The 257605-nt window shown below is 39.5% G+C and overlaps 13 protein-coding genes and 3 long non-coding RNA genes across 23 annotated transcripts; 5 read left to right on the forward strand and 11 right to left on the reverse strand.

Annotated features, from left to right (window-relative positions):
• Positions 1 to 3609: 3609 nt before the first annotated feature.
• On the reverse strand, positions 3610 to 11526 carry LOC119495391. 3 transcript variants are annotated; one of them, XM_037781790.1, is made up of 2 exons: positions 10361 to 11526; positions 3610 to 3666 (listed from the first exon to the last, which is right to left on the reverse strand). In XM_037781790.1, the coding sequence occupies exons 1-2, from the start codon at positions 11017 to 11019 to the stop codon at positions 3654 to 3656; spliced, it is 672 nt and encodes a 223-aa protein (XP_037637718.1). In that variant the 5' UTR covers positions 11020 to 11526; the 3' UTR covers positions 3610 to 3653. The 3 variants fall into 3 exon arrangements, with proteins under 3 accessions (XP_037637718.1, XP_037637717.1, XP_037637716.1); XM_037781789.1 differs by lacking the exon at positions 3610 to 3666 and adding an exon at positions 9447 to 10196 and having other exon boundaries at positions 10311 to 11526; XM_037781788.1 differs by lacking the exon at positions 3610 to 3666 and having other exon boundaries at positions 9447 to 11524.
• A 12801-nt stretch (positions 11527 to 24327) lies between these two features.
• On the reverse strand, positions 24328 to 36875 carry LOC119495393 (SLAM family member 9-like). 4 transcript variants are annotated; one of them, XM_037781793.1, is made up of 2 exons: positions 36126 to 36875; positions 24328 to 25052 (listed from the first exon to the last, which is right to left on the reverse strand). In XM_037781793.1, the coding sequence occupies exons 1-2, from the start codon at positions 36477 to 36479 to the stop codon at positions 24591 to 24593; spliced, it is 816 nt and encodes a 271-aa protein (XP_037637721.1). In that variant the 5' UTR covers positions 36480 to 36875; the 3' UTR covers positions 24328 to 24590. The 4 variants fall into 4 exon arrangements, with proteins under 4 accessions (XP_037637721.1, XP_037637720.1, XP_037637722.1 ...); XM_037781792.1 differs by having other exon boundaries at positions 24328 to 25299; positions 36361 to 36873; XM_037781794.1 differs by lacking the exon at positions 36126 to 36875 and adding an exon at positions 27169 to 27725.
• Positions 35216 to 42251, reverse strand: LOC119495396. Its single transcript, XM_037781797.1, has 2 exons — positions 41454 to 42251; positions 35216 to 36125 (listed from the first exon to the last, which is right to left on the reverse strand). The coding sequence occupies exons 1-2, from the start codon at positions 41808 to 41810 to the stop codon at positions 35736 to 35738; spliced, it is 747 nt and encodes a 248-aa protein (XP_037637725.1). The 5' UTR covers positions 41811 to 42251; the 3' UTR covers positions 35216 to 35735.
• LOC119495397 (SLAM family member 9-like) lies at positions 35216 to 56745 on the reverse strand. Its single transcript, XM_037781798.1, has 3 exons — positions 55477 to 56745; positions 49254 to 49748; positions 35216 to 35752 (listed from the first exon to the last, which is right to left on the reverse strand). The coding sequence occupies exons 1-3, from the start codon at positions 55703 to 55705 to the stop codon at positions 35736 to 35738; spliced, it is 741 nt and encodes a 246-aa protein (XP_037637726.1). The 5' UTR covers positions 55706 to 56745; the 3' UTR covers positions 35216 to 35735.
• Positions 56746 to 60249: 3504 nt separating this feature from the next.
• LOC119495389 (SLAM family member 9-like) lies at positions 60250 to 61965 on the reverse strand. The gene has a single exon (XM_037781785.1). It carries the CDS (start codon positions 61832 to 61834, stop codon positions 60962 to 60964), a length of 873 nt encoding a protein of 290 aa, XP_037637713.1. The 5' UTR covers positions 61835 to 61965; the 3' UTR covers positions 60250 to 60961.
• Positions 61966 to 70714: 8749 nt separating this feature from the next.
• LOC119495387 (SLAM family member 9-like) lies at positions 70715 to 72040 on the reverse strand. Its single transcript, XM_037781783.1, has one exon. It carries the CDS (start codon positions 71898 to 71900, stop codon positions 71022 to 71024), a length of 879 nt encoding a protein of 292 aa, XP_037637711.1. The 5' UTR covers positions 71901 to 72040; the 3' UTR covers positions 70715 to 71021.
• Positions 72041 to 83796: 11756 nt separating this feature from the next.
• LOC119495731 (SLAM family member 9-like) lies at positions 83797 to 85106 on the reverse strand. The gene has a single exon (XM_037782489.1). The coding sequence runs from the start codon at positions 84691 to 84693 to the stop codon at positions 83797 to 83799; it is 897 nt and encodes a 298-aa protein (XP_037638417.1). The 5' UTR covers positions 84694 to 85106.
• Positions 85107 to 89478: 4372 nt separating this feature from the next.
• LOC119495392 (carcinoembryonic antigen-related cell adhesion molecule 21-like) lies at positions 89479 to 91206 on the reverse strand. The gene has a single exon (XM_037781791.1). The coding sequence runs from the start codon at positions 91070 to 91072 to the stop codon at positions 90227 to 90229; it is 846 nt and encodes a 281-aa protein (XP_037637719.1). The 5' UTR covers positions 91073 to 91206; the 3' UTR covers positions 89479 to 90226.
• A 1389-nt stretch (positions 91207 to 92595) lies between these two features.
• Positions 92596 to 109371, forward strand: desi2 (desumoylating isopeptidase 2). Its single transcript, XM_037781799.1, has 5 exons — positions 92596 to 93659; positions 104500 to 104572; positions 104762 to 104855; positions 106299 to 106440; positions 108512 to 109371. Exons 1-5 carry the CDS (start codon positions 93621 to 93623, stop codon positions 108785 to 108787), a joined length of 624 nt encoding a protein of 207 aa, XP_037637727.1. The 5' UTR covers positions 92596 to 93620; the 3' UTR covers positions 108788 to 109371.
• Positions 109372 to 115675: 6304 nt separating this feature from the next.
• On the forward strand, positions 115676 to 130460 carry kif11 (kinesin family member 11). The gene is made up of 27 exons (XM_037781774.1): positions 115676 to 115862; positions 117781 to 117868; positions 118433 to 118562; positions 118778 to 118875; positions 119514 to 119592; positions 119713 to 119898; positions 120273 to 120397; positions 120519 to 120609; positions 121212 to 121357; positions 121866 to 121962; positions 122093 to 122188; positions 122321 to 122409; positions 123152 to 123239; positions 123529 to 123602; positions 123711 to 123825; positions 124242 to 124313; positions 125366 to 125501; positions 125939 to 126111; positions 126253 to 126378; positions 126614 to 126769; positions 127575 to 127714; positions 127832 to 127992; positions 128081 to 128199; positions 128978 to 129200; positions 129308 to 129468; positions 129636 to 129746; positions 130178 to 130460. The coding sequence occupies exons 2-27, from the start codon at positions 117792 to 117794 to the stop codon at positions 130286 to 130288; spliced, it is 3180 nt and encodes a 1059-aa protein (XP_037637702.1). The 5' UTR covers positions 115676 to 115862; positions 117781 to 117791; the 3' UTR covers positions 130289 to 130460.
• A 4110-nt stretch (positions 130461 to 134570) lies between these two features.
• Positions 134571 to 138010, forward strand: LOC119495732 (SLAM family member 9-like). The gene is made up of 2 exons (XM_037782490.1): positions 134571 to 135359; positions 137903 to 138010. Exons 1-2 carry the CDS (start codon positions 134712 to 134714, stop codon positions 138008 to 138010), a joined length of 756 nt encoding a protein of 251 aa, XP_037638418.1. The 5' UTR covers positions 134571 to 134711.
• A 1347-nt stretch (positions 138011 to 139357) lies between these two features.
• On the forward strand, positions 139358 to 149685 carry slc22a15 (solute carrier family 22 member 15). Of its 2 annotated transcripts, XR_005208472.1 has the most exons (14): positions 139358 to 139514; positions 141025 to 141177; positions 141304 to 141436; positions 141549 to 141713; positions 142004 to 142133; positions 142429 to 142489; positions 142736 to 142893; positions 143532 to 143672; positions 144729 to 144814; positions 145413 to 145521; positions 145629 to 145701; positions 147433 to 147591; positions 148920 to 149059; positions 149625 to 149685. XR_005208472.1 is itself a non-coding variant. In XM_037781778.1 (13 exons), the coding sequence occupies exons 1-13, from the start codon at positions 139431 to 139433 to the stop codon at positions 148962 to 148964; spliced, it is 1497 nt and encodes a 498-aa protein (XP_037637706.1). In that variant the 5' UTR covers positions 139358 to 139430; the 3' UTR covers positions 148965 to 149679. The 2 variants fall into 2 exon arrangements, 1 of the variants encoding a protein (XP_037637706.1); XM_037781778.1 differs by having other exon boundaries at positions 148920 to 149679.
• A 2981-nt stretch (positions 149686 to 152666) lies between these two features.
• Positions 152667 to 191109, forward strand: LOC119495414 (TBC1 domain family member 12-like). Of its 2 annotated transcripts, XM_037781835.1 has the most exons (15): positions 152667 to 154085; positions 154463 to 154662; positions 173074 to 173209; positions 175113 to 175118; positions 178153 to 178289; positions 178991 to 179073; positions 179839 to 179956; positions 180052 to 180158; positions 181269 to 181352; positions 182113 to 182207; positions 182920 to 182991; positions 183828 to 183956; positions 184057 to 184166; positions 184766 to 185024; positions 185148 to 191109. In XM_037781835.1, the coding sequence occupies exons 1-15, from the start codon at positions 153000 to 153002 to the stop codon at positions 185217 to 185219; spliced, it is 2694 nt and encodes an 897-aa protein (XP_037637763.1). In that variant the 5' UTR covers positions 152667 to 152999; the 3' UTR covers positions 185220 to 191109. The 2 variants fall into 2 exon arrangements, with proteins under 2 accessions (XP_037637763.1, XP_037637764.1); XM_037781836.1 differs by lacking the exon at positions 175113 to 175118.
• On the reverse strand, positions 179206 to 183916 carry LOC119495417. The gene is made up of 2 exons (XR_005208481.1): positions 183779 to 183916; positions 179206 to 179407 (listed from the first exon to the last, which is right to left on the reverse strand). It is a non-coding gene; the product is annotated as an uncharacterized LOC119495417 (long non-coding RNA).
• On the reverse strand, positions 184913 to 195390 carry LOC119495415. The gene is made up of 4 exons (XR_005208479.1): positions 195111 to 195390; positions 190749 to 190824; positions 188380 to 188509; positions 184913 to 185050 (listed from the first exon to the last, which is right to left on the reverse strand). It is a non-coding gene; the product is annotated as an uncharacterized LOC119495415 (long non-coding RNA).
• A 1222-nt stretch (positions 195391 to 196612) lies between these two features.
• LOC119495416 lies at positions 196613 to 213595 on the reverse strand. The gene is made up of 4 exons (XR_005208480.1): positions 213427 to 213595; positions 212455 to 212495; positions 197767 to 198008; positions 196613 to 197261 (listed from the first exon to the last, which is right to left on the reverse strand). It is a non-coding gene; the product is annotated as an uncharacterized LOC119495416 (long non-coding RNA).
• Positions 213596 to 257605: the final 44010 nt, after the last annotated feature.

Genomic DNA, 257605 nt, shown 5'->3' on the forward strand with positions numbered 1-257605 from the left:
GACCTGGTGCATTAAAGCACAATTAGGACCAAGAGAGTAAAAAGCATCCTGTGCTCCTCTCACATCTTACTTTTTCTACCTGTTTGGATTATTCTGTTCAGTATTGTGGAATAAAACAATGGACTAATGTTACACTACAGCAGGCTGAGCCGGGACAACAACTGGTGAGTGAAACATCCACATTTAGTCTTTATTAACTTAAATTATAGTTATGAAGAAATCAGTCAGACTGTTAGATTAATGTGTTGTTGAACTCCCTGTTAGCTGTATCTCGGCACCTAGTGTGTGCACATTTTGACCCTGGCACTAGCAAGACGCAGGGCGTGCCTGAGGAGTTATCTGTAGCCTCCAGTACCTCCTCATTTCAAAACAGAAACCATAATAAGGTGGCAGCTGGCTGGAGAAGATCACTAGATAACAACCTACTTGCTCTTGGCTATATCGTATGTTATTTCCAGTAAATACTACACTGTATAATACTGAAGTTATTGAATATTTTTCTCTTCTCGGCGTTGCACTTTGTAGACGGTCCCTGACGGTCTCTCAGCCGGCTGCACATAGAGACCAATATTATGTGTTATGTGTTGATTAAAATGAGGTTGTAGCTCGTTGTCTACCTCACTACGGTTAGAAAGAGACGTTGTTTGTGTTTTAACAACGTTTTGGTTATGAGTTATTGATCCAGGAAGTTTGAATAACTTTGACTTTGAATAACAATATACTAACTCGAGGGAACGAGATACCTAACGGAACGAGGTACTAACTCGAGGGAACGAGATACTAACTCGAGGGAACGAGGTACTAACTCGAGGGAACGAGGTACTAACTCGAGTCAACGAGATACTAACTCTAGGGAACGAGATAGTAACTCGAGTCAACGAGATACTAACTCGAGGGAACGAGGTACTAACTCGAGGGAACGAGGTACTAACTCGAGGGAACGAGGTACTAACTCGAGGGAACGAGATACTAACTCGAGTCAACGAGATACTAACTCGAGGGAACGAGATAGTAACTCGAGGGAACGAGATACTAACTCGAGGGAACGAGGTACTAACTCGAGGGAACGAGATAGTAACTCGAGGGAACGAGATACCTAACTCGAGGGAATGAGATAGTAACTCGAGGGAACGAGATAGTAACTCGAGGGAACGAGATACTAACTCGAGTCAACGAGATACTAACTCGAGGGAACGAGATACCTAACTCGAGGGAACGAGATAGTAACTCGAGGGAACGAGATACTAACTCGAGGGAACGAGGTACTAACTCGAGGGAACGAGATAGTAACTCGAGGGAACGAGATACTAACTTGAGTCAACGAGATACTAACTCGAGGGAACGAGATACCTAACTCGAGGGAACGAGATAGTAACTCGAGGGAACGAGATACTAACTCGAGGGAACGAGATACCTAACTCGAGGGAACGAGATAGTAACTCGAGGGAACGAGGTACTAACTCGAGGGAACGAGGTACTAACTCGAGGGAATGAGATAGTAACTCGAGGGAACGAGATACTAACTCGAGAGAACGAAATACTAACTCGAGGGAACGAGATACTAACTCGAGGGAACGAGATACTAACTCGAGAGAACGAGATAGTAACTCGAGGGAACGAGATACTAACTCGAGGGAACGAGATACTAACTCGAGAGAACGAGATAGTAACTCGAGGGAACGAGGTACTAACTCGAGGGAACGAGATACTAACTCGAGGGAACGAGGTACTAACTCGAGGGAACGAGATACTAACTCGAGGGAACGAGGTACTAACTCGAGGGAACGAGGTACTAACTCGAGGGAACGAGGTACTAACTCGAGGGAACGAGATACTAACTCGAGGGAACGAAATACTAACTCGAGGGAACGAGTTACTCACTCGAGGGAACGAGTTACTAACTCGAGGGAACGAGGTACTAACTCGAGGGAACGAGGTACTAACTCGAGGGAACGAAATACTAACTCGAGAGAACGAAATACTAACTCGAGGGAACGAGTTACTCACTCGAGGGAACGAGTTACTCACTCGAGGGAACGAGATACTAACTCGAGAGATAATAAACATTTTCTCCTAGGGGTCTAGGGCGGCTCCGTACGTCAGCAATCAGAGGCAGAAAAATTAAATATGGAGGGATATCGTTTGTCTATGATCAAAGATGGCGTGTTGTCAGGTGCCCAGGTCTTTTGTGAATCGTTCTGATGTGAATAACTTGCACTTGTTACCAAGGTTTGCACATGTTATTAAAAGTACTGTTAAAGACAAAAAAGACAAACTCCAATTCTATTATGGCACTGACAGAAAAACAAATGTATAGAAATTAACAGCCAACTAACTGACAGTGTTTATTATAAGAATAAAAAACTAAATATAAAAACAGATCCAATATGATATCCTGATGTCTTCTCTACAAAAGAACTTTAAGAGCTTTTTTTTTGGACTGCATTATCATTTATGGAGAGTTTAATAACCCTTTTAATAATAACGTCAATTTTGATAATTGATTGATTGTCAAAAGTAATTTATCAAGCAAAATTACAAAATGATCTGGCTGCCACTTCACAAATGTGGAGATTTTACTACTTTTCTATCACTGTAAATTGAATATGTTTTACTTTTTGACTGCTGGTTGTATAAAACAAGAGACAGTTGAAGGCGTCACCTTCGACTTTGACTCTTGGAAGTATGAAGATTGACATCTATGGTTACTGTCTAAATTGTTCAGGTTGTTATTTTTAGAAAATATTTTATATCAATATTTACAATAATGCACAAAGCTTGATGAAAATTAATTTAAAAATATTTATTTATTTATATATACGAATGTTATTGAAATGTTGCGGTAAGGACATTTAGTATAAGAACAAAGTGATACAAAACATAAAAAATAAACATGTTACAGATTAAAATCTTAACGACTAAATGCAATTGTGTGTACGTCTTTACATGTAGACCTTTTGGAAACTGGTCAGAAGATGCTGAAATGTTGGTAATTTAATTACATTCACTTCTGGTGATTAAATCAGCCTTTTCTTTGGTATGGTTTCTTATCAGATATATTCAAAGCTGCTTCACTCACATTATCAATATGTCTGATTGACTTATTTACATCCTCAGGCACACTGCAAAGACTCACTGAGAATATCATATATCTGTTAATATAAGTTTAGTTTTCTCTGATGGTTAAAATTCATAGATTGTTTTTTCTTTAATTTAGGAGAGTCAAAAGTGATTTTAGTTGCAGAAACACCCACATAAATACATATATAAACACACAGGTGGCTGTTTAAAAAAACAATAAAATGCAATCATTTTTTCATGCTGTTCTAAAAAACAACTTTGTTGTTATGAAAATCCCTCTGCTGCAGGTAACAGTTGATGATGCACACAGCTGACTGCTAAAAAATACACCGAAAATGTACATGTTTGTACATGTCATGTATGCATAAATAGTAGTCTGAGGACTATTTGAGCTCCTCAACTTCATGCAGTTTCTTTGGCGTCTGACTTTGTGTCTTGTGGGTTATCCTGAAGTGGTAGGGTCTCAGCTGGATTAGTTGCACTGTCACTAGGATGAGCAGTAGGCTGTACATTTCCAATTACATGTGCAGGATCAGTGATGTTGCTGCCTCGGTTCTTCAATTAGCCTTTCATCATTTTAAATGCCTCACACAAAAACAAAAACAAAGCCATAAAACATACAACTAACAATGCACTAATAAATGTAACAAAAATGATGCTGGAAATGTAGACTGGGTTGGGTTTTGGGTCACTTTCTTCCTGGCTGACTGGGTTCTCTATCCGGCAGGTGAAGGTGCTCCAAACTTTGAACTCCTTTCTGGTGATGGTGATGTCCTTCCCAGACACCTTCCACTCTCCATCTCCCTTCTTCCAGCTGTAGGTGATGGTTTCAGCCTCGGTGGTGTTTGAGTCACAGGAGAACCTACAACTATCAGATAGAGCATCACAAGACAATGTCCTCAGCAGTACTTTGGGCTTCTGGACCTTCTTGATCAATTTAGCTTGATATCTCTCACTCTGGACTCTGTCGTTGATCTCCACTGAATACACGCCCTCGTCCTCTTTGCTCATGTTGTTGATGATCAGCTGTCCAGTCTCTGTGGTGAGGTTTGCTCGTCCTTTAATTCTGAGGTAATAACCCACATCTTCCACCCACTCAGCCAGCAGATTACCGTTGAATAACCACACGATGATGTTGATGTGATCCGGAAGAGGAGGCCTCACTTTTAACGTTAGATCTCCATCATCCGCGAAGTAGACCATAGTTACAGTATCCTCGGTTACAGCGACGTTCAGCACAAACAACAGCACACACAACCCGGTCAGTTTCCCCATCATGTCCACGGATCAATACACCACGTGGAGGATATCAATCTTAATAGTCAGCAAAAACGACTCGTTTTTAGCTCGCTGCCCTTCCTTACTTCTTATCTGGCTGTTGAGGAAACGGTAACAAAGTCCAAGGTCCATAGAAAGGAGGCTGGGTCACGCGTCATATCTCCGGGGGGGTGGTATAGTGTGACAGCCTCACTACTGAGATGCCAGTGTGGATTTGCCATGTATTCTTCCCTGTGTCCTTGAAGGTATCAAGGGAGAAGATGCCTGATGCAGAGCACCTGATGCTGGTGCGCCCTGAGCATAAAAGCCCCAATCAAGCGTTGCTCTGGTCTCTCTCTCTCCTTCACCTGGACTCATCCCTGCCAGAACCTGCCGGGCTGACTTTGTTTGTCTTTTCTTTAGTTTTCACTCACAACACATCACACTCAGATACCTGCACAAAAGAGCAGTTGCTCTTGATTGCTGAGCATTATTCAGTGGTTGTTGAAGGAGACAAACGCATTAAAGAAAATATTAAAGAGTCTATCAAATCTAAATTAATCAAAATAGGAATTATGCCCAGAGATGAAGAGAAGTCTCCTCCAAGTCCTACTGCTGTGTCCTTTCAGACTCAGGGACTAACTTTTGAGCAACAGAAGGAGATTCTGATGTTGCAGCTTGAACATGACAAAATGAAACATGAATTGGAAGTTAAAAAGCAAATCGAAGTAGAGCGAATCCGTCAGTACGGAGACCCCCTATATCCCCTATACCCTTAGACCCCCTAGACCCCTAGATCCCCAATACCCCTAGACCCCCTACCCCCTAGACCCGTAGACCCTAGACCTCCCTAGACCCCCCTAGACCCCTAGACCCCCTAGATTCCCTAGACCCCTAGACCCCCTAGACCCCTAGCACCCTTAGACCCCCTACACCCCTAGCACCCTTAGACCCCTAAGACCCCCTAGACCCCATATACCCCTAGACCCCCTACTCCCTAGACCCCTATATCCCCTAGACCAGGGGTTCTCAACCTTTTGCAACTGAAGGCCCACTTGTGATTGTCAAAACATTTCCGAGGACCACCTTCCCAAATAAATGAGTAAAAAACCTAACATGTTTATAGAACAGATAATAAACTGGGCTGTAGAGATGAGTTATGCCACTGTCAGCTGTAATGACCAAAATACATATTCTGCTTCCCCTCAGTGAGACACTTGACCTTGCCTTTATTCCTTCCAGAAGTTGGCATTCGATGTCATCACTCATGTCAGTAGTTCTTCTGCTCACGGTGTCACTGGAGAGGGGTATTGACTGCATTTTGGTTGCAGCGGCTTCCCCCAGTAACTCTCGGCACATATCCACAGCGCTTGGCAAAATAAGCTCCTCTGCAATCGTAAAGGGTTTCTTGCTACGAGCTACACGAGCAGCAACCATGTAGCCAGCTTTCAAAGTGGCTTTTGACTGAGTTGTTAATGTTGTGATGACTTTCTGTTGTGCCTGAAGCCCGTCCCTTTTCCTTAGGAAATATTCGTTTGGCTTCTCGACGCATCCTGGGTGCTTTGTGTTTAAGTGTCTCTGGAGCTTCGATGGTTTTAGCGCCTCATTTGACAACATTTCACCACATTCAACACATGGTGCCTTGGGCTCAGCATCACTGCCTGCCATTACCAATCCAAATGTAATGTATTCAGGGTCATATTTATTCACCACACGCTTTGGAGCTTTTACTGGCGCAGGGTTGTCTCCCACATCACTTTTTCGCTTTAAAAAGCGATTCATTTTGTCTCACTGCATCCGAGAACGTTAGCTAACTAACAGTGGCAAACACGTTTGTCTCTACCTGATGATGTCTGGTGTTTTTACACAAGGCCTATTGAAGGAGTTTGGGTCACACTTAATCATCGCGTCTTCGGGGTACCGCACATGCGCAGTAATATCTGCTCTGCACTCGCCGAAATTGAGCCGATCGCTACGCACGACCGCAGCTCCAGTTACACTGCGCATGTGTTATACCCAATACAAGACCCGTGTCCGCCCGTGTCTCAGCCTCCTTCAATAGGCTTTGGTTTTACGGCAGCTGGCATCTTACCTCCTTTAGGTTTTACCTGTTCACTTTGCTAAATAATAATAAAAAAATAATCTAGTACCACTGCCTCCGCGGCCCACTAGATGGCGCTCTGAGGCCCACCGGTGGGCCGTGGCCCACTGGTTGAGAATGGCTGTCCTAGACCCCTAGACCTCTCTTGACCCCTAGACCCCCTAGACCCCTAGACCCCCTAGACCCCCTAGACCCCTAGACCCCCTAGACAAGGAAATGGGACCGGAGTCACACATCAGTGGTGTGCTCAATAAAGGATGGTAGTTTTCTTACCAAAGGTTTAATAAAGGAATCAATATATTTAGAAGTGGGTTCTGTGAGAGTACCATTACCTGATATAACAGAACGGCCAGGAGGGTTATCTTTAGGCCCCTTGTGCACTTTGGGGAGTAGGTAAAAAGCAGCAATAACAGGGTGTTCAACTGTCAGAAAAACAAATCCATCATCATTTCAATAGAACATCATGTGTTCTTTCACAGTTTTTCTCATTCGCTTTGGCTCAATTCTCAAATGAGAATTATTTTTTTCAAAACAATGAGCTCAAATCTCTAAACAATTAGTTTGTCGTTCACAACAGATTCAAATTTTTCATTCATTCAAGCAAATTGCACGTAAAGTACAAAAGAGTCAGTACAATAACCACTTGCACATGGATCAAAACTGATGAGTTGTTTCTCAGTGAAATTGTCGTCTTCTTCACAACATCTAAACAATCTTTCATCGTTTGAGCCGTCACATGCAAAACGATCAATTCAATTATCAAAATCTGTCAGACATGCATGTATACTCCATAAATATCTATGACGAGGAGGTACAGTTTGTTGTTTTTGAACTGAACTACTGCAGTTTTTTTTCATTGTTGCAGGGTTGTTGTTGTTGTTGTTGTTGTTGTTGTTGTTGTTGTTGTTGTTGTTGTTTTTGTTGTTGTTGTTGTTGTTGTTGTTGTTGTTGTTGTTTTTTGGCATGGATGTCAATTTGTGGCAAAATTTCTGTTCAACACATTGCTGCACAAATAAATTGACTGTATACATACAAATGTGCATATCCTTTTCTGTGTAACTCTTACATTTATATACATTTATATTATTTGTATTTGACCTACTGTTGAAATGGGAATCTGAAAAGCTCAGTGAGATACACATTCAGCTAGACAAAAAACTGACATTCTTGTATCGTACAGTATAAGCAGTCAGTGTCAATAAAAAGTAGAACAAAACAGAGATTTGTATATAAAAATCATTTCCAGGGTTGACTGTCATGGGAAAAATCATCTACACATTTTGACCAGGACGGCTCACACGATGACAAAATGACTTTTCATTTTGGTGGCTAATTTGCTGAAACAATAACAAGGTTTAGGAGCATGAATGAAGTGTTTTGGGTGAGTTACTACCTTTTGCAAACATGCAATAGAGTTGTAATGTCCCATGAAGCAGTTGTGAAGGCTGCACTTTCAGTTTAGAGAAAGTTAAGACTGTTTCGAGAGATGAGCCAAAGCTGAGCAGCTTACTGTAAGTCCAACACAGGTTTTGCTGTTCAATGTATTTTTCTTTGGATAATACAACTACAGCGCCACCCTTATCCGCTGGACGAATACTGATGTCTTTATTATTAGAAAGTTCATTCAAGGCTAAGTGCTCTTTGTTAGATAAATACTGTAGGATTTGGAAGTGAAAGGGTTAGCAAGGGCCTATTTTTATTATTTTTAGTTAGCCTGTAACACGGTCACACATCAGAACATTTACCAGTATGGCATATTATTATTCACCATAAATGCTTTGAATGAGTGAACGGTTATATGGATGCCGTTCTACCGGGGGTATTTTATCACTATGATCTATCTTCAGATACAGAGAAATGACGACCGGTGGTAGAAAATACACTTACTCTAGTGTACTTAAGTACAATTTTAACATTCTTGTACTTAGTACTTAGTACTTCTATTCCACTTGTTACATCTTAGAGGGAATTGTTTTACTGCACTACATTTTGATACCTTTGGTTTATACAACATATAAACCAAACTAATAAAGATCTGAGTGCCTGTTGATTACACCACCTGATACAGGCTACTTCTACTGTAAAGTTGGGCTCAGTCTGCAGTGGCAGGTTCCTATAAGTGCCAGTAGGGGGCACTATAAGACTATTGGTAACTTGTAAACAGACATTCAAGTATGATGTAAAATACAGGTGGGACACAGTGAGATGTTTACAGTATAATGTAACGCTGTAGATTTCTCCTAATTTACCAAAAGTCAGCATTATATAATGCCTCATTTGCATATTTAAAGATAACATTTCAGAAAACTTGCAATACAAAAAAAATCTCTTAATGTAAGAAATCAACTGGGGAAGTTTCATGGCGATATGTGATGTGGTGATTTGTGATCACTTAATGTAATTACATGTGCAAGTTGCCAAATCTTCCATGTGTACCATATTATCCAAAGGTCTAGGACAGGGGTCAGCAACCTTTACTATCAAAAGAGCCATTTTAGGCAAAAAAACAACAACAAAAATCTGTCTGGAGCCGCAAAACATTTGATCATTGTGATGAAGGTAACACAGTTTATAGTCTAAGTTTATAGTATACAAGTCTAATGCAGTGAGGGCCAAAGGGACAATGTACTACGGAGTATTAGGGACTTTTTTTTGGACTGCATTATCATTTATGGAGAGTTTAATAACCCTTTTAATAATAACGTCAATTTTGATAATTGATTGATTGTCAAAAGTAATTTATCAAGCAAAAATTAAAAAATGATCTGGCTGCCACTTCACAAATGTGGAGATTTCACTACTTTTCTATCACTGTAAATTGAATATGCTTTAGTTTTTGACTGCTGGTTGTATAAAACAAGAGGCAGTTGAAGACGTCACCTTCGACTTTGACTCTTGGAAGTATGAAGATTGACATCTATGGTTACTGTCTAAATTGTTCAGGTTGTTATTTTTAGAAAATATCTTTATATCAATATTTACAATAATGCACAAAGCTTGATGAAAATGAATTTAAAAATATTTATTTATTTATATATACGAATGTTATTGAAATGTTGCGGTAAGGACATTTAGTATAAGAACAAAGTGATACAAAACATAAAAAATAAACATGTTACAGATTAAAATCTTAACGACTAAATGCAATTGTGTGTACGTCTTTATATGTAGACCTTTTGGAAACTGGTCAGAAAATGCTTAAATATTGGTAATTTAATTACATTCACTTCTGGTGATTAAATCAGCCTTTTCTTTGGTATGGTTTCTTATCAGATATAATCAAAGCTACTTCACTCACATTATCAATATGTCTGATTGACTTATTTACATCCTCAGGCACACTGCAAAGACTCACTGAGAATATCATATATCTGTTACTATAAGTTTAGTTTTCTCTGATGGTTAAAATTCATAGAGATTGTTTTTTTTTTTTAATTTAGGAGAGTCAAAAGGGATTTTAGTTGCAGAAACACCCACATACATACATACATATATAAACACACAGGTGGCTGTTTAAAAAATAAATAAATAAATAAATAACAAAATACAATCATGTTTTCATGCTGTTCTAAAAAACAACTTTGTTGTTATGAAAATCCCTCTGCTGCAAGTAACAGTCAATGAAGCACACAGCTGACTGCTAAAAAATACACAAAAAATGAACATGTTTGTACATGTCATGTATGCAGAAATAGAAGTCTGAGGACTATTTGAGCTCCTCAACTTCATGCAGTTTCTTTGGCGTCTGACTTTAGGTCTTCTGGGTTAGCCTGAAGTGGTATGTTCTCAGCTGGATTAGTTGCACTGTCACTAGGATGAGCAGTAGGCTGTACATCTCCATTTACATGTGCAGGATCAGTGATGTTGCTGCCTCGATTCTTCAAGTAGCCTTTCATCATTTTAAATGCCACGAACAAACACCCACACAAAAGAAAAACTAACAATGCACCAATCACTATAGCCCCAATGATGCTGGAAATGTAGGCTGGGTTGGGTTCTGGGTCACTTTCTTCCTGGCTGACTGCGTTCTCTATCCGGCAGGTGAAGGTGCTCGAAAATGTGAACTCGTTGGTGATGGTGATGTACTTCCCAGTCACCTTCCACTCTCCAGCTCCCTTCTTCCAGCTGTAGCTGACTGGTTCAGCCTCGGTGGTGTTTGAGTCACAGGAGAACTTATAACTCGAATCTATACGAGTATATGATCTCTCCACTACTTTGGGTTTCTGGACCTTCTTGATCAATTTAGCTTGATATCTCTCACTCTGGACTCTGTCGTTGATCTCCACTGAATACACACCCTCGTCCTCTTTGCTCATCTTGTTGATGATCAGCTGTCCAGTCTCTGTGGTGAGGTTTGCTCGTCCTTTAAGTCTGAGGTAATAACTCTTATCTTCCTCCCACTCAGCCAGCAGATTATCGTTGAATAACCACACGATGTAGTTGATGTGATCCGGAAGAGGAGGCCGCACTTTTAACGTTAGATCTCCACCATCCGTGAAGTACACCGTAGTTACAGTATCCTCGGTTACAGCGACGTTCAGCACCAACAACACACACAACCCGGTCAGTTTCCCCATCATGTCCACGGATCAATACACCACGGGGAGGATATCGATCTTAATAGTCAGTAAGAAACGACGGTTCTTTTTTAGCTCGCCACCCTTCAGCAGTGCGTTCACACCCTTCCTTCCTGCCTTCTGCTGGCTTTTGAGAAAACGAAAGCAGAAGTCACCATGAAGTTCTGTTAAAAGGAGGCTGGGTCACGCGCCATCAACGCGTCATATCTCCGGGGGGGTGGTATAGTGTGACAGCCTCACTACTGAGATGTCAGTGTGGATTTGCCATTTATTCCTTCACTGTGTCCTTGAAGGTATCAAGGGAGAAGATGCGTGATGCAGAGCACCTGATGCTGGTGCGCCCTGAGCATAAAAGCCCCAATCAAGCGTTGCTCTGGTCTCTCTCTCTCCTTCACCTGGACTCATCCCTGCCAGAACCTGCCGGGCTGACTTTGTTTGGCTTTTCTTTAGTTTTCACTCACAACACATCACACTCAGATACCTGCACAAAAGAGCAGTTGCTCTTGATTGCTGAGCATTATTCAGTGGTTGTTGAAGGAGACAAGCGCAATAAAGAAAATATTAAAGAGTCTATAAAATCTAAATTAATCAAAATAGGAATTATGCCCGGAGATGAAGAGAAGTCTCCTCCAAGTCCTACTGCTGTGTCCTTTCAGACTCAGGGACTAACTTTTGAGCAACAGAAGGAGATTCTGATGCTGCAGCTTGAACATGACAAAATGAAACATGAATTGGAAGTTAAAAAGCAAATCGAAGTAGAGCGAATCCGTCAGTAAGGAGACCCCCTAGACCTCTCTAGACCCCTAGACCCCCTATACCCCCAGACCCCTAGACCCCTAGACAAGGAAATGGGACCGGAGTCACACATCAGTGGTGTCTTCAATAAAGGATGGTAGTTTTCTTACCAAAGGTTTAATAAAGGAATCAATATATTTAGAAGTGGGTTCTGTGAGAGTACCATTACCTGATATAATAGAACGGCCAGGAGGGTTATCTTTAGGCCCCTTGTGCACTTTGGGGAGTAGGTAAAAAGCAGCAATAACAGGGTGTTCAACTGTTAGAAAACCAAATTCATTATCATTGAAACAACCCTCATCAAGTGTCTCTTTCAATAGAACATCAAACTTTGTCTCAAATCTCAAATGAGAATTATTTTTTTCAAAACAATGAGCTCAAATCTCTAAACAATTAGTTTGTCGTTGACAACAGATTCAAATTTTGTATTCATTCAAGCACGTGTTTTGGCACATGTGTACAAAAGAGTCAGTAATAACCACTTGCACATCTTGCTGATCAAAACTGATGAGTTGTTTCTCAGTGAAATTGTCGTCTTCTTCACAACTTCTAAACAATCTTTCATCGTTTGAGCCGTCACATGCAAAATGATCCATTCAATTATCAAAATCTGTCAGACATGCATGTATACTCCATAAATATCTATGACGAGGAGGTACAGTTTGTTGTTTTTGAACTGAACTACTGCAGGTTTTTTTCATTGTTGCAGGGTTGTTGTTGTTGTTGTTGTTGTTGTTGTTGTTGTTGTTTTTTGTCATTAATGTCATTTTGTGGCAAAATTTTTGTTCAACAGATTGCTACACAAATAAATTAACTGTATACATACAAATGTGCATATCCTTTTTCTGCATAACTCTTACATTTATATACATTTATATTATTTGTATTTGACCTACTGACTACACATTCAGCTAGACAAAACTGACATTCTTGTATCGTACAGTATAAGCAGTGTCAATAAAAAGTAGAACAAAACAGAGATTTGTATATAAAAATCATTTCCAGGGTTGACTGTCATGGGGAAAAATCATCTACACATTTTGACCAGGACGGCTCACACGATGACAAAATGACTTTTCATTTTGGTTTCCAATTTACTGGAACAATAACAAGGTTAAGGAGCATCAATGAAGTGTTTTGGGCGAGTTACTACCTTTTGCAAACATGCAATAGAGTTGTAATGTCCCATGAAGCAGTTGTGAAGGCTGCACTTTCAGTTTAGAGAAAGTTAAGACTGTTTTGAGAAATGAGCCAAAGCTGAGCAGCTTACTGTAAGTCCAACACAGGTTTTGCTGTTCAATGTATTTTTCTTTGGATAATACAACTACACTATTTTTTATTATTTTTAGTTATCCTGTAACACGGTCACACATCAGAACATTTACCAGTATGGCATATTATTATTCACCATAAATGCTTTGAATGAGTGAACGGTTATATGGATGCCGTTCTACCGGGGGGTATTTTATCACTATGATACATCTTCAGATACAGAGAAATGACGACCGGTGGTAGAAAATACACTTACTCTAGTGTACTTAAGTAAAGTTTTAACGTTCTTGTACTTAGTACTTAGTACTTCTATTCCACTTGTTACATCTTAGAGGGAATTTTTTACTTTTTTTACCTTTTGTTACTTTGCAGATTAATAATACTTAATATAAACCAAACTAATAAAGATCTGAGTGCCTGTTGATTACACCACCTGATACAGGCTACTTCTACTGTAAAGTTGGGCTCAGTCTGCAGTGGCAGGTTCCTATAAGTGCCAGTAGGGGGCACTATAAGACTATTGGTAACTTGTAAACAGACATTCAAGTATGATATAAAATACAGGTGGGACACAGTGAGATGTTTACAGTATAATTTAACGCTGTAGATTTCTCCTAAATTCACCAAAAGTCAGCATTATATAATGCCTCATTTGCATATGTAAAGATAACATTTCAGAAAACTTGCAATACAAAAACAATCTCTTAATGTAAGTAATCAACTGGGGAAGTTTCATGGTGATATGTTAGTTTAAAAAAACCTATTCACCTGTAGTGTATTGCAAAATGTATAGACCTTTACAATACATATCTTTGAAGGCCAAAATGAGCAACAACCCTTTATGTTTTTATTTATTTATTTAATTTTTGCATGTTTCGGTGTATGTATTATGGTTATATTATTATTTTAATTGTATGTGTGTGCTTGTATGTACATACATATATATATATATATATATATATATGTATATGAATATGCATATGTGGGTGTATGTATATATGTATATATACATATATATATTTATTTTTTACGATTTATTTATTATTACTATTATTATTGTTATTTCTTTTATCTATTCATTTATTTATTTTTCCTTCTTTGTGATCACTTAATGTAATTCCATGTGCAAGTTGCCAAATATTCCAAGTGTACCACATTATCCAAAGGTCTAGGACAGGAGTCAACAACCTTTACTATCAAAAGAGCCATTTTAGGCAAAAAAAAAAAATTTAAAAAAATCTGTCTGGAGCCACAAAACATTTGATCATTGTGATGAAGGTAACACAGTTAATAGTCTAAGTATATAGTATATAAGTCTAATGCAGTGAGGGCCAAAGAGACAATGTACTACGGAGTATTAAGGGTCACATTGAGGGAAAAAACATCTGAGATTTACAGAATGAAGTCATAATATTACAAGAAAAAAATTAAATAACACGTAAAAATACTACTTTATAATATTATGACTTTATTCTCATAATATCACAACTTTATTCTTGAAATCTTTTTTTTTCCTCAATGTGGCCCTAATACTGCGTCGTACCATAGACCTTCAACAATGATAAATAATAATGAAACTATAAACAAAAAACAGTTATTCATTTCCATGTTTATAAATCCACAGGGAGCCACTGGAGAGGAGCTGAAGAGCCTCATGTGGCTCCAGAGCTGCAGGTTGCTGACCCCTGGTCTACGATAATATAGTTCCAAATACGTAAATTAGTTCCTTTATAGTTTTGCCGTTGTGCTATACCTTTTGTAAATAATAAAACAACAAATTGAAATGTTTAACATAAAAACAGTCCCAGATCAAATGTACACTAAAGTGTGTCCACATACCTTTGGCTACATAGTGTAGTTTCTCCTTTTTTGGTTTAGTTCCTACGGAGCCTCCCTAGACCCCTAGAAGAAAGTTTTTAGTATCTCCAATCTTCCAATAATTCCTGACCGTCCACACATTGCTGATGTACAGAGACCCCTAGATGATGTACTTCGGTAAAGTTGGAAAGATATTGACAGATTCAAACTTCCTGGATCAATAACTCATAACCAAAACGTTGTTAAAACACAAACAACGGCTCTTTCTAACCGTAGTGAGCTAGATAACGAGCTAAAACCTCATTTTAATCAACACATAACACATAATATTGGTCTCTATGTGCAGCCGGCTGAGAGACCAGAGGTCAGGGACCGTTTACAAAGTGCAACGCCGAAAAGAGAACAATATTCATTAGCTTCAGTATTATACAGTGTAGTACCACCAACATCACTTCACACATCTTTTTGTTGGACTGCATTTTCATTTCTGGAGAGTTTAATAACCCTTTTAATAATAACATCAATTTTGATAGTTGATTGATTGTCAAAAGTAATTTATCAAGCAAAAATTAAAAATGATCTGGCTGCCACTTCACAAATGTGGAGATTTTACTACTTTTCTATCACTGTAAATTGAATATGTTTTAGTTTTTGACAGCTGGTTGTATAAAACAAGAGACAGTTGAAGGCGTCACCTTCGACTTTGACTCATGGAAGTATGAAGATTGACATCTATGGTTACCGTCTAAATTGTTCAGGTTGTTATTTTTAGAAAATATTTTTATATCAATATTTACAATAATGCACAAAGCTTGATGAAAATGAATTTAAAAATATGTATTTATTTATATATATGAATGTTATTGAAATGTTGCGGTAAAGACATTTAGTATAAGAACAAAGTGATACAAAACATAAAAAATAAACATGTTACAGATTAAAATCTTAACGACTAAATGCAATTGTGTGTACGTCTTTATGTGTAGACTTTTTGGAAACTGGTCAGAAAATGCTGAAATGTTGGTAATTTAATTACATTCACTTCTGGTGATTAAATCAGCCTTTTCTTTGGTATGGTTTCTTATCAGATATATTCAAAGCTGCTTCACTCACATTATCAATATGTCTGATTGACTTATTTACATCCTCAGGCACACTGCAAAGACTCACTGAGAATATCATATATCTGTTAATATAAGTTTAGTTTTCTCTGATGGTTAAAATTCATAGAGATTGTTTTTTTTTTTTTAATTTAGGAGAGTCAAAAGTGATTTTAGTTGCAGAAACCCCCACATACATACATACATACATACATACATATATAAACACACAGGTGGCTGTTTAAAAAAAAATAAAAAATAAAAAATACAATTAATTTGTTCTAAAAAACAACTTTGTTGTTATGAAAATCCCTCTGCTGCAGGTAACAGTCAATGATGCACACAGCTGACTGCTAAAAAATACACAAAACATTAACATGTTTGTACATGTCATGTATGCAGAAATAGAAGTCTGAGGACTATTTGAGCTCCTCAACTTCATGCAGTTTCTTTGGCGTCTGACTTTGTGTCTTGTGGGTTATCCTGAAGTGGTATGGTCTCAGCTGTCTTAGGTGAACTGTCACTAGGAGGAGAAGTTGGCTGTCCATTTCCATGTTCAGGATCAGTGATGTTGGTTCCTCGATTCTTGAAGAGGAATATCTTCTTTTCACATGCCTCAATCAAACCAACCACAGGCACAACCACAACCATAGGCAGAGCCACAACCACAACCAGAGCCACAGCCACAACCAGAGCCACAGCCATAACCACAGGCAGAGCCACAACCACAACCAAACCAACCACAACCCCAGGCAGAGCCACAACCACAACCACAGCGCCAGCCGCAATCAGAACATAGATGGCAACAACAGTGTGGTATGTAAAAAGCTTTTTGTAGAGCGGGTCACTTTCTTCCCGGCTGACTGGGTTCTCCATCCTGCAGGTGAAGGTCTTCCCACCTGAGTCATGCTCTCTGGTGATGGTGATGTCCTTCCCAGACACCTTCCACTCTCCATCTCCCTTCTTCCAGCTGTAGGTGATGGGTTCAGACTCGGTGGTGTCTGAGTCACAGGAGAACCTACAACTATCAGATAGAGCATCACAAGACAATGTCCTATCCACTACTTTGGGCTTCTGGACCTTCTTGATCAATTTAGCTCGATATCTCTCACTCTGGACTCTGTCGTTGATCTCCACTGAATACACACCCTCGTCCTCTTTGCTCATCTTGTTGATGATCAGCTGTCCAGTCTCTGTGGTGAGGTTTGCTCGTCCTTTAAGTCTGAGGTTATAACTCTTATCTTCCACCCACTCAGCCAGCAGTTTATCGTTGAATAACCACACGATGATGTTGATGTGATCCGGAAGAGGAGGCCTCACTTTTAACGTTAGATCTCCACCATCCGTGAAGTAGACCGTAGTTACGGTATCCTCGGTTACAGCGACGTTCAGCACCAACAACAACAACAACCCGGTCAGTTTCCCCATCATGTCCACGGATCAATACACCACGGGGAGGATATCAATCTTAATAGTCAGTAAGAAACGACGGTTCTTGTTTAACTCGCCGCCCTTCAGCAGTGTGTTCACATCCTTCCTTCCTGCCTTCTGCTGGCTGTTGAGAAAACGAAAGCAGAAGTCACCATGAAGTTCTGTTAAAATGAACGCGTCATATCTCCGGGGGGGTGGTATAGTGTGACAGCCTCACTACTGAGATGCCAGTGTGGATTTGCCATTTATTCCTTCACTGTGTCCTTGAAGGTATCAAGGGAGAAGATGCGTGATGCAGAGCACCTGATGCTGGTGCGCCCTGAGCATAAAAGCCCCAATCAAGCGTTGCTCTGGTCTCTCTCTCTCCTTCACCTGGACTCATCCCTGCCAGAACCTGCCGGGCTGACTTTGTTTGTCTTTTCTTTAGTTTTCATTCACAACACATCACACTCAGATACCTGCACAAAAGAGCAGTTGCTCTTGATTGCTGAGCATTATTCAGTGGTTGTTGGAGGAGACAAGCGCATTAAAGAAAATATTAAAGAGTCTATCAAATCTAAATTAATCAAAATAGGAATTATGCCCAGAGATGAAGAGAAGTCTCCTCCAAGGCCTACTGCTGTGTCCTTTCAGACTCAGGGACTAACTTTTGAGCAACAGAAGGAGATTCTGATGCTGCAGCTTGAACATGACAAAATGAAACATGAATTGGAAGTTAAAAAGCAAATCGAAGTAGAGCGAATCCGTCAGTACGGAGACCCCCTATATCCCCTATACCCTTAGACCCCCTAGACCCCTAGATCCCCAATACCCCTAGACCCCCTACCCCCTAGACCCGTAGACCCTAGACCTCCCTAGACCCCCCTAGACCCCTAGACCCCCTAGATTCCCTAGACCCCTAGACCCCCTAGACCCCTAGCACCCTTAGACCCCCTACACCCCTAGCACCCTTAGACCCCTAAGACCCCCTAGACCCCCTATACCCCTAGACCCCCTACTCCCTAGACCCCTATATCCCCTAGACCAGGGGTTCTCAACCTTTTGCAACTGAAGGCCCACTTGTGATTGTCAAAACATTTCCGAGGACCACCTTCCCAAATAAATGAGTAAAAAACCTAACATGTTTATAGAACAGATAATAAACTGGGCTGTAGAGATGAGTTATGCCACTGTCAGCTGTAATGACCAAAATACATATTCTGCTTCCCCTCAGTGAGACACTTGGGCTTGCCTTTATTCCTTCCAGAAGTTGGCATTCGATGTCATCACTCATGTCAGTAGTTCTTCTGCTCACGGTGTCACTGGAGAGGGGTATTGACTGCATTTTGGTTGCAGCGGCTTCCCCCAGTAACTCTCGGCACATATCCACAGCGCTTGGCAAAATAAGCTCCTCTGCAATCGTAAAGGGTTTCTTGCTACGAGCTACACGAGCAGCAACCATGTAGATCGCTTTCAAAGTGGCTTTTGACTGAGTTGTTAATGTTGTGATGACTTTCTGTTGTGCCTGAAGCCCGTCCCTTTTCCTTAGGAAATATTCGTTTGGCTTCTCGACGCATCCTGGGTGCTTTGTGTTTAAGTGTCTCTGGAGCTTCGATGGTTTTAGCGCCTCATTTGACAACATTTCACCACATTCAACACATGGTGCCTTGGGCTCAGCATCACTGCCTGCCATTACCAATCCAAATGTAATGTATTCAGGGTCATATTTATTCACCACACGCTTTGGAGCTTTTACTGGCGCAGGGTTGTCTCCCACATCACTTTTTCGCTTTAAAAAGCGATTCATTTTGTCTCACTGCATCCGAGAACGTTAGCTAACTAACAGTGGCAAACACGTTTGTCTCTACCTGATGATGTTTGGTGTTTTACACAAGGCCTATTGAAGGAATTTGGGTCACACTTAATCATCGCGTCTTCGGGGTACCGCACATGCGCAGTAATATCTGCTCTGCACTCGCCGAAATTGAGCCGATCGCTACGCACGACCGCAGCTCCAGTTACACTGCGCATGTGTTATACCCAATACAAGACCCGTGTCCGCCCGTGTCTCAGCCTCCTTCAATAGGCTTTGGTTTTACGGCAGCTGGCATCTTACCTCCTTTAGGTTTTACCTGTTCACTTTGCTAAATAATAATAAAAAATAATCTAGTACCACTGCCTCTGCGGCCCACTAGATGGCGCTCTGAGGCCCACCGGTGGGCCGCGGCCCACTGGTTGAGAATGGCTGTCCTAGACCCCTAGACCTCTCTAGACCCCTAGACCCCCTAGACCCCTAGACCCCCTAGACCCCTAGACCCCTAGACCCCCTAGACAAGGAAATGGGACCGGAGTCACACATCAGTGGTGTGCTCAATAAAGGATGGTAGTCTTCTTACCAAAGGTTTAATAAAGGAATCAATATATTTAGAAGTGGGTTCTGTGAGAGTACCATTACCTGATATAATAGAACGGCCAGGAGGGTTATCTTTAGGCCCCTTGTGCACTTTGGGGAGTAGGTAAAAAGCAGCAATAACAGGGTGTTCAACCGTTAGAAAACAAATTCATCATCATTTCAATAGAACATCATGTGTTCTTATACAGTTTTTCTCATTCGCTTTGGCTCAATTCTCAAATGAGAATTATTTTTTTCAAAACAATGAGCTCAAATCTCTAAACAATTAGTTTGTCGTTGACAACAGATTCAAATTTTTCATTCATTCAAGCAAACTGCACATAAAGTACAAAAGAGTCAGTACAATAACCACTTGCACATGGATCAAAACTGATGAGTTGTTTCTCAGTGAAATTGTCGTCTTCTTCACAACTTCTAAACAATCTTTCATCGTTTGAGCCGTCACATGCAAAACGATCCATTCAATTATCAAAATCTGTCAGACATGCATGTATACTCCATAAATATCTATGACGAGGAGGTACAGTTTGTTGTTTTTGAACTGAACTACTGCAGTTTTTGTTCATTGTTGCAGGATTGTTGTTGTTGTTTTTGTTGTTGTTGTTGTTGTTGTTGTTGTTGTTGTTGTTGTTTTTTGGCATGAATGTCAATTTGTGGCAAAATTTCTGTTCAACACATTGCTGCATGAATAAATTGACTGTATACATAGAAATGTGCATATCCTTTTTCTGAGTAACTCTTACATTTATATACATTTATATTATTTGTATTTGACCTACTGTTGAAATGGGAATCTGAAAAGCTCAGTGCGATACACATTCAACTAGACCAAAAACTGACTTTCTTGTATCGTACAGTATAAGCAGTCAGTGTCAATAAAAAGTAGAACAAAACAGAGATTTGTATATAAAAATCATTTCCAGGGTTGACTGTCATGGGAAAAATCATCTCCACATTCTGACCAGGACGGCTCACACGATGACAAAATGACTTTTCATTTTGGTTTCCAATTTACTGAAACAATAACAAGGTTTAGGAGCATCAATGAAGTGTTTTGGGTGAGTTACTACCTTTTGCAGACATGCAATAGAGTTGTAATGTCCCATGAAGCAGTTGTGAAGGCTGCACTTTCAGTTTAGAGAAAGTTAAGACTGTTTTGAGAGATGAGCCAAAGCTGAGCAGCTTACTGTAAGTCCAACACAGGTTTTGCTGTTCAATGTATTTTTCTTTGGATAATACAACTACAGCGCCACCCTTATCCGCTGGACGAATACTGATGTCTTTATTATTAGAAAGTTCATTCAAGGCTAAGTGCTCTTTGTTAGATAAATACTGTAGGATTTGGAAGTGAAAGGGTTAGCAAGGGCCTATTTTTATTATTTTTAGTTAGCCTGTAACACGGTCACACATCAGAACATTTACCAGTATGGCCTGTTATTATTCACCATAAATGCTTTGAATGAGTGAACGGTTATATGGATGCCGTTCTACCGGGGGGTATTTTATCACTATGATCTATCTTCAGATACAGAGAAATGACGACCGGTGGTAGAAAATACACTTACTCTAGTGTACTTAAGTAGAATTTGAACGTGCTTGTACTTAGTACTTAGTACTTCTATTCCACTTGTTACATCTTAGAGGGAATTGTTTTACTGCACTACATTTTGATACCTTTGGCTACTTTGCAGATTAATAATACAAAATATAAACCAAACTAATAAAGATCTGAGTGCCTGTTGATTACACCACCTGATACAGGCTACTTCTACTGTAAAGTTGGGCTCAGTCTGCAGTAGCAGGTTCCTATAAGTGCCAGTAGGGGGCACTATAAGACTATTGGTAACTTGTAAACAGACATTCAAGTATAATATAAAATACAGGTGGGACACAGTGAGATGTTTACAGTATAATGTAAGGCTGTAGATTTCTCCTAAATTCACCAAAAGTCAGCATTATATAATGCCTCATTTGCATATTTAAAGATAACATTTCAGAAAACTTGCAATACAAAAAAAATCTCTTAATGTAAGAAATCAACTGGGGAAGTTTCATGGTGATATATGTTAGTTAAAGAAAACCTATTCACCTGTAGTGTATTGCAAAATGTATGGACTTTTACAATACATATCTTTGAAGGCCAAAATGAACAACAACCCTTTATGTTTTTATTTATTTATTTTATTTTTGCATGTTTCGGTGTATGTATAATGGTTTTATTATTATTTTAAATGTATGTGTGTGCATGCATGTATATATATATCTATATAGATATATCTACATAGATATATCTATATAGATATATATATATGCATATGCATATGTGGATGTATGTATATATACATATATAGATTTATTTTTTACGATTTATTTATTATTACTATTATTATTGTTATTTCTTTTATCTATTTATTTATTTATTTATCCTTCTTTGTGATTACTTAATGTAATTCCATGTGCAAGTTGCCAAATCTTCCATGTATACCACATTATCCAAAGGTCAAGGGCAGGGGTCAGCAACCTTTAATATCAAAAGAGCCATTTTAGGCAAAACGAACAACAACAAAAAATCTGTCTGGAGCCGCAAAACATTTGATCATTGTGATGAAGGTAACACAGTCTATAATATAAGTTTATAGTATATAAGTCTAATGCAGTGAGGGCCAAAGAGACAATGTACTACGGAGTATTAGGGCCACATTGAGGGAAAAACATCTGAGATTTACAGAATAAAGTCATAATATTACAAGAATAAAGTCATAACTTTACGAGAAAAAAATTAAATAACACGTAAAATTACTACTTTATAATATTATGACTTTATTCTTGTAATATTATGACTTTATTCTTGAAATCTCAGATTTTTGTTTTTCCTCAATGTGGCCCTAATACTCCGTCGTACCGTAGACCTTCAACAATGATAAATAAAAATGAAAATATAAACAAAAAACAGTTATTATTATTTATAAATCCACAGGGAGCCACTGGAGAGGAGCTGAAGAGCCTCATGTGGCTCCAGAGCTGCAGGTTGCTGACCCCTGGTCTAGGATAATATAGTTCCAAATATGTAAATTAGTTCCTTTATAGTTTTGCCGTTGTGCTATACCTTTTGTAAATAATAAAACAACAAATAGAAATGTTTAACATAAAAACAGTCCCAGATCAAATGTACACTAAAGTGTGTCCACATACCTTTGGCTACATAGTGTAGGTTCTCCTTTTTTGGTTTAGTTCCTACGGAGCCCCCCTAGACCCCTAGAAGAAAGTTTTTAGTATCTCGTTCCCTCGAGTTACTTCCTAGAGCACTTCATCCAATCATTCCTGACCGTCCACACATTGCTGATGTACAGAGACCCCTAGATGATGTACTTCGGTAAAGTTGGAAAGATATTGACAGATTCAAACTTCCTGGATCAATAACTCATAACCAAAACGTTGATAAAACACAAACAACGGCTCTTTCTAACCGTAGTGAGGTAGACAACGAGCTACAACCTCATTTTAATCAACACATAACACATAATATTGGTCTCTATGTGCAGCCGGCTGAGAGACAGAGGTCAGGGACCGTCTACAAAGTGCAACGCCGAAAAGAGAAAAATATTCATTAACTTCAGTATTATACAGTGTAGTACCACCAACATCACTTCACACATCTTTTTTTGGACTGCATAATCATTTCTGGAGAGTTTAATAACCCTTTTAATAATAACATCAATTTTGATAATTGATTGATTGTCAAAAGTAATTTATCAAGCAAAAATTAAAAAATGATCTGGCTGCCACTTCACAAATGTGGAGATTTTACTACTTTTCTATCACTGTAAATTGAATATGTTTTAGTTTTTGACTGCTGGTTGTATAAAACAAGAGACAGTTGAAGGCGTCACCTTCGACTTCGACTCTTGGAAGTATGAAGATTGACATTTATGGTTACTGTCTAAATTGTTCAGGTTGTTATTTTTAGAAAATATTTTTACATCAATATTTACAATAATGCACAAAGCTTGATGAAAATGAATATAAAAATATTTATTTATTTATATATACAAATGTTATTGAAATGTTGCGGTAAGGACATTTAGTATAAGAACAAAGTGATACAAAACATAAAAAATAAACATGTCACAGATTAAAATCTTAACGACTAAATGCAATTGTGTGTACGTCTTTATGTGTAGACTTTTTGGAAACTGGTCAGAAGATGCTGAAATGTTGGTAATTTAATTACATTCACTTCTGGTGATTAAATCAGCCTTTTCTTTGGTATGGTTTCTTATCAGATATATTCAAAGCTGCTTCACTCACATTATCAATATGTCTGATTGACTTATTTACATCCTCAGGCACACTGCAAAGACTCACTGAGAATATCATATATCTGTTAATATAAGTTTAGTTTTCTCTGATGGTTAAAATTCATAGAGATTGTTTTTTTTTTTAATTTAGGAGAGTCAAAAGTGATTCTAGTTGCAGAAACACCCACATACATACATACATACATACATACATATATAAACACACAGGTGGCTATTTAAAAAAAAACAATAAAATACAATCATGTTTTCATGCTGTTCTAAAAAACAACTTTGTTGTCAAGAAAATCCCTCTGCTGCAAGTAACCGTCGATGATGCACACAGCTGACTGCTAAAAAATACAAAAAAAATGAACATGTTTGTACATGTCATGTATGCAGAAATAGAAGTCTGAGGACCTTTTGAGCTCCTCAACTTCATGCAGTTTCTTTGGCGTCTGACTTTGTGTCTTAGGGGTTATCCTGAAGTGGTATGGTCTCATATATAGGAGAAGTAGGCTGTTCATTTCCATGTGCAGGATCAGTGATGTTGTTGCCTCGATTCTTCAAGGAGCCCTTCATATTTTCCCATGCCACAATCACACCAGCCCCGACCCCAGATAAGACGAGCAAACCAGCAAAAAAAATTCCACAATTTGCACTGTAAGGCTCCTTGTAGAGCGGGTTGTGTTCTGGGTCACTTTCTTCCCGGCTGACTGGGTTCTCCATCCTGCAGGTGAAGGTCTTCATACCTGAGTCATCCGTGCTGGTGATGGTGATGTCCTTCCCAGACACCTCCCACTCTCCATCACCCTTCTTCCAGCTGTAGGTGATGGGTTCAGCCTCGGTGGTGTCTGAATCACAGGAGAACCCACAACTCTCAAAATCAGCTCCACAAATCAATGGTCTCAACCATACTTTGGGCTTCTGGACCTTCTCGATCAGTGTTGCATTATATCTCTCACTCTGGACTCTGTCGTTGATCAGCACTGAATACACACCCTCGTCGTCTTTCCTCATGTTGTTGATGATCAGCTGTCCAGTCTCTATGGTGAGGGCTGTTCGTCTTTTAATTCTGGGTTCATAACGAAGAACCAGAACCAGATACTCCACCCACTCGGCCAGCAGATTACCGTTGAACTTCCACAAGATGTTGTTGATGTGTCCCGGAAAAGCAGGCCTCACTTTTAATGTAAGTTCTCCGCCATACGTGAAGTACACCGTAGTTACGGTATCCTCGGTTACAGCGACATTCAGCACCGCCAACAAAAACAACACACACAACCCAGTCAATTTACCCATCATGTCCACGGATCAATACACCACGAGAACAGGGAGGATATCGATCTTCATAGTCAGTAAGACACGACGGTTCTTGTTTAACTCGTCACCCTTCAGCAGTGCGTCCACACCCTTCCTTCCTGCCTTCTGCTGGCTGTTGAAGCAACGGAAACAGATGTCACCATGAAAGACGAGGACCAAGTTCTATTAAAATGAGGCTGGGTCACGCATCATCAACGCGTAAGGACATTTAGTATAAGAACAAAGTGATACAAAACATAAAAAATAAACATGTTACAGATTAAAATCTTAACGACTAAATGCAATTGTGTGTACGTCTTTATGTGTAGACTTTTTGGAAACTGGTCAGAAAATGCTGAAATGTTGGTAATTTAATTACATTCACTTCTGGTGATTAAATCAGCCTTTTCTTTGGTATGGTTTCTTATCAGATATATTCAAAGCTGCTTCACTCACATTATCAATATGTCTGATTGACTTATTTACATCCTCAGGCACACTGCAAAGACTCACTGAGAATATCATATATCTGTTAATATAAGTTTAGTTTTCTCTGATGGTTAACATTCATAGAGATTGTTTTTTTTTTTTTAATTTAGGAGAGTCAAAAGGGATTTTAGTTGCAGAAACACCCACATACATACATACATACATACATACACACAGGTGGCTGTTTAAAAAATAAATAAATAAATAAATAACAAAATACAATAATGTTTTCATGCTGTTCTAAAAAACAACTTTGTTGTCATGAAAATCCCTCTGCTGCAAGTAACCGTCGATGATGCACACAGCTGACTGCTAAAAAATACACAAAACATTAACATGTTTGTACATGTTATGTATGCAGAAATAGAAGTCTGAGGACCTTTTGAGCTACTAAACTTCATGCAGTTTCTTTGGCGTCTGACTTTGTGTCTTAGGGGTTATCTTGAAGTGGTACGTGTAACGTTCTCATATATTGCACTGTCACTAGGATGAGCAGAAAGCTGTACATCTCCATTTTCATGTGCAGGATCAGTGATGTTGGTGTCTCGATTCTTGAAGGGGCATATCTTCTTTTTACATGCCACAACCAAACCAACCACAACCAAAATTCCCAAAGCACCAAAACCGTCGATGATGCACACAGCTGACTGCTAAAAAATACACAAAACATTAACATGTTTGTACATGTTATGTATGCAGAAATAGTAGTCTGAGGACCTTTTGAGCTACTAAACTTCATGCAGTTTCTTTGGCGTCTGACTTTGTGTCTTAGGGGTTATCTTGAAGTGGTATGTGTAACGTTCTCATATATTGCACTGTCACTAGGATGAGCAGAAAGCTGTACATCTCCATTTTCATGTGCAGGATCAGTGATGTTGGTGTCTCGATTCTTGAAGGGGCATATCTTCTTTTTACATGCCACAACCAAACCAACCACAACCAAAATTCCCAAAGCACCAAAAAGTCCCCCAACTGCACGACCAACGACGCTGGGCTCCTTGTAGAGCGGGTTGGGTTCTGGGTCACTTTCTTCCCGGCTGACTGGGTTCTCCATCCTGCAGGTGAAGGTCTTCCCACCTGAGTCATACCTTCTGGTGATGACGATGTCCTTCCTAGACACCTCCCACTCTCCATCTCCCTTCTTCCAGCTGTAGGTGATGGGTTCAGCCTCAGTGGTGTCTGAGTCACAGAAGAACCTACAACTATCAAAATCAGGTTCACAAGTCAATGTCCCTAGAGCTACTTTGGGCTTCTGGACCTTCTTGATCAATTTAGCTCGATATCTCTCACTCTGGACTCCGTCGTTGATCTCCACTGAATACACACCCTCGTCCTCTTTGCTCATCTTGTTGATGATCAGCTGTCCAGTCTCTGTGGTGAGGTTTGCTCGTCCTTTAAGTCTGAGGTAATAACCCTCATCTTCCTCCCACTCAGCCAGCAGATTATCGTTGAATAACCACAAGATGATGTTGATGTGATCCGGAAGAGGAGGCTTCACTTTTAACGTTAGATCTCCGCCATCCGTGAAGTAGACCATAGTTACGGTATCCTCGGTTACAGCGACGTTCAGCACCAACAACAGCACACACAACCCGGTCAGTTTCCCCATCATGTCCACGGATCAATACACCACTGGAAAGATATCGAGCTTCATAGTCAGTAAGAAACAGACGGTTCTATTTTCGCCCCACATCCTTAAGCAGTGCGTTCACACCCTTCCTTCTGCTGGCTGTTGAGGAAACAAAAGCAGAAGTCACTTTGACAGACTGTAGGACCAAAGTTCATGGGAAGGAGGCTGGGTCACGCGCCATCAACGCGTCATATCTCCGGGGGGGTGGTATAGTGTGACAGCCTCACTACTGAGATGCCAGTGTGGATCTGCCATTTATTCCTTCACTGTGTCCTTGAAGGTATCAAGGGAGAAGATGCGTGATGCAGAGCACCTGATGCTGGTGCGCCCTGAGCATAAAAGCCCCAATCAAGCGTTGCTCTGGTCTCTCTCTCTCCTTCACCTGGACTCATCCCTGCCAGAACCTGCCGGGCTGACTTTGTTTGTCTTTTCTTTAGTTTTCACTCACAACACATCACACTCAGATACCTGCACAAAAGAGTTGCTCTTGATTGCTCAAAGGTGGCTGCTGAGCTGTAGCTGTGTCCAGATCTCCCCTTACCCCCCTGACTCCTTCCAATGCAATCGGAGTAATTGTTGGTGATTCTCAAAACCGGATCAGTGGTTTAAAGTTGCAACAGCTCTACAAAACCTTTCTGAAGTGAAACTTTGTTAGCTCATGCCGCAGGGAAGCAAAACAAACACGCAGCAACCTGATAGAAGCTGCACTGGAGAAACCTTTTTCCAAGGCTGAGTTCATCTCCAAGGAGAGATTTACTTGCCTTGAGCAACGTGTTGATGCCCTACAGTCAGACATGTTGTCACTCAGGGAAGAAACCAGTGTACTACAGGCAGACCATGCAACCATGCACAGAAAAGGTACAGCGCACATCGAAATGACTGTCAAAATCACTAACGGCAGTAGAAGTAAAGTTAGCGGACCTTGAAGATCGCAGCAGGAGAAACAACATCTGCGTTCATGAGCTTTCTGAGGGAAAAGAGGGCTTTAATGCCAAACAATACCTCACCACTCAGTTAGTCACATTGTTTTGATTTTCAGTTTCTGGTCAGGTGACCAAGACTATCGCTTGCTGATTGGATGATCTGTGTGACGTCACTACATGACGGTGGCCGCTAAGTGCCAGAAGAGATACACCAAGTTATTTGCGTTTTGAATTACAAGGATATTTTTAGGTTGAAGGGGATTCTCAGTTTGCATGTTTTATTATTCTATGTTCATATTGGGACTACGGGGAGGACGGGACTCTGTGACTGTTCTTTCACAATAATTCACAGACAATTGGGATGCAAATTAATCACACATTTTTTGATCTGTTCAAAATGTACCTTAAAGGCAGATTTGTCAAGTATTTAACATCAACATGGGAGAGGGCATGCCAGCTTTTCCTCGCCAAAATTTAGTATGGAGCTTTATTTAGCGTCCTTCCCGACAAGCTAGTGTGACATGGCATGTTTTCTCGTTTCATATGATGCCAGTATCTTAATAATATCTTAATAACAGTAAAAAGCCTTTATTGTTGTGGCTAATTTATTAAAAAAGCCAAAACCAATTTTCATTCACATATCTTGAGGTCAAAGGTCAAGGGACCCCTTTGAAAATGGCCATGCCATTTTTCCTCACCAAAATTCAGCGTAAGTTTGAAGCGTTATTTATCCTCCTTCGCAACATAGTATGACATGGTTGGCACCAATAGATTGTAGGTTTTCTAGTTTCATATGATACTAGTATCTTCACTCTAGCTTTAAAATTGAGCCCGCTACAACCTAAAAATCACAAGTTGCGTTAACATGAGGTTCAAGGTTCAATCTTGAAACTTGAAAACAACTGCCTGGAAAATAATCTGACCACAAGGTCCAAATTTCCATTGATTCAAAACATATTCCTTTTTCCCACAAACCCCCCCAAAAAAGACAAACATAATTTGGACAAAAACAGGAGCCCATAGTGTACCACCATCTTTTAAATATATATTTCATTCATGAACAAAAAAACATTATTGTGAATGACCCAGTTTGTCAATTTCAGTAGGAAATCAGAGGAGTGTGTGGAGTTCCCTCTGTCTGAAAGGTTAAAGCAAGTAGCCCCTCCTGGTGGTCAATATTTGTATATAAACTTTCTAAATCCTTGGTGACAAGGAAATGGGACCGGATATCAGTCAAAGTGGCAATCCTATTCAACACATCAGTGGTGTCCTCAATAAAGGATAGTAGTTTTCTTACCAAAGGTTTAATAAAGGAATCAATATATTTAGAAGTGGGTTCTGTGACAGTACCATTACCTGATATGATAGAACGGCCAGGAGGGTTATCTTTAGGCCCCTTGTGCACTTTGGGGAGTAGGTAAAAAGCAGCAATAACAGGGTGTTCAACTGTTAGAAAACAAATTCATCATCATTTCAATAGAACATCATGTGTTCTTTCACAGTTTTTCTCATTCGCTTTGGCTCAATTCTCAAATGAGAATTATTTTTTTCAAAACAATGAGCTCAAATCTCTAAACAATTAGTTTGTCGTTCACAACAGATTCAAATTGTTCATTCATTCAAGCAAACTGCACATAAAGTACAAAAGAGTCAGTACAATAACCACTTGCACATGGATCAAAACTGATGAGTTGTTTCTCAGTGAAATTGTCGTCTTCTTCACAACTTCTAAACAATCTTTCATCGTTTGAGCCGTCACATGCAAAATGATCCATTCAATTATCAAAATCTGTCAGACATGCATGTATACTCCATAAATATCTATGACGAGGAGGTACAGTTTGTTGTTTTTGAACTGAACTACTTCAGAGGCCTGTACTACGAAGCAGGATTTGCGGTTATCGAGGTAACTTCAGGGTTAACTCTGGGTTTTCTGTACTACGAAGCTGGGTCACTTCTTATCGAGGTAGATCTCCATGGTAACTGATGCTGAACAGCTAACCTGCTCAGGAGCAGGTTATGTTCCAGATAAGAGATCAACTCGTATGAAATCACCTCCTACTGACCAATCAGAGCTCAGTGCGGTGATTGTATGATAATATCACACACATATGAAGAAGTTTAAGTCATAATCCAGACTAAAAAAACACAGTTTAAACTGACAAATACAGGAATGACAGCTGACTTTATGCTGTGGGTGTTTACAGCTTTGAATTATATTTTTATATTTATCTTTTTTTACTTCCTCTTGAGTCCTTTTCACACCGTCAAAGAGGGAGGAAGCAGGTGACAGGATGTTTAAATACTCATAGATGCCTGCTGAACCATGAAGGTTAAAAATAAGTGTATCCCATTTATCTATTATTCTCGTAAACGCTATTTATATTTAGACAAGTTTACTTTACTTTTCAGTTTTCCGTTAAATTAATAAATCTGTTAATTTACGCATTCACACATCGGGAGTATTTTCTTTCACCAGCTATTCCTGCATTTAGCAGCTTCAACTGTGTTACTTTTAGTCTGATTAAGTGTTTAACTTCGTATTTGTCTAATATAGTTTGCTCTTTGTTAAATGTGTCTGCGCGTCAGTAGACTAGTCCGTGTCTGTGATTGGTCAGATGCTGCAAACACCGCCTCGTTCATGTGAACGCGCTCACAGCCAGATTGGAAAACCCTGGGTTGAGTTACTGAGTTGATAACCAGCTTCGTAGTACAGTTCAGCGAGATCTCGTTTGTTAGGTTAAGTGAAGCCAGATAACGAGAAGATACCCTGGGTATGTTGAACTCGCTTCGTAGTGCAGGCCTCAGGTTTTTTTCATTGTTGCAGGGTTGTTGTTGTTGTTGTTGTTGTTGTTGTTGTTGTTGTTGTTGTTTTTGTTGTTGTTGTTGTTGTTGTTGTTTTTTGGCATGGATGTAATTTTGTGGCAAAATTTCTGTTCAATACATTGCTGCACGGATAAATTGACTGTATACATACAAATGTGCATATCCATTTTCTGAGTAAATCTTACATTTATATACATTTATATTATTTGTATTTGACCTACTGACTACACATTCAGCTAGACAAAACTGACTTTCTTGTATCGTACAGTATAAGCAGTCAGTGTCAATAAAAAGTAGAACAAAACAGAGATTTGTATATAAAAATCATTTCCAGGGTTGACTGTCATGGGGGAAATCATCTCCACATTTTGACCAGGACGGCTCACACGATGACAAAATTACTTTTCATTTTGGTGGCCAATTTGCTGAAACAATAACAAGGTTTAGGAGCATGAATGAAGTGTTTTGGGTGAGTTACTACCTTTTGCAAACATGCAATAGAGTTGTAATGTCCCATGAAGCAGTTGTGAAGGCTGCACTTTCAGTTTAGAGAAAGTTAAGACTGTTTTGAGAAATGAGCCAAAGCTGAGCAGCTTACTGTAAGTCCAACACAGGTTTTGCTGTTCAATGTATTTTTCTTTGGATAATACAACTACAGCGCCACCCTTATCCGCTGGACGAATACTGATGTCTTTATTATTAGAAAGTTCATTCAAGGCTAAGTGCTCTTTGTTAGATAAATACTGTAGGATTTGGAAGTGAAAGGGTTAGCAAGGGCCTATTTTTATTATTTTTAGTTAGCCTGTAACACGGTCACACATCAGAACATTTACCAGTATGGCATATTATTATTCACCATAAATGCTTTGAATGAGTGAACGGTTATATGGATGCTGTTCTACCGGGGGTATTTTATCACTATGATCTATCTTCAGATACAGAGAAATGACGACCGGTGGTAGAAAATACACTTACTCTAGTGTACTTAAGTAAAATTTTAACATTCTTGTACTTAGTACTTAGTACTTCTATTCCACTTGTTACATCTTAGAGGGATTTTTTTTACTGCACTACATTTGATACCTTTGGTTACTTTGCAGATTAATAATACAACATATAAACCAAACTAATAAAGATCTGAGTGCCTGTTGATTACACCACCTGATACAGGCTACTTCTACTGTAAAGTTGGGCTCAGTCTGCAGTGGCAGGTTCCTATAAGTGCCAGTAGGGGGCACTATAAGACTATTGGTAACTTGTAAACAGACATTCGAGAATGATATAAAATACAGGTGGGACACAGTGAGATGTATACAGTATAATGTAACGCTGTAGATTTCTCCTAATTTACCAAAAGTCAGCATTATATAATGCATCATTTGCATATTTAAAGATAACATTTCAGAAAACTTGTAATACAAAAAAAATCTCTTAATGTAAGTAATCAACTGGGGAAGTTTCATGGTGATATGTTAGTTAAAGAAAACCTATTCACCTGTAGTGTATTGCAAAATGTATGGACTTTAACAATACATATCTTTGAAGGCCAAAATGAACAACAACCCTTTATGTTTTTATTTATTTATTTTATTTTTCCATGTTTCGGTGTATGTATTATGGTTTTATTATTATTTTAAATGTATGTGTGTGCATGTATGTACATATATATATATATATATATATATATATATGCATATGTGGGTGTATGTATGTATGTATATATATATATATATATATATTTCTTTTTTACGAATTATTTATTATTACTATTATTATTGTTATTTCTTTTATCTATTTATTTATTTATTTTTCTCTCTTTGTGATTACTTAATGTAATTCCATGTGCAAGTTGCCAAATCTTCCATGTGTACCACATTATCCAAAGGTCAAGGGCAGGGGTCAGCAACCTTTACTATCAAAAGAGCCATTTTAGGCAAAACGAACAAAAAAAAAATCTGTCTGGAGCCGCAAAACATTTGATCATTGTGATGAAGGTAACACAGTTTATAGTCTAAGTATATAGTATATAAGTCTAATGCCGTGAGGGCCAAAGAGACAATGTCTGACAGAGTATTAGGGGTCACAGTGAGGGAAAAACATCTGAGATATCCAGAATAAAGTCATAATATTACAAGAATAAAGTCATAACTTTACGAGAAAAAAATTAAATAACACGTAAAAATACTACTTTATAATATTATGACTTTATTCTCATAATGTTATGACTTTATTCTTGAAATCTTAGATTTTTTTTCCTCAATGTGGCCCTAATACTCTGTCGTACCGTCGTACCATAGACCTTCAACAATGATAAATAATAATGAAAATATAAACAAAAAACAGTTATTCATTTCCATGTTTATAAATCCACAGGGAGCCACTGGAGAGGAGCTGAAGAGCCTCATGTGGCTCCAGAGCTGCAGGTTGCTGACCCCTGGTCTAGGATAATATAGTTCCAAATATGTAAATTAGTTACTTTATAGTTTTGCCGTTGTGCTATACCTTTTGTAAATAATAAAACAACAAATAGAAATGTTTAACATAAAAACAGTCCCAGATCAAATGTACACTAAAGTGTGTCCACATACCTTTGGCTACATAGTGTAGGTTCTCCCTTTTTGGTTTAGTTCCTACGGAGCCTCCCTAGACCCCTAGAAGAAAGTTTTTATTATCTCGTTCCCTCGAGTTACTTCCTAGAGCACTTCATCCAATCATTCCTGACTGTCTACACGTTGCTGATGTACAGAGCCCCCCTAGATGATGTACTTCGGTAAAGTTGGAAAGATATTGACAGATTCAAACTTCCTGGATCAATAACTCATAACCAAAACGTTGTTAAAACACAAACAACGGCTCTTTCTAACCGTAGTGAGGTAGATAACGAGCTATAACCTCATTCTAATCAACACATAACACATAATATTGGTCTCTATGTGCAGCCGGCTGAGAGACGAGAGGTCAGGGACCGTCTACAAAGTGCAACGCCGAAAAGAGAAAAATATTCATTAACTTCAGTATTATACAGTGTAGTACCACCAACATCACTTCACACATCTTTTTTTGGACTGCATTATCATTTATGGATTTAAGTTCAAGACAAAAAAGACAAACTCCAATTATATTATGGCACTGACAGAAAAACAAATGTATAGAAATTAACAACCAACTAACTGACAGTGTTTATTATAAGAATAAAAAGCTAAATATAAAAACAGATCCAATATGATATCCTGATGTCTTCTCTACGAAAGAACTTTAAGAGCTTTTTTTTGGACTGCATTATCATTTCTGGAGAGTTTAATAACCCTTTAAATAATAACGTCAATTTTGATGATTGTTTACTGTCAAAAGTAATTTATCAAGTAAAAACTACAAAATGATCTGGCTGCCACTTCACAAATGTGGAGATTTTACTACTTTTCTATCACTGTAAATTGAATATATTTTAGTTTTTGACTGCTGGTTGTATAAAACAAGAGACAGTTGGAAGTATGAAGATTGACATCTATGGTTACCGTCTAAATTGTTCAGGTTGTTATTTTTAGAAAATATTTTTATATCAATATTTACAATAATGCACAAAGTTTGATGAAAATGAATTTAAAAATATGTATTTATTTATATATATGAATGTTACTGAAATGTTGCGGTAAGGACATTTAGTATAAGAACAAAGTGATACAAAACATAAAAAATAAACATGTTACAGATTAAAATCTTAACGACTAAATGCAATAGCGTGTACGTCTTTATGTGTAGACCTTTTGGAAACTGGTCAGAAAATGCTGAAATGTTGGTAATTTAATTACATTCACTTCTGGTGATTAAATCAGCCTTTTCTTTGGTATGGTTTCTTATCAGATATATTCAAAGCTGCTTCACTCACATTATCAATATGTCTGATTGACTTATTTACATCCTCAGGCACACTGCAAAGACTCACTGAGAATATCATATATCTGTTAATATAAGTTTAGTTTTCTCTGATGGTTAAAATTCATAGAGATTGTTTTTTTTTTTAATTTAGGAGAGTCAAAAGTGATTTTAGTTGCAGAAACACCCACATACATACATACATACATACATATATAAACACACAGGTGGCTGTTTAAAAAAAAATAAAAAATAAAAAATACAATTAATTTGTTCTAAAAAACAACTTTGTTCTTTTGAAAATCCCTCTGCTGCAGGTAACAGTCAATGAAGCACACAGCTGACTGCTAAAAAATACACAAAAAAATTACATGTTTGTACATGTCATGTATGCAGAAATAGAAGTCTGAGGACTATTTGAGCTACTCAACTTCATGCAGTTTCTTTGGCGTCTGACTTTGTGTCTTGTGGGTTAGCCTAAAGTGGTATGGTCTCAGCTGTCTTAGGTGAACTGTCACTAGGAGGAGAAGTTGGCTGTACATTTCCATTTGTAGAATCAGGGATGTTGAGGCTTCATTTATTGAAGGGGCCTAACTTCTTTATCCATGCCACACCAACACCCCCAGCCGCAACCACAGCTAAGAGCACACCAAAAAAAATACCCACCCCCTTTGCAGCATTGTTGTCTGGCTCAGTAGGCTCCTTGTAGAGCAGGATGGGTTCGGGGTCACTTTCTTCCTGGCTGACTGGGTTCTTCATCCTGCAGGTGAAGTTCTTCCCACCTGAGTCATACCTTCTGGTGATGACGATGTCCTTCCCAGACACCTCCCACTCGCCATCTCCCTTCTTCCAGCTGTAGGTGATGGGTTCAGCCTCAGTGGTGTCTGAGTCACAGAAGAACCTACAACTATCAAAATCAGGTTCACAAGTCAATGTCCCTAGAGCTACTTTGGGCTTCTGGACCTTCTTGATCAATTTAGCTTGATATCTCTCACTCTGGACTCTGTTGTTGATCTCCACTGAATACACACCCTCGTCCTCTTTGCTCATCTTGTTGATGATCAGCTGTCCAGTCTCTGTGGTGAGGTTTGCTCGTCCTTTAAGTCTGAGGTTATAACTCTTATCTTCCACCCACTCAGCCAGCAGATTATCGTTGAATAACCACACGATGATGTTGATGTGATCCGGAAGAGGAGGCCTCACTTTTAACGTTAGATCTCCACCATCCGTGAAGTACACCGGTGTTACAGTATCCTCGGTTACAGCGACGTTCAGCACCAACAACAGCACACACAACCCGGTCAGTTTCCCCATCATGTCCACGGATCAATACACCACGGGGAGGATATCAATCTTAATAGTCAGTAAGAAACGACGGTTCTTGTTTAGCTCGCCACCCTTCAGCAGTGCGTTCACACCCTTCCTTCCTGCCTTCTGCTGGCTTTTGAGAAAACGAAAGCAGAAGTCACCATGAAGTTCTGTTAAAAGGAGGCTGGGTCACGCGCCATCAACGCGTCATATCTCCGGGGGGGTGGTATAGTGTGACAGCCTCACTACTGAGATGCCAGTGTGGATTTGCCATGTATTCCTTCCCTGTGTCCTTGAAGGTATCAAGGGAGAAGATGCGTGATGCAGAGCACCTGATGCTGGTGCGCCCTGAGCATAAAAGCCCCAATCAAGCGTTGCTCTGGTCTCTCTCTCTCCTTCACCTGGACTCATCCCTGCCAGAACCTGCCGGGCTGACTTTGTTTGTCTTTTCTTTAGTTTTCACTCACAACACATCACACTCAGATACCTGCACAAAAGAGCAGTTGCTCTTGATTGCTGAGCATTATTCAGTGGTTGTTGGAGGAGACAAGCGCAATAAAGAAAATATTAAAGAGTCTATCAAATCTAAATTAATCAAAATAGGAATTATGCCCGGAGATGAAGAGAAGTCTCCTCCAAGTCCTACTGCTGTGTCCTTTCAGACTCAGGGACTAACTTTTGAGCAACAGAAGGAGATTCTGATGTTGCAGCTTGAACATGACAAAATGAAACATGAACTGGAAGTTAAAAAGCAAATTGAAGTAGAGAGAATCCGTCAGTAAGGAGACCCCCTAGACCCTAGACCTCCCTAGACCCCTAGACCTCCCTAGACCCCAAGACCCCCTAGGCCCCTAGACCCCCTAGACCCCTAGACCCCCTATACCCCTAGACACCCTAGACCCCCTAGACCCCTAGACCCCCTAGACAAGGAAATGGGACCGGAGTCACACATCAGTGGTGTCCTCAATAAAGGATGGTAGTTTTCTTACCAAAGGTTTAATAAAGGAATCAATATATTTAGAAGTGGGTTCTGTGAGAGTACCATTACCTGATATAATAGAACGGCCAGGAGGGTTATCTTTAGGCCCCTTGTGCACTTTGGGGAGTAGGTAAAAAGCAGCAATAACAGGGTGTTCAACCGTTAGAAAACCAAATCCATCATCATTTCAATAGAACATCATGTGTTCTTTTACAGTTTTTCTCATTCGCTTTGGCTCAATTCTCAAATGAGAATTATTTTTTTCTAAACAATGAGCTCAAATCTCTAAACAATTAGTTTGTCGTTCACAACAGATTAAAATGTTGTATTCATTCAAGCAGATGTCTTTGCACGTGTGTATAGAAGAGTCAGTACAATAACCACTTGCACGTCTTGCTGATCAAAACTGATGAGTTGTTTCTCAGTGATGAGAAACAACAAGTTGTTGTTTTTTGGCATGGATGTCATTTGTGGCAAAATTTCTGTTCAACACATTGCTGCACAAAAAAATTAACTGTACACATACATACAAATGTGCATATCCTTTTTCTGTGTAACTCTTACATTTATATACATTTATATTATTTGTATTTGACCTACTGTTGAAATGGGAATCTGAAAAGCTCAGTGCGATACACATTCAACTAGACCAAAAACTGACTTTCTTGTATCGTACAGTATAAGCAGTCAGTGTCAATAAAAAGTAGAACAAAACAGAGATTTGTATATAAAAAAACATTTCCAGGGTTGACTGTCATGGGGAAAAATCATCTACACATTTTGACTCACACGATGACAAAATTACTTTTCATTTTGGTGGCCAATTTACTGAAACAATAACAAGGTTTAGGAGCATGAATGAAGTGTTTTGGGTGAGTTACTACCTTTTGCAAACATGCAATAGAGTTGTAATGTCCCATGAAGCAGTTGTGAAGGCTGCACTTTCAGTTTAGAGAAAGTTAAGACTGTTTTGAGAAATGAGCCAAAGCTGAGCAGCTTACTGTAAGTCCAACACAGGTTTTGTTGGTCAATGTATTTTTCTTTGGATAATACAACTACAGCGCCACCCTTATCCACTGGACGAATACTGATGTCTTTATTATTAGAAAGTTCATTCAAGGCTAAGTGCTCTTTGTTAGATAAATACTGTAGGATTTGGAAGTGAAAGGGTTAGCAAGGGCCTATTTTTATTATTTTTAGTTATCCTGTAACACGGTCACACATCAGAACATTTACCAGTATGGCATATTATTATTCACCATAAATGCTTTGAATGAGTGAACGGTTATATGGATGCCGTTCTACCGGGGGGTATTTTATCACTATGATACATCTTCAGATACAGAGAAATGACGACTGGTGGTAGAAAATACACTTACTCTAGTGTACTTCTATTCCACTTGTTACATATTAGAAGGAAATACTGTTTACTGCACTACATTTGATACCTTTGGTTACTTTGCAGATTAATAATACAACTAATAAACCAAACTAATAAAGATCTGAGTGCCTGTTGATTACACCACCTGATACAGGCTACTTCTACTGTAAAGTTGGGCTCAGTCTGCAGTGGCAGGTTCCTATAAGTGCCAGTAGGGGGCACTATAAGACTATTGGTAACTGGTAAACAGACATTCAAGTATGATGTAAAATACAGGTGGGACACAGTGAGATATATACAGTATAATGTAAGGCTGTAGATTTCTCCTAATTTACCAAAAGTCAGCATTATATAATGCCTCATTTGCATATTTAAAGATAACATTTCAGAAAACTTGCAATACAAAAACAATCTCTTAATGTAAGAAATCAACTGGGGAAGTTTCATGGTGATATGTGATGTGGTGATTTGTGATTAATTAATGTAATTCCATGTGCAAGTTGCCAAATCTTCCATTTGTACCACATTATCCAAAGGTCTAGGACAGGGGTCAGCAACCTTTACTATCAAAAGAACCATTTTAGGCAAAAAAAACAAAAAACAAAATCTGTCTGGAGCCGCAAAACATTTGATCATTGTGATGAAGGTAACACAGTTTATAGTCTAAGTTTATAGTGTATAAGTCTAATGCAGTGAGGGCAAAAGAGACAATGTACTACGGAGTATTAGGGACTTTTTTTGGACTGCATTTTCATTTATGGAGAGTTTAATAACCCTTTTAATAATAACGTCAATTTTGATGATTGATTGATTGTCAAAAGTAATTTATCAAGCAAAATTACAAAATGATCTGGCTGCCACTTCACAAATGTGGAGATTTTACTACTTTTCTATCACTGTAAATTGAATATGTTTTAGTTTTTGACTGCTGGTTGTATAAAACAAGAGACAGTTGAAGGCGTCACCTTCGACTTCGACTCTTGGAAGTATGAAGATTGACATCTATGGTTACTGTCTAAATTGTTCAGGTTTTAAAGAAAATCATGAAATCCCCTAATTTTAGAAAATATTTTTATATCAATATTTACAATAATGCACAAAGCTTGATGAAAATGAATTTAAAAATATGTATTTATTTATATATACGAATGTAATTAAAATGTTGCGGTAAGGACATTTAGTATAAGAACAAAGTGATACAAAACATAAAAAATAAACATGTTACAGATTAAAATCTTAACGACTAAATGCAATTGTGTGTACGTCTTTACATGTAGACCTTTTGGAAACTGGTCAGAAAATGTTGAAATATTGGTAATTTAATTACATTCACTTCTGGTGATTAAATCAGCCTTTTCTTTGGTATGGTTTCTTATCAGATATAATCAAAGCTGCTTCACTTGCATCATCAATCTGAGAATCATATTGACTTATTTATACTGCAAAAGACTCACTGAGAATATCATATAACTGTTAATATAAGTTTAGTTTTCTCTGATGGTTAAAATTCATAGATATTGTTATACGGATCGTATAGCGACATACATCACAGAACGGAAAAGCACTGCTGCGGCTGAGGCTGCTGTGTCTGCTGATGAGTATGTGTTGCTTCATAAGAGAAGTTTCAAAGAACGCTCTGTGGCAAATTCAAGATTCAAGATTCAAGATGGTTATTGTCACGCCGGTTATACAAGTACAATCGTGTGAAATGCTTTTTGCTGGGAAGCTCCATTAAAAATAATGTTATATTACAATTATAAAAGGAAATACTTTGTACAAGGCTTATTAAGAACATACAGTAGATACATATGTGTAGACTTTTTGGAAACTGGTCAGAAGATGCTGAAATGTTGGTAGTTTGATTACATTCACTTCTGGTGATTAAATCAGCCTTTTCTTTGGTATGGTTTCTTATCAGATATATTCAAAGCTGATTCACTCGCATCATCAATCTAAGAATCATATTGACTTATTTACACTGCAAAAGACTAGTTAACCATCGATGAAGCACACAGCTGACTGCTAAAAAATACACAACAAATGTACATGTTTGTACATGTCATGTATGCAGAAATAGAAGTCTGAGGACTATTTGAGCTCCTCAACTTCATGCAGTTTCTTTGGCGTCTAACTTTGGGTCTTCTGGGTTAGCCTGAAGTGGTTCGTTCTCAGATGGATTAGTTGCACTGTCACTAGGAGGAGAAGTTGGCTGTCCATTTCCATGTACAGGATCAGTGTTGCTGATTCCTTACTTCTTGAAGGGGCCTATCTTCTTTATCCATGCCACAACCAAACCCCCAAAAAAAACCACAATTACGAATGCACCAACTCCCCCAACTACAGCAGCACTGTTGTCTGACTTAACTTCCTTGTAGAGCGGGTTGGGTTCTGGGTCACTTTCTTCCCGGCTGACTGGGTTCTCCGTCCTGCAGGTGAAGGTTTTCACTCCTGAGTCATCAATGCTGGTGATGTTGATGTCCTTCCCAGACACCTCCCACTCTCCAGCTCCCTTCTTCCAGCTGTAGCTGACTGGTTCAGCCCCAGTGGTGTCTGAGTCACAGGAGAACTTACAACTCTTAGACTCAAAAGTAAATATTCTCAGCACTACTTTGGGCTTCTGGACCTTCTTGATCAATTTAGCTTGATATCTCTCACTCTGGACTCTGTCGTTGATCTCCACTGAATACACACCCTCGTCCTCTTTGCTCATGTTGTTGATGATCAGCTGTCCAGTCTCTTTGGTGAGGTTTGCTCGTCCTTCAATTCTGAGGTTATAACTCTTATCTTCCACCCACTCGGCCAGCAGATTATCGTTGAATATCCACACGATGATGTTGATGTGATCCGGAAGAGGAGGCCTCACTTTTAATGTTAGATCTCCGCCATCCGTGAAATACACCGTAGTTACGGTATCCTCGGTTACAGCGACGTTCAGCACCGCCAACAACAGCACACAAAACCCAGTCTGTTTACCCATCATGTCCACGGTTCAATACACGACAGGGAGAATATCAATCTTAATAGTCAGTAAGAAACGACGGGTCTTTTTTAGCTCGCCACCCTTCAGCAGTGCGTTCACACCCTTACTTCCTGCCTTCTGCTCTGGCTGTTGAAGCAAGAAACAGATGTCACCATGAAAGACGAGGACCAAAGTCCATGGAAATGAGGCTGGGTCTCAAGGGAGAAGATGCGTGATGCAGAGCACCTGATGCTGGTGCGCCCTGAGCATAAAAGCCCCAATCAAGCGTTGCTCTGGTCTCTCTCTCTCCTTCACCTGGACTCATCCCTGCCAGAACCTGCCGGGCTGACTTTGTTTGGCTTTTCTTTAGTTTTCACTCACAACACATCACACTCAGATACCTGCACAAAAGAGCAGTTGCTCTTGATTGCTGAGCATTATTCAGTGGTTGTTGGAGGAGACAAGCGCATTAAAGAAAATATTAAAGAGTCTATCAAATCTAAATTAATCGAAATAGGAATTATGCCCGGAGATGAAGAGAAGTCTCCTCCAAGTCCTACTGCTGTGTCCTTTCAGACTCAGGGACTAACTTTTGAGCAACAGAAGGAGATTCTGATGCTGCAGCTTGAACATGACAGAATGAAACATGAATTGGAAGTTAAAAAGCAAATCGAAGTAGAGCGAATCCGTCAGTACGGAGACCCCCTAGACCATAGACCTCCCTAGACCCCCTATATCCCCTATACCCCTAGACCCCCTAGACCCCTAGATCCCCAATACCCCTAGACCCCCTACCCCCTAGACCCGTAGACCCTAGACCTCCCTAGACCCCCCTAGACCCCTAGACCCCCTAGATCCCCTAGACCCCTAGACCCCCTAGACCCCTAGCACCCTTAGACCTCCCTAGACCCCTAGACCCCCTATACCCCTAGACCCCCTAGCACCCTTAGACCCCTAGACCCCTAGCACCCTTAGACCCCTAGACCCCTAAGACCCCCTATATCCCCTATACCCCTAGATCCCCAATACCCCTAGACCCCCTACCCCCTAGATCCCCTAGACCCCTAGACCCTAGACCTCCCTAGACCCCCTAGACTCCTAGACCCCCCTAGACCCCTAGACCCCCTAGATCCCCTAGACCCCTAGACCCCCTAGACCCCTAGCACCCTTAGACCCCCTAGACCCCCTATACCCTTAGACCCCTTACCCCCTAGACCCCCTAGATCCCCTAGACCCCCAATACCCCTAGACCCCCTACTCCCTAGACCCCTATATCCCCTAGACCAGGGGTTCTCAACCTTTTGCAACTGAAGGCCCACTTGTGATTGTCAAAACATTTCCGAGGACCACCTTCCCAAATAAATGAGTAAAAAACCTAACATGTTTATAGAACAGATAATAAACTGGGCTGTAGAGATGAGTTATGCCACTGTCAGCTGTAATGACCAAAATACATATTCTGCTTCCCCTCAGTGAGACACTTGGGCTTGCCTTTATTCCTTCCAGAAGTTGGCATTCGATGTCATCACTCATGTCAGTAGTTCTTCTGCTCACGGTGTCACTGGAGAGGGGTATTGACTGCATTTTGGTTGCAGCGGCTTCCCCCAGTAACTCTCGGCACATATCCACAGTGTGGCAAAATAAGCTCCTCTGCAATCGTAAAGGGTTTCTTGCTACGAGCTATACGAGCAGCAACCATATAGCCAGCTTTCAAAGTGGCTTTTGACTGAGTTGTTAATGTTGTGATGACTTTCTGTTGTGCCTGAAGCCCGTCCCTTTTCCTTAGGAAATATTCGTTTGGCTTCTCGACGCATCCTGGGTGCTTTGTGTTTAAGTGTCTCTGGAGCTTCGATGGTTTTAGCGCCTCATTTGACAACATTTCACCACATTCAACACATGGTGCCTTGGGCTCAGCATCACTGCCTGCCATTACCAATCCAAATGTAATGTATTCAGGGTCATATTTATTCACCACACGCTTTGGAGCTTTTACTGGCGCAGGGTTGTCTCCCACATCACTTTTTCGCTTTAAAAAGCGATTCATTTTGTCTCACTGCATCCGAGAACGTTAGCTAACTAACAGTGGCAAACACGTTTGTCTCTACCTGATGATGTCTGGTGTTTTTACACAAGGCCTATTGAAGGAGTTTGGGTCACACTTAATCATCGCGTCTTCGGGGTACCGCACATGCGCAGTAATATCTGCTCTGCACTCGCCGAAATTGAGCCGATCGCAACGCACGACCGCAGCTCCAGTTACACTGCGCATGTGTTATACCCAATACAAGACCCGTGTCCGCCCGTGTCTCAGCCTCCTTCAATAGGCTTTGGTTTTACGGCAGCTGGCATCTTACCTCCTTTAGGTTTTACCTGTTCACTTTGCTAAATAATAATAAAAAATAATCTAGTACCACTGCCTCCGCGGCCCACTAGATGGCGCTCTGAGGCCCACCGGTGGGCCGCGGCCCACTGGTTGAGAATGGCTGTCCTAGACCCCTAGACCTCTCTAGACCCCTAGACCCCCTAGACCCCTAGACCTCTCTAGACCCCTAGACCCCCTAGACCCCTAGACCCCCTAGATCCCTAGACCCCTATACCCCCTAGACAAGGAAATGGGACCGGAGTCACACATCAGTGGTGTCCTCAATAAAGGATGGTAGTCTTCTTACCAAAGGTTTAATAAAGGAATCAATATATTTAGAAGTCGGTTCTGTGAGAGTACCATTACCTGATATAACAGAACGGCCAGGAGGGTTATCTTTAGGCCCCTTGTGCACTTTGGGGAGTAGGTAAAAAGCAGCAATAACAGGGTGTTCAACCGTTAGAAAACCAAATCCATCATCATTTCAATAGAACATCATGTGTTCTTTTACAGTTTTTCTCATTCGCTTTGGCTCAATTCTCAAATGAGAATTATTTTATTTTTTTCAAAACAATGAGCTCAAATCTCTAAACAATTAGTTTGTCGTTCACAACAGATTCAAATTTTTCATTCATTCAAGCAAATTGCACATAAAGTACAAAAGAGTCAGTAGAATAACCACTTGCACATGGATCAAAACTGATGAGTTGTTTCTCAGTGAAATTGTCGTCTTCTTATCAACTTCTAAACAATCTTTCATCGTTTGAGCCGTCACATGCAAAACGATCCATTCAATTATCAAAATCTGTCAGACATGCTTGTATATTCCATAAATATCTATGACGAGGAGGTACAGTTTGTTGTTTTTGAACTGAACTACTGCAGTTTTTGTTCATTGTTGCAGGGTTGTTGTTGTTGTTGTTGTTGTTGTTGTTGTTGTTGTTGTTGTTGTTGTTGTTGTTGTTGTTTTTTGGCATGGATGTCATTTTGTGGCAAAATTTCTGTTCAACACATTGCTACATGAATAAATTTACTGTATACATACAAATGTGCATATCCTTTTTCTGAGTAACTCTTACATTTATATATATTTATATTATTTGTATTTGACCTACTGTTCAAATGGGAATCTGAAAAGCTCAGTGCGATACACATCCAGCTAGACAAAACTGACTTTCTTGTATTGTACAGTATAAGCAGTCAGTGTCAATAAAAAGTAGAACAAAACAGAGATTTGTAAATAAAGAAACTTTTCCAGGGTTGACTGTCATGGGAAAAATCATCTACACATTTTGACCAGGACGGCTCACACGATGACAAAATGACTTTTCATTTTGGTGGCTAATTTACTGAAACAATAACAAGGTTTAGGAGCATGAATGAAGTGTTTTGGGTGAGTTACTATCTTTTGCAAACATGCAATAGAGTTGTAATGTCCCATGAAGCAGTTGTGAAGGCTGCACTTTCAGTTTAGAGAAAGTTAAGACTGTTTTGAGAAATGAGCCAAAGCTGAGCAGCTTACTGTAAGTCCAACACAGGTTTTGCTGTTCAATGTATTTTTCTTTGGATAATACAACTACAGCGCCACCCTTATCCACTGGACGAATACTGATGTCTTTATTATTAGAAAGTTCATTCAAGGCTAAGTGCTCTTTGTTAGATAAATACTGTAGTATTTGGAAGTGAAAGGGTTAGCAAGGGCCTATTTTTATTATTTTTAGTTAGCCTGTAACACGGTCACACATCAGAACATTTACCAGTATGGCATATTATTATTCACCATAAATGCTTTGAATGAGTGAACGGTTATATGGATGCCGTTCTACCTTCAGATACAGAGAAATGACGACCGGTGGTAGAAAATACACTTACTCTAGTGTACTTAAGTAAATTTTTAAAGTACTTGTACTTAGTACTTCTATTCCACTTGTTACATCTTAGAGGGAATTTTTTACTGCACTAAATTTTGATACCTTTGGTTACTTTGCAGATTAATAATACAAAATATAAACCAAACTAATAAAGATCTGAGTGCCTGTTGATTACACCACCTGATACAGGCTACTTCTACTGTAAAGTTGGGCTCAGTCTGCAGTGGCAGGTTCCTATAAGTGCCAGTAGGGGGCACTATAAGACTATTGGTAACTTGTAAACAGACATTCAAGTATGATATAAAATACAGGTGGGACACAGTGAGATGTATACAGTATAATTTAACGCTGTAGATTTCTCCTAAATTCACCAAAAGTCAGCATTATATAATGCCTCATTTGCATATGTAAAGATAACATTTCAGAAAACTTGCAATACAAAAACAATCTCTTAATGTAAGTAATCAACTGGGGAAGTTTCATGGTGATATGTTAGTTTAAAAAAACCTATTCACCTGTAGTGTATTGCAAAATGTATAGACCTTTACAATACATATCTTTGAAGGCCAAAATGAGCAACAACCCTTTATGTTTTTATTTATTTATTTAATTTTTGCATGTTTCGGTGTATGTATTATGGTTTTATTATTATTTTAATTGTATGTGTGTGCATGTATGTACATATATATATATATATATATATATGCATATGTGGGTGTATGTATGTATATATATATATATATATTTCTTTTTTACGATTTATTTATTATTACTATTATTATTGTTATTTGTTTTATCTATTTATTTCTTTATTTTTCCTTCTTTGTGATTACTTAATGTAATTCCATGTGCAAGTTGCCAAATCTTCCATGTGTACCACATTATCCAAAGGTCAAGGGCAGGGGTCAACAACTTATACTATCAAAAGAGCCATTTTAGGCAAAACAAACAACAACAAAAAATCTGTCTGGAGCCGCAAAACATTTGATCATTGTGATGAAGGTAACACAGTTTATAGTCTAAATATATAGTATATAAGTCTAATGCAGTGAGGGACAAAGAGACAATGTACTACGGAGTATTAGGGCCACATTGAGGGAAAAACATCTGAGATATCCAGAATAAAGTCATAACTTTAGGAGAATAAAATTAAATAACACGTAAAATTACTACTTTGTAATATTATGACTTTGTTCTTGAAATCTCTAATTTTTTTTCCCTCAATGTGGCCCTAATACTGCGTCGTACCATAGACCTACAACAATGATAAATAATAATGAAAATGTAAACAAAACAGTTATTCATTTCCATGTTTATAAATCCACAGGGAGCCACTGGAGAGGAGCTGAAGAGCCTCATGTGGCTCCAGAGCTGCAGGTTGCTGACCCCTGGTCTACGATAATATAGTTCCAAATATGTAAATTAGTTCCTTTATAGTTTTGCCGTTGTGCTATACCTTTTGTAAATAATAAAACAACAAATATAAATGTTTAACATAAAAACAATCCCAGATCAAATGTACACTAAAGTGTGTCCACATACCTTTGGCTACATAGTGTAGGTTCTCCTTTTTTGGTTTAGTTCCTATGGAGCCCCCCTAGACCCCTAGGATACAGTTTTTATTATCTCGTTCCCTCGAGTTACTTCCTAGAGCACTTCTTCCAATCATTCCTGACTGTCCACACGTTGCTGATGTACAGAGCCCCCCTAGATGATGTACTTCGGTAAAGTTGGAAAGATATTGACAGATTCAAACTTCCTGGATCAATAACTCATAACCAAAACGTTGTTAAAACACAAACAACGGCTCTTTCTAACCGTAGTGAGTTAGACAACGAGCTAAAACCTCATTTTAATCAACACATAACACATAATATTGGTCCCTGTGTGCAGCTGGCTGAGAGACCAGAGGTCAGGGACCGTCTACAAAGTGCAACGCCGAGAAGAGAAAAATATTCATTAACTTCAGTATTATACAGTGTAGTACCACCAAAATTACTTCACACATCTTTTTTTGGACTGCATTTTAATTTATGGAGAGTTTAATAACCCTTTTAATAATAACATCAATTTTGATAATTGATTGATTGTCAGAAGTAATTTATCAAGCAAAAATTAAAAAATGATCTGGCTGCCACTTCACAAATGTGGAGATTTTACTACTTTTCTATCACTGTAAATTGAATATGTTTTAGTTTTTGACTGCTGTTGTATAAAACAAGAGACAGTTGAAGGCGTCACCTTCGACTTTGACTCTTGGAAGTATGAAGATTGACATCTATGGTTACTGTCTAAATTGTTCAGGTTTTTATTTTTAGACAATATTTTTATATCAATATTTACAATAATGCACAAAGCTTGATGAAAATGAATTAAAAATATGTATTTATTTATATATATGAATGTTATTGAAATGTTGCGGTAAGGACATTTAGTATAAGAACAAAGTGATACAAAACATAAAAAATAAACATGTTACAGATTAAAATCTTAACGACTAAATACAATTGTGTGTACGTCTTTATATGTAGACCTTTTTGGAAACTGGTCAGAAGATGCTGAAATGTTAGTAATTTAATTACATTCACTTCTGGTGATTAAATCAGCCTTTTCTTTGGTATGGTTTCTTATCAGATATATTCAAAGCTGCTTCACTCACATTATCAATATGTCTGATTGACTTATTTACATCCTCAGGCACACTGCAAAGACTCACTGAGAATATCATATATCTGTTAATATAAGTTTAGTTTTCTCTGATGGTTAACATTCATAGAGATTGTTTTTTTTTTATTTAGGAGGGTCAAAAGTGATTTTAGTTGCAGAAACACCCACATACATACATACATAAATACATATATAAACACACAGGTGGCTGTTTAGAAAAAAAAAAAAAATACAATAATGTTTTCATGCTGTTCTAAAAAACAACTTTGTTGTCATGAAAATCCCTCTGCTGCAAGTAACAGTCAATGATGCACACAGCTGACTGCTAAAAAATACACAAAAATGAACATGTTTGTACATGTCATGTATGCAGAAATAGAAGTCTGAGGACCTTTTGAGCTCCTCAACTTCATGCAGTTTCTTTGGCGTCTGACTTTGTGTCTTGAGGGTTATCCTGAAGTGGTATGTTCTCATATATTGCACTGTCACTAGGATGAGCAGAAGGCTGTACATCTCCTTTTCCATATGCAGGATCAGTGGGTTATCGTATTGGGTCGAAGGGGCCTGTCTTCCTTATCCATGCCACAACCAAACCAACCACAGGCGCAACCACAGTTAAGACGAGCAAAACACCTAAAACTCCCCCAATTGCAGCACTGTAGTCTGGCTTAAGCTCCTTGTAGAGCGGGTCACTTTCTTCCCGGCTGACTGGGTTCTCCATCCTGCAGGTGAAGGTCTTCACACCTGTGTCATACTTTCTGGTGATGTTGATGTCCTTCCCAGACACCTTCCACTCTCCATCTCCCTTCTTCCAGCTGTAGGTGATGGGTTCAGCCTCAGTTATGTTTGAGTCACAGGAGAACTTACAACTCGCATACCTAAATCCTTCAGTACATATTCTCACCACTACTTTGGGCTTCTGGATCTTCTTGATCAATTTAGCTCGATATCTCTCACTCTGGACTCTGTCGTTGATCTCCACTGAATACACACCCTCGTCCTCTTTGCTCATCTTGTTGATGATCAGCTGTCCAGTCTCTGTGGTGAGGTTTGCTCGTCCTTTAAGTCTGAGGTATAAACTCTCATCTTCCACCCACTCAGCCAGCAGATTATCGTTGAATAACCACACGATGTAGTTGATGTGATCCGGAAGAGGAGGCCTCACTTTTAACGTTAGATCTCCACCATCCGTGAAGTACACCGTAGTTACAGTATCCTCGGTTACAGCGACGTTCAGCACCGACAACAGCACACACAACCCGGTCAGTTTCCCCATCATGTCCACGGATCAATACACTACGGGGAGAATATCAATCTTAATAGTCAGCAAAAACGACTCGTTTTTAGCTCGCTGCCCTTCCTTACTTCTGCTCTGGCTGTTGAGGAAGCGGTAACAAAGTCCAAGGTCCATAGAAAGGAGGCTGGGTCACGCGTCATCAACGCGTCATATCTCCGGGGGGGTGGTATAGTGTGACAGCCTCACTACTGAGATGTCAGTGTGGATTTGCCATTTATTCTTCCCCTGTGTCCTTGAAGGTATCAAGGGAGAAGATGCCTGATGCAGAGCACCTGATGCTGGTGCGCCCTGAGCATAAGAGCCCCAATCAAGCGTTGCTCTGGTCTCTCTCTCTCCTTCACCTGGACTCATCCCTGCCAGAACCTGCCGGGCTGACTTTGTTTGGCTTTTCTTTAGTTTTCACTCACAACACATCACACTCAGATACCTGCACAAAAGAGCAGTTGCTCTTGATTGCTGAGCATTATTCAGTGGTTGTTGGAGGAGACAAGCGCAATAAAGAAAATATTAAAGAGTCTATAAAATCTAAATTAATCAAAATAGGAATTATGCCCGGAGATGAAGAGAAGTCTCCTCCAAGTCCTACTGCTGTGTCCTTTCAGACTCAGGGACTAACTTTTGAGCAACAGAAGGAGATTCTGATGTTGCAGCTTGAACATGACAAAATGAAACATGAATTGGAAGTTAAAAAGCAAATCGAAGTAGAGAGAATCCGTCAGTAAGGAGACCCCCTAGACCATAGACCTCCCTAGACCCCTAGACCCCATAGACCCCTAGACCCCTAGACCCTTAGAACCCCTAGACCCGTAGACCCCTAGACCCCCTAGACCCCCTACCCCCTAGACCCCTAGACCCCTAAATCCCCTAGACCCCTAGACCCCTAGATCCCCTAGACCCCTATACCCCTATACCCTCTACCCCCTAGACCCCTAGACCCCTAGATCCCCTAGACCCCTAGACCCCCTAGACCCCTAGACCCGTATATCCCCTAGACCCTTAGACCCCCTACCCCCTAGACCCCCTATATCCCCTAGAACCCTAGACCCCCTAGATCCCCTAGACCCCTAGACCCCCTAGGCCCCCTAGACCCCCTAGACCGCCTAGACCGCCTAGACCCCTAAACCCCCTAGTCCCCTTGACCCCTAGACCCCCTAGACCGCCTAGACCCCTAGACCTCCTAGTCCCCTAGACCTCTAGACCGCCTAGACCGCCTAGACCCCTATACCCCCTAGTCCCCTAAACCCCTAGACCCCCTAGACCGCCTAGACCCCTAGACCCCCTAGACCCCTAGACCCCCTAGTCCCCTAGACCCCTAGACCCCCTAGTCCCCTAGACCCCTAGACCCCCTAGACCGCCTAGACCGCCTAGACCCCTAGACCCCCTAGACCCCTACACCCCCTAGTCCCCTAGACCCCTAAACCCCTAGACCCCCTAGACAAGGAAATGGGACCGGAGTCACACATCAGTGGTGTGCTCAATAAAGGATGGTAGTTTTCTTACCAAAGGTTTAATAAAGGAATCAATATATTTAGAAGTGGGTTCTGTGAGAGTACCATTACCTGATATAATAGAACGGCCAGGAGGGTTATCTTTAGGCCCCTTGTGCACTTTGGGGAGTAGGTAAAAAGCAGCAATAACAGGGTGTTCAACCGTCAGAAAACCAAATTCATCATCATTTCAATAGAACATCATGTGTTCTTATACAGTTTTTCTCATTCGCTTTGGCTCAATTCTCAAATGAGAATTATTTTTTTCAAAACAATGAGCTCAAATCTCTAAACAATTAGTTTGTCGTTGATAACAGATTCAAATGTTTCATTCATTCAAGCAAACTGCAGGTAAAGTACAAAAGAGTCAGTACAATAACCACTTGCACATGGATCAAAACTGATGAGTTGTTTCTCAGTGAAATTGTCGTCTTCTTATCAACTTCTAAACAATCTTTCATCGTTTGAGCCGTCACATGCAAAATGATCCATTCAATTATCAAAATCTGTCAGACATGCATGTATATTCCATAAATATCTATGACGAGGAGGTACAGTTTGTTGTTTTTGAACTGAACTACTGCAGTTTTTTTCATTGTTGCAGGGTTGTTGTTGTTGTTGTTGTTGTTGTTGTTGTTTTTTGGCATGGGTGTGAATTTGTGGCAACATTTCTGTTCAACACATTGCTGCACAAATAAATTGACTGTATACATACAAATGTGCATATCCTTTTTCTGTGTAACTCTTACATTTATATACATTTATATTATTTGTATTTGACCTACTGTCTACACATTCAACTAGACAAAACTGACATTCTTGTATCGTACAGTATAAGCAGTCAGTGTCAATAAAAAGTAGAACAAAACAGAGATTTGTATATAAAAAACTTTTCCAGGGTTGACTGTCATGGGAAAAATCATCTACACATTTTGACCAGGACGGCTCACACGATGACAAAATTACTTTTCATTTTGGTGGCCAATTTACTGAAACAATAACAAGGTTTAGGAGCATGAATGAAGTGTTTTGGGTGAGTTACTACCTTTTGCAGACATGCAATAGAGTTGTAATGTCCCATGAAGCAGTTGTGAAGGCTGCACTTTCAGTTTAGAGAAAGTTAAGACTGTTTTGAGAAATGAGCCAAAGCTGAGCAGCTTACTGTAAGTCCAACACAGGTTTTGCTGTTCAATGTATTTTTCTTTGGATAATACAACTACAGCGCCACCCTTATCCACTGGACGAATACTGATGTCTTTATTATTAGAAAGTTCATTCCAGGCTAAGTGCTCTTTGTTAGATAAATACTGTAGGATTTGGAAGTGAAAGGGTTAGCAAGGGCCTATTTTTATTATTATTAGTTAGCCTGTAACACGGTCACACATCAGAACATTTACCAGTATGGCATATTATTATTCACCATAAATGCTTTGAATGAGTGAACGGTTATATGGATGCCGTTCTACCGGGGGGTATTTTATCACTATGATCTATCTTCAGATACAGAGAAATGACGACTGGTGGTAGAAAATACACTTACTCTAGTGTACTTCTATTCCACTTGTTACATATTAGAAGGAAATACTGTTTACTGCACTACATTTGATACCTTTGGTTACTTTGCAGATTAATAATACAACATATAAACCAAACTAATAAAGATCTGAGTGCCTGTTGATTACACCACCTGATACAGGCTACTTCTACTGTAAAGTTGGGCTCAGTCTGCAGTGGCAGGTTCCTATAAGTGCCAGTAGGGGGCACTATAAGACTATTGGTAACTTGTAAACAGACATTCAAGTATGATGTAAAATACAGGTGGGACACAGTGAGATGTTTACAGTATAATGTAACGCTGTAGATTTCTCCTAATTTACCAAAAGTCAGCATTATATAATGCCTCATTTGCATATTTAAAGATAACATTTCAGAAAACTTGCAATAGAAAAAAAATCTCTTAATGTAAGAAATCAACTGGGGAAGTTTCATGGTGATATGTGATGTGGTGATTTGTGATCACTTAATGTAATTACATGTGCAAGTTGCCAAATCTTCCATGTGTACCACATTACCCAAAGGTCTAGGACAGGGGTCACCAACCTTTACTATCAAAAGAGCCATTTAAGGCAAAAAAACAACAACAAAAATCTGTCTGGAGCCGCAAAACATTTGATCATTGTGATGAAGGTAACACAGTTTATAGTCTAAGTTTATAGTATATAAGTCTAATGCAGTGAGGGCCAAAGAGACAATGTACTACGGAGTATTAGGGACTTTTTTTTGGACTGCATTATCATTTATGGAGAGTTTAATAACCCTTTTAATAATAACGTCAATTTTGATAATTGATTGATTGTTAGAAGTAATTTATCAAGCAAAAATTACAAAATTGGCTGCAACTTCACAAATGTGGAGATTTTACTACTTTTCTATCACTGTAAATTGAATATGTTTTAGTTTTTGACTGCTGGTTGTATAAAACAAGAGACAGTTGAAGGCGTCACCTTCGACTTTGACTCTTGGAAGTATGAAGATTGACATCTATGGTTACTGTCTAAATTGTTCAGGTTGTTATTTTTAGAAAATATCTTTATATCAATATTTACAATAATGCACAAAGCTTGATGAAAATGAATTCAAAAATATGTATTTATTTATATATACGAATGTTATTGAAATGTTGCGGTAAGGACATTTAGTATAAGAACAAAGTGATACAAAACATAAAAAATAAACATGTTACAGATTAAAATCTTAACGACTAAATACAATTGTGTGTACGTCTTTATATGTAGACCTTTTTGGAAACTGGTCAGAAGATGCTGAAATGTTGGTAATTTAATTACATTCACTTCTGGTGATTAAATCAGCCTTTTCTTTGGTATGGTTTCTTATCAGATATATTCAAAGCTGCTTCACTCGCATCATCAATATGTCTGATTGACTTATTTACATCCTCAGGCACACTGCAAAGACTCACTGAGAATATCATATATCTGTTAATATAAGTTTAGTTTTCTCTGATGGTTAAAATCCATAGAGATTGTTTTTTTTTTTTAATTTAGGAGAGTCAAAAGGGATTTTAGTTGCAGAAACACCCACATACATACATACATATATAAACACACAGGTGGCTGTTTAAAAAATAAATAAATAAATAAATAACAAAATATAATCATGTTTTCATGCTGTTCTAAAAAACAACTTTGTTGTCATGAAAATCCCTCTGCTGCAGGTAACAGTCGATGATGCACACAGCTCACTGCTAAAAAATACACAAAAATGTACATGTTTGTACATGTCATGTATGCAGAAATAGAAGTCTGAGGACCTTTTGAGCTACTAAACTTCATGCAGTTTCTTTGGCGTCTGACTTTGTGTCTTAGGGGTTATCTTGAAGTGGTATGTGTAACGTTCTCATATATTGCACTGTCACTAGGATGAGCAGAAAGCTGTACATCTCCATTTTCATGTGCAGGATCAGTGATGTTGGTGTCTCGATTCTTGAAGGGGCATATCTTCTTTTTACATGCCACAACCAAACCAACCACAACCAAAATTCCCAAAGCACCAAAAAGTCCCCCAACTGCACGACCAACGACGCTGGGCTCCTTGTAGAGCGGGTTGGGTTCTGGGTCACTTTCTTCCCGGCTGACTAGGTTCTCCATCCTGCAGGTGAAGTCATTCGCACCGGAGTCATACTCTCTGATGGTGATGTCCTTCTCCAACACCTTCCACTCTCCATCTCCCTTCTTCCAGCTGTAGGTGATGGGTTCAGCCCCAATGGTGTTTGCATCACAGGAGAACCTACAACTATCAGACTCAGCTTTACAAATCAATTTTCTCACCACTACTTTGGGCTTCTGGACCTTCCTGATGAGTGTAGCTTGATAGCTCTCACTCTTGGCTCCCTTGTTGATCAGGACTGAATACACACCCTCGTCGGATATATTCATCTTGTTGATGATCAGCTGTCCAGTCTCTATGGTGAGGGTTGCTCGGCCTTTAATTCTGGGGTAATAACCCAGAGGAAAATAATCTTCCACCCACTTGGCCAGCAGATTACCGTTGAACTTCCACAGGATGTCGTTGATGTGTCCCGGAAAAGTAGGCCTCACTTTTAACGTTAGATCTCCGCCATCAGTGAAGTAGACCATAGTTACGGTATCCTCGGTTACAGCGACGTTCAGCACCAACAACAGCACACACAACCCGGTCAGTTTCCCCATCATGTCCACGGATCAATACACCACTGGAAAGATATCGAGCTTCATAGTCAGTAAGAAACAGACGGTTCTATTTTCGCCCCACATCCTTAAGCAGTGCGTTCACACCCTTCCTTCTGCTGGCTGTTGAGGAAACAAAAGCAGAAGTCACTTTGACAGACTGTAGGACCAAAGTTCATGGGAAGGAGGCTGGGTCACGCGCCATCAACGCGTCATATCTCCGGGTGGTATAGTGTGACAGCCTCACTACTGAGATGCCAGTGTGGATCTGCCATTTATTCCTTCACTGTGTCCTTGAAGGTATCAAGGGAGAAGATGCGTGATGCAGAGCACCTGATGCTGGTGCGCCCTGAGCATAAAAGCCCCAATCAAGCGTTGCTCTGGTCTCTCTCTCTCCTTCACCTGGACTCATCCCTGCCAGAACCTGCCGGGCTGACTTTGTTTGTCTTTTCTTTAGTTTTCACTCACAACACATCACACTCAGATACCTGCATAAAAGAGCAGTTGCTCTTGATTGCTCAAAGGTGGCTGCTGAGCTGTAGCTGTGTCCAGATCTCCCCTTACCCCCCTGACTCCTTCCAATGCAATCGGAGTAATTGTTGGTGATTCTCAAAACCGGATCAGTGGTTTAAAGTTGCAACAGCTCTACAAAACCTTTCTGAAGTGAAACTTTGTTAGCTCATGCCGCAGGGAAGCAAAACAAACACGCAGCAACCTGATAGAAGCTGCACTGGAGAAACCTTTTTCCAAGGCTGAGTTCATCTCCAAGGAGAGACTTACTTGCCTTGAGCAACGTGTTGATGCCCTACAGTCAGACATGTTGTCACTCAGGGAAGAAACCAGTGTACTACAGGCAGACCATGCAACCATGCACAGAAAAGGTACAGCGCACATCGAAATGACTGTCAAAATCACTAACGGCAGTAGAAGTAAAGTTAGCGGACCTTGAAGATCGCAGCAGGAGAAACAACATCTGCGTTCATGAGCTTTCTGAGGGAAAAGAGGGCTTTAATGCCAAACAATACCTCACCACTCAGTTAGTCACATTGTTTTGATTTTCAGTTTCTGGTCAGGTGACCAAGACTATCGCTTGCTGATTGGATGATCTGTGTGACGTCACTACATGACGGTGGCCGCTAAGTGCCAGAAGAGATACACCAAGTTTTTGGCGTTTTGAATTACAAGGATATTTTTAGGTAGAAGGGGATTCTCAGTTTGCATGTTTTATTATTCTATGTTCATATTGGGACTACGGGGAGGACGGGACTCTGTGACTGTTCTTTCACAATAATTCACAGACAATTGGGATGCAAATTAATCACACATTTTTTGATCTGTTCAAAATGTACCTTAAAGGCAGATTTGTCAAGTATTTAACATCAACATGGGAGAGGGCATGCCAGCTTTTCCTCGCCAAAATTTAGTATGGAGCTTTATTTAGCGTCCTTCCCGACAAGCTAGTGTGACATGGCATGTTTTCTCGTTTCATATGATGCCAGTATCTTAATAATATCTTAATAACAGTAAAAAGCCTTTATTGTTGTGGCTAATTTATTAAAAAAGCCAAAACCAATTTTCATTCACATATCTTGAGGTCAAAGGTCAAGGGACCCCTTTGAAAATGGCCATGCCATTTTTCCTCACCAAAATTCAGCGTAAGTTTGAAGCGTTATTTATCCTCCTTCGCAACATGTTATATGACATGGTTGGCACCAATAGATTGTAGGTTTTCTAGTTTCATATGATACTAGTATCTTCACTCTAGCTTTAAAATTGAGCCCGCTACAACCTAAAAATCACAAGTTGCGTTAACATGAGGTTCAAGGTTCAATCTTGAAACTTGAAAACAACTGCCTGGAAAATAATCTGACCACAAGGTCCAAATTTCCATTGATTCAAAACATATTCCTTTTTCCCACAAACCCCCCAAAAACACATGCATAATTTGGAGAAAAACAGGAGCCCATAGTGTACCACCATCTTTTAAATATATATTTCATTCATGAACAAAAAAACATTATTGTGAATGACCCAGTCTGTCAATTTCAGTAGGAAATCAGAGGAGTGTGTGGAGTTCCCTCTGTCTGAAAGGTTAAAGCAAGTAGCCCCTCCTGGTGGTCAATATTTGTATATCAACTTTCTAAATCCTTGGTGACAAGGAAATGGGACCAGATATCAGTCAAAGTGGCAATCCTATTCAATACATCAGTGGTGTGCTCAATAAAGGATGGTAGTTTTCTTACCAAAGGTTTAATAAAGGAATCAATATATTTAGAAGTGGGTTCTGTGAGAGTACCATTACCTGATATAATAGAACGGCCAGGAGGGTTATCTTTAGGCCCCTTGTGCACTTTGGGGAGTAGGTAAAAAGCAGCAATAACAGGGTGTTCAACTGTTAGAAAACCAAATTCATCATCATTTCAATAGAACATCATGTGTTCTTTTACAGTTTTTCTCATTCGCTTTGGCTCAATTCTCAAATGAGAATTATTTTTTTCAAAACAATGAGCTCAAATCTCTGAACAATTAGTTTGTCGTTCACAACAGATTCAAATTTTTCATTCATTCGAGCAAATCATAGCAAAAGATCAAAACTGATGAGTTGATTCTCAGTGAAAGATGAGCAACAACCCTTATGTTTTTATTTATTTATTTTATTTTTGCATGTTTCGGTGTATGTATTATGGTTTTATTATTATTTTAAATGTATGTGTGTGCATTTATGTACACATATATATACCTATATATATAGGTATATATATATACCTGTATATATATATATATATACATATGCATATGTGGGTGTATGTATGTATATATATATATATATATATACATATATTTATTTATTTTTTACGATTTATTTATTATTACTATTATTATTGTTATTTCTTTTATCTATTTATTTATCCTTCTTTGTGATTACTTAATGTAATTCCATGTGCAAGTTGCCAAATCTTCCATGTATACCACATTATCCAAAGGTCAAGGGCAGGGGTCAGCAACCTTTACTATCAAAAGAGCCATTTTAGGCAAAACGAACAACAACAAAAAATCTGTCTGGAGCCGCAAAACATTTGATCATTGTGATGAAGGTAACACAGTTAATAGTATAAGTTTATAGTATATAAGTCTAATGCAGTGAGGGCCAAAGAGACAATGTACTACGGAGTATTAGGGTCACATTGAGGGAAAAACATCTGAGATTTACAGAATAAAGTCATAATATTACAAGAATAAAGTCATAGCTTTACGAGAAAAAAGTCATAATATTAAGAGAATAAAGTCATAACTTTACGAGAAAAAAATTAAATAACACGTAAAATTACTACTTTATAATATTATGACTTTATTCTCGTAATATTATGACTTTATTCTTGAAATCTCAGATTTTTGTTTTTCCTCAATGTGGCCCTAATACTCCGTCGTACCATAGACCTTCAACAATGATAAATAATAATGAAAATATAAACAAAAAACAGTTATTCATTTCCATGTTTATAAATCCACAGGGAGCCACTGGAGAGGAGCTGAAGAGCCTCATGTGGCTCCAGAGCTGCAGGTTGCTGACCCCTGGTCTAGGATAATATAGTTCCAAATATGTAAATTAGTTCCTTTATAGTTTTGCCGTTGTGCTATACCTTTTGTAAATAATAAAACAACAAATAGAAATGTTTAACATAAAAACAGTCCCAGATCAAATGTACACTAAAGTGTGTCCACATACCTTTGGCTACATAGTGTAGTTTCTCCTTTTTTGGTTTAGTTCCTACGGAGCCCCCCTAAACCCCTAGAAGAAAGTTTTTAGTATCTCGTTCCCTCGAGTTACTTCCTAGAGCACTTCATCCAATCATTCCTGACCGTCCACACATTGCTGATCTACAGAGACCCCTAGATGATGTACTTCGGTAAAGTTGGAAAGATATTGACAGATTCAAACTTCCTGGATCAATAACTCATAACCAAAACGTTGTTAAAACACAAACAACGGCTCTTTCTAACCGTAGTGAGGTAGACAACGAGCTACAACCTCATTTTAATCAACACATAACACATAATGTTGGTCTCTATGTGCAGCTGGCTGAGAGACCAGAGGTCAGGGACCGTCTACAAAGTGCAACGCCGAAAAGAGAAAAATATTCATTAACTTCAGTATTATACAGTGTAGTACCACCAACATCACTTCACACATCTTTTTTTTGGACTGCATTATCATTTATGGAGAGTTTAATAACCCTTTAAATAATAACGTCAATTTTGATAATTGATTGTCAAAAGTAATTTATCAAGCAAAAATTCCCAAATGATCTGGCTGCCACTTCACAAATGTGGAGATTTTACTACTTTTCTATCACTGTAAATTGAATATGTTTTAGTTTTTGACTGCTGGTTGTATAAAACAAGAGACAGTTGAAGGCGTCACCTTCGACTTTGACTCTTGGAAGTATGAAGATTGACATCTATGGTTACTGTCTAAATTGTTCAGGTTGTTATTTTTAGAAAATATCTTTATATCAATATTTACAATAATGCACAAAGCTTGATGAAAATGAATTTAAAAATATTTATTTATTTATATATATGAATGTTATTGAAATGTTGCGGTAAGGACATTTAGTATAAGAACAAAGTGATACAAAACATAAAAAATAAACATTTTACAGATTAAAATCTTAACGACTAAATGCAATTGTGTGTACGTCTTTACATGTAGACTTTTTGGAAACTGGTCAGAAAATGCTGAAATGTTGGTAATTTAATTACATTCACTTCTGGTGATTAAATCAGCCTTTTCTTTGGTATGGTTTCTTATCAGATATATTCAAAGCTGCTTCACTCACATTATCAATATGTCTGATTGACTTATTTACATCCTCAGGCACACTGCAAAGACTCACTGAGAATATCATATATCTGTTAATATAAGTTTAGTTTTCTCTGATGGTTAAAATCCATAGAGATTGTTTTGTTTTTTTTTATTTAGGAGAGTCAAAAGTGATTTTAGTTGCAGAAACACCCACATACATACATACATACATACATATATAAACACACAGGTGGCTGTTTAAAATAAAATAAAAAATAAAAAATACAATTAATTTGTTCTAAAAAACAACTTTGTTGTTATGAAAATCCCTCTGCTGCAGGTAACAGTCAATGATGCACACAGCTGACTGCTAAAAAACACACAAAAAAATTACATGTTTGTACATGTCATGTATGCAGAAATAGAAGTCTGAGGACTATTTGAGCTCCTCAACTTCATGCAGTTTCTTTGGCGTCTGACTTTGTGTCTTGTGGGTTATCCTGAAGTGGTATGGTCTCAGCTGGATTAGGTGAACTGTCACTAGGAGGAGAAGTTGGCTGTCCATTTCCACGTGCAGGATCAGTGATGTTGGTTCTTCGATTCTTGAAGGGGAATATCTTCTTTTCCCATGCCACAATCAAACCATACAGAATCAGAGCCAGAGCCACAGCGCCAGCCACAATCAGAACATTGATGGCAACAACAGTGTGGTATGAAATAAGCTTTTTGTAGAGCGGGTCACTTTCTTCCCGGCTGACTGGGTTCTCCATCCTGCAGGTGAAGGTCTTCCCACCTGAGTCATGCTTGTTGGTGATGGTGATGTCCTTCCCAGACACCTCCCACTCTCCATCTCCCTTCTTCCAGCTGTAGGTGATGGGTTCAGCCTCGGTGGTGTTTGAGTCACAGGAGAACCTACAACTATCAGAATAAGGTTCACAAGTCAATGTCCTCAGCACTACTTTGGGCTTCTGGACCTTCTTGATCAATTTAGCTCGATAGCTCTCACTCTGGACTCTGTCGTTGATCTCCACTGAATACACACCCTCGTCCTCTTTGCTCATCTTGTTGATGATCAGCTGTCCAGTCTCTGTGGTGAGGTTTGCTCGTCCTTTAAGTCTGAGGTAATAACTCTTATCTTCCACCCACTCAGCCAGCAGATTATCGTTGAATAACCACACGATGTTGTTGATGTGATCCGGAAAAGCAGGCCTCACTTTTAACGTTAGATCTCCACCATCCGTGAAGTAGACCATAGTTACAGTATCCTCGGTTACAGCGACGTTCAGCACCAACAGCAGCACACACAACCCGGTCAGTTTCCCCATCATGTCCACGGATCAATACACCACGGGGAGGATATCAATCTTAATAGTCAGTAAGAAACGACGGTTCTTGTTTAACTCGCCGCCCTTCAGCAGTGCGTTCACATCCTTCCTTCCTGCCTTCTGCTGGCTGTTGAGAAAACGAAAGCAGAAGTCACCATGAAGTTCTGTTAAAAGGAGGCTGGGTCACGCGCCATCAACGCGTCATATCTCCGGGGGGGTGGTATAGTGTGACAGCCTCACTACTGAGATGTCAGTGTGGATTTGCTATGTATTCCTTCACTGTGTCCTTGAAGGTATCAAGGGAGAAGATGCGTGATGCAGAGCACCTGATGCTGGTGCGCCCTGAGCATAAAAGCCCCAATCAAGCGTTGCTCTGGTCTCTCTCTCTCCTTCACCTGGACTCATCCCTGCCAGAACCTGCCGGGCTGACTTTGTTTGGCTTTTCTTTAGTTTTCACTCACAACACATCACACTCAGATACCTGCACAAAAGAGCAGTTGCTCTTGATTGCTGAGCATTATTCAGTGGTTGTTGGAGGAGACAAGCGCAATAAAGAAAATATTAAAGAGTCTATAAAATCTAAATGAATCAAAATAGGAATTATGCCTGGAGATGAAGAGAAGTCTCCTCCAAGTCCTACTGCTGTGTCCTTTCAGACTCAGGGACTAACTTTTGAGCAACAGAAGGAGATTCTGATGTTGCAGCTTGAACATGACAAAATGAAACATGAATTGGAAGTTAAAAAGCAAATCGAAGTAGAGCGAATCCGTCAGTACGGAGATCCCCTAGACCTCCCTAGACCCCTAGACCTCCCTAGACCCCTAGACCCCCTAGACCCCCAGACCCCTAGACCCCTAGACAAGGAAATGGGACCGGAGTCACACATCAGTGGTGTGCTCAATAAAGGATGGTAGTTTTCTTACCAAAGGTTTAATAAAGGAATCAATATATTTAGAAGTGGGTTCTGTGAGAGTACCATTACCTGATATAATAGAACGGCCAGGAGGGTTATCTTTAGGCCCCTTGTGCACTTTGGGGAGTAGGTAAAAAGCAGCAATAACAGGGTGTTCAACTGTTAGAAAACCAAATTCATTATCATTGAAACAACCCTCATCAAGTGTCTCTTTCAATAGAACATCAAACTTTGTCTCAAATCTCAAATGTGAATCTTTTTTTTTCAAAACAATGAGCTCAAATCTCTAAACAATTAGTTTGTAGTTGACAACAGATTCAAATTTTGTATTCATTCAAGCACGTGTTTTGGCACATGTGTACAAAAGAGTCAGTAATAACCACTTGCACATCTTGCTGATCAAAACTGATGAGTTGTTTCTCAGTGAAATTGTCGTCTTCTTCACAACTTCTAAACAATCTTTCATCGTTTGAGCCGTCACATGCAAAATGATCCATTCAATTATCAAAATCTGTCAGACATGCATGTATACTCCATAAATATCTATGACGAGGAGGTACAGTTTGTTGTTTTTGAACTGAACTACTGCAGGTTTTTTTCATTGTTGCAGGGTTGTTGTTGTTGTTGTTGTTGTTGTTGTTGTTGTTTTTTGTCATTAATGTCATTTTGTGGCAAAATTTTTGTTCAACAGATTGCTACACAAATAAATTAACTGTATACATACAAATGTGCATATCCTTTTTCTGCATAACTCTTACATTTATATACATTTATATTATTTGTATTTGACCTACTGACTACACATTCAGCTAGACAAAACTGACATTCTTGTATCGTACAGTATAAGCAGTGTCAATAAAAAGTAGAACAAAACAGAGATTTGTATATAAAAATCATTTCCAGGGTTGACTGTCATGGGAAAAATCATCTACACATTTTGACCAGGACGGCTCACACGATGACAAAATTACTTTTCATTTTGGTGGCCAATTTACTGAAACAATAACAAGGTTAAGGAGCATGAATGAAGTGTTTTGGGTGAGTTACTACCTTTTGCAAACATGCAATAGAGTTGTAATGTCCCATGAAGCAGTTGTGAAGGCTGCACTTTCAGTTTAGAGAAAGTTAAGACTGTTTTGAGAAATGAGCCAAAGCTGAGCAGCTTACTGTAAGTCCAACACAGGTTTTGCTGTTCAATGTATTTTTCTTTGGATAATACAACTACACTATTTTTTATTATTTTTAGTTATCCTGTAACACGGTCACACATCAGAACATTTACCAGTATGGCCTGTTATTATTCACCATAAATGCTTTGAATGAGTGAACGGTTATATGGATGCCGTTCTACCGGGGGGTATTTTATCACTATGATCTATCTTCAGATACAGAGAAATGACGACCGGTGGTAGAAAATACACTTACTCTAGTGTACTTAAGTAAAGTTTTAACGTTCTTGTACTTAGTACTTAGTACTTCTATTCCACTTGTCACATCTTAGAGGGAATTTTTTACTTTTTTTACCTTTTGTTACTTTGCAGATTAATAATACTTAATATAAACCAAACTAATAAAGATCTGAGTGCCTGTTGATTACACCACCTGATACAGGCTACTTCTACTGTAAAGTTGGGCTCAGTCTGCAGTGGCAGGTTCCTATAAGTGCCAGTAGGGGGCACTATAAGACTATTGGTAACTTGTAAACAGACATTCAAGTATGATGTAAAATACAGGTGGGACACAGTGAGATGTATACAGTATAATGTAACGCTGTAGATTTCTCCTAAATTCACCAAAAGTCAGCATTATATAATGCCTCATTTTTATATTTAAAGATAACATTTCAGAAAACTTGCAATACAAAAAAAATCTCTTAATGTAAGTAATCAACTGGAGAAGTTTCATAGTGATATCTGTTAGTTAAAGAAAAATCTATTCACCTGTAGTGTATTGCAAAATGTATGGACTTTTACAATACATAACTTTGAAGGCCAAAATGAGCAACAACCCTTTATGTTTTTATTTATTTATTTTATTTTTGCATGTTTCGGTGTATGTATTATGGTTTTATTATTATTTTAAATGTATGTGTGTGCATTTATGTACATATATATACAGCGGGTAAAATAAGTATTGAACACGTCACCATTTTTCTCAGTAAATATATTTCCAAAGGTGCTACTGACATGAAATTTGCATCAGATGTTGGTAACAACCCAAGTAATCTATACATACAAAGAAACCAAAACAAATAAGTTCAGAAATTAAGTTATGTGTAATAATGTGAAGTGACACAGGCGAAAAGTATTGAACACATGAAGAAAGGGAGGTGCAAAAAGGCATGGAAAGCCAAGACAACAGCTGAAATCTATCAGTAATTAGAAAGCAATCCGGCCCTTTGTCAGTGCAAATTAATATCAGCTGGTTCAGTCCCAACTGATGGCCTACAAAAAGGTGTCTCATGACCAGGGTGTCACACAAGAAACATCTCATGATGGGTAAAAGCAAAGAGCTCTCTCAAGACTGTCGCAACCTTATTGTTGCAAAACATACTGATGACATTGGCTACAGACGCATTTCTAAACTTCTGAATGTTCCAGTCAGCACTGTTGGGGCCATAATCCGGATGTGGAAAGAACATAATTTCACCATAAACTGGCCACGACCAGGTGCTCCTCGCAAGATTTCAGACAGAGGAGTGAAAAGAATTATCAGAAGAGTTGTCCAAGAGCCAAGGACCACTTGTGGAGAGCTTCAGAAAGACCTGGAATTAGCAGGTACAATTGTTTCAAAGAAATCAATAAGTAATGCACTCAACCGCCACGGCCTGTATGCACGCTCACCACGCAAGACTCCATTGCTGAAGAAAAAACATGTTGAAGCTCGTTTAAAGTTTGCTGCACAACATTTGGACAAGTTTGTGAAATACTGGGAGAATATAGTCTGGTCAGATGAGAGCAAAGTTTAACTCTTTGGATGCCATAATACACACCATGTTTGGAGGACAAATGGCTCTGCACATCACCCTAAAAACACCATACCAACAGTGAAGTTTGGAGGTGGGAACATCGTGGTGTGGGGCTGCTTTTCAGCATACGGTACTGGCAAACTTCACATATTTGAAGGAAGGATGAATGGAAAAATGTACCGAGACATTCTGAATAAAAATCTGCTGCCATCTACCAGGATGATGAAGATGAAACGAGGGTGGACATTTCAGCAAGACAATGATCCCAAACACACATCCAAGGAAACTCTCAATTTGTTTCAGAGAAAGAAAATAAAGCTGCTAGAATGGCCCAGCCATTCACCTGACTTGAATCCAATTGAAAATCTATGGAAAGAACTGAAGATCAGAGTTCATAGAAGAGGCCCACGGAACCTTCAAGATTTAAAGACTGTTTGTGTGGAAGAATGGGCCAAAATCAGCCCTGAGCAATGCATACGACTAGTTTCTCCATACAGGAGATGTCTTGAAGCTGTCATTACCAACAAAGGCTTTTGTACAAAGTATTAAATAAATATCAGTAAACGTGTTCAATACTTTTTCCCTGTGTCATTTCACATTATTACACGTAACTTATTTTTTGAACTTATTTGTTTTGGTTTCTTTGTATGTATATATTATTTGGGTTGTTACCAATATCTGGTGAAAATTTCATGTCAATAGCACCTTTGGAAATATATTTACTGAGAAAAATGGTGACGTGTTTAATACTTATTTTACCCGCTGTATATATATATATGTATATGTTCAGAAGGTGCAGCAGTTTAACCCAAAAGCATCCCCTCACCAGCCCATGCATTGATCACATGCACGGACCAATAGTCTGTGGCTTGGCGCATGGTCTACACATGATCAGAGAGTGCTGTTATTCCAATCACCTTCTGCGCAGATCACAAGCCTCATTTGTCCTCCAACTCAGCTCAGCATCAGTGTTGCACCTTTCTGGACTCTTTTCTATTTATTTATTGATATGGTCTTTCCTGTGCGTCCATGAGAAAGTGAGTATTTGTTATAGTTGTCTAATGTTTAGTATCTGCATCGCTATAATAATTCTAAAGTCACATGTATCATGTTATAATGCTCATACTCGTTTGTCTATAAGAGTTTGAATGATAAGTTGTGTGTTTCTGTGTCACCAATCATTTAAGTTAGAGCAGCGCAGTGAACGGGCATACGCGGCCGTCATTAAGGGACCGTCGCACAATTCATCATATCACCCTCTGTGTGCACTATGCTCATAGTACTGCATGAGAGCCTGATGGTACGTGTCCACAGGGGCGTTTTTTATCGCGAGGGGACGCGACGCTTCCCAACATTGGACGCTTGGTGGGCTGTCCCTAGAAACAAGGCACTCGGCTCCTGATTGGACGAACGCTTTCCCGCTGTTGGCTGCTGCTCCCAGCTTTCAAACCGGAACCACCGGAGGCTCGTTTGGAAACTTTCTTCTCTTATTTCACCTAAATAGTTCACTGAAATGTGTTTCTGAAAACATTTGAGGAGAGAAATAACCCTGTTATTGTTAAGTTGCTGGATCTGTCTTTATTTTGGCTCGACAACGTTTAGTTTAAAAGATTATCGGGAGTTTCGAGAGGCGGCGAGTCGCGTCGGACGCCCGTGATTTGCATAAAGTAGCCAGGACCTCAACTTCATGCAAATAAGGAGCGGGCGTCGTGATGCCTAGTCTCTCGAATAGCGACACCACGCTACCGGAATGCATTGCGCGGCTGCTTGCATAGACAATGAATGGGGAGCGTGGAAAGCACGGAGCCTGTGGACACGTACCGTGAGTCTGTTATTTGTTGACGCTCCCTTAAAGTTAAGAAGGCTGTGTTCTCCTCCTTTTACTCCTGTTCAAACTGTTTAGCTTACATTTAATTACATACAATACTGTTTGTTTATTATTACTTCATGTTACTAATACCTGCTCATGTTTTCTATTTTATTTTCTGTATTTAGTAACCACACTATCCACACTATTCACAAAAAGGATTTAAAAACCATCTTCAATCAATAAATGAGTGGTATCTCAAAGAGAGTGTGTGTGACCTGGACTAATTGATACATCATCATCATATTCATGTTTTTACCGGACAACCTGTGGAGATTGTAAATGACATTCATAGAACCATCATCTAAGGGTTCATTCACTCAGCATCACTAAGGTCACAAGTTTGGTATCCATTACACCAACGCCTATTTTACATATATATATATATATATATATATGTGTATATATATATATATATATGTATATATATATATGCATATGCATATGTGGGTGTATGTATGTATATATATATATACATATATATATTTATTTTTTACGATTTATTTATTATTACTATTATTATTGTTATTTCTTTTATCTATTTATTTATTTATCCTTCTTTGTGATTACTTAATGTAATTCCATGTGCAAGTTGCCAAATCTTCCATGTGTACTACATTATCCAAAGGTCAAGGGCAGGGGTCAGCAAACTTTACTATCAAAAGAGCCATTTTAGGCAAAAAAAAACAACAACAAAAATCTGTCTGGAGCCGCAAAACATTTGATCATTGTGATGAAGATAACACAGTTTATAGTCTAAGTATATAGTATATAAGTCTAATGCCGTGAGGGCCAAAGAGACAATGTATGACAGAGTATTAGGGCCACATTGAGGGAAAAACATCTGAGATTTACAGAATAAAGTCATAACTTTACGAGAAAAAAATTAAATAAGTCAAATTACTACTTTATAATATTATGACTTTATTCTTGAAATCTCAGATTTTTTTTCCCCTCAATGTGGCCCTAATACTCCGTCGTACCGTCGTACCATAGACCTTCAACAATGATAAATAATAATGAAAATATAAACAAAAAACAGTTATTCATTTCCATGTTTATAAATCCACAGGGAGCCACTGGAGAGGAGCTGAAGAGCCTCATGTGGCTCCAGAGCTGCAGGTTGCTGACCCCTGGTCTACGATAATATAGTTCCAAATATGTAAATTAGTTCCTTTATAGTTTTGCCGTTGTGCTATACCTTTTGTAAATAATAAAACAACAAATAGAAATGTTTAACATAAAAACAGTCCCAGATCAAATGTACACTAAAGTGTGTCCACATACCTTTGGCTACATAGTGTAGGTTCTCCTTTTTTGGTTTAGTTCCTACGGAGCCCCCCTAAACCCCTAGAAGAAAGTTTTTATTATCTCGTTCCCTCGAGTTACTTCCTAGAGCACTTCATCCAATCATTCCTGACTGTCCACACATTGCTGATCTACGGAGACCCCTAGATGATGTACTTCGGTAAAGCTGGAAAGATATTGACAGATTCAAACTTCCTGGATCAATAACTCATAACCAAAACGTTGTTAAAACACAAACAACGGCTCTTTCTAACCGTAGTGAGGTAGACAACGAGCTACAACCTCATTTTAATCAACACATAACACATAATATTGGTCTCTATGTGCAGCCGGCTGAGAGACCAGAGGTCAGGGACCGTCTACAAAGTGCAACGCCGAAAAGAGAAAAATATTCATTAACTTCAGTATTATGCAGTGTAGTACCACCAACATCACTTCACACATCTTTTTGTTGGACTGCATTTTCATTTATGGAGAGTTTAATAACCCTTTTAATAATAACGTCAATTTTTATAATTGATTGATTGTCAAAAGTAATTTATCAAGCAAAAATTAAAAAATTATCTGGCTGTCACTTCACAAATGTGGAGATTTTACTACTTTTCTATCACTGTAAATTGAATATGTTTTACTTTTTGACTGCTGGTTGTATAAAACAAGAGACAGTTGAAGGCGTCACCTTCGACTTCGACTCTTGGAAGTTTGAAGATTGACATCTATGGTTACTGTCTAAATTGTTCAGGTGGTTATTTTTAGAAAATATTTTTATATCAGTATTTACAATAATGCACAAAGCTTGATGAAAATGAAATTAAAAATATTTATTTATTTATATATACGAATGTTATTGAAATGTTGCGGTAAGGACATTTAGTATAAGAACAAAGTGATACAAAACATAAAAAATAAACATGTTACAGATTAAAATCTTAACGACTAAATGCAATTGTGTGTACGTCTTTATATGTAGACCTTTTGGAAACTGGTCAGAAAATGCTGAAATGTTGGTAATTTAATTACATTCACTTCTGGTGATTAAATCAGCCTTTTCTTTGGTATGGTTTCTTATCAGATATATTCAAAGCTGCTTCACTCACATTATCAATATGTCTGATTGACTTATTTACATCCTCAGGCACACTGCAAAGACTCACTGAGAATATCATATATCTGTTAATATAAGTTTAGTTTTCTCTGATGGTTAAAATTCATAGAGATTGTTATACGGATCGTATTACGACATACATCACAGAACGGAAAAGTACTGGTGCGGCTGAGGCTGCTGTGTCTGCTGATGAGTATGTGTTGCTTCATAAGAGCAGTTTCAAAGAACGCTCTGTGGCAAATTCAAGATTCAAGATTCAAGATGTTTATTGTCACGCCGGTTATACAAGTACAATAGTGTGAAATGCTTTTTGCTGGGAAGCTCCATTAAAAATAATGTTATATTACAATTATAAAAGGAAATACTTTGTACAAGGCCTATTAAGAACATATACATATCAGGAAGTATGAATGTACATATACAAAAGATACTTTGTACAAGGCATATTAAGAACATAAACAGTATATACAAATGTGTAGACCTTTTGGAAACTGGTCAGAAGATGCTGAAATGTTGGTAGTTTTATTACATTCACTACTGGTGATTAAATCAGCCTTTTCTTTGGTATGGTTTCTTATCAGATATAATCAAAGCTGATTCACTCGCATCATCAATCTGAGAATCATATTGACTTATTTACACTGCACAGACTCACTGAGAATATCATATATCTGTTAAATATAAATTTAGTTTTCTCTGATGGTTAAAATCCATAGAGATTGTTTTTTTTTTTTATTTAGGAGAGTCAAAAGTGATTTTAGTTGCAGAAACACCCACATACATACATACATACATACATATATAAACACACAGGTGGCTGTTTAAAAAATAAAAAATAAATAAAAAATACAATAATTTTTCATGCTGTTCTAAAAAACAACCTTGTTGTCATGAAAATCCCTCTGCTGCAAGTAACAGTCCATGATGCACACAGCTGACTGCTAAAAAATACAACACAAAAAATGAACATGTTTGTACATGTCATGTATGCAGAAATAGAAGTCTGAGGACTATTTGAGCTCCTCAACTTCATGCAGTTTCTTTGGCGTCTGACTTTGTGTCTTGTGGGTTATCCTGAAGTGGTACGTTCTCAGCTGTCTTAGGTGAACTGTCACTAGGAGGAGAAGTTGGCTGTCCATTTCCATGTGCAGGATCAGGGATGTTGATGCTTCCTTTATTGATGGGGAATATCTTCTTTTTCCATGCCACAACCAAACCAACCACAGCGCCAGCCACAGCCGCAGCACTGAAAGGAACAACATACCCAATTACAGCACCAGTGTAGTATGAAATAAGCTCCTTGTAGAGCGGGTCACTTTCTTCCCGGCTGACTGGGTTCTCCATCCTGCAGGTGAAGGTCTTCCCACCTGAGTCATACTCTCTGGTGATGGTGATGTCCTTCCCAGACACCTTCCACTCTCCATCTCCCTTCTTCCAGCTGTAGGTGATGGGTTCAGCCTCGGTGGTGTCTGAGTCACAGGAGAACCTACATCTATGAGATATAGCTCCACAAGTCAATGTCCTCTCCACTACTTTGGGCTTCTGGACCTTCTTGATCAATTTAGCTTGATAGCTCTCACTCTGGACTCTGTCGTTGATCTCCACTGAATACACGCCCTCGTCCTCTTTGCTCATGTTGTTGATGATCAGCTGTCCAGTCTCTGTGGTGAGGGTTGCTCGTCCTTTAATTCTGAGGTAATAACCCTCATCTTCCACCCACTCAGCCAGCAGATTATCGTTGAATATCCACACGATGTTGTTGATGTGACCCGGAAAAGCAGGCCGCACTTCTAACGTTAGATCTCCACCATCCGTGAAGTACACCGGTGTTACAGTATCCTCGGTTACAGCGACGTTCAGCACCGACAACACCAGCAGCACACACAACCCGGTCAGTTTACCCATCATGTCCACGGATCAATACACCACTGGAAAGATATCGAGCTTCATAGTCAGTAAGAAACGGACGGTTCTTTTTTTAGCTCGCCGCCTCACACCCTTAAGCAGGGATTTCACATTCTTCCTTCTGCTGGTTGTTGAGAAAACAAAAGCAGAAGTCCCCACATGACGGTGTCCACTGAGTGCCAGAAGAGATACACCAAGTTATTGGCGTTTTGAATTACAAGAATATTTTTAGGTTGAAGGGGATTCTCAGTTTGCATGTTTTATTCTTCTATGTTCATATTGGGACTACGGGGAGGACGGGACTCTGTGACTGTTCTTTCACAATAATCACAGACAATTGGGATTTTGAGGGTGTGGGGTGTTTCATGTGTGTGAATGTATATATATAGGTTGTCTTTGTTGGTGGGTGTCTGTGTTTTTATGTATGTTTGGGCCTAGGAATCATCTGAAAATGCTTGTAGATATGTTGTTTATAAACTTTCTATATCCATGGTGACAAGGAAATGGGACCGGATATCAGTTAAAGTGGCAATCCTATTCAATACATCAGTGTCCTCAATAAAGGATGGTAGTCTTCTTACCAAAGGTTTAATAAAGGAATCAATATATTTAGAAGTCGGTTCTGTGAGAGTACCATTACCTGATATAATAGAAAGGCCAGAAGGGTTATCGTTAGGCCCCTTGTGCACTTTGGGGAGTAGGTAAAAAGCAGCAATAACAGGGTGTTCAACCGTTAGAAAACCAAATTCATCATCATTTCAATAGAACATCATGTGTTCTTTTACAGTTTTTCTCATTCGCTTTGGCTCAATTCTCAAATGAGAATTATTTTTTTTAAAACAATGAGCTCAAATCTCTAAACAATTAGTTTGTCATTGACAACAGATTCAAATGTTTCATTCATTCAAGCAAATTGCACATAAAGTACAAAAGAGTCAGTACAATAACCACTTGCACATGGATCAAAACTGATGAGTTGTTTCTCAGTGAAATTGTCGTCTTCTTCACAACTTCTAAACAATCTTTCATCGTTTGAGCCGTCACATGCAAAATGATCCATTCAATTATCAAAATCTGTCAGACATGCACGTATACTCCATAAATATCTATGACGAGGAGGTACAGTTTGTTGTTTTTGAACTGAACTACTGCAGTTTTTTTCATTGTTGCAGGGTTGTTGTTGTTGTTGTTGTTGTTGTTGTTGTTGTTGTTGTTGTTGTTGTTTTTTGGCATGAATGTCAATTTGTGGCAAAATTTCTGTTCAACACATTGCTACACAAATAAATTTACTGTATACATACAAATGTGCATATCCTTTTTCTGAGTAACTCTTACATTTATATACATTTATGTTATTTTTATTTGACCTACTGTTGAAATGGGAATCTGAAAAGCTCAGTGAGATACACATTCAGCTAGACAAAACTGACTTTCTTGTATCGTACAGTATAAGCAGTCAGTGTCAATAAAAAGTAGAACAAAACAGAGATTTGTATATAAAAATCATTTCCAGGGTTGACTGTCATGGGGAAAAATCATCTACACATTTTGACCAGGACGGCTCACACGATGACAAAATTACTTTTCATTTTGGTGGCTAATTTGTTGAAACAATAACAAGGTTAAGGAGTATCAATTAAGTGTTTTGGGTGAGTTACTACCTTTTGCAAACATGCAATAGAGTTGTAATGTCCCATGAAGCAGTTGTGAAGGCTGCACTTTCAGTTTAGAGAAAGTTAAGACTGTTTTGAGAAATGAGCCAAAGCTGAGCAGCTTACTGTAAGTCCAACACAGGTTTTGCTGTTCAATGTATTTTTCTTTGGATAATACAACTACAGCGCCACCCTTATCCGCTGGACGAATACTGATGTCTTTATTATTAGAAAGTTCATTCAAGGCTAAGTGCTCTTTGTTAGATAAATACTGTAGGATTTGGAAGTGAAAGGGTTAGCAAGGGCCTATTTTTGTTATTTTTAGTTAGCCTGTAACACGGTCACACATCAGAACATTTACCAGTATGGCCTGTTATTATTCACCATAAATGCTTTCAATGAGTGAACGGTTATATGGATGCCGTTCTAACGGGGGGTATTTTATCACTATATGATCTATCTTTAGATACAGAGAAATGACGACCGGTGGTAGAAAATAAACTTACTCTAGTGTACTTAAGGAAAATTTGAACGTTCTTGTACTTAGTACTTAGTACTTCTATCCCACTTGTTACATCTTAGAGGGAATTTTTTTACTGCACTACATTTTGATACCTTTGGTTACTTTGCAGATTAAAAATACAAAATATAAACCAAAGTAATAAAGATCTGAGTGCCTGTTGATTTCACCACCTGATACAGGCTACTTTTACTGTAAAGTTGGGCTCAGTCTGCAGTGGTAGGTTCCTATAAGTGCCAGTAGGGGGCACTATAAGACTATTGGTAACTTGTAAACCCAGAGAGCTTTTACACAGGTGGAGACATTCAAGTATGATATAAAATACAGGTGGAACACAGTGAGAAAAACTTGCAATACAAAAAAAATAAGTTAAGTTTGTTATTGATACTAACTCGAGGGAACGAGATACTAACTCGAGGGAACGAGATACTAACTCGAGGGAACGAGATACCTAACTCGAGGGAACGAGATACTAACTCGAGGGAACGAGATACTAACTCGAGGGAACGAGATACCTAACTCGAGGGAACGAGATACTAACTCGAGGGAGCGAGATACTAACTCGAGGGAGCGAGATACTAACTCGAGGGAACGAGATACTAACTCGAGGGAACGAGATACTAACTCGAGGGAACGAGATACTAACTCGAGGGAGCGAGATACTAACTCGAGGGAACGAGATACTAACTCGAGGGAGCGAGATACTAACTCGAGGGAACGAGTTACCTAACTCGAGGGAACGAGATACTAACTCGAGGGAACGAGATACCTAACTCGAGGGAACGAGATACCTAACTCGAGGGAACGAGGTACTAACTCGAGGGAACGAGATACCTAACTCGAGGGAACGAGATACCTAACTCGAGGGAACGAGGTACTAACTCGAGGGAACGATATACCTAACTCGAGGGAACGAGATACCTAACTCGAGGGAACGAGATACTAACTCGAGGGAACGAGATACTAACTCGAGGGAACGAGATACCTAACTCGAGGGAGCGAGATACTAACTCGAGGGAACGAGATACTAACTCAAGGGAACGAGATACCTAACTCGAGGGAGCGAGATACTAACTCGAGGGAACGAGATACTAACTCAAGGGAACGATATACCTAACTCGAGGGAACGAGATACCTAACTCGAGGGAGCGAGATACTAACTCGAGGGAACGAGATACTAACTCAAGGGAACGAGATACCTAACTCGAGGGAGCGAGATACTAACTCGAGGGAACGAGATACTAACTCGAGGGAACGAGATACTCACTCGAGGGAACGAGATACTAACTCGAGAGATAATAAACATTTTCTCCTAGGGGTCTAGGGCGGCTCCGTACGTCAGCAATCAGAGGCAGAAAAAATGAAATATGGAGGGATATCGTTTGTCTATGATCAAAGATGGCGTGTTGTCTGGTGCCCAGGTCTTTTGTGAATCGTTTTGATGTGAATAACTTGCACTTGTTACCAAGGTTTGCACATGTTATTAAAAGTACTGTTAAATTTATTAAGTTCAAGACAAAAAAGACAAACTTCCATTATATTATGGCACTGACAGAAAAACAAATGTATAGAAATTAACAACCAACTAACTGACAGTGTTTATTATAAGAATAAAAAGCTAAATATAAAAACAGATCCAATATGATATCCTGATGTCTTCTCTACAAAAGAACTTTAGGGGCTTTTTTTTTGGACTGCATTATCATTTATGGAGAGTTTAATAACCCTTTTAATAATAACGTAAATTTTGATAATTGATTGATTGTCAAAAGTAATTTATCAAGCAAAATTACAAAATGATCTGGCTGCCACTTCACAAATGTGGAGATTTTACTACTTTTCTATCACTGTAAATTGAATATGTTTTAGTTTTTGACTGCTGGTTGTATAAAACAAGAGACAGTTGAAGACGTCACCTTCGACTTTGACTCTTGGAAGTATGAAGATTGACATCTATGGTTACTGTCTAAATGTTCAGGTTTTAAAGAAAATCATGAAATCCCCTAATTTTAGAAAATATTTTTATATCAATATTTACAATAATGCACAAAGCTCGATGAAAATGAATTTAAAAATATGTATTTATTTATATATATGAATGTTATTGAAATGTTGCGGTAAGGACATTTAGTATAAGAACAAAGTGATACAAAACATAAAAAATAAACATGTTACAGGTTAAAATCGTAACGACTAAATGCAATTGTGTGTACGTCTTTATATGTAGACTTTTTGGAAACTGGTCAGAAAATGCTGAAATGTTGGTAATTTAATTACATTCACTTCTGGTGATTAAATCAGCCTTTTCTTTGGTATGGTTTCTTATCAGATATATTCAAAGCTGATTCACTCGCATCATCAATCTAAGAATCATATTGACTTATTTACACTGCAAAAGACTAGTTAACCATCGATGATGCACACAGCTGACTGCTAAAAAATACACAAAAAATGAACATGTTTGTACATGTCATGTATGCAGAAATAGAAGTCTGAGGACTATTTGAGCTCCTCAACTTCATGCAGTTTCTTTGGCGTCTAACTTTGGGTCTTCTGGGTTAGCCTGAAGTGGTTCGTTCTCAGATGGATTAGTTGCACTGTCACTAGGAGGAGAAGTTGGCTGTCCATTTCCATGTTCAGGATCAGTGTTGCTGATTCCTTACTTCTTGAAGGGGCCTATCTTCTTTATCCATGCCACAACCAAACCCCCAAAAAAAACCACAATTACGAATGCACCAACTCCCCCAACTACAGCAGCACTGTTGTCTGACTTAACTTCCTTGTAGAGCGGGTTGGGTTCTGGGTCACTTTCTTCCCGGCTGACTGGGTTCTCCATCCTGCAGGTGAAGGTTTTCACTCCTGAGTCATCAATGCAGGTGATGGTGATGTCCTTCCCAGACACCTCCCACTCTCCATCTCCCTTCTTCCAGCTGTAGGTGATGGGTTCAGCCCCAGTGGTGTCTGAGTCACAGGAGAACCTACAACTCTTAGACTCAAAAGTAAATATTCTCAGCACTACTTTGGGCTTCTGGACCTTCTTGATCAGTGTTGCATTATAGCTCTCACTCTGGAACGTGTTGTTGATCTCCACTGAATACACACCCTCGTCCTCTTTCTTCATCTTGTTGATGATCAGCTGTCCAGTCTCTGTGGTGAGGGTTGCTCGGCCTTTAAGTCTGAGGTAATAACCCTCATCTTCCACCCACTCAGCCAGCAGATTACCGTTGAATATCCACACGATGTTGTTGATGTGATCCGGAAGAGGAGGCCTCACTTTTAACGTTAGATCTCCACCATCCGTGAAGTACACCGTAGTTACGGTATCCTCGGTTACAGCGACGTTCAGCACCAACAACAGCACACACAACCCGGTCAGTTTCCCCATCATGTCCACGGATCAATACACTACGGGGAGGATATCGATCTTCATAGTCAGCAAAAACGACTCGTTTTTAGCTCGCTGCCCTTCCTTACTTCTGCTCTGGCTGTTGAGGAAACGGTAACAAAGTCCAAGGTCCATAGAAAGGAGGCTGGGTCACGCGCCATCAACGTGTCATATCTCCCGTGGTATAGTGTGACAGCCTCACTACTGAGATGTCAGTGTGGATTTGCCATTTATTCCTTCCCTGTGTCCTTGAAGGTCTCAAGGGAGAAGATGCGTGATGCAGAGCACCTGATGCTGGTGCGCCCTGAGCATAAAAGCCCCAATCAAGCGTTGCTCTGGTCTCTCTCTCTCCTTCACCTGGACTCATCCCTGCCAGAACCTGCCGGGCTGACTTTGTTTGTCTTTTCTTTAGTTTTCACTCACAACACATCACACTTCATCATGCTCACACATCCACATCTACATTACTGATGTTACTGACTGACACACTCCACATTTGTAGTTATTTCTGTACTATAAATAGATAATGAATATCTTTAGTTTACAATCATTCACTGCGTCCTTCCCGGAGATGAAGAGAAGTCTCCTCCAAGTCCTACTGCTGTGTCCTTTCAGACTCAGGGACTAACTTTTGAGCAACAGAAGGAGATTCTGATGCTGCAGCTTGAACATGACAAAATGAAACATGAACTGGAAGTTAAAAAGCAAATCGAAGTAGAGCGAATCCGTCAGTACGGAGACCCCCCAAGATCCCTAGACCCCTAGACCCTTAGACCCCCTAGACCCCCTAGACCCCTAGACCTCCCTAGACCCCCTACACCCCTAGACCCCCCTAGACCCCTAGACCCCGTAGACCCCGTAGACCCCTAGACCCCTAGACCCTTAGAACCCCTAGACCCGTAGACCCCTAGACCCCCTAGACCCCCTACCCCCTAGACCCCTAGATCCCCTAGATCCCTAGACCCCTAGATCCCCTAGACCCCTATACCCTCTACCCCCTAGACCCCTAGACCCCTAGATCCCCTAGACCCCTAGACCCCCTACCCCGTAGACCCCTATATCCCCTAGAACCCTAGACCCCCTAGATCGCCTAGACCCCTAGACCCCCTAGGCCCCCTAGACCCCTAGACCCCCTAGACCGCCTAGACCGCCTAGACCGCCTAGACCGCCTAGACCCCTAAACCCCCCTAGTCCCCTTGACCCCTAGACCCCCTAGACCGCCTAGACCCCTAGACCCCCTAGTCCCCTAGACCCCTAGACCCCCTAGACCGCCTAGACCGCCTAGACCGCCTAGACCGCCTAGACCCCTAGACCCCTTGACCCCCTAGACCCCTATATCCCCTAGACCCCTAGACCCCCTAGTCCCCTAGACCCCTAGACCCCCTAGACAAGGAAATGGGACCGGAGTCACACATCAGTGGTGTCCTCAATAAAGGATGGTAGTTTTCTTACCAAAGGTTTAATAAAGGAATCAATATATTTAGAAGTGGGTTCTGTGAGAGTACCATTACCTGATATAATAGAACGGCCAGGAGGGTTATCTTTAGGCCCCTTGTGCACTTTGGGGAGTAGGTAAAAAGCAGCAATAACAGGGTGTTCAACCGTTAGAAAACCAAATCCATCATCATTTCAATAGAACATCATGTGTTCTTTCACAGTTTTTCTCATTCGCTTTGGCTCAATTCTCAAATGAGAATTATTTTTTTCAAAACAATGAGCTCAAATCTCTAAACAATTAGTTTGTCGTTCACAACAGATTCAAATTTTTCATTCATTCAAGCAAACTGCACATAAAGTACAAAAGAGTCAGTACAATAACCACTTGCACATGGATCAAAACTGATGAGTTGATTCTCAGTGAAATTGTTGTCTTCTTCACAACTTCTAAACAATCTTTCATCGTTTGAGCCGTCACATGCAAAATGATCCATTCAATTATCAAAATCTGTCAGACATGCATGTATACTCCATAAATATCTATGACGAGGAGGTACAGTTTGTTGTTTTTGAACTGAACTACTGCAGTTTTTTTTCATTGTTGCAGGGTTGTTGTTGTTGTTGTTGTTGTTGTTTTTGTTGTTGTTGTTGTTGTTGTTGTTTTTTGGCATGAATGTCAATTTGTGGCAAAATTTCTGTTCAACACATTGCTGCACAAATAAATTAACTGTATACATACAAATGTGCATATCCTTTTTCTGTGTAACTCTTACATTTATATACATTTATATTATTTGTATTTGACCTACTGTTGAAATGGGAATCTGAAAAGCTCAGTGAGATACACATTCAGCTAGACAAAAAACTGACTTTCTTGTATCGTACAGTATAAGCAGTCAGTGTCAATAAAAAGTAGAACAAAACAGAGATTTGTATATAAAAAACATTTCCAGGGTTGACTGTCATGGGGAAAAATCATCTACACATTCTGACCAGGACGGCTCACACGATGACAAAATGACTTTTCATTTTGGTGGCCAATTTACTGAAACAATAACAAGTTTTAGGAGCATGAATGAAGTGTTTTGGGTGAGTTACTACCTTTTGCAAACATGCAATAGAGTTGTAATGTCCCATGAAGCAGTTGTGAAGGCTGCACTTTCAGTTTAGAGAAAGTTAAGACTGTTTCGAGGAATGAGCCAAAGCTGAGCAGCTTACTGTAAGTCCAACACAGGTTTTGCTGTTCAATGTATTTTTCTTTGGATAATACAACTACAGCGCCACCCTTATCCGCTGGACGAATACTGATGTCTTTATTATTAGAAAGTTCATTCAAGGCTAAGTGCTCTTTGTTAGATAAATACTGTAGGATTTGGAAGTGAAAGGGTTAGCAAGGGCCTATTTTTATTATTTTTAGTTAGCCTGTAACACGGTCACACATCAGAACATTTACCAGTATGGCATATTATTATTCACCATAAATGCTTTGAATGAGTGAACGGTTATATGGATGCCGTTCTACCGGGGGTATTTTATCACTATGATCTATCTTCAGATACAGAGAAATGACGACCGGTGGTAGAAAATACACTTACTCTAGTGTACTTAAGGAACATTTTAACGTTCTTGTACTTAGTACTTAGTACTTCTATTCCACTTGTTACATCTTAGAGGGAATTTTTTACTTTTTTTTACCTTTTGTTACTTTGCAGATTAATAATACAAAATATAAACCAAACTAATAAAGATCTGAGTGCCTGTTGATTACACCACCTGATACAGGCTACTTCTACTGTAAAGTTTTGCTCAGTCTGCAGTGGCAGGTTCCTATAAGTGCCAGTAGGGGGCACTATAAGACTATTGGTAACTTGTAAACAGACATTCAAGTATGATATAAAATACAGGTGGGACACAGTGAGATGTATACAGTATAATGTAACGCTGTAGATTTCTCCAAAATTCACCAAAAGTCAGCATTATATAATGCCTCATTTGCATATTTAAAGATAACATTTCAGAAAACTTGCAATACAAAAAAAATCTCTTAATGTAAGTAATCAACTGGGGAAGTTTCATGGTGATATGTTAGTTTAAAAAAACCTATTCACCTGTAGTGTATTGCAAAATGTATGGACCTTTACAATACATATCTTTGAAGGCCAAAATGAACAACAACCCTTTATGTTTTTATTTATTTATTTAATTTTTGCATGTTTCGGTGTATGTATTATGGTTTTATTATTATTTTAATTGTATGTGTGTGCATGTATGTGTATATATATATATATATGTACATATATATATATATACACATATATATATGTGTATATATATATATATGCATATGCATATGTGGGTGTATGTATGTATATATATATACATATATATATTTATTTTTTACGATTTATTTATTATTACTATTATTATTGTTATTTCTTTTATCTATCTATTTATTTATTTATCCTAGTTTGTGATTACTTAATGTAATTCCATGTGCAAGTTGCCAAATATTCCAAGTGTACCAGATTATCCAAAGGTCTAGGACAGGGGTCAGCAACCTTTACTATCAAAAGAGCCATTTTAGGCAAAATGAACAACAACATAAATCTGTCTGCAGCAAAACATTTGATCATTGTGTTGAAGGTAACACAGTTTATAGTCTAAGTTTATAGTATATAAGTCTAATGCAGTGAGGGCCAAAGAGCAAATGTACTACGGAGTATTAAGGGTCACATTGAGGGAAAAAACATCTGAGATATCCCAAATAAAGTCATAATATTACAAGTTAGTTTAAGTTAAGCTTAAATTAAAATTAGATAACACGTAAAAATACTACTTTATAATATTATGACTTTATTCTTGAAATCTTTTTTTTTCCTCAATGTGGCCCTAATACTCCGTCGTACCATAGACCTTCAACAATGATAAATAATAATGAAAATATAAACAAAAAACAGTTATTCATTTCCATGTTTATAACTCCACAGGGAGCCACTGGAGAGGAGCTGAAGAGCCTCATGTGGCTCCAGAGCTGCAGGTTGCTGACCCCTGGTCTAGGATAATATAGTTCCAAATATGTAAATTAGTTCCTTTATAGTTTTGCCGTTGTGCTATACCTTTTGTAAATAATAAAACAACAAATAGAAATGTTTAACATAAAAACAGTCCCAGATCAAATGTTCACTAAAGTGTGTCCACATACCTTTGGCTACATAGTGTAGTTTCTCCCTTTTTGGTTTAGTTCCTACGGAGCCCCCCTAGACCCCTAGGAGAAAGCTTTTATTATCTCGTTCCCTCGAGTTACTTCCTAGAGCACTTCTTCCAATCATTCCTGACTGTCCACACATTGCTGATCTACGGAGACCCCCTAGATGATGTACTTCGGTAAAGTTGGAAAGATATTGACAGATTTAAACTTCCTGGATCAATAACTCATAACCAAAACGTTGTTAAAACACAAACAACGGCTCTTTCTAACCGTAGTGAGGTAGATAACGAGCTACAACCTCATTTTAATCAACACATAACACATAATATTGGTCTCTATGTGCAGCCGGCTGAGAGACCAGAGGTCAGGGACCGTCTACAAAGTGCAACGCCGAAAAGAGAAAAATATTCATTAGCTTCAGTATTATACAGTGTAGTACCACCAACATCACTTCACACATCTTTTTTTGGACTGCATTATCATTTATGGATTTAAGTTCAAGACAAAAAAGACAAACTCCAATTATATTATGGCACTGACAGAAAAACAAATGTATAGAAATTAACAACCAACTAACTGACAGTGTTTATTATAAGAATAAAAAGCTAAATATAAAAACAGATCCAATATGATATCCTGATGTCTTCTCTACGAAAGAACTTTAAGAGCTTTTTTTTGGACTGCATTATCATTTCTGGAGAGTTTAATAACCCTTTAAATAATAACGTCAATTTTGATGATTGTTTACTGTCAAAAGTAATTTATCAAGTAAAAACTACAAAATGATCTAGCTGCCACTTCACAAATGTGGAGATTTTACTACTTTTCTGTAAATTGAATATATTTTAGTTTTTGACTGCTGGTTGTATAAAACAAGAGACAGTTGGAAGTATGAAGATTGACATCTATGGTTACTGTCTATATTGTTCAGGTTGTTATTTTTAGAAAATATTTTTATATCAATATTTACAATAATGCACAAAGCTTAATGAAAATGAATTTAAAAATATTTATTTATTTATATATATGAATGTTACTGAACTGTTGCGGTAAGGACATTTAGTATAAGAACAAAGTGATACAAAACATAAAAAATAAACATGTTACAGATTAAAATCTTAACGACTAAATGCAATTGTGTGTACGTCTTTATGTGTAGACTTTTTGGAAACTGGTCAGAAGATGCTGAAATATTGGTAATTTAATTACATTCACTTCTGGTGATTAAATCAGACTTTTCTTTGGTATGGTTTCTTATCAGATATATTCAAAGCTGATTCACTCACATTATCAATATGTCTGATTGACTTATTTACATCCTCAGGCACACTGCAAAGACTCACTGAGAATATCATATATCTGTTAATATAAGTTTAATTTTCTCTGATGGTTAAAATTCATAGAGATTGTTTTTTTTTTTAATTTAGGAGAGTCAAAAGTGATTTTAGTTGCAGAAACCCCCACATACATACATACATATATAAACACACAGGTGGCTGTTTAAAATAAAATAAAAAATAAAAAATACAATTAATTTGTTCTAAAAAACAACTTTGTTGTTATGAAAATCCCTCTGCTGCAGGTAACAGTCAATGATGCACACAGCTGACTGCTAAAAAACACACAAAACATGAACATGTTTGTACATGTCATGTATGCAGAAATAGAAGTCTGAGGACTATTTGAGCTCCTCAACTTCATGCAGTTTCTTTGGCGTCTGACTTTGTGTCTTGTGGGTTAGCCTGAAGTGGTACGATCTCAGCTGGATTAGGTGAACTGTCACTAGGATGAGAAGTTGGCTGTCCATTTCCATGTGCAGGATCAGTGATGTTGGTTCTTCGATTCTTGAAGAGGAATATCTTCTTTTCACATGCCTCAATCAAACCAACCAGAACCACAGACAGAACCACAACCACAACCAGAGCCAGAGCCACAGCGCCAGCCGCAATCAGAACACTGATGGCAACAGCAGTGTTGTATGTAAAAAGCTTTTTGTAGAGCGGGTCACTTTCTTCCCGGCTGACTGGGTTCTCCATCCTGCAGGTGAAGGTCTTCCCACCTGAGTCATGCTCTCTGGTGATGGTGATGTCCTTCCCAGACACCTTCCACTCTCCATCTCCCTTCTTCCAGCTGTAGGTGATGGGTTCAGCCTCGGTGGTGTTTGAGTCACAGGAGAACTTACAACTATGATCTATAGCTATACAATTCAATGTTCTATCCAGTACTTTGGGCTTCTGGACCTTCTTGATCAATTTAGCTTGATATCTCTCACTCTGGACTCTGTCGTTGATCTCCACTGAATACACGCCCTCGTCCTCTTTGCTCATCTTGTTGATGATCAGCTGTCCAGTCTCTGTGGTGAGGTTTGCTCGTCCTTTAATTCTGAGGTAATAACTCTCATCTTCCACCCACTCAGCCAGCAGATAACCGTTGAATATCCAAGAGATGATGTTGATGTGATCCGGAAGAGGAGGCCTCACTTCTAACGTTAGATCTCCACCATCCGCGAAGTACACCGTAGTTACAGTATCCTCGGTTACAGCGACGTTCAGCACCAACAACAACACACACAACCCGGTCAGTTTCCCCATCATGTCCACGGATCAATACACCACGGGGAGGATATCAATCTTAATAGTCAGTAAGAAACGACGGTTCTTTTTTAGCTCGCCACCCTTCAGCAGTGCGTTCACATCCTTCCTTCCTGCCTTCTGCTGGCTTTTGAGAAAACGAAAGCAGAAGTCACCATGAAGTTCTGTTAAAAGGAGGCTGGGTCACGCGCCATCAACGCGTCATATCTCCGGGGGGGTGGTATAGTGTGACAGCCTCACTACTGAGATGCCAGTGTGGATTTGCCATTTATTCTTTCCCTGTGTCCTTGAAGGTATCAAGGGAGAAGATGCGTGATGCAGAGCACCTGATGCTGGTGCGCCCTGAGCATAAAAGCCCCAATCAAGCGTTGCTCTGGTCTCTCTCTCTCCTTCACCTGGACTCATCCCTGCCAGAACCTGCCGGGCTGACTTTGTTTGTCTTTTCTTTAGTTTTCACTCACAACACATCACACTCAGATACCTGCACAAAAGAGCAGTTGCTCTTGATTGCTGAGCATTATTCAGTGGTTGTTGTAGGAGACAAGCGCAATAAAGAAAATATTAAAGAGTCTATAAAATCTAAATTAATCGAAATAGGAATTATGCCCGGAGATGAAGAGAAGTCTCCTCCAAGTCCTACTGCTGTGTCCTTTCAGACTCAGGGACTAACTTTTGAGCAACAGAAGGAGATTCTGATGTTGCAGCTTGAACATGACAAAATGAAACATGAATTGGAAGTTAAAAAGCAAATCGAAGTAGAGCGAATCCGTCAGTACGGAGACCCCCTAGACCCCTAGACCCTTAGACCCCCTAGACCCCTAGACCCCTAGACCCCCCTAGACCCCTAGACCCCTACACCCCCTAGACCCCCTAGACCCCTAGACCCCATAGACCGCTAGACCCCTAGACCCTTAGACCCCCTAGACCCCTAGACCCCTAGACCCCCCTAGACCCCTAGACCCCTACACCCCCTAGACCCCCTAGACCCCTAGACCCCATAGACCGCTAGACCCCGTAGACCCCTAGACCCCTAGACCCCCTAGACAAGGAAATGGGACCGGAGTCACACATCAGTGGTGTCTTCAATAAAGGATGGTAGTTTTCTTACCAAAGGTTTAATAAAGGAATCAATATATTTAGAAGTGGGTTCTGTGAGAGTACCATTACCTGATATAATAGAACGGCAGGAGGGTTATCTTTAGGCCCCTTGTGCACTTTGGGGAGTAGGTAAAAAGCAGCAATAACAGGGTGTTCAACTGTTAGAAAACCAAATCCATCATCATTTCAATAGAACATCATGTGTTCTTTTACAGTTTTTCTCATTCGCTTTGGCTCAATTCTCAAATGAGAATTATTTTTTTCTAAACAATGAGCTCAAATCTCTAAACAATTAGTTTGTCGTTCACAACAGATTCAAATGTTGTATTCATTCAAGCAGATGTCTTTGCACGTGTGTATAGAAGAGTCAGTACAATAACCACATGCACATGGATCAAAACTGATGAGTTGTTTCTCACTGATGAGAAACAACAAGTTGTTGTTTTTTGGCATGGATGTCATTTGTGGCAAAATTTCTGTTCAACACATTGCTGCACAAAAAAATTAACTGTACACATACATACAAATGTGCATATCCTTTTTCTGTGTAACTCTTACATTTATATACATTTATATTATTTGTATTTGACCTACTGACTACACATTCAGCTAGACCAAAAACTGACTTTCTTGTATCGTACAGTATAAGCAGTCAGTGTCAATAAAAAGTAGAACAAAACAGAGATTTGTATATAAAAAAACATTTCCAGGGTTGACTGTCATGGGGAAAATCATCTACACATTTTGACCAGGACGGCTCACACGATGACAAAATTACTTTTCATTTTGGTGGCCAATTTACTGAAACAATAACAAGGTTAAGGAGCATCAATGAAGTGTTTTGGGTGAGTTACTACCTTTTGCAAACATGCAATAGAGTTGTAATGTCCCATGAAGCAGTTGTGAAGGCTGCACTTTCAGTTTAGAGAAAGTTAAGACTGTTTTGAGAAATGAGCCAAAGCTGAGCAGCTTACTGTAAGTCCAACACAGGTTTTGCTGTTCAATGTATTTTTCTTTGGATAATACAACTACAGCGCCACCCTTATCCGCTGGACGAATACTGATGTCTTTATTATTAGAAAGTTCATTCAAGGCTAAGTGCTCTTTGTTAGATAAATACTGTAGGATTTGGAAGTGAAAGGGTTAGCAAGGGCCTATTTTTATAATTTTTAGTTATCCTGTAACACGGTCACACATCAGAACATTTACCAGTATGGCATATTATTATTCACCATAAATGCTTTGAATGAGTGAACGGTTATATGGATGCCGTTCTACCGGGGGGTATTTTATCACTATGATACATCTTCAGATACAGAGAAATGACGACCGGTGGTAGAAAATACACTTACTCTAGTGTACTTAAGTCAAATTTGAACGTACTTTTACTTGTGTATTTCCATTCTACTTCTATTCCACTTATTACTTCTTAGAGGGAAATACTTTTTACTGCACTACATTTGATACCTTTGGTTACTTTGCAGATTAATAATACAAAATATAAACCAAACTAATAAAGATCTGAGTGCCTGTTGATTACACCACCTGATACAGGCTACTTCTACTGTAAAGTTTGGCTCAGTCTGCAGTGGCAGGTTCCTATAAGTGCCAGTAGGGGGCACTATAAGACTATTGGTAACTTGTAAACCCAGAGAGCTTTTACACAGGTGGAGACGTTCAAGTATAATATAAAATACAGGTGGGACACAGTGAGAAAAACTTGCAATACAAAAAAAATCTCTTAATGCAAGTTATCAACTGGGGAAGTTTCATTGTCATATCTGTTAGTTAAAGAAAAAACCTATTCACCTGTAGTGTATTGCAAAATGTATGGACTTTAACAATACATATCTTTGAAGGCCAAAATGAGCAACAACCCTTTATGTTTTTATTTATTTATTTTATTTTTGCATGTTTCGGTGTATGTATTATGGTTTTATTATTATTTTAAATGTATGTGTGTGCATGTATGTACATATATATGCATATGTGGGTGTATGTATGTATGTATATATACATATATATATTTCTTTTTCACGATTTATTTATTATTACTATTATTATTGTTATTTCTTTTATCTATTTATTTATTTATTTATCCTTATTTGTAATTACTTAATGTAATTCCATGTGCAAGTTATCAAATCTTCCATGTGTACCATATTATCCAAAGGTCTAGGGCAGGGGTCAACAACCTTTACTATCAAAAGAGCCATTTTAGGCAAAACGAACAACAAAAAAATCTGTCTGGGGCAAAACATTTGATCATTGTGATGAAGGTAACACAGTTAATAGTCTAAGTTTATAGTATATAAGTCTAGTGCAGTGAGGGCCAAAGAGACAATGTACTACAGAGTATTAGGGCCACATTGAGGGAAAAACATTTGAGATTTACAGAATAAAGTCATAATATTACAAGAATAAAGTCATAATATTACAAGAATAAAGTCATAACTTTATGAGAAAAAAATTAAATAACACGTAAAATTACTACTTTATAATATTATGACTTTATTCTTGAAATCTCCGATTTTTTTCCCCCCTCAATGTGGCCCTAATACTCCGTCATACCATAGACCTTCAACAATGATAATGATGAAAATATAAACAAAAAACATTTATTCATTTCCATGTTTATAAATCCACAGGGAGCCACTGGAGAGGAGCTGAAGAGCCTCATGTGGCTCCAGAGCTGCAGGTTGCTGACCCCTGGTCTAGGATGATATAGTTCCAAATATGTAAATTAGTTCCTTTATAGTTTTGCTGTTGTGCTATACCTTTTGTAAATAATAAAACAACAACTATAAATGTTTAACATAAAAACAGTCCCAGATCAAATGTACACTAAAGTGTGTCCACATACCTTTGGCTACATAGTGTAGTTTCTCCTTTTTTGGTTTAGTTCCTACGGAGCCCCCCTAGACCCCTAGACGAAAGCTTTTATTATCTCGTTCCCTCGAGTTACTTCCTAGAGCACTTCTTCCAATCATTCCTGACTGTTCACACATTGCTGATGTACAGAGCCCCCCTAGATGATGTACTTCGGTAAAGTTGGAAAGATATTGACAGATTCAAACTTCCTGGATCAATAACTCATAACCAAAACGTTGTTAAAACACAAACAACGGCTCTTTCTAACCGTAGTGAGGTAGACAACGAGCTACAACCTCATTTTAATCAACACATAACACATAATATTGGTCTCTATGTGCAGCCGGCTGAGAGACCAGGGGTCAGGGACCGTCTACAAAGTGCAACGACGAAAAGAGAAAAATATTCATTAACTTCAGTATTATACAGTGTAGTACTACCAACATCACTTCACACATCTTTTTTAGGACTGCATTATCATTTCTGGAGAGTTTAATAACCCTTTTAATAATAACATCAATTTTGATAGTTGATTGATTGTCAGAAGTAATTTATCAAGCAAAAATTACAAAATGATCTGGCTGCCACTTCACAAATGTGGAGATTTTACTACTTTTCTATCACTGTAAATTGAATATGTTTTAGTTTTTGACTGCTGGTTGTATAAAACAAGAGACAGTTGAAGGCGTCACCTTCGACTTTGACTCTTGGAAGTATGAAGATTGACATCTATGGTTACTGTCTAAATTGTTCAGGTTGTTATTTTTAGAAAATATTTTTATATCAATATTTACAATAATGCACGAAGCTTGATGAAAATGAATTTAAAAATATGTATTTATTTATATATATGAATGTTATTGAAATGTTGCAGTAAGGACATTTAGTATAAGAACAAAGTGATACAAAACATAAAAAATAAACATGTTACAGATTAAAATCTTAACGACTAAATGCAATTGTGTGTACGTCTTTATGTGTAGACTTTTTGGAAACTGGTCAGAAGATGCTGAAATGTTGGTAATTTAATTACATTCACTTCTGGTGATTAAATCAGACTTTTCTTTGGTATGGTTTCTTATCAGATATATTCAAAGCTGATTCACTCACATTATCAATATGTCTGATTGACTTATTTACATCCTCAGGCACACTGCAAAGACTCACTGAGAATATCATATATCTGTTAATATAAGTTTAGTTTTCTCTGATGGTTAAAATTCATAGAGATTGTTTTTTTTTTTTAATTTAGGAGAGTCAAAAGTGATTTTAGTTGCAGAAACACCCACATACATACATACATATATAAAATCACAGGTGGCTGTTTAAAAAAATAAATAAATACAAAAAATACAATCATGTTTTCATGCTGTTCTTAAAAAAACAACTTTGTTGTCATGAAAATCCCTCTGCTGCAGGTAACAGTCGATGATGCACACAGCTGAATGCTAAAAAATACACAAAAAAATGAACATGTTTGTACATGTCATGTATGCAGAAATAGAAGTCTGAGGACTATTTGAGCTCCTCAACTTCATGCAGTTTCTTTGGCGTCTGACTTTGTGTCTTAGGGGTTATCCTGAAGTGGTATGGTCTCAGCTGTCTTAGGTGAACTGTCACTAGGAGGAGAAGTTGGCTGTCCATTTCCATGTGCAGGATCAGTGATGTTGGTTCCTTGCTTCTTGAAGGGGCCTATCTTCTTTATCCATGCCACAACCAAACCAACCACAACCCCAGCTAAGACGCGCAAACTAACAAAAACACCCACCCAAATTGCAGCACTGTTGTCTGGCTTAAGCTCCCAGTAGAGCGGGTCACTTTCTTCCCAGCTGACTGGGTTCTCCATCATAAAGGGGAAGGTCTTCACACCTGAGTCATCCTTGATGATGATGGTGATGTCCTTCTGAGACACCTCCCACTCTCCCTTCTTCCAGCTGTAGGTGATGGGTTCAGCCCCAGTGGTGTCTGAGTCACAGGTGAACCTACAACTCTCAGACTCAGCCTCACAAGTAAATGTCCTCCACACTACTTCGGGCATCTGGACCTTGTTGATCAATTTAGCTCGATATCTCTCACTCTGGACTCTGTCGTTGATCTCCACTGAATACACACCCTCGTCCTCTTTACTCATGTTGTTGATGATCAGCTGTCCAGTCTCTATGGTGAGGTTTGCTCGTCCTTTAATTCTGGGGTCATAACTCAAAGGAACCAGATTCTCCACCCAATCGGCCAGCAGATTACCGTTGCACTTCCACAGGATGTCGTTGATGTGTCCCGGAAAAGCAGGCCTCACTTCTAACGTTAGATCTCCGCCATCCGTGAAGTACACCGTAGTTACAGTATCCTCGGTAACAGCGACGTACAGCAGCGCCATCAACAACAACACACACAACCCGGGCAGTATACCCATCATGTCCACGGATCAATACACCACTGGAAAGATATCAATCTTCATAGTCAGTAAGAAACAGACGGTTATTTTTTTTAGCTCGCCGCCCCACACCCTTAAGCAGTGCGTTCACACCCTTCCTTCTGCTGGCTATTGAGGAAACGAAAACAGAAGTCACTTTGACAGACTGTTGGACCAAAGTCCATGGGAATGAGGCTGGGTCACGCGCCATCAACGCGTCATATCTCCGGGGGGGTGGTATAGTGTGACAGCCTCACTACTGAGATGCCAGTGTGGATTTGCCATTTATTCTTTCCCCGTGTCCTTGAAGGTATCAAGGGAGAAGATGCCTGATGCAGAGCACCTGATGCTGGTGCGCCCTGAGCATAAAAGCCCCAATCAAGCGTTGCTCTGGTCTCTCTCTCTCCTTCACCTGGACTCATCCCTGCCAGAACCTGCCGGGCTGACTTTGTTTGGCTTTTCTTTAGTTTTCACTCACAACATATCACACTCAGATACCTGCACAAAAGAGCAGTTGCTCTTGATTGCTGAGCATTATTCAGTGGTTGTTGGAGGAGACAAGCGCATTAAAGAAAATATTAAAGAGTCTATAAAATCTAAATGAATCAAAATAGGAATTATGCCCGGAGATGAAGAGAAGTCTCCTCCAAGTCCTACTGCTGTGTCCTTTCAGACTCAGGGACTAACTTTTGAGCAACAGAAGGAGATTCTGATGTTGCAGCTTGAACATGACAAAATGAAACATGAATTGGAAGTTAAAAAGCAAATCGAAGTAGAGCGAATCCGTCAGTACGGAGATCCCCTAGACCTCCCTAGACCCTAGACCTCCCTAGACCCCCTAGACCCCTAGACCCCCAGACCTCCTAGACCCCATAGACCCCCTTGGAGAACATTTATTAACTTGTTCCCTCGAGTAAGTACCTCGTTCCCTCGAGTTCGTAACTCGTTCCCTCAAGTTAGTAACTCGTTCCCTTAGGTATCTCGTTCCCTCAAGTTAGTACCTCGTTCCCTCGAGTTAGTAACTCGTTCCCTCGAGTTACTAACTTGGTCCCTCAAGTTAGTAACTCGTTCCGTTAGGTATCTCGTTCCCTCGAGTTAGTACCTCATTCCCTAGAGTTAGTAACTTGTTCCCTCAAGTTAGTACCTCGTTCTGTTTGGTACCTCGTTCCCTCGAGTTAGTATCTTGTTCCCTCAAGTTAGTATCTTGTTCCCTCGAGTTAGTATCTCGTTCCGTTAGGTACCTCGTTCCCTCAAGTTAGGTATCTCGTTCCCTCGAGTTAGTAACTCGTTCCGTTAGGTACCTCGTTCCCATGAGTTAGTTACTCGTTCCGTTAGGTACCTCGTTCCCTCGAGTTAGTAACTCATTTCGTTAGGTACCTCGTTCCCTCGTGTTAGGTACCTTGTTCCCTCAAGTTAGGTATCTCGTTCCCTCGAGTTACTAACTCCTTCCCTCGAGTTAGTAACTCGTTCCGTTAGGTACCTCGTTCCCTCGAGTTAGTAACTCGTTCTGTTAGGTATCTCGTTCCCTCGAGATAGTTATCTCGTTCCCTCGAGTTAGTAACTCGTTCCCTCGAGTTAGTATCTCGTTCCCTCAAGTTAGACATCTCGTTCCCTCAAGTTAGGCATGTCGTTCCCTCTAGTTACTTCATAGAGCATTTCTTCCAATCATTCCTGACTGTCCACACTTTGCTGATGTACAGAGCCCCCCTAGATGATGTACTTCGGTAAAGCTGGAAAGATATTGACAGATTCAAACTTCCTGGATCAATAACTCATAACTAAAACGTTGTTAAAACACAAACACACAAATTTCTCCTAAGGGGTCTAAGGGGGCTCCATAAGTTCCAGCTAAAAAAAGCTGTTTTTAATTTAAAAACTACATCCCCCATAATGCTCAGCGCACCAAAGGTTGATTAATCGAGTGCGGACTCATCGTTCACCGCTCTGCTCGCCCACTCCTCTCAACCGTCCAGCTCTCATTCTGCCTGGCTGCTGGATCCATGGCTACCGTTAGCTAGCTAATAAAGGGAGTATATATAGCAAGTCATTCTCTCTGAGCTAATTCTGCACCAATACCTCAACATTATGTCATTTTGATGATTAAATTCGTTTGGGGAAAATGTATTTGAGGTTTTTCCGTGCCAACGCGCCTCCTAGAAGACTAAAATCCTCCTTGTAAAGTGCTCTTTTTCACTCCGACCTCGGTAGCTTGAAGCGGCTCATCTGTCCTCCGTGACGCCGCCGCTGCTGCTCCGTGACCGGGCTGGATCTGGACAAAGCCCCGTCAGATGTTGGACGGTAAAAACACCCTCGGAACTGTTTTCTACACCGGGGTTGTGAGGTTGAATCTTCAAGCTGAACATCTGTGGTGAAAGTGTCAGGAGGAATAAAGGAGGAGGAGTGAGGGAGGTCTATTTTTGGAGGGCGAGAGTCTGGATCTCGCTCCCCCGGAAAAGGACGCAGGAGTCGGGGGGCTGTGCGGAGGAAGAAGACCCCCGCACCGCAGAGACGAAGAAGGGACTATAGGGGGTGAAAAGTGGGGTTGCAAGTGATGGCAAACGAGCCGATCATCCTCAACGTCTATGATATGGTGAGTAGTCAAAGAGCCAGAAAAAAATAATGTTTTATTACTACTTTATCAAAGTATGGTTCATATGTGCATTGATTTTGCCATGTCAACAATGGGACGCCACGCCAAACTCCATTATTTAATTCTCTATTTTATTCAGCAGTTATTCAAAGATGGTTTGAATTTGGTATGAAGTATATTGTTTTATTTATTATGAGCTATTCTTCAATTCGGCATACATTTACAACACCAAACTCTGCTAGTTTTAAGCTAAGCCACAATGTTTGTTGCCTAAACCTAACCAAGTTGATCTATTCCTAAACCTAGTAGTCTTATTAAAAAAAAAATTCAACTGACAATTACCAAATATTTTTAGTCAAAGAGCCAGAAATATGGCATGTTTTATTACTACTTTATCCCAAGTATGGTTCAAATGTGTATTGATTTTGCCATGTCAACAATGGGACGTCATGCCAAACTCCTGTTATTTAATTCTCCATTTTATTCAGCAGTTATTCAAAGATGGCTTGAATTTGGTATGAAATATATACAGTATTTTTAAATGATTATGAACCATTCTTCAATTCGGCATACATTCACAACACAGTGCAGCAAGTTTTCTTGACGTGAAGTGCTTTTTGGAAGAGGCTTTACACTATTCAGATAAAAACAGTTTAAACCTGAGCTTTGCTAGGTGTGTTCAGTGCAACACACTCCATTACACAGTACCAGAACACATCTGTAAAAAACGTGTTTTCTAATGGGGCCAGGTTAAACAGTTTTAAACTGTAATTTGAAAGATGAAACACACACCGGTTCACACATGTCACATTGACAATATTTAGCTTTTTCATGATCAGGACAGGAGCAAAATAGTCCTTGTTGGACTTTCTATAAGCTGTGACTCAAGTAAGTGAAACGTTTCCGCCCAGTCGCACAGAAGTTCATGAAATAATCAACCACGCTCTTTTTCTACTTTTCAACTTCTGTACTTAAGTTACGGCACTTCCGGTGTTATTTTAATCCAAGCCACAATTTTTTCCTAAACCTAACTAAGTAGTTTGTTGCCTAAACCTAACCAAGTCGATCTATTCATAAACCTAGTAGTTTTATTTTGAAAAGACTGGAGCGGAAATTGACACGTGCGTCACGTGTTGTTGAAAGTCGTGCTGAGCGTCACGAATAAAGAAGTAAATCCGTGTCGATTTACACAAATCAAATAGATTCAATTTTGTGACTATTTCACGAACTGTGAGACTGTGTTGGAATATTTACAGGAAACATGCTGTTCCAAAGAGTCACCTTTTCTTTAAGTGTTTCCTTTTATATTCATTCATCCGTGTCAGTCTGCAAACAAACCACAGCTTTTTAGTATTTCAGTTCACTCAAGATGAAAACAGGAAAACATGGGACTCCAACTCAAACTGCTGCTAAACCACAAGTGGATGTGAAAGTAAACTGACATTTCACCCATGCAAACTGCATTTCTGGAGAGGGAAATGTATTTCTCTTTGTTACAGAATGAGCCAGAGGTTGAATTTGAGTCACTATGTTGTCACCATGCAGCAGTGAGTCAGTGGAGAGGTGGGGGCTGGAAATCGACTGATCTGTTGATGAATCATTGATTGATATGGATTCCCTACGGCGGACGGATTTCACTTACAATGGGAATTGTCTTTGGGGTTATGAAACGAGCAGAGGCAGTGTTTACTTTGCCTGGAAAACCACAACCTGCCATAAATGTTCACCAGGCTTTTGTCCTTTTTATCCACCTTATTCCTAACCATCATGATGCCTTGCGTGAAGTATGGGCGCAACTTCCGGCTCTCTCTCCTAGAGCGACTGCATTAAAAAATCTAGTAAAACATGTGGGAACACCACCTATTACACCTAAAACGGGATAATGTGATCATACCTCTGCCTTCTACTATGCAGGGATGGGAGGACGAGCGTATTTAGCTACTTTATTGACTCCAATGCTGCAGACGGTGAAGCGATGAACAATCTGAAAAGCTCAGAGGCAGATCAGTACCTCCACAGTAACAAGGTTTTGTTTTTTTTGTGCCATAAACTGCCTTACATTTTAAACCGTACAGAAAATAGTAAAAGTTACTGTCTGTCATTAAACAGACGCTACAATGCTGTGTCCTCCCTACACATGAAATACTACCTGATGTACTCCTGGCACTGCTGTCAGTCCTTTTAATGACCTGACGTCTCTTCTCCGCTGCTCTTTTGTAGCCCAACTACAAAGTAGGATACGTGTTTTGCTCCGTTGGCTTTTTGTCGACTAAATGAAATGAGCACATATAACTTAAAGGGTTTTGGGTGGTCTATTCAAGTTTTGTTTCTCAGCCACATTCTTCTAGATTCCTCGTCTGTAGGTGGGCGATGGAAACTGTACCGTTGGTCACAAGAACAATCCCTTTTTGTTTTGGGTGCATGCATGTTCAACACACTGTTTTTGAAGCCACAAATTTAGCTCTGTCTGGTTGTTAGTACAGCCGCGAATGCAAGGACATTTTAGAAAATGCAAATTAGTTAAATATCTGTTAAAAAAATAAAACAGGATTTGCTAAATTGAAGGCGAATTACTTTTCGAAACAAGCGCCGTTGGCGTTTAGCCACTATGGTTAGCCTATGGGACTAACTAGTTTACTGCTGCTTCCGCTACCTCAAAGGAAGTTACGCCCATAATCATTTCTACAGTAACAGCCCCCGAGAATAAGGAGAATACGTCCTCATGTTTTTGTCTTCTTTTTCCTCCCCCGCTTGTCAAAGTCTAGAAGATATCTAAAGATATTTTATTCCCGATTCAATATGAAGATCCTGTCTCTCTTTCTAGTGAGGATTCTTCTTGTCTCGCTCCTGTTAATCTGATTTAGTGCTGTTGTGCTCCCTTTTAGCTGATGGTCAATATGGCATCACAGGCCTGAGGTCAGAAGGTTGAAGGCTGTTTTAAATGGATTAACACTGAGAGCCACAGAGTCATTAAACGGGCCTTTGAGGATCAGTGCAAACTATGTTTCCTTGTAGTGTATCTAGAGTAGCATAACACGCTGTGTGAAATCATGGGTGGCTTTTATAAGTTCTGTTCCTTCTCATATTTATCACCATAACTACTGGATTTGTTCCATCCTTTCCTCCTTCCTTCCTCATCCATTGATTCACGCTCTACTTTCCTTTCTGTCACATCTTTCTTTCCTTCTCTGTCGTCCCCTTGTCTCCCCTTATCCCCTACTCGTTTTCGCTCTTTCTTCTCTCCTCCCCCTCTTCCTTTCACTTCCTCATGTCTTCCACTTGACTTGCGGTCCACATTAGTTTCTTCTCGGTAACGACTGAAGAGCTTTTATCTCTGTCTCAGTTCCATCCATGTGAACGGCTGCGGGGGCCTTGACACACTTTCACACACACAGCGCTTACAAAAGCTACTTATACATAGCTATAACACACACATGTGTGTAACTTGAATTTGACAGTTGCGGGCACTTTGTGCTTTCTGTTCATTGATTCGTTGATGGTTCAGTTGTTATCTCTATGAGGTTTAAGTGTGTATGTGTGAGAGGCAGAATGAGTGTGCACATTCAAAGGAATTTGGTGGTTTGGGCTTGTGCATGCAGATCGACTCACACCCATGCATATTTTTGGTGTTAGTAGTGTATTTTTGTGTGGGCTACTTCCTCTGTCTATTGATTAGGCTGTTCTGACGCGAGTACTGTAAGAAAAATGACCAGCTGACTTCTGGGGATTATGACTGGCTGCATGCTCTCTGCAGTGACTGGTAGACTTGCTGTCTGCTGGTTGATTAACCCTCTGAAACCCGCAAGGATTTTGACTTTTATTCTTAAAAAAATTACTTGATTAATCGATTATCAAAATAGTTGGCATTCAATTTAATAGTTGACAAATAATCTATAAATCGATTAATTGTTGCAGCTCTAAAATAAAAGCACCAAATCCTCACAATTTAGAAGCTGGAACAAGAGATAGTTTGGTGAAAAAAATGACAATTGATTAATCAATTATATCAAAATTGTTGCTGAATAACTTGTTGTTAATTGTGTTCCCCTCTAGTAAATAGTAGAATTAGCACAGTAGTGCAGTACATGCTATAAAGTTGTTATTCCAGTTTGTTGCATGATGATGCTGCACTACCGCTAAACTTTAGACAGAATTCATGGTCATCAGACGGACTGAGCGGGGCCTTATTTATTGGCTTAATGAGCAGTCGTGTGTCTGGTTAGCCGACTGGCTGTTTGTCTAAGAAAGGAAGTCAGGAAACTGCAGAGATGAGATAATGGCAGAGGTCAAGACAGTGGCGACACACACTGCAGGATCCCCACCGCCGTCTCGGATGTTCACACCGTGTAATGAGCAGTGGCAGCGAGTGCTAACTGAAGTGCAGCCTGGTTGGTGGCTGAGGGGCGCAGCGTGGAGGCTCAGTGAGTGCATCTGTCATTTTATGCAACATGTCAGTCTGTCTGCCCTGTGGTGTAGGGATGCACCGATACCGATACCGGATCAGATATCAGGCTGATACTGACTCAAAAGTTAGTGTAACTGCATGATTTATTATTTTAATAATAAATGAAAAAATTCTGTTAATTTTGAAGTTTTTTTACCAAGTTGCAGGTGCACGATTTATTATTTTAATAATAAATAAAAAATCGGTTCATTTTGAAGATTTTTTACCAAGTTGCTGGAGCACGATTTATTATTTTAATAATAAATACTAATTTTGTTAATTTCGAAGATGTTTTACCAAGTTGCTGGTGCCCAATTTATTATTTTAATAATAAATACAATTCTTTTAAATTTTGAAGGTGTTTTACCAAGTTGCTGGTGCACGATTTATTATTTTAATAATAGATACTAATTTTGTTAATTTTTAAGGTGTTTTACCAAGTTGCTGGTGCACGATTTATTATTTTAATAATAAATACTAATTTTGTTAATTTTGAAGGTGTTTTACCAAGTTGCTGGAGCACGATTTATTATTTTAATAATAAATACTAATTTTGTTAATTTCGAAGATGTTTTACCAAGTTGCTGGTGCACGATTTATTATTTTAATAATAAATAACAATTCAATAAATTTCTATCTATGTATTTATTTGTGTCATTTTGTTTTACAAAGTTAAGAAAAAAAGGTTTTAGTCAAGCCTGATGTTTCCTTACACATAAAAAGAACAATCCCAGTCACTTCCACAAAATTGAGCATACAGTTTATTAATTAAACACTCGTATTTTTGGGACCGGTACTCAGTATCGACCGGTCCAGGTATCACTATCGGTATCGGGACTGAAAAAGCCGGATGGGTGCATCCCTACAGTGATGTAAGTAAGACACTGACCATTTACTCTAAAAGACAAATACCCCTTTGCATTTGAGGAACAATGCTGTCACGTGACTAACAGGAATATCTTTACAAAATTAAGTACAGACCCCCACCACCACCACCACCATTTTTTCTTTCCAATTCACTATGTCAGGACCTCCCTGCCGTCCTGCTCCCATCTCTGCTAAGTGGATTTCCTGGCCAGCTCTGAGTGCTTTAGTACGCTGCTCTAATGAGACAGCATTATCTGCACACCACCTGTCCGCCTACCAGACACCGCCGTGGTCTACTGTATCTGAGAGTGTTTTAAGGTATTAGGTTTAACAGCGTCACGCAGGTTGTTGTGGCTGTGGATGACTCGCTCGGGATCAATTATCAGTCAGGACTCCGGTTCTTCCTTTGTGCCGTCTAGTTTACAAGGTAACGTGTGTCAAGACAAGAGAAATAACTTAGTGAGTGTACGGTGTTACAGTGCTTTTTGTCCTCCTAATTTTGTAAAATAAATTATCTAAGAAATTCAACTTCCTTTTTCATGATATATTGCATCATAACTGTGTTATACTGCACAAAAGACATTTTGGCTTGGGGTTCAGAGGGTTAATGCAGCACAGTAAAAACGTACCAGCTTGTGGCTCAATATGTGTTTTTCATTTGGTTTCAGTCAGCATGTGTCCACTGCAGAGTTTCAAAGCAGTGATGCACACGCTAAAGCTAATTCATTCATATTTCATTGCTAATTATTCTGTTTAACATTTATAATCATTACAGCACTGCACTAGTGGCATGATTAAGTATACAGGCATTAACTGCAGCACCCAGCTTCTCTTCTTTCATCCATCTCTCTTTCCCTCCCTCCCTTTAGCTCTCTTTATTTCATTCATAAACACACAAATGCTCGCCGTACACACACTCAGCCCGCTCCCTGTGCTGTAGCGGAGGCGGGTTTTAACGAGCTTTGAAGTAATGAGGGCCCAGATAATAGTCTTATTGCACCACCGAGGGGGGGGAGTAGCGTACTAAACTAGCAGATTAGCTTACTACAATGTTTTCCCACACACACAGTCCTGGGACTCATCCCACGGCTGCATTTGCTGTTACGTGTTTGGGCATCTATCTGACACTCTACTGAGAGGGATTTAGAGTTAGTGCAACTGCACAATAAGCTTGTATTCATGTTTAAAGTGTTCCTTTTGTGTGAAGTCAGTTGTGGCTTTTTGGGGACTCTCGTATCTGTGGGTTTCTTTTGCAACTTAAATGCTGTTGTGGATTCTTCAGTTTTCTGGACAGGATCCACTTAAAGCTCTGGCTTCTTAGGAAAAGCCGTGAAGCTACACTTAGTAACTGAACTTCTGAGCAGTCTTTGAGAAGCAGCCATTGTAAACACAGATTGCTATTATTACTGTGCTCAGAGAAAACACGGATACAAGCAGGAGCTTAATAATGCTGTTTTTGCTCAAAAATCTTAAGAGGAGATTTGCTGATGTGATAAATTATCTGTGCTGGAAAAATCCTGCCAGTGGAAATGTTAGAAGTTACATGGTGAGATGTTGTACTATACATCAGACCGGCACATACGTGTACTTCGCCCGTAGACACGGCCACACGCCCTTCTGCCGGATAGAAAACCGAAGACCCCGTAGATATCAATGCAATTTGGCTTATGTTTGGATTGTAATTTTGACAAGTTATATGCATTTATCTCTTTTTATACAAATGTTTGTTTTGTCTAATAATCATTTTGTGAGCTCGCCTGAACCTGAGCGTTTGCGATACGTTAATAAATGAAGGTTGATCGACGCCCTTCAGTCCTCTCCCGTCCAACACAGTGGCCGGATATTGTTTATCCAGACATCTCTACATATTTGATTGAATCACGTCAGGCTGAGTGTTGTCTGTAAATAACCAGTCTGTTAATGGCCAACTGTTTGATCTATAGGCTGAGACTTAGTTGGAGACGACAGACTGATGCTGCTTAATTATGACTGTATTGCTGCAGCAGTCTCCCTCTGAAGCTAACGTTACCAGCATCATTTAGCCATTTATCACACTGACAGTGAATATTCACGTATCGTATGTGCCTCTCAGTGTGAAAGCCTTGTTAACCCGCTACACAACAGCTTTTTATCATTTTCTCCCAGGGGAACAAATTGGAGATCAGCGTCTGTGGATTTATTGTTGGTGCAACCAACTACACAGCAACTCTTCAGCAACGTTTCTTACTATTACCAACGTTTGCAGTCATGTTTTCAACTTCTTCATGAGGGACACGGGATTGTTTTCCCCCAAAAGGGGGCGTGGTCATGAGGGCCTACTCCGGATGACGTATTGTTTTTGGACTAGATGTTGATGATTCATCTAAATGTGATGGGGTGGTCAGTTGATAAATCCTGTGAGCCACACTTGGCCCTCTTTAGTGCGACATTCAGTCTCGGTTTGCATAAAATGATAAGTGGTAGCTGATTTGGTATCGATGTTTGACAATTAGAAGTCCAGTTAAGTGGATCTGAAAGGGGATTTCCTCTGTCTTGTAGTAAAAGCCATTCGCTGACTCTTGCAGTAGCTTTTTTTTGTGCAGCGTTTCAACCTCTTATGTAGGTCAGGAAGCAGACACACAGTGCTTGCAGTGTGAGACGATGAGCTGAGATGTTGTGCAAGAAAACCATCTTGGCTCAGCAGTGTTATGTTCAGTTGTCTCTGATATTGTAGAATTTACTGCATAGAAAAAATGAGGGATACATATCCGAAGATGAATTAGTCATTACCCTGAATAAACTTGTGTTATTGTCGATTAACCCGTCTTTTATTTTCTTGATTGATTGATTAGTTGTTTGGTCTTTAAACTGTCATAAGATGGTGAAAAATGTTGATCAGTGATTCCCAAAGCCCAAAATGACGTCCTCAAATGTCTTGTTTTGTCCACAAGTCAAAGACATTCAGTTTCCTGTCATAGAGGAGTAAAGAAACCAGAACATATTCACATTTTATTTTCTTAAAAAATGACTCAAACCAATTAATCTATTATCAAAATAGTTGGCGATTATTTTAATAGTTGACAAAAAATAATGGATTAATCGTTGCACCTCTAGTCTGAAGAGAAACGTCCACATTCATCTTTTTTCTTGGCCTTCCTCACTGAAGAAGAGGACGAAGGTGGACGAAGAGAGCTGATCAGTCAACTCCAGCAGACTCACCTTTCACCTACTTTAACTCCAAGACATGCTTGTTTGTTTTGCTCATCAAAGTGACTTGAAGGCAATGAACTATAGAGGGAAATTAGTCTCAAAAAGGTCACAAATGTGTATTAGATGACCTACAAATGAAAAATAAGATTTACAAATGTGTATAACACTTCTGCGTAATTTTGCGTATTCACACATTCGTCTACAAAGCTACATACAAATACAGTTTGAACACATGTAAAACAGTTTATAGGTTACTTTATTGAGTATGTAATGTATGTGTTCTAATCGAGGAGTGACGAGCTATTCTGTCCATTTAGAAAAGCGTCTTTCCCACTTTGAAATTACACATGATTTTACCAGAAGCCCGGATGTCCCAGTTTTCCACCATTACTTAAACGCAGCATGCATTTGTGGATCTGTGTGGAGCTGGAGATCATAAAAATAGTCTCAAAACTCCACACACAAAAGTAACCTGATCCATGAGTATCAGGCGATCCGTGCACACACAGGAAGCTTTTTGAAAACGAAAAATATCAGATCTGTGAAGTTCAACATCTGTAAGTAAAATATTTACATTTATTCAGGTTGTGATGTGTGCATTTGTAAAGCTGTTTTAGATGTGTTCAAGTTGATTGGAAGACGCATTTGTGAGTACCCAAAATTACGCACAAATTTGTTTTTCACATTTGTAAATCTTATTTTTTCATTTGTAGGTTATGTAATACATAATGACCATTTTGAGACTAATTTCACTCCATAATGAACATGATTCAGTTTTGCAACAAGAAAGATGTGGAATCACTTTTATTGAAATTAATGTGAAATTCAATTCTGCAAAAATACAGTTAACTGCACTTGTAGAAGAAAAAACAAAGTGTGCGTTTGATACTGTAATGCAAAACAGTAGTGCAAAAGGTTATGTGTCATTGAGATACATAATCCATCACAGTGGTCAAAGTTTAGCCATTCAGTGAACTCACTTTACTGCTCACCTTTGTTATCTTACCCTTTACAACTTGCATCTCATGTTTCTGCTCTAGTCAGAAAGGTGGCACTTCTCTCCAGCAGGTATACCTACCAGTTTATTATTACCTGACATGTGCAACAAGTAGCTATATATACAGTGTCCTCATTAACTATTTTGATCACAGTCTGTGTTTAAACTGTTACAGACGATGTGCATAGAGAAAAATTTGCAATCCAGATGACTGCCAGCTCGGCTGCCACTGATTGCGTGCATAACACTAGACAGGAAGTACGAGAATCGTTTTTAAATAGATTGCTATCGTTTTCAGGCTGCAAAATAGGTTTTGCAAATGGTTTGCCTGTGCACAGTGCATGATGCCCAACTGATGCTGCTGTGTTGTAACAAAAACAAAACACAGCAAGTTGTGATCAGTTTGGTGTTAAATAGTAGGTGTGTAATAGGTAATTGTAAAAGAAGGAAAATAAAAGCTGTGTAGATTTTATTAATTGACCCGTCACTACCTATCCTCTGACACTTCAGTCATCACCAGGGCGGAAACTATTAATCAATTGAATGTTGAAAATGATTGGCAATTATTCTGATAATCCGTTAAGTTATTTAGCAAGCAAAAATATCAAACATTAGTTGGTCGGGCTGCAGCTTTCGATCAATAAACATGGATTATCTGCGATATTTTCACGCCACGTCATTGTTATGTTTGTCGAACATTAGACACGGGTGTGACTCTTTGTTTGTGTGCAGCTTGAACGGCATCTGGCTCATTTACTGAGTTGTTATTCGTCATCCTCAAGATGTCAAATCGAGCTCACATTCCCTCGTTTCATCCGCTGTGATAACTCATCTTTTTCCACACAAACAAGCTCTGCCTAGCAACAGCCTGGCCAATCGGCTCGTAGCCGCAGGATGTTAGACAGACACACCACTGAAAAGATGGAGACGTCACTGCTGCTGCTGCAATTATTGATTTTGTGTGCCCTTTCTTGTGTTTGTATGTGGGCCTGTTTTTTATTGTTGGTGTGTATAAAGGATCTCAATGCCTCTGCAAATGCCATCTGTGGTGTAACTGTAGTGACCACAAAAAGGTTACATCACACATTTCAGATTCATTCATATGTTAATAGGAAATTTAATAATTTGAATTGTATTTATGTGACGGTCTGCTTTAGTGCTGAAACAATCAATCGTTGTGCATCCCTTTTAAAAACACTGGTGTCGACCCATTTCAGAGACATTCTGTGTACACTACATACTTTAGTATATGTTTTTAAATGCAGCACGTCCATCCAGGCACTGTTGAATACATACAAAAGACATTTTATTCAGTGTCTGTTTCTGTCTCTTTCTGTCTTCAGTACTGGATCAATGAGTTTACCAGCACTCTGGGCATCGGAGTCTTTCACTCAGGGATTGAGATCTATGGAAGAGGTAAGATTAGCCAGAAATATGACACCACATATATCAGTTGACTGCCCGTGGATGGTGTTTCAGAAAGGATGCTCAGAATATATTACAAATGTCAAGCATGTCTGGATAAAGTTGTTCTTTGGCACAGAGAGACTTGGTTTGCATGAGAATGGTTTGTACTCATGTTTTTCTTTAATGTTGTGTGTTTAGAGTTTGCTTATGGCGGACACCCGTACCCATTCTCAGGGATCTTTGAGATTTCACCCGGTGATGCAACCGAACTCGGCGAGACGTTTAAGTTCAAGTAAGTATGACATATTTGGTGTTTTATATGCACAGAATCACAGTTTATACATGTGTTCTCTCTGTTTCCCAAATATGCATCCAACAGCTTGCCAGTCAGTCTCTCAATTAGCGAGACGACAGGACAGAGAGATTAAATTAAATACACGGATAGAGAGTCGGCATGTGACAGACATGTTATGATTTCACACTTTTGTCCTCATGGTTCGCGGCAGCTGACTCGTCTCGGACAGATGAGATAAAACGGAGAAGATTGAGCTGAAAAAAGTGGTCATGTGTTACTGTCTGCATGCTGCAAATGGAAAAAGCCCCTGAAATAAATGCGTGCGTTATGATTTTAAAGCGTATAATGTTCTGTTTATGTAGTCAGAAAGACTGTGGTTTGTGGTGTTGTGATGGACTGCTGTATATTCTTCGGTGATTCGTAGATTTTTTGATTCTGCATGTAAGTAAATGAGGTGGAAAAGAACAAGTTGGATGATCTGTAGGCCTGTGAACCCAACGGTGTATAACCCACTGTGCCATGTCAGAAAGGTGTTGAGCTAAAAATAAGTTGATTTAGCTTAACTGCAGAAACTAAAAGGGCTTGATAATATGTAATATTTCTCTCACATCAGTGCTGTGTGGGATTGAGGTATGTTGTGTTGGTGAGACAGAAGAGCATCCAGTCAGTTCAATACGTTTTGGGATTCCCAGAATCAGCCCAGGGTCTGTGTTTGTGTGCGTCTGCACAGAGCTGCTGTGTGTTACTTCTGCTCTAGTTGATCTGCCCCGTGGCTTTAGACAGACTCTGCTTTGCACACACACACAGGCACGCATGCTGTCTCCATGCAGGCCACTAGACCGCAAGTATGGATCATCTGGGACAAATGCCTACATATCACCCACTGTGGTCGCGTCTCTTTGCCAAATGCAAAGCGAAGCGAGCTCTCTCCCAGTGCAAAACATTACATCAAGATATTCCTTATTTTAGAGGTTAAAGAGGCAAACCAGGTGGATATTGGTGAAAAGTTGTAACATTGAATAGATCTGTTAAATCAATTCTCCACATTTGTTGTTTACTCCGCTCTATTCGGAGTCGTGCTTGATATAAAATGAGTAAACACGTTATATAGCACAAGTGGAGCCAAACTGACCTCTGCATCTGAACACGTCTTTGTACAGTGCAGCAAAGTCATTTCAGATGTGACAGACGGTGATGTTTTGGCCGTAGAAATGTGTAGACTTTAGTTTTGCTTCCTTCCTTCCTACCTTAAGGGTGATTCAAGACCCCTCCGCTTTGCATCAGCATCCTGCTCACCCAATCAAATCTGTGCATTCCGATAACTTTGCAAAAGAGGTTTTAAAAAAAAAAATGCCCGGAAGTTGTTTTTGATGTTTTGTCAGTGAGTAAAAATATCTAGTAACACCTGCCTCCGCACCCTTTCCCCGCTCATCTCTGTAGAGAAGCCATAGTCCTGGGCAGCACGGACTTCACAGAGGAGGACGTGGAGCGGATCGTGGAGGAGATGGGGAAGGAGTACAAAGGCAACGCCTACCACCTCATGCACAAGAACTGCAATCACTTCTCTTCGGCACTGTCGGAGGTAGGTGCACGCACACACACACACACACACACACACACACACACACACACACACACACACACACAAACACAAACAAAATGTCCTTTTTGCAGCAAGCTTGGACAAACACACACTGTACAGCACTGCACCATTTTGGCTGTTTAACTGAACTTGTGTGTGTGTGTGCGTTCAATCGGCTTATCCCGGTGTGACTAACGGGCAGGGAGTCTTACGGTTAGCATCTAGCACTGAGATGGGATTAAGACACACTGATACAAGCCCAGACATGCAGAGCCAGCTGGCAAACGCACACACTCGCGCACAAAACATATGCTGATTCTACATATACACACGGATGTACATGATACCACAGAGTTAAAGATGCAGGCATTCTCACACACACACACACACGTGGACACCACAATGCATCACATCAATGTGGTGACCGACAAAAATCAAACATAAACATTTACACAAGAATATGGAGAAACAAACACACAGCTGATGGATACCACAGGGAAGCAGTGTGCTGCCCTCAGGGTTTGATTTTCATGATGACTGTAACCTTGTTCATATGGGAGGTTGACTTAAAGAAGAGGCTGAGGAAAACATGGATCGTTGTTGCAGCTTTGAAAGATCAAGCGTAACAATTGATTCTCCGGAGGGAACATTTGATGCGCGTGACTCTGATGTCAGTCCTGTTCTTGAAAAGCAAACAACACTGCCTCATTATATAAGTGGATTATCTGTTGTTCATCTTCGAGACAGACAGGAGTATCGTGGTCGTCCACTAATCACAGGGTTGGTGGTTCGATCACCGGCTCCCAGTTGAAGCTGTGCTCATCTGTGAGATCACTGTGGTTATAGCCAAAGTCATTTGCATTTTAGATAGCCTGGGGTTTCTTCCTGTCAAAACACACTCCTCTCTGAAGGAGGTAAGGAAGTTAAACTTAAACAGAGTATACACTCTGGTATCATCTGTTGGGTGCATATGGCACGGCAAAAAATGCTTAGTCGACTGCTTGGTAAGACATTTTATGTGGTTAAAAGCAAATCCACGCCCCCTGTCTCCTCGTGCATCTTAAAAAAAGCAGCCCATCAGCAGCTTCTGCAAAATGTTTTGATAAAAGCACAATTAAGCCCTTTGACTGGGAAACACTGAGTTTCTGGGAAGCCACTCGCCCCATAATGCTGCAAGAGCAGAGATAGAGCTAAGTGTTCATAATTAGCCTTCACATTGACAGTGTTGCTGCCTGTGCCTGCACGCTCGCGTATTAAGGGAATGGCGTGAGAGAGAAATCCACCAGAGACTCGAAAGGTCCTTCCTCGAACCAGACCGGTTGGTTAGGTGGATGAATAAATTGCTACCATAGAGGCATTTCCTGGTTTGCCACAGGTCAAGGAGTTTCTGGAATGTCTTGGGTTTTTTTTAAATGTTTTTTTTAATCATAGAAAGTCAGGAAATGTAATACAATATGAAGGAAGTTTCAGACATTTTTTCACTTGGGTCACATCACAAGAAAATGGCAGGATGTATTTCCCAGTTATGCGCATTCATTGTTTGAGATTTATTCCACAGCAAGCTCAGCCGTACGTGGACGGACTCAGATGTCTTCCGACCTACAAAACATTAACAAACCAGGAAGAAGAGTAAAATGTGTAGACCATGAAGGCCTTTTTGTTTAGAGAGCAAATGCAAATGCATCTAAGCAAGCTTAGATTAATATCACATTCGAAGCTGTAACTTTATTATCAGAAGAATCAACTGTTATCAGAAACATTCCCTCGACAATGCATCACTTTTATCACTGATGTTACTCTCTTGAAGCTCGGCATAGTGTTTTTGTTTTATTTTAAGTTTGTGGACTCCAGTAGTCACCTTCTCTGTTGTCAAACTGCACAACAAAACCTCTTTTTGTTTTAACATTACCTTTGTTGAAAGCAATATTCAGTCAGTGTGAGAAAATTCTGATTATAATATACAGTAAAAGAGGACTAACTACTTTGGTTTTGTGGGATGAGTCGGTTTCAACATGAATCCCTGTAATGTTCTTTGTCTTGTCACTGATGAATCCTGGTCTCCTCTCCTCAGATCCTTTGTGGCCGGGAGATCCCTCGCTGGGTCAACCGGCTGGCCTACTTCAGCTCCTGCGTGCCATTCCTCCAGAGCTGCCTGCCCAAAGAGTGGCTGACCCCGGCCGCCTTACAGTCCAGCGTCAGCCAGGAGCTCCACGGAGCGGGAGAGCTGGAGGAGGCGGAGGACGCCGCCGCCACAGCCTCCCTGGCGTCCATGTCGCCCTGCTCGCCCTCGTCCTCCTCCAGCCCCTCCTCCTTGCCTCGTCATTCCCGCCACCAGCCCCGACGGTAGAGGCTGCAAGGTCTGCTGGAAGACTGGACTTGTGGTTACAGAGACTGGCAGGTAACAGAACGCCTGCAGGATAGAGTCCAGCTACAGCCAAAAGTCCTGCCGTCGAGCAAGGCACTGAACTGCTACCTGCTCTGGGTGAGAATGTCAGCCAAATCTCTTGCAATGATCCAGAGCAGAGGAGGGAACTCTTGCTGCTGACGAAGGCAGGATCATCTCTCTAAACATGGCTGACGGATTCCAACATCCCACCCAACATCCAAACTATTTCCCTCAAATCTCTTTCATTGTTTTACCAGCCAACTTACAGCACAGAGCAGAAGCAACGCCGGTTGTTTAGCCATCAAAGTGTTTCACAATTTACCAGCCACGTACAGATTTTACCAGCAGTTAGCTTGTGGATGGTGCTAATCCCCACCTTGTTGTAGTGGAAAACAGTGAGAGGGGATGCTGAAAAAGAGGCGTTGGTTTGGGTTAGGGCTACAACCAACGATTATTTTCATTGTCAAGTTATTTGGCCTATAAAATGGTGAAAAATGTCGATCAGTGTTTCCCAAAGCCTAAGATGACGTCCTCAGATGTCTTGTTTTGTCCACAGCTCAAAGTTACTCATTTTACTGTCATAGAGGAGTAAAGAAACCAGAAAATATTAATATTTAAGAAGCTGGAATCAGAGAATTTTGACTTTTTTTTTCTTAAAAAATGACTCAAACCGATTAATCGATCATCGAAATAGCTGGAAATGTATTTAATAGTTGACAACTAATTGATTAATCGTTGCAGCTCTAGTTTGGGTCAGTTTTTAAGAACTGATCTTTAACAACCCAATTTAATTTGAGTAATCCTAGACCTTCAGACGTTCCAAAACTATTTGACCATCCAACAAACACTTGTGATGGAGTATACTGGCACCCATAGGGGTCACCAGATGATTGAAAGGATAAGAAAGGAGATAATGATTGTTATTTCAGACTTTTCACAATATTTTTTTCTAAAAAACCTAAAGAATCCTTTGGTACCAACCATGTCATACTAGCTTCTAGTGAAGGAGGCTAGATAACGCTCCAAACTTGTGCTCAATTTTGACGAGGAAAAACTGACATGGCTATTTTCAAAGGGGTCCCTTGACCTCTGACCTCCAGATATGTGAATGTAAATGCCATGTTATTATTTGAGCATATTTTTGTAATGCTAAATACAGTACCTGTGAGGGTTTCTGGACAATATTTGTCATTGTTTTGTTAATTGATTTTGTTATTATAGTTTTAAATCCCCACTAGACAAGCACTGGTATGATTTGATCTGTGGCTGGTAACTGTCATTAAGATGTTCTTGTGTTTGGCTGGTGAAATATTGAAAGCAGCCGGTGGAGTTTGAACTCGATACACTTTGCCTCGACACGCTGTGTGTGCATGAGGACCTCAGCCTTGTTTTTGTTATTTTTCCTCTCACAGCAAGCTGGATAGAACTACAATCAGCCTCACTTTCCTCAAACACCACAAAGACACAGATAAACTGATCCAGAACCAACACACCGTGGATGGGTTCAGTTCCAGGTAATTTTTGCTTCCCGAGTCCCTTTCTCTGTTCCTTTTTTTTTTATAGGTCAAATCTGTATCAGCAGTTGTCAGGTATCTGTAGCAGCTCCTGCCCATCATGAGATAACCACACGTGATTTGAGAAAATTGAACCCAATGAAGCAGATTATTTAAATGTATCAGCCCGTTATGTAATAATTATAATTATTTCTTCACCAATAATGTTTAAATTAGAGCAGACTTTTTGTTCTGGGTATAAATTATTTCTCAGTAGCAACTGCCAAGGTGCCTTTGAGCAAGGTACTTAACCCACAAGTGTCCCAGTGGCCAACAGTAGAAGACTGTGGTTGTACTGGACTGCTCCCAGTTGTCAGTGTGTTCATCTTTGTAAGTTACATGTTTGACCAGAGTAATTCAAGTTTACATTAAAAGGATAGTTTGTGTGTTTTGAAGTGGGATTGTATGAGGTACTCATCTATAGTCAATGTGTTACCTACAGTAGCATGGTGGTCGACACTAATATGACCCGTCAGAAGGTTTGTACATAGAACCAACCAAAACGCTGATCGGCCCGTTGTCTGGCGAGCCGGACACAAACACATTACTTGAAGCCTGTGTGTCATTTGATACTGCGATCTTGTGACATTGCGAGAATCCAGCTGCCGTGCAAAGTTAGGTCGACACAGAACCGAAGCAATGTACTGCTGTGGAAGGGGACGGCAGCAAAACGTATTTTAGCTCCCTAAAAAATCAATACCAGTTACGCTATATTTATAATATTTTCACCACTGTACCTTGCAGTGTGACTGCCCTTATCCTCAAGTCGTATTCATCTATGCTCTTGCCAAAGCTACCAGACTCCATTGAAATAACAACCCGTTCTCATTCCCAGGGCGTCAGATACCGGCGCTTTGTCACGGCCGTCGGCTTCAATACCGATGCACAAGGCACCCTTGAGACGCACCAAGCTTTCTATTAACTACAATGTAAATCCATCCGCGTCAATATTAAACGCTCAGGGAAAGTGCTGTGGTGACGTAGTTTAAAGAGCGAAAGAGACATACAGGGCGAGAGGGTGGGGGGAGGTGGATGCACGCAACAAACACGAGGCTTTCATCCTGTGTGTTGAATTTCACTTTCACTTTACAATCACCTGTTCATTCATGTCTCGTGTTCACAACATCAAGTCACATTTTCACTGTAAAAACATAGTCATTTTAAGCCCAACCATGTTGTTTCTTCTTAAACCTAACTATAGTGGTTTTGTTGCCTAATCCTATCAAGTGTTTTTGTTTAATTCACAACATTAAGTATGTGTTTACTGCGACCAAAAAGTGACGCCGAGGGGTCTGACAAAGCGTCAGTATATCACGCATTTTACATCACAGAACACGGGAGGTGCTGGTCTACCGCTGCCTCAATCGGTCGGTTAGTTTGTGCTATTGTGTGACTTTGGTTAGTTCGGATTCACACACACAAAGTCACACAATAACACGAACAAACTAACCGATCGAGGCAGTGGTAGACCAGCAACTCCCGTGTTCTGTGATGTAAAATTACAGGGTTTTTCAGTGGAGTCTGGTTGCTTCAGTTCCCAGTCGGAAACAAAGACTATATAGCTCTCTCGGGAAGGAAAACCAGCAAAAAAATATTCTAAAAATAGCGTATACTTATACTAACATTGATTCTTTCAGGTGTCTAAAATACATTTTGCTGCCGCCTTTCTCTAAACTACTGAAGGTAATACACTGACCATGGATAAGTACCTCACACAACCCCTCTTCAAAACACCCAAACTATCCCTTTAAGGACATGATGTCAGCCCTTAACGGTTTGTAATCTACATAAATGTCTGAAGATGGTGGAATTTGGAGAAGAGTGTGTCTTAAATGGGAACTGAAACTCTCCTCTTTAACTGACCTGCCATCAGCCTGCACAGCCTAACATTTTTCCTCACATCTGTGTCCGGTTAGGGACGATGCACATTGTTGTTACCTTGGAGCATCACAGAAAAAAAACATTTTTAGGTTTTATTTCAAGCGTTTACACTTTCATTTTGTGTGTGAAAAACTCACTGAAATCTTCACGTACTGTCATCACACAAGAAGATGCTGCTCTATATAGGCTGTCAACAACAACACACATGCTGCATAATGTGTATCGTCCCAAACAAGAACAACGGATGTGTTGAAAACGTATTTCTCAGTCGATTATTTGACCTGTTTTGCTGGACTACAAACAGGAAACCTGTTTTTAATCCTTTTAATGTATTTCTATGATATATGGACTCTGGCCTTTGTGTCTGTTTTGTTTATGTTCGATAAACTCAGGACTCCAAAAGGCTTTGTAATATAATCCTTTTAACTTTTTTATCCCACATTTTATGTTTGCGTTATTGTTGCTTTTTCTAATGCAGTAGTCACTCCATAGAGCTTTTCAACAACACACTGTGGCGGTGCAGTTTTATACTCCTCTCTTTGATAAAAAAAAAAAGAGCTTTTGTTTACAACCTGGATGTTTGGATGTGAGCCTGTGCTGCTCTTTGTTTTCCTGTCTGTGCATGAATGTGTGAGTATGTTTGTGTATATTAGTAACAACCAAGCTGCCAACTGGGCCAAATTTATCCACATCAAACACACACAGGTGCTCTGCAAGAGAGATCCACTTTACAAATGTAGCACCAAGGTTTTGTTTTCAAGATATTGCCAAATCTTCAAGAGATTGGATTTCTTTAAAACCAAGAAAACTGTTTGGTCCTTAAGCTAAACATTATTTTGGTGCTGTGGCAGATTTAAACTACTGGTAAAAAGATTATTTTCAGGACTTTGTTTTCTGACAAACAAAACCGAAACAGTGTTAAAGCAAAGACTGACATTTCTCATGAAACCAGCATATTTGTGATTTGGAGTGAATGGATTCGACTCTGTGTATCATTAACTTAATTTTAAATATTTCTTTCTACGTATGTATAATAAAAAAGTTTATATTTAATGCACAGACACTCACACACACACTTACTGCTGATGTCGGCGCCCTCTGCTGGCTGTTATCTGTACTGTTACTTGTCTGTGGTTCTCCTCACAGACACTGAGGTTTCCCTCAACCTTCACAGCTTCCGATAGTTTTCTGCCATTATAAGATTATTTCTGTCTTTTGACAACTGAACAATATCATCATCAAACACTAGTTATCCACCAACCAAATGCTGAGGGAGAAAATAGTTACTTTATGTTCATATCTCAACATTTAAAGTCCCACAAATCACCATTACTGAGGCCAAAGATAGTTATAACTTCACCAATCTTCACTGTTTTGTTTTTTTTGTTAACAGCCATTGAATTGTCATCACACGTGTTCAACTTTTTAAATGAACCCCTCATTCTTTGAGTAAATGATTATATCATTGCAGGGATGATGTATTTCTGTAGGCCAACCAGGAAGTTAGCATCGCCCTGGTTCCCTCGACAAAAAGCCAGTGGGATTTTCCCATTGGGTTTTGGATTATTGCAGAAAATAAACTCTGTGGCAAACACACGTTTATGATACTTACACATTTTGTTCAGCAAGATAATCTCCACAAATGAACACCACTTTTATGATTTTTGAAGTTTAAATGAAGAAGTAAAAAGCTAACGTGAGGCTAAACGAACTACTACTACAGTAAGCTAGACTAGTGTTCCGCGTGATGACGTCTTGTAGTCTGATTTAGCCACTTGTTAAGACATATAAAAGCTTCAAACTTCCCGAGTGGGATATTTACTGACATATTTATTTTATTCTCTTCAGCTTGTGTTAACCACAGACCTTATTTCAGGCATCTAACTAAAACCTCATTGACCTCCAGACAAGGGAACCGAAAGTGCTAAAATGCTAACTCATTTCTGGGTTTTAGGACTCATTCCTGCACCACTCTTTAGTAAATGTCCTATCAAATGATTATTTGTGTGAGCTCTGAATGTAGATTGGGAAACCTCAGTTATTCATACCCCAGAAAAAAAAAACTGACTTCAGCTATTTTACAGAGAACTTTCACAAAGCCTTCAGAGGAGTGGACCCGATTTGTACCCTGTTGTAAAGTTATTAAAGAAAAATATACAATCTGTGACTCCTACTCTGTGTCATGACTGTTTTGGGGGAAAAAAGGGTTTTATTAGTGTGAATTATAGACTGTATATAACGATGGACGACATAACAGCTCCCTAAAGTCAAGCCAAAACATCTGGATCGCCCCCTGGTGGCTGGCTGCAGTATAGGTCATTAATAAAACTAAAAAGAGAGAATATTTTCTAATCAATCTCATTATCATTGTCACAATGTTTTACATTCATACATAATGCAAATTTGAGTTAAACCTCACTTTAATGTTTTTAAAAAAGAAATGGAACTATATATTAACACAATATCTACGACGCAGTATTAGGGCCACCATCCCCCAGGTCCATGTGGTTCTTTCTTCGGAATAATCTTTTCAAGGTCCTGATACTTATGATAATGCGGTGCTGATGTGCCAAAAGATTAAGTATTTGTGAAACCTATACTAAAGTACAACTTCACAAGATGCTCCACGTTTCTCATTTTCACACAGGCGGCACAGGCGGTAAAATTAGTACTTTACAATATTATGACTTTATTCGCACAAAACTACAACTTTTTTCTTTTTAAACTTATGACTTTATTCTCATAATATTAAGACTTTTTTTCTCCTATATGTATGACTTTATTCTCATAATACAACTTTTTTTTCTCATAAATCTATGACTTTATTCTCATAATATTATGACTTTATTCTAGAAATCTCTGATTTCTTTTTTTTCCCTCACTGTGGTCATAAATATCTTCTGCAAAAAACAAAAAGGCTAGTAAAACGGTGAGTTTGTGCTCCCATTCTGATGCTTTTACTTAAGTTACTTTTATTTATTTATTTATTTATATTAACCCCCGGTATGTTTTGTGTTTTATGTTACTTTTTTTATTTATTTTATTTGTATATGTTTTTTTATTATCATTAATAATAATAATAATAATACACTTTATTTATATAGTGCTATTCTAAAAACTCAAAGACACTTTACATAGATAAAAAGATTATAAAACAAGGACATCATAAAAAATATATATATATATATATTATTTATCCCTTTATTTCCTTTATATGCATTCACCTATGTGTCGATTTAACTGTTTTTTGTATTGTTTACAAATTTAAAATAAAGTTTATTGAATTTTTTTTTTTTTTACAATACTACACTAACCTCCCGTGATGCACCGCGCCTCGAATCCTTCTAACCAATCACGTTGTTTGTTTGGACCGTTACTCTCCTCTCATTGGCTGAGCGGGAAATTTAAATGTTCCGTTTGAACTGTTTCCAGCCGGAGGTTTTAGAGCGGTACAGAAGCTGTCTGAGGACGGACACTCGGGTTATCGGAGGAGCCAGAAACACGATAAATATATAACTTACAAATCATACTACTGGTGGAAACAACACGCGGATAATTGGTTAAAAGAGAAGAGGACGACGACACGTGAACGACGTCATTCGGTGAGTCGAGTAACGTCCGTTTAAATCCAAGCTAACATGCTAATAAGCTAATGTCCACTTGTCGTTATCTAACAGCATTTCTCTCAGTCAATACTCACTTTGTAACAGTCTCTACTGCTCTATATTCACTTTGTAACAGTCTCTACTGCTCTATATTCACTTTGTAACAGTCTCTACTGCTCTATATTCACTTTTAACAGTCTCTACTGCTCTATATTCACTTTTAACAGTCTCTACTGCTCTATATTCACCTTTTAACAGTCTCTACTGCACTATATTCACCTTTTAACAGTCTCTACTGCTCTATATTCACTTTTAACAGTCTCTACTGCTCTATATTCACTTTTAAAAAGTCTCTACTGCACTATATTCACCTTTTAACAGTCTCTACTGCACTATATTCACTTTTAACAGTCTCTACTGCTCTATATTCACTTTTAACAGTCTCTACTGCACTATATTCACCTTTTAACAGTCTCTACTGCACTATATTCACTTTTTAACAGTCTCTTCTGCACTATATTCACTTTTAACAGTCTCTACTGCTCTATATTCACCTTTTAACAGTCTCTACTGCACTATATTCACCTTTTAACAGTCTCTACTGCACTATATTCACTTTTTAACAGTCTCTACTGCACTATATTCACTTTTAACAGTCTCTACTGCACTATATTCACTTTTAACAGTCTCTACTGCACTATATTCACTTTTAACAGTCTCTTCTGCACTATATTCACTTTTAACAGTCTCTACTGCACTATATTCACTTTTAACAGTCTCTACTGCACTATATTCACTTTTAACAGTCTCTACTGCACTATATTCACTTTTAACAGTCTCTACTGCACTATATTCACCTTTTAACAGTCTCTACTGCACTATATTCACTTTTAACAATCTCTACTGCACTATATTCACTTTTTAACAGTCTCTACTGCACTATATTCACTTTTTAACAGTCTCTTCTGCACTATATTCACTTTTAACAGTCTCTACTGCACTATATTCACTTTTAGCAGTCTCTACTGCACTATATTCACCTTTTAAAAAGTCTTTTCTGCACTATATTCACTTTTAAAAGTCTCTTCTGCACTATATTCACTTTTAACAGTCTCTACTGCACTATATTCACTTTTTGAAAGTCTCTTCTGCACTATTCACTTTTTTTAAAAGTCCTGTATCACAGCTGTTATCCTGCACTATATTCAGTTTTAACTCTTTTCTTCATCTCCTTGTATTTTTATATCCGGTATATTTCTTTGTACTTTGTACTTTGCACTACTAACTTTTTTATTGCCTTTTTACTAACATGTTTTGCACTATGGAACTGTGATGCTGGAAACTTGAATTTCCCTCGGGATCAATAAAGTTACTATCTATCTATCTATCTATCTATAAAATTGTCTAAATATTATATATTCGTGACATCAGTAATGGACAGAAATCCTGACAGCTTGTTTCAAATGCAGAGTTTCTGAATATTTTGTAAATAGTTTTGGCCTGAAATTGCATTAGATAATGCATCTAACCCCTTATTTTGTATTTTTGTAATTTTATAATGATGGTAAATATGTTTCAATAGTTGTTAAACTACTGTGTTAATTACTGTGCAATATTTTCAGGTGGAATTTCATTTCATTCTCACTGTGCAATATCATTTTCCACCTGTGCAATTTTGTTAATAGTCTGTTTATTGTCAATACTGTATATACTGCTCCTATTTTTTATACTTCCTTCTATTTAAATGGTTCATATTTTGATACACTTTGTTTAGCTCTTTTTACTGTGTTAGCTGATGCATCTTGTTTTTTTGCACTATCCCCTTTGCTGTTGTACACTGCAAATTTCCCCACTGTGGGACTAATAAAGGAATATCGTATCTTATCTTATTTAAAGTGTGTAATTATACTTTCAGACTCTGCAGCCATGTCTTCTTCACACAACCTGAGTGGAGTGAAGCGGGAGGAGAAGGGGAGAAACATCCAGGTCGTTGTCAGATGCAGGTACGGACAGAAAACTAGAGGTGGAAGAAATATTCAGACCTTTTTACTGAAGTAAAAGTAGCAATAATACAGTGCAGAAAGCAGGTTAAAAGTCCTGCATTCATATCAGTATCTAAATATACTTAAAGTACTTATTATACAGAATTTCAGAATAATATATTGTATTTATTGATGCATTAATGTGTTCTCGACATATTACATGAGCTTTATATTCTGCTGCTGGGGAGTTCAATCTATAATAATAGCTTTTATTTGTTGATTTTATTTTGTGTTAATAATCCAAATCTGCAAAGTTACTAAAGGTATCAAATAAATGTAACGTTAGTGAAGTAAAAAATACTATATTTACCATAATGTAGTGGAGTAGTAAAGTGTGGTGGTGGAGCATAAAATGGACAAGTAAAGTACAGGACAAGTACCTCGACATTTTACTTCAGTATAGTACGTGGTTACTGCAGAAAACCAACTTTTATTTATGTTTATCTCCACTGTTGTCATTGGTGAATCCATTGATCTGCAGATGATGTTATTCAGAGAAGTCACATCTGTCTCTGCTATTTTCAGGCCTTTTAACACGATGGAGCGCAAGTCGTCCTACGGGGTCATGGACTGCGATCCAAGCAGGAAGGAGGTGATCGTGAAGACCGGAGGGGTCAACGACAAGGCGTCACGAAAGACCTACACGTTTGACATGGTGAGTGGATGCAGACACTTTTTCGCCCCTGAGGAGGAGAATCCTAAAGACGTCCAGGTCTGATCCTAATGATTGGTATCGGGGCAGATTTTAATGGATCTGTATGTCATATGTCACTCCAGATGATTAATGTTAAATAACTTATATCAGAGGTCCACTGGAGGTTAATTCCCTCTGTTCATTTTTATCTTTTAAATATAATATTTCTTCCACAGGTATTTGGTCAAGCTGCCAAGCAGATTGATGTGTACAGGAGCGTTGTTTGCCCCATTCTGGATGAAGTCATTATGGGATATAACTGCACTGTTTTTGCGTGAGTGATCTTTTGCTCAGAATGGTTTTAATTAGGGCTGGCAATCGATTCAAATATTGAATCGCAATTAATCGCATGATTGTCCATAGTTAATCGCAAATTACTCGTTCATTTTTATCTGTTCAAAATGTACCTTAAAGGGAGATTTGTCAAGTATTTAATACCCTTATCAACATGGGAGTGGGCAAATATGCTGCTTTATGCAAATGTATGTATATATTTATTATTGTAAATCAATTAACAACACAAAACAATGACAAATATTGTCCAGAAACCCTCATTCACATATCGTGAGGTCAGAGGTCAAGGGATCCGTTTGAAAATGACCATGGCAGTTTTTCCTCGTCATACTTTAGCATAAGTTTGGAGCGTTATTTAGTCTCCTTTGCGACAAGCATGGTTCACATGGTTGGTAACAATGGATTCCTTAGGTTTTCTAGTTTCATATATATCGTCTCTCTAGCTTTAAAACTGCGTTAAAGAAATTAGTGGCATTAAAAGGGATTTGCATTATCGTGTTAACTTTGACAGCCCTAATTTTAATACTTCAGTTAATTAATATCAATTAATTTCTGTTGTGAATTGTACTGGAATTTTTTTATGGACATGAGATAACAACGTGTCGCTGTGTTGTTCAGCTACGGTCAGACTGGAACAGGAAAGACGTTCACTATGGAGGGAGAGAGGAGTCCAGACGAGGAGTTCACCTGGGAGGAGGTAAGAGAAGAGAGGAGCCATAAATCACTTTAAATTTCTGCTACTTGTTTGCATAATCAAATCCACAGTGACAGAGCCGTATAGAGCAGAAACCGAGCTGATAAACTCTTTGGTTTTTAGGACCCTCTGGCCGGCATCATCCCCAGAACGCTGCACCAGATCTTTGAGAAGCTTTCTGAGAACGGCACCGAGTTCTCCGTCAAAGTCTCCCTGCTGGAGATCTACAACGAGGAGCTGTTCGACCTGCTCAGCCCCAGCGATGACGTCAACGAGCGGCTGCAGCTCTTCGACGACCCGCGGAACAAGGTAACTTGTGTTAAATATCTGCTGTTGTGATTCAGGGGTATGTCTTTTGAAAGTATCCTGCAGTTCTTGCAGCCTTGGTGTAGCGCTTGCCGCATTGACTCCGTGTGAGCTTGTTGTGTTACTTCTGTCCTTTTATAAAGGGAAACATGTTGGGAACTGCACGGTTTGCTTTTCTTGAATTTGCTTATTATGCTTCCCTCGCAACAAAATTAATAAAAACATTTTCCCAAAATGTTAAACTATTCCTTTAATGGAGCACAGTGTTTATGACAGCTCATATAGATCAGTTAAAATAAATGATACATTTTGTTGATGTTTTTCTGTCTTCTGTGACGTACTGAGCTCCGTTCTGACGGCCGTGTTGTGTGTTGCAGCGCGGCGTGGTGGTGAAGGGTCTGGAGGAGGTGACGGTTCACAACAAATATGAAGTTTATCAGATCCTGGAGAGAGGATCAGCCAAGAGGAGGACGGCCTCCACGCTCATGAACGCCTACTCCAGGTACTCACCGAGAGTAAACTAAATGGCACACTTCCAGATGATTCCTGTACAACAAGCTGAGTCCAATATTTACCACCTTGGCTGACTTTGTTTACCATTTCCCTCTCGTTTCTCTGCATAGTCGCTCCCACTCGGTGTTCTCGGTCACCATTCACATGAAGGAGATCACTCTGGATGGAGAGGAGCTGGTGAAGATCGGCAAACTCAATCTGGTAATAATACATATACATGAGCGGTTTAACCTTATTTACTCCACCCCTCTTTTTCATGGACCATTTTTTTTCTTTTTTAGGGGGAACAGAGGGTCTTTAGGGGTTCGATAGCAGGTCAACAGTGTATGTCACATAGAAGTGGTGTACATCATCTGAATGCTGGAAACCTGGAGATTAATTTGGAATGCTGCTCAGCACTGTGTGTCAAGTTGTTCTAGTCACAAATCAGAAATAAACAAATAATCCATTCATTCATTAATTAAAATACATGGTCAAAGAACCCCTTCTGAAAATTGGCATCCCAGTCTGTCTTTGCCCAAATTTAGCCTAACTTCGGACCGTTATTTAGCGGTTGGTAATGGATTCTTTAGGTTTCTAGTTTCATATGATACCTCTATCTTTTAAGACGACCTATCAATAATATTTCTGCAACAGTAATTATTAGGCTGAAATAAGGTAATAATAAGCTGTGAGTCAAGTATATATTGATATATTTAAAGAAGGATCAGTACATATGTCAGTTCCTGTGAAAAGTCTCTTTATTTTCCATTCATAAAGTAGAAAATTGCAGAACACAAACTTCCCCTCTCCTCCCTCTTCAGGTGGATCTGGCTGGCAGTGAGAACATCGGACGATCGGGTGCGGTGGACAAGCGAGCTCGCGAGGCGGGAAACATCAACCAGTCTCTGCTGACGCTGGGCCGAGTGATCACCGCTCTGGTGGAGAAAAGGCCTCACATCCCGTACAGGTAGAGGAATCAAGTCCTTCCTTTTATTCTCTGTAGCTCTTCTCTTTAATGTACTTAACTGGAGAAGAGTTGTAGATCTGTACTAAAAATCTAACTTTCGGGTATTTATCCTACCCTCAATGACATGAATTGGGTGGACAAAATAATAGGGACACCTATCAGTATAACGCAAATCAAAAGAACCACAAACTACATCCTCCAATAAGACCATAAAGTTGAATCAACACCTCTCTAAAACATCTGAACATTATAATGTTCAAGAAGAAGATTTTATTGCAGGACTGTTGTATTATTATTGTTAAACTGCATTACTTTTAGCTAGTTGTACCTAATAAACTGGCAACTGAGTTTACTGAGCAGATCTTTTTTAATGGTGACACAGTTTCTAAATGACCTCAGACCTAGTTTGGCATTTCTGTACTGCAATTACTTGTTGCTCTTGTTCTGGATGACTTATGGGTTTAGTTGTAATTACTAGTTAGATAAATGATATGTACTCTTCTCACAGAGAGTCTAAGCTGACCAGAATCCTGCAGGACTCTCTGGGAGGACGAACCAAAACCTCCATCATCGCCACCGTGTCGCCTTCCTCCAGCAACATGGAGGTACGTTCTGTCCTCTGTGAATACGTGCTTATGTTGCTGACATTTCTACTTCTCATTGCTCCAGTATACACTTTGCTCCTCCGACTCCGTGGATGCTCACGATGATGTGATATTCTCTCTGTCCGTGCAGGAGACTCTGAGCACGCTGGAGTACGCCAGCAGAGCCAAGAACATCATGAACAAACCCGAGGTCAACCAGAAACTCACCAAGAGGACGCTCATTAAGGTGGATGAGATTGATATCACAATTTAAAGGGATGCAAACACATCCAAATTACTTGCTGCATGTCAGGAAATGTCTTTGATATCATTTCATCGTCTTTAAGGAAAATACTGACTTGTGTTTCTGTCCTCTCAGGAATACACGGAGGAGATCGAGCGTCTGAAGCGCGACCTGGCCGCCACTCGAGACAAGAACGGAGTTTATCTGTCTGCAGAGAACTACGAGTAAGTCGCATAAAAACACACCGTTTTATTTGTTTAAGTTCATCATCCTTTAGCCAAAGAGTATAGAAGCAAAGAGATGAAACTGGTGCTTTTTTGAAAACAGCCACTAGATGGTGCTGCAGAAACGCTGCTGAATCCAGAGTTATTTTCCTCGACATAATGAACATGCATCAGACCCACGGGACTGCACCGCCCTGCACGCTCCTATGACATATCCAGAAAGTAGTTTAAAAAGGCCCATCACAGTTTCCAAGAATCAAAGTCAAAGGTGACGCCTTCAACTGTCTCTTGTGTTATACAACCAGCAGTCAAAAACTAAAACATATTCAATTTACAGTGATGGAGAAGTACTAAAATCTCCACGTTTGTGAAGTGGCAGCCAGATCATTTTGTAATTTGCTTGATAAATTACTTAAGACAATCAATCAATTATCGAAATTGACGTTATTATTAAAATGGTTATTAAACTCTCCAGAAATGATAATGCAGTCCTAAAAAAAGGGGAAAAAGTTGAGCTCTTTAAGTTCTTTTGTAGAGAAGACATCAGGATATTTATATCATTTTGGATCTGTTTTTATATTTAACATTTTATTTCACTTAATAAATTCAACAAGGAAGTGGAACATAGAAAAGTATTTTTTTACAGACTCGTACTTTTAATAATTTAGAGATGCTTGATTGCAGCTTGTGTCTTCTGTTCTGCTGTAACAGAAACAAACTGACAGTCCTGTGTGTGTTTCAGGACCATGTTGGGTCAGATCAGCTCTCACGAGGAGCACACGGTCGAGAACACCGACAAGATCGCTGCCATGGAGGAGGAGATCAAGAAGGTACGCAGGTCTCAGTTTGCTGTTTTTCTTAGTTTTATCTATGACAGTAAATTGAATATCAAGTGTGATGTATATATATTTTTTTAATTTTACATCCCCTGGCCTCTTAAATCTCATGAAATAAATGCCTATATGCTAGCCAGTTCACACGTTTGCACTCACATATTACTTTCTGTCACTAGAAAGTATATTTTGATGTTTTTGTTGATATTCATTAGTATTTTATCTTCGCTGCTGTTGTCGTTTCTTTCTGCATCAGCTGTCACTCACAGTTTGTTTCTCTCTGCAGGTGACTGAGCTGTTTGCGGACAGTAAAACCAGACTGGAGCAGTGCACCGTAGACCTGGATGAGAAGCAGCAGAGGTGATGCATTATACAAAAATCCTTCAACATTTGAAATGAGACTGCAGCAGTTTAAACCACAGTCAAATTCTGCATTTTAAAGAGTGTGTTTTTCTGCGTTGGTTTCAGGCTGGAGGAGACGAGTCGAGACCTGCATCTGACTAAAGAGAAGCTGAGTCAGGAAGAGTTCGTCTGCTTGGAGCTCACCTCAGTGCAGGAATCTCTCTATAACACAGCAGGACAGGTACGGACGAGCTTTATTGATACGCTTTAATATACATGACATTGTGTGTTAATGCTCTGATGTTTTATCAGCTAGATTTAGATGTTGGTTAGTTTAATTTAGCTTTTTTTTCACCCCTTCTCTTTTTCTGTTCCTTTTTTTTCTTCATGTACTTTACCATCCTATTAATAATGTCTCATTCTTGTAATGCTCTATCCTGTGTGTAACTTCCTGTCTTTTAGCTGTTTTTCACCCAACTTCCTTTTTTCAGAAAATATTTTTTATCTTGTTTGCACTCAGCTGTGTAAAACATTTATCAGTCGGTGTGATCAGTATCAATCAATCTGAATACATTCATTTTACTTTTGGTGAGAATTTCTCAGCAGCACGCTTCAAATCTTGTTTAACATATTTGTGCTTTGTGTGTCGTCCTTCAGCTGCTGAGTACAGTGGATGCCAGCACCAGTGACGTGTCGGGTCTCCAGGACAAGCTGGACAGGAAGAAAAAGGTCACGCTCTTTTCAAACGGCACACACGTTCTCTGTCAAGTGAAAATGATGCATCTCCCAAATGTTGTTTTTCAGATCAACTGAAGAAAATTCCCCTGCGTCCTAAGCTAAATAAAACCATTTATTTTATTACTTGCCACTGATACAAATTGTTTTATTTATTATTGGTTATCAAATAACAAAAAAAGACTAAAGTTAATTGTCACGTTTTATCCGCCTTGCTGTCAAACTTGCGGCAAACTGCTCAATACATAGTTAGTTGGAGTTTCGCCCACATCTTCTCTAATGCCACCCAACTAAACTCCTGTTTCCAGGATAATTGAAATTCTCGCTTGCTCATCATCTCATAAACTTTTGTCTTTACCCACCGCCTTATCACGAGTGCCTGATCGGTACTGCACATGTGCAACTCTCAACAGAGATGAGAAGGAAGCTCAAGGTGGCTTCAAGTTAAGTTTATATGTAGAGCACATTTAAAAACAACAAAATGTGATCAACGTGCTGTACTGTGGTAGAACAACAATGCAATATATAAGATGGCTCACTCCTGAGCTACTTCCATCATCAGCTCCGGAAAAAAAACAATGTGTTAAACTATTTTTTGAGCTGCTAGATTTACTAGCCCGACGTGGCATTTTGCTTGCCCAAGTGGGCAATCCTTATTGTTGAGCACTGGGTGAAACAGTCCAAAACCCAAAGTTATTGAATTATAAATGATATCAAACAGAAAATCAGAAAATCTTTACAAGTTGATTAATATTTAGTTTATGTTTGATTGAGTTTGTCAGATGTTTGAGTGTATAATTGTAGACCTGCATGGACATCAATGTATCTGACAAAACAACAAGAGTAATTCTAAAGCGTTGTATCAGTCTATGACGTTGATATTTGATGTTTCCCTGTGACATAATTATGTTAAATTGTATAAATGAATACATATAAAGTACACAAATATGACCTTTAGTTGCTGGACATATCAGCAACACCATCTGTGCACCTTTTTGACTTTCCATTATCAGGACTAACAAATACACACTTGATTGTAATTGCAGGTGGAGCAGCACAACAGTGAGATCCAGCAGAGCTTTTCTCAGCGGATGGAGGGAGCGCTCGGCAACATGCAGCGCTGCGTTCAGCAGCAAGGAGCAAAACACCACGACATGCTGAGCAGCTACTCGCGGGCCGTCGGTGAGAACAGAGATCTGAAGAGATCTAACCTGTAGTGGAGATATAAACATGTAAAGTTATCCTCAGGGTGGCGATAGAGGAGCAGTTACTAAAGTGTCATTAAAATCTATTAAAGGGTTCATCCTCTGAGGAGCAGGAATGTGCTCAAGAAATGTCATTGCAATCTTGCATATTCAGAGTCTCAAATGAGGGAATAAGAGGTGGTGTAATCTGTCATGTTGTCCATCTTTATATACAGTCTATAAACAGAGAGACCAAGTTGTTGTTGCCATCCTCTCAAAATGTTAAGATTTGTGACCAGAGATACTGTCAGGAAGAACAGTAAAGTCTGATATTTAGGAAATCAGAGAACCTGTCAAATTAGTTTTTGATTATATTTATGGATAGATAAAGGTGTCTAACTTCCTAATTCTGTCCGTCTCCGCTTTTCCGTGCAGACGATGTGCTTGTGATGAACGAGGCGGCGCTGAAAGGAGCCCTGACCACCGTGGAGTCCTTCGTGGGTGGAGTCGGGCAGCTGGTGAACGAGGGCGTGACTCGCTGTCGGGACAGAGTGCAGCAACAGGAGGCGCTGTGTCTGCAGGACAAGGAGAGCCTGCTGCAGCTGCTGGTGAGGACAACAAGGACAATCCACACAGTTTAATAGACACGATGAAGGCTAATGTATTTGGTTTGAAGTTGGGATTGGCCAAATTAAACAGCACAACAAAAAACATATTTGAGTGCTTTCTTTCTTTTTATGTGTGTGTAGGAAGAGCATCGACAGGACATGGAGGACGTGCTGGTGGCTCGGACTCTGATGGGTCTGTCGGCTGTGAAGGAGCTCAACGACACTCTGAGAGTCACCGTGGAGACGCAGCGAGCTCTGACCGACAAGGTGAGTCCATATCTGTGTTCGGTCTTCTTTTTTATACCAATAAAATATAAAAAAATACAATAAAAGGAATCAGTTGAAATTATATTCATACAGTATTTGATAGTGTCTTCATTTGGAAAAATGGATGTTTAATGTGTGACTGTTTTAAGACCTTTTTATAAACATGTTAACCTTTTTTCACAAAGTATCTCTGTGCTAAACCTCCTCGTCATTTTCATTATCTCCCCCCTCTCAGGTGGAGGAGATGAAGGAGGTGGGGGTGTTCTTCAGCGGCCTGGTTCGGAAGCTGGCCGGGCTGCGGGAGGAAGCCGTGCAGGGCCTGAGCTCACTGCAGGCCGAACATGACAAGCTGGAGGACGAGATCCGACAGGCGCAGGACAGACAGCAGACGGTAAGAGCTGGTCTGCAGGACCCGATGCAGATTCATTCTTCCAGCAGCTTCTGTCCCATTTTAGTTTGAATTTAAAAGGAGAAATCAAATTGATTTAGTCTGAGATGACAAATTTGATTTGACGACGTCCACACTAAGCTGGTTAGATTAGTAAATACATATTCCCCCCCCCCCATCCAGACTTTTCTCACCAAAAAATGTAGCTTTTCCAAAACAGCTTCCACATGTTTCACCTTTTAAAAGTAAATAATCTTATGAGTTTTAGTGCAAAATGGAAATAACAAAGTCACATAAACCGGGTCTTTTTCTACTTGAACCTCTTCCATTCCACCCTCTTTACCGTAGACCCGTTTTTGTCTCTTTTAGGGGGGTACAGGGGGTCTTTAGGTGGACATAGGAGGTCAACAGTGTCACACAGAAGTGGTGTACATCATCTGAAAGCTGGGAACCTGAAGATTAATTAATTAATTAATTAATTAATTAAGATCATAATCTTTTGATTTAAACATTGTCCACAAGCTGAGTTTCGGTTTCTGCCGTTAGACATTTCTTTAATACTTTAAAATATTTTCAAATCTTAAAGGATGATATTTAACTCCCCTGTCGTTTAATGTATGCAAACTAAAAGATTATTTTGATAATGGGATCCATTTTTAATTTCTATTATACATATTGATACATCTCTACGTCTTTAAATACTGGTGTTGTCACCCCACTGCTTTATAAAGGGCTAGTGACATCGGTCACAGATATTTTTGTAAATGTAAAATGAAACTAACATGATTACTGTGCTTCCTGCTGTCAGGGTATGAAGCAGGCCATGCAGATCCTGCAGGACCAGCTCAACCTGCTGACAATTGAGACCCAGAAGGACTATACTGATCTGCGCTCGGCCTCCAAAGCTCTGCAGAAACCTCTCAAGACCCTCCAGGAGAACATCAGCAGGTGAGTCACAGACAGACTGACGGACAAACACCAGGAAGGCTTGTCAAAGTCAAATTTAGGGTCAATTATCAGCTACTAAAATTGTGTTTATATCCATTTCTTTCACGCTGTGTGCAGCGGTTGCAGCACAGTAGAGCGCCAGGCCTCGGCCCAGGCTGACCTCCTCTCCTCCACCTCCTCCGCGCTCGCCTCCTCTCTGCGTCTGAACGCCGACGAAAGCCAGCAAGCGCTGGAGGAGATGACGGGCTGCTGCTCCCACCTCCACAGCTCCGTGTCCGGTACGTAATTCATCATTTAAACCTTAAACCCACATCTACAGTACATTCAGTGTACATCGTTGCTGATGCTGTCGATCTGTGACTGCAGGTCTTGTCCAGCGTGACCTCCAGTGGAGCTCCAGAGTTCGGGAGCATGCAGAGACTCAAGCCCAGGAACACCTTTCCCTGATGGGGAAGATTTCCTCTGAAGCCCAGAGCCTCCATCAGGTAAAAACGGCCTCTGATCGCTGCACGTTTATGTCTTATTAGTTTGATTTACTAATAATAATCAACATAAGATTTTCCGTGGAGTATTGCTTTAGGTGAATACACTCAAATCTTATCTTATTGACTGACTATTTTTCAGTTGCAAGTAGGTTTTTATGTATTTAGCATCAGTGTATGTTTTATTATGTTCTTAGTAGGGCTGTCAATCATTACAATATTTAATCACATGATTGTCCAAAGTTAATCTCGATTAATCGCACATTTTTTATCTGTTCATATGTAGCTTAAAGGGAGATTTTTCTACTGATACATTTAGAAACTGAAGACAGGTAGAGCATAATTAATATTAAATATAGTCCCACTTTTCACTAGAGCAAATGTTTTTCTATTTCATGTTGTGTTGTGCAACGTTTTGGTGCTTTGTAGGAATAATTTTTTTCCTCTAGCTGTTCCTCTACCCCGGTCTTTTTATGTATGTGGAATGTTTTTTATGGGTGGAAGCCTAATCCAAATTTCTTACAATGCTGGACAATAAAGTGAATCTTGAAAATCTACCTTCTTATAGTCTTTAAAAGTGTTCTGAGAAGTTTGTAATTTGTTCCACAAAACATCCTGTTGTTGAAAACCTACTGAACTTAATTTCTGCAGGTAATACTGTACCTGCGGACGCTTGATTATGCTGAAGTTTGAGGTTTCACTGTATCAGAACAAACGCTTCACCTGGGAGATAAAACTTGCCCAAACGTGCCCGTACTCTAATCCTTCCTCTTCTCTCCAGAGCGTCGAGACGCGCTGCTCTGAACAGCTCCGGACAGCCGAAGAGGAGCTGTCTGGTCGGCAGGAGGAGGTGAAGCGGTCTCTGACGGCCGTGCAGAACCAGACCTCCCTGGACCGGACTGTCCTGGACCAACAGCAGGCCGAGCTCCGGGACCGCTTAGAGACGAGCCAACAGCTGGTCCACGGCTTCCTGCAGGAGGAGCTGCAGCAGGACATTCCCACAGGTAAGTTATCCGAAATGTGGCCTTTTGGAGAGAAGGTACAAAGTGTCTGGTGTTTTCAAGTCCTTGAACCTGTCCCAGTTATAAACCAGTTCTGCTGTTGCCCTCAGGTGCGACCCCTCAGCGTCGGGAGTTTGCGTATCCCAGGCGGCTGGAAAAGTCGCGGAGCCGCGGCGAGTTGCTGGAGACCCTGAGGAGGCAGCAGGAGGAGCTGCAGGCCGCCATAGATGAGGAGGAGGATGAAGAGGACAAAAACAGCCAGGTTGATCACGTACGTTTACTGTTTTGTATTCTCCTACGTAGGATGGATCCTCCAGTAATCAGGTTAACCTAATTTAATAGGTTAATGAGAATGTGACATCTAGTGGCTGAATGTGATAATAACACCTTTTAATTTCTGCTCCATTTTCACGGCTTGTTCCTCTTTATTGTGTCCAGGACTCTCTGGAGGACGAGCTGAGTACCTGTAATGAAAGCTTGGCCACAGAGCCGTCCTTCGTCGACGAGAACCTCGTCTTCAACGAGAGCAAACGCGTTCCCTTCTTCAAGGTGAGCAGCAAAGGTTGAAAAATGTCTGGAAGTTTTACATAGGGATGCCTCGCCATTTAGCTTGTGTTGTCACGATGCCAAAGTTCAGACTTTGATACGATACCCTGCCTAAATATCTTGATACGATACTGAAACGATACCACGGCAACGATCTAAAACATCTGGAAAAGTAATGGAATAATAGATGACAGAACATGGAACTTTTTATTAAATAAAAATGTTAAAATGTGCTTTTCCCCTCATTCTTAAAGTATCGATAGAAATAAAACGGGGTATCGTAGCGTTTTTAACTGCAGGGTATCACGATACCTTTTGTAGTATCAGTATACAGTGCATCACTACATTTAGCATGAACGCTCACCCAACTTTCAGCACATTTTACTGTGTACTGATAACGATGATTCTATAATCTGATTATTTCCCTTTTCCAGCAAAAGAAGGGCGGTAAGAAAGACACAAAGAACAACGCCAGGCAGAAAACCTCAGAAAACGAAGCCTCAACACCTCATAAATCCAGACTACCACTCCGCTCTCAGAACTAAAGAACAGTTAATGTATTCTTCTTAAACGATGTCTTTACTGTCCAACTCTTTCTTATGTTTTTAATCTTTTTTGTCTTCTAAATGTTAAGATACTGTGTAACAAACTGTGTTTTAGTGCCGTAATGGTCTCGACATTTTCAAGTTGCTTGTAAAATTAAAGAGATTTATACTTGTTGTATACTTTCCGTCAATTGTTAATTCCAGTAGATAAAATGTGTACAGTGATATGCACTTTCTTTATTCTAAGAGATGGAATAGGATTTAATCATGTCCAAAATCATGTCCAAAATGAGGAACTAAAGCTTTGGTGAAACATTTTTTTTTTTTTTAAAGAGAAGCACTCACAGCGTCATTATTCACACGTGGTCAAGTGACGCATTTCCAGTAATTTCTAACTGATTAAGTTGAGCTTAGACTGTGGGGAGCATTTTTCAGATCTGCCAAGTAGGTTTTCACATACAAGGAATTTGCTTTGGTGTACAGACATAAAATATAGAATAGAAAAAATGGCAATAAAAATATTTTAAAAATACTATTTAAAAATATGTAAAATGTAACAAAAAAAGAAAAAGCGAGGCAAGAATGACGGATGTACAAAGGTTCACAGTGCTAAAATAAAAAAATATGTTGGTTTTATATACTTGATGAGATTTAGGGCTGTATGAACAAAGACTTGGTCTTCGTCTTGCTACAGCCAGAGCAGAAGGCAGGAAGGAAGGAAGGCAAGGTGTGTACGCATTGCTGAAGGGCGGCGAGCTAGAAATAGTTGTTTTTGCTGACAATGAAGCTCGATATCTTTCCAGTGGTGTATTGATCCGTGGACATGATGGGGAAACTGACCGGGTTGTGTGTGCTGCTGTTTGTGCTGAACGTCGCTGTAACCGAGGATACCGTAACTACGGTGTACTTCGCGGATGGCGGAGATCTAACGTTAAAAGTGAGGCCTGCTCTTCCGGATCACATCAACAACATCTTGTGGAAGTTCAACGGTAATCTGCTGGTCGAGTGGGTGGATAAGCTGGTTCCTCTGGATTATTACCCCAGAATTGGAGGACGAGCAAACCTCACCACAGAGAATGGACAGCTGATCATCTACAAGATGAGCAAAGAGGACGAGGGTGTGTATGCAGTGGAGATCAACGACAGAGTCCAGAGTGAGAGATATCAAGCTAAAATGATCAACAAGGTCCAGAAGCCCAAAGTAGTGCTGAGGACATTGATTTGTGAACCTTTGACTCGTAGTTGTAGGTTCTCCTGTGACTCAAACACCACCGAGGCTGAAACCATCACCTACAGCTGGAAGAAGGGAGATGGAGAGTGGAAGGTGTCTGGGAAGGACATCACCATCACCAGAGAGTATGACTCAGGTGTGAAGACCTTCACCTGCAGGATGGAGAACCCAGTCAGCGAGGAAGAAAGTGACCCAGAACCCAACCCGTTCTACAAGGAAGTTAAGTCAGACAACAGTGGTGCTGTAGTTGGGGGAGCTTTTGGTGTTTTGGTCGTCTTAGCTGGGGCTGTGGCTGTGGTTTGGGTGTGGTAAAGAAGATAGGCCCCTTCAAGAATCAAGGCACCAACATCCCTGATCCTGCACATGGAAATGGAGATGTACAGCCTACTGCTCATCCTAGTGACAGTGCAATATATGAGAACGTTACATGTACCACTTCAGGATAACCCTCAAGACACAAAGTCAGACGCCATAGAAACTGCATGAAGTTGAGTAGCTCAAATAGTCCTCAGACTTCTATTTCTGCATACATGACATGTACAAACATGTTCATTTTTTGTGTATTTTTTAGCAGTCAGCTGTGTGCATCATCGACGGTTACTTGCAGCAGAGGGATTTTCATGACAACAAGGTTGTTTTTTAGAACAGCATGAAAACATGATTGTATTTTATTGTTTTTTTAAACAGCCACCTGTGTGTTTATATATGTATGTATGTATGTATGTGGGTGTTTCTGCAACTAAAATCATTTTTGACTCTCCTAAATTAAAAAAAAAAACAATCTCTATGAATTTTAACCATCAGAGAAAACTAAACTTATATTAACAGATATATGATATTCTCAGTGAGTCTTTGCAGTGTGCCTGAGGATGTAAATAAGTCAATCAGACATATTGATAATGCGAGTGAATCAGCTTTGAATATATCTGATAAGAAACCATACCAAAGAAAAGACTGATTTAATCACCAGAAGTGAATGTAATTAAATTACCAACATTTCAGCATCTTCTGACCAGTTTCCAAAAAGGTCTACATATATGTATATACTGTATATGTACATTCATACTTCCTGATATATATATGTTCTTAATAAGCCTTGTACAAAGTATTTCCTTTTATAATTGTAATATAACATTATTTTTAATGGAGCTTCCCAGCAGAAAGCATTTCACACGATTGTACTTGTATAACCGGCGTGACAATAAACATCTTGAATCTTGAATCTTGAATGTGCCACAGAGCATTCTTTGAAACTTCTCTTATGAAGCAACACATACTCATCAGCTGACACAGCAGCCTCAGCCGCAGCAGTGCTTTTCCGTTCTGTGATGTATGTCGCTATACGATCCGTAAGACAATTTTTAAACTGCTCCAAAATCATTAAGTCACACAGACCATCAAAAGTAGTGACGTCAGGGGCGGGTAACCACCGCTTAAAGTGAGTTGACAGGTCTCTTGCCAACTCCACGTATGTTTGGCCACTTTTTCTCTCCCATGATCTAGAACTTTTATATATATATATATATATATATATATGCGTATATATATATATATACATATATACATATATATATATGTATATATATACATATAAAGTTTAGAGGGCTGATTTCTTAGCCTTATAAAATTGAAAAGGAGGCTTATAAACTGAGTTTAAGGTGCATAACTACCCATATAATGACTGTTATTTCTAAGCGGTTAATCTGCTAAAATCAAAGAAAATCTTTGGTCATACAGCCCTAAATCTCATCAAGTATATATTTATATATATATACAGTATATATATATATATATATACTGTATATATATATTTAAAACAAATTATATATATATATATATATATAAATATATGTATATAAATATATATATATATATGCAGTTAAATAATTAAACCAACGCCTCCTTTTCAATTTTATTAGGCTAAGAAATCAGCCCTCTAAACTTTTTTTTTTTTAAATATATGCAGATAAATAATTAAACCAACACTGAGCGTCATATGGGTGTTACCAGGGTACACCCTGTATTACATTAGTTTAAAAATATATGAAACTCTGAGCGCAACGCAATAGAGAAAATACCCTCTTTACTTTCGGTTTCTAGGTGTGACGGTGAATAATGTCTCCCCAATCAAATACGGTCCAGAAAACTGTGTCCGAAAAACTGCCTGTCAAAAGAAATGACTTTCATATCACAATTAATATCAAACTGTATAATTTTATCAAGAAAAGTACGTATCCTTTCTGTTGTTTCTGTTTTTTATTAATGTTCTATATATTCTATATATATATTTTCGTTTCCAAGTTTCTCAAAGCGAGTGACTCCCTGAGGGAAGTCATTCAGGATGTGACGTTATTGTAGCTGTCTAACGCTATTGCCTGTATGCAATACACACGTGTAACTAGTGGATTATAAATAATGTATGATCGTTGAATAAATGATAGTCAGTCGTGGAAGAAGTATTAAAATATTTTACTTAAGTAATACTGCAGTGTAAAGTTGTTGTTTTTTTACCAAAAGTAAAAGTACGCATTATGCAGAATTACCCATTTCAAAATAATGTTTATTATATTATTGGATTATAATTATTGATGCATTAATGTGTTCATATTGCAGCTGGTTAAGGTGGAGCTCATTTTAACTAGACCTACTTTATATATTATATATATATATATATATATTATATTATAGGGAAACCTACTTTATATATGGCTTAAAATTATATATAATATAAATATATAATACATATATAAAGTAGGTTTCCCTGTAATCATTCTGCATAATGAGTACATGATGCAATGGGGATTTTTGGTGCTTTTTCTTTACTGCATCTTAAAAAAACCTTTTCCGGGTCCTCGCGGGTCCTCATCAAGGCCTATGGGAAGAGGTTAGGACAACACGGGTCCAGAGGTTTGTAAGCTACTGCACATGCGCAATGTAACTCAAGCTGCGTTACGATTGGCTCAGTGCAGACCAGATTATACTGCGCATGTGCAATACCACCGCTATGACGCTTTGATGACGTAGCCTAATTTCCATAGATCTTGGTCCTCGTCTTGCACGGTGACATTTTCTTCCATTGCTTTCAACCGTCAGAGAAAGAAGCAGAAGGCAGGAAGGGCGTGGACTCACTGCCGAAGAACCGTCCATTTCTTACAGATTATGAAGGTGAATGTGGTGTATTGAACCGTGGACATGATGGGGAAACTGACCGGGTTGTGTGTGCTGCTGTTTGTGCTGAACGTCGCTGTAACCGAGGGTACTGAAACACCGGTGTACTTCGCGGATGGCGGAGATCTAACGTTAAAAGTGAGGCCTCCTCTTCCGGATCACATCAACAACATCTTGTGGAAGTTCAACGATAATCTGCTGGTCGAGTGGGTGGAGAAGCTGGTTCCTCTGAATTATTACCCCAGACTTAAAGGACGAGCAAACCTCACCACAGAGACTGGACAGCTGATCATCTACAAGATGAATAAAGAGGACGAGGGTGTGTATTCAGTGGAGATCAACGACAGAGTCCAGAGTGAGAAATATCAAGCTAAAATGATCAACACGGTCCAGAAGCCCAAAGTAGTGCTGAGGACATTGACTTGTGAAGCTGAGTCTGAGAGTTGTACGTTCTCCTGTGACTCAGACTCAGACACCACTGGGGCTGAACCCATCACCTACAGCTGGAAGAAGGGAGATGGAGAGGTGTTGGGGAAGGACATCAACATCACCAGAGAGCATGACTCAGGTGTGAAGACCTTCACCTGTAGGATGGAGAACCCAGTCAGCCAGGAAGAGAGTGACCCAGAACACAACCCGCTCTACAAGGAGCCTACTGAGCCAGACAGCAATGTTGCAAAGGGGGTGGGTATTTTTTTTGGTGTGCTCTTAGCTGTGGTTGCGGCTGGGGGTGTTGGTGTGGCATGGATGAAGAAGATAGGCCCCTTCAATAAAGGAAGCCTCAACATCCCTGATTCTACAAATGGAAATGTACAGCCAACTTCTCCTCCTAGTGACAGTGCTCCAACTCCAACTCCACCTGAGAACGTACCACTTAAGGCTAACCCAGAAGACACAAAGTCAGACGCCAAAGAAATTGTGTGAAGTTGAAGAGCTCAAACAGGCCTCAGACTAGTGACTCAGACTGTGTTTGGTATGGAAAAAGAAGAAAGGCACCTTCAAGAATCGAGGCATCAACATCACTGATCTTGCACATGGAAATGGAGAGACAACTGCTCCTCTTAGTGGCAGTGCAATTAATCCATCTGAGACCGTACCACTTCAGGCTAACCTACAAGACCCAAAGTCTGCATGAAGTTGAGGAGCTCAAATAGTCCTCAGACGACTATTTCTGCAAACGTACATTTTTTGTGTATTTTTTTTTGCATTCAGCTGTGTACATCACCGTCTGTTACTTGCAGCAGAATGCATTTCATACCGTTTTCCCATAACAACAAAGTTGTTTTTTTAGAACAGCATGAAAATATGATTGTATTCTTTTTTTTTTTTTTTTTCAAACAGCCACCTGTGTGTATGTATGTATGTATGTATGTATGTATGTATGTATGTATGTATGTATGTATGTATGTATGTATGTTTGTGGGTGTTTCTGCAATTTAAAATCACTTTTGACTCTCCTAAATTAAAAAAAAAAAATCTCATCAATTTTAACCATCAGAGAAAACTAAACTTATATTAACAGATATATGATATTCTCAGTGAGTCTTTTGCAGTGTAAATAAGTTAATATGATTCTCAGATTGATGATGCGAGTGAAGCAGCTTTGAATATGTGTGATAAGAAACCATACCAAAAAAAAGCCTTATTTAATCACCAGAAGTGAATTTAATCAAATTACCAACATTTCTGGCCAGTTTCCGAAAGGTCTACATGTAAAGACGTACACACAATTGCATATAGTTGTTAAGATTTTAATCTATAACATGTTTTTTTTTAATAGTTTTTATCACTTTGTTCTTATACTAAATGTCCTTACCGCAACTTTACAATAACATTCGTATATATTAATCAATAAATATTTTTAAAATTAATTTTCATCAAGCTTTGTTCATCATTGTAAATATTGATATAAAAACATTTTTTTTTAAATAACAACCTGAACAATTTAGACAGTAACCATAGATGTCAATCTTCATACACAATGTTTTTTACATTTATTTCATGACATATATTGCCATTCTAATGTCTAATGTAAATTACATTTGTGCTAATATTGCAGGTCTTCTATGTTAGCTTTGACTCTTAGCATCTAATATACATGAATTCAACCGTAATATTAAGTAATTTTTTAAATGTAGTTCAAAATATACAATTACTAAGCTGTATGGTAAGGACACAAAATAAATACTTCAGAAGAAAAGGTGATCTTCACCTTGTTTTTCTTGATCTTGAGGGTCACCAACCTGTCGTCCATGTGCTCACCTGTGTGTTTAGCTTTGAATACAACTTTAACTCATTTGTTCAGTGTCGCGGGAAGGACTCAGAAATGTGGTTCATGAAAATTATTTGTAAACAAATAAGTTGTAGTTGCAGAAAAACCCATGTGTATATATATGTGTTGCTAGTGGAAGCTGGGCGCTTATGGAACAAATCTAGATATGAGTTTGGTAAGAAGGGAAGATGAATGGATTCAACAACACAATAACTACCATTCAGTATCAAATCAGTAACATTTCAGCATGCAATTCATAGTATTATGACAATCCCACATCCAAACAATATACTAAAAGTGTGAAATTTTAAATTACCACCCAGCTGTGAAACAGCAATACGGCTTCAGTTTTTATTTCAGCTAAATGAATGGCTTTTTTTTTTTTATTGAAAACACAGTGCTGATAATTGCTTCTCAGTGACTCTGAATAGTTTCGTGCACTTGCCAGACTCCTATGAGGGACTGTATGACTCTTAAGTGTTGATGGACTCGGAAGCAGAATTGCTTATAATAATTCATCTCTGGAAAGCTGTCTATGTTTTTATCTAGCTTCAATCAATAGCTGAAAAAGTTTTAAATCAATTGAATGCACTTTGTGTACACATATCGCATACACATGTTTTTATGATAAGTAAAGCATGTTAAAAGATGACAGATGACTTTAAGTGTATGTTCAGGGTTTTAATGTCAGTCATCTATGTATAGCATAAATCACCTGTACCAATCTGCTTGAAGTTATCATATTTGTTATGCACTGTCTTCTTTCATGTTTTTGTTTTTTTTGTCCTCATATACTTAAGTTCCCTATTGTGTGGATAAGGTAAAGATAAGTGAAAATCAACTTTTGATGCCACTGATTTTTATTTATTTTAGTTAGCATTTTAAAGTTTGGATTTGTCTTTATAAAGTGCCTAATAAATGAATCTGTGATGCCGCTATACAGACTGTACTTGTCATTTCACATGAGCTAAGGAGACTGAAGTCTTCTGGAGTGCAGGGGGAACTCCTGAAGACCTTTTATGACGATGATGATGGCATCAGACATTTTTGACGGAGTGGTCTGCTGGGGCAGCAGCATCTCGGCTGCGGAGTGGAAGACACTAGACGGAGTGATCGGGAAGGCCAGCTCTGTCCTGGGATGCCCCCTCGACACAGTGGAGGTGGTGGGAGAGAGGAGGATGATGGCTAAGCTGTCTTCCATGATGGAGAATGACTCCCACCCCCATGCAGGACACCATCTCAGCACTGGAGAGCTCCTTCAGCGACAGGCTGCTCCACCCAAAAGTGTGTGAAGGAGCGCTATCGCAGGTTGACAATAACCTGATATTTTCAGGTGTAATTTCATTCATTCATTTCATTCTCACTGTGCAATATCATTTTCCACTTGTGCAATTTTGTTAATAGTCTGTTTTTTTTTTATTGTAAATACTGTATATACTGCTCCTAATTTTATACTTCCTTCTATTTAAATGGTTCATATTTTGTTACACTTTGTTTAGCTCTTTTTTACTGTGTTAGCTGATGCATCTTGTTTTTTGCACTATATCCCCTTTGCTGCTGTACACTGCACATTTCCCCACTGTGGGACTAATAATGGAATATCTTATCTCTCTCGCTCTTAACAAATGGACGCCCAGAGTGAGGCGAAGCCGGAAATGAACGCAGATTACACTCAATTCAATTCAATTAAATTTGCTTTATTGGCATGACTGTCAGATGAACAATACTGCCAAAGCGTCAATTCAATAATAAATACAAATAAAAAAAAAATTAAAAAAAAACCAACAACATATATATATATATATACAATTCATTAAGCAAATTACAATATATAGATATTTAAAAAGGAACATGCATGTAAATGGAAGAAAACAATAAAGAAGTAATTAATGTTTGTTGTGTCAATAAAACAAACAAACAAATAAAAAACAATTAATAACAATATATTGCAATATCAAAGGATAAATGTAAAAAAACAAAACAAAAAAACAAACAAAACCCCATGAAGTAGAGGAGTAAACACTGACCCTAAAAACCATGAAGTAGAGGAGTAAACACTAACCCTAACACTCTCACATCTCTTGTGACTTTGCGACATATTTTATTTATTTGCTTATTTATTTATTTTTCTTTCTTTATTATTTATTTTTATCTCCATTTTGTTTTATCCATATCTCATTTTATTTTATTTTTCCGCGACACTTGTGATTTTCACGTTTCACACGAGTAACAAATGGACGCCCGGAGTGAAGCGAAGCCGGAAGTGAACGCGGATTACACTCTCACATCTCTTGTGACTCCGCGACACTTGTGATTTCACGTTTCACGTTAGTAACAAATGGACGCCCGTTAGTGAAGCGAAGCCGGAAGTGAGCGCGGATCACTCTCTCTCAAATGTCCTTCCTCTCTGGTGATGACGCTATGACGCCAGTAAGCCACAGAGCCGCCGTCGCCTGGTCGCTCTACCGGGAATGGATTTAGAAGAAGCTTTTCAAGTTGTCGGAGAGTTTGGACCCTACCAGAAGCGGACGGTGGCTGCTCTTGCTCTGACACAGGTTAGTGAACTTGAAAATATATGTTTTATAAATGAGAAACAAGCAAGAACCGCGGGAAGTTGTCTGCAATAACAGTTATATCTAACGTAACGTAACGTGACGTCATCGCTACGTGGCTCTTAGGCTCTGCGAAACATGTCAACATTGTTTACATTGTTTACATTTATTGAAAGCAAATAAGTCAGATAGGCACGTTAAAAGTGTGCCGAATTTATCGCAACAACCCACGTATTCTTAAACTAATATAAGTTATTTCCCACTTGGTTTGTATTGTCACCATATATGTTATTTAATCTTAAATATTGACTTATTCAAATGAGGTTTGTCTAAGCTTCCCTTATGGTTGAGCTAACCCTCCTAAGCTCCTGAGCTAATAGTTGTTAAACCTCACCTTAACTAAATAACGAAAGGTTTCCACGATTTTACCCTGAACACATGATGTGAGTCTGGTATAGATAGATGAATTAATAAATAGTAAATATACAGATAATAATGCACACAGTGCACTTTCATAGACTAAGCTATACTGGAGTAACCCTGCACTATATTCACTTTTTAACAGTCTCTTCTGCACTTCTTTCACTTTTTAACAGTCTCTTCTGCACTATATTCACTTTTTAACAGTCTCTTCTGCACTATATTCACTTTTTAACAGTCTCTTCTGCACTATATTCACTTTTTAACAGTCTCTTCTGCACTTCTTTCACTTTTTAACAGTCTCTTCTGCACTATATTCACTTTTTAACAGTCTCTTCTGCACTATATTCACTTTTAACAGTCTCTTCTGCACTTCTTTCACTTTTTAACAGTCTCTTCTGCACTATATTCACTTTTTAACAGTCTCTTCTGCACTATATTCACTTTTTTAATAGTCCTGTTTCACAGCTGTTACCATGCACTATATTCAGTTTTAACAGTTTTCTTCATTCTTTGCACTACTAACTTTTTTACTGCCTTTTTACTAACATGTTTTGCACTATGGAACTGTGATGCTGGAAACTTGAATTCCCCTCGTGATCAATAAAGTTACTATCTATCTATCTATCTATCTATCTATCTATCTATCTATCTATCTATCTATCTATAAATAAGCAAGTGAAGTCCGTCTCAGCCTGCATTGATGAGCTGCCAACTCGCCTTAAACTGCTGCATAGGTGGTTTTTGTTGTCCTTAGTTGGTCTAAATCCTGATTAAAGTCCAGTTATGGAAGAAGAATTCAGATCCTTAACTGAAGTTAAGCAATAGCAGTAGTAGCAATACTACACTCTGAGTAAAAGTCCTGCATAATAAACCTTACTTAACACTTTAATGTTCTCACTAAGAAAAAAAACCAATGGAGAAAAGCTCTCTTTTGAGCTGTTATTAAAACCAACCGTTAAAAGCATTTTCACATATTTGAGAGGAATCACAGAATGCATATTTTTTTTTTTATTATTTATTGTGGGGTTGGAAAACTTCTAGTAGAGCTGTCTCTCAGCAGGTTGGTACTGTTGTGATCTGTGTGTTTCAGGTGTACATGGCCTGTCAGGCCATGCTGATCGTTCTGGTTGGATCTACGCCAGAGTACCGCATCGAGCAGCAGGACGGTGTCCCATCAAGCACGCAGGAGCTCCTCCAGCAACACGTCACCTTTACAGAGGACATCGACTCCATAGTGACGGAGGTGAGGAAGCCAGAGTTCATATACCCAGCCAAGGCCTCTAGTTCATATACCCAGCCAAGGCCTCTGAGTTTGTGTCAGTGAAGTCCAGAAATAAAGTTTAGAATGACTGTCTCTGTGTTCCCGCAGTGGTTTCTTATCAAGCAGCAGGCCTATAAGGTCAGTCTCGCTGGATCTCTGTTCTTCGCCGGGCTTCTTATCGGGAACATCGTCCTTGGGCCTCTCTCCGACAGGATTGGCAGGAGACCTGTTTACTTGACAGGTGAGGAAAACCGCAAACCACGACTAGACAGAACCCTTTGAATAAGTGCATTCATGCTACATGCTGCACTCTGCCCCTCCTCATTCTCCTCGTCCCTTTCTCTTTCTTCCAGGTCTGTTTTTTGAGATTATCTTCGGTTATGTGACCGCCTTTGCACCCAGCTATGAGGTCTTCGCCGTGTCTCGTCTCCTGGTGGGGATAATGAACGGCGGCATCGGCCTCGTCTGCTTCGTTCTCACTCAGGAGTATGTGGGCAAGCCCTACTGGGCCATGACTGGTACGAAAACACCAAAACAATCCTATCATACATCACTCTATATGATGTCTTGGTTTTTACCTGCTGCCAATTTAGCTGATCATTTGTTTTCGATATATATCAGGTAACATACTGAATGTTTTCTGGTTATAGCTTTTGAAATGGGACGATTTAAAGCTTGAACAGGCCATGTGGCTCTTTCAGGGTTCAAACCTGTGATTTTTCCATTACAGGTTGGTCACTCTTACCACTAAATGACCCTGCTGTTCCTTCACTGTTGGATTGAGTTTTTATTTTACTTCCTACTTCAGGGACGTTGGCCAGCATGGCTTTTGCGGTCGGCATCGCTCTGTTTGGAGCTCTGGGCTACTTTATCCGGCCGTGGAGGAGCCTGGCCACGGTGGCCAACTCGTCCGGTATCCTAATGTTCCTGTTGTCTTTGTGAGTACAAACCTCAGAGAGATGACTCACCGCCCGCATCCACATAAAACCAAAACAAATAGAAGCAGGGTATGACTCCTAAAACACACAAATGAAATGGATTAAATATCGTGTAATGTTTGATCAGCACCCGTTTCAAGGCAATGCAGGAGTTTAAAGAATGTAAATAAAATGCAACTATGCTGACGTTAAAGTATATTCCTTGAATCTGATAAAGCCCCCACTTTTTCAAAATCAATATCCAGAAAAACATTTGTGTCAATAATAATCTCTCCACTGGTCTTCTTTCCTCTAGAACTCTTCCAGAGTCTCCTCGTTGGCTGTATTCTCAGGGTCATACGGAGCAAGCTGAAGAGGTAAAATATACTAATATCAATTGCGATATCTGGGTGCGTTGCAGTGTACTTTGCTGAGGCTTGTCACAAATGTAATCCCAAAAATACTGCATATTTAGCTTGGATCAGTAGGAGAGAGCAAAGCATTTAGGAGTCACTTTTTTTACTCTCCAGCAGTTTACAGTATCATGCAACGTTAATCTGAAACACCTGACTTGTGTATCGTTTTTAAAACGACGTTCGCTACCGCTCGTCTCGTCTTTATAGGTTCTGCGCTACATGGCGGTGAGGAACGGCAACGTGGCCAACAACCTGAGGTTGAAACGTGTCCGTGCTGCTAAAGCCGGTAACCGGGGTGCGGGTGTCCTGCAGCTGGTGATCCATCCAGTCCTCCGTCTGAGGACTATGGTGCTCATGTATGTCTGGTGAGTGTACCACCACCACAGAAGAAGAACAAAATGCACAAGCTGCTGTTGCCTAAAGCTGCCCTAGCATATTCCATCCTCCAAACCTGTCTGAGGTTACACACTGTTGAAATCAACTGTAGGAATCATCAGAATGTTTGCTTTTATATATTGTAATATGCCGCAGTGATCAGATATCATAAAGATCGCTGTCAGGTTACCCAGTTAGTATTTCTTTTTGGCCCTCTGGCCTGTTTTTACACTTAATTTCATCATCACAGCTGCTACAGATCAAAAGCAGACTTTGGACCTCAACATTTATCTATTGAACAGTTTGGTTTGGTTTTCTGTTCAGTTAGCATTACAGACTTAGACTTAACACTACATTAGAAGAGTAGGTCAGGTTAGTGTGATTGTACTCTAGATATTCCTACACTTAGAAGAGTTGGAGTGTTTTCTGCTGCACAGTTTACAGTAAACGAGTTCCACTGCAGGAAATGTCAAGGAGCAGCTGAGTATGCTGCAGATCTAAGTTATTACCATAAACGAATAGGATATTACAAAAAACAAAACCCCTGCAGATGCAACTTTCAGTCACTTTTTAAACCTGTTTCTGTGTTCATTATCCGAGCCATTTACCTGCTGTGTGTGTTTTGCAGGTATGCATGCAGTCTGCTGTACTACGGTCTGACTCTGGGGGCCAGCGAGACGTCTGGAAGCCGTTTTGTTAACGTAGCCATGTACGGCCTGGTGGAGCTGCCCGCCTACCCGCTCTGTATATACTTCATAAACAAACACTGGTGAGACGCACATGCGCAATAATACACACTATTTAGCAGTGGTGGATGAAGTACCTGAAAGCCACACTTGAGTAGAAGTACAGATATCTAACCAGAAAATAACTTTAGTAGAAGTTAAAGTCACCTATTAGAATATTACTTGAGAAAAAGTCTTAAAGTGTCTGATATTTACTGTATTTAAGTACATTTAGTATCAGAAAATTAATTTAGATACTTAAGTATTGAAAGTAGGGCTGTCAATCGATTAAAATATTTAATCGCAATTAATCGTATGATTGTCCATAGTTAATCGTGATTAATCGCAAATGAATCACACATTTGTTATCTGTTCAAAATGTACCTTAAAGGGAGATTTGTCAAGTATTTAATACTCTTATCAACATGGGAGTGGACAAATATGCTGCTTTATGCAAATATATGTATATATTTATTATTAAAAATCAATTAACAACATAAAACAATGACAGATATTGTCCAGAAACCCTCACAGGTACTGCATTTAGCATAAAAAATATGCTCAAATCATAACATGTCAAACTGCAGCCCAACAGACAACAACAGCTGTCAGTGTGTCAGTGTGCTGACTTGACTATGACTTTCCCCAAACTGCATGTGATTATCATAAAGTGGGCATGTCTGTAAAGGGGAGACTCGTGGGTACCCATAGAATCCGTTTTCATTCACATATCTTGAGGTCAGAGGTCAAGGGGCCCCTTTGAAAATGGCCATGACAGTTTTTCTTTGACAAAAAATAGCATTATTTAGCCTCTTTAGCGACAAGCTACCACCACACGGTCACTGTTTTAACATGAAGCATTGCTATAATAACAGTCTGTTTCCTGCTTTACCTAACCAGCATTGGACTTTATGTCCCTTAATTATTAACTTTCTGCAGTTCTTCTTCTTAATCTGCAGATTTGTACTTGTAGATATTTCCATCAGCTGTGTTTCCTTGTTTGGCTTAAGAAAGTGTTAAAATCTTGAGGCAGATAATGCATTGAGGTTTCCTGGTTAAAGCCTCTACTGATGACTTGTTGTGTTTCTCGAAATTCACAGGGCTGGGAGGAGGAAAAGCATGGCCAGTTTCCTGTGTCTGGCTGGCTCCGCCTGCTTCTGCACAATGTTCATTCCGGAAAACACAGGTCAGACAGTGACACACACACTTATACAGAAAAAATACACGTCTGAACACAATTGTAGTGGTCGTAAATGTGGGTGGAAACAAATCCAACGGATCCTGAACAGTTCAAATGTCTAATGACTCAAACTAGCTGTTCTCTGAAGCTGGTCTCACATTGCACAATCAGCTGTGTCAGCTTGCTGTCTTCAAACCTGCAGTCTCATCACAATGTGACAGTATTACTGTGAGATTATGTGGCTTCTTATTTCCTCAGGCATTTTAAAGCAACAAGTCTTTGACAGGGAACTGATGATCCTCTTGAACCATCCAAATCTTTTAGGGCATGTCTAGTGGCATTTTTGGCTGCGTCAAGCCAAACCATACAACGCTGATTTGCGTTTCCATTACCAGTTTTAACACGCTGAGTTGTGCCGTGCCGCACCCGAGATGGACCATCTCTGGAGTCGGGCCATAGTGCGCCCGACCCCCCTTCTCCCTCTCAAACAAGCATGTGTTGTGAGACTCAACTCGTATCTGTGCAGGAGACCAGAGAGAAAGACGATTGTGTGTTCAGCTTTCAGTACTTTTGTAGCTTCTAACTCTTTCGTTTGTGTTTGCAGGGACGTTGCTGAGCGTTACGTCGTTGGCGCTTCTGGGAAAACTGATGGTCAGTGCAGCGTTCAACATTGCCTACGTCTACACCTCTGAACTCTACCCAACAGTTATCAGGTGAACTAACCACACACAGTTAGAATTATTCACACACGTCATCACACTGCCTGAAGTTGAATTAGTATGCTTGTTTTTAATGATTTCTTTTCGCATGTGTGTTTCAGGAACGCTGGTCTGGGAGTTTGTTCCATGTCGTGCAGAGTTGGAGGGATCCTTGCCCCGTTTGTTCCTTCCATGGTAAGGGTGTGTTTGTTTGTTTGTTTTACATATTGTTTACACACAATACGCAAAACATGAGCCAACACCAGCAAGCACTTCCTCCCATTCTCTATAGAAGTGAATTTAAAGGGGCATTCAGGAATCAGTGACTTTCATTGAGTTTTTATTAGGAGCCAGAAGGAATGAGTAGTGATTTTCTTTTGATACAAAGAAGAGAAAACACTGGAAGACTATTTGTTATAGCTCAGGGGATACTGATTGCTTTAGCATATGATGGCTCATTTTTTAAGACAGAAATAAGTAGAGATAAATAGGGAAGAAAAACAATGAAATTAATAAATAAAAATATGAGGTATATAATAATAGGAGTAAAAATAGGAACTATAGAGGAGCAATTAAAGACGAAGTTACGAGGTAAAGTGACAATGGTTTGGTTAATAGCAGCGAGCCAGCAAGTTGAGTATATAGGTAGTAAGGGTGTAACGGTACTTGTATTCGTATCAAACTGCTCGGTACAGGGCGTTCAGTTTGGTGTGCCCTGTGACACAAACATCTATTTATGTCTACTACTCGCACACACGGAAGAGAAACTCTTGAGTGCAAGTTTTACCGGAAAGTTTTGGCAGCACACCAGTTGTTGTCAGCTCTAGCATGCTTGTTGGTTTAACCCTGTTCGCAGGGTTAATCAAGCTCAATTGGCAACAATTGAATTATGGCAAATGAGCAACTGTTGAATGTTTATCATTTTCACAATAAATAAAAAAAAAAATGTATTCTCTACATTTTCTTTGTTTTCCCTGCTGTACCAAAAACGTACAAAACCGTGAATGTTGTGTACTGTTACACCCAAATAGTAAATGGGACAGTAAGACACTGCTGTGTTGTGTATTAGGAGAACTGAAACCTAGAAGAACTGATCAGGTTACCTGCAGACAAAAGTAAAAACAAAAAGTGAGACTTCAGTCAGGGAAAACAAACTGAGTCCCTCAGACTTTGACCAGTGTTTACACATGAATGATTTCAGGACGCTGAAACATTAACGGCAAAATTCACTTCATTATATAAAGTGGAAATACTACTCCACAATTCATGTTGTAACTCGCTCGACATGACAAAAAAAAAAAAGTATTAACCTACATAAAACTAGAGAGGAAATAAGTCTTTAAAATACATTTATAACTTGTGTTTGTGCTTTTTTTGTTGAAGTATAATTTACATGTGCACCATGGACCTGCCTACTTACTTATTCATGTAGAGGTGTAATTAGTTAATACATGATTGCTGTGGATTGGTCAGGAACATATATGACACTTTTTAAATGAAGTACATAATATTTCATTCACTTTTACATGAGAGCTGACTTTGTAACAGCACACGTGGTGAAATATGTTACCATCATAACAGCAGAAATCTCCCCTCGAGCAGAGTTAAACTGAACTCTGTGACCTTTCACCTCAGGTAACCCATGTGGGCAGCTGGTGTAACTTGAACGTTTAGCTATAGTGACACCTAGTGGTGGTTTAGGTGAATTCAACCCCTCTACTGTAGGTCATTTCCAGGTAGGGTATAATTGAAATTTCTTAACATAATCACTTATTTTAGAACTTTTAGGTTATGTTCTATGAATCTTGGATTTACAAAAAAAATCTTACAATATAGGTTATTGTACAGAACATTTGTGTTTACTCTTTCCTCAGGAAACACAGACAGACTTTGTTTTTCTGATGTCATTGTTTGTGTGTGTTACAGCGGGCTTTCCACACCTCCATGCCTTTCACTGTGTTCTGTCTGAGCGGTTTGTCTGCAGGCTGCCTCGGCCTCCTGCTGCCTGAAACCCTCAACGGACCTTCAGCAGAAACTCTGGAGGAGCTCAGCAGCTCCAACCACAGCCGAGTGCTGGAGAGCAAGGTGACGCAACACTGAAACTGATAGACAGGCACACGTCTATAACACAACGCTGTAATGTCAGGTCGACTGTCTCGCCCAAAGCAGTTAAATAGATGCTTAATTAAGCAAGACTATTGTTACGCCTTGTCCAAGGGTGTGGCCGAGACACAACATGAAAAAGTCCCAAGCAGCCACAGAGACATTTAACTGAGATTTAACAACTGAGGTGTTTATTTATAATGTGTTTTAGAATAGATTTATGTCAGTGTAGGCAAAGGCCAACATAACAAACAAAGCAAATCTAACTAGGAAGGTAACTAGAGTGTAACCTAACAAAACAAAAATACAATAGTTTGCCTCCATAACTTAAATAAACAGGAGAAAACAAGATAAACAAACCAGGCAGCCAACTCCTACTAACCCCTGGAGACACAAAGCCATCAGCTGGACAATGATCTCACAGACTACAATACAAACATGTGGACAGGAACATGTGTGGCTTGTTGGGTTGTGAGGTCCTCACCAGTTCATCATTTGACTGATCCTACAGTTTGTGACAGGTAAAATAACGTCTCTGAATCACTGAAAAGCCACTTCAAAATCAAGCTAATTTAATCTTAAAATCACAGAAAAGGATCACCGCTAGGTCCGTCACGATAACTACTACTACTAGTAACTACTTTTGTTGGATGTGATAAACGATATTATTGTCATTTTAAGACCATTTTATGTGGTTTATAAATAAAATAAAACCACCCAATCAAAACAATGAAAGAAATTGACTCTTGTTAAAACAAATTTCACGTGAATAAATAATAAACATTTGGCACAATTTGTATTGCCACACTGTAGCTGTGGAGTGCAGCTTTGAAACCAAGTCCATTCAAACTTTCTGGTCAGTAGCCATCAGGAGAACCACTTTTTAGTGACGTTATCTTCACTTCACCTGGTTCACTGTCGCTGTGTGTGTGTGTGTGTGAAAATCCGACACAGAGAACAGAGGAGGGGACAGAAGCAGCGCTACTAGAAATGACAGCAAAACATGTCTCTGCATAGTTTTTTTCCGTTCATTTGGCTTAGGTACTGTGTAAAAACTGAGCCTATAATCCTATAATGGTAGGGTAAACCCTGCTTGTTTATTCTGGCATCATATTGATGACGTTCTTATGTAAACAAACGCATGTAAACACAACAGGCAATATCGAGGTGAGCAAAAATGATTGAGGTCATATCCATTTATCGTATGATAAGTCGATAACATAATTATCTGTCAGTTATGTTTTGCATACTGCATCACTTTGTCGTTTATTTCACTCATCATGTCTTCCCTTTCTTCTTTGTTCCCCCAGGCTCTTTTGTATGAAGATAACAAATGGAAATCAAACCAAAAATGAAGCCAGCAGTCTCCAGTCTTCACTGGAGCAGCTCAGAGCAGCGATAAAGATTGTCCACACCTCATTCCTTATGAAACTTCTGCCTCAGAAAAACGGTGAACCTTCCCTTTTTAATTAACTTGAAGGATTGATCACCATGTTTATGTCTGTGAACTATGACATTTCAAACGTGGGCAGGGACGGAGAATGCTCTGCCTTCAGGAAGAGGGCGTTACCGACTGACTCGACGGTTCCTCTTGTATGTGGTTTTACAGAAAAGCCCAACGGTCGGTCCCCTGCCTTTTTATGTAATTTCCTGAATATTGTCATGGTGGTGTTTTGTGCCTTATTTGGAGGTCGACAGCTGAGAGAGACATATGTGACTTACATTACATTCCAGAAGTAGGGCTGCTAAACAATTTTTTACATTTTAAAGTTAAATGCATCAATCTGTTGCTCTTTGAGAGCAAAATTAAGAGGTTAGATCTATGAAGATTTTTGTCCTCTGATAAACAATTTAATCATAAACAAATTGGTTGTAAATATATGATTGGTGATGACAGAGCAAAAAAGTCACATCTACAAAGCATCGTAAACGAGACGGGGTCTGTGTTTCAAGACGGGTCGGGTGGGTTGCCGACATCGCTGCAGACCCCTGACGCTCTCCGTCTCTCTCTGCAGGGAGAGAGGGCACAGTGAGCACTAAGCGGCGAGGTCCGAGCGAGGGGTGTTGTAAAGCGCCACCTGCACCCTGGGCCTTTCCAAGCCGACCTAGAGCCGGTCGTGGTGCACCACTGCAGAGGAAATACGCCCAGCGAGGGCCAGCCAGCGTCGGGAAGAGTTCCCACGAGTGGATTCTCCCACATCGAGCGGCCGTCCCTGACCCACCGAGCAGGGCGAAAGCACAGCGCTGTAAAGGAAAGGGGTGCGCTGGATTTATAAGAGAAGACAAAGCGAGAGCATCATTGCAAAAGGGAATGCAGCTAAAACTAAAGGGGACCCATACAATTCAGTCATTCCACCCCCAGCTGTGGGATGATTTATACTTGTTTATTTGCTCTATCATCAAGATTGGTGTCTGTTTTTGTGTTTTTTATGCAAACTTTGTATCTTCCAACAAATCTGTAATCTATAAAAAAAAATACTCGGGACACACATGTATGTAGAAGAGGAAAGAAGCTTTGCACACAGTGTTAGACATATTTATTTTGTTTACCACAAAGCAAGAGGTACTGGTGACTGTACGATGAATGTATAGTCTGTTCAAATACTGTATACCACAACTGTTTGTGACACTTATTTGGTACCAATGTGTGTTGGTAAAACAGGCTTGACTTTAAACAAACAAAAATAATAATAAATCGATAATCAATCAAACCACAACTCTGGAACAAAAACTTTAGTCTCTGTGCATCAAACCATTTCATCACCGCCTCCTGTGCCTTCTTATGTAGCCTTGAAATGTTAATAAAAAAACATGATATAAGATATTATTGAGATGTAAATAGAGATATTAAGATATTAGTTTTCTGATATTTTTTATATGCCATCATTTTGTATTGAACGTGTATACAATCATACTATAGACCTTTTCAAACTTGACAACACAAACATGGGCTCTTTGTATTTCCTATTGCAATGTTTGTTAACGCAATAGCTGACAGGAAGTAAACTTGGACCAAAGCTGTTGCCGTAGCAACAGAATGGCAATGAGAAGGTTTTTTACAGTGTGTGCTATGTAGATATAGTATGCGTACATACAATGTCTCTGGGGTTCATATAATGTTCAATGATCTATTTATATTAAAGGCAATGAAGAAGAAAATTGTATATCTCTTTCTTTTATATTGTGTCTGTTCATTCCTGCCACTTCAGAGAGCCGAGGATGAGAGCGGGCGGGGTGGGTGTCAGCTCTGTGCAGAGCCCCGCAACAAAAACACCAATACAGACAGTGAAAATAATGCACTTCTCATGCATAGTCTGATAGTCTAGATATGTAGCCGTATGTGGTGGGCCCACAGGGATATACTGTAAGTAGGTGCTGGGAATCTGGTGTGTGGATTTATTTATTCATTTATTTATTTTTTATATGTATATTTCTTTATCAGTATTATTTATTTATTTGTATTCATAAATTAAATATTGTAATTTATTATTTTAATTTTATATTTTTTATATCTTTGTTTTTTTCTGTTATCATCATTATTATTACCATTATTACCAAGAACATTTTATTGTGCAATTAATACTTGCGATACTTTAAGTACATTTAGCCCTTTCTGAGTGTGATTGCTAAGACTGAAAGCATGACACAACATGAAAGCAACGCCCCTCCGTTTGCATAATGAAACAGAAATGTATGAAGAAATGTAAAAACAAATGAATGACTAAACAAATGTATAAAGCAAAGAATACAGAGTAAATACGTTTGGGGAAATAAATAAGGGGTGAAATGCTGAGGGAAAATCATGCAGGAATAAATAAATAATGAAATGCTTAAACACATAAATAAATACATACATTTAAAAATAAATATAAAATAGATACAAAATAAATGCAAAAATAAATAAATTAATTTAAAGATTCATAAAAATAAATACATAAAGAAATAAAAGTGGAAATTAAACAGAAATGTAAATTAATAAGGGAATTAATACAAAGGTAAATAAATTAAAAAAAGCAAATTAAAGCAGAAATATAAATTTATGTCAGATTTGATCAATTAATTAAAACATGTATTTTTAATATTAGTTTTGCTACTTTTAATTGCATATTTATTTATTTATCAACTCATTTATTTATTCACTTATTCATTTAGTTTTTGATTTTGGCAAGTTCCGTCCTCCATAAGACTACTTACATACTTTTACTTAAGTACGTTTTTTTTTTCTTGTAGTGGAGTATTTTGACAGTGTGGAATTAGTACTTTAACCTAAGTAAAGGCTCTAAATACTTCTTCCACCATGAGTAAATAACCACAAGGGTCAGGAACACATTTCTTTTTTTTTTTTTTCATTGACTGGATTTTGTGCAGTTTTATATATGTGCAAATAAATAAATAAAAAATAATCACTGGGGTCAGGAACACATTTCTTTTTTTTCTTTCATTGAATGGATTTAGTGCAGTTTTATATATGTGCAAATAAATAAATAAATAAAAATAATCACTGGGGTCAGAAACACATTTCTTGTTTTTTTTTCATTGACTGGATTTTGTTCAGTTTTATTATATATGTGCAAATAAATAAATAAAAAAAAATAATCACTGGGGTCAGGAACACATTTCTTGTTTTTTTTTTCATTGACTGGATTTTGTGCAGTTTTATATATATGCAAATAAATAAAATAATAACTGGGGTCAGGAACACATTTCTTGTTTTTTTTTTTCATTGTCTGGATTTTGTGCAGTTTTATATATGTGCAAATAAATAAATAAAACAAAATAATTACTGGGGTCAGGAACACATTTCTTTTTTTTTTTTTTCATTGAATGGATTTTGTGCAGTTTTATATATGTGCAAATAAATAAATAAAAAAAAAAATAACCACCTGGGGTCAGGAATCCCTGGTGATTATTTATTTATTTGTATTTATAAAAGCCTAATTTCTTTGTATTTAGGAATCCCTGGTGGTGCAGTTACACGCAGCGACCAGCAGGCGTCACTGTAACCTTCCAGCCAATAAGCGAGCTCGCTGGTTCGGAGGGGGTCATGACGTCATTGTTGGGGTATTTTCAAGATGGCGCTGGACCGTGGCCGGAGAGCCGCTCTGCTGCAGCAGACAGATAAACCGTTCAGGGGATTTCATTAATCTTCCAGCCGGCTGGCGACGTTAAAAACTCGCTAAAACGGATTAATATAGTTGTTTTAAGAACACCAGATATGATTATGTTCCAACCTATGAGTGTCTGGTGAACGTTTTTAATGGCTAAAATGGTAGTGGTAGCCCCTTCCTCCAAGAACAACACAACCTGCTGCTGCGGAGCCGCCGGCGGTTCGACCGGGCAGGAGGAGGAAATCACGCCCGAGGAGGAGGCTCGCTCGACGGCCTGAGCTCATGGAGACGATGGAGGAGAACGGAGGGTCGTTTGTTGTTGATTTGAACGAGAACGAAGAAGAGGAAGGAGGAGGAACGAGAGGTTATAAATCCTCACTCAAAGAGCAGCTAGCCGGTGTCAGCGGTGTTTATGTGACCGGTAACCGGAGGAACGCCCCGGTACAACCGCCCACACAGCAGAGCCAGAGGGACATCATGTTGGATCTAGTGGCGGCGGCGGAGGAGAAGAAGTATCTCCCCGGCGACCACGGCGGCCTGAACGGATTCACTGAGTCATTCAACCGGGAGGAGGTCGGAGGAGGAGAAGAAGGAGGAGGTGCTTCTTGTCCAGCTGTGCTCCTCGGTGGTCCGGTTTCAGTGGAGATGAGGCAAAACCCGGTGGGAGAGAGCGAAGGAGAAGGGGAAACCCCGGATTCAGACGACGTTACCCCGCCTGGAGAAGAGGCCACTAGCGGCGGCTGCATCAGGACTTTTCTCCCGCTTGATCGACTGCCATGCACGGGGAAACACCAGAGGAACTGCGCCTGCACCACCACAACTACCACAGCCAAGGCCCTCCAGCATCCAGCTGTAAACATGCCCAACGGGGATGTTGACAGCCCCAGCTCTGCGGGGTATTTCGGACAGAAAGGGGTGCTTTCCAGCCCGGTGCTCCTGGGACAGAGGCTGTGTTTATGCAACGTGGACGTGGAGGAAGTGAAAGTCGCCAACGGTGGTTTGCACATCGTGACCACCGCCAGAGCAACATGTGACTGGCACGACTCGGACTATCCTGCAGAAACAAACACAGACATTAACTTTGACTTTGGGTCAAAGCAAGAAAATAGAGCTGGGACATTGGTGTCTCAGTGCCCGGAGGAGGAAGCTCCTGCTGCGGCAGAGCTCCCTGACTTCCTCGCCCCCTCCAAGGACTCCTCCACCCTGGGATCAAGTGCCAAACTCCCCTCACCTTCACCTTCCTCCAACGGTGATGACAGCCCTCTCTCTGAACCCATCATCATCATCAGGGAGGATGATGAGGAGGACTTCAGTGACCTCAGTTTGCCCGTCAGGCCGCAGAGTTTGAGGACTAACCCCAACATTGTGGTGTGTAATGGAAATTCTGTCAATATTCCAAGATGAGTCCTAATGAATGTTGAAATAAGGATCTCAAACAGATGAAATGTCTTTGTTGTATTTTATTCTTGCAAGAAGAGGCACTGGGTTATACAGAGTCACACAAAGTCTGCAGAAGATTATTACAATGTGATTATATAGAAATCTACAACAGGGACTGTGAGATAAGGAGTTGTTTTACACAGATAAGGAGTAGAAAGTTACTGTCTGTTTTAGTCAGACGGTGTCCCAGTAAAAGTCAACACTCAGTACTTATCTTACTACATGAGACGAAGAGCACACAGACAGTAACTTTCTACTGTTGCATAAAGAGACATCACTACATACAATGTCATTTTCCATTACAGGTGTCCCTCAGCTGTGATGCCACCCCGTTGTCCCACGACGAGGATGATGGAGGGTTTTATTTTGGAGACGAGGAGGACTTCAGGAACGTGTTGGAGGCTGGTCGCAGGCAGAGCGCCCCGGACAACCTGGCCGAGCAGACAGACAGCTCGGACCCCAAGCTGATGCCAAAGAGGTTCGGCATCGCTGATTTCTTCACCAGGTAAATTGAAGTGCCTTCTCTCTGTCTCTGAGTTACACTAATACAACATGTCATGTCCAGTGATGTGGTTAAAAATGAAATCCCTAAAGCTATGACTGTCAGCGAACCAAACAACCACGACTTTAACCCAAACATACTCTCAGTACCTGAGTACCTCTCAAATCCCTACTTTCCCAGCATTCCTGGTTTTCTTTTTTCTTTCAAAGGTCTTTTTTATTAATTGTCAATAATCAATAGAACAGTCACTATACAGGGAAAGTTATTTTTGTTTTTCTGAACAACACTCACCCTTGACACAACACATCAATCAATCATACCTGACAACAACATACACACAGACAAACAGCCACAGCTGGCCACAATAGACCTAACTGATTCTCAATCATGGATACATAAAATTCAAACAGTAGAGAATACAACACAGGGAGAGTATCCGCAAATAAGTCATGAAATATGAGAAGAAGAAGTATATATAACCCTAACCCTAACCCTAACCTAAAATATAATATATATATACACAAATATACACATATATACCTGGTTTTCTTTTTTAGGAAAGAAACAACAGAAACTCAGCTGAGAGGCAGAAGTCCCACTCCTTTGTGCATCCATCCCCTTTAATTGTAGATTTCAGGGAATGCAGTACTTGTGCACCATCTGTCTGAAAATACAAAATTCCTGCACACCACACACCAGAGCTGCAAGTCACCATCTTTCATCAAAATACCAATGCTTGAGTGGTGAGATCCCAGTAAGCTTCATCAAATAATAGATGTTTTTTGGAAGGTTGAATTGTTTGCAATTGAAATGAAGAGCTGGTGTGGAGAAATGTGCTGGGATGCTGTGGTGGAAAGCAGACAGGAGAGGGAAATAATATCAGCAAGGTCACAGACCTAAGCGTCTGAAGCTAACTTGGCTAGCAGGCTAACAGCAGCATTCCACAAGTAGAAAACCTATACACCTTTTATATCAAATATTTGTGTGACTCCTCTTCCTCGCAATCACTGCAGCATTCCTCATATTCTGCCTCGGGCAGAGTTACTTCAAGCTTAAACTGGTAGAATTGTGCGCACAGTCTTGTTCTTTGCCCTACAATATACCCTCACCTTCAGTTAGTCTGCAGTGTTGCAGGATTGGTTGACTTTGTTAAGTCCTTTTGACCTCGTATTTCCGACTCCCACCTCAACTCGTAAACTCATCCATCTGGTCCGGATGTCATTAAATAAACAGATCTTAACTCGTAACGCGGATCTGGTATTTGTTCAACAACTGGACAGCTTTTGCGAATGTGACAAATTGATTTTAATTGGAGATATTTGTGGTTTAAGTCTTTGCTCTCGAACGAGCTCCTTTGTTTGGACAGTGTTGAGGTCTGTCCAATGAGAGAGAGGTTATGATGAGGGGGAATAGATGGCGATATTCCACATATCCCAGTGTAATCACAAATGTTTATTCAGAGTGGTTAGGGGATATTTTGAAACAGTGGGTCCACAGCGATGTCTTCAAATGTCTTGTTTTGTCCGACCAACAGTCCAAAACCCAAACATTACGTTTACAGTCATATCCATATAAACCACACATTGGAGAAGCTGACACCAGAGAATGTTTGATATATTTGCACGATAAATGACTAATTGATTAATCGATCGTTTCAGCATTATAGTACAATTTCAACCTGTGACCTGGTTAATGGGTGATCTCTGTGACTGTAGCACACACCTGCTTTTCTCACTAAACTGTCTCTTTTTGTGATATGTAGAGAAAAGACGGAGAGAGAGTGTGTGATTTTAGCTGGTTTGGAAGGGGGGGGGAGAGGATTTCCTGTTCCAGTTAAAGGCAGCTGTATACTTTTAAAAAAGGAGGAGAGACTTCTGGATATAGAAACCCGGGCGGACACATTTTTGCACGTAAACAAGTGTAGTATGACTGTGATGGGATGTTATTTGATATATTACCTCCATGACAGTATAGATACATGAAGTTTAAAGAGTAAACCAGATATGGTGACAAAAACTCAGAGTCACTACAGGGAGGCAGAAGCAGCGGTGGAAATTATCGAATTTCAAAACCATTTAACTTTTCTTCAAAAAAGTGCAGAAATCATCTGGGCTTCCAAACTTTGTTTAGAGAGATATTAGTGTAGAACAGGCTTATTCAATTGGTGGCCCTTCAATCCGGTTCTTTAACAACCTCAAACTGGCCCTTTAATCATTTATAAATATGAAAAAAGTAGGGCTGTCAAAGTTAACGCGATAATAACATGTTAAGGCAAATTAGTTTTAACGCCACTAATTTCTTTAACGCAACTTCCGATTTTAGATTGTAGCGGGCTGGCATGAAACTAGAAAACCTAAAGAATCCATTGGTAGCAACCATGTCAAACTAACTTATCACGAAGGAGGGTAAATAACACTCCAAACTTGTGCAAAATCTTGGCGAGGAAAAACTGGCATGGCCATTTTCAAAGGGGTCCCTTGACCTCTGACCTCAAGATATGTGAATGAAAATGAAAAAATGTCTATGTACATGAATCAATACATTAAATTTCGTACACTATTTCACAAACTGCTGTGCGACGGGGACGGATCATCAGAAGCTTTTTGTGAGCATGGCTACTTCCAAGTGTTTGATATGTTGTTTGACATTTAGCAGCTAATCAGATTTCTCCTGCAGAAATCTAACTGTTCATTTTGTCATTCCTAATCCCTCACAACTGGAAATAGAAACAAGTTTCTCATATCCAAAATTGGGGATAATCAGATCACTACGTGCACTGAATACTTCTTGGTTTCTAAGTCTCCAATAAGAGGGGCAGAGATACTGCGGGTTAATTCCATATTTGATATCAGTTTCTGTTATATAGAGGGATTAAGGAGGGTGTTAGCCGGGCGACTTGACCATTTGACATATATCGGCTTCTTTTCATAGACTCTCCGAGCTGCAGTCTGTGGCCTATAGCTGTGTAATAGCTTGCATGTTAATCATGCCCCAGTTCTGTGTATGTGCAGTAAGTGATAGAGCAGAGCTCAGTGAGCATTGACTCAGTGCAGCCTCTTTCCTCGGGGCTTAGCCCACATTCATTGCGCCCTCTGCTTTCTATTTCTGAGGCCGATTCAACCATCAGGCTGATTCATCACACCATTTAACCTCCGCACTGCTGCCATGATGCTGCAGCGATGTTGTGTCTGTTTGTGTCAGGCGTGAAAAAGCATTTTCTCAGTTCCTGTAAAATGTAGATTTCTGTCACAATCAACATGAACAGATCGACACCAGAGCTATCCCGTTAACAGCACTGTTAAGATAATGGTGTAAGACTTGTGGCTCATAGCGGACCAGAAACAAGGTTTTGGTGTGGTAGACTGTCTCTGGTGCCTCAGACTGACACCAGGAAAACACATGGAGCATTTTCAGGAATCAGAGGAGAGTTGAGCAGGTTGGTTGAGTAGATTAAATCGGCAGCCTGGAAGCAGACAGGTCGGCTGATAGCTGAAGGGCTGTTTGTGTTTTAATTATTAGAAAACTGTAGGAGGGAGAGTTCAGGCTGCTTTTACAGCTCTGCTACTGTACATGCAGGCCAAACACGAACACACTGTCTAACAAACATGACAACAAGAAGATAAAAAAAGAACATTTGCATGCTAGGCTTTGGCTCAAACAAGGACATTATACAAATTTAATAGAGGTTTAAAAAAGGCTATATGTACAAGTCAGAGATGTAGTGGGCAGTCCTCACTCTTGACCTACTGCTAATGCGATGTGGATTTGGGAAATCCAGCATGAAACTGTTTTTTTATGTGCCTGCTGAAACCACAGATCAGGTTAATTTGGTCCTGATTTTGCCACAAGCCTTTTGATACAGAATCTGATGCAGTACTTATTTTAATGATATATTTATGTTTTTTTTTTTACCACAATACTATACTGATGACTGGTGATTCAAATAGATCCGGTGTTGTGCTCGTTGATGACTGTTGTTGACTGTTGGGATTAAAAATGGCCACGTCATCTTCTGCCAGGAAAATGTCAGCTAGTGTGGATGAGATGGATTCAGCTGCACAGGTTGTTCTAAGTCGACTTACAGAAATAACAACTCTTAAATCGACATATCGACTCAAGCGACATGACAAACGTTGAGTTAATTGTCACAGCTTTTGTGTCGATCGAAAATGGCATTATTAATCACAACAATAACACCTACCGCTTCCAAAACACCGCCAACCTGAACATGATGTAATGTCTGAATATTGAAGTATTTGTCTTAATGTAAGGTTACCACAATACAGCTCATAACAGCCAAAAATAGGCTTACAGTAATTACAAAACCAATTGAGATCCTTTAGTGGTTTCCTATGATATGTTGTCTCATATTGTGTTTTGTATTGTGCACTAGGGAAGGCTTCAGTTTTGCATTGGATTGTACAGCTTCTTATTAAATAACTAACTGCACTAAATGCCTTTTACGTCAGTTGATGTCATCAGTTCCAACGTTGGAAAACAATTTAAATATTTCACCTCTAACATTACAACTAATAGTTAGCAAAGTGAGTGGAATTGCACCCAGACAACATTCCTGTAAACGACATACGAGGAGGTGAGAGAAGGCTAAGTGGAGTTTTAGAGCCAGAGGGTTAATTCTTTCTTTTTGATCACTGATGCAGTAAAATCCTGTGCTACTGGCAGGTGTAGGAAAATTTCTGTTTATGAAATCTCCGTTTGTGTCTGGGCCTGGTTTTTTGGTTTGGACGCGGACCTCAGCAGCTGGCTTGAATGTCACGGCGTCTCAGAGGTGTAAGGGATTTACAAATGGAACAGGTTTGGTTATTAGCTAATTTAATAAATAATATTCATAGAATTATTATTATTAATAAGAATTATTAATCAACATTAATAATGAACGGGGCACCACCCTGGAATCAGGGACCAATAACCAAACGTTAATCCAGTCTCATAAGGGGATATATTCCCTCCAAAGGCCAGTATTTTAACACTACTTTACACTTAGGAGGTGAATAGCGAAGGGTGAATCCGAGCACTAACTCTCATAACCAGCTGTTATTACAATATGAATGCACAATAAACACAGACAACTGCTATTTAAAATAAGACCATTTATTTACATACAGTAATCTTAATCAATAATAAACACTCTAACAACATTAATCTAAATCAATATTTATCACAGCAGTAATTACTAATTAACAACACTTTTAATAAACAAATGGATGTCCTACAATGCAGCTCTAAGCACTAAACTAGAATTAAACAAAACACAAAAGCAAAAGAAAATGTGTGTGCGGGAGAGAGAGAGATGTGTGTGTAAGAGAGAGAGATGTGTGTGTGAATGCAAATGTGTATGTGTTGAGGTGTGAAGGAAGAGTGTCTATGTGTGTGTGTGGTGTGGGAGGAGCAAAGGACGCCCTAAGTGGACGTCACCACGTAAGTGGCTACGTCACGTGAGGGAGGAGTTGCTCGAACGTTACAGATCACGCACGAACGGGGGTGTGACCCCCACGTGTCCTGTAAGGTAATGGCGTGAGCCTATGTGAGGAGGCGTGTCTATGTGTGTGTGAGTGTAGGAGGAGCAAGAGGGGACGCTCACGGTGGCGTCACCACGTAAGCAGTTACGTCACGCGAGGGAGGGGGTTGCTCGAACGTTACAGACCACGCCCAAACGGGATGTGAAAGTCCCGCGTGATCAGTAAGGTGGGAACGTGAGGAGGCGTATCTACGTGTGTGCGTGTGTGGGAGGAGCAAGGGAAACCCCGAGGCGGCGTCACCACGGAAGTGGTTACGTCACGAGGGAGGAGGTGCTCTGGTGGCGGAAGCGCCACGGAAATTACCGACTGCGTACGAACGGGACGGGGATCCCGCGTGTCGGCAAAGTGTTTGTTTGTGTGTGGTAGAAGTGGAGGAAAGAAAGGCGGGGAGCGCCTGAAAACAGTATCACAGTCAAAACAGTAAACACCGCAGCAGCAGGAATCCTAACTGCCGCGCGGGAGATGTACTAGCTGGGTTATTATTACTCAGATGCTCGTTAGTCAGCCGTGCACTGGTCTTTTAATAATAAACTACAGCTACAGATCTTCACGTTTGGCAGGAGCTAACACAAGGAGCACACAGTAATCAGACAGTCAGCAACAGTAAACAAAGCAACATAAACAAGCAAAGCAAGTTAAATAAACAAAACAACAGACGGACTCGGCGGTCCGTACGTTCAGGATAAATCAACAATAGTTATTAACTTATTGGAATATACAATCTCACTAGTCTCTGCCCAGACACAAGCCTCTTACTTGAATCGCTTCTTCGGAGCGATAGTGGAGTAGATCGTCGTTAGTTGGTCCGGCGGCGTCGCGCTGGCTCGGACCATAACGGGCCGTTATGATGCTCGTCAGCGGGGGAAGAACGGCGGGCTGGACCTCCGTGTGGCAGCGGATGGAAGCAGCTGATGTGAAGACGGCGGGGCGATCGTCTCTTCCTTGGTGAAGGACGCGGATCCGGGTCTTCCTTCTATAGGTATGGTGGTCTGGACGTCTGATGAACGGCGGGCTGGACCTCCGTGTGGCAGCGGAGGGGAAAGCAGCCAGAAATAAAGGAAAAGGCGGTGCGCTCGTTTCCTTTGATGAAGAACGGTTGTCCTCGGCTTCCTTGGTGAAGCCGGGCTGTAGTCTTCCTTCTGCAGGGATGTGGATCAAAGTCTGATGGACACAACATTATCTTAACTCGTCCAGCGAGGTCAGAAAATGTGGCTCGGTCTTTAGGTGAACGCCGCAGCGTTGGGTACCTCCTGCAGCAACGTGAGTCGCAGTGGAAAGGGCTGAGATTCAGGTGAGCGTGCCTACATCTCCTGTGAGAATAGTGGGCGTTTCACCGGAAAGACCCCACGTTTCCTGTTAGCCTCATCCAATGGGGGTCCTTGTTTGGGTTCAAAATGAAATTTCACATGTAGATGCGACATTTTAAAAGCTGGGCCGTTAGGTCTCCTGCTGTGATCAGGTCTCTGGTTTCCCATGTAGGCCAAGGCTCTTTGTCTCGTGAGGTCCCTACAGTCCCCCTTTGTTCTGAAGAGTGGGACGCAGGTCCCGGTCTTTAGAGCATGAATGGGCCGAACAGTCCATGTAGGTGATGGTAACCTGAGGGTTACAGTCCATATTCCTGAGTGGGAAAGGGTTGGAGTAGTCCATGCCGTTCAGCGCATGACGTTTTACAGAGGCTCTAGTATCTGGGCAGATGACTTATCTATAGCTTGTTGCATTGTTTTACATTTATACATCATTCAACCTGAGGGAAACACCAATCTTATCACATTCTTTGCTGCTCGGAGAGGGAGGAAAGAATTAGGGTTAGGGTTAACCAACTTACTCCTTGAGAGGGGTGGAGCCAGTTAGAGGTGTGGTTGAGGGCTGATGTATGAAGCTTGGTGACACAAACAGAAGTTAATCTAGTTTGGCCTGTAGTGTCTGGATGTACTTGTACATGCTGTGTGCAGCGATGGCCGTGATGATCCAACCACCAAGCAAAAGCACCAGGGCTATCCAATTCATCGGATGATCTTGATAGGACGATAACCCATTCATATGTGACGAAAATGTGGTGGTAAGTCCAGTCGGTTTGAGACTGAACTGAACCAATTTAGTCCCTTCAGCCAGAAGCTGCTGTTGAAGGGTGTCGCCTATTGTGAGGTCGTGACCTCTGAACGCGTCCATGATCTCAATCTCCACGTCATGTCTGTCGGGGTTGAGATGATGGAGGACAATGTCATCGATGTATATTGTAGCTCTCAATGGAATTGTTAAAAACACTGTCTGGTTAGGTAGTGTTAGTTTAGTGGCTGTATCATGGCGGTCATGACACAATAGGGCTTCGGTGGCCGATGTACTCACAAGCCAGCGATTGCCAGCCCGTTCCACCCGTGTCTCCGTGGTCTCATCCCTGATGGTCATACTACCGTGGCGCTTTTGTCCGGGAGTGTCACTCTCCGGCCGCGGAGGTAGCTTGTTACATCTTGAACAAAGGGGTTGCTCGGGCAAACCCAGTGTATGTCCTTTGTTTGGCACACATGTTCAGGTTGGGAATGAGGTAGAGAGACGGGTCGTCATCGTGGTAGGCAATGGTTGGTGGTGTTCTAAGGTGTACATGGGTGTGTTCTCTTCCTCTGAGAGTGGGGACTGCCCCCCCCCCCTTTCGGGTGTGGAGGCTGCCCTCTCTCCTGGAAGTGCAAAAGGCTTAAGGTTATCTGGTCCGTGTGGATCCAGAAGGAAAGATCAGAACCTGGATCAGGTTCTGGAAAAGGCATGAGCATCGGTGGGGGTCCTCTGGACTCCTGGATGACGGCGGCTTGTCCGTCTGACCGATGAGCGTGGGCTCTGCATCATGAGTGCAGATGCAAATGGGATGCACGAGAGTCATCCCCGGAAGAGTGATGGAACCCAAGTGTTGGAACACATAAGGTTTAGTTCAAAACCGGAGTCAAGCGGATCAAGGGTGCTGATACAGCTCCTTATGAATACTGAGGTGTATATGTGTGTGGCATTATCCTTGCGGACAAGGTTGCCAAGGAGGTCAAGAATGGAGGTTGCGGTACGTTCGGTGTGGCGGTCCCAGGGAGCAACGTGGGCTCCTTTGGTTCCCTTCTCCAGCTTACGACGTAAACTTTGGTGGTAGAAGAGAATGGGATCCGGCCATGTCATACTGGTGGGGGGCTGTCGTCGGACTTCTTTGGAGTGTCCGGCAGCGCTGGTTGTTGACTGGCTGTCCCAAACTGTCTCATCGCTTCCTTGAAACACTTTCGAATCATGTTTTCCATTTCTTGCCAACCCTCCCCTCTGGGGGGGTTTGGGACTGCATCATTATACTTACCTCTTTGCTTGGGGTTTTGGTCGTACTGAAACCTCTTCGGTTGGAAGGTATCAGGTTGCCATGGCCTGGCGTGATTGTGGAAGTAGCCTTGGTTACCACCCCCTTGGTTCTGTTGGTTACCATGCTGGAGAGGTGGTTGGCGTCCCTGGTAAGTCACCCTGGCATTTTCCCAAGCACGAGGCATTTCGTTGCCTTCGAGTGCCAGGTCATTGCTCTCAGAGGACTGAATCCCCAGGACACGGGCGGCGTCGTCTTCTTGCCACTTAACAGGGCGTGTCTGTGTCTCCCAGGCCATCTGCGCATACCTCCTGATCTCATGCATGCTGAGGTTGTTTGACCTGCTGGACATCGTGACATCATAACGCACACTTTCGTGGAGGTTGTGCAGGAACAGGGACTTGAAAGTTTGTTCTTCCTCCAGACCCGGGGCGCTACGTCCCTGAAAGTAAGCGGCTCTCAGGCGTCTGTAATAGTCTCTCGGGGACTCATGCTTTTTATGCATTACTGCGAAAGCGCCGAGAGTGGCAGAAGCTGGATCCGTATATAGAGAATACTCCTCTCGTAGGGCATTACAGAGGGCTGAATAGCGGTCTCTGATTTGTGGTGCCAAGGATTCCATGAAGACATGAACGCTTCTAGCCGTAGTCTTCCACACAAGCTTTAGCTCCTCACGTGACGAAGCGTGAGGTAGATCAAGAAGGCAGCGCTCGATCTCCCTGAGGTAGTCGTCGATGTTGGACTCTCGACTACTGGGATCAAAGCGCTCAATGTCCTTTGCCAGGGACTCAAGCTGATGGGTACGCAGGCCATGACTTCGGGGCGGGTAACCACGGTCCGAGTCATCTGAAGACCCGTAGTCGCTTGGGTCACCAAAGCGGGAAGGACGATGGCTCCTCCTTCGTGCAGGGGGCGGAGTCCGGTTGGGGTTAGGTCGCGAGCTACGTGACGTTGAGCGATCGTCCGCGTATGAGGATCTAAAACCACTCGCTTCTCGTGAGTAACTTACCCCTGTCCGGAATAGAGGTGGAGATAGGTCAAACCGCAAAGTAGCACGGCTCTGGATGGATTGGGGTACACTTCTGGAGGGCAGTGAACCTGTGTCCATCGGGCGGGCCGCTACTTGGGCACGGTGACCATCACGAGTGATGGGGTTAGATGGGGTCCAGCCAAGGGTTTGGCTGGATGGATTAACAGCAGAAACGTTCTCCGTATCTGAGTCAGGTGATTCTAAGGAGAACAGGTTAGCAGCGGTACTTACCTGTCTGGCTTGTGCCTCCTTAACTCTGGCCTCTGCTTCCTGCGTGGCAGCCTGAAGCTGCGCATACGCGGCGTCAGTCTCCTCCAGCAGCCGAGCACGATCTTCCTGTGTTCGGGAGACCTCGAAACGGTAATCCCGAACCTCCCTTTGTAGGTTGGAATTACCGCGCTCTGCAGCCTGGAGCTGCGCCTGGTGCTCGGCAGCTTGCAGCTGCGCTTTGCGGTCATACAACAAGACTAATTGACCAAGCACCTCCGGGACTGTGCGCTGTGGCTTCCCGGTCGGCTGGTTGATAAACTCAACCAGCTCTATTATCTTACTTTCTACAGTGCTAGCACTGTAGCTATTAAGATAATCTTTCTCCTCGAGGGAGAGCTTGAGGAGGCCAGCGACCGCATCCTGCAGGCATGGATCACTGGACTCATGGGGAGTCTCGGCTCCTGACTCACGGGTGTCGTCACTACTCATTTGGCTGAGCTAGTAAACTATAACCCTGAGATATAAAGTTGATACTATGTTGCTGAAAGAAAAAAATGCACAGGTAAGAGGATTCGACCTGTGGATTACAAAACTGTGTTAGATTTGTTAAAGCTATCAGGCTCAAGTGTTACTCAAATCCTTTGGATGTTAATGAGTCACTTTAGCACCTCTAGTCAGTAACAGCTTATGTTAATGGCTTAGGGATTCCACAAAAAAACAAATAAGACAAAACGAACCACTAATACACACTTAATCAGTCCACACTGATTATATGCTTGACAAATCCTGAAAAGAAAATTAATTTTCAAAAATCAAATTTTTTTTGAAAAATTCAAAAATTTTGAAAAATTAATAAATCAAAAGTGACTATTCTGGATTATTGTACATGAATATTGCAATAACTGGTATCAGAGAGCCTCACACGGGGCACCATTTGTAAGGGATTTACAAATGGAACAGGTTTGGTTATTAGCTAATTTAATAAATAATATTCATAGAATTATTATTATTAATAAGAATTATTAATCAACATTAATAATGAACGGGGCACCACCCTGGAATCAGGGACCAATAACCAAACGTTAATCCAGTCTCATAAGGGGATATATTCCCTCCAAAGGCCAGTATTTTAACACTACTTTACACTTAGGAGGTGAATAGCGAAGGGTGAATCCGAGCACTAACTCTCATAACCAGCTGTTATTACAATATGAATGCACAATAAACACAGACAACTGCTATTTAAAATAAGACCATTTATTTACATACAGTAATCTTAATCAATAATAAACACTCTAACAACATTAATCTAAATCAATATTTATCACAGCAGTAATTACTAATTAACAACACTTTTAATAAACAAATGGATGTCCTACAATGCAGCTCTAAGCACTAAACTAGAATTAAACAAAACACAAAAGCAAAAGAAAATGTGTGTGCGGGAGAGAGAGAGATGTGTGTGTAAGAGAGAGAGATGTGTGTGTGAATGCAAATGTGTATGTGTTGAGGTGTGAAGGAAGAGTGTCTATGTGTGTGTGTGGTGTGGGAGGAGCAAAGGACGCCCTAAGTGGACGTCACCACGTAAGTGGCTACGTCACGTGAGGGAGGAGTTGCTCGAACGTTACAGATCACGCACGAACGGGGGTGTGACCCCCACGTGTCCTGTAAGGTAATGGCGTGAGCCTATGTGAGGAGGCGTGTCTATGTGTGTGTGAGTGTAGGAGGAGCAAGAGGGGACGCTCACGGTGGCGTCACCACGTAAGCAGTTACGTCACGCGAGGGAGGGGGTTGCTCGAACGTTACAGACCACGCCCAAACGGGATGTGAAAGTCCCGCGTGATCAGTAAGGTGGGAACGTGAGGAGGCGTATCTACGTGTGTGCGTGTGTGGGAGGAGCAAGGGAAACCCCGAGGCGGCGTCACCACGGAAGTGGTTACGTCACGAGGGAGGAGGTGCTCTGGTGGCGGAAGCGCCACGGAAATTACCGACTGCGTACGAACGGGACGGGGATCCCGCGTGTCGGCAAAGTGTTTGTTTGTGTGTGGTAGAAGTGGAGGAAAGAAAGGCGGGGAGCGCCTGAAAACAGTATCACAGTCAAAACAGTAAACACCGCAGCAGCAGGAATCCTAACTGCCGCGCGAGAGATGTACTAGCTGGGTTATTATTACTCAGATGCTCGTTAGTCAGCCGTGCACTGGTCTTTTAATAATAAACTACAGCTACAGATCTTCACGTTTGGCAGGAGCTAACACAAGGAGCACACAGTAATCAGACAGTCAGCAACAGTAAACAAAGCAACATAAACAAGCAAAGCAAGTTAAATAAACAAAACAACAGACGGACTCGGCGGTCCGTACGTTCAGGATAAATCAACAATAGTTATTAACTTATTGGAATATACAATCTCACTAGTCTCTGCCCAGACACAAGCCTCTTACTTGAATCGCTTCTTCGGAGCGATAGTGGAGTAGATCGTCGTTAGTTGGTCCGGCGGCGTCGCGCTGGCTCGGACAATAACGGGCCGTTATGATGCTCGTCAGCGGGGGAAGAACGGCGGGCTGGACCTCCGTGTGGCAGCGGATGGAAGCAGCTGATGTGAAGACGGCGGGGCGATCGTCTCTTCCTTGGTGAAGGACGCGGATCCGGGTCTTCCTTCTATAGGTATGGTGGTCTGGACGTCTGATGAACGGCGGGCTGGACCTCCGTGTGGCAGCGGAGGGGAAAGCAGCCAGAAATAAAGGAAAAGGCGGTGCGCTCGTTTCCTTTGATGAAGAACGGTTGTCCTCGGCTTCCTTGGTGAAGCCGGGCTGTAGTCTTCCTTCTGCAGGGATGTGGATCAAAGTCTGATGGACACAACATTATCTTAACTCGTCCAGCGAGGTCAGAAAATGTGGCTCGGTCTTTAGGTGAACGCCGCAGCGTTGGGTACCTCCTGCAGCAACGTGAGTCGCAGTGGAAAGGGCTGAGATTCAGGTGAGCGTGCCTACATCTCCTGTGAGAATAGTGGGCGTTTCACCGGAAAGACCCCACGTTTCCTGTTAGCCTCATCCAATGGGGGTCCTTGTTTGGGTTCAAAATGAAATTTCACATGTAGATGCGACATTTTAAAAGCTGGGCCGTTAGGTCTCCTGCTGTGATCAGGTCTCTGGTTTCCCATGTAGGCCAAGGCTCTTTGTCTCGTGAGGTCCCTACAGAGGAAATCCAGACAGACGGAGGAGAAAACAACCCGGCTGGAAAACCTCCACGCTGGCTGTTTGTTTCACAGTGCTGAGGGCAGGTCAGGGAGGATCAGAAAAAAATGAACTATACTCATAACAAATACAGTCAGGAATGCTACTTTATTTAAACTACAACTATCAGCCTAAAGCAGTTTTTCAAAACAAATCTTTAACTTTTCACTACCAGCTTGTTATATTAACATTTTGTGAGCTTTGTTGTTAGAGTTAATGACTCAAGGTTTCAATTAAACCATAAAATCATGGAAATTATTAATAATTACAGTGCTCCCATCCTATTTCTAATCACCCAAAAGTTGAGTACGACTGTTAAATTAGCAACAGAATAACACTGAACTGTTCTTGTGTATAAGAAACACTTAATTTTCCAGAGTTTTCAACAGTTTCAGCAGCCTCTTAATCTCTATAAACACATATTTGCATATGAATGCAGAATCTGTAGGCACAACAGGACAAGATTTTGGACAAGGTTTTGTAGTTCGTTTGTAGTTTGAGTAGTATTGACCAATAACGTTTGAGCGAGCTTTGGTTGAATGCTGGTAAATAGTCCGTGTGGAGAGCAAAAGAGGCAGAACGCAATGGCTAAAATGCAATCTCGGAACTCATCGGCTATCATCCGATGACGACTCCATTCTCGCGTCTCAAGTTGCGAATCGTACTGTAAACAACGTCTTGGCCCAGATATCCATTATCCGGATATCCGCCTGCTACACCGGGATCACAGAAATATTAGAGGCTAAAAAATGGTCGTCAGAACGATAGCCGATGGGTTCCAAGATTGGTTGCATCTGTAATGAGATTCAAAATGCATACTTGTATCAAGTGTTATCCAAAGGGGTGTTTGCAATTGCTCTCAAAACCATATCCATATTGTTTCCAATTTGGAATACTTTTTTTGCATCACATTGCCTACAGCATTACATAACGGCAATGTTTTGTTATGAAATCTGAATTTTGGCTCAAGTACAATGTTTATTTTCCAAAGAATTGGCCAATAAATAAACTATTACTGGAACAGTTCGCCCCAAAAAATACAATTAAATTATTTTTTTCACTATAAAGAAAGCTCTAGCTCCGTTGGAGCTATCAGATGTCACTTGGTGGTGTTTGGTTTGTGGTCGATGGGCCAAAAAATACACTTCATCAGCAACGCAAATTTTATGACAGCAACCTGTTCTGCTTCGTCCCCCCTTAATACCCTTTGTTCATTTCCATTAATTTACACACACTTCATGCTTGGGAATTAAATCAGCTCTAATCACCTCCATGGTTAATTATTTACAGTCACGCATCCTGTGCACTCCACTTAGGAGAATTAGGTTAGATCCTATCGCACACATGCTCACACTGGGTCTGTCGCATTGCATTCATTCTTGCTCTGCTTAACAGAACAAGAGACGCAATGCCTTTATAAAAATTTGGCAGCTACAGGTGTGCTGTTCAGGTATCTGAGAACAAGGCAGCCTATCATCTGAGGAACAGCTTGATGTAACCAACACAAAGGGAACCGTGTTTTATATTTCACATGCTGGAGTATGAATAGTGACAGCCTAACCTGTTGTGTCTGACCTACTAACACAGCTAAGCAGCTCATTTTTCATCTTTCCAAAAGGCTGATGCATCTTATTTACTGCGTTCAAGCATTTCAGCTGCTTCCACATTTGTCTGGAGTGATTTGTAGAAGCTGATGCTGTCGCAGGTTCAGTGTTTGATGCTCTGTGTTTATCAGGTGGTTCTCTGTGATCTTCAGGCTTCCCACAATTACAACCAAATGTCTAATTTAATGTAGACTAATTTGATATAAAGAGCAGCTCCTGCCAGTTGGTAAAACCCACACCAAATGGGCACAAAGTTGAGAAAATGTTTTTTTATTTTATTTAGCCTTTATTTAACCAGGTTTGTCCCATTGCGATCAAAGATCTCTTTTACAAGGGAGACCTGGCAGAAGCAAAACAGAGTTTCAACAATTAACATAAAAGCACATAGAATTGAGTAACATTGAAACTTATCAGATAACATATTTGCACATTGACATCCTGGACTCAATAGATTGTACTAGTGTTTTAAACTCATTCAGGGTTATTATATTTTGAAGCTTAAGATCAGTCTATGGATTGATCTGTATAGCTTTCTTTCCCAATTCATTTCGGGAACAACAAAATGCAAAAAGTCCTGCCAACAGAGATTTTAATTCAAATTTAAAAGAGAAGATAAGTAGATAGGAATTTTACCAAGAAGAGCTTTGTAAATTACAACATACCAGTGACTGAGGCGGCGTGTACATAAAGCAGGCCAATTCACGTTTGAGTATAAAACACAATGGTGGGTAAGAGATCCACAGTTTGTAATAAATCTCAGAGCCCCGTGATCCACGCTATCCAGCATGTGATGACCGTGAGCAGAGGCATTCACATTACCATAATCATTAACAGGTAAAAAGGTTGACTCCACTAATTTCTGTTTCACACAAAAGAAATAAGACTTGTTCTAAAGTAAAATCCAAGTTAAACTCAGCTTTTTTTGCAACGTACTGGATATGTGTCTTAAAAGACGTGGTCATCAATTAAAAACCCAAGATATTTAAACGTAGATAACAGCTCAATTTTTTGACAGTTTTCTCGGACAAATCACTTCCTCTTTTTTATTTCTGAGGTGTTGTTTCACTTGTTGCACAACAACTACAACAAGAACAAGAAAGAAGACACATTTTGCTTCTACTTCATTACATCTCCGAGGGAAATATTGTACTTTTTACTTCACTACGTTTATCTGACAGCTTTAGTTACTTTAAAAAATAATATTTTTGTATACAAAACAGATAAAGGACTAATAAAATATGATACTTTGTTACAAAAACATTTAAAGGTTTATATTATTTGCTGCTTTTCCTTTTCACAGTGTTCATAATTGTAATGTGTTAGTAATAATGTTGAGGTTTGGACTGTTGGTTCGACAAAACAAAGATTGTTTTGGAATTATATGACACATAAATTTCCTAAATACTTCTTGTGCTATCAAGGCGTCAAAGTGTTTGTGGTCTTTAAACGAAGCGCTTGTTTCTAACACTTGACTGGATTCTCTCACACACAAACACTTCTGAGTGAAGAAAGTTGAGCCTGCAGAGAGAGGAGGAATAATATTTACTTGGCTGTCTGCCTCAGCCACAGCGTCGCGTGTGTGTGTGAGAGTGTGTGTGTCTACTTCCTTTTCATAATTCCTCCAGTTCCTCCTCCCTCCTTCCCTCTTTCTCCTCTCACTAGCTGACCAGCAAACTCCTCTTCCACTGAAACTAATATAAAAGTGTTGATCTGGCAGCTTTTTTTCCTTCAGCATCACTTCAGAAAACGCTGCAGCAGCACGACTGTGGTTAGAATGATGATGATGATGATGATAAATTCACCACATTACGTCTTCACTCCGGCATTTCTTCTTTTAGCCTATTTGTTTTTGAGGAACTAAATTATTTTTCTGCAACTTTTGAGTCTGACATCAAGACCTTTCCATTTCAGAGGCCACTGGGATAGTATTGAAATACTCTGATAATAACAATATTCTCTGAAAATTAATCACAGAATGGGATACTGTAAGCAAGTCTGACTGAGCAATAAGAACATTTAGCTTACAGAAGTTAATTATAAGAGGAAAACACATTATCAGTCTTATTCTAAAGTTCTCGTTTCTGTAAAACAGGCGAGTAATGCTTTATTTTACAGGTCTCTAATTTCTTAATTATTGCCTAAGAAGTTATGTGGACGGAATATATGCAATTTGGACTTCATTTTAGTACCCACTCCTTTACAACAAAGTACAGTATGTAGTTGGGTAGACTTTATGAATAGATGTTGATTGCAGAGGAACCTTCTTGAAAGAATAATATAGAAATATAAAATTGAAATGTTCATTCATTTATTGGAAAACTTGTTCCTGACGTTGGAAACAAAGGTCCACGTAGAAGTAGAGCTGCAATGATTAATTGTTAGTTGTCAACTGTTGAATTAATCACCAGCTTTTTTGCAAATCAATTAATCGGTTTTAGTAATATTTTTAAGGGAAATAAAGTAAAAACTCTCTGATTCCAGCTTCTTTAATGTGAACATTTTCTGGTTTCTTTATTCCTCTATTACAGTAAACTGAATATCTTTGAGTTGTGGACAAAACAAGACATTTGAGGACGTCATCAAACACTGAAAGACATTTTTCACCATTTTCTGACATTTTATAGATCAAACAACTAATTGATTAATCAAGAAAATAATCAACAGATTAATCGACGATGAAAATAATGACATCATAATAATGATAATAATGATAATCCTTGTCCTACTTAGAAGTATGCAGATTGAACACTATGTCCATTTACCCTATAGTAATACCAAATTACATGGTGCATTCAAGGAATCCCCTTAAAATGATTAATCAGTTCCTTTCTAGGAGACCATGTGACCTGGGAAACAATGGGTTACCAACAGGCTTTCAATGCATCAACATAAATATTAAGTTAATTTATAAGAAGAATAGGAACACTGGTGAATGTTAACAGTGAACTTTATTGATTTAACTTAAGTATAGAAAAACAGATTATCTTACATGTAAATAATATGTCAGTCAGCCTCTCTGTCAGTGTTGTGCAACATATTGTCATTGCTCTGTTGAGCAATGGTGGAAAGGTGCAGCCGGGTGAGGTTGGACAGTTTTGAGTTTCGGTCCGACCTGCAGTGTGTGGGAAGATTTCTGGATGAAAGGTTTTCCGCTTGTTGCTGTTGAAAAGACGCGTTTTGGATTTTTGCTTTTATGTTTTGATTTGTGGTTTCCTGTGTGAAGACGGTTTCCTGCAGCGATCATATCATCCACACCAGAATTAACTTTGATCAAAAAGGGAGAATTTGCGACATCTCACCCTGCTGCACACACGCTTTGTGATTTAAGCCCGATTACACAGTCAGGTTTTTTTATACAAACATTTGATCCAGTGAAAAGTTAAATAAATGTTTTTCAGCACAAGTTCCAGGAAAGATATGTTATAGTTATGAATCAGGATAATAATAATAAAACCCATCGTTTCTGTGTCTCTTTCAGGAGCCTGTTTTCTAGGAAATCCAAAGAGCCCAAGGCAACGTCCCATAATGCAACAGGGTGGCGACTGTTTGGCAAGCCGGCATCCAGAGAGGACGATCCAACTGCAGACCCCGACTCCACATCGTCCACACAGCAGGTTGGCTCTTTAAACACACTCACATCATCACCATCATCACCATTCTTTCTGGTTCATGTTGTGCATAGACGATGTGAGGTGACTGAGAGTTGGAGCTCTTAGATGGAGTTGAAACTCTCCTGGTTGAATCATCAGTACAGAAGATGAACTGTGTTAGATAATATGTGGTTCTTTGGTAGTAAATCAAAGGTGCAAGACTGTGAACCTAAAAACTGAAGGATTGAAGTTAATTACAACTCCCAGGGTGCATTTCAGTAAAGCCAAGTTTACACTACACAACTTTCAAAGTTGTCAGATTTGCTTGGCTTCTTCTCCTCAGTAATGGCGGCTGAGGCTCATGGGTAATCGTAGTATTAAGCTATATAGCAGCAGCCGTATCAAACTGATGGGTAAATATGGTGTCTCAGAAACAAAGTCGAATACATACAAATTGATGGTCATATTTCAAATCTGTAGTATTGTTAGATTACTTTCTATGTTGAGGAACATTGATGAGATTGTTAAAAGAACACTTTTAAATGGAAATACACTGTGGGAGAGAATAGCAACATGATAATGTTAATAAGATAAAGCATGCGTATGATTAGAAATAATATAGTGCAGCAGATGTAGAGCCGAGCAGTGTTTGCCAAATCAGGGAGGAGGCTTCTTTTATTTTCTAATAATGGAATACAGGTCAGATACGAATCAGTCTGCTCTCATAGTAACCAAGTTACTGCAGCGCACATTCCCCGTGTTAGCTTGATTTCTCTCAGCCTGGTTTCCTGTAAACATGTAAATATAGTGAGCAAATAAATGCTGGATCAAACTATTTTGATAATTGATTAATTGCTTAAGACATCCATCAAGCATTACAGCTTCTCTGATGTGAGGAATATGCATCTTTTCTCTAGTTTTTAAACTGAATAAGTTTGTGTTTTTAGACTGTTGGTCAGACAAAACAAGACGTCATTTGAAGATGTCAGCTTGTGCTTTTGAAACTTGTCGAGTGTGCGTGGCGTTTACGTTTGAGCAAAGATTTTTATACATAGTTGAAGGCAAAGTCCAGATGCTGCATTGTATTTCCTTGTGACCAAAGAAGTTGAAGCTCTGTGTGAGATGTTATATTGGTTGGCCTGATGATGTGTGTGTGTGTGTGTTCTGCTGCAGAGGCTAATGCTATTAGCCTGCGTCTGTTTACGTACAACATGGTGGCTGGAATGAGAGTAAAATGGATTTACTGTGTTTGTGTGTGTGTGTATGTGGTCGCTAGGCAACTTCCACACACTGCCTGCAGCTGAGGATGCAGACTATTACCCCCCTCCGACCCCACCCCTGCACAATTCAACCCTCTATCCCCCTCTTGCTGCGTTGTATAAGGCTCTGCCAGTAATGACACACATGCACATTCAACCACACACAGCTGTTCCTCTCCTGTCATCTAGAGCAGGTGGCATCCTGGACACACATACACACACATACACACACATACACACACACTGCAGCAGCAGCAGCTTCGTTCTCTTCATTTGAATTTAATTAGATGAGGTTTGATTTTCATATCAGACAAACACTGAAAACTGTTCAGTGTGTGACACAGCTGTGTCCGTCAGCTGGAGGCATCGGTACAATCCCATCTTGCTGAAGTACGCTCGATAAAGACAGCAAATCCATGCTATTTCCCTACTTATTCCAGCTCCAGGGTGAATGTCTGACCTTACTGTGTAGTATGAAGGCAGAGGAGATAGGGCCGATAGTGCTAACAGCAAACCGTCTGACAGCCGTTGGCTGGCCTTTGCGCTTGCTCTGCTCACATGATGGCAGCCAGAGTCAGATGATTCATCAGAAAAGGAGCTGGCCAGATGTGGTTTGGCTTCAGTCGGTTGACACGTCGGACAAAACTGAGGAGGAGGAGGAGGAGGAGGAGGAGGCAGAGGAGGAGGGCTTACTTCATTCAAACTGTTTCCTTTGAATTCAGTTTGTTCAGCAACGAAGGAATTAGCTCAGAGGCTCTGGGGGACAACCAGGGCATACAGCCACAATAATAAGCCCAACTGTGATTGTGATCATGTGTAGTAATCCTCGTTATCAGCCTCCATGATTTATCATGATACTCATTTCTGCAGTTTGGACACTTTTGCATCTTAATGTGACTCCTCTGCTAACATCTGTGTAATTCACTCTATAGCCCACGGTTCAACGTTAATGTTTTTCCAGGCAAGTGGGTCAGAAATCTACTTGCCCGAAGTCAATTTTTACTTCCCCCTATTCAATTTGTATTTATTTATTTATAGTGATAATCAAATAACAACAAAGTATGTATTTATTTTCATTTAAGTAAATTAATCTGGAGTTACGCCCACGTCCTCTAACGCAGTGGTTCTTTTTATGCTCGGGCAAGTGAGAGATTTACTAGCCCGACGTGGCATTTTACTTGCCCCGGGCAAGCAGGCAATGCGTTTTGTTGAGCCTCTAGCTAAAAGTATATGGACCAGAGACCCACGACAATTCAATAGTACGCTACATGACCATTCTTGGTCACTAGAAACCGTGAGGACACGTGACGGTCTTAAGATTGCAGCTGTAGTTCCTATGAAGGAAAATGACAACTGTTTCAACATGACAAAGCCAACTCCATAAAGAAATGGTTTCCCCAGTTTGGTGTGGAAGAACTTGACTGGTCTGCACATAACTCTGACCTCGACCCAATCCAACACCTTTGGGATGAACTACTGCTCTTGCGGCTGAATGGGAGTAAATCCCTGAAGCAGGTTCACAGTGGAGGCTGTTGGAGCAACACATTAATGTCCATAGTTTTAAAATGAGATGTTCAACTGTTCAAATGCTGCAGATTCAATTGTAAAAACTCTGTAAATGAAACAGCAGCTTTCACGTTGCAGTTAACCCACTTAAACCACTCAGTCACATGATTTTTATCCATATGACTTTCACTTCACAGTGAAACTGATGACAAAGCAGCACCAGTTGAATTTTCCATCCTCAGAGTCAGAGAGTGAAGTCTGCCTCCCTCTGCTGGCGGTGCTCAGAAATCAGCGTATGAAAGGCTTGTTGTCTCGTCGGCCTGCAGCTGTCCTGCTCCTGTGAATGAACTGTTTATTGTGCTTTGCTTCGACCGTTAGACCTCAAATATACGAGTACACACTCACACATGGGCACAAACATTGACATTCATCAAGCAGCCTGGATAGGCCACATGTACATGCTCACACACTCGGAAACGTTCACAACTCATACATGAATATAGTAGCTTTGATGCTGCATGTCACATACACACACTCACCCACACATGGAGATTTATTCAGACTTCTGCAGAGATTTCCTCCAACAAACCAACATTTTCCCCTTGTGCCGAAGCTGATGAACAATTGCTCTGTGTGTGTGTGTGTGTGTGTGTGGGCCTATTGTATAGCTGTTTGCAGAATGTGGTTTGGTATAACATCTCTATTGTTAATATTTACATCACAACATAACATTTTGTGACAAAGAGATGCCTGAGTAAACATATTTTATAGTAAAACTTGATTAACAAAGATGACAGTATAATAAATACAGTATAAGATAACAGAATATTTTCTAAATTAAAGCAAATGAAATTTAAATTATTTTAAATAGCTACGAGCTTAAGTTTGTCCGGTTGTCCCTGAATGCAATTATTTCTGACCTCTTTAACATGATGGCTCAAAAGTCAAGATTGAAAGTTCATAATTGACCATGGAAACAGCAGTTGTCAAAAATAAATCTGACTACAAGGACCCTTTAGTAGCTGTTCTGTTCTTAAGGTGCTCAGAAAATAGGGAAATTTGAACATTACACCACGTGTGGCAATTTAAAAAAAAAGTCAAATTGGTGTGCTGTCCTAGTCTTTCCTTTTATATTAATTGATTCAACATTTACAATGCCTTGACAAGTGAGTAAACTCCATCTGCTGAGGAAGGTCATGTGACACAAATAGTGGACCTTTTGGTAAGTTGTTTTTGTCAAATATATATAAGTTAAAACTTGAGTTGTGAAAAATGAAAGTCTGACTAAAACATGTATTGCTGCAGTTTGCTGCTTTGCAATTACTTTTTGTGTATTTGCCAGCAATAATAAGGTTCATTCAGATACGAAAGAATGCTTTTCTCGGATGGATGAGACATTTTAATTACAAATTTAATTTTTGATTTATTTTATTTTCAAAATGTATAGTTTATTTGACAGCGATGATACATGTAAGCATCGTTACATTTAGATAAAATGAAACCAATGCTTTGTATATAAGACTTCTAGCCGTTGCTAATTTGCAGTCCCTGTCCCTGGTTAGGCTAAAACACATATACACGCTAAAACACATAATACAACACAAACATAGAGACAAATAATAAATCATAGAGAAACAACCAGATAATTGAAACAACGACTAAAACCAACAATAAGAACAATGACTGTATATCTGTATGTCTGCTGTGTAAACCATTATGTCTGTGTCCACAGATTTGCTCTTTTTTAAGACATAGTTTTGCCTTTGTGATGAAAGCTTTAAAACCAGTTATTGTTTTTATTTCTGATGCTAGGGTATTCTAAATCTGTGGGCCTTTAACTGGAAACGATGGAAATGTTGTTCAGCGTTTTGCCGGTTTACAGTCTCCACTTAATGCTCCCCTCGTAGTGAATGAAGATAAAATGATTACAGTATAAACTGCTAGTTCAGAGGCGTTGGCAGGTTGTCAATGGCTAAGAGAGCTTAGCTCATGGAGTCTGTTAGCTGTTAATCTTTGTTAAAATTAGGTCTTTTTACTGTCCAGTACAGCAGTAGAATAGATACTAATTTATCTTAGAATATGGACAGAACATTTCAGGAACATGCGGGAGCTGATTAAAGAAACCCTAGCAGAAGCTAGTGGAACGTCAGAGAGGATTTCAGCTCTCTGTGACGGCCTCTTTGTTTGTTTTCGTGTCCACAGGAGGAGGAGGAGGAGCAGCAGGATCAGGACCCGGGTGTGTCCTCGTGTCCTCAGCTTCCCCCGGCTGCAGGGAGGAGGAAGAACCTGGAGTTTGAACCTCTTTCCACCACAGCTCTCATTCTGGAGGACCGGCCATCGTGAGTACCAGTCAGAGACACACGTGGAGCGAAAATATCATCTTTCACTGGTTCAGTCTGGAACAATTTAGTGTATCGTGGTTTCATATCGATTATATATTTGATTGATTCTTACTAACTGCTGCGGGAACCTGAGCTGATGAGATGTCTGTAATTGGGATGCAAACAAATATAAACAAATATAGATCTTGCTATTGTTATTAGTCATAGTTTTTAGTGTTTATGTCACGTCGCGTCAGTATTCGACTAAGTTTTATTGTAGATGATGATCTACTCTTTAAGATTTTTGATATACTTTTACACCATGACCCTGAAAAAAATATTTTGTAAATAAAAACTTTGCTATTTTTACACTCTTACCTCTACAAGAGTAAAAATGTAAAGTTTATTCTGAATGTGGCTCCAGAGGCCATATTTTTTACCTAAATCATATAGGGACCATTTTTAAGACATCTCAGAATTAGCTTGTCTCAACATTTTTCAGTTCAAGTTGGACTTTGTCAGACTGAGCTTGACGTAAACACTATGGATCTGAAATGATTAGTCCATTAATCAGTTTGTCCATCAATTGATTGGCAACATTTTAATAATCAATTAAAAAAAAAAAATATATATATATATATATACACATACATTAAGCTACTTTTTAAAGTAAAAAGTGGCTGATTGACCGTCTGTCTGACTGATTCTCTGTCTTTCAGGAACCTACCTGCCAAATCTCTGGAGGAGACTCAGAGACACAAAATGGAGTACGATGAGATGGTCGCGGGAGCCAAGAGGAGAGGTAAACACACACACACGCAGAGCAAATGTCAAGAGCCAATTGCAACCAGTGTCTGAAATGACCTCTTTATCTCACTTGCCAATGTCACAACCTGGCTCTCAGGGCCATGACAAATAGGGAGACACACCGTGATAACATTTAAATCAATTCATTTATTTAACAAGAAGAGGGTAAAATATACAAAACAAAGGATCAAAAGGTATGGAGTGTGAAAATCAGTAGTGTAAGGTGTGCATGGAGGGTGTAAATGGTGTGTGCGTGTTGAAAAATGTATAAAACAAGCAGAGGATTAACCGAGGAGAACCTAAGGCTGCCACATGCACAGCGATGGTGTCTGCAGAGAGAGAGAGAGAGAGAGACAGGGAGAGAGAGAGAGAGAGAGAGAGAGATAGAGAGAGAGAGAGAGAGAGAGAGAGAGAGAGAGAGAGAGATAAAGAGAGATAGAGAGAGAGAGACATCAGCCTCGAGACACTGGGCCTAGGTTTTCCCAGAAGGCCCTGATGGCAGGTTAACAGAAATCCTACTATATAAGCGATAGCAGGGGTCGCCACACCAAAAATAAACAGCAAAGGGTTTGTTGGCAAGAACAGTTTTCCCCACTGTATTTGATGCAGAGCCATTGTTCTGCTTGGATGTGACTGGCTCAGACAGATATAGAGTAGCCAGCAGGGACAAAGATAGTCAACAGGAAGACTAAATGTAAGCAAAACGTGGTACCGTCTCACTCAATGTCTGTCTCTCTCTCTCTCTCTCTCTCACACTCAGAGATGAAGGAAGCCCAGAGGAAGAAGCGTCAGATGAAGGAGAGGCACAGACAGGAGGACATCATCTCCAACGCCATGGTCGTCTGGAACACCGAGATCCTGCCGCACTGGGACACTATGTACGTCTCCACAGCTCTGTGTGTGTGTCGTGTACACAATGTGTGTGTTGTGTTGTGCAGTGTGTTTATTTCTGTCATTGTCTGTGTGTGTGCAGGAAGGCAACGAGGCGGGTCAGGGAGCTCTGGTGGCAGGGACTTCCTCCCAGTGTCAGAGGAGGAGTGTGGAGCCTCGCCATCGGCAACGAGCTCAACATCACACCAGGTACACATTGATCATTGTGTGTGTGTGTGTGTGTGTGTGTGTGTGTGTATGTATCAGAGCCTGATATATCGTCTTCCTCTGTGCCATAGAGCTCCATTGTTGTCCAAAAACTATTAAAAACACATCAATGAGCCACGCTGATGCACTTGCTGACACGTAGGGCTATACTGACTAGTTAGAAGCTTCGAAGCTTCATTCCTAATGTTGACATTCAAATTCTAAATCAACATTCACATATCTTGTTTTTTTGGCTACTCTAATATTATTAGTATTATACTATTTCAGTGGTGGCTGCGTAGGATTGTTTCTGACTTGTGTGATCCAAACATTTCCAATAACTCTCCTATTGAAAAAAGATAGACGTAATAATTTCCAAAATTCACAACATGTTTTTATCTAACAAAATATTTTGCTTTATCCAATATTTGTTTAAAAAACAAAATTTTTACTGCGGTCAAAAAAAACAGTTTTCTCTCCCGCTTGCTGCCCACAAAGGGAGGCACACACCTGTATTAACGGGGCGGTCTAACAGCAATCTAACAGCACAATAAATAACATTTATATAACAACACCAAGGCAAACCTGTTTTTACATTTTTTTTTAGGGTGATGACGTTATAAAATATGACAATAGACAATCAAAGCTTCATTCAAAAACCTCAATAGAAGCTTCAAATGTAAAAAAAAAAAAAGAAGACATTTGGGACAGGTCCAGTGACATGTTCCTTCATTACCATGAACACACACACTAGTTTATTTTGATTCAATCCCACAGACACCGTCCTGCTGCCGAAAATACTCACTAGAGCACCAAATGTGGATTAATCCACCGCTTAAAATAGTCCCCAACAAATGCACTATTTCTCCGTTTATTTGATTAAAAACTACAGTGACCAGCTGTTGTAGGAAATTACTGAGTCTTTTAAAAAATAAAATGAAACTATATATATTCGTGAAGTGTTTGAGTAAATGAGTAAAGTCTTTTAATGTTTGTCTGTCTCTCTGTAGAGCTGTGTGACATCCTGCCGCAATTACTGGATTTTCTGATCTTTTCTGTGTCACATGTCAAAGTTAAAACCTGATTCATGGTTTGTTTTTTTTCTTTGTGCAGAGCTGTATGAGATCTTCCTGTCCAGAGCCAAAGAGAAGTGGAGGAGTTACAGTGAAACCAGTTCAGTCAACGACAGTGAGAGTGGTACGACACGGCACTAGTCTGAATTCTAAAAACTCAAACAAGCCACGGACTACATTTACATGCACAAAATATTCAGTTTTTTTGCCCTTATGCCTAAAAAGACAATAGTCCTACTGAGCTGTTTACATGGCTAATGAAAATATTCATTCCACTAATATTTCCGTTTACATCCAGCCGTGCATACTCCCATTAACGCTTAAACACAGCCTCCCTCTTTCATTCCTTCAACCACCTTCTTGAAAAGTTCGGTGTAGCGATATTTGCGCATAGCCAAAAACCTGTTGTTATCCAAGTCTTTCATAATGTTTAAAAGTATGTGTGTTTCTCCTTCCGACCAAAATGTGGGCTTTTCTTTTGGGCATGCATCTCTGCAAACTGTCGGCTTGTTGGTTTGTGTGCGACGCACAGAGCTGGCCCAAAACAGGCAAGAGGCCACGGGTCAGTGTGTCGCAAACTGCCGTAAAAACCACAGTTGAGACACATATTCCGAATGCGCTGTATACATGTCCAAAGAATGCTCCTAAAACTTGAATAATATCAGTACATCACACGTCTTAATCAGAAAATGCTCGATTCGGAATAAGGCCTAATTCACAATATTAGTGTGCATGTAAACATAGTCATTGTTACATTAAAAACAGAAGATGTACTATTAATTATTAATATTAATATTTATTATATAATAAAAGTTAAAACCATAAACAACCATCTAAAGTGAAATAAGACATTGAAACTTTTCTCTGGTGTGTGTTCCTGTTAGACGGAGGGGCGTCTCTGGCTGACAGAGAGTCCAGTCTGGACCTCATCAAACTGGACATTTCCAGAACCTTCCCCTCGCTCTTCATCTTCCAGAAGGTATTATATGTGTATATATGTAATCTGTAACTGCTGCTGTGTCTGCAAGGTGTTTGTGTGTGTGCTCTTTTATTTATCTATCATTGTGAGGGCAAGTTAGTTTTAGAACTTCAGAGTGAGAAAGTTGTGTCTGTTCGTCACCGTCTGAGGGTTAAAGGACCATATTGTACGGCGTGCTTACAACTTACAGTCCTACCTTTCAGCGTCCTATTGATTCCATTTCATTTTAGTATGCTATCAAAATCGTTAAAGACACTTAATTTTATAGTTTGAATTGTTCTGAAATCACGGAGTGATCTTTGACTCTATCCAGGTTGCATTTTAATCATTACAAATTTAAACAATTATGCAAAATATTGCAAAAGCTAAGATAAAGCTGCATGTTTTGGGAAATGACTGGCAGTAACAGAAAGTGTAAGCGGATAGTAGTTATTTGTCTTAAACATGCAAGACTCATCATTAGAATTAGGATTAGGGTACTAAGGGTTGGGTTCAGACATGTGGGCTAGGAACTGAAAGTCTATAGCAGTACAGCAGTTAATCATCAGTAATATTCCTGATTCTCCTTTCATGTTGCGTTTTGTCTCTTCACTCTATTTTTCCTTCTTACTTTGCATAAATCTGCACTCCATTCATCCCCATCTTCCCCTCTCCTCCTTCTCCTCTATCTGTCCATCTATTAATCTTAACACTCTCTCTCGTCTCTCTTCAGGGTGGTCCCTACCACGACCTTCTCCACAGTGTACTGGGGGCTTACACCTGTTACCGACCTGACATTGGCTACGTGAGTTTGATTTGACTTAAGCCCTCAAAACAATAATAGTTGATATTTAGTTGTTAATAGATATAATTGAACTGTTTTCGATTTTAGTTTCTTTGTTTGTCTCTTCTCATTTTACATTTTATATATATATATTTAAAATAACATGAGTCATAGAATTACTAATAATTAATAAACATTATCATTTAGTTTTTTGTTAACAGTAAAATAACTATTAACTACGTTTAATTAACTATCAATTTACCATTTATAAATGATTGTTATTATGAAGTGTTACCAGCAAGTGAACATACATTATTTTTTTAAAGGGGACTTTGAAATTGGTTAATTGAACAGATATACCGTGTGTTTTGTTAAATCCTCAAAAAAAAAAGTGTAAAACACGTAGAAAAGAAAGAGGACTAATTCAGAATGTGACAGTTGTATGTCATCATTAATAAACGCAGTATTTAATCAGGTGTGTCGATCTAACAGAACTCACTTTGTTAATTTTTTTTGGCGTAGGAGCACGACATAAACCTTAAAAGGTCGTTCCCTCCCCGGTCCCCAAACCAAAGTCCAAACACTGAATTGCAGTTGAAGAAAAATAATTTATTACTACACAAGGTGAAGTTGTGACAGTAAACTGAGGCCAAAACAACAAACAAAAGCGTCAGACACAGAAGAAAACAGAAAATAAAACTAGACACAAGGCCGTAACAGAATCATGTCAGTATTTAAAAACTGAATGTCGTCTGTTAAATTAAAGACATAATCCTTCGTACAAAAACACGCATTAATCCACACTCACAGTCCATCTTTCATGCTGAGCTGGAGTCTTTGTTGTTGTGGTGTTTCAGGTCCAGGGCATGTCATTCATCGCTGCTGTGCTGATCCTCAACCTGGAGGAGGCCGAAGCCTTCATCACCTTCGCCAACCTGCTCAATAAACCCTGTCAGATGGCCTTCTTCAGAGTCGACCACGAACTGGTACACACACACAGACAAAATAACAGTTATTCAGGTTACTCATTTTGTTTACTTATGACCTCGTCCTTCATCTGCTCTCTACTCTCTCTGTCTGTGTCAGATGCTGAAGTATTTTGCAGCCTTTGAGGTTTTCTTTGACGAGAATCTGCCTCGTCTCTTCAGCCACTTCCAAAACAACAACCTGACCCCTGACCTCTATCTGATCGACTGGTGAGTTATTAAAGACTCTATTGTCTTTCCAGCACACTATTGAGGTTTAGATGGGGAAAAAACAGTAGAGAAAGAACTCTTCAAATATTTTACTTAAGTGTTTCCTCCATATCATGTTGCAGAAATATGAGCGCTGCTGCTAGAATTTCACACGAGCAGTGCAGGGCTTAAGCCTCAATTATACTCCCAGACAGACGTGTACACGGACAATGAGTAATAGCAATACGTAAAATACAAGTGCCTCATGCCGTATACCCCGGTGAATTTTCAGGAAGGTATGAAAAATAGATACTGCCCAAGCCTAATTGGCGCCATGGAGTTTGAAAAAGGAAATCCTCATCAAATTTTTAAAAAGGGCTGCACGATTTTGAAAAAAATGTCTAATTGCGATTATTATGACTGATATTGCAATTGTGATATTAGTAAACTCATATGAAGCAAAAACCCAGAGAGCAGCTAGTATTGATTACCTACCACCTTATTTACAGCTTCCTGTAAATAAGCAATACAAAAAAAAATCACATTTGCTGTGTGAACATGTGATTTTTTACACTAAAAAGATAAAGTTACTTACTTTGTTTTTGTGTGTCTCTGTCCAGGATCTTCACTCTGTACAGTAAGTCTCTCCCTCTGGACGTGGCGTGTCGGGTGTGGGACGTCTTCTGCAGGGACGGGGAGGAGAGTTTGTTTCGAACGGGGCTCGGTATCCTGCGACTGTTCGAGGACGTCCTGCTCCAGATGGACTTCATCCACATTGCTCAGTTCCTCACCCGCCTGCCGGAGGACCTACAGGCACACAACCTCTTCACCGCCATGGCCAACACACACATGATCAGCAGGAACCGCCGCTGGGCTCAGGTCAGCATCACGCTCAGAGTTCAAGGCTTTGAAAAACATAGAGCAAAGTTAGTGAATGTATTTTTGAGTGTCAAATTAGTTTAAAATGAAAAGTACTTATTCATTTTCTCTATTTTCTCTCAGGTGTTTACTGCATTGATGAAGGAGGGAAATAAAGAGATGGACAAAAACACCAGCCCGGCTTTGAGAAGCTAACACTAGCCAACCTTGACGCTAACGCCACCTTTCTTCAAACTAATCGTGAAACGCGAGCTGTGAAGGCTTGAAGCTCACGCTAGCTCGCCATGTCAGCAACATCGGAGGCTAGCTGTGAAGCTTGAAGCTACGTAGCCTGAAGCTAAACTCTCACCCTCTCAGAGGCGTCGCTACGAAGCTTGAAGTGAACACGAGCCAGCTGTGGAGGTGGAAGCTGACAGCAGACTTTTGGGCAAGCGACGATCTGTGATGGAGCCAGAGCGGGAAACCAAAGTGGGTAGTTAATTCTTAACTTCAGTAGCCGTTGTCAGTATTTCAACAGACAGATTTCGGAGAAGCGACTGGTTGTTTTAGCAGCAGTGTCGCTACTCTACCAGCCTATTAAAGCTGGATAATTCAAACTGACTGTCAGATAATATTCTGTGTTATTTCCCCCGCCGGCTGGGACACCACTAACACCGAGCATTGCGCCCCGTGTAATTCTCCTAAAAGGCTCAAATTCTAATTTTCGGTGCTAACGATTTTTCTAAAGGCTTCAAAAATTACGTCTGTGGTTTAATAATTAAATGTAGGTCCTTGTAGGTTTTGATTTCACACTATTATTACTTTGCCGCATTTAAAGCTTGAACTCTGGATCTAAAAACGATGGGAAGCTGCAGTAGCATGGCTGATGCTGATATACTGGTTGTAGCGGATAAATTAGCCTCCCACTAGCTTTTTGAAATATTCATCTGTAGGCAAAATAAAAGGAATCATTTTGTACAATGTAGTCTTCCTAATAATTACTAAGGAATCAAATAATACACATCTCATCAGTGATCCTAATCAAGTACAAGCAGACTAAATATTTTGTGATTTTGATGTTTTTACAGGAAATGAATTATTCCATGGTCCACTGGGCTCAAGAAGTCTCTTTCTACATGTGTTAAATACTTTAAAATATTATCGTTAATATCAAAATCAAACTGTAAATGGGCGGAAATTAATTATTGATTGTGGATGTAGAAATTCACTATCACTGTTGGTGTTCAATCGGACAGATTTTTAGATGTTTCACAGTAAAAAAATCTCTAGATTGTGCTAGTAATTAATCGACATGAATTCATGAAATGTGGATTGGAGCTAAAAAGACACGTGTCAGCTTTTGTGTTGTTTCGGTCAAAATTATCAACACGTTCTCATCCCAACTCGTCAAATACTGACGCTTTGTCAGACCCCTCGGCAACACTTTTCGGTAAACACGTGCTTAATGTCGTGAATTAAACAAACACTTGCTTAGGTTTAGGCAACAAAACCACTTAGTTAGGTTTAGGAAAATACCACATGGTTGGGCTTAAAATTACTACTTTTGTACGATAAAAATGTGACTTGACGTGAACACGGGGCACGAATGAACAGCTGATTGTAGCTTTAAAGTGAAGCATAGCGCACGGGACACGAACAGCGGTCAAAGCGTCAGTATTTGATTTCCTGGGAATGAGAACGAGCTGAAGTTACCAATGAAAATCTTGTGGAAGAACCACAGTGAGCTGACAGTAAATGTAGGAGCGTGGGGGCCATCGCAGTTTTCAATCAGTGTTTCAAGGATCCAGATTTATCCGAGCACTTTATAGATGCAGCACTGAAGCTACATCACGAACACAAAACTACACAGAACGAGCTCAAACTAAATGAACGGGGCATTAAGTGCCTCACTGTTTCCCTCTCTCAGTGGTTAGAGGGAATTAAACAAGACGACCAAGATTGCTAGATTAGATAGAAACATGTAGGCAAAACATCACGCAGATACCGGAGCAACAATACTGGCTTGGCTTTTAGCTTTTACTAGTTTCAGCTTGAGAATGGAGCTTTTTAGTCTTTGCAGCAGAACTTTTTCTCACTTGTTCCAAAAGAAATTTCAGCAGGAGACTGGAAGTTTATATCGATGAACTTAAAAACTGCCTGCACACGTTACAGCATTACGTATTTTTACAAACTTGCCTGAGAGATACTTCATTTTAACATCAGAATATCTTCCTCTAGAACTTCAGATTTTGCCTCGACATAACTCTTCACATGCTAAAATACTACCCCCTCACTGTTTATTGGCTTAACTGCAAATTGCACACACATATAATAACTCCAACTGGAACAATAAGCCAATTAATCAATTAGTTGATCAACAGCTATTTTGATAATTGATTCATAGTAACAGTGTCTGAATCCAGCTTCTTATATGTGACGTTTTTTTACTTTTCTTTACATGATATAATTGTAAATTTAATTTGGACTGTTGGTCGGACAAAACAAGACATCTCTCTGTGAAATTAGACTTTTAAAAATATTTTCTTACATTTTATAGATGATATAATTATGGCTGCAACTAACGATTATTGTTATTATCGATGATTATTTTCTTGATTAATCGCTTGCTCCTAGAAAAATGTCAGAACAATGTCAGAAAATAGTGGATTACAATTTCATAGAGCACAAAGAAATGCTTGTTTTGTTCGACCAACAGTCTAAAACCCAACAATATATTCAGTTTAATATCGGAAAAGTCTAAAAAAAAACAGCAAATATTCACATTTGAGAAGTTCGAACCAGCTAAATTTTGACATTTTTGCTTAAAAACAATGAATTAATTGTCCGAATAGCTGCAGATCAATTCCTTTTAGAGCTGAAACAATTAGTCAATTAACAGAAAATGAATCCATTAATTGAGAAAATAGTATACAGATTAATTGATAATAAAAATAATCATTAGTCACAACCATGTACGACGCGTTAACTTCTAAAGGAGGCACATACGTGTGGTAGCCATCATGTGTCATTAAAAGCAAGTATATACTTAAGTGCTCTAAAATAATGACAACAGCAACAAAAATGGAGTTAATCTCTCTGTGCTAGAAGCCCCGAGTGATTCCATGTGTTAAATCTGGATTATAATCTTAAAGAGGCAATACGTCGCCTCGTCAGGTCCTGCTGCCTGTTGAAGTGCTTTACATCACCTCCGTTTTCCGCTTCTGTCACTTTATGTTCAACACTCCTTTGATTTATACACACACTATAAATGTAACCTTCACCTCCATTTCATCCCTACCTCTCAATAACACACACACACACACACACACACACACACACACACACACATTACTAATGACGAATACTTTCCACTTACCCACCAGCAAATGAGCAGGCCTTAAAAGCTTGGACCAAGCAGCCACTTTGTAGTGTTTTCCGTGTGAACTACGGCTGCAGCTTTTTTCCGGTTGGTAAAGCAGGAAACTCACTGGAGACGACTAGCAACCCTGGAGGAAGAGGAGAGGGAGGGAGAGAAATAGTTATTGTTATTATCAAGCTATTTTTCTTTCCTCTTCATGATAACTACCCAGTTTCTTCTTCATTATTTATTTCAAACAAACCAGAAAGAAAAATAACAGAGACAGCGAGCGATTGCTGCAGCAAATTGTAAATTAACTGATTGGAGAGTATCACATGTTAATACTTTTAGAAGACAATAAAACTTAATTAAACGACAAAAGTTTGAGCAAAGACAGTGAGAGGTGTTGAGGGTCAGAACGTCTCTCAGCCAACCTCTTACGGACCTCCAGGCTGCCTCTTTTCTGGTGAGTTTTTCTGCGTCGTACCCGTGTTACACCAAAATGACTCCATAAATAAGGGTTTGTTGTTCTACATCAACCAACCAGAAGCCAGTGTGCACGTGTCCAAGTTGGTATCAGTGTTGTTTTTTGGGGGGGGGGAAACTCACCATCGAGCTGTATTGTTTGTGTTGATGTTTGTATGAACTGCCAAACGCTGCGTTCATTGAATCACATGGTCTAGATTCAGTGGAGGTGATTTAGATATTTTTTTGCTTTGAGGTAAAAAATACAGATTGCTTTAAGCTCCTTCAGCTATTTAGGAAGTTAACTAAGGAAGTTGTGTGTGTGTTTTCAAAAATAAAACTTGACCAAAGTGTTAATCAATGATGGAGACTGAGAATTAAATCAGATTATTTTAAGTCAGTAAACATAATAAATACATAATAAACACGTATGACAAATTTAAAGATAAAAATGTGCAGTTTTCACTCACATTGCATTGGTTCCTCAGTTTAAAATTAGCACTTTCTCATTTACTCTCAAAACACCTCCAGTGGATCTACACACTTCTGTTTCAGTGAATAATAATGAATCAGAGAAAGGCAATATAAAATAATTAGCACTTTGTGAACATGAGCTGTTTTCTTTAACAGGTACACTAATTACACTGAGCGCAATGACGCTCAATAATGAACTTGCAGTAAGATGCAAAGAAACAGACTTGTTAATGAAGTCATTTCCCATTAAGATAATGAATTAATGAACAGGTTTCCATTAATCCACCTTAAATCTGGTCTCCTAACACAAACCAGATGTGACCAGTGTGACTCCTGTGGTTGATTTTTGTATGAAAACACTTTTTTGAATTCTTATTTTCAACACATCTGTGAGTTTGGGTGCAACGCGTCTTTTAAAATTGTGTGTCAACAGCCTGGTTTATTAAAGCTATTTCCAATTTTCAGTTTGTCTCATGGATTCCCGAGAAGGTTTTCTAATCCTAAAAATAATCTCAACCCTTAAAATTGGACTTTAAAATAGCTAAAATTGGAGTTACATGGTTCTTAAACCACAATGATATCCATTTGAAACCCAGAAATCCTCAATCTGCATCAAAAACATTATTTTTCATATTAAATAAAGACCAAAAATCAAGCTTAAGATCCCCAAATGGAAAAAAAATTGTAGGTTTAAACACCTTTAATTTATTTTATGGTCTTTTTTTAAGGCTGATCCAGATATGTTTAGATTGATCCTGTCGACCGTTAAGGTTTTGTTCCAGTATTAATATGTATTATACGCTATCGGAATTGTTTGTTGTCATGTCATTTAATTACAAATATTCAGTTTCTCTGAGCATTTATTGTCAGTGTCTAAAAAATGTTTACACCATAATGGTTAAAAGTTCTATATACGGGATTCAGAGCATTAATATAGCAGCAAACAACTATTTGCTATGTACAGATATAGTGAAGTAATGTCTAACGCACTGTCGCCGTTGTTTGCCCTGTTAGCACCGTTAACCGCTAGCTCAGCCGTCGCCATGTTGAGAGCCGTGTGGAGGCAACAGAAATGCTCTGAATTCCGTATACAGAACCGTCAACTAAAAACTAAACATTAAGACGGATTAAATTATTAGTGTTACACGACTGAGCAAACTATAAATTCAAAATGTTTTCAGACTTTCTCAGTATCCATGCTCAGTAATGATCATTCTGACTGGACAAACTGAAATAAAATATCCGCTGTTGTCGGCATATATTTAGTGTTGAGAAGTAACACCATATCCCAAACTAGACACACAGATGTGTTGATGATGAAAGAGGCTACTCTCTGTGTGTGTTTGTACTCATCTTCACTCTTTTAGACTCCTCGATTTGGAAGATAAAAGTGCAATACGGTCTTGTTTTTAGGCAAGAGATACATAACAGTAATTCAGCGTACTTACCCAGAATCCTCAGCAGGTTGGCTTAACGTTCCCTCGTCTCACCTCACTCCAGATCATTGATGAAATATTCAGACAGCTGCAGAGGGAAGATGAGATTAATGTGATATTCCCCCCTCATATGTTCCATGTATTCATTTTTATTTAAGTTTCATCAGCATTCTCAGTTGTATTTTATACTTTCATGTGGATTCATTTAGCTTTTTATTTTATGCGTTTTATTATTTTCTTGTCAAATTTCAGTGTACAGTTTTTTTTTTTTTCATAATGCCTTACAGGTGATGTAAATAAACTGTAAAAATGTTCTTTCTTTTCATATAATGGCCACTAGTTGAATGTGTAAATAAATATCTCAGTAAACTAACTTCTGTCTGATCTTTAAATCTCAGCTTTAACTTCATAAGGTTTTCTGTTGCACAACCCCCCCAGCTGTATCTCTGGTAAACCCTGGGAGGAGACGCTCGTCTCACTCCACTGTCGGGCACCGGACATTGATGTGAGGATGCTGCAAAAAGAACTGTGAACTCAGCAACCAAGCCACCAATGCCACACGCATTGGTGTTCTCTTTGTATATTTGATTTTGTCATTAGACGTTAGACCTGAAAACAGACTGTGTTACATACGGATCAAATCCACAACCTCCAGTATTCCAACCACATATCTAACACACTGAGCTATTTCACAAGTCATGATTTAATAAGTCAAAAAAAGAGTAGAGTAAGTACAGTATGTCTGAAAAAAGTCAGTGTAGTATGATGAAAAAAGTCATTGGACAGTATCCAGAAAATAAAGTCATAGTGTATATATATAGTATGTGGAAAAAAAGTAATAGTCGAGCATGTAGAAAAAAAATCATATGTATGTTGAAAATAGTCATAGTATAGTATGTCGAAAAAGATACAATATGAGTTTTTTTTTCGTGAAATTTTTCGACATACTATACTACGACTTTTTTTCGTGAAATTTTTCGACAAACTATACTATGACTTTTTTTATGAAATTTTTCGACATACTATTTGACTTTTTTTCGTGACATTTTTTCGATATGATACACTATGACTTTTCGTGACATTTTTCGACAAACTATACAATGACTTTTTTATGAAATTTTTCAACATACTATACTATGACTTTTTTTGTGAAATTTTTCAACACACTATACTATGACTTTTTTTATGACATTTTTCGACATACTATACTATGAGTTTTTTATGGCATTTTTTAACATACTATACTATGATTTTTTTTCATGAAATATTTTGACATACTAACTATGACCTTTTTTTATAAAATATTTTGACATACCATACTATGAGTTTTTTTTCGTGAAATTTTTCGACACACTACAATGATTTTTTTTCGTGACATTTTTCAACATACAATACTATGACTTTTTTTCGGGAAATCTTTTGACATACTATACAATGACTATTTCATGAAATTTTTCGACATACTATACTATGACTTTTTTATGATTTTTTTTTAACATACTTCACTATGACTATTTCATGAAATTTTTCAACGTAATATACTGTGACTTTTTTAAATACGTTTTTCAACATACTGTACTATGACTTTTTTTATGATATTTTTTCGACATACTATAATATGACTTTTCTCTCGTGAATTTTTTTCGACATACTATACTGACTTTTTTATGAAATTTTTTAACATACTATACTATGACTTTATTTCATGAAATTTTTCGACATACTATACTGACTTTTTTTATGAAAGTTTTTAACATTATAAAGTATGACTTTTTTATGAAATTTTTCAACATACTATACTATGACTTTATTTCATGAAATATTTTGACATACTATATAACTTTTTTTTCATGAGATATTTCGACATACTATACTATGACTTTTTTATGAAATTTTTCGAAATACTATACAATGACATTTTTATGACATTTTTTAAAATACTTTACTATGACTTTATTTCATGAAATTATTCAACATACTATACTATGACTTTTTTATGAAATGTTTTAACATACTATATAACTTTTTTTTCATGAAATATTTCGACATATACTATGACTTTTTTTCATGAAATGTTTTGACATACTATACTGACTTTTTTTATGAAATTTTTTAACATTATAAAGTATGACTTTTTTATGAAATTTTTCGACATACTATACTGTGACTTTATTTCATGAAATTATTCAACATACTATACTATGACTTTGTTATGATATTTTTTTAACATACTATACAATGACTTTTTTATGAAATTTTTCAACACACTATATATGACTTTTTTTTCATTACATTTTTTAACATACCATTACTTTTTTTTCATGAAATCTTTCGACATACTATACTATGACTTTTTTTCATGACATTTTTCAACATACTATACTATGACTTTTTTTCATGACATTTTTCAACATATTATACTATGACTTTTTTTTCATGAAATTTTTCGACATACTATACTATAACTTTGTTATGAAATTTTTTAAGATTACTAAACTATGACTTTTTTTCATGACATTTTACAACATACTAAACTATGACTTTTTTCATGAAATATTTTGACACACTATACTATGTATTTTTGTCGTGACATTTTTTGACACACTATACTATGACTTTTTTTCATGAAATTTTTCGACAAACTATACTATGACTTTTTTTTCATGACATTTTTCAACAAACTATACTATGACTTTTTTTCATGAAATTTTTTGACATACTATACTGACTTTTTTTATGAAATTTTTTAACATTATAAAGTATGACTTTTTTATGAAATTTTTCGACATACTATACTGTGACTTTATTTCATGAAATTATTCAACATACTATACTATGACTTTGTTATGACATTTTTTTAACATACTATACAATGACTTTTTTTATGAAATTTTTCAACACACTATATATGACTTTTTTTTCATTACATTTTTTAACATACCATTACTTTTTTTTCATGAAATCTTTCGACATACTATACTATGACTTTTTTTCATGACATTTTTCAACATACTATACTATGACTTTTTTTTCATGAAATTTTTCGACATACTTTACTATGACTTTATTTCATGAAATTTTTCAACATACTAAATTATGACTTTTTTTATGAAATTTTTCAACATACTATACTATGACTTTTTTATGATATTTTTTCGACATACTATAATATGACTTTTTTTCGTGAAATGTTTTCGACATATTATACTATGACTTTTTTTCATGACATTTTTCAACATACTATACTATGACTTTTTTTTCATGAAATTTTTCGACATACTTTACTATGACTTTTTTAATGAAATTTTTCAACATACTATAATATGACTTTTTTTCGTGAAATGTTTTCGACATATTATACTATGACATTTTTTTCATGAAATTTTTCGACATACTATACTATAACTTTGTTATGAAATTTTTTAAGATTACTAAACTATGACTTTTTTTCATGACATTTTACAACATACTATACTATGACTTTGTTATGACATTTTTTTAACATACTACACTATGACTTTTTTTCATGACATTTTACAACATACTATACTATGACTTTGTTATGACATTTTTTTAACATACTATACTACGACTTTTTTCATGACATTTTTCAACATACTAAATTATGACTTTTTTTATGAAGTTTTTCAACATACTATACTATGACTTTTTTATGATATTTTTTCGACATACTATAATATGACTTTTTTTCGTGAAATGTTTTCGACATATTATACTGACTTTTTTTTCATGAAATTTTTCGACATACTATACTATGACTTTGTTATGAAATTTTTTAAGATTACTAAAAACTATGACTTTTTTTCATGACATTTTACAACATACTATACTATGACTTTGTTATGACATTTTTTTTAACATACTATACAATGACTTTTTTATGAAATTTTTCAACACACTATATATGACTTTTTTTTCATTACATTTTTTAACATACCATTACTTTTTTTTCATGAAATATTTTGACACACTATACTATGACTTTTTTTCATGAAATATTTTGACATACTATACTATGAGTTTTTTTTCGTGAAATGTTTCGACACACAATACTATGACGTTATTTCATGAAATTATTCAACATCTTTTTTCATGAAATGTTTCGGTCCAAAATGGCGGCAGCGGCTATCGTAAAAAACCAAAACAAACACCGGAGTTCATCTTGTGGCTTCTATACTCTTTGTTTACGTTTCTGACGTTTCTACGTAAAACCCTGTGGAGCTAACGTTAGCAGAGTGAGTTAGCTCAGTAGTGTTACACTATGCTACTGAAGGTTTAACGTTACTACTGAATTCATACACATGTTGCTTTTGCTTTTTAATCGTTGTAAGTGAACAGAGAATAAAGACCTACCTGGTTTAACAGGTTCAGTGTTGCTCCTTCACTTGACTGTTGTCTCTCCAGGTGATGATGGTGGTTAACACTCTGATTGACAGGCTTTAGCTTTCATTTTTTATCTTTTTAACCTGTTTTCACTGCTGAGTTTGTCACTTTGACATCCTGGATACATTCTTTAAACACATATTGTAAACCTTTCTGTCTGCTTCTCTCTGAAATCGCTGTTTCCAACATTAATCTGACGGTTTCTGACGGTTTGACGTTAGTAGCAGCGGAGGGGGCGGGGCTTAGCGACGGGTCAATTAAGATGCGACGTCGGACGTAATGACGTAGTTCTGCCGTGGTGATGAAACTACAATATTCCGGAAATGGACTACAAAAAGCGCATCTTCCCGAGTTCTTACCGTGTTGTTTCATGCAGGCTATTAGAGTTCCTCATGTGCAATATCAATTAAACTGTTCAATATCAATATTTCCTTGGTGTAATAACGTGAACTTTTTTTTTTTTTTTTTTTTACTGTTTACGTTTTTATTATAGGCATATCTTGTTTTTTCTTTTCTTGTTATTTCACTGTCCCGTTTGCTGCCTTAAACATTGCAACTTTCCCCGCTGCGGGACCAATAAAGAATTATTTTACCTTAAAGGTGGACAACCCTGTGATAAATATTACTTCATTACCAAGGCTGTAATTTAAATAATAAAAAAAAGGATAGCTTACTATCACAAAAGTTTATATGATAAATATTGAGTTAATTGTTTCAGTTATGGAGAAGTGGTAAGACCATATGTTTATGTTTATTCATTTACACATACATGAAACTTCATAAAATCCAGATAAGGCCAGGCAAAATAACAAAGAAACTAGAAAGTGACAATAGTACGTAAGCAGTCTATATGTACTATCCAACACTGATCAGCAGGTAAAAATTTGCTTCAATTTAGTTGCAAATTGGGGTCAATTTCATCTGATTTATGGGGGAACTAAAGTTATTTTAGTGCATAGTTTTATAGGAAGTTGTGCTGTGTACACTTCAGACCACTAGATGGAGTCTGATGCCCAGCTGGGGGCTCTCAGTGGACACATCAGGTTACTGTGAAGCCCAGTTTATATTTGAATTTTCAAGAAGTATCACAAAGGAAAAGCATTTATAAAGCTATAAAAATGCAGTTCAGAACTTTGGGAAACGGTTTTCTGCTTGATTTAAAATCCGATAATTAATTCCTCATTAATTTGTAATTAACTTTTGACCCATATCTTATTATTATTATTAGTATATTATTATTATTATTATTATTATTTTGTCTCAGCCTACACTTATGAGAGCTGTAGCTGACTAATATATAGTTGCATCAAATATATATATATATACAGTATATATATATATATATATATCAAATATATATATATATACTGTATATATATCCTTCCAATGCAGCAGTAGATGCTTGGTTTAGAATATGAACAAAAAACACCAATATTATGCTTCAGCTGTCCAGAAAGACTGATGAAAAGAAATCTCTTAGTAGAAACAATTTATTTTGTTTAATTAATTAACGGAAGCATAGCAACCCTTCCATTTCAGCTATCAGAGTAATTATAAATATGGACGTAGCACCTTTTGCTACAGTTATAATCCCTTCATGTGTCTTTTCACCATTAGTTCATTTGTTTGTGTATTTAGGATCCCTATAAGCAAACACACTAGTGTGATTGTTAATCTTCACGGGGTCCGAAAGTGGTTTTGTGTGCAGGTTACATCCTAGAACAGATATCTAAAAAAATCAGATTTGAATCTGAGTGTGAACATCTGTGGTTTGAACCTCTTGGCAGTGAATATTGGTCAAAGCGGTGCAGATAAACGGCGACCACACTCAGGGATCTCAGGTATTTCCGAGGCCCTGTGGTGGAAGTGAGGCGAAGCCGCGAGGGGCCTCCCGCCGCATCTGAGCCACAGGAAGAATCTGTGGAGGTATTTGGCGGCAGTCTGGGGGCTTTCCTGTGGAGGTGGGGCTGGAGGGGAAGAAGGAGCCTGGTGCCCCGGGGGCCTCTGGGATACCACAGCGGGAGGCGGGGAGGCCGAGGTCAGGGCAGAGGAGGCTGCATGGAGGGGAATGGATGAGGGTTTAAAGAGCAGGAAAAACACCGGCAGCAACTGAGTTTAAATCTGAAATAAATCAAATGACAAATCAATCAGCTGTGACGTTGATGGACACTGATGGACACACAATAGAAATTGACAGCAGCAAGGAAAAGGAACTTCCAGTTTACCTTTTAAACATTTTGTATAATGTCAGTGGTTTGTTTACTTGACATCCAGTTGCCCATGGAAGTATCTGTTAGTACAAAACATTAACATTAATTTCTTGTACACCAACTTTAAAAAAGGGTATATTATGAATATTATAATAGTACACAGTGTGTATTTTATATTAATATTAGGCCTATAAAATACACTCTGTGCACTATTATATTATGAACATTATAATAGTGCACATTGTGTATTTTGTTAGTATTAATATATAGTGGTACTGTGTCTTTTTAAAAGCTGCAAACTGACCAGTTGTGGTGCGTCTCTTGCAGTAAAAATGAGTTTTAAAAATGCAAACTGTAAATAACATATTAATTTAAAGAGCAAGTAAACAGCAGCAAAAAAAATTAATATTGCTGACCTCCAGTGGTTTAACCTCTCACTTTGCTGCAGTGATGTAGAAGTGTACTCAAAGGTGTGTCTGTGCAATGTGACATCACTACGGGTTGTGGTCACAGGTGTTACTCTTTAAACAGGCAGGTATGGGACCTTTAAAAATATAGTTAGCTCATCCAAAAAACAGGATAAAACTATTTTTCCTCTTGGCTGTCTGAAGGTCTAATTGTTGCATGCCAGTTTAACAGAGCTCCATGGTTTTCAGTTCTAAAATTGACAAAAACATCAAATTAAAAAACACCCAAAGCACTTAACTAAAACACTTGATCATTTACAGACATTGGTGTGTGCAGTTTCACAGTAAATCCTACCACAGTATACCTAAACAGGCTGGTCTCATACAACATTCGTAGCTATACCTATACGAAAAGTAATGCACTGTAATTCGTGTATATCCCACAAAATCAATTTGTGTGTAATTAACGTAATCGTGAACCAGGAAATGTAAATGCCGTGTAGGGAGGAGGTTGGGGTGGATAGGTGACTGGCGTTCGTGTCCCGTGTGAAACCAGAAGTCAATTTTTATTTATTTGTCACGTAACTTACACACTTAAGTAACGCCACTTCCGGTGTTATTTTAAGCCAAACCACGATCTTTTCCGAAACCTAACTAAGTAACTTTGTTGCCTAAACCTAAGAATTGAGCGTTGCTGGACATTCGTAGGAAAATGAACGAAAAAGGAGGAATAACTTTTTATTCGTAAGACATCAAGCGAACCGTTGACCTAAAAAACTGCGTTATTTTTTGTACTTATTCAATTATTTTTATTTTTATTTTTTTATTTCTTGCTAAATCCATTATCTGATTTCATATACTTTTTCTCTCTTATTTAAATTTACTTTTCTTGATTAGTTTAATTTACTATTTTTTTATTTTTTTTATTTTATTTTTTTTTTTGGCCCTTTCATGTGACCAAGACCAACATGGGGAGGGGGGATAGGGAGGGTCCCTATTCTGTTTTTTATTTCAGGTTAAGGACATTGTGTCATGTTCTACATTTGTTAAGATGACATTTGCTTGGTCTATAAAAAAAAACAATAAAAAAGATTTGAAAGAATAAACTGCGTTAATTATTGTGAGTAATCAAACATAAATAGAAGACAATTATTTAAATTTTTTTGTTATTGTCCCTTTAACAGTAAACTTCTGACACATACTAAACACATAATCATTGATAAGTATGGAACTGGGAATGACAAATAAGTAAAAAAAAAAAAAAAAAGGCATTTTTTATATGGAGTAGGAGGAGGTGAAAAGGAAGAAACGGGAGGAAGGAGGGTTGGGGGGTGCAGACTATGGGTCAACACGGTGTTTCCTGTCCTCTGGGATGTCTGGTAGCTCTGGATGACTGGATCACTCATCTCTCCTCCTGCACTCTTTCATCTCTCCCTTCGCTCTCTCCCTCCTCCTCCACTCATCACTCCGTCACCACAGGCTGTTTAGTTTAAGTCCACGTTAACCTCTGCAGAGGGCTGTCCAGCCACCATTACCATGACTACCACAGCATTTGATTGACAGGTTAAAAACTGGGAAGTCACCTGTCGGCTAACACTGAAGAGGAGCCTTAAACTCCAGTTCTTCTAAAGCCCATCATATCATATATACAGTGGTGTAAAGTAACTAAGTACATTTACTCAAGTACTGTACTTAAGTAGGCTACAACTTTGAGGAACTTTTACTTTGAGTACTTAAATTTTAATACTATGCTACTTTATATTCTACGACTATTTTTACTTTATTGTACTTTCACTACATTTATCTGACAGCTGGAGTTACTAGTTACTTTACAGATTAAGATTTTACAAACAAAACACATTAACGGTTTATAAAATAATGACACTGTGCTGCAGATGAAACTATTCAACAATATATAAAATAGTTAAAATGTGCTCCTCCTCCACCAGCTGTAACATTAAAATGCTGCTTACACCTTAAAGCATCAGTTATAATATTCCAATAATATGATAAAATAATAAAACTCCTTGAAAGGGGACCATTCTGTTCAACAAGTACTTTTACTTTAATACTTTAAGTACATTTTGCTGTTAATACTTTTGTACTTTTACTTAAGTAAACTCTTGAATGTAGGACTTAAGTAAAAGATATATACTTTTGCACTTCTGTCGCTCTATACGAAAAACAATAATGCTGTCCCTTTATTTGCAACGTATATCAGAAACGCTAATGTGCTCACATCGTCAACAAGTACGTTGCAGATCCATGCAAATAACGTGTCAAACATGTCTGCATAATAACTCCCAATAACCTGGTTCCAAATTCCTTACAGCAGAGTCATGCCAGCATCATGTATAGCTAAACAATCCAATTTCAGCTCCTCAAACAAAATAATACCAGTGCAAATCTCTCCAATTTTCACTAGCAAGTCATAAACACAAGAACAAATGTGATAATTTTACAAAACACATTTTAACGACTTTTTGACAGGCCTACAAATCTGATGTAGCTATGATACGTGGAAGGGGTATCTGTCCATAAGTCCATCAGTCTAACAATTTTTGTAATAGCCTATATTAAAAAATTAAATTACAAGACAGGAAGGAGAGAGAACGACAGCCGTGCTTGTGTGTCACGTTAATCTACATCATAGCCTACACCTAGCCTGAAAGAGGTCACGTGAGAAAAGATGCATAAACACAGAGGTGATCCAAATTTCGCTATCTGGAAATTAAAAACAATGAGACAGCACAGACTAAAATTGTAAGCATCACAAAATGGTCAAATTATCGTACAATATGGCACATCATATGGCATATCGTACATCAGGTGATTGGCACAATGAATAGTTGGCCCACATTTCACCGCCCTTGCCAAAGTGCTGCCCTTTGGCAGTTGCCTTACCTTTATGGACGCCGGCGCTGACATGAGATGTGATGGGGCAGTGATGACAGATTTGAATTTGAAGACTTGTTGATGAATTTCCTGTTGCTTTTTGTTTTTCATCTGATCTATTATTTTTAACACAAACATTTGATCTGATAATCAAATCCCCGTCTAAATGTCTTTCTATACGACCTCTCGCTCTCATCACAAGAACAGAACACAAACAATCATCCACACACGCAGCACTTTACTGAGGCTTTTATCATGAAAAGAAGAGTTTTGCGTGAGCAACACAGTCTGATCGGCGGCTCATTCATGTGTGCGTCGTCTTCCCCGTTTTCCCAGCGTCATACATGTCAATGTCCTCCAGCACAAACACGCAGAGGATTAATTGAAAATCCTTTGTGACTGACATGTAGACACAGAGTGATGCACAGCAGGCAGGAAACAATATAAAGGTTAAATCTTTCATTTACATTCAAGGTTCTTAACTGATGGTCTTATCATACTGACAAACAAGATAATTTTTTGTGGATCATGATGTAAAACTAAGAGGGACAAATCCTGATAGCTACATTTTTCTTACTGTCAACAAATCCCATAAAAACACCAACAATATGTTCGTCCATTTTTCAAAACTTTCTGATTTGTGGCTCTCAGCTCCGAGCCCACTGGTTCCTTATGAAGACTTAAATATTTAAAAAACAGCTTATGAATATATATTTTCATTAAAAAAAACATCTGAGTAATTTCCTAAAACAGCTGGTCACTTAAAGAGTAAATAGTGCATTTGTTAGGGACTATTTTAAGCGGCGGATTAATGCACATTTGGTGCTCTAGTGAGTATTTGGGGCAGCAGGACGGTGTATGTGGCAAAATCAGCTAGTGTGTGTGTTAATGGTAATGAAGAAACATGTCATCCAGTACAACAATGTGGCTTATTGATGTGTTTTTAGCTGTTTTAGTGTTTTAGCTCTATGGCACAGAGGAAGAAGATACTGTATATCAGGCTTTGATACACAAAATAGTAAATACTTGTTGGTCAATTTATTCTTTGCTGGTTTTGGTGTTTTTTACAACATTTGTTGAGAAAAAGAAAAATCTAGCCTGAAGTTTAACAGAAAAGGATCCAAATAATCCTGAACGTTTTGGTTCTTAAACCTTCGGATCTTGATTCCTCGATTTGTTCTCAGTTAAGAGTTTTTTTTAGCATGCTAAACTATGATGGTGAACACATGGTTTAACATTACACATGCATCAGCATGTTAGATCCTACTCACCTGTCAATGAAATTTTAGGTGTGCAAAAACCTTGAACCTTTTAAAAATATTAGGATGAATCACCTCACCTTCCCGAGATGACACACCTGACTTTTTTTTAGATTAACTTTTGTGTTTTTGGAGACTTATCACGATTGGATTATTATCATTATCCCTGAGGAGCTTGTTTGAGACCTCCAAATGAATTGGTCTTTTGAGTGTTTACAGAAGTAAAATAAAAAAAATTAGAAAGTGATATTAGAGCTACTACGAGGAACTTTTATTTTGTGATGATTTTGGCGGTACCTGTGGACAAAAGCGGTAGTGTTTACGAGCACCAGAGTCCCTTTAGAAAACTTAATTTTACTGCAGATGGGTCTGACAGCTTGCCCAGCCCAGTCCTGCTTCTGATTCTCCCGTGTCTCAGCGTGGTGTCGATGTTCGCTTCCAGCGGCGACCGCTGGAGGAGGAGGCGCTGCTGTCGAGCACAGAGCTCTCCACCTTCCGCAAGAGGCAGGTCGAAGCCAGATCTGGGTCTGTCCATGGTGGGCTGGTCGCTGCCAGATGCCCCACTGGAGTCTGAGCTAAAGTTTCTAGTGATGATTTTGTCTGATTTCGCCAGAGTCCGACCCGGTGGCACCGACGACAAGCATTAAGAAATAGCCAATCTTCTCCCTGATGGTCTTGTTTACTAATGTAGGTCATAAAGAGGCATCAGTATTACATTGAGACTGTTTCATAACCAGTTAAAAGTTCCTTGTAGTAACATTAATAAGATAATATGATCTAAACTCACAGGGTTTTAAAACTACAGGAGTTGTAACCGGGGGCGTCCCACCTGTGGAAAGGCTCAGCTCTCCAACAGTGGCAGAAACCAGTTTCCCATTAGGTCAGTGGTCGCCCCGGGAGGCCAATTCTCTTTAGCTCCCCTTTCACTCCTCACACACCAAATACTGCCAGGTCAGATGGAGGGAAAGCCGCTAGGCGCCGAGTTGCAATTAGACGCTCCATTATATAAAGGCATATTCAGATAACAGGGGCACCAATGAGGTCAGTACATGCCTTTTGTTGTGGGATTAATGAGATTTTTAATAAAACAAAAAAATGCCCCCTTCCTTATTGTAATGACCTAATGAGTGTGTTGGTGGCGCCGGGACATGTTGGTGGGAAAGTGCTGCGGTCGTACCAGTCTCTCGGTGGCCCCCCTCCCGCCTCCGCTTCATCCCTCCTTCGTTTCCCTGCACCTGCATCGCCGCCAGTGCTGCCCCGTGCTTTCCGGCCCCCCCGTCCAGTGTTTGTATTCAAAGCTAGGAACCAAAGGAGTGTTTAATTACCATAAAATGCTATCGGCATTTAGCCCTGTGACAATATGAATGGCAACATAGAGCTCATTGAGGTTATCAACAAGGGGACCACTGGTCAATTGGGTCATTGATTTGGATTGTTTGACAGACCTGGAGCCAAGGCCGCAGGAGCAAGCAAAGTTCAAAAATCCCCCTCAGTTGAATCGAGAAGTTTGTCACAGAATCTGTTGGAAGGGGCTGTCAGGAGCGATTAGGGGGCATGAAAGGGCTCAGCGATCAAACGGGGCCTGTCCCAACGCTGCACATTTAATTAGAATTTGCATGTCTTTGTTCCTGACCCTTCAGCAGGCATGATCTGATTACAAGGGTGAACAGTTACCACCAGGGGAAAAGGGGAGCTCGCAATGTGCAACTGCGCTTATTTGTCTAATAAAACTGATCGTTTTTTAAAAATGAAAACAAGCTCGGCCTCGCCGGGTCTCCGCAGCGATCCGGAGGATTAACAAAACAGCTGGAGGGACGCTCAAGTTAAGGTGCTGTTGGAAAGATTTCCCTTTTCTCCTGCTTAATTTCTGTCTCCCACTGAATTGTGGGAGTTTGGGGAGTGGAGAGGGGGGACTGAGGCGCTCGCTGGCTCATTAATTGGGAGGCACAGCGCCCTTTGACCCCAATGATGCAGGGTGACAGGGCAAACGAGAAGAGGCGATTGGCTAGCAGCTTCAGCGGTTGAACGTGCCACCAGTGGTGTTCCAGAGTGGAAAAGGGCAGCGAGGAACAAAACATTGCTCTCTTCCTTTTTCTTTTGTTCTTCTTTCCTGTTTTTTTTGCTGTTTTCTCTCTCCCCTCGTTTCCCCTCTATTTACTCCCATCTTTCACAAATGTTGGAAATAGAATTATGTTTTTTATTTATTTTTTAAATGTACAATTGTAATTCTTCTGTTCTGTTCTGTATGGATGACACCTATTGCATGTCCGTCCGTCCTGGTAGACGGATTCATTACAGAAGTGTCTCCCTTTTTCTGTTGAAGTTTTTTTAATTTTTTTTGTGGAGGTTTAATCTTATTCAAAGAATTATAATATAATATAATAAAGAATTATTCATCTTTATTATATTACATTTTTAAATGTATTTATTAAATTTGTCATTTTTGGCTACATGGATAAAACTGACTTGACATATGAGTTATTAGATTTAAGCTCAATGCTGATTATAAAGGAAACATAATTTCATTAAACAAGCAATATGGTGAGCAGATCTATTGACATTATAGATGTTATATTATCTTTATAGATTTTCTATTATAGATTATATTATCTGATAACTGATAATAACGCTGGCTTTCATAATACAAATGTGCTTTTACATTTAATGGATCCATTTTTTTTTCAATTACCTTACTGTACCATATCATTTTACCTGGAAAAAAAGTGATACATTTTACTACCATAATTAAACAACAAAAATATGAATTCTCTGAAATGTGTCCCAAAACCTGTTTGATATATTTAACGCTTTTATTGTGAAGCATTTTGTAATTTTTGTTTTGAAAAGCACTATAAATCTTTCCTTGTGCAGTCTTCCTGTAATGCCATCAGTTGTTTTGTTCACTGTTATAAAAAAAAGGTGAATATCAACAAAACGTTAGTTGTAGGTTGTAAAAAGTATTCAAAAGAAATATTTTATTTCTTAAATTCTACTACCTGTTTATACCTGCCCACACAGTTTACACATATATTTACTTTATTATGTTTATATGAGTTTATTCATGTTATCACTACTGTGCATCAGCCTACCACAAAATTATATTTAATTGTATTCTATTTTATTGAAATTATAACTTCCATTAATTTTTACTTGAGTGAATTTATTTTTATATATTTTGTAGTTCTGTAGCGTTGTTGCCTGAGAACAAGAATATCATTGCTTACGACTGCTTCACTGTAATTGTCGTGCATATGACAAATAAAGACTTGAAAATGTTTTTTCACATATAATTATTGTCAGTAATTATTAAGTTTCACCTTATTCTCAATTTGTAAATATTAACAATTGTTTAGTAATATAAAGTAGTTGTAAAGTGAGCATCCTGCTTAAATAAAGGTCATATAAATAAATGATGTTTTTTTTAACACTTCTAAACAGCAACAAAATATAGACAGCTGAACATTTGGCTGTGTCCAGGTGTTTCTAAATTATATCTAAAAAAATTAAAAGTAAAATTACACTTTTACATTTATGTGTCCCGTTTTTTTCCCCCACAGTCCCTAATGTATTAATACTCACATAACATAAACATTTGGATGATTTAATCAGAAATATAAATGGGAATTGTCTTTGTTTCAAAGAAAAGTGTCTATACCTAAATTAATGTCTTATTGTTATCATCAATATTATTTTCATCATCATAATTTGTATTTAAAATATTTTTTATTAATGATACATACATAATATCAATTTAATTAAAACGAAATTAATAATCAAAATAAATTTGGTTATTATTAAATTTAAAATACATTTGGTATGGATATTTTTACATTATTATTTTTATTATCATTATTATTATTATTGTTATTATTACTATTATTATTATTATTATTATTATTATATGACATTTAAAATACATTTAGGCATGGGCACTTTTACAATACAACAATAATAAATAAACCTGGTCTTGATTAATTTTGTGAATCATGATTGGTTTAGTGAATTGCTCTTTATTATCTTTTTATATCTTTACTAGCATTTATCTTTTTTTTTATTGAGTTCCATTTAATTATTCTCTAAAATGTTTCACATTTTATTGACTTCTATTTTATTTCTACATTTTTCTTTTCACTAAAGTCTGACATCTTTTTTAGTTTCTGCTTTTAATTTTCACAAGGCCCGAAATGTTCTATACTGTGAGGTTTCGTGTAAATACACCGTTTTCAATGTTCTGAATCAGTAAAATGTGATCTGATGTGATCTGAAGGATTCATGCGTTGGTACAAACTTCTGTAATTGTCGGGCCTGTTTTTTGTGTGATGGAGGTCATTAGTGTGTTGTGTTTGCATGTCGTCTCCTCTCCTGTCTTTGTTAAAGTGTCTCCAGTGTGTCTGGGATGGAGGCACGCACCCTGTCCTGCTCCCACGTCTCTTTACCTCCACCCGCCTCCAGAAAAACCACCTCCTCTTTATCCTCATCAGACTTCTCTCCTCGCCCTTTTCCTCTTCTCCTTTTTCTCTTCATTCTCCTTGCTTTTTTCTTCCTCGTCTAACTTCACTTCCTAGTCCTCTTCTTTCTGGTTTCCCTTCATAACCGCATCCTTGTCATCCTTCTCGTCCAATTTTTCGTTTTCCACCTCCTCTTCGTTCTCCATCTTGTCTGATAACCAGATTTTAATTATTCAGTTTGTTTGTGTTAACTGTTTTCCGTTTTGGAAGGGATTGTTTTTTTTTTTAGCTGTAACCAATCAGAAGTGACAGTTTTCAGTCCACAAAGAAGCTGTGTAATGTTTTTCAACTAAATAGAAAAAATGCATTGACTTAATTCAATTTACAGCCACCTCTACAGCACCGGAAGATGACTCTAAGCTCTGCTCAAATTTCTTTTGCAACTGGGGAAAAAGCATATACTGTATGCAGTATATATGTGTGATCAGAAGTCTTGCTAGTGATGTCAAAAATATTGAAGTTTCAATACTGAATATTTGAAACGCTCACTCATTTTCCACAGTATTCATAAACGGCTTTCTGCTTTCTCTTCTTTTCTCTCCAACAGCATGTTGATACACACACACCGTTATTTAACCTTTTATAAAAATCTCAAATCTTATACCCTCAATGTTATGTCAATTTGTCCTTTGTGGTATCAAATATTGATATTTTTTACGGTATTGTATCAAAGTTAGAAATTCCAGTGTTGTGACAACATTAGGTCTTGCATCCGCCTTCTTTCTGCTATCCTATTTTACCACTTCTTCCATTTCAAAACCGACGATCCGACATTCACACTCACCTCATGCAAAGACTTGCTGGCATTGTTGAGGTTTTCATTCTTTACATAATTACTTCCGTCAATTTTCATGTAAACAACTGCGTGCAACACTGAATGTCTTGGAGAGTGTCTGCAAAAGTGCGCTGTTATCCACATATTTAAACAATATCCCTCTCTATGACAGCCATTCGGAACAACTAAACACTTGTGATTTCTGATGTCGTACCAAACTAGTTATGTTCGAGCATTACCCGACTCTCCCTTCTCCTCCTTCTTGTCCACCTCTTTTCATTAACAATCATCCCCTTCTCCATCTCTTCCACTTACTAGTCCTTTACGTTGATGTCCTTTCATGTCCTACTTTTTCTCCTCCATCTTATCTTTCCATGATTACTTCACTTATACTTCTGTTCATCATCACGCTGTGATTCTCTCCTCCATTCTCCTTTTATTTACCCCAACTTTCTTTTCCACTTTCTCCACTTGTTCCTCCACATGTTTTTCTGTACGGCCACTCCTCAATCAGCAACTCCCTTATCTTTCTTTTTTGGAGAGATTCAACTGTTTCCGGTGCCATTTAAAGTAATATGGGATAAAATGTTAATTTATGATAATTATAACTATGATTGTCTCCAGGTTTTCATGGGGAAAATGAAACGAAAAAAAACAAACAAAAAATGATGAAGCACAGATTTACATCTCGTCATCGTCACAACTTGCCTTCTGTTAGAGCTGGCAGTCTGCCGTTGTATTCATACGATTTCGGTCCACTGTTCCTCTTGTACTTTCCATTGTGGGTTTTCTCTTGATTTTGAGAATGAAAACACACTTTGTTAAAAAAAAATGACGTGCGCGATTGCGTCTTTGAATCTACCTTTCATCGTCACAACTTCCATCTGTTGGAGCCGGCAGTCTGTTTGTACTTTTGATGACGTTGTTTGCTTTGTTAATGTTTCACAAGAGAGGAATACCAAAAGCCCTGGGAATCACTTTATAGCAGGTCATTTTCCAAATGACAAGGGCTGACGTTGGAATGACGAAAGTTGAAATGATATGATTTTGCCCGCCGAGCTCGGTGCGCCGATGCGGAAAACGGCCTCCTTGTGCTCGGCCGCAGTTTCTGTACTCTCTGAACCCTGAAATAATGACCCTTCCTTGTTCATTAGTGTCTACGCGGTCAATCATAACACATCAGAAATGAGTTTAGCATTCAGGCGCGGACAATTGACCTTGTGTGTGCCCTTCCTCACCAGCGAGCTGTCACAGGGCTTCATCCAAATTGAGGCAATTAGCTGCGATGTGTCTCCCCCATTAAGCTGAGTGTCTCCACTGTGTCCTAATGACAGCAACAGGACATGGCCTAATCAGCAGCAGCGTCTCCCTAGAGTTCACATCCACTCCTAGCTGGCACACCCAGGGAGAACAAGGACTGGGGGTCCCGGCCAAAAACCATGTGAAATCAGGCAGCATGATGGCAAAGGTTCAGACAAACAGCGGCAGTGAAGTTAGTAGTCCAATGGGTGTAAGGTTAACTTTTCAGTGGTTCTGTCAAAGTCTGTATCACTTGATTTTAGTCATGCAATAAAAGCACTCACACAAAAGCAAAGACCCATCATGTTCTCTTATAATGTAATTTGGGAGCTGCTAAGCCAGTGGTCTCTCTACGCCCTCTCAACAGTCGGCTTGTTGTAAATCTAATTTTCAGGACGATGTAAATTATTGCCTATTTAAAAAGGGACTGTTTATAAGAATCAGAAATTGGTTTTAACAGCGACACCTGTGGCCGTTAAGTCAACGGAAGTCAGCGTCCTGTTGCTCGCGCTCGCCTGAGTGCACGCGCTAACTGAATGTGAGCGAGCATCCGCCAAAACAGTGAAGCAAAACACATCAGCTAAAACCACAATATCACTCTATATTTCAGCTGCTTGGCAGTAATGTTAGCTGACCAGACGAAGGTCTCTCCATGAATCAATGTTGATCCTAGTGTTGGCTTTTCCTGCCTCAGCCTCCAGAGACACCAGCCCCCGGTCGAAGAAGATAAAGTAACTCGCTGTGGAGCCCCGTCACTTCACAAGACACGGGAAACCTCTGTTGGTCTGGAGGAGCTGCAGCAGTTATTTCTGCACAAATGTCCACTGTACATTTATTAGATATTCTCAGAGTTAAACTAACTCTTCTGCAGTGTGTAGTGTGCGCGCATGCACGTCTAGAGGTGGAGCACGCTGAGCGAGTAACGAGCGTGCTGTGTGAATAAAGGCAGGCAGGCAGGCAGAGGAGCAGAGTACAGCAGAGACTCCGGCCCTGGAGACCAAAGCTACGGTCTCCCCCGCGTCCTCCGACCGCGGCCAACACTGTTTAACAGACGGGTTTCACTAGATAGAACTTTGCGGTTTTGGTGCTTCCGTGTAGTTTGTGTTGGAGTCTGAGTCTGAACAGCGTAGCCACACGCAAACGCGCATGGGACACCGACCCGGATTGATTTATACGTGTAAGAAGTTACAAACAGTCCATTTAAAAAGGTCCAGTGTGTAGGATCTGGCGGTATTTAACTGTGAGGTTGCAACCACCTGAAGTCTCTTCCATGTGCCAAGTGCGAAGAATAACTACGGTGGCCGACGCAAAAAGGTGAATGGCCCTCTCTAGAACCAGTTGTTGTAAGTAGTAGCGTAGGTCATTTGGATATAAATATATTATATTTAGATATAAACGGCTCATTCTAAGGCAAAGAATACACAATTCTTAATTTCAGGTGATTATACACTAAAGAAAACACTTAATATTATATTCCATTTCTGCCAATAGATCCCCGTAATTGTTACACACTGGTCCTTTAAACAAACACGTGGCCTTAGCTGAGGGATCTCGTCCCTTTGCCCTTTTTCTCCTTAAATGAGTACTGTAGTGATTTAGTATTGCACTTCCATAAAGTTGGGAATGTTTTTTTTTACCTGTCTCATGCACTACCGTCAGTGACCGTTTTATAAAAATAACTTTTTCTAATCATATTTGCTCCAATTCTACCTAGTGCAGATTTAATGAGATCACTTATGTCACCAAGGTTATCTCTAATAATAATAAACGAAGTGATTTAAATGTTTGTTTTTTTTAAAATGATAGAGATATCCGCACACTTACATCTGTGCAATGTTTAAACACACAGGCACCTTATAGACAGCAGAAATGCTGATTCTTTCTACCAACTGGGGGATCTGAACTGGCAACCTTCCAGTCACAAACCTACTTTTGTGCCTAAATGGGATCCGCACTGAAGAGATTCCTGTCCAGTTGACCTCCCCTTGTCCTCGTTCAGTAGAAACATCCCATAATAAACCCTGACCTCACATGGTCCGAGGTTGTTGGGTTATGTAATCCCTCTGGACTGAATTTACACGCACAGACTCTTCACTGCGTGGCAACGGATTCAATATTAACATTAATCTCATTTAAAGTTAGGATGAGAAAAGGTATCAGAACACAGCCAACATAAATACTAACTGATCTGTTATATACAACATTCATATTAGCTGCTAAATTTGACGGTATCAAGGTTCAATCCCCGGCTCCTACTGTCTGCATGTCGAAGTGTCCTTGAGCAAGACCAAGTTGCTCCCGAGCCCTTTACAGCAGCTCAATGCTCCTAAAATACTTGGGATGGGTTAAATGCAGAGGTCATATTTCATGTATGTATTTGTAAGTATATGATGAATCTAATACATTTTACATTTCTTATGTTTATAATACTAATATTAGCTGCTAAATTTGGCCATTTGGGAGGTCTATGTTAACCATATGTACAATGTTAATATTAGCTGCAAACTTTGGCCATAACAAGGTTAATCAAATGTAGAATGTACTGTACTGCAGGAGGCAGCTATATCTCAGTGGGTTGAATGGGTCATCCTTTAACTGCAAGGTTGGTGGTTCGATCCCCGGCTCCTACTGTCTGCATGTCAAAGTGTCATTGATGGATTAAATGCAGAGGTCAAATTTCATGTATGTATCTGTTTGCATATGATGAATCTAATAAAGTTTACGTTTTTCACGTGTACAATGTTAATATTAGCTGCTAAATTTGGCCATAACAAGGTGTATGTTAACCACATGTATACTGTTAATATAAGCTGCTAAATTTTGCCATAATAAGATCAACGTTTACAAGATGTATACCATGAGTATTAGCTGCTAAATTTGGCCATTACAAGGTCTATGTTAACCAAATGTACAATGTTAATATTAGCTGCTAAATTTGGCTGTAATAAGGTCAATGTTAACATTAGCATGACATTAACTTTGGCCACCATAAGGCTATGGTAATGGTTGGCCATAACTAGTTCTGCTTGTTAGCCTACCACAAGCTACACAGAGAGAATGATTTCTTAAAAAGGGACTGACTATGTTGATCTTGAGTCACACTCCTCTGGCTTTTTTCTCCAGTCTTGTCATTTTTTCTTGAATTTCCCATTTGGTAGAAGGGGAGTAGCACTATGTCATCCGCAAAGTCCAAAGTCAGTACCATCAGCTGCTAAGTAAGGTCGTCATGAAGAAAGGTAAGACATTTGAGCTGCTAATTTGTCTGTCACAGTAGTAATGTTTAGTTCAAATTAAACAATGTCAATAATATTAGTTACTTTAGAATTACCACCACATGCTCCATAGAGGAACATCAATCCTAGGATGGCTGTCCTACGCAGAATGAGCATTAAATACATTAAAAGACATCTCATACAGGAGAGGAATCTCAAACAAACCATAGATATTTTGCATTTATGCTAAAAACATTAGGATTTGAATAAAAAAAATCTAAATAGAAATCCCTGTCTTCACTCCATTTAGCTCACCATGCATCCAACATCTCACATAGAACAACATTAGAATAGGAGGTTGGTATAGGATGTAGCTGTGGCCACATTTAGATGTCAAATGTTCTTATTTCAAACCCACCAAAAAAATACACAGGGTCAGTAACATTAGCAGCTAACTTCAGATCACTAGGGCAATATAAACCCAATACACTTTGTTGACATTAGCTGCTAACTTAAAGCCATATGATTATAATCTTTAACCAAATATACAACGTTAATATTAGCTACTATTAACTTTGGCCATAACAAGATTTACCAAATGTAGAATTAGCTGCTAATTTGAGCCTTAACGAGGTCTATGCTAATCAAATGTACAACATTAATATTAGCTGCTGAATTTCTTAATATTAAGGTCAATGTTAAAGGAATACTTCACCCATAAAATGACCATTTGTTTATCAATTACTCACCCCGTATTACCCTGAATTCTTCTTGCTTTTCTCTCATGCCTCTAAAATGAATGAAGAATGAGAAAACAAAGAAAAGTCTTGGTTATCTGAAGTAAATAGGGTTCACGTTAAAACAACAGCAAAGCCTCATTTATCCAATCTTATGCTCAGTACTTCCCAAACACATGCATCTTCGCTAACTATTTAAAACATTGGATTAACACATCGGGACTAGTTGCAAGCATGTGCAAGCGTGAGACTGTTTATGCCGAAGTGCCACTGACATTAGCTGCCAACAGCGGGTCAGATAAAGGCTATAAGGTGAAGGCAAAATGACACGGTCAGTATTGCTAGCTGCTATTTCTAGCTAATCTTCTCAGGCCTCACCACATGCAGGACGATCCTGACCCAGCAACAACTTTTCTCTTCCAGGTCACTGGTGTTTAAAGCCCAATGCAAAAGCAATAGGCCCAATCCCAATGTCCCCCCTTTAGGCCTTAAGCCCTGGTAAATGCATGAGTGTGAGAGGCTGCAAGGGCTTGAAATGGTATAAATACGAATGGGATAACTCTTTGTGGGGACATATCACGTTAAATTGTGGGTTTTTATTTGATGTTTTTGAATGCCTGATTTTAATGTCTTCCAGGATCTTGCCTTATGAGACGAGAAGTAATTGTCAAATAATCAATTTACTCATTTTTGTCAAAACAGCATCATTAAGTAAAATTAAAAAATAAATGGTTCATGAATAAACCAGGTTTGTAATATAACCTACATGCTTCGGACTTCACAGTCTTTGAATTCATGAGTGTGGACTTTGGTATTGGGTTATTTTGTAGTAATTTAAACCCATGGAAGTGAAAAGCTTTCCTGGTGGTGCTTCACCCTTGGTTAGCCAGTAGCTACTCCAGTGCGTACGGCTTGTTAAACTACACTGAGTGACCAAAAAAAACACACAAATATATAATTTCAAGGTGGAAGATAAAGACTTACCTACTCATGTGTTCCAGGAATGAAGAACTGTGCTCAGGTAAAGATCCCTACAATATACATGATCGGTAAACACATTTCATTTCTTGTAAACTAGTCTATGACAACATGGCATGCAACAAGGGACCTCCAACCACCCAATGACACACCAAGCTGATAGCAATTAACTTGATGAAGCAGGCAATTCATGGATAATGATTGACAGCACAGGCAGCCCCTCCTACAAACAGCCACATCACTCATGGTTTTGGAGGTTTTACTTTTTAATTCAAATTGTATTATATATCATCTGAAAGTATGAATCACACCATTTACTTTAATATATGACACCTCTAGGATATCTCCTTCTAGCACAGATATATTAAGCAAATTGTAGTACTCATGATCCTTTGCAATCACTGGGGCATTTTAACTCCGTTACTATCCAACTAAAGTGGAAGTTCCAGCAATTATTGTTAGAGTTAAGGAAGAAAGAGACAAAAAGAGAAAGGTAAGTATAAGAAAAGATTTAAAAATGACCATGAAATAAATTAAAAAAGATGACTGACAAGAGAACGAAGTGAGTTACAGAGCTTGTTGGTGTAACAGCGTTCGTGCCTGCCTGATTTGTGTGTGTGTGTGTGTGTTTGTTTCTGTGAGTGAAATAAAAGCTTGTCTTGTTTAGTGGGCCGCTAACAGTGAAAAAGGCTAATAGGGCTGACCTGCCGCTCACCCCGGAGCAGCAGAGACAGAATGAGAAAGAAAAACAGAGGGAAGAGGAGCCGGTATTCTTCTTGTGCACGAACGAGAAGGGTGAACGAGGGAACGAATCAGCGCCGGGTGGCAGATTAGTTTAATTGTGCCCCTCTGAAGAATGGAGGGAGAGATGGAGGGATGGAGGGAGGGATGGCTGGGAGGCTCCAGTCAATAGAGCTGCTGATGAGAACAGAGAGGAGCAGAGCGGAGAGAGGAGACAGAGGCAGAGGAAATGTCTGCACGTGTTCCTGTTTGAAGGAGAATGAAGAGTCTAATGACACTTAAACTGTTGCTCATTTTACAGTTTCATATTATACATATTCAAATATATATATATTTATTCATAGCTGCCTTGTTATATCAAGATGCATGTCCATTTGAGGGTCTAAGGACAGAGGATACTGTATGCTGTGCAGTTTGTAAAGCACCTTTATAACAAATAAACACAAAAAATATAAAATGGCAGTACATTAGCAGTTAAATTAGGTTACTATTATATTTTTTTATTTATTTTTTTATCATTATTATAACATCTATCACAAAGCTAACATTTACCAAAAATTACACAAAGTCGGAAATGGCATTAACTTTAGTTAATAATGATTAAATCAGACGCTTCAGAGTTCAGATGGTGTTAAACATAATTCTGGTTTATTTACAACTTGTGTCTTATTTTCATAGTTTAATCCATTAGAGATGATGACATTGTTGTAAGTTAATCGCTGGTATCTGGGGACGAAGTGATGTTGCTTTCATATTGAGCTTGAAGGTTCATTCTTGACCTTTAGAACATTAGTTTGACGAGAAAATACTCAACACAAGGTCCAGCTACATGTTGTACCTATAAGCTTTCAACCACATCTCAAGGGATTTCTCAGCGAGTTGCCTACTCAACGAGTAAGTTCAACCTTTTCTTTCTTTCTTCCACACGCCAGGACAGGTGGTGCTGATGTTACAGGGCGGGTCCGTCTTTGTTCTGTTCCTTTTTTTTCTCAAATGGAAACGCCCACTCATCTGTTGTAAAAAGCATTGACGTGGGTTACCACAGTAGGCTAATCAATAAGGTAATGAATAATGTGAACAATAGATGAGTCAAAGTTAGCTGTGCTAAGTTTGGAAATAACTGAAAGGGTTGGTACAGATTTTTGAAGTGGGGTTGTAGGTATACTCTCGCGTTCTGTGAGGTAAAATGACTGTTTTGTGAGTGGAGTCTGGTCTGGTCTCGGAAGACCGCGATATAACGCCTTCAGTTGCTGTCGGAGCGGGCTGTCTGACGGCGAGGTAAATCGGCTGTGGCAGGAAAACTTACTTTAGCCACCTAAAAAAAAAATTTATATCAGTTTAAAAGTACGCTAGAATGTTTTCAAGGCTTTCCCTCGCCATCAGACAATCCTTTACGACGGAGACTGAAGCCGTTATATTGCGGTCCAGACTCAGACTCAATTCACAAAAACATGCATTTTTCCTCTCAGAACACAGGACTTGCTGGTCTATCGCTGCATCGATCGGTTAGTTTGTTTCTGTTATTGTGTGACTTTCGGATCTGAACTAACGTGGCGTCCACAGCAGTGCGTTGCTTAGCTTCCGTGCCGGTAGTCCGGTCTGCTTCTCCAAACTGGGAGCACGCTGACCGCCATCTAAGTTACCGTATGTAACGTTACTACACTGACTGTAAGGATGTATATATACTGTACATGTAGCAGCGTCATCATGCAGAAACCTACCTCAGGTTCCTTGGGAAAGAGTTTTCAGAAGGGCTTGGAAAAAGCATTTTGACACTAAACATACATAGACCAAAATTTAAATGTTCGGATTTAAATACATAAGGAACATTACTGGCAAGCTAGAATGATATAAAAACCTAAAAAAAAAAGAATAATAATAATGGACCCGCACTTTAAGTTTGGTTTTAGATTCAGCTTCTTGCAGAAAGAGAATAATGATTATTCATGCTCTGAATAACACCGAACAAAATTATAACAGCTACTGAAATGGCATATCAACAAAGCAACCCAAGTCCATCTGCTGATGAAGACAACCATGAAACATCTGCCAGTGAAAGTACTCGGAGGATCAGATGAGGTCAGACATGATGAGAAGTGATGGGTTGTGCAACAGGAGGTTCCGACTCCAGACGAGGCCGACGAGACTTCCTGCAGCCGCTGTTTATTTGTTGTTCTAACCTTGTCAACTCAACACACCTCGGAGGTGACTGGCGCCCGACCGGCCCCTCCTCTTTAATAGTTTGTCGGTTGCCGGTCGCCGTGGGGATGCCAAACCAGGAAGTGACACCTTATAATAATCACTGATATGTTGTTGTGGAAACAAGCTGTAGCACTTAATGATGGCTTTCCTCGCTCGCTGCCACCGCTGCAGTCACGGCAACCGCCTCGCTGCTTTCATCAGCTTCCAGTCGGAAAGAGAAGAGGGGCTGCCAGCTACTGACAGAGCAGGGACAGCCTCTAGTGTGTGTGTGAGGGGGGGGGGGGGATGTTAGGCATGTAGTCAGGTTAGTTAGGTTTATGTGTGTGGTCAGTGGACAGAGCCGATCACAGAGCTGCTGCCTCCAGTCTCAGTGATTTACACACTCTGACACACACACACAACACACAGAGTCCGGAAACAGCCCTCAGTACTTTAAGTGTTGATGTTTTAACAAGACAAACACAGATCAGTGATCAGCCTGCCAACATCTCTGCTGTCAGACTTTGGTCAAAACAATAAAACAGACACTGCAGCACTTTGTTGGAGCACATTGTTCACATGTCTGGATGAATGACTGGAAAATGTGTCTATGAAATGATGCACAAGCATATTCAAACTTTCCATTTGATGATACAGCAGTTTTTTCCCCCAACTCAATGACTTTCCTCGGGCGCCAAAGTATATTTGGCGACATATTTTAGCATTTTTTTAATCTGCCATTGGCTCCTCGCTCTATCCCTCCTGTACCTGTTTGTTCTGCTATCACGAGAAGGGTTTATTGTAAATTTGACATGCTCTGTAGAGAAACACAGACAAGAAGAAGACTGCTGGCCGAATTCCTGAATAGAATCAATCTGCAGTTCACGGATGGTAAGTATTGTAAGGCAGGCTTCTCGCTACCTTAACTATAAACTTGTTACTTAATTAAACGACTGTGGGGCTGTGGGTAAAGCAAGAGCACGGGGAGAGCTTCGTCTGTGCAACAGGATCCACTTTAATGTCTCAACTCAAGCATAGGACAATTGAACACCGATAACCTAAAGGTGGCACATCACTTCTTACATCATATCACTCCGCCAATCTTAATCATCACTCACTTTACAAGCAAGTAAGGTGCGCCATATTATATAGTTCCATATCTAACTTAAAGAGCAGAATACAATATGTATACTGTATAAAATAAGTCTTTACAAAAATAAATCTAATCTTACAGTATCATGAGCACCTCTGCACAAATTTGTCCAAAACTGATGCATTCAAGTTAACTCTGATAAGTTAGTCTATCTATGATTTTACCACAATGCTGTCATTCTCGGAGTCCAAACTCCAAATAAGATATTAGCAAGAATGTAAGGAGCTGAGCTAGTAAGGATAGCTACTGTATAAGTTAACGGTATACAGCTGGGTTTGCCTCCTTCCAGCCCGGTCACACTAAATGGAGTATGAATGGCACGGTAAATCGGAAGTCATTTCCCGAGCAATAAGAGCACCGTTCTTGATTTTTACGTGTTATTTATGCGCCATGTAGACTCTATTGACTGCAATGTAAACACATCCGCGTGAGTATGCTATGCTCAGAGCTAGTGACGTAGAATAAAAAGTGAGAGAGGCTGCTTATGGTGGGAGGGAGAGGAGGTGGATGTGTCCAACAAACACAGGACTTTCAACCAGGAGACCGGTGTTTGTGTCCCAAAGTGTTGTTGAGTTATTTTGAAGTTAGGTAAGTGACATTAGCGACGTGTTTTCTGTACTGGTGTTACGTTGTTTGCGTACCTATTTGACTTAGTTTACATACTTCTTTCAAACTCAACCATTATTTTTTCCCTAAACCTTACTAAGTGGTTTTGTTGCCTGCGGCCATTATCGTAGTTTTGTTGCGTAGAGTAAAAACTATGAGCTAACTAAATGCTAAAATGCGTTCTCATGAAACACAAATTGTCCTTTTGATGTTGTGCTATTTATATATGCCTTCCCATGAGATCGGTTGCTCCTCCCATGCGCACATGGCCCGCATATGAGACTAAATTACGCATCATGACAAAAGATGACAGAGCTCTGATTCCACAGCGGTCAAACTGCTTCATTTCAACCAAAAACTGGGTCTAATTTTGAGATTAGATTCAATCAGATTAAACTTCCTTTTAAAAAACACCAGATATGCCAAATAATTGGATTTGCAGAATCTGTGTGAACGTACACACGAACACGCACACACACACACACACCACCCAGTGGTTAGTGGTTACCAGGCAGGCTTACTGGTGCGGAACAGAGGACCAGTTAGGAGGTCTGAGATGCTAACTGACAGGCCCAGTGTCTGATGGGGCGGAGGGGCCTGAGAGGGGTGTGGAGGGGTGTGGAGGGGTGGTGGTGTTCTTATTAGGCAGCGCTGCGTGGGCTTTGACCTCTCACACACTTCATGAGTTCACTTAATGAAGCCCTGAGCCTCAGCGCCCCTCTCCGCTCCCTCCAGCCTCACATACAGTCGCGACAATCAGCAGTCTGTGGTGATTCCTCTGAGCCCTCTGTCACAAAGAGTTGGGACACCGGCTGAGGGTTTTATTTTGAAGAGGCCACAGTTGTCCACGGTTTAGTTGTGTATGATGATGCTGGTGTCAAACTGGTGTCAAAGAAAACACACACACAAGAACTGATCTTAAACTTCAAGAAGGAAAATGTATAACTGCATGTAAGTAACCAAGTAGCCATTACTGCGATGACGTCTCCCTACTAATTGAATGCAAGCTGTCGTAAGATGTGTACAATGTTCTACTTTTACCATAACTTACTACGTAATCTCTATCTCTTCTCAATAAGATCTTCATTTAAACATAAGCAACCCCTCAAACGGTCAAGGAAAGTTTTTGTCAATTTTCACTCAACGATTTCTTTGAAATTAACGCTTCAACTGAGGACTTCTGACATCCTGACGAGAACTAAAGACTCACAGAGACTGACTAAAGTGACACAGCCAACTTCTGTCATGGAAAATGTGTGATTTGAACCCTTTGAACATCTTCAGTGTTTTACTGTTTTACTTCAGTGTTTTGTATTTTACCATCATACCGCTATATCTCTTGACCCCCTCTGCGTCAGCCAGGTTATGTCAGCTTAGCATGAAGTTAGCTATGTCGTGTATTAAAAAGGACTTAGCAGCATGCCAGGTCCTTCAGTCTAGAGCCATGGACACCAACCCCCAACGACTGCCTTGCAAACTGGGATGAAGTAGTCAAATGTGTGCAGGTGATCAGAAATTGCACCACCAGACTGGATATTTCACATTTTAAGCCATATTTGCACTGGACAACTTTTACATTGGAGCATTAATTTACCTTACATACATTTACAACTTTTTCTTCTGATTTTGAGTTCACTTATCTAACTACATTGACTGTCTCCACGTTGCATAGAATACAATACAATACAAATAAAAATAAATAAAATAAATAAAATAAATAAAATAAATAAAATAAATAAAATAAATAAAATAAATAAAATAAATAAAAATAAAATAAAAATACATACAAGCATCCTGATTTTTTTCTTATACAATTATGAAATATATTTATAAAAAAAAATTCTTGATGCAGCAATTTAAAAAATGACTGCATCAACAAATGAGAAATGAGGAACAAATGGCACAATTACTACAAGTAACATAATTACTACTGTATAGTGCTGCTTGACGCAGAGCTAATGTTGAAGGATGATGTCTGTATTTGGTGACCTGGTTGGAAATGTGCTGTGAAATTTTTACTAAATTATGGACATGACAGATTTGCGGTGATAAACTCAAAGTATTTAACAATAGTCAATAGTGTATCTAACAATCACAGGGAATAAAATAGGAATTTATAAGTATTTTTTTTCTATTTTATATATTCATATATGTCTTTTAATGCTATATAAACCAGAGAGCACTCAGAGAGTTGGCAGATCAACCTCCTAAATTTATTATTTTAATGATAGAAGTCATCCACTGTCAGGTTAGAAGTGCAGGTCTGATTAAAGGGTTAATCAGTGAAATGAAGAGTGTCATGTCATGACTGGAATGTTCTACCCAAGCCAAGTCTAATTTAATTTGCTCAAGGGGTGATAACTGCTGCACATTACTGCTAATAAAAAAAATCAGTTGCACAACCGAATATTTGAGTACAGATCAAGAGAAGAGTAAACTGTCACAACCGGATGATTAGAATCTTGAAATATTCAACACTATCTATAATGATAACAATAAAACTTGATTTATAGAACTTGGAAGCAGACTTTTACAAAACTGTTTACAGAATAGCAGAGAAACCAAAAATAAAATATGGAGTGAGATAAAAACATAAAGCACAGTCAAGAGAAAATTTATGATGATAGAAAATAGATAAATGAAATCAGATAAAAGAAAAATGAGGCAAAACATGTCTGTGAAATTGCCATAAATATTAATTAAGAAATACAGATGTCTATTAAAATGCCTATCATTGTGTCCCTCCTGAGTGGGTTACTGTCACAATTTGAATTACGCTCCATTAACTTGTTGTTTTTCAAACATGCAAAGACTTAAAAACGTGAATAATGATTGTCCTGTTTTTCAGAAGCAAAGGAGGAAGTAGTGCGACGTGGAAGTGCCTCAAAAACCTATTACGGTTTGGTCACATTACACTCCCGTCCTCCATCTCCATCTCACTTCAACTGACGTCTGTACGACTGACGAACTCAAGCTCGCATTTCCTGTTCTGTTCACTTTAGTTTATTTTTAGTTGTGTGCCATCACGACAACAATTGAACATTTTGTCCCATTATTTTGAAGGCCAAGATCAGAAACGCAAAGAAAAGCTAAGAATCACAAGCCAAAATAAGAAATGCAAACAAAAAGAGGCAATACATTCCACTGCATTTCACGTCGCTCCTTTTCATAGTTTGGAATGACAATCATTTTGGGTTGCAGATTTTTGTTGGATGGTTTGCGACCCTACATTTCTTTAATTGACAGACACAATTTATTTATTTTGCTACCTTTGCTACCTCTATTTTAAAGGATTTGAGAAGTCCTCTCTTCTGATTCGCTAACAGAATGGCGGGGTTACACTCACCGCCGCTGGGGGGCTGCTGCTACGCGGTAACGTCAGCAGAAAGAAGCCCGGAGGAGCTGCTGAACTTTCCGCGCTCTCGGGCACGATTGATCGACGATGAGTTACAGGCTTCCGTGTTGGTGTGAAAGCTGACACAAGCAGGTGGATCCTGTTTGTGTTAACGTTTATGTAACCAGCATTTATTCTCTCATGCATTTTTGTGTTTTGATTGCCGGTTATGTATCGTTGTATTATTATGTGTTGCTGTTTGTTATTTGCCTCCCGGCTGCAGGTGTAACCTGCTGTGCCCCCACTGTTGTGTAATACAACTGAATGGAAAAGAGGAAGAGGAACAGTGTGTACCTGCATGAATGTCTGTGTGCGTGCAGTGAAATCCTTTAATTAACAGTGGTGATACCGCAAAACACGTCATTATACTGTAAGTGAGAATCCTACATTTAAAGTTCAATGCAAGTAAAAGTAAACAAGAATTGGAAGTAAATCTTGTGCAATAATTTAGAGTAACTATAGAGTGGTGAGCAGACAGACTGCTCTGAAAACAATAATCAAAATTACTAAATGAAAATCTGTCTTTCGATCTGCTTAAATAAAAACACAATGTATATATATTCCTTTGTTCCATACTCCAGTAAAGTCCCTGCATCGGAAATTTGACTTGCAATCATTTGAATTTGTGAAGGAAACAGCAAATACAGTAAAACACAATCAGCTAAAAGAATCTAAAAGGCTCTATAAAGCTGAAGTGTTGGTGATAATTCTCTGTAGGTTTGTCACTATGAATATTTGATTAGTGCAACTGTAAGTATCAAAACAATACTTTTCCTTTATCAAATCTTGTGAAGTGCATGCATGAAATATGGGCTCAAAAAAGTATAAAATGAAAGTCTCTTTAAAAAAAAAAAATCCAATTCACACAATTGTAGGGTTTGTGCAGAATTAAAATGCCTTCATTTTACATGACAATATGTATTTAACACGACCGGCACATAGACCGTACATAAGAAGTGGACGTAGTCACCTTGACGTCACCCATTGGCTTGTGGACTACAGTTGTTTTTTGCAAACCAGATGTGACACGAGAGGGCGGAGCTAAGTGCAATCGAATGCTGAATAAGACATTTGTAGGCGACCAAAATGTTAGAATGAACTTTCATGAACTAAAAACACATTGTGAAAGGGTTAAAGTTCTATGACGACAACACGGACGACTCCCAGTCCACTCCTCTGATTTCCCAGCGTGGTTTTGAGAAGGTTTATCTCTATAAACACAGTTAGTAAGAGGCAGGTACCCAGTTCTTGTATTTGTTGTTGAATCAATGTTAAACCTGCATGTTTGTGTTTGTGCTTGCCTTACTTTGTGTGTGTGTGTATTAGATCTAACAAGCTTATGCGTGTGTTTGTGTGGATCAGATCTGTCAGCAGCGGGGTTTCCGTCCCCGAGTCCAGGGGGATTTGGTCCCCAGGTTTGTTGACTGACCAGTAGGTCTCAGGCTTAAATCCCGCCTTGACCTTTGACCCCAGCACTAATTACATATAGCCCGAGTGCTGACGGCTATAATACACCCCGGGATGAATAGAAAGCCTCCCAAGGTTGTCTACAAAAGACACGGAAGCTGCGGAGCCGAAGACGCCTTGAACCTTTAAGCCCGGCCTGAGACCCACGACTGTGAGGAGAACTGGGGGATCACTGGAGGGACGGAGGCGTTTCCCAAAGCATTAACATGACCTTTGTTCTGCTATAATCCCACAGACAAATAATATGATGTCAGTAATAAGGTGGCGTTACGGAAAGCGGGTCATGATTGTTCAGGATCAGGGGGGTCGTGGTGAGATTCTGGGGCCTCAATTAGAAAATACCTTCATGCAAAAAACTTCACCCAGTTAGATCAAATCCACATGCAAGTAGAGATTCATACAAAGGTGATGCTGACTTAAGGTTTTAATAAATAAATATACCACACTGACACTCATGTCAAGACACACAAAGCTGGCACATAAACTCTGTTTGCACCTTTTATTTATTTTATCCAGAAGATTCTGTCTTGGTTTCTTTTACTTGAAATGTAGACCTAACTTCATTGTGCTAGGACTACTTGTATTTATGGTAAAGATAGATATTTGTTTTCAACACAAGTTCAATGTGTATGTTAACAGTGTCCTACTTTGAAAATTGACAATAAATATTGTTGAAATAATATGGAAATGTGTTTTGTTGATTTTATTTGATAGACACGGGGGTAGGTTATAGGATGACATTTAGACATGATGAGGTTCTGACCTTTGCTGGGAAGAATTTTTAGTAACTGGAACTATTGAGCAAAGATTACTAAAAGTTTGGCTTGAATAAAAAAAGGCTCTGAGTATTGTTAGAGATGATTCTCACCCAACAAAAATAATGAAAAAGCCCCATGGAAGGAGATATTAGGTGTGTTTCCAACTGTTTTTATGCACACTTTCAATTTGTGTTATAACCTGAGACATAAGAAATTAGATGGAAGTTTTTAGGCCTGACGTAGATGGAAAAGTTTTGGGGAAAAAAAGGCTGATAGAAACAGATTTTTCAAGATTTTTGTGGAGGTACCTGCTTCTTCTTCTACTACAAGACCTGATGTGTCTTGTCTTGACCAGCTGCCACTCACTGTCACAGGCCTCCACTTCAGCAAGGAAGACCAAAAACGTAAAAAAAAGCTGCAATCACCAGTTCCCACATGTTTTTTATCGGTTGTTATCCCACCATGGCAACTGACAAAAACACCACAGAGTCCATGAGGATCAGAAAACACAAATTAATTAATTGAAAAAACAAAAAAACAAAACATGATATATTAGAACTACTGCCACTCCATTAATGATGTCATATACCACATCCTCTTTAATATACACCATGCCCATAGAGATAGTTGACTGAAGCTTGCGTTCATGCACAATTTGATTTGCAGAAATTCACAGAAAGCTTGTGCAACATTTCAAATGGAAACATAACAATAGGCCCCTTTGTTTTAAATATGAGCAACTTCAAAAGAAGCATCAATCTCTTGAATGACACTTTAAGGTACTTTTTGTTTTGGTTTAATAGTGTTTTTAATTAATTGTCTTCTCTTTTTATGTCTATTTATATGGCGGTTTTATGCACTATTGAATATTTTTCTGTCTTTGAGATTAATTCAACTCAAATACATAAACTGAGTTGTAATCACACATACAGTATGTCTAGAATTCGAGCCTCTGAAGGGCGTAACACACTAACAAGTTTTAACAATAGCTCATTAGGAAACAATCCCTGCTGTAGGTGTCTGTGTTTTCACAGTGATAAAAGCTTTCAGATTACATTAGCACCGAGGGAATGAAACTTGTGGTCCAAAATCAACACAGACAGCCTGCAAGAGAAAGGACGACTGTTGGGAAATAACGAGGAGGAGATAAACCTGAGATGAAGGACAGATTGAAGGTGAAGGTGGATGAAGGGGAAGCTGTAAGCCAAAAATTCTCCGTGATGACAGACGGCGTGAATCGCAGAGGAAAAGACGGGCGGGACGACCTGCAATAAAGGTCATGACCTCACCGCAATACAACCACGCTTTTACGTCTTCATCTGTTGAATCTGTGAATCATTATTAAAGTGTTTGTTGACTCAAACCAGCATTTCATCATGCAGTCATTTTCAAAAATTATGATTGAGCCCCTGTGTGGGCGAGAATCCACCCTGCCCAGGAATGAATTCATCAATTTGACCCCACAGGCATTTTGACATTATGTATAAGAACATTTGACTTTTAAATTGTGCAGTCACCTCATTTCTACTCCAACTACAGTGATATCTTGATGCAAATAGTGGCAGTAGATTTAAGAATATTGTACAATTTGCAATTTTAACCTAATTATCTTTAAAAACAAAAAAAACACCAACCTTGAAAACTGCAAATTCCACTGATTAAGACTTTGTGATATGATTGAAAGCTCCTGAAAAAGCTAATAAATGAACCTAGAGTTGGGATTGTTTTGTACTATTTCCAATGTCGAGAATTAAATTTCATTCTTACGAACAGGTACCGAGCTGTTCGTATTTCAACAAGCCTCATCTCTATGACAAATGAGCAAACTTCCTTCCGCTGATGAAGACAGTGCGATACTGTTGAAAGTGCTGGAAAAAGCTGGTAAGCGGACCATGAGTTAGGATTGTTTTGCTAAACCAAATGAATGATAATTTTTGCATTTCCATTCGGCTAATCTAGCAAATAAGGAATTATAATAAAACTGTAAATTGTGGTTTCCATATTGGATAGTAGTCTAACAAAAATAAATTGCTGTATCATTAATAATAATCATACTGAAGATCACTTTAAGTTTCACTAATAGAGAACTGCATCCTTACTATAAAGAGCAGCATGAGTTCGCACGAAAAGGCGTTTGAATGACACGATAATGTGCAAGACATTTAGCGTGCAATACGAACGCTTTTCTTGCGTTTGCTGCGTCATGTTTACGCCATGTTGTCTGTACTGACTGTAAACGCATCCGTGTAAATATGCTACGCTCAGAGCTAGTGACGTAGAATAAAAAGTGAGAAAGACTGCTTGTGGTGGGCAGGAGAGGAGGTGGATGGGTCCAACAAACACAGGACTTTTAACCAGGAGGTTCGAGACCGGTGTTTTGTTTTGTAAGTTAGTGACGTTTGTGACGTGTTTTCTGTACTTATGTTATGTTGTTTCCGTACGTATTTTACTTAGTCTACATACTTACTTGAAGCCCAACCATGATGTTTTTCCTAAACCTAACTAAGTAGTTTTGTTGCCTAAACCTAACTGCGGACGTTACCGTAGTTTTTTTGCGTGGCGTACACATGACATACGTGCTGTCTTCGTAATGTTGTGCCATTTCGTACACCTTCCTGTGAGACCGGGTTGCCTTTACTGCTTTATCTTTGATCGATGGAAAATTAACTGTAAATCAAAACAAACAAATTAAAAGGAGAATGTGCTGAGACGGTCACAGTATTTCTTTTTCATCTTGATTAAATGATCAGTTGATTAGGACAACCTGTATGTAGTCTGAAAGGTTGAAACCTCATCTCCTGTCTTCTCTGGATTGTGCAGGAACACTGCACTGTTTACGGAGATTAGGAAATCAAACTGTAACTGTTAAACTGTGGAGGTCAAAACAGGATTATAATCCCAAAAAGACTTGGACCAACCTCACATGTCGGTGTACATGTGTGAACGTGCATTTGTGTGTTTGTATGTGAAGGTAAAGGTCATATGTGCATGTATCTAAGTGTGTGTGTTTAACATAATTGTATGACAGTATGCTGCAAGTATGTCAAAATTCCGTGTTTGTGTGTGATGTCCTGTGCAAGAGCCTCAAAGTGTGTGTGTGTGTGTCACATGTTGGTGTGTAGCATCCTGCAATACCGCTGTTTGCAAAACACGCCTCACAGAGCAGGTATGCGTCTTCTGCAACGGCAAACAGGTAAGAACAAATCTGCAGCGTTCAGAGGAGATGCGCTGCCTCTGCCGAGGAATCCTTCACATTCTTTCCTTTGTTGTGACTGAGACACAGAAACACGCTTTAAATCACCTTCATGTCTTCAGCTGCTGCTGGAACGAGCTCCGGCTTTTATTTGGCCACAAATATTACAGAAGAACTTTAGATAAGAGCATAATAGTTTATTCATTTTAATTTGTTGTGCGTTGAGTGAGCCAGATGTCACGCTCCCATCCGTTAAATACCAGACATGAGATGAACGAAGGAGCCTAGGGGGCTGTTTGAACTTTGGAGTAATTCATTTGTTGTAGCAAAAACGTCATGTCAATTTACAAAATAAAACATACGGAACAAACTCTCCCCATATTTGATGCGGACAATCATCCTCCGATTGAACAAATCTCATCCCAATACTTTGCTTTTGGTCTGTAATCACTTTCTTCTTCTTCCTCCTCCTATTAAGCAGTAGAGGAATCATTAAGGAAATAAAAAATATATATTTTTAGTTGTGTCCTAAAACCCACCCAACTCGTCACATACGGACGCTTTGTCACGCCCCTTGGTGTCACTTTAGGTTTAAGCACCAAAACCACTTAGTTAGGTTTAGGAGAAAAACAACATGGTTGGGCTTAAAACTATGTTTGCAAAGTAAAAATTTAACTCAATGTAGTGAACACAAACGAACAGCTGATTGTAACATGTAAGTGAAACACACGGCTTGCACAGATAGTAAAATTTACAAATAGTCTATGTAGATGATTGCAGATGCACGTGGAGCAAAATATATCTGAGCAGTTTAACCTTTAGATTGAAGTTTACCATCAGATAATCTGGTCGGCTGTTATCTGGAGCCTCAGGATGGAGAGTAGACACAGACAGCAGGCGATCATCAGTGCTATTTTGCAGTTTCTCCAAGTGGAAACTATATAAGAAAAGCCACTTCTCAAGCCAACAGACAGAGTTGCAGTTGTGGCTCGGGTTCATCAATTAAATACTGCCATTTACTTGCACAGTAAGAGGTAGTAGAACACAAGAAAATGAGTCAACAGCAATTCTGATAATCGATTAATCACGAAAGCAGGAATGTGAGGATTTAGTGCATTTCTCTGTAAATAAAGTATTGTAAATTAAATATCTTTGGGTTTAAGACAGTTAGTCGGACAAGATGTCCAAGACATTGGAACATTTTATCAATGAATTTACCTACACTGTGGCTCTGTATATATGTACAGCGGCCTATATGTACACACACACACACACACACATGCACACACACACACACACACTTACACACGGCTAATCAGCCCAGTTAGCCTGCTGTCGCCTGTTGCTAATTGAAAGGTTTGTTGTGTAAACACTTCAGCACAACCGGCCTAATTTAGCCAATATCTCCATTCTTCCTTCCCCCGCTCGTTCTTCTCCTACCTTCCCACCTCCCCTCTCCTTCCTTCCTTCCTTACTGTTAGCTTCGTTTTACAGACTTGCTTGGCAACAGCTAGATGTGCTGCGACTCTAAAGATTTCACAGAGAGTCGGGAGAGACAGAAGAGAGGAACCGGCCAAGTTTGTCCAAAAGCTCTAACCATCCAGACAGATTCTTTACCAGATGGTGGCGCTTGTTGTTTGCCAAAGTGTGGTGTTTCAGTGAGGACAGCAAATGTATCAGAGTTTCAATTTTGGCTGGCACAGACAGTACAGTTTCCAAATAGTCGGATGCAGATGCAAACGGAGCAAAAATATCTGAGCAGCTTAACCTTTATATTGAAGTTTACCAGCAGATAACTTGATCTGCTGTTATCTGGAGGAGGATGGAGAGTAAACACAGACAGCAGGCGATCATCAGCGCTATCAGCTCGCTAACTGCTCTGCCGCTGATAACACAACAAACACACACATGATAACCTAAACCCACTCATTACAGAAGAGGATTTTTGGTCACTTCTGTTAATCTGTTGGTGGTTTATTTAGAGTGTGAGAGACACTTAATTAACAGATATTTAAATTATCATTTTTATAAGGGAACCATAGGAACCGGGATGCACTGATTCAGTACTGATGCTCGTGATTCAAACTTTTACTACACAAAAATAAGTCTAAAACAGTTTCATGTACATGCATGGTTACTGTGAACCACCCAACAACACCCGGTTAGACTGTTATCAGGCCATTAAATAGGTGTTATCAGTCGCTATAAGCACCATAGATGTGGCTCATTAGGGGCCTACTACGCCTACTACGCTGTAAAAGTTAAAGTGAAACTCAAAAGCAACACGTTATAACATGTTGTAAAACTGAATGAAATGTCACCTTTTGAACACAAACACAAAGGCTTCTTCAGGTTTAGGCAACAAAACTACAACTTCTTTAGGTTTAGACAACAAAACTACAACTTCTTTAGGTTTAGGCAAAACAACTACAAGTTCTTTAGGTTTCAGCAACAAAACTACAACTCAAGTTTAGGGAAAAACATTAACTATGAACACAAAGACAACTAAACATTGTTGGTTTCACACAGGTTGCAAACGCCGGTCTCCTGGGTGTTCCTGTCATTACTACGGTCGCTAACAAAATTACAACTTTACTTCTTTAGGTTTAGGCAACAAGACTACAACTTCTTTAGATTTAGGCAACAAAATACAACTTCTTTAGGTTTAGGCGCAGTAAAATTTCGGGAAAAACGCTGTGTTTCAAGTTAAAATAACTACGAACACAAAGACAACTACACATTATCGGTTTTGCACGGGATGTGAACTCTGGTCTCCTGGGTGCTCCTGTCATTATTACTACGGTCGCCAGAGTTTGCTGTTGTGTTGTTTTTTACCTTCTTTCTGTGATCTACCATGTGAATAGATGATAAAACCGACTAGCGAGTGTAGTAGGCCCCTACTGACCCACATCTATGGGGCTTATAGTGACTGATAATGCCTGTTTAATAGCCTGACAACAGTCTAATCGGCTGCCAACAAAGACAAACACAGCCTTTAGAAGAAAAAAAAAACCCAACAGTGTCATTCTCAGTAACTAGAGTAAATGTAATTATTTGAGTCTCACACCCAGATTATCTTCTTGCCACAGATGTTTGCGTCAGGTTTGGGTTTCAGCTCCCCCACAATTATACCCCGCAATGACTCAGTCAAACATTTACAGTAGCACAGTCATACCAGGGGGATTTGCATACTGGACTGAAATGGATCTGAGCTCGTTGAGACAGATAAGATACGTTTAAAAGTCTTTAAATGGCTGCTGAGGTTTAAGCTGCCACTCACACCTCACACACTGTAATTATGCTTCTGTAATGTGTGTCCCACTGTGAACCCTGGACAGGTATGTTGTGAACACGTCACATTATTCAGATGTTGGTTCAGATGTTAAAACTCCCCAAACATAAATCAACCAACTGTTCATTAATTTATCAGGCGTAGAAGTGCTGATCCATGTAGTCATGTTGTTTGTAAATGTTTAAATTCAAATTAGAAAAGCTAAATTAATAAGGCATACTACCAAATGTTTTCAAATTTAAAAACTAACATTTAAATTGAATTTAATATATTTTATGTTGCACATTTTAAACACATAGTTCATATTCTTTGTTTTATTACCCCTAGGGTCACCCTGATAAATGCCCTCACTTTCCAAAAGTTCAAAATGTCTTCCATATTTAAACATGAAAGTCAATGTCAAATGTTATCTATATATTTTATTCATTTATCTTCTATATTTTGGTTGTGTTGACATTGTAAGAATAATGTGACTTTTGTTGTTCCTTGCATAAAATGTTACTTTTCAGCAGCTATTTCTGAATTATCAGATGTCCCAGCATCCTTGAACGCATCAACAAATTATGATGTGTCTGTAAACTGATTTTAATTTCATTTATTTAATTATACAAACAAATGAAATCAACTGAAGCCAAAGGCTGTTTTCATCTTGTTTATGAACTAGACGAAACAAAACAGCGGTACGGTCCTTTAAGCCACAAAGTACACAGACTCAGTGTGAGGCCTTCAGCTGTACCTTCAGCTCAGGTCAACGTACCTTCCTCCGAGTCAACACGCTTTAAATAGAGCCGGAGGGCAGCAGCACAAGATATGTCGAGTAATTGCCTGTAATTAGCGTCATTAACGTGTAAAGATGTGTGTTAGAGTATGTGTATAAATGTGTGTCGTTGTTTGGGGGTTACACAGAGGTAAGAAGAAGCAGAGAGGAGGAGGAAGAGGAGGAGGAGGAGGATGAGCGTTTCAACTTTTAATGAGCTTTTCAACTTTTAATGTCTGTGGTCAGTCGAATGAAACCCTGGAACTAAACCAACTATCTGCTGATCTACCTACAGTGTGTGTGTGTGTGTGTGTCTACTGGAAAGCACCTACACATGTGTGCAATGTGTGCATGCTTGAATGTTTTACTTCTATACTTGTGAGGACGCTCATTGATGTATGAACTAGTGAGGATCAGACAAAATGTCCTCACTTTCCAAAAATGTCTCTCTATTCTCGGAATGTCTTCGCTATGCAAACATCACATTTCTTTCCAAAATTGTCCTAATTTCTCAAAAATATTTCCACTTTCACATTCCTAAAGATGTCCTCACTGTTCAGAAATGTCTTTACTTTCAAGGTCAAAAACTCAAACTGGTCCTCACAAAGATGGAAACACAAGTCAGAAAGTCAGAAATGAATTCTTCCTCCACTCAAGTACAATGAAAACATTGTTTGCTCCGGTTTAGTGAACTGTACACACATACTGTACAGTAACAACCTGCAGACCTCTCCTGCCATTTCTCTCACGTATAGCCTAGACCCCGGAGGAGCTCAGTGACCCCGGCTAACGTTAGCCGTTGTCCAGCTGGCAGCCTGCGGCGGCTTCCAGCGGTACGGTTGACTGGAGGGCTGAACCCGCCACACCGCCACACCGCTGGGCTCTATAATCCTGTTAAGGAGGAAAGAGACAATTACTCTGCTTTGCTTCGGTTCAGTGCTCAGATCCGCTCCTGCCGACTGCTCGGAGCAAAAACAGTCACCTCCACCGCCAAATGGCTGCAGGGGAGTCCACTGTGGAAACACGCTCTGCTTTAACCTCTACAGGTGCCACGTGTTGATTTTTCTCTACAGCCATGTATCACTGTTACCTCAACTTCTGTGACTCTAAGTGAAGTAAAACCACAGAAGCACAAACGTCAAGTGTCATTAAATGCACCTCTGGGCTATTAAAAAAGAGCATATCTCAACAGAAACAGTTGCACACCAACTCCAAATCACTAATTTCATGTTTCAAGTGTAATATCACATAACTGTAATTTTCAGATTAGTGTAAAAACAACTCGATCTCATGGGAAGTCGTAGAAATAGCACGGCATTATAAGGACATTCCGTGTGCCATGAGAACGCATTTTAGCCCTTTTGCGTGTCATTTTTACACCACGCAACAAAACTATGGGAACGGCCACAGTTAAACACACCACTCACAGGTTTAGGCAACAAAACCACTTAGTTAGATTTGGGGAAAAAATCATGGTTGGGCTTAAAATAAGTATGTAAACTAAGTAAAAAACGTACGGAAACAACGTAACAGAAGTATGGAAAACACGTCACTAACGCCACTAACGTCACTAACGTCACTAACGTCACTTCAAAATAAGTTAACAAGCCAAAAAGTCAACTTTTAAACACGAACACCGGTCTCCTGGTTGAAAGTCCTGTGTTTGTTGGACCCGTCTTCCTCCACTCCCACCCACTATAAGCAGACACTGAAGTGTAGTGTAGCATATTTGCATGTACGCGTTTAGATAGCAGTCAGTACAGACTACATGCCGTACAAATAACACACCAAAAGCAAGAACAGCAATCTTATTGCACGTGAAATGACTTACGTTTACCATCATTCATACACTATTTAGAGCGACCGAGCTGGGTAAAACATTACATCTTGAGATCTTAAACTAAAAGTAATGTACAATACATGGTATGAAAACTATTTTTTTTGGATGTAGGGACCAGGAAGCGAGTTAAGAGTGGTCATTAATTAATTTAATTCCAGTTCAAAAGAAAGCTGATCCCTTGGTTAGCTCAGTGTTTTAGAGGGGATGCACCTTTTATTGAAGAACCATGTCAGAACCATGGACACAGCAAGAGAAGGAAATAAAGAGAGAGTGCGTATATAGCAGGAAGAGAGAAATGTTGTTACAATATTCACAACTAATGTCAATATCATCGATAGACAAAGTCTTTTTTTCTAATTTTATGAAGTCCAATTTTTTTGGTGTCTAGCACAGCGGAGAAATTCTTTGTGGAAGTATTGAACTCTGCAGGTTTCTTTAACTGATCTCATAAAAGCAGCTCTCAGAGTGAGTGTCTGATATTTAAAATCTAATATAAATTGGACTATACAAGTCACAATTGCACAAACATTGAATGTATACGTTTTAGGGACATCTCCCCCCTGTGGTATCACCGTTTCATTTACAGAATCCACGCCTTTTTATTCTCAAAATATGTCAAAATTCTTGAAACTCTGACACTTGTCTTTGTCCGAAAATCAATAAGATAACACGTTTTATCTGTTTTTACCTCCTCAGAGCACCTACATCACAACACACACACACACACGCAAACATACACAGTCATAACACAAACAGTGCATCTCGCCCTCACAGTGACACAGACTCTGACTTGTGTGGATCACAAACACACAAAAATGGGTGGATGTATTTTTTTTTCTCTCGGAGACAGACACAGGGTGGAGCTTAAAGACACAAACGCCGCTAATCACCACTTGTCACAACTGTGGGTTTGGTTTCTAAAGCTGCGTGTCGCTGCATCAATCTCCGTGATCCTTGGCTCACCTCGCCTCGGCTTCAAAGATCATCTCTCTCTATCTCTCTCTGTGTGTCTGGAGGTGTGTTTAAGGCTGCATCATACAGGCATGCAGGGCGTAGTTGCTCCACTTGTGAATGTCTTGGAGGGTCTGTTTGTGTGTTTATTAGTATAGGACGGCATGCATGTACTTCAGGAACAGTGGGCGGCTTTACGTCTGAGTACACTGTCAGTAAATTCTGTGTCTCTAGCTCTGGTTGTATTTCGATAAACGTTTAACTACTACTAATTAGAGTTGTTAATGGTTTAGTGATTCTGTCACATACACACTCAGAGATCCTGTATGTAGAGACACTAATATCAGGCAGCCCATTCGCATGAATGACACAATAATGCGTAAGGCATAGCGTGCAATAAGAATGCCTTTCTTGCTTTTGGCGTTGTCATTTGTACACTCTGTAGTTTGTATTGACTGCAATGTAAACGCATAGTGACATTGAATAAAAAGCGGGAAAGACTGCTTATGGCGGGTGGGGAGGTGGACGGGTCCAACACTTTCAAACAGGAGACCACTATTTGAGACTGGTGTTTTGTTTTGTAAGTTACGCTGGTGATGTTTGTCACGTTTTTTAGTGACGTTTGTGCCGTGTTTTCCATATTTATGTCACATTGTTTCCGTACGCATTGTACTTAGTTTGTGTACTTTTTTTAAGCCCAACCATGATGTTTTTCCTAAACCTAACTAAGTGGTTTTGTTGCCTATACCTAACTGTGGATGTTACCGTAGTTATGTTGTGTGGCGTCATGCAAAAAGCCTAAAATTCGTCCTCATGACATGAGGAATGTCCTTGTGATGTTGTGCTATTTATATGCCTTCCTCTGAGACCGGGTTGGAGCAGGAATGCTGCTTCAAATTTGGACAAGTAAGAGTGGATCGTTGAGGTTTTATTTCCTCTTTTTATATCTTTTATTTAGTCAGGTAGACTTGTTGAAGCTCTGATTGAGGAGTCCTCCTTTGGTTGTATATATTTAAGGTACTAGATTTAAGCAGCAGCCTCAAGCCCTTTTTCCTTTTGTAGTTCTCGTCCTTTATTTGTTATTTGTAAATCTGAGTTCCTTATGACTGACTAATGCTATAAATAACTTTATTTCATGAGAAATCCATCTGGTTTTATGTTTCTTCCTCTTCCCCTAGAGGGCTGGGTCACACACACACACACACACACACACACACATGCAAACACACAGGTGTTACATTAAATAAGGCTGGTGTCATTTTCAGATAATTGCTGTGGTTCAACAATACGACAGGAAGAGACGCTGCAGCTTTGTCTGTGTGTGTGTCTGAGTGTGTGTGAGAGTGTGAGAGTGTGAGAGAGAGAGACACCAGTAGGGGGGTGGCACCCTGGTGCACATTGTTAGGATGATTGACAGCTTTAGGAACCCAGCTGGCAATGAAGTACCAGCCCTCATGCCTGTGTGGACCTTTTCTAGATTGACAGAGTGTCAATCAAAAGTGTGTGTCGCAGTCGTCGGCTCAAGCATCTTGGCTGTCACACACACACATTGTTACGGAGTAGCCGTCACTGACTGTTGGCAGCACACACACACACATAACCCCAGGCCGCACAACCCAACATTTCTCCGCTGCGTCGCTGGCTGCAGACAGCGCAAACACACAGAAGAAGAAACGAAGGAGGAGGGGCTCTGAACTTCACATATCCTGGAGTTTGGAGGTTATACCGTTCATAATAAAGTCTACTGCAACTACATCCATTTTGTGTAATTATAAAAACCAGAGAACAAGATAAACATAGGGTACATAATGACCCTGTTACACTTGCACTTTGGGAGTCCGGCATATTAAAAGGGAATAATACAACGTTTTTCGACTACGCCACTGTTTTCATGTTGTACGGAGTTTTGAAGTAGAAACCCGTGACGCACACACACTCACACTCACGCACACACTCTCTCTTTCAAACACACACACACGCACGCACACACACACACACACACACACACACACACACACACACTCTCTCTCTCAAACACACACGCAAGCACACACACGCACACACACGCACACACAGTAGCCAGCCCCTCTCTAAGTAGCTCAATGCTAAACAAATTAGCAGATAGTAGTCATATTTCTCATTCAGGACGCGCCGGTCGTCCCTGAGCGGCCCATTAATCATGCTGAATGACAGGGCGGCTCATGATGAAAGCTACCTGTCACGCCGTCCACTTGTGGCGCTCCAAAAAAAAAAGCCATTCACTTTAACTTCTGCCCTTCCCCTCTCTCTTCTTCCTCCTCTCTCTTTCTTTCTTTCTGTCTTCTCCTCTTTCTCCATTCTCTCTTTCTTCCAGGGTTTTTGTTTTCTCAAGCTCCAGCAGCCCCCCCCCCCCATCCGCCTCCCATAAGAAGAAAAGAAATGAAAGAAAGACAGCAGCTCAGGGGGAAGGAAGGAATGCATTGAGTGAGTGTATGATTGACCCCTTCAGTGTATCTCTGCTGCCTTTCAGGAGCTGCATGTGTCAGCAGAGTCGGCCCGTCGCTGAAGAAGCTGCAAAAACTGCAACTCTGCTTGTTTTTCTTTCTTTTACCTGAACTGAAAGTTGACCCGGTCGTCTGCCTGTTGAGTGAGTTTCATGACCCCGTCAGACCTGTTCAAAACCCCCACAAGGCCCCCAGTCAGAGAGGACGTTTTCCAGTTTGCACTTTGGAGATGTGGGGTTTCATCGTAGACTGCAAGGACATTCTTTATCTCGTTTTCTTCTTCTTATAAGGGCAAGCTTGGATTTTTGTTGTTTGTTTTTAGGATCACTTTGTGCTAATGTGGTTGCTTGTACACAGAATTACAACATAACTTAAACAGAAATGAAATACAGGCCCCAGAAGATGATGGATATCTACATTAGACTTTGATTTGATCTATCAGAATTAGATTTTATTGATTAAGAGTAATATTTTACTTATGGCTTTTAAGATATGGCTCCTTGGCAGGTTCCTATTCAACGTATCATACAACGGTTTGTATAATATCTTACGAAAGATTATATCTCATTTTTCATGTGCTTTCCTACAAATGTCCAGCAACACGTGATGCACATGTCAATTCCCGCTTGTTACATGTAAACGATCTCTTCAAAATAAACTCCCATCTTCACAGGAAACAACTTGATTAGGTTTAGGAAAAGATGATGGTTTGGGTTTGGCATAACTTAAGTACGGAAGTTACGTGACAAATAAATCAACGTTGACTTCTGGTTACACACGGGACATGAATGTCGGTCTCCTGGTTGAAAGTCCGGCATTTTTTGATCTACCCATTACACCCCGACATCCTCCCTATGTGGCCTTCGCTGCTCTTTATACTTCACGATTACGTGGATTACATACGTATTGGTTTTGTGGGTTGCATACAAATTTCAGTGCATTACTTTTAGCTACAAATGGTGTATAAGACCAGTCATTTTGGGGTCCTGTTGGCTGTTTGAAGGTGCATTTCTATGAATTAATGACTTTTGATGTCATAGGTATAGGTAGAATTCAGAAGTTCAGGGTACAGGTCTTGGAGACAGATTTTTAACGGTATTTCATATACATTTATATATATTATTATTATTTTTTTTAAGTAATGCTGAGGTCAGATGGACACTGCAGGAAGATATTTTAAGGCTACATGGTTGGATTTATCAAGGTAGAAGGCTTCCTTTTGGCAACGGAGAGAGCAAGGCGGGTCAGATGAACACTTTTGAGGGATAAACAAGGAGAGGAGACAGGTTTTGAGGGTGGGTGTGTTCTGGGATCATCTAGGTGAGAAGGACACATTTAAAGGGTGTATCGGGGTCGACTCGTAGGGGGTCTCGAGGTCGATGCTGATCCGGCTGGAAGGAAGACACAAGTTGTGTCTGACCGCAGCAGAATCCATTGAGAAGAAGGTCAGAGGTTCTTCAGGAGGACAGAGGAGTTTTCTTTTGATTTGACCTTTGACCTCTGTCTCCTCAGACAGACGACCCAGCAGCGACGCTCTGAACAAACAGAAATGGCCGATCAGCGTTGTTGTTGTTGGTCTGAGGTTTGAAGACGTAAAGAACCTGATGAGGACTTGTTTTGTTTCTTTCTCCGTGTTGCTCATTCTCTTTATTTCACTTTCTTTTTGCGTGTTCCCTTCTTCCTTTATCCTCTTCATTTCTGTCTTGGTCATTTACTTTCATTGCTTTTTACTTTGCCACAGTTTCTTTGACCACGCTTGATTAATTTGAGCACAAAGACGTGGTTTGATTTCCTACCACTGTATCTAATGTCTTTTTAAACTTTGTCTGACAGATGATTCATCAACCTGATGCTTAATCCCGTTACAGCCGAGCGGAGCCAGAGGTGAGGCAGAGCACCGACTCCTCCCAAATATTAGATTTAACTGCAGGCTTTTATCCAGACACCTCACAATCCCATGAGTGCATACGTAGTAACTACAGCGGCCCCAGAGGGACTTTAACCCCTTAATCCTGATGTTACTCCTGTGTACTTCTTGACCGTGATCTTTTTTTTTTTGAGTATCTCTTCCGGACTATGTTTTGAATGTGGCTTATGCATGTCTGTTTTTTAAATACTTGTTTGTTGTATAATACAACTTGTACAGTGTTTATGCTTTTTTTTTTTCTTCTTCTCCATTTAGATCCCGTCACCGCCATGTCTCCTGAAAAATTACATTCCCATACAACAAAAATTTCTAAACTACGCATTTTCAATTATGTTTGGAATGAAACGTATTTTGCCCCGGATTACGTTTGTCTTTGATGTATCACAAATACGATTGCAAGCCTGCGGACGGCCCGCAGCAAGTGACGTAGCACAATGAGCAATGTGCAGAACAGGTGACGTAGTATATGGAGCAACTGTGAATGAAAGTTACTTGGAATAATAACAGGTATTACAAGCAAGAAAATCCACTACGGGCCAATACCAGACTTGTGTCCCGTGTAAAACAAAGTCATTTTAAGCCTAACCATGCTGTTCTTTTACAAAACCTAACCCAGTAGTTTCGTTGCCTAAATCTAACTAAGTAGTGTTCTTGTGTTTTTTTGTTTGTTTGTTTCAATTTACAACATTAACCACGAGTTTAAAACTGTGATCATATTCCAGGAGAAAATAAGTTTCCTTCCAAACGTAATTGAGAATGCAGTTTAGTTGTAGGCGAACATAGTTTTTCTTAGCAGAATTGTAATATGAGTTTTGGTGGCACATCTGGTCTACCTTCGTTCTTTGTTGGGCTCAAAAATTAAACCATGAAATCTGTAATTTTGGTGACAATCATTTGTTTTGTATTATGCTTTCACAGGGTGAAAGACTTCCCCCCTCATGAACACAGACAATGTGAACATCTACACATGAAAATGTGGATACTGAGAGGTGAAATGTCTCCAATAATCTAAAGTTCACTTTGCTTTTACCTAGCACTGCTGGATGCTCTTTATTTATATTTCAGATCATACTATTTGTTATGACTGAGAATTTTCACAGACAAAATCTTCATGGCTACATAGCCTATATAACTGAAGGTAAAATATGTATTATTTTATCCAATTCAGGTAAACTGACCCATTAAATTGATGAGCCAACATGCAGCTCAACAGACAAAGAAACACATAACAACATCAAGGCAGAAATGAGCCGTCTTCCTGCTTCAGAAGTCAGTTTATATCAGGCATACCTGCTGGCGATTGGACCGCTGAGTTTCAAACTAGCCAATGAGGTTTGTGTCTGAGTTCACAGGTGGGAAGAATCAGCTGACGACACCTGGAGAGAGAGAGAATAGTGCACCTGCTCAGATTGTTTTCATCAGGGGCCAGAGACAGGTGGCTAAGAGAACAAAACAAATCCAAAAAGAGGAGGAAGGATGTTTTTTTTTAATGCCAAAATTGGTCAGGAAATCAGATTTGTGGATATATATCAAATGCACTTTAATGCCAAACACACACAGACACACACACACTCTCCTCTGCCATCCATCACCCAGGACAAGTGTTCCAGTAAATTAAGAGTCTCTGAGGGTTTTTACTTTCTCATTAAATCAGCTTTTATTCTGCTGGCCAAACATCCTTCCTCCTCTCTTTTCATAGTGATGCTGACCCTCCCTCACCTAGCAGGGGAGAGTGCACACACACACACACACTCTCACACACACACACACACATGCACTCACAGCCAATACAATTACCATGGAGGGCATTAGGCGGGGCAGCTCCCCGTGTGTTTTGCTCCCTCATTGTTCTTGCCGTTTCCCTGCAGCTCGTCTCATCTGTTTGTGTCAGTCTGAGCCGAGCCGGTGCTTCGTCCTACCTGACACCGGCTCATACAGTTAATCCAACTATCCAATTAATGTATTGATAACACATCAGTCTGCTCCTGATGGAGGCTGTTGGACGATTAAATCTCCTTTTAAAAGGCACTATCTATGACACATAGCCGGTTTGAGGTTTAAGTGCAGCCCACAGAAACAAGCAAATTACAAACTTGACTGTAATATTACACTTCTTGTGTTGTTTAACTACGTGCATTTTCCATTGGAAGGAACAGATTTGGATTATTTTTTTCTGGTGGGTCAAGTTCTGCCGGGCCGGAAGCACTCAGGCCGGCTCTGCTGTGACATTTCCACCTTGCTTTAATCTGAATGCTATCACTTCTTTCCTTATCCAGCGTGTTTTTGAAAGGTTTTCCATTTGCTGCTCTAAACTTACGCTCTCTCTGTAATTGTGCTGCTCTACTGGAAGTGGATAAAAAAGAGAACAATCAACAATGCAGCAATGATTTTCACTGTTTCCAGATGTTCCCATCGTGGAACATGCCTTCAGTCAATTCACATACATTTTGAAGGTGTTTTAAAACAGGATAATGAATCAATATTTGCTGTCTACAGAAACTAATAATTATTGATGCAGTAAACTCTAATTACATTCCCATCAGCCTCAGTTGCTCAGTATGCTAACTATGGTAACTATGGTAACACAATAAGCCGTTCAACAACTTTGTCTCAATGAAATACAGCATAAAGGCCTTTACACACCGTGGGCGTGGCGAGTAAATGACACAAAAATGCGAAATACTTGCCTGCGAATATTATATGTCTGGGGCTTTTATTTTGACAGGTAAGAACAGATGGAGTGGATCTGGTCTGTGCTGCCTTTGTCCAGGTTGAACTGAGTAATAAAGTTTGCCGTCCTAGTTTGGACTACGGAGTCTCTGTGTTGTTGTCATAAATATAAACGCAACTCAACCAGATCCTCACAACGTGATTAGTTGATGCCTTTATTTGTATTGCGAAAAAAAAAAATTGGAAAACGTTTTATTCAAATTAGGAAAATTAGTTTTCAGCAACTTTTCAGTCGGTAACAGAAGGTACTGAGGTCCGATACCCGGTCCTTGTTGTTGCTAAATGTGTTAAATGAATTGTAATGAGCATCCAGCCGCACGTCTTTAAAAATGTCAGCGTTCAGCAGCACTGAGGATTCCTGCTCAGAGGATGATGTGTCTCCAAAATATGTTTAAAGTATGCAGGATGACGTGTCGACCACTGAAGAGGTGTTTGACTACCTGCAGGTTTTTAGTTACAGGTGTGTGTGTGAAAGAGAGAGACGGGGAGAGTTGATCTGTAGACAGAGTGTGATCTCAGCCACTCATTGCGATACTGTGGTTAACCAAAAGACAGGCGGGTTTCAAAGGCAGCAGATAAGGTGGAGCACACACACACACACACACACACACACACACACACACACGCACACACACACACGCACACACGCACACACACGCACACACACACACACACACACACACACACACACACACACACACACACACACACACGCACACACACACACACACACACACACACACACTACAGGTGGTTCTGGGCCAGACAGTATAATTACAGCTCTCAGCTTCAACCTCCAAAGCAGAGGGACAGAGATAGAGTGGATATCTGAACACACACACACAGCAAGTGAGGAGAGCATTGAGTAAGGCTCAAAGACTATGATAAAAAACGCAGAGGTCGGGTTGAGCGTGTTGTTACAATTGAGACGATAAAATATGATCCAGGAAGTCCAGTTTGAGTAAAATATATCAATAAGTTTGAATGCTTATCAGATTTGTAAACGCAACGCAAGTAAACAGCTGAACGACGTCGTGAAGACAACAAAGTTATCAACTGGGAATGTGCTCTTTAATGAATTTATGCCGAGTTCACACTACTCAACTTTAGCCCTGCATTTTTTTTTTATCAGTTATTCTGTTGATTATTTTTCCAATTAATCAATTAATAGTGAAAAATGGCCATCATGATTTCTTATATATATAATATCACATTTTTTTTTTTGTCCACAACCCCAAAGATCTTCAATTTGAAATGATAAAAAAATACAAAAACTGTAAATCCTCATATCTGAGGAACTGACATCTTGACATTTTGCTTGATAAATGACCTAGATGATACTGAAAGTTGATAAACTGATAATCACAATTGTTGGCAATTATTTTTCTGTCAATTGACTAATCGTATAATGGACAAATTGTGTCGTTTCTTTCTATTTCAAAATAAAAGCACACTGTTATCAAAGTTAAACTAATAAATTATGAAGTTAGCTGAAGCTTAGAGGATCATTTGAGCTGACTAACATTTTATTAGCAATGAAGACAATATTTTCCACTAATTCATGGAGAAAACAATTTTATAACACAGGAAATACACACACACACACACACACACACACACACACACACACACACACACACACACACACTGAGCCGCAGGGCAGGTAGCACCTAAGTTGATGGATAGAGGTCAGAGGTCACTGGGACAGGAATTGGAGAGCAGCCAGGAATTAATGTGTGTATGTGTGTGTGTGCTATAGGTATGTGTGTGTGGGCGGAGTTCAGGTGTTCATTCACAAACTCTGTCTGACATGACAGACACATCCCACACACACACCTGAACACACTCAGGTTTCTGATCAATGCATGTTACTGACAAGAATGTAGAATATAATATATTAATTTTAGAAACCAAAGTTATGGATAATGACTTTCTTTGAACCCGGGAGCGAAGCGAGACAAGATGAAACTAGAAATTTGGCCTCCCTGAAATGAGATAATTTTTTGTATATTACATACCATATATTATATACAATAACTTTCATTACATTTCAAAGCATTTCGTGTTTGCACGCAATTCTCTTTGAAATCCCTCTGATTCATTCCTTCACGCCTCATAATTGTGCAACAGCCAGCATCATTGCCTCCATGAAGTATCAACTTGTTTAATTCTACATTACTACTGACGCATTTTCCCAACCCTGTCTCAGACAAAATTACGTTCCCGTACAACTAAACGGCATTCTCAATTACGTTTTGAGGGAAATGCATTTTCTACCAGATTACAGTCGCAGTTTTAAACACGTGGTTAATGTTGGAAATTGAACCAAATTACCTGGTAAGGTTTACTAAAAAAACATCATGATTAAAATAAGTGAACTCTGATTTTTAGTTTCCCACAGGACTTGAAGAGCGATCTTCTGGGTCAATAACAAACGTTTCCCTCGAATCATAATTCACAATGCAGTTAAGACGACATTCACTTGCAGAAAATAGAAATACCAATCAAAACTACACTTCAGTAGAGTCATTGAGTAACTTTCCTTGTTCCACCGCTGGCAGTTTGGGCCGGGATGGAGGAAGTGTGTGTGTGTGTGCTGGTTGGGGGTGGAGCTCAGATAATTCACTGCTGGCAGGTTGCTTCCTACTGTAAATGATAAATGGATTAGGGAGGAGAGGGAGGAGGACACACTGCTGAGAGAAAGAAAGAGAGAGAGAGAGAGAGAGAGAGAGAAAGAGACTACGTCCACACAGGAGTGATCACCCACAATCTAATCCCTACTTCATGCTCACTTAGTTTTCTGACAACAGAAACCGCAAAATATGTAAATAAGAACTTAATCAAGAGTTCGGATATCTCTTTTCCACGTACACAATGTTTTCAGGGCTCAGTCTTCTGATTTGATTTTCTTAATGAAGTTTCAAATTGTGTTAATCAACGACAGAGCTGACTTTATTCCCACATTGTCCTGATGCTCACTCAGCTCAGAGAGCGTTCTGGTTTACAGGACGCAACTACAACTAAATTCCTTCATTCCTCAGATGACACAAATTCTTTCACTCCTTGCATACAGTATGTCCTAAATGCTTTTCCTCCTCGACCTTCTGACACTTTTACTGTGTCTCTTTCTTTTTTCAGTGGCTCTTGCCAGCCCGTTCTCATTCTCAGGGCATCACATACCGAGGCTTTTTCACGACGGCGTCAGCGTGTGTTACAGTTTAGCGCCGGTGTGAAACGCACCGGGCGTTCCATTAACTATAATGTAAACCCATCTGCGGCAACAGTTAACGCTCGGAAAAAGTGAGCTGGGAGTGACTGTTGAGACGTTGTTTAAAGAGTGAAAAGACACACAAAGAGCGAGCGGGCGGAATGGGAGGTGGATGGGTCCAACAAACACAGGGCTTTCATCCATGAGACCGCTGTTCGTGTCCCGTCTATTAAGTTTCACTTTCACGTTACAATCAGCTGTTCGTTCGTGTCCCGTGTTCACAACTTTCAGTGTCACTTTCAATTTACAAACGTAGTAGTTTTAAGCCCAACCATGTAGTTCTTTCCTAAACCTAACTATAGTTGTTTTGATGCCAAAAATAAATTGACGCCGATGGGCGTGACAAAGTGGCGGCATGTGACGAGTTGGGATGATGTTGCTCTTGCCCGGTGAGCTGCAGAAATCAGTGTGTAGCAGGATGAACAGATGCTGGAGGATGAAGCAGATGGTGGACTGAGATTTGACTGCAAAAAGCTTCACACTTTTTTGGACGACACGTCCATCACTACCTGAAACACACACACACAAACACGCACACTTGCACACACTAGGGGGGGTAGAAAGGGTCACAGAGGACAAGACGTACATATGTAAGTACATGTGATTATTTACTAAAAGTCCCACATGTGTGTACGTGTGTGATTACCACAACTTAGCCATGCAGACACATGTGCACGCGCATGTATGAATCACATGTGAGCTATCATCCCGTCCAGGTCACAGAGACTGGAGCCCAGCTCACACTGGATGAGAGGTAGGTTACTCAGCAGGACGGGTCACTTCTGCCACAGACAACCATTCACATCTACAGGCAAAGTACAGTCGCCCGTTTACACGCATGGGATTGTGGGAGGAAACCAGGAAATCCTGAGGGCACTCACACAGACCAACACCTTCTCATCCCAACTCGTCATATACTGACGCTTTGTCAGACCCCATGACGCAGTCACGGGCTTCATGTTGTGAATTAAACAAAAACACCTGCTAAGGTTTAGGCAACAAAACTGCTTAGTTAAGTTTAGGAAAAAACAACATGGTTGGGCTTAGAATTACTACGTTTGTACGGTGAAAATGGGACTTTGTGATGTCGTGAACACGAGACACGAATGAACATCTGATTGTACTGTGATGCACAGGACAGCGGTCTCCTGGATGAAAAGCCTTGTGTTTGTTGGACCCATCCACCTCCCCTCCCGTCCGCCTGGTGTGTCTCCTTTTGCTCTTAACAGTCACCGCACTCCCGGTGCACATTCCCTGAGCGTAAAATATTGCCGCGGATAGGTTTACATTGTAGGTGATGGTAAGCCTGGTGCATCTCATACAGTCACTAAATGGTGCCTTATGAATACAAGCTAAAAAGTTGATAGCAGCATTTTACCTCCAATAATATATTGTGTGACGCTGGACTTTAGCAATAAAAGATTGCTGCAGAATGTTGAACTGTGACAACGATTTTACAGAGTTTGTCCTCAACATAAGACGTGCCACTTTTAACACAACTGTGCTTCTTTCTTGGTAAACACGCTCACACACACACTTCAATCACATTCCCACCCAGATTCTAACCGCAGGGGAAAATACTTAGCCTACCTTGTGGTTCACTGCGAACGTCATCTCAGCTTGTAAAAGTTTACACACACACCTTAGCTGATCCACCTCAATGCTGATTAGAGTCATTGCAACGACCAGAGTGTGTGTGTGTGTGATCTGTAATCGTAGCCCGAGGACACTCCTGTGCAACCAAAGCCATGTGTGTGTATTTGTGTAACAGGTGGTCTGACTGTGTGTGTGTGTGCACTGCAGGGCTGGATGGACACTCGTCCCTCACATAAAGGACACTTCCTCTCTCCTTTGTTTACTCCCTCATCACAGTAAACAAAGAATGCTACTTCCTACACACATGCAGGTAGGAAGCGGAGTGGTCATTTCCCTCCGTCAGGTATGTCAGCCCTGAGGCCAGAGCAGAGGTTCAGTGACACTACGAGTGTTTGGTGGCGGAGATCTCCCATTAGACATCGTCACAACTCAGCGGAAGGTGGAGAGAGACCACACGTGTGTTTGCAACCTCCGGTTGGAGTTCGACAGCATTTCATTGAACTCGGATCCAACCTGAAAATGAGATTAGCTACTGTAACCCAACTAAAAGAGGAAAGGATGTTGAAACCAAAGCAAGCGAAATAGAGATCAGTGTCTGCAACATCAGTGCAGTGTGCAGTGCATGAATGAGTGTGAAATGTACTGTGGGGATGTTGAATAATGCAACAGCGAAAACAAGCCAAAAGGTTGGAAGCAAGTTTGTTCTAGTACCTTAATGGGATTACGTACGAAAACAATTTTATTGCTGTGTGTAGCACCGTCACGCCATATAAAGGGCAGATGAGGTAGTTTGGCACCAGAAACTTTTTCAGAGATTTTGAAGAACCAGGTGGATGAGCAGGAGTAGCGCAAAAAAAGTTTACTGAAACAAACAGCAAAAAATGAAACCTTCGATTTCGATAAAATTCGATAAAACTACATTTAAACTGAATCAAAAGAACATCAAATAAAAGAAAGCTGCAGCCTCACAGCAAGCTGCCAACTCCTTTCCCCCCCCTCTTACTCCAGTGAATGGGATTTTCCTTTCTCAGCCTCACCTGACTGGAACCTACCACCTACGTAGGTAAGTATAGGGTGAGTTAAACTGAACAAGCATCCAAATTTACACAGAATAATGAACAGACCACTAATACAAGATCTCTAAGGTTACTGCTGGCATCTCAATCTATCTGTGGGCACCCATCCATACCAATGAGCACACCAAATATTATCGAATGTCATCTACTGCAGAACTATCTTACCTATATTAGACCTTAACAGTGTCCAGCCCCTCCCTGCTCAGAGGACGTAAAGCTGTTTGCATTTTCTTTGATTGAGCTGCTGATCTACCACAGCATCCCAGGCAGAACAACAACCAATCCTCCATCCATCCGTTATCTGTAACTGCTTATCCACTCAGGGTCGCGGCGGCTGGAGTCGATCCCAGCTGACATTGGGCGAAGGCGGGGTACAACCTGGACAGGTCGCCAGACTATCACAGGGCTTCTACTATTCAATGGCTTCTACAATGAACCTAACCCTGCATGTCTTTGGACTGTGGGAGGAATCCGGAGAAAACCCACGCTACAACCAATCCTATGAACCCATAAAACAAACTAACTAAACGAGCCTGTGTCATTTATAAACCTTACTTGATAATGTATCAAATAAACTGAAACACTGGACTAAAATTAATAATCAAGCAGATACAGAACCACTGTTAATTTTGGGAAACAGTACCTAGTGAAAAGGAAGAAATGCAACCTTTCACACTGCATGTTTGAGAGATACATATTTTTGTGGTCTACCTTCTGATTTGACCGTTTTATTATCACATAAAGACTTTCCCTGTTGTATGAACCGTTGGACTCGCTGTCTCCTCTCCTCTCTGAAAACAGGCGTCTCTTTTTAAAGCTCGAGTGGAGCAGAACAGTAGCCCTTGTTCCCGGCAGAGGTCGCGACCCCTCGCCCCGGCCCGAACCCGATACGCGGCCTGCCAGCTCGGCGGGGCGCTCCGCCTGAAAGATAAGGAAGTGGACCACCGGTAGTCCTGGTGTTACCCCCTCACCCTGGGGCTGCCCGGGGGTCAAACCTAGCACGCCTCACCTTACTCACCTTCTTCTCTCCCTCCGTCTTAAAGTCTGGGTTTCCACATTTCTCTCTTTTTGTGGTTCAATCATCTGACAGTGACATTTATTTTATGGGGTTAGTGTTGATCATTTCCTTCTTACTAATACTGAAAACAATTTTTTGACCATTTGAATCCACTTATGTTTGAGTCCTTCTGCTCACACTTTACAACAACAACACACACATCATGAATTGAAGGATCCAACAAATTCATTCTGTTTGAGATGGAAGTTTCTTTTACTTATTAAGTGACACATCATGTAGTGTCTGTAACTTCTTGACTTCCGGTCCAAAACAAATGGTTTAAAGAGAAAATAGTAGCAAAAACTTAGCAAGAGAAACAACATTTTACACTATTTGCTTATTGTTTCAATATGGTTACATACTAAATCAGAAAAACAAAACACTCAGCACACCATCTATGCAGACAGGTGTCTAAAATCTCCTTTATGTAAAAATCAGTTATCAGTTGTCATCCAGATATAAGTGTAAATGAGGTATATATACTCACTTTTTACTTAAGTACTGTACTTAAGTATAATTCTCAGGTACTTCACTTGAGCATTTCCATTTCATCTTACTTTAAACTGCTACTCCACTACCTTTCACAGGGAAATATTGTACTTTTTACTGCACAAAATTTATTTGACATCTGTACTAGTTACATTTCAATTGAAGATTTTACTTTAAAAAACATTTGATAAGTTAATAAAAAATCAACACATTGTTAAAGATTGAACCATTTGGTCCGAACCTTTTTGTTTTGTGGCACTTTATCAATAAACCTTTGTCATGTCTCTGAGTTGTTAAAAGTTCCACCAAAGAAACAATTCCTCATTAAACTTCTCAGATTGTTTCATTTAATAAGAGCATTCACCCTTCAGATTTATCTAGTGACCCTTTGGAGCAGCCTGACACCTGAGCTGCTGGACTAATCTAACTGTAAAGTAGTTCAAATTAGCTCAACCTCGAGCAGCTACAACAGCAAACAGCTGCATACACAGTGATGCATCAGTATTAATAATAAAGTCACATAGAATCAGACATCAGCCACAGGAGACCTTTTAATGCACACCCAGTACTTTTACTTTTGATACTTTAAGTACATGAGGCTGATAATACTTCTGTACTTTTCATTGAGTAGGAATTTGAAAGCTGGGTATTGATTTTATTTTGCATTGGTACTTTTACTCAAGTAAAGTGTCTGAATAATTTTTCAACCACAGACGATGGGTGAAAAGGTTCAGGTTGAAAATATAACAGCCAAAATGTCAAAGTCTTCACGTTGAAGTGAGCAAACGCGAAATCAACAAAAACGTCCTCAGCTAACAGGTCAACACACACACTCTCCATCGACACACACACACACAAGCTCACGCACTCCCTGGAGGGAGCTGCTGATGACAGGTAGCGACTCAGACAAGGAGAAAGGAGGAGAGAATCAAAGAGACGAGGAGGGAGAGGAGGAGGAGAAGAAAAGGGAGGAGGAGGAGGAGGAGGAGGAGGAAGGCGAGGTGAAGTGGGTCGGGGGGGATGGACCACTCTGTGTGTGTGCGTGTCTCACTTGTGAATGTGTGTATGTGTGTGTGCAGGCGAGTGTTAAACCTCATTTATCTTTCATCAAAAATGTTTGTTCTATAGTGTTGAATTTTTGAATGAAACATGACTTTTTTCTCCAACATCTTTATCGTCTGTCTTGCTCTGATATCCACGTCTCTGTCAGTGATGCTCCTGTTGCAACAGAGTTTAGTGATAATACTGATCTGATACTGATACTGGATTCTTCACAGTAGTGAAAGCTGCTTTCTGGCTCAAACACTGAAAAGGAAACTAATATACTGTTCGTAGCTATACCTACGAAAAGTAATGCACTGTAGGTGGATGGGTGGGTCAAAAAACACTGGACTTTCACCCAGGAGACTGGTGTTTGTATCATGAGTTATCTTAACCCAAACCACAATCTTTTCCTAAGCCTAACTAAGTCGTTTTGTTGCCTAAACCTAACCAAGATTTGAAAAGACTGGAGCGGTAATTGACACATGCGTCACGTGTTGGTGGACATTTGTAGGAAAACACGAAAAATGAGGAATACCTTTTTGTACGATATCATACAAACCGTTGTATGAGGGTACGTTGAGTATATCATTCATTTTCTGAAAGCTTTGCACAACTTCAAGGTGATCCTCATCCTTGTAGAAAATGTCTCTTTTTAAAGGCCACAGTCAATTCAAATCAGACAGTTGCGCATACTTCAATTTTAAAGTTTGGGTTTTTGGGTCTCCGGATGTGTTTGATGACAGGACCTGGTTGTTCTACATAGTCTTTACTTTCATTTTAACATTTCTTTTCTAAAATCATGACCACAGTCCAACTGTCCCACAGCTAAAAAATAAATCTAAGTGACGACAGATGGATGGAATCAAACACTACACATCCATACGATGACCCACATTACCTCGTTATCACCCCTGTCGTGCACTTTTTTAACCCCTTCCCTCAATCATCTTCTCTCGTCTCCGGGGAACGACTGAAAACTTTCTCTCTCCTCCCTCCTGCTGCTCGTTGGAGTGCTGGGTTTCCAGGAAAGACGGTGTAAAATATCCGACTGCCGCTTCCGTTGTAAATTGACAACCGCTCCCCTGACTGGCAGCTCTTTAACAGGACAGGAAGTCTACGTCCACCGGGTTACCGGCGCAGGTCATGGACCAAAAAGCTTTTGAAATGTGGAGATTGTTGCTCCTTTGTGAAGTTTTTAGGGTAAAAAGACGATCAAAACTAAATACAAAGGCTTTTCAAATCACTCCTGCAGCACAAACATTTCTCTATTATCCATCCTTATTTTCGGCATGCTCCAGACACTTGGCAAAAATATGACTACAAAATTCTGTTCAAACCAGAGCCAATGCACAGGAAGTGATACACTTTCTACCACTTTTGCAGTTTCACATTGAAATCATAAGCAACACGAGTACTGGATAAACTTTTCTACTTTTGAACTTGGCTGATCAAATAAATGCCAGGCTGTAATACAATCTTCTACAGCACATGTAACAACGAAGATGCCTCTTTTTTTTGAGGCCGCAAATTACCCAAAGACGAGACTGAGTTCCGACACCTTATGCTGAAAAACAAAATCAACTCTAAAGGAAGGAAAGGAAAGACGATGCAGCTTCTTTTAGACAACTAATAAAACTAATAAAATCTGCAGCTCATGGTTCAAAATAAACATTGTGTTGATGATGATGTTGTTTGTCAGTTCTTCTCGCCACTCAGGCTGGTCTCATACACTGTTCGTAGCTATACTGTAATTCGTATATATCCCACAAAATCTATTTGTATGTAATCAAAGAGCGGCGAATGTTGCGTAGGGAGGAGATCGGAGTGGATGGGTAGCTCAAAAAATGCTGTACTTTCGCTCAGGAGATCGGCGTTCGTGTCCCGTGTGAAATCAGAAGTCAACGTTGATTCATTTTTCACATAACGCCACTTCCGTGGTTATTATAAGCCAAACCATGATCTTTTCCTAAACCTATAAGTAGTTTTATTGCCTAAACCTACCAAGTTGTTTAATGTGGAGACGGAAGTTTATTTTGAAAAGACTATATGAATAAGAACGAGCGGAAATTGACACGTGTTGCTGGACATTAGTAGGAAAATGAACTTAAAGGGAGGAATAACTTTCTTGTAAGATATCATACGAACCGTTGTATGAGAACACTATTACGGCACTTAACTTTATCAGAAAACCCTGAGCAGATGCAGTAATAAAGTCTGTTTTTAGCCTCAAGTGTGGGGAAAAAAAATTAAGTTGCATTAGTCACACCTTCTTTAATTACAACATCTTCCATACAGTCTGATTTTTCTTTTTCTGGAGGATTAAGAGATGACAGTGAACCTGACTGTACAGGGTTTTAATTAAATTTCTCTGTGTGTGGGTGTGTGTATTGTATACATGTTTGTGTGTGAGCACGTCTCTATACAGTAAATGTGGTGTAATTACAGATCAAAGACATGAGAGGAAATTAATATATTAAACGTTACAGTAAAATATCCTGCAGCGTTTTGATCTAAAGGAGACGTGAGGCGACGGAGACTAACACATCAAACAGATTACATCATCAGTTTCAGCTTCCACTCTTAAGTAGGACTCTAAATAGAGTCAACATCACAAATGTCTTTATGCATTATACATTATGCAGCGTAGAGCCTCGTCTCTACACCCGAACGGACACGTACAGAGCCTGCATGTACAACCTCTGATGACGAATTTTATGTCACCCCAGCGGATCCTTGTGGACGCGGAAGGTATAACTTGGGCTTCACGCAGGAAATCTGAAAATGTTTCAGTCCCTGTGAGCTGCAAGTGTTCAGTGAGGATGTTCCTATTCATCCCTCATGAGCCATTATACTGTGGTGGCTGCAAAAGTAATAACAGTGAGGGCTTGGCGTAAGTGAAAACATGTTTTTAATTTGGGTTCTAATGTCGGTTAACTGACCCGTTATCTGGCATAATGATAACGTCTACTGAAATAATTCTAAAGACTTGTAGCCTTTTAAGTTGAAATGCAGTTTTACTTCAGATGGATGCAAGACATTTGTAGAGAATGACAGAAAATGTGCATGCAAAACATCACAAGGGATATAAAGGTGGTGGTGTGTTTAAGTGTGTGTGTGTGTGTGTGTCAGCCTCAGGTAGCAGGAGGTGAAGCTGAAGCAGATTTTAGCACCTGTCAGACTCCGTCGGCATCAAACCTGAGGAGACACCTCTGACCTAGAGAGGCATGCAGCTACGCTAATAACACCAGCACACACACACACAACGAATATTCACACAGTGGCTCAGCACTCAAGAGCCACGAATACACACACTGACACACATTAAGAAGCTTTAGAAAACACACACACACACACACACACACACACACACATGCACGCACTCGTATTTAGGACCCAGATCAAAGTGAAGCCTCCAGACTGTCAGTGCAGCGCTGCCTCGGGCTGACAGCAGCCACAGTTCATCCAGTGTTTACATTACAGCACTTTCTACTCTCTGCACACACACACACGCTCACACACACACACTTCACCGGCTGATCTGCAGCCTGATAAGATGGACGACGTCTTCACACACCTGAGTTATGCTGCGGTGAGGAGAGTGCAGCTCGTCTGGGGGAGTCAGACATGTTTGAGGAATAAAAAGGGGGATTTTTCATGACATGACAAGACTTTTTTTCGGGGTTACAAGTGCAACTGTGTAAAAAAAAAAGTTGGTAGGTCAAAGGTCAGAGGTCACAGACAGTAGATAAACAGGACTAGGGTTGGAAATTGTTTAGATTTCATCAATTCAGAAAGTGCTGTTTGTTTTTAGGAAGTTTATCCTTTAATGAAGTGTTTGATTTTAACCTTCGTAAACATCTGTCCGTCCTGACTCACAGGTCAAACATGAAACAATCTTTAACAGCAATATAATTGAAATTATAATGTCTGCAAATGTGATGTTAGCTGTGCGTGTATCCAAATGTGCTTGTGTCTCTGGATGTGTGTGTGTCTAGCATGCTCCTACTTGCCTCCCTCAGTCTCTGCTGTGGTACTCTCTCTGTCTCTCTCTCTCTCTTTCTCTCTCTCTGTCTGTCTGTCTGCTTCCCTGTTAAAATGAACAATGGCAGCTGACTGAAGAATATCGACATGGGAGAATATCTCACCCAGAACAAACACACATTTTCAGAAGAAACCCTCATTGACATAATAGACCCTAGAACTAACCTCAACCTAAACTTTATTCTAAAACCAAGAAAAACAAGTCTTTACCCTCAAACAGTCCTTAGAAGAAGTGAGGACAAGGCAACATATCCCACTTTCCAAGAATGTCCTCTTCTCTCAAGGTCAGTTTAAACAGCCTGACTATATCCATAGACCTCAATATGCACATGTGATACAGACGACCAGATAGGAAGGCTAAGAAAACTACAAGAAATATAGCTACAATTTCATCAAAATAAATGACACAATCTCACTCCCAACTCATCAGAAACAGCTGTTTGGTCAGTGCCCCTCGGCATCGGAGACCAACGCACAGGGTACCCCTCTTGCGTTACTTTTGGACGGACCAGGGACTGTGTGTCAATATACGCTCGTTACATGCACAGTGTCCTTTCAAATTAAACTTTAGTTTTCACAGGAAGTTAGGTTTAGACCTCAATATGCACATGTGATACAGACGACCAGATAGGAAGGCTAAGAAAACTACAAGAAATATAGCTACAATTTCATCAAAATAAATGACACAATCTCACTCCCAACTCATCAGAAACAGCTGTTTGGTCAGTGCCCCTCGGCATCGGAGACCAACGCACAGGGTACCCCTCTTGCGTTACTTTTGGACGGACCAGGGACTGTGTGTCAATATACGCTCATTACATGCACAGTGTCCTTTCAAATTAAACTTTAGTTTTCACAGGAAGTTAGGTTTAGGCAAAACAACCACTTAGTTAGGGTTAGGAAACGGTCGTGGTTGATGTTAACTTCACTGACTAGCGACTAACGTGACTAAAGACTGACTTGACAAAATAAGTCAACGTTACTTTCCGTTACACACGTGACACGAAAAGAGGTCTTTTGTCTTTTGTCCAGAACTGAGTTTTATGGTGTACAGCAAGTCTCCTCTTTATTTTCTATTCTTCTCACATTTCTTGTTCGACCAGCAGCCGACTGAATCACACTGCTGTGCAGAAGACTTCTGACCTGTTAGAGTTTCAGTTAAGACTTCTGAGAGTCTAAATGCTTCAAATGTGATGAAAACAGTAAACCCAACATCCGAGCCAAGATGGAGGATCAGTGAGCGCTCTGTTTTAAACTCAGGCTTAACTTATCAACTCATCAGCCCTCAGGCCTGCACACACACACACACACACACACACACACACACACACACACACACACACACACACACACACACACACGCGCAAAGATAACCCGGTGTATCTGGAATGCAGGATGTTGAATGAATCACAGTATAATCACATCAAATATGGACGAAATCCAGCGATCCAACAAATCCATAAATATGAATCATTCAGACATCAATCTATCAACATCTCAGTCTTTACTCTCAGTACTGTAAAAGTTCCTATTAATGACACTCAACGAGAAGGCATCACCTCTGTCCCCTAGTGTTTCTGTTCTGAAATAAAATGAATCAGATCTGATGTATTCTGGGTCTCCAGAGTGTCTGAGGTTGAAACCAGAGCTGTGATCTGGAGAATAACGCGGCCCGAGGCGCCGCAGGAGGAAGATCTCCATTACAGAAGCTTTTAAAAGCTCAGGATTAGGATTAGTGGAATGGCCCTTTAAGTGTCCGGAGCAGAGCCGCATGGTGCGATGGGACAACAGGACAGGAAATGAGGAAATGCACCTTAGCATGTGTTGTACAGAGTAACAATGATCCCTTACCGCTCAGATCCAACATCTCAAAAGAAAGATTACTGAATAATTAGAGATAATATTTGTGGTTCTCGATGTTTTAGCCCATAAACTGGAGTGAACGCTTTAAATTACTGCTTTTAAATCATAACAGTAGTCTGCAAATTGATTCCCAAACTTGTTTTCTATTCATTTCGGCTTTGTTTTAAAATTTACTTGCAAAAATTCAAAACTTGCTATGAAAATTGTTGTGACGCTTGCTTTTTATTTGCACGGTGGTTATATGTTAATGGTTAATGCAAATATGTGTAAATTTTTCTTATATTTTTAGTTTTATTTGTATTATTTACTTATATGTCTCTGCATATATTGTGTTATATATTGTAGCATTATGTACATTTACATATCACATACTCCTTTATTTCTATTTCCTTACATTCTTTACATTTAAGAGCAACTGTAACGGCCCAATTTCCCCCCCGGATCAATAAAGTATTTCTGATTCAGATTTTTATTTGTTGATTGACTATGTTACAGCTTGTGAATGCACTGCTTTTTTTGGCAGCTGGTGTGATGAGTTTCCTTGAGCAGCAACAAGAAGTAGGTTCTCTATCTGCAAGCTGATTTTCCAAGGAATTTTATTTCATAGACAACAATTTGAGGAACTACCACGTGGCTGCTTGGAAGGAAGAAAATTAATCCAAAATATGGTATCATGTGGAAAATTGTAGGCCAGAAAGTAAACTTCTTCCTGTCTGATCTTCTTCTTGCCTCATTAGACTTACTTTTTGTTATCATATCTGATACAAATGATGGACAAAACTACTTAAAAAAACAAGGTCCAAGTTGTAGTAATGCAGAAGTTCCAGTGATCCTCTCATGGGATTCCCTCAACAACCTGACCTGCTCTTCCTGCCTGAAAAGCTCCCTGCTGCTGTTATTAATGATCAGACTCTCTGTGATGGGAGCTGACAGGCAGGAACGCTCCGACACAAGTATGAGCTGAATGTGATCACAAAGGGAAGGAGAAGGAGGGAGGAAGAGGAGGAGGAGGAGGAGGAAGAGGAGGATGAGGAAGAGGAGGAGGAGGAGGAGGGAAACAAAAAAAAAGCTGAAAACACCAGGAGAGGAGGAGATAGATGGCAAACGGTGTAATTAAGAGAGAAGAAGAAGAAGTAGTACAAGGTGAACAAAACTAGATAACTAGAAACTTTACTAACTTGACTAAACTTAAAGGAAAAGTCACATCAGCAACAACAGTGAAGTGATTTGAGTCAATCTGATGTAGCATGGTGGTATAATTTAATACTTTTATGAAGGCATAACTCTTTTGTTCAGATCATGATTACTTAAATATAATTATTTTGTTAATATTAAGGTTTCTGTCATTTTATCCTTCTGGATCCTGCTGCTGAAACAATTTTTTGATTCCAGTTAAAACCACTTTTATTTAATTAGGTTTAAAACTGCAGATGGTTTATAACCATTAAAAGACAGGAAAAGGTCAGGATTCAGTAGTTTATGAGCAGTTAAACTGCAGCTGCTTCTTAAATCATCACTAAAAAATACCAATCAGCTCTAAATATTACATTTATCTTCATCATGTCAGTCCAAAGCATTTAATTAATTACAATCATAAGTTCTACATAAATTATTTATGTTATACTCTTTACATGCAGCCGAATAGGAAATGAAATGAATTTGTAAAATATTATTTGTGCATGCATTAAAAAAAAGAGCTAAAACTGGCAAATGTCAACAACGACTCCTGTCTGAAACACAAACAGAGAGTAAAGTTCAACACACACAAAGTTGTTAACTACTGTAGTAAAGCAAGGTCAAAAAAACAAAAAATAATATTTGAGAAGAGATTGAATTCCTATAATAATAATAAACATAATAACAATAATGATAAGAATATAGTTTCATTCATTTTCTGAGAGATTATGTTTCAAAACTAATTCCCTTCATCAAACATCTATAATAAAACCTGCTGTCTTCTTCAAACGTCTGATATGAAAGATAAGTTTTCATTTTGATGTGTGATGTGTGTATTGGGGGGGATTCCCAGAGCTTATAGCTATTGAATGTCAGCTGGAGATGATTTACTGCTTTGTGAATATAATATGGAACTTTTTAATTATCGAGTTCAAACATGAAGAAACAAAAAAAGAAAAAAATAGCCTATAGATACCTGATCTTTGTTTTTGACAAAGAATGTCACACAAATAGCAGAATGTGAACTAAAAACATGTCGGATTTGATCTTATAATTTACAGGCGTTTGTCTTGGGGTGTTGTAATTTAAAATATTAAAATGC

Source organism: Sebastes umbrosus, chromosome 10, assembly GCF_015220745.1.
Source record: "Sebastes umbrosus isolate fSebUmb1 chromosome 10, fSebUmb1.pri, whole genome shotgun sequence".
NCBI lineage: Eukaryota > Metazoa > Chordata > Actinopteri > Perciformes > Sebastidae > Sebastes > Sebastes umbrosus.

Coding starts and splice junctions, on each gene's coding strand:
- LOC119495397 (XM_037781798.1), bottom strand. CDS start 55,705: ATGATGGGGAAACTGACCGGGTTGTGTGTGCTGTTGTTGGTGCTGAAC. Junction 49,749..55,476: donor TTATTACCCCAGAATTAAAG/GCCGAGCAACCC, acceptor TCAGACTTAAAG/GACGAGCAAACCTCACCACA.
- LOC119495414 (XM_037781835.1), top strand. CDS start 153,000: ATGGAGACGATGGAGGAGAACGGAGGGTCGTTTGTTGTTGATTTGAAC. Junction 181,353..182,112: donor AGTCAACGACAGTGAGAGTG/GTACGACACGGC, acceptor TGTTCCTGTTAG/ACGGAGGGGCGTCTCTGGCT. Junction 184,167..184,765: donor GACCTCTATCTGATCGACTG/GTGAGTTATTAA, acceptor GTCTCTGTCCAG/GATCTTCACTCTGTACAGTA.
- desi2 (XM_037781799.1), top strand. CDS start 93,621: ATGGCAAACGAGCCGATCATCCTCAACGTCTATGATATG. Junction 104,856..106,298: donor GGCGAGACGTTTAAGTTCAA/GTAAGTATGACA, acceptor TCATCTCTGTAG/AGAAGCCATAGTCCTGGGCA. Junction 106,441..108,511: donor TCTCTTCGGCACTGTCGGAG/GTAGGTGCACGC, acceptor TCCTCTCCTCAG/ATCCTTTGTGGCCGGGAGAT.
- LOC119495396 (XM_037781797.1), bottom strand. CDS start 41,810: ATGATGGGTAAACAGACTGGGTTTTGTGTGCTGTTGTTGGCGGTGCTG. Junction 36,126..41,453: donor AAGCTAAATTGATCAAGAAG/GTCCAGAAGCCC, acceptor TTGATCAAGAAG/GTCCAGAAGCCCAAAGTAGC.
- LOC119495731 (XM_037782489.1), bottom strand. CDS start 84,693: ATGATGGGGAAACTGACCGGGTTGTGTGTGTTGTTGTTGGTGCTGAAC.
- LOC119495732 (XM_037782490.1), top strand. CDS start 134,712: ATGATGGGGAAACTGACCGGGTTGTGTGTGCTGCTGTTTGTGCTGAAC. Junction 135,360..137,902: donor CTACTGAGCCAGACAGCAAT/GTTGCAAAGGGG, acceptor GCCGCTATACAG/ACTGTACTTGTCATTTCACA.
- LOC119495393 (XM_037781792.1), bottom strand. CDS start 36,479: ATGATGGGGAAACTGACCGGGTTGTGTGTGCTGTTGTTGGTGCTGAAC. Junction 25,300..36,360: donor GATCTAACGTTAAAAGTGAG/GCCTCCTCTTCC, acceptor ATTAAAAGTGAG/GCCTGCTTTTCCGGGACACA.
- slc22a15 (XM_037781778.1), top strand. CDS start 139,431: ATGGATTTAGAAGAAGCTTTTCAAGTTGTCGGAGAGTTTGGACCCTAC. Junction 141,714..142,003: donor GCCCTACTGGGCCATGACTG/GTACGAAAACAC, acceptor TTCCTACTTCAG/GGACGTTGGCCAGCATGGCT. Junction 147,592..148,919: donor GCCGAGTGCTGGAGAGCAAG/GTGACGCAACAC, acceptor TTGTTCCCCCAG/GCTCTTTTGTATGAAGATAA.
- LOC119495389 (XM_037781785.1), bottom strand. CDS start 61,834: ATGATGGGGAAACTGACCGGGTTGTGTGTGCTGCTGTTGGTGCTGAAC.
- LOC119495387 (XM_037781783.1), bottom strand. CDS start 71,900: ATGATGGGTAAACTGACCGGGTTGTGTGTGCTGCTGGTGTTGTCGGTG.
- LOC119495391 (XM_037781788.1), bottom strand. CDS start 11,019: ATGATGGGGAAACTGACCGGGTTGTGTGTGTTGTTGGTGCTGAACGTC.
- kif11 (XM_037781774.1), top strand. CDS start 117,792: ATGTCTTCTTCACACAACCTGAGTGGAGTGAAGCGGGAGGAGAAGGGG. Junction 118,876..119,513: donor TATAACTGCACTGTTTTTGC/GTGAGTGATCTT, acceptor TGTGTTGTTCAG/CTACGGTCAGACTGGAACAG. Junction 119,593..119,712: donor AGGAGTTCACCTGGGAGGAG/GTAAGAGAAGAG, acceptor TTTGGTTTTTAG/GACCCTCTGGCCGGCATCAT.
- LOC119495392 (XM_037781791.1), bottom strand. CDS start 91,072: ATGATGGGTATACTGCCCGGGTTGTGTGTGTTGTTGTTGATGGCGCTG.